Raw genomic sequence first — 288,358 nt, 5'->3', positions numbered from 1 at the left:
CGGGTCCATTCCTTAATAACTGGTAAAACCAGCCGTTAAGGTGGGAACCCGCAAAGGGACCTCATAATCAGGCGCTAAGGTATTACCGGTACGGGTACCCTTACCAGTACCGGTAATCCCTTAGCGCCAGGGTCGTAATGAGGCCCATTGTGTTATTTCAGGCTTTTTGGTCCACTTAATGTGTGGTGTATCTTTCCACAAACTTTCCCACACTCTGAGGTGGGCTCAATTGGTTCATACCTGTGGTTAGAACTTTCTAAACAGAGCTACAGTTTGAAATCAAATGTCTACTTATTTGTTCCGTATTAAGCAGGGCAATATTTACTCATATGTCAGTGTGTCTTGACCTGTGTTGTGTACAACAGTTTCGATACACCATGTTTCAGCGCAAGACCTTCGAAGCGGGAAGTGGTCAAAGTGGGCGGGAGCAGTCAGGAGTGGTGCTCCTCTACTTTTTTTTATTACGTTTTACTGTTCCTATACTTTTATTTTAAAAAGAAACCGTTCTGGAATGGTTCTGTTTTGAAATAAAAGTGTAGGAAGATGATGAAACCTGCAGTTCAGTTCACTGCACTGAAAATTCCCTTACATTTCAGGTGCATTTATTTGGGGGTTTGGTTTGCATGTGGGAGGGGGCCTGGTGAGGGGGTCTGGTGATGGGGTTTGTGGGAAGCGGGTCATTTTGCCACACCACTGTGGCTGCAGACCCCTTTTGGCATGGCCACACTGGTGCAGGAGCCAACTCAGTGCTGGTGATTTGGCGAAATGGGGTTTTAGGTGGGTCTGCTGTCAGCATTTAGCAGCTGACTTTGCAGCCGTGTTTTAAAGGGCCCTCGCACCTGATAAGCAACGGCAAGTTGGGCTGGATTATCTCTTGCAAATGTCACTTTCCATTAGTATATTTATAAGGCACGCCAGAGCTGCATTCACACGTTCAAAGGTAATGTGCTGCACACAGCCTGTAAACATGTGACTTTTGCAGGAGATCATTTGTCGCTCAGAGGGCGAATCGCAAATGTCCGGGATCTGTGCAATGTTGCCTTATACGTGACTTTCATGCCCAGGTGTGCAATACTACCTCCATGTCCACTCTTCCTTGTCCCAGTACTTACCTCATGAGGCCGCCTCTGACACAGGACCTTCTTTTATTTCTTTGAATCCCTATAACTCCTCCCACATAACCACGTCACTCAGTTTAAGATTTCCTGGCTCTGGCAGGTTGGACTTTTTTGCCTGCGCGGGGCGCCAGGGAATAATGATTGCTGGCCCCCTGGTGGGGCTGTGTGGTGGGGCCTTTGGCTCCTTCAGGTGTGGCAGGGCTCAGGGCCTATTTGAGAAGGACTGCGTTGACTGGTTTTATGCCGGGCTGTGGCCGACGCAGGGCATCACGCCCCATGTCCTTGGATTTCCAGGATGGCAGGCCCGAGGTGAGATTAGGAATTGGGGGCATAGTGAACTGGAGGCATGGTCTAGGTCCTGATTCTCCTGCCGGTGTGGCCGAGCGTTCCCAGGCAGCTGGGAGCGGCTTACCGGCTCCTTTTGATCGATTTCTCCCAACGTTGATCCGGAGGCGGATGGGCTCCGCCTATGGTGTACAGCGCAGTGTTATCATGTGGATTGATTGTTTGGGTTTCCCTATTGGTTAATGTTTTTCTGGCCTCGTTTTAAATGTAGGAGTGGCAAGTTAGCATTCTGTTGTCTGTGAAGCCTTGGATTGTAGTACAGAGGACTGTAGTGGTGAAACGGGCATCCTTTGGTCGCTGTTTTTGGAAAACTCGTCATGGGTAAAATTCTGCAAAGTGCAGGCATTTTGTCCTGTCTCCTTCTTCATCTTCCTCTGCACCTGAGTTGAGCAGGAGAAGAAAGAAGAAGGAAAAACGTTTTTCCCTAACCAGAAAGGAGTTAAAGAAGCTGCTTAAGCTTCATGGAGGGAGTCGCATCCATGCACATGGGCACAAGCACCGGCGCATGTCTTCCTCTTCATCCTCTTGTTCTGGCACTGAGTCCTCTGCCTCTTCCTGTTCCTCATCGGCCGATGCACAAGGGAAATATCTGGCCAGGGAGGGAGTGGAGGAGGTCCTTGATCAAGTTGGGGACTGCATCGAATTCTCAGAGCACCTGCTACCGGTGGAGGGGACTGACCCTTCTATTCGCCAGTATAGGCATTCCCCTAGGATGGGGTTACCCTTGGTATCTGATATCCGGGATAAAATCCTTTGGGAATGACATGACCCATGGGAAGATGGCAATGGCCTGCATTATGACCAAACTTTACCCATTAAAAGGGGGTGAAACTTTGCTGTCTGATCCAGTTCAGGTTGGCGATATCCTGCCAGCCTGGTGGGTCGCTCATCCTCGTCGACCCGAGGAGGCAGCTGTCCAGGAGCAGTGGACCGCAGGGTTAATTCCAGCCTTAAGAAGGTTCATGCAGGGGCACATCTGGCCCTTAAGGGGAATATCTACGGTTCCTACTCAGATGAAACTGTGCTAAATGGGTTCAGAAAATTCTACGGGGGTTCTGATTGTGCTCCTTTGTTGTCAGAAATGAAGGAACAGGTTGAACTTTTGTAGGATCTGGCTTTTGATAGGGTGCGTGGCTCGTCCATGGCCATAGGGGCTGGTGTGTCTGCTGGAGGCATGTGCATCTACGGGATTGGAAAATACAGATGGTTCTCAGAAGGCGGCTGCCCTGAAACTTACTTTAGATGGGTCCAAACCTTTTGGGGATTCACTTGAGGATAAAGTGCATAAAGTGCTTACGGCTGACAAACATGCTGAAAATTGCAACGCAAGCCCACTTCGACGGCTAAGAACTCTTCCACTGGTGCTGGTGCGTTGACCAGCAGGTCTTTCCCTGGCTCCTCATTTCATTCTTTTCAGAGAGAAAGGGGGGGGCGGTGTTAGGGAGAATTCTCATAAATGGCTAATTTCCCTTACCTACTGAGTCCCTCAGCAGCTTTGCTAGATTTCTAGGGTTTATTTTTTTCACCTGGTAAGAGTGTGAGCCTTTTTCCCACTCTTAGATGTGTTTTGCTGTGTGTGTTTTTACTAATTGTGTAATCTTGGGCTCTGGAGCCTCACCTACTCAATGGGCATCACTTTTTGTGTGTGTTACACAGCACTTTCAGTGCACTGACACAGGGTTGTCTTTTAGACTTCCCACTGACTCCATTTTTCTGGGACTGACTACTGTCTCCCAGAAACATGTAAAGGTGTCATTAACTTTATGTAGTCTCTTTAAATCACAGACCCAGTACACCCATTCTTACATGGAGTATTGGAAAGGGTTAATTCTTATCCCTTTTTGTCTGTTTCTCTTGGAGCAATGTTTCGCTCCCTTTTCATCAAGACTTGGCTGGTGGCAGTGGTAACTACTCTATTTTTCCTACCGCGGTTATCTTAAATAACCATGGTATTGTTTTAGGCTATTTTATTAGCCTTGAACATAAACTCGCTTGACCAAATATATTTTATTTCAGCCTTGGCTGGGTTTATGCACCATTTCTTTTTGTAAATGTCTTTCTCGTGTTTTGCTCTGCGTGCCAAACCAGGTTTCGTTCCTCTGTTCACCCTCTTTTCGCGGGCTTCTGCACAGATGCCCTCGTTAAGGTGCCTGAAAGTCTGGGTAGGTAGGATGTGAGGGAGGGGTCTTAGGACCCCTGCCATGGGTTCTCTTGGTAACCCAAGTCGCACTCCTGTTTGATTGGCTGGGTGACTGTCCTTGCCAGGACAGCGACCCTGCTGCGTGATTGACAGCCAGGCTGTGTGAATGGGGGAAAACTGCATAAAAAGCAGGTCTCTGGGGCTGGAACGGGAATGAAAGAACCGACGAGGAGCTGATGGAAGAGGACCCCTACCACAACTGAACCGCCCGGTGAAGCCCTGCTGCAGGTCCGAAACCTCGAACTCCAACGACAGAGAAGATCCACCAGGAATCTTCTTCCTCCGAGCTGGTGGGACCAACCAGTTCACCCAAACTTCAAGCCAGGACCCCTCCTCTGGTCGAAATCACTGTACAGAGCTACAGTGGGACAGATAGACAGGAAGGTTGGACCCTGTTTGGGTTTTTAAGGAACACACCTTTTATTTGTAGCTTTGCTCTGCTGCTGGTATCTTCCCTGGGTGGTGCAGGACCCTCCAGTCTTCCTACTTCGTGTCAGTCTGACAGTCACTTCAGGAACCGTGAGCCTGCAGGAACTACCAGGAATGCCCGCCTCAGCTACAGCTCCCTCTCTGTTTTAAGGTACTGTGCTAATCCGGTTGTTCGTTTCATTCAGCCATGGTGAAAGTGTGTGAAATCTTTCTCCAATCTGAGGGCTTATCGTTCTCTTCTCTTTGAACTAACTTTTCTGCTGACCAACTTCGCCTGGAACTCGTGGCATGAACTTTACCGCGAAATACCCTGAACCGTGTGATCTTGAGCAAAAGACTTTTGACCTATTGACTTTGGCCCTAAGCCTTTTTTTCCCTGATTCTATCACTGTAGTTCCTCTTGCTCAATTGCCATGAGTACTTACCTGTTGGTGTGGTTCAATTTCTGTCTAACTTTGTCTTTCCCTCCCTTTTAAAATTCTGGAATGCAATTTTGCTCCCACTTAATTTTGTGAGCTTAACTTGTCTGGAACTTATTGGGAGTGGTGTGGTGCATTAAGAGTGTGATTTTTAAAACTATTTTACTTTAGTGAGATGTTATAAAACTGATGTGTAAATAAATGTATATTCTTTTGCTCAGAAACCTTGAGTCACTGTTTGTTTGAATCATAGTCATTGCTGTCCTTTGTGTAACTATTTGATGATACTGCTCACTTGCTCTTGCTGCTCAGCCATCGCTACCACTTTACTGTGTAGTACAGGCTTGTACCAAAGGTGAATTTGTAGTCTTAATTGTGTGTGGTGTTCCCAAATGGGACTGCATATAATTCTGATTAACAGTCAGGGTCCTCCACGCTCCTCGCATCTTGGTCCGGTACCTAAATTCTGACGGTTTGGACATACCTGTAGGCAGGCGGCTCCGTCAGGTTTATCCAGTATGGTAACAGTGGTGCTTGGATTCCTGGGTTCTGAACACAGTTCGGAGGTGTTATCAAGTTATTTTTCCTGTCCAGGTTTGCATGGTTTGGACTGTGGCTCCTTGGTCACAGACCAAGAGGTTGGCAAAGGAAACCGCTCCGCTCTCTCCGAATTGTTGTGGAAGGCGGCCATCATGCCTGTTCCTCTGCCTGTTCGGGGTCAGGGTTTCGATTCATGGATGTTCCTCGTCCCCAAACCATCAGGGAAGTATCGCCTAATTCTGGACCTCAAGGCCCTGAACTGCTTCGTCCAGAAGGAACACTTGATACTTTTCAGAGCATTCTTCCAATGTTGTACAGGGGCATTGGATGGCATCTCTGAATCTCGAGGATGCATATTGCCATGTGGCTCTCTGCCCCTGGCACATGATCTCTTCCGTTTTGCAGTTGGATCCTGACATTTTCTGTTCAGAGTGCTCCCGTTTGTGTTGCGATCAGCTCCCAAAGTGTTCACCAAGCTGGTGGCTCCACTGGTGGCGCATTTGCACCTGCAAGGCATTCAGATTTTTCCCTACCTAGATAATTGGTTGATCAAGGTGGCCTGCCGGCAGACTGTCATGCCTCATCTCCAATTGGTCTGCCAGGCATTGCAGGACTGGGGAATCCTGTTGAACTGGGAGAAGTCTCAGCTGGAGCCTTCTCAGGCTCTAGTTTTCATCGGGGCACAGATTTGCACTAGGTTGAGGCGGGTGTTCTTGTCCCAGGAGAGGGTCTATCGCTTCCTGGCTGTTCTGGGCAGGGTTCTCAGAATGCAGTATGTCTAGGCTCGCCTATTGCTCAAGTTGCTGGGGCACATGGCATCTTGCATGTTTCTGGTTCCTTGGGCCTGTCTTCATTTACATCCTCTGGTGTCTTATCTTCTCTCCCACTGGCTACCGATGTCTCAAGCTTACGAGGCTTTGATTCCGGTGTCCCCAGCACTGCGGGACTCCCTGCTGTGGTGGTTGGGGGTTTCGAATCTCAGGGCAGGCGTGTCTCTGGCCCTTTCCCCTGTGACCACTCTGACTACCGACACCAGTGCAGAGGTTTGGGGGGCAACAATGGGGGTCCTCTCAGCTTAAGGTTTGTGGAATCCAGAGGAGAGCCGTCGATCACCCAATTGGCAAACTGTGTGTGCCATTCTCTGGGCTCTGGTGTACTTCAAGGTGTTACTGGAAGGCCAGGCGGTTTTGGTCCAGACAGACAATTTGACGGCCCTGGCATATGTCAACTGCCAAGGGGTTCTGGCCGCTCCTTGAATGCTCTGGTGAATAAGATAGGTTCTTGGTGGGAATCGCATCTGGTGTCCCTGGTGGCCTCACATGTCAGGGGGGTGGACAATGTTTGAGCAGATCTTCTCAGCCGCTGGTTTCCCTCCTCTGCGGAACTGGTCCTGTCGGCCCAGGTATTTGCGGAGATCTGTGTCAGATACGGGACCACTGTTCTAGATCTGTTGTGGCTCCAGCCTCAGCAAAGGTTCCCCTCTTTATGCTCTTGGTATCAGGCCGAAGGTGTTTGGGGTGGTCACCCTCTCGGTGCAGTGGCCTCGGGGTGTCATTTATGCTTTTCCACCTCTTCCCCTTCTGACCCGGGTGGTTCAGCGCATCAGAGTGTCCAGAGTGACTGTGTTGTTGGTATCTCCGTTCTGGCCCGCAAGAGTTGGTTCCCCTCTCTGTTGGAGCTTCAGTCCCGAGAAACTTGGCTGATTCCGAAGTGGCCCTGTCCCCTTCAGGGGGTTCTGAGGTTGGGAGTACGACAGATTCAATGGACAGTGTTGCTATTGCACGGTCTAGGTTGATGTCTCAGGGGTTTTCAGGACCTGTGGTCGAGTCTATCATGAATGCTCCTAGAGCCTCTACTCTGAAGGTGTATGACAGGCATTGGGGCCATTTCCGGGACTGGTGTGGGTGGTCTGGGATTCCTCCCCTGAGTTCCAGTCTCCCTGCTATCCTCCAATTCCTCCAGGGTTTTTGACAAAGGCTTGGCGGTCTCCACGCTTCATTCTCAATGGGCTTCCATTAAATTCCTCTTGGGGGACTCTGATGGCCACCTGGATGGGGAGGTGTTGGTGGGGAAGTTGTACCAGATTTTTTCTTCTTTCCGTCTCTGTGCTTATAAAGGGCTTCCCCCTTGGGACCTCCCTCTTGCTTTTCTCATTGTTATCACTTCTGCCCGTAGGCTGGGGGAGATTGGGGCTCTTTTGAGTCACGCCCCTTTCCTGAGGGTACTGCCAGACTCGGTGGTGTTGAGGTGTGATTCGAAGTTCCTTCCTAAAGTTGTGTCTAGGTTTCACACCTCTCAGTATTTAGTACTCCCTGCAGTGGTCGAAGTGTACAAAAAGAAGTAGTGGAACTATGTCCCCTGCTGGACTGCACCCACTCCCCACAAACCCCTTCACCAAGCCCCTCCCATGCACAATACAAACCCGCAGACACATGCGCCCACTGTTTAAGGGAACGTTTAGTGCAGTACACTGCAAGTGCAAGTTTCTATTTCTTCTTACACTTTTATTTTAAAACAAAACTATTCCGGAACAGATTTCTTTTTTTCTTTTTAAAATAAAATTATAGGAGCAGTAAAACGTAATTTAAAAAAGTAGAGGAGCATCGCTCCCAACCGCTCCCGCTCACTTCGATCACTGTCTCCCTTCCTTTTTTCAGGATCCACAAACGCCAGAGGAGGTGGCTTGGCATGTCATCGATGTGCGGCAGGCTGTGTTGGAGTATTGGCCGTATACTGCCCTCTTACGCAATTCTGGTAGTCTACTGGTTACTTTTGGCCCTACTGGTGCAGGTCACAAGGCCTTGGTGATCTCCATTAGCCGCTGAATCAGGGTTGGTGTCTCCATGGCCTATGTGGCGGCTGGGCTCCTTGTACCCACGCATATTCAGGGATGGTCCACCAGGGGTTTTGAGGCATCCTGAGCTGATGCAAGGGGGGTTTCTCTACAGGAGATTTGTAGGGCACTGGCACCTGGGCTAATCAGAGCACTTTCATCAACCTCTATCATTGAATGTCTCCCACTCAGGGGAGGGTTCCTTCGGGGTTCTGTCAGTGGGGATGAGATTTTGGAGTTATTAAAGGTGTGTTTTTTCTGCACTGTTCTTGGCTCTGTGTCTCATTGGGACCTTTTCCCTGCTGCTGCTATGGTATACCTCATGAGGTAAGTACTGGGACGAGGAAGAGTGGACGTGGAGCTAATACTCTGATTACTTACCGGTAATCTTCATTACTCCTAGTCCTAATCTTCCTCGTCACATTACTAACGACCTGCCTCACCCGTCCTGCGGGGAAAGGCCCCATACTCCGGCTTGATGATATGAAACTGAGTGATGCGCAGTGCTTAAAGTGGGCCGGGGCCTGCTGGGGCCGGGCCCCGGCAGTCTCCAAAAAGTGGACCTGAGCCGGGGCCCTGCCGGGGCCCCTTCCCACCGCCCGCAACATTGGCAGGATGCATTATCCCGTCGCGGCCGCAGCCGCGACGGGAGATGCATGCGCCTGCCATGAAGTCAGGCGATCTGACAAAAGTGGCAGCCAACCACAGCGACGCTGTGACTGGCTGCCACTTCTGTCAGTCATAGTAACTGCCTCTGGTGACCCCTCGTGCGAGAGGTCACCAGAGGCGGTTACTGTCCCTTTGTTTCCCCAAGTCGCCGAGGCGTCTTTAACCCTGGGCGAACCTGGGGATTCCTCGACATATTTCGAGGTTTATAAAAGATGGCTTTGAAAGTACACATTTCAAGCCATCTTTTATAAAGCTTTGCCAACGGACAATTTTGTCCGTAGTCAAAGCTTTATAAAAGACGGCTTGAATTGTGTACTTTCAAAGCCATCTTTTATAAACCCGAAATGTTTAAGAAAGATGGCCTGAAAACTAGGCAAACCGTAGGGTATGCACACAAATATATATAAATCTTATATATTTGTGTGCGTACCTTACTATGGCGTGTGTACTGTGCAAGCCATCTTTTCTAAACATAGAAATATGTTACATATTTCCATGTTTAGAAAAGATGGCTTGCACAGTACACACACCATAGTAAGGTACGCACACAAATATATAAAATTTATATATATTTGTGTGTATACCCTACGATTTGCGTACTTTTTAGGCCACGCCCCTCCCACAAGCCACGCCCCCAAGTGAGGGCCCTCCCTCGATTTCTTACCCCACTTAAAGCCCTGGTGACGCGGTTATGGGGGAGGAGTTATATGGATTCAAAGAAATAAAAGAAGGGCCTGTGTCGGAGGCAGGGGCCTCATGAGGTAAGTACTGTGACGAGGAAGAGCAGGATTATGAGTAACGAAGATCACCGGTAAGTAATCAGAGCATGTGTGAGTGCGTTGTTTGGACACAGGGGTCCTTAACATTGTATAGGCGTTAAAGCAGATGGGAAATTACACCATATTTGAACAGGTTGAAAGTCACTATAATCAGCGGATGCGTTTGTTGGCATTTGTTCTCTTCTTTCAAATAATATACTTTTCACTCATCTCGGTGCCACAGCAGGAGGGATTTGTCATCCTGCGTTTAAGTAATTACTGTGCAAATAAACACAAACAAGAAAGGAATGTGTAAGTACCTTCTTCTGTAACATTGCAATGCAGCCTTCAGACAAGGCAATTACAATGGGGGCAATCTCACTCCCTGATTGGTTCGGAACACTGAGGGTAGCCGGGTCTGTAACAGTGGCAAATTAATGGTAGCAATAGTCCTGTAGTAAGTACTCAGGGTACTCATTCGGCATCTGCTAATCTATGCAGTTGGTACTCAGGGCTTGTGTTATGTCTACTGCGTCTACCAGTCCTTGGAGTGATGCTCTAACTCACAGTATTACTCCTGTTACCCTCACACTCCCATGCCTTTACGAGTTATTGGCTGTTCAGTCATAGGACCCACGATTATCACACCACATACAGTGCAAATTCTTCTCTAGCTCTTCCAACAGCAAAAGCACGCACCAAGAATGCGTTGTCTGGAACACATTTCATATTTCCTTCCAGCCGTGATGAAGAGTGGGTCACGCCATTTAAACTAATAGAATTACCTTGAATAAACAATACTGCAAAAATCTGAAGGAAAAATCATTTCACCCACAAATATTAAGCGCATCCCCCAGCACTTGTATATTCAAATATAATTACACTAGGGCCTTCGAGACTCGTTTCCTAGATTCTCTCCGCGTTTATGGCCCACAATATGTAACCCCTAAACCCCCAAGACTTAAACTCACTGCCTGGGATAAGAACCCAAAGGGCCTGAGCTCTGTTCAGATGAACACGAGTTCTTCTTACACGGGAAAACAGTGTGCTTATCCATCATTCATAAGTTACATTGAAAAAAAAGTCTTTCTTCCTGAACAAAACATACTGGCACTAATCAGTCCCTGCGGCCGACAGGCGGCGACAAGGGCTCAAAGGCCACGGCGAAACATCTGGCATAAGAACTTCCCCGCCAAAATGTACTTTTTTGACTCTTTTCGGCGCTTCTTACTTGACTTGGGCAACACTGCCCTCTAGTGGATATATTCATGCTGACATGGCTGAAAAAGGATATTGGAAAAACCACAGCGACCGGAAGGAAAGGTGAGTGAGTTCCAAAATGCATTGTTCATTTTACCTTATTTCAGCCGGTGATCACGTGATTTATTATGATTTCTGGACTCGGTAGATTTTCACATTATGAGATTCAGCGATAAATATTTGTATTGATCAGGATTGCAAACATCAGAACTAATCTAAGAATGTTTCAACACAAACACAGTAATTCTGACACTAATAATCTGTTATTGGGATTCTGTAAAACAGGGATCGGTATTTTTGGGTCTATTTTGAATACAACGCCCATCAGCAGAATCCAGCACTGCTAATAGTGAGGTGTCATGGGAGTAATAGTACAAAACACCCGCAGAGCCGTGCGTTGCAGACCTCTGCTAAAGATAAACTGTGCTGAGGGCTGTGGCGTTGCCCCGTAAGGGTATGCGCACGCGGCGGCGTGACGTTGCACGTCGCCGCGTGCGGCTTAAATAAACGGGGCGTTCCCGGACACGGCAGAGCGACAGGGGAGCCCGAACTACACAGACGTGTCACGAGTGAGGTCTGTGGGTTGAGGGGCTCACGGGCACGCATGGGGGTGCTGACCGACCCCCAACAGTGGCGACGAGTGGTACTGGACGCCCGGGCCCGGCGGTGAAAGCCATCCCGGAATTTTTCTTCGTACGTCGGAACATCCGCGGATGTTTCGTCTCACGCCGTGGCCGCGGACCATACACGCGGCTGGCGGCCATTTTGCAAACGTGGTTGCGGAACTTCCAAGAGCTCCGGTTTGGAGTCGGAAGGTGATCCGAGCCAAATTTTTGGACATGCTGATTGCAGGCAGCCTAACCTGCAGGCCCATGCCTGGGTTTTGATGTTTTGACCAATTTTGAGTCTCTGACGTCGTGTAACAGCTGGAGAAGGACTGAGGTGGCTGGGCCTTCTCAGCCCACTCCAATTTTCAAGCTTAATTTTTGGGACATCCATTTCAAGGTGGTATGCGGCAGTGTCTCGGTCGCATTTTTCTTTAACCCCTTCATTATCACGAGGGTGGTGGCAGTGTGTGGAGAGGACTGAGTTGCGGCCCTCAGGACTGGAACGAGGGTGCCTGTGCGCTTGGTCCTATGAGTGATATCGGCGCCCTGGAGGGTGCAGCTGCCACGACCTCGGAGGATTCACAGGACGAAGGTTTGGCAGATCTATTTCGGCAGGATCCCCCACAGCCACCACCACCTGCAACATCTGGACTGCCGAGACCCGCGGTAGGTGCCACCGCTCCCCTGAATCAGCCAGGACCTGGGGTCTTGCAGGGCGCTCAACAACCTCCTCTGGCCATGGCCCAGGCCAAGGCGCAAGCAGCCCTGCAGCCCATTCCAGAATTTGATACCACGGGTCCCCCGTCCAGCCTGGGCCCCCGGTGGAGAAGATGGATCGGACGTCTGGACATGTACTTCAGGGCCGCCCAGGTGACGGACAATGATAGCATGGTAGCCACTATGTTATATTCAGCGGGAGCCTCTGTCCAGGAGATATTTGAATCGCTGACTCCGGTGGACAACTCCTATGACCAAGCCAAAGCAGCTCTCCTCGCACACTTTATTCCCCTTGCCAACGTGGACTACGAGAGATTCGTCATGCTGTCGGCCAGGCAAAAGGAGGATGAGACTCTGGATACCTTCTATGGTCGCCTGCGCCGCCTCTCTCAAGGGTGTGCGTGGGGGGATGCGGAGGACATGATGTGGACCATGTTAATCCAGGCCTGTTCATCTGGCAAATTGAGGCGGCAGGTTCTGAGAGAGCCCGGCCTCACTCTACCCCGCATTCTTGAGCTGGGGCGTTGTCATGAGGTAGCCGAGGCCCGTGCCAACAAAATGGAAGCCGGATCCCGCGCCGCGCAGCCTGAAGAGGTGTGCGCTGTCTGGCGGGGCGGCAGAGGGGTGCGAAGGCCCGGTGGAGCTGCCAGAGACAGAGCAGGAAAGCCTGTGGAGTCATGCCAAAAGTGCGGCTATGACCTTCCCCACTCATCGGAATGCATGGCAATAGGGAAGATCTGTGGCCGCTGTGGGATACCCGACCACTTCTCGAGGGTGTGTAGGGCGGCCCTACCGGTACTGACTCCGAGAGGACAACCCCGACCTTGGACTCCTCGCCAGAATCGCCCGCCCAATGTGGCTCAAGTAGAGCAAATGGAAGAGGATGCGGCGGCGGAGGTCGCGGAGGAGTAGGACGAGGAGAACATTTTCTTCGTCTCCAGCATGGAAGTCCTCAAGGGGAAGAGCAGGAGACAGCCGAGATGTGTCGTGGAAGTGAACTGCTCGCCTGTCCCGGTGCTGGTCGACACTGGGGCATCAGTCAACGTAATGGCGAGAGGACACTATGCCGCGCTGAAACCACCACCGAGTCTGGCGACGCCGAGGGCCCGCATCTTCGCATTTGGGGGGCGGGAGCCCTTACCACTGGACGGGGCATTCGTTGCAAAGGTGGAGCATGATGGGTCCATGATCAAGGCCCGCTTCTACGTGACTCCAGTGAGCCGCAATACTCTGCTGAGTTGTGCGGCGGTGGAGGCTCTTGGCATCGTGAGTTTCGCATACTCAGTCTACCTAGAGGACATAAACGACCTGTTGGACAAGTATGCTGCCATCTTTAAGGGTATTGGGAGGATGAATGGTGACCCGGTGAGGCTCCACATTGATGAGTCGGTGCAGCCGGTGGCGCTGAAGCACAGGAGGATCCCCTTCCACCTGAGGGACCAGGTTGACAAGGAACTAGACAACCTGGTGAATCTGGACATAGTCGAGAAGGTGGAGGGCCCAACACCCTGGGTGTCCCCCATCGTGGTTGCGAGGAAACCGAAACAGCCAGACTCTGTCCGTATCTGTGTGGACATGAGGTTGCCCAACAAGGCCATCAGGAGGGAACGGCACCTGACCCCGACCATCGATGACATAATCGCAGAAGTGCAGGGAGCAAGGTTTTTCTCCAAATTGGACCTACGAGCCGGATACAATCAAGTCGTCCTCCACCCGGAGTCCCGCTACATCACGACCTTCACCACTCACAGGGGGCTCTATCGGTACAAGCGGCTGAGTTTCGGAGTATCATCAGCAGCCGAAGTGTTTCAGAACATAATTCGAGGCGCCCTCGCAGATCTGGAGGGCGTCCTCAACATTAGTGACGATATTCTGGTCTTTGCCAAGACTGAGCTGGACCATCTGAAACGCCTTGCCAAGACCCTCGAGAGGCTGCAGTCGCTGGGGCTCACCCTCCACAAGGACAAATGCGAATTCCTCCGCCCAACAATTGAGTTCTTTGGGTTCATATTTAAGGAGGGCGGTGTGTCGCCGGACCCGAGGAAGGTCCGTGACATCAAGACGGCACGACCGCCTGAGTCGGCATCGGACGTGCGAAGCTTCCTGGGGATGGTGACATACTGTGGGCGCTTCATCCAGAACCTGGCCTCGAGATCGGAGCCACTCAGGGCCCTGACAAAGAAGGAAACAGCTTGGCAGTGGGGTCCGTTGGAGCAGTCGGCATTTGAGGACATTAAGAGCGCCCTGACGGCAGAGGATACCATGGCCTTCTTCGACCCGGCCCTTGAGTCGGAAATTGTTGTGGACGCAAGCCCATTCGGTCTGGGAGCTGTGCTCACTCAGGTGGGCCGAGATGGAAGGATCAGACCCGTGGCCTACGCCAGCAAAGCCCTCTCAGAAACCGAACAGAGGTATTCCCAGATAGAACGCGAAGCCCTGGCCGTCCTGTGGGGCTGCAGGCATTTTCGTCTGTATGTGCTGGGAAGACCTGTCACGGTGGTGACTGACCATAAGCCACTGCTCCCGATCATGGCTGGATCATCATCGAAGCCGCCGGCCAGAATCGAGAGATGGATGCTGGCCCTCTTGGAGTATGGCGTCACCCTGATCTACCGGCCGGGTGCCAACAATGCGGCTGACTACCTGTCCCGACACCCGGGAGGTGGTGGAGAGCCAGTGCAAGACTCCTGCGCCGAGGAGGCCGACGACCACGTCAGAATGGTGGTAGAGGGTGCCACCCCCAACGCAATGCCGCTACCAGAACTGGAGGCTGCCGCGGCCAACGACGAGTGCTTCCGGATATTGAGGAACTCGATGCGGTCGGGATCCTGGAAGTCTGTGCTGGAGTTGGTGGCGGGGCGCACTCAAGAGGCCAAAGTGACCCTAGAGCAACTCTGGAAAGTGAAGGACGAGCTGTCCTTCTCGGAGTCAGGCCTTCTGCTGCGGGGTGATCGCCTGGTCGTGCCGGGTTCCAAAGTCAACGAGGTCATCAATCTGGCACACCAGGGACACCAAGGAGCCGCCAAAACAAAGGCGAGACTGAGGCTGAAGGTGTGGTTCCCTGAGCTAGAGAGGAAGGTGGACGACTTTGTGGCAGCCTGCGTGTGGTGCCAGGCGGCCTCCCCAGTGCAGCGTGAACCGGAGATCGAGGTGATGCCATGAGGGACCCGGCCGTGGGAGGTCGTACATGCGGATTTTGGATCCACAGCAGTGGGCACCCACTTCCTGGCCATAGTGGACGAATACTCCCGGTACCGCGAAGTAGAGTTCGTTGAGTCAGTGGCATTTGAGCATGTGGTGGGAGCAGTGGAGAAGATCTTTGCCACACATGGTTTCCCAATGACTCTATGCTCGGACAATGGGTCCCCGTTCCAGAGTGCACGGTTCTCGGAGTTCCTGGAGAGCTGTGGAGTGATACACAGGAAGGTATCCCCGCTGTGGCCCCGTGCGAATGGGGACGCGGAGCGGCTGATGAGGACACTGAATAAAACATTCCGGATAGCCCAAGGGCAGGGCCAGCCCCTCCAGCGGGCACTATACCAGTTCCTGGGGGTATATCGCACCACCCCACACGCCTCAACTGGGGTTGCCCCAGCGGAAGTCTTGTTCCGACGATGCCCCCGAGGCCTCCTGCCGGAGGTACAAGAAAAGGAGCCAGGCGTGATAGACGATCAACGGGTGGATGCTGAGCGACAGACACGGACACACCAGGAAAATCTCCGGCGGGGTCTCCGTCCGCAGCGGCTAGAGCCGGGTGACGAGGTACTGATCCGGAATCGACATCCTCATGGCAAGCTCTCGCTCCCGTATGAACCGGATCCACTGGATGTGATTGCCGTAAAAGGGTCAATGGTGACGGCCTCGGATGGGAAATCGGCTGTCACTCGGAATGTGAGTTTCTTTAAGAAGCTAGGTGACTCTCGAGCTGAGCTCCCGCCAGACCCGGATGAGGTGGACCTCCCGGATGAAGGCACGCCCCGGGGGGAAATCCCGGTGTCGCCAGATCGAGGGACTAGAGCCATGGGAAGTCCTGCGGTGGAGGTAGGCGGGAGGTACCCCCAGAGGACTGGGCGAGGGAAACCTGCCTACCTCGGTGACTATATATTAGGACCGATTGAATGCGTTCCGGAGTGAGGGGACCCGGGTGGCTGATATTAAAGGGGCATGGGCTCTGAGTTTTCAATTGTTGTTTTGTGTGCAGTGCAATATTTAGAAGTGTGTTATTGTTGTTCCTCTCGAAAAAGGAGGAGTGTGGCGTTGCCCCGTAAGGGTATGCGCACACGGCGGCGTGACGTTGCACGTCGCCGCGTGCGGCTTAAATAAACGGGGCGTTCCCGGCCGCGGCAGAGCGACCGGGGGGCCCGAACTACACAGACGTGTCACGAGTGAGGTCTGTGGGTTGAGGGGCTCACGGGCACGCATGGGGGTGCTGACCGACCCCCAACAAGGGCCTGGTCGTCTTGGGATTCCTAGGACCTCCTTGCAGTTGAGCCATTTCAATGAGCTCTGGCCAATCGGACCATAGCAATGTTTCATCCATGCAAAAGAAGTATGTACCATAGAGCAGAGCACACATTATTTTCTTAGAAGGCTCCCTTTGAGCATGGACAAGCACCTCCTGGTCACGATAAGACAACATATTCCTGCAAAGCACCACACTTCTATCTGCTTTTATATGGGAGCTTTAACATAACACTTCATAAAACAGGCTTCTAGGGGCCAAAGCGAATGGTGTGCAGTTCCTGATGATGTACAGTTCTTCGCTCTCCTTTTTTTAGATAGCTCAGAACCTTCGGCGCTTATCTAGGATACCTGTGTGTGAACACTAACCATAGGTTCGAATCCTGCTTGGCCCTGACATGCGCCAAGAACCATGTGTTGGTATGATTAAATTGAGTTATAAAACATATTATGTCATCTCCCCATTGGACATTTTCGGGCTTTATGAGATAGTATTGAAATCTCATATATATTTGTATTTGCATTTATTAGGCATTTGTTTGGAGCTTATACAGCATAATAGTGTTTTAAAGCACCACGAGGCTAAATGAGAACGGAACAAGGGGAGTAAATAACATTGTCAAGAACAGTAAATGCAATTGTGGTCCTTCTAGGCGTTGTGGCAGTTGGACGTGCAAGTGCAGGGGATAGGAATGGCGTGGGGGAATGGACAAGTGCTGGTGGGCCTGGGGGAGGGAAGTGCCAAAAAGAGCCAGGGAGGAGGCCTCCGGCTAAGTGCTAGGGTGGATGAACCGCAGGAAGGATGTACAACCACCAGACAGAGAGCCCGCAGAGGCAGTGCTGTGGGGGTGGAGGGGCTGGTGTCAACTGGGTGGAAGGCCTGGAATCCTGGGTGAATCATGAGGATCAGGCCACCAGTCTCAGAGGCAGTGGGGTGATTAGCAAGGAAGGGATCAAGGTAAAGAGGTAGCGAAAAGCAGAGTTTTGAGAGGTTTCCTGAACTAGAGGAGGTTTGGCTCAAGACTGAGAAGGGCAGCAAGGCTGTTCCAAAGGGAGAGACCAGATGAAGAAAGAGACCTGCCCCCCATTCTCTGCTTGAAGAAGCGTTTGATCAGCAGAGAGTTGGAGTTAGAGGAGCAGAGGACGCTAGCAGAGGAGTATTTAGGGAGTGAAAGTTCGAGATAGCTTGCTCCCAGGCCCCAGAAAGCCTTGTGGATGAGGCAGAAGTTCTTGAACTGTTTTAATTTTTTTTATTGTATATGGTTTAAAAAACCTTTACAAATCGACACATAAATAAACAGAAACATTTTACAATTCATCATAGCATTTCACTCATCTTTCGTCATCATTTATAAATCAACATAAATCACATCTTTATAGCATACAATGTTTTAAAATAAAACACTTTTAGGACATTTGAATCCTGAAAAGAAGCTAAATAACAAACACAGATGAAAAAAGATTAAGACTGTCAAACAATAAGACACTTAAGCAAATTAAACTAAGATAATAACAATAAAGAGGATCCATTGATTTCCATTCAATGATATACCACTGATTTCAAGGTCAAGACCGATGTTAGTCTTTTGATTCCAGGTGCAGGTATTTAAAAAAAGCTGCTACCGCTATAGTATCAGAAGGATTTTCACCATATAAACATCTATGCCAGATATGTTCATCAGAGCACCACGGGCACGAGGAGAACATTTTACCTAGATATTTCACCCTTATGTCAGTGATTGCCGTACAATGCAAAATCAAGTGTCGTGTTGTTTATATAATATTTTTGTTTTTTCAAAATCTACATCCAGAATCTGCAACCAGTATCAAACCTCTGCGCAAGAGGATTTGGTTAGATGGAAAGATATTCCAGCTAAATGTAAGGAATATCGCTTCATACACTTTATCCGGTAATCAAACTAAATAAGATGGTAGTGATCCCCATTTTTTATGTTCATGGCTGATGGCACACTGATGAGTAACTGTGAAGTTTCTCAGTAGTAGCAATTCAATCGTTATCAAATAGGCATTTTTTTACGTTTATAGTATTCTCAATCAAATCTGCAGTATTCAGATCTAAACTTTGCAAGATAGTTTCAGTCGACATACGGAACTGGCTGATGTAGTTAATGGTTTTCCCTCAGGGATTGTAGTTCATGCACTCATTGATATTTCCATATTAAGAGCCATGAACCGGAGTAATTTCCTATATAAGGGAAGTAGCCTCCACTCTGTGTGCTCGGATAGAAGTGAGGCTAAACTCAAATCGTAATTGCGACCAGGGGAACAGCATTCGGTACATCCAGCACTCTCCTCCAAATCTTAGCCTCCATCAAGTCCAACCATTTGAGGACTATATGAAAATATAATTCTTGACCATTCTTAAATTTGATCCTCCTGGCAACCGGGAGCCACTGGAGAGAATTTAACGCTGAAGATATATGGTCCCTGGGCTTGAGGCCGCGGATAAATCTTGCAATCCTATTCTGTATTATTTGAAGGGGGCGTAGGGAGAAAAGAGTAGATTGAGGAAGAGACTGTTGCAGTAGTCCAGCCTGGATGGGACTGGAGCAATAGAGACATTAAGCTTCTGGAAAGGCTAGGAAAGGGAGAATGCCTCTAAGGAGATGAAGCTGAAAGTGGGCCTTCTTGACAAGGTCCAAGATGTGAGGGGAGAAGGAGAGAGCAGAGGCGAAGATGACCCAGAGGTTTTTGGCCACAGAGGATGGAAAAGGTCGAGGACCCATGGAGGGTGGCTAGAGGTTAGGAGGAAAGCAGGGTGCAGGAGTCCCGATTAGAAGGGTCTCTGTCTTGCTGGCATTGAGACAGACATTGTTAGCCACACACCATGCATTGATGGTGGTCATGCAATCAGGGATGAGTGAGTAGGAAGAGGAGGTAGTAGAGGGAAGTTTGAAGGAAAGCTGTTTGTCATCAGTATAACACTGAAAATGTGGCGAGAAGGAGGATATCAGGTGAGCAAGAGGGGCGAGATTGATATTGAAGAGCCAAAGTGATTGGATTGAACCCTGGGGACGCCAAAGGCAGAGAGTTTGGTGGTGGATAAGAACGGGCCCAGTTGCAGCTGGGAAGGGCGTCAGTGAGGAAGGAGGTCAGCCAATCCAGTGCCCGGTCGATGATGCTGCAGGTATCACTGAGTCATTTTATGACCGTGTCAAAGGCAGAGATGGAAATTAACCAATGGAGGATGCCGCGTGAGTCCCTTGATGTGCGCTTCTGGCAGGGCTCTCAACATGGTGCTCGCTCTCACTTCAGGAGTGCTGCTGTGAGCCCCATCACCAGGGCTGTTCCCCAACTTTCGCAGGTCACACCTGGCAGATGCAGCCCAGGTCCTCCCTACCTTTAACTCAGTTCACTCCTGGCATACGTGACCTCGGTCTATACTCCCATCCATTGCACTGAATCTTTGCTGGACAACAGGTGGCAGAGGCAGCCTGGCCTCGACTTAGCCCACACACCCAAGGCCCCCTTGCTTCTTTGGGTCCTTAAACAAAATAAAGAAATAAATAACGGTCTTGTAGTTTAGGTCAAGGAACAACACAAGAAGCATTCTGTGGACTATCATAAGGGTCCTAAGGGTCGAGAAAGAAGAATGCCACAAACTAAAGTAGACACAGATGTGTTATTTAAATAGGATGTTTGCAATACTTTTACAATCTTGGTAGCAGGACAATAGCATTATTAGTCCATAACGATGGGAGGAGAGGGAAAAAGAGGCCTGATAGGAGGCTTTGGATCAACATCTTGCCAGAAGATAGAAGCCTGTCCCATGCTGTAGAGGTTTAGTGAAGGGAGGACATTCTTATAACTTTAAGATGTTGTTACATTCTAATACCTGATTTACAAAATAAGAAGCTAGTAATTCACAAGGAAAGTATTGTTGAGGCCGGTCAGATGTACAAAGCTGTCTATGCATGGCAGCGCAATCAAAGAAAAGGTCTGAACTTCATAAAGAATATTCTTGATACAAAACAGTTCCAGAATGTAGTGTTAGAGCCCGAACCAGAGCTAAAGATGATGACCTCTAATGAGGGAGAAGGTCTCATACTACACAACATAGCCCAATTCTAAGGGCTATATACTTACGAGCCACCTGTTGCTGAACCTTCTGATTTACCTGCACCGAGCCACCCGCTGGCTGCTCTTTTTGACTACCTGCACTTCTCCCTCCTCCCCCTTCCCCTTGGCACTTCTCCCCTTCCCTTCCCTGCACCTGCCTGATCTGTCTAGTTAGAGCATTGTGTTTTGTCCTCACTCTGTCTCCCCTCCCCTCCCTTGTCTTGTCACACCTAGAAACACTTGTATACAGGTGTGTTATTAATGCCATATTATATCATATATAATGCTATTGGAGCATGTGAAGGAGATCAAAGTAAGGCCTCACCTAGTGCATCCTGAGACTGAACTAGGCCATTTCTCCGCAGCCAATTGTCAAAATAAGGAAGACCAAATCAAAAGCAAGGCAATGAAAGCTTCCATTGGTGGTTAGAGCCACTTATTCTGATTGTATAAAGGTAAGAGAAGTGTTTAAATTCAGTTTCAAAGATCCCATCTGAGACCTTTACAGGACGTTAAGGGCCCTGAAGACTGAGCTAATCGCTAGAGTGCTGCAAAGGTGATTAATGAGGTTTACCATCCCATAACGCCCAATAAAGCCTGGGCCTGATGTATAATACAATTATATTCCTCCTCCCTCTTTCATAAGACAGTAAAGAAGTTAAAAGTGAACAAATGGTGGGTACAATGAAACCCTTTATATGCCTATATAACAGGGGGTTTAATATTCGTGGCTACATGGGGGTAATACCCACTCAGCCTTTGGTGTTTACATTAACATGGGTATGAAGAGGCATGTTGATAGTATTTAAATCGACTGGGCAGTTGTCGGGAATTGACTACAGGTATTTATGCAAAGGTCTGATGATATTTTCATTTCCATAATAGGTATGTATTGCCTTCGGTTATCATGGTGAATTGGCTGTGGGTATTCTCTGCACTGCCTGTCGGCGTGGGATCTGGCATTCTGAACAATCTGTGGCTATAGTGGTGAATTTAGTCCACAGGTTGTTCATTAAGAACAATGTGCCCGCAGTTCAAGGGTTAAAACTACGCAATAATAATATTTGTATATAAAGCATGTTACATAAGACATATTTGCATACTATTATTACCCTATCGAAATCGGTGCTCATTTATCAACCTTGGAAGGATGAAAGGCTGAGTTGGCCTTGCCAGTATTCAAACCTGCAACCTCCTGATGAAACACAGATCACAGCAACGAGTGTTTAACCCGCTGAGCCATCTTTCCAACTGTAAAGAATGAGGCAGTGGTTTTTACTGTCTGTGTCAGTCAGCATGGGAACCATGTTAGAGGCTTCAGCATAGCAAGGGCCAAGCCAAGGGCATTAGTGATATCCTTGGGACAACAGCAGGCAGTAGACATCGGCTGCAGAGGGGTTTATAGCGATTGGGAACCCAGGTATATCTTGTCGGTGAACAGAATCTGTGATGCAGCAGGGGAGCGGTGCTGATGTCTGGGAGACTGCAGGAGCTGCATTATGGGAGGCAGAGCTGGGCATGGTGATGATCCAGGAATATGGAGGCATGAAGGGGGGGAGGAGATGGTTCTGGCAGCATCAGTGAGAATCTTCTCAGGAGTTAAGTGGGGATGAATGCCAGTGAGATGGCTTGGAGGAAGCTTATGGTGTGGGAGGTCTCACATTGTGCACATCAGGGAGTCTCAGAGATTTGTAGAATTAACAAAACAAATAGTCAAAGAACATCTTGGCTATTAAAATAGCCATCAAATGAAATTACAGATCCAGATTTCTGGCTTCAGAGGAAGATTTCACCGGTGATAATATAAGGCACAGATCTCAATGTTCTTTCAAGATGATAAGATCATTGTTGTGTATTTGGTGAATTGCATGGGTCTGAGTGTTCCACTGGTCTTATAAACATTGTGAAGGGAATTAACAGAGTCACTGTTTTCTAACATAGGATTAGAACAAGGGCATCATCTTCTTCTACCAATATTACCCACGGGCATTGCAGATGCCAAAAAAGGTTATTAATGAAGTAAGCTGAAGAAAGGTTTGTAATATCTTCTTGATATGTAAGTGACCAAAACAAAAGTCTGTTCATGGATGAGAACTCCCTCTTCCCTCACAGGTTTTGCATTCTATAGGGGCAATTTTGCAGATGAAGGCAGCCATAGAATGAGTATTCTTCCCTTTGTAGTGGGAATGTTTAAGAAGACAAACACCTCTAACCTGATGGTGTCCTAAAAGTGACTTTGTAATAAGGAAACACAGAGGGACAGATGCAGCTCCCAAATGAAAAGCTACAACAAGCACCCTCTGTACAAAGGATTAGTCCCCGTCCTCATACTTCACTTTAAGCACACACTGGCCTAGTAAGATCGTTGTCTGTCTTCCCTCTGTTCCCCCTCCCTTGCCTCGTTGCGCCTTGAAACACTTGTGTATAGGCGTGTTATAAATGCCATATCATATCATATCAAATCATACCCTTGATTTGTCTACTGATGAATCTGATCGGATGTTCCCTCCCATTGTCATCTAACTGGGACAAGACAGCTCCAATTCCGGTGTGGCAGGCATCAGCCTGAACGATAAAGGGTTTGCTGTGGTCAGGTGCACACAACACAGGTACCCTATACAGACATTTCTTCAAGCCATCAAAGATCTTTTGACAGTCTTTGGTCCAATTAGCCTTTCTCGGTTGTTTGGACGAAGACAGAGTTGTCAGAGGGGCAGCCATGGTTCCATAATCCGCCATTAAGTTGGGTAATACCGAGTGAGGCCCAAAATGGCTCTCACCTGGGTTTGAGTAGTGGAAGTCTCTAAGTCATGTACATCCTGTACCTTACTGGGGAGAGTTTGGATTCAACCCTCTGCTACCTCATGACCAAAATATGTGACTTTGGCCTGCGCCATCTGGCACTTTGTGGTCTTGATAGTGAGGTTAGCCCTTTTCAAGGCCTGCAACACCTTATCCAGATGAGTCAAATGTTCTTTCCAGCTGGAACTGTAGACAGCAATGTCATCTAGGTAGACCACACAAACGGCCTCCAGCCCACTGAGCGCATGATTGACTAATCTCTGGAAGGCGGCAGGTGCATTTTTCAACACAAAAGGCATGACTCTGAACTGGTAGAGTCCCTCAGGTGTTGAGAATGTAGAATTTTCCTTGGCATGGTCCGTCAGAGCTATTTGCCAATAGCCTGAGGTAAGGTCAAAGGTGCTCACGAATTTGGCAGCACCTATGGTGACCATGAGCTCACCAGCCCTGGGCAATGGGTGCGCGTCAGTTTTGGTGATGGCATTCACCCCTCACAGAACCACCAATCCTTGTTACCTGCCTGGGAACTTGCCTTCGGGACAAGGACCACTGGATTGGACCAGGGACTGCTTGAGGGTTCAATAACACCCAGATCCAACCTCTTGGCGACCTCAACCTGGATGTGGTTCTTCACAGTGTCTGACATCCTGTAGCATCTGCTTTTGACATGTATGCTGTCACCAGTGTCAATTTCGTGTCTGCACCACGGGGTGAGGCCTGGTGTCAGCGAGAACAGAGGGGCATACTGCCGGAGCAAAGTCCTGCAGGCCCTCTGCTGCTGCGGTGTCAGATCTGGAGAGAGATGCACTCCCTTCACTGAGCCATTCTGAGGATTGCTATGCAGCAAATCAGGAAGGGGCTCACTCTCATCCTCTTCTTGCTCTGAAGCCAGCAGGAGACATGAGACTTTTGCTCGCCTATGGAAAGGCTTGAGCCTGGCGACATGGAATAACTGAGGGGCTACCCCAGGGACTACCATAACAACCAGATAATTGACTTCACCCATCTTGGAGATGATCCTGAAGGGTCCAGTCCACTTATCTGCCAAATCTCGAGGCTTGGTAGGCTCCATCACAAGGATCTCCTGTCCTGGAGTGCTATCCACTTGTGTTGCTTTAAGGTCATTCCAGTATTTGTTCAATTACTGGCTGGCCTTAAGATTCACTGTCACCTGACCCATCATCTGCGTCATCCTCCCTCTGAGGCCTAACACATAATCCCCCACTTGCTTGGCAGGACGTGGAGGGGTGGCTTCCAAACCTTATTTTATCAAGGCAAGGGGCCCCCTCACTGGAGGTCCAAAGAGTAACTCAAAAGGGCTGAAACCAACATCCCGTTGAGATACCTCTATGTAAGCAAACAGCAGGCATGGTAGGAGGAGATCCCATTTCTTCCTTAGGTGCTCTTCCAAAGCACCCAGCATGCCCTTGAGAGTTTAATTAAATCTCTCAACCAGACCATTGGTCTGGGGGTGGTAAGAAGTGGAGAACTTGCAGGTTACACCACACTTTTTCCACATTGTTTTCATGTAACTCGACATGAAGTTGGATCCTCTGTTAGAGACAACCTCCTTAGGGTATCAAACCCTGATAGAAAATGCCCTGGAGCACCCTGGCAACCACCTTGGGAGTAACAGTCCAAAGGGTTATAGCCACAGGATACCTGGTGGCATGATCTACCAAGACAAGGATGAACCAATGTCCACCTGAAGTGGGAGTGTCAAGGGGACCGACAATGTCGATGCACACCCTCTCAAATGGTGTGCCAACCACTGGCAATGGCTGCAGTGGGGCAATGACACTGCATCCAGTCTTGCCAGACAACTGACAAGTTGGGCAGGTCCTGCAGTGGGACTCCACTTCTACTCCCATCTGGGGCCAGTACAAATGGGCAGAGAGCATTTGCTTTGTCTTCTTGGTCCCAAGATGACCAGCCAAGGGCACCTCATGCGCCAACTGTAGTAGGAAGGGCCTGTTAACCTGGGATAGCACCAACCTCTTGAGGGCACCAGGTTCAGGCTTAGTTGGCTCACTACAAAGGAGCTCACCCTACCAATAAATTCGGAAAGACTTAGGCACTTCTCCTTGTGACTGGGCCAGAGCTTGTTTTCTCAGACCCTCGAGAGAGTGGAACTCTCTTTGTCCACTACAGAAGTTGCCCCTAGAGGGCCCCCCTTCAGCCAGCAGGCATTGAAGGTCAGGGTGATCCTCTGGGTTGAGCACCTCTCCAACAGGAGGGTTTTTACCCTCTTCTCTCCCAGGAGTAGAGTTTGGGTTTACCACTGGACCCAGCCCGTCCGGAGCATGAATCTCAGTGGGTGCTAATAAAGCAGCAGGAAGAGAAGGGGCCGCCTTCCCAGAGGTGGCCTTCTTCTTACTCTTCCTTCTTCTTGCCTTGGGTCACCCCTTTGGCTTTGGTACCTGTCTGGCAGTCAGACCCGGTGGTACCTATGACCTAGTGACTGCAGAAGCAGTCAGGTGATGACCATCTCAGGCTACCCTCGGCCTCCTCCTCTCCTTCCCTCATCTCTGACTGTCTGTCTGCTATCCAGGGATGGTGTGCCGCCAATGACCTCTGCCTTAATGCCAGTAAGACTGAGATTCTACTCATCGGCACACCCACTCCCTCCTTCCCTGCAGCTCTCTGGCCAGCCTCTCTTGGCCCTCTTCCTGCTCCTACCTGCAAGGCAAAAAACCTCAGGGTCATCTTCCCCTCCACACTCTCCTTCTCTCCTCACATATCTGACGTCTCCAAGAAGTCACACTACCAGTTGCACCTCCTCAGAGGTATTCCTCCTTTCCTCTCCTTCCCCCAGAAGCTCACTGTCTCCCGAGCCCTGGTTCTTTCAAAGTTGGACTACTGTAACAGCCTCTATCTTAATCTGCCTGCCTCTACTCTCTGCCCTCTGCAACTTATCCAGAACAGGACTGCGATACTTGTCCTTGGCCTCAAGCCCAGGAACCGTATCTCTCCAGGACTGAAATCTCTACAATGGCTCCCAGTAGCTGCGAGGATTAAGTTCAAAACCCTCTGCATTGTCCACAAGGCCTTCTGGGGCCTGGGGCCTAAATACCTTCAACTCTCTCTTCCTAAATATCTTCCTTCTCGAGCTCTTCGCTTATCCGCCTCCAACTCCCTCAGGGTCAGCCGCTTCTCCAAGCAACGAGTTGGGGGTAGATCTCTCTCCGCGGCAGGGAGATCTTGAGGAGAACCATCTCTGGTTCCGGAAGCACCTCAAAACCTTCCTCTTTGCTTCTGCTTTCTCTCCCCCTCTCCCCAGCTAAATTCTTGACTGAAACTGCACTGAATCTGCAACTGGGCCACTCTCACCGATCTCGGTCCTTGGCCCAGCCACTCTCCACTTGCATTGCCTCCCTGGCAACCCCTGCACTGCGGGACTGTCTATGTATCCCTTCAGCCCCCCTTCCCAGCACTTGTCTGCACATACCTTGCACTTGCCACCAGCTGGCCCTAGTATTTATTTGTTGCTCTACTTACCCTGTATTGCACCCCCCCCTTTCCCCTTGCACTTTTCCCTTCACTCCACCCATGCACGATCTGAATGACACCTGGCCTAGTAGGATCGTTGTCTGTCTTCCCTTTGTTCCCCCCTCCCTGCCTCGTCGTGCCTTGAAACACTTGTGTATAGGCGCGTTACAAATGCCATATCATATCATATCATATCATATCATCAGAGATCAAATCCAACTCCACTAGATCATTGCCTAACAAAATGTTAGCAGGTAGGTTGTCCTGAACCAGGACAGGAAGCTTTGCTGTCTTGTCTCCAATCATAATGTTGACTAAGGCTACAGGCGATAATTTGGGAGGCCCACCAGCTTACCGGGCAGTTCTCAGAGGAGCACCTACATAGTCCTCTGGTGTGAGCAGGGTCCTGTCCACCACTGTCATGCTTGTCCCAGTGTCTCTCAAGCCAGTAGAAGGCTGGCCATTCAGGAGGACACTTCTCAAAAACCTACGGATGTTCTGTGGGATTGTCGCTCCAGGACCCAAGGGACACTAGGGAAAGCTCTACAGGTGCACCGAATGTGACTCCTGCAGAGGAGGGGAGGACAGTGGCCTCTGCCTCAAATATGGGGTAAGGGTAGGTCAGGCTGACAGCCTGGACTCCAAGTGCCTTACCTTTACACTTGGGGTCACCCTTCTTGTGGTCGAGAGCCCCACAGTCCAAACAAGTACCAGGAATGTGGGGTACAGTACTGGAACCACTGGGAGCCTGCTTTGCAGCAGACGGGCCACTACTTTTACTCCCACCCACATAGGACTTATCCCGACTAGATATTTGCGCCTTAGGAGAGGAAGGTTTTGGTTTACTCAACTGTGAATGCTTCTGGGACTCCTTAGCCTTCTGAGCGGTACCCTTTTCTTTGTCCTTGTCCTTCCCACTGGAGTCCTGAGGGGACATCCAGTGCGAGACCCACTTGTCAGCCAGCCTGGCCAGTTTAAAGGGGTCAATAATATTCTGGTCAGCAACATAATGACGCAGCTCTGTTGAACAGGCTTCAGAAAAATGCTCAAAAAACAAAAGGTGGGACAATTCAACAAATGTTTTCACTTTGTAACCATCATTCCACCCCATCATGTTCATATGCGCAGCACTCACCCAGTCAGCCCAAGAAACATTCTCTCTTTTCTTATATTCCCTGAAACTTTTAAAGTATTGGGTAGGTGTCTTGCCAAACTTGGCAATCAATGCAGATTTTATGCACTCATCCTGACCCCTTTCTTTCACACTCAGTTTCAGAATACAGTCATGACCACTCTGAGGCACTCTGCTTAACAAACACTTAGCCCAATCTCTGTTATTAACCTCATGGATTCCACAAGCCATTTCAAACGCTTTAATACATTGGAGGATATCAGAACCCTCCACATACACACCAACCAAATCTTTCATAAACTTGATGACAAGGGACCTGACTCTTTTAACTGGTTTCGCTGAAGTCTCCCCACCTCTAGCTCTCTGCAGCTGAATTTTCTGGTGCTCAGTGTCCCTATCTTTGAGTATCACTTGTTGCGCCAACTCCTCTTTCTTCAATTCAGCTTTGGGTTCCAACATTTTATATTGAAACACTAACTGTTCCAGTTGTAGCTCCAATTTTAGAAGTTCAATCTTCAGGGCTTCCCCCTGAAGAGCAGGGCTGGGTTCTGAAATAGAGGCTGCAGGAGTGGTGGCACTCCCAGAAAAGATTCAGTAACAACCCTGGGGCAGAGGCCTCAATGGTTTCATTCCCCCCCTTCACCAAGAGCTTCACAATAAGTCTGGTAGTCCACAAGGGCAGCTATCAGCTCAGCCCTAGACTTATCCTCAAGAGTCTAACCTCCTGGCTTCACAAACACTCTGAAGAGCCTCTAAGCTCATCCTAGTCAATTTACCATGGGCAATTGATTCCATTGCTTGTAATGTAGTTATCTAGTACACAACTAAACCTAAATTTACCAAAGTGTAGACATTTTGTAAGTGGCAAGGTTACACACTGATTCTTAAAACCATTAGTATCCCACAGCTGCCACCAGTGTAAAGACTGGAGGGGCTATCTGTACTCCTGCTCTCAATATAGCAGAGTAGAGGCACAGAGGACCCCACCCAAGATTCTCTATTTGGTAAACATGGACGAGCAATCAAGGATTAAGCTCTCAGGAGATGATGCGGGCTGGTTCTTAAGTACAGTGTTGTCCCCAACCACCCACAAAGTAATGTCCACACACTATGTTAGTGAAAACAAAGTTCTTTATATAAATAGTGATCAAGTTATGTACACAATCACAATAACACATTTTGTGCTCAGGTTAATCTAAAATGATAAATATCTACAGTTTCTATGTGGTACCACTATTACTTCTTAGATTCCACTAAAATGCATCCACTGTACTCAGTTCAAATGTACAAATCAGTTAATAAAGTGAGCCAACAATAGACATAGGAGGGAAGCAGGTTGGTTAAAGCAATAGGCAGAATACTGGGCCCCTACCAAAAGGCACAGTTCTGGATGAGGATCCCCACACCTGGGCAACCTGTAAATAAAGATATAATACAAGCCCAGTCCATATATTGTTTATATGAGTCTTGGTTCACTCTAAAAAGGTTCTACTGCCCCAATGTACCTGGAATAGTAGATTTCTTTGATGGGTCGTCGACAGATCCTTCTTGAGTGTCTCCCTTTAAGGCAGGAGCCACGGATCGTCAATAGTCCTCGAGGAAGGTGAACCTTGGCTTCGAGAGTCGTCAATGGAAAGGTTTGATGGTGTTGAGGCAGCAACTTCGATCTTGGTGGAGCTTGTCGACGATTGGTCATGGATGTCCTGCAAAGACGAGGCATGCGGTGCACCTTGGCGACGATAGTTAGTTGCCACAAAGAGTCACTGAAGAACTTTGGCCCAGCAAGGGCATCGGGCCGTCAGCGTCTTTATAGTCTTCGGGTGGTGGGAAACCCACCGGCGGATTCTCCTCAGCGCATCAGCAGCCTCGACTTTCTCCGGCGGGACAAAGTGGTCGGTGGTGCTGGCGATACAGTCCTTAGATTCGAATGTCTTAGGCAATGGAGCATTGCGGCTCCTGTCACGGGCCGCACGGCGTCAAGCGGTCCCCGTTTCTGGGCAACACGGCTTCGACAGGCCTCCAGCAGTTACAGTGGTCCTCCAAACTCTGGTCGACGATGGTGGACGGAAATGTCCACGTGCCTTACTTCAGATTCCTCGGTGGTCCCTGTCTCCAGTCAAAAGTCTTTCGAAGGCTGGCTTCCAGGGAGCTTCTGTGAAGGTTAGCAGTCTGCACGATGTTCCCTCGTAGCTCGGGGAGAGGCCTCGTAGCCAGGTCCTCTCTCAGATCAGTCCTCTACAAACTCAACAGCTTTCATATCGGTTCAAAGCAAATGCAGCAGCAAGTTTTCTTCTTCCAGCTGGGCTTCAAGGATAACCATCAAGTATCAACTTCAGCTTCTGAATGATTTACATCTGTGAGAGGTCCCCAGATATACTGTTTGGTCTCTCATTAGTCTGCTGGGTCACACTCAGGCAACCAATCACTCAGAAGTGCATTCATGCAGGCAGCCAGCCAGCCAATCAGGCTCACAGTGCATTCAGGCCATTCTCCTCCCTCCAGACACTCACAACAAGGAATGTGTATTGGGACAAGTACCCAGCCATTCAGCACTCCACACTGCATTCATACCAGTTTCGGGCAGGGTTGTCTCAGTCTTTGTGTCACATACCAGAAACCAGACACCCATAACAAGAAGTGTATATTGGTCATACACTTCATTCACCCAGGTCTCACCCCAAGGGTGTACCCACAACATACAGTCACTGGGAAGGCTCCAGGCAGTCTGGCCTGGACTTCGCCACAATATCATATATGGAACTGCCACCCAACAGCCAGTCAGGGGGAGGGGACAAAGTCAGGGCTTCCCAGGACTTTGCAAAAACAAGGTAACAGGCAATAGAAAGAAAGAGGCCACAGGGACCATCTTGTCTCCTATCAGGAATCAACTGATTCCAATGGCAGGGCTGGGGTATCCCAAAATGGAGGATACTCAGAGCACATGTCAAATTCAGCATCAAGCTGCCACCGGCCCATACCCTTCTCTGTGGGCCACACACAGGTGCCCAAAACATACACTAGGGGTACAGGGTTGTACCCCCATACATGGGTGCCATAAGGGTATCCCAAAGGTCTGCTCACCAAACCAAAAAGAGGAAGAGTTGCACTGCCAGGAGTCCCACATGGACACCTGCACAGAAAATAACACAGAACACATGATAAAATGACTACAGGACAAGGACATGGAGGCCCTGTCCCTCCAATGCATTTCCAGCATCACACGTCTGTTGCCACTAATTTCAATGCACAAAGATAACTTGCATATGTGTCTACTAATTCTGCTTCATATATTTTTGCAACACATTGCAAACTGAGTTTGTGTGCTTTTCTTCCAACCGAAACAGATACTACATTTGTTTTAAATGTAAAAAATACCATGTATAAAAAGGGTATTGAAAGTCATGGCAGAGTTTCATGACCATATAAAAGACACAGAACTCTCTGGTGACAATGCAATTATTATGTATGGTAAGGGCTACTGTGTCCTATATTTTACTGCATTGATGTCATGGCAATAACTATTGCCAACCACAAGTGTCTGACATATACTTAGTTTTGCAAAATATGGCACTTCTTGTCCAACAGGAAAATAAGTATTGATGATGGAAAGTTGAATAACATTGCATGCTATAAGGTGGATGGAATTAAAACATAGAGTGGTTTCTTCACGTGCATTATTGCACATTGTGTCTATAATAATATAAATTATTGCCTATTGTGTCTGTGTGCCCCCCTCTGCCCCCGATTGTGTCTGTGTGCCCCCATCTGCCCCCGAGTGTGTCTGTGTGCCCCCTCTGCCCCCGAGTGTGTCTGTGTGCCACCTCTGCCCCCGAATATGTCTGTGCTCCCCCTCTGCCCCTGTATGTGTCTGTGTGCCCCCTCTGCCCCTCGAGTGTTTCTGTGTGCCCCCTCTGCCCCCCTAATGTGTCTGTGTTCCCCCTCTGCCCGCCAAATGTATCTGTGCTTCCCCTGTGCCCCCCATAGTGTGCCTGGTGTCCCCTCTGCACCTCGAGTGTGTCTATGTGCCACCTCGGGCCCCCAAGTGTGTCTGTGTGCCCCCTCTGCCCCTGAGTGTGTCTCTGCTCCCCATCTGCCCCTCAAGTGTGTCTGTGTGCCCCCTCTGCCCCTCGAGTGTGTCTATGTGCCCCCTCTGTCCCTCGAGTGTATCTATGTGCCCCCTATGCCCCCATGTGTGTCTGTGCTACCCCTCTGCCCTCAAGTGTGTCTGTGCGCCCCCTCTGCCCCTTCCCCCCCTCATCTCTTTTCCCCTCCTTACTACTCCAAATGCCGTCAGGCATAGTAATTTGTAGTCGCCTGTCTTTTGCAGCCTCTCCCCCTCCCCCTTCTCGTCTCCCTCCCATGTCCTGTGTAAGCTAGGCACTACCCAAATTGCCATCTGGCATATTGATTGTAGCTGCCTGCCTCCTTCAGCCTCTCACCCTTCCCCTCTTTCACCCCTATGATCTTTGTTTTATCTTAGCACTTACTCTTATCACAGTCCCTTGACTTCTGATAAACGCTTGTCTGTCCTCCCCCCTCCCTCCTGGTTTTCTTCTCCCATTCCCTCCCCAGCACTATCTTGGTAAGTCGCTAGCCCTTTTAAGACAGTCTAATGTTTTGTCATCTCCTCTTCCCTTCTCCCCTCCCCCCTACATCCCCTCCTCCACCTCCTCTTGTCACTCTTGCACTGCAACAATTGCAACCTGTGGGATGTCTTACCCCACTAATCCAAGCCCTGCAACATCACTGTGCATTGCTGGCAGCAGAAACATCATAATGGCCGCCGGAAAGCATGCTGTTCTCCAGAAATCACCAGAAAGTGTGCAGTGAAAACCTGAAAAATAGGCCACCATCTACTTTTGCCTATGTCAGTAGTAACACAGGAGACCACTGCCAAAACCCATTATTTGGCTGTCCACAGAGCAAAATCCTTGCAAAAGAAATACAGCTGGTTTCAAAAATCTGTTTTTATTTGGTGTTGAATTTGCACAAATCATGGCTTACAAACCACCCAAAAAGATCCAACCTCCTTGTTGGGTGGTCAACATCATTCTCCCGCAAAATTCTACATAAATATAAGGTCCACAGAAGTGTATGTATATCTGAACAAAGTCCACTTTTGAGGATTGCTTGCTGGAAGAAACCTGTCAAAAATGGGTGTAATACTGTTACTCACCTCTACCAGAAGCCTGAGTTTTAAAACCATGTTGTGTAAAGTTGAACATTGAGCCCAAACTATGCCAACGAAAGATTTGCTATCAGAAGCCTAAGAGGTGGATACAACTTAAAACTATATTCTGAAAAGGCTTGAAGCAAGAAATTGTTTAATGTATGTGTTAAAAATGTGAGTTATATCATAAGATAAGACAGTTTTTGGACATTGGGTTTCAGAGTTAAAGGTTTCCCACACTGGGTTCAAACGAATTCCACACCTTCTCCCTGGATAAAGGAGACTTTCCCCTTCCCTTGGCTAAGAGATTGACAGGCTGGTGTCAAAAGGAACTGGGAGTGGCACCCTGGCCTGTTGCTCTCAGTGCAGACAAAGGAATCCTTGGGCTCAATAGAAAATGCTAATTTGGGTGTGACTGACCACAAACTGCTAGCAGGAAGAAAGACATGTGACCTCTGAGTCAGCCCAGACCTTGGAGGCGGAGACAAACCATTGTGTAGATTCAGAAAGCACAGCAAATGTATGTTTTAGAAAAATGCTTATAACAAATTGCACTGAACTGACCAAAATGTGAAACTTTGAGATTGTTAAAATGAAAAATTCGCTCACAGTTGAAGACTAAGCTGGACTCCGTGTGATGTTCTGAGACCAAACCCCGGAATTATTCATATTGTAGCTCCTGTGTTTATGCCAGGAACCTACAAAATTACAGAATTGTGCTCAGATAGGGTGTACATGCATGTCTAAAAGTTGGTGCAGAAATAATATTGAGAAACCCACCAAAATCGCAAAAAGTGGTCATTTCTGAACCAAAGCTCTTAGGAAGATGAGAGTTGAACAGAAATGTATCTTAGTTAATCTGTCATGTGATTTATGTAATATTAATAGTTGAGGATATTGTAAATATGTGTTTTATGAAAAATATGATATACTGTACAGAGACAAAGGGGAGTGTTTTCCCCCAAGCCATAAAGATGACACAGGATGACACGCTGATCCTTTCTCCAATCAGGGGACAGGGAATCCTCTAACCTATCAGATCCTTAGAGGGTTGGGCATTGTAGAATCAGCCTCCCCAACCACTTTGGAAATACATAAATAGAGACTGCTGAGGACAGATAGGACACACACTTTCCACTTCTCAACTGATTTCTTGGGGATGCACCCTGCAGGAAGATCCAGACTCCAGACATAGACCAGAACTTAGAATCCAGACTCCAGAACTTGAAGAAGAGAGGCCTAAACCACAAGCTGAACCTTTTTCAGAGGCCTGCAGAACCTTTTGCAACCTAATTCTAACCCCTAAACTTCCAAGGGGCTCTCACATTCAACAGCCGGGCTGTGCTGTTTTGCTATTCTAGCCAAGAACCCTGTGCTAGAATCAAGATCCAGACCCAGAAAGCAGAGCTGTATCCAGAACCCGTCAGATGCAGTCCAAGAGACCTTGCAGACCGCAGTGCAGTGCTGAGAGCAGAACTGAGACCTGTCCGCTGGCGAGAGAACCCCAGGGCAAACCCTTGACCAGATCTTTGATGGAGTCCACTCCATTCCAAAGCCATAGGTGTGAGTATCTAGTCTAGAACTGTACATAACTAATCTCTTAGTTTAAAGTAACCCAATCCAACCATTCCAACCTATCCATAACTGTATTATTGAATTTCTTTTTTTGTCTATTCTAAATTCTTCTCTCCTCCACATAATTCTTGATAGTTGTAGCAATAATCATCGTGGCGCTAATATATATTTTCTGGAGAAAGGCAATCGTCTCGTTCAGACAGAAACCATCCGGAGGCGCCTCTGGATAGGTGGCTATGCTGTCGTGTAGTTGGCGGCTCCATAGACTCTTTAGTGTTAAGAAATGTTTGTTTCCAATCATTAAAGCGCATCTGTCATTTTGAAACTAAGATCCTAAGCTTTCCAATGAACCTAAAACGACATTGCAATTCAGTATAGTTTTTCTGTAATCGCATTTGACGCACGTGGAAAAATTGCTGCGAATTGCATTTCACCACATGTCAGAATAGCTGTTTCTTGTTTTCAACTGCTGAATTTCGTTTTCAATCTTATAAGCATTCATGAATCATTGCTAGTGTTGACCTGAACCAATCCAAAGTAACTATCACTTATCCTGAATCTCCTTTAGTGAATTAAAATTATTTTAGCATATTTTCCCTTTCATTGCAATCATATTCAAAAGTATTTTTGCCTGTTTTAAAATCATACCTGTTTTCTCTAAGCTTGCTGGGGGAACTGGGATTGAACTGCATTATTGATGGTATTCCTGAAACCTGTGTGCCCTCATTTCCATCTCTTCATGTTACATAGTGGAGGGAGTGAGCAGTCACAGGGGAAAAAGTGATTATATTGTCTTTTGATTGAAACCATATCTAGTTTTATTTCCATGTTGCATTGTTCCTGTCTTGCATTTCCTTGAACCCATACAAAGTATTCTCTGCTACCTTATTCTTTCTATTCCTACTCCTAACTGATTAAAGAGGTTGTTGATATCGTAATATTACCCATTGATGATCACCGTTCATATTCAGAAGTGTGCTATTCAGATATTATTTTATTCATAAAAGTGTGATATATATATTGTTCCATTCCTCAAATAAAAATTTTAATTTGCAAAACAAACCTACTTCTTGGCTCAGTGAGGTCGGGGAGATTCAAAGAGAGGGGCATTATATAAGGGTTCATCATCCAGATTTAAAGAACTTTGACATAAAAATATATAAATAAGGGCTTCCATTGGGCAAACCATACTAGGCAGTGACTTAGTTGGAGTGCTGGATTGAAGTCACTTACAAATTGGGGGCTCGTCGCAGGACTTCTGGATTAGATCTACCACTTGTGCACCTTAATACAGTGTGCTAACTAATAGGACACATAAATCCTGTTGGGCTACCACGCTGTGTTACGCTGTAAAAGCACCCCTCAAAAAGGAACGCTCTCAGGAAATGGTCTGTTTTGCAAAATAAAATCAAAAACTTCTGTAAGTCAGGAAGGAAATCAATTTCCAGAATGGCGACATTGGTAGACATCAAGATAGCTAGAGAGCACCTTTTATATTAGCTATTTGTGAGAGGTGAGTGGACTGAGCAGGACCAGAATGTGTGGTTGCAGGCGATCACACAACAGGTCACTGCAACTGGGTTAGATATCTGGAGAGATCAGGGTCCCTTACATATGGCCCTGAGTGAACTATATATGGACCCTAAGTGCAAGGATGAGCGCAACAAGATTGCCAGGGTAGTGGCATATTTATATTTATCTATGGGAGCCATACAGGACAAATGTGCTGAAGGCCAAGATCTGGCAAGTAGGCAAGTGATGGCATTAGAGAAGGCCCAATCTGATCTGGACTCTTCTGAGCACAGACTGCAGAGGAGCCAGGAGTCAGTCTAATTGAAATAAGAGGACATGGGTATCCTGCAACAGGAAAAGGCAGGCCAGGATACCAGAATTCTGGCCTTGCAGAAAGAGTATCAAGAAGGTTTGGACTCCCTACTGCAGAGCCAGAAAAAGCTGGAGCAACAACTGGATTTCAATAGGGCATGCGCAGAGCAGGTAGTCATCCTGCAAAGCCACCTAGATAGAGAGGAGGCAGAGAGCAATACATTATTTCTGAAAGACCTTGACACCCAGGCAGAATTTGAGGAAGAGCGCCAGAAAGCTGGTGCCCTTCAAAGACAGAGGGACGACCTGGTGGCGCAGAGGCAGGCTCTTGCTCAGGGCTCAGGAAAGGGATACCTTAGGCCAGGAAGTCTGTAACTTAAAAGGGAAGCTGGAAGAAAATCACCTGGCCCGCCAGGGACTGGGTGACCTCCAAAAAGAGCATCAAAACCTGTTAGAGCACACCAGGAGGGTGGAAGATGCTCTGGCAAGAACAGAACAGGCCAGTAGGGACGGGACTCAGGACTCAGGAGGTAACCCTCCTGCAGCAAAGACTGGCCCAGTACTCCAAGACAAACCAGGAGGCACAGAGAGAAAATGAGGCTCTCTGTCAGCACAATGATAAGCTCCAGCGACAGGTAGCCATGCAAGAGAGACTGATAGAGTTTAGTAGGGCCTTGATTGAGGAACTGAAAGCTCAGGCTCTTGCATGGCAAAAGGGAGAAGGGGCTGATAGAGATGAGGTTCGCTGGGAAAGGGAAACACCTGAGCATGACCTCAGGAGCCCTATTACCAGAGGCCTTCATCTCTCCCAGTCCCTGGACTCTGCCACCCCCATGTACCCTGGCGCACATGAGCCCAGGGCCATAGGGATGGCAGGTTACTATCCAGTCAGAAGGATGGGGCTCATAGGCCAGTACCTCCCAGGAATGGATGGGTGGGCAACTGGGTATGAGCACCCAAGTACTGTGAAGTTTAGTGGGGAACCCCAGGAGAGTAGGCCCACTAAGGGCATCCTGAAAACCTCTGCCAAGTTAGGTCAGTGGGGGGTACCCATCAAATCCTGGGAGCAAGGAGGAATCAGAAGACTCCTCTGAGCGTCCCAGGACACAGGAGACTAGGTCCCCACATTCTGCAAGCCATTCCCAGGCTCGCAGAATCCGGGAAAACCTGGAAGATCAGATGGGCACCTCTGGGAGCAGTGCCTCTGAGTCAGAGGATGAATGGACCAGGGTTACCCGAACCAAGAAGGCCAAGAAGGCAAAAAAGGGCCTTGCTTAAGGACCCCTTAAAACAGATTAAGGCAATAAGGAGTGTCATCACGCCTTATCACAAGAACGCCAAGTATTTTGTGTGGGAACACTTAGAGCTCTTTGAGTAAATGATGGAGACTTTCCATTTGAAAGACAGCAGTAGCTGCATTCAGTATGTCAAATCGACATTCTCCCCAGAATACTCCAGTTTATGGAGGACCAGAATCATTCAAGATGGTCCACATATAGGGTGGCCATCTTAAAGCACTTTTCTGTTCATAGAAATCCCCAAGAGGCTCGCAAGGCAGCCTACAATTTACAATGTGGGGAGGATCAGGCTCCACAAGAATTTGTGCATGAGTTGAAGCGTGCCTTTGTGCAGACTACCAAAAGGGTGCGCACGGACAGTAAAGAATTTGTTAATACGTTTTTCCATGCTTTACCCAAATACATCATGACCCAGCTAGTGAGAGATTTTCATGAGAAAAGGTCACTAGACTGGGTCATTGAACAGGCCACCCGAATCTATGAGGTGCAGAAGCCCATAAAAAATAAAAATAATTCTCAGAAAAGCCCCAAACCGACCAGCACCCCTGCCGCTGCTAAGGTGGCAGAGGTAAATGTTGCCCCCATTTTAGATTTGGAGATGAGGGGGGCCTAGAAACCTGCCTGCACAGAATAATTCCAAGCCCAGAAGGCCCTCGGGCCAGTCACAGACAGGAAGTCAAGGAGGTAGTCCCACAAATGGGATCCCTCACTCCCCTGACTATGTAAATCCCCGCTACAAGGGAAACCGATCCATCCTGGGATATGTGTGGACTCCTCCAGCCCAAGGGGGGGGGATCCAACCAAGCACCTAACCCAGACACTTCCCTCCTAACTTCCCCCAGGAGGGCAGAAATTCCCCAAATCCTGGGCAGAACTTTTTCCACAGGCACCCACAGAACTTCCAACCCCAAAATCATGCATCCTTCTTTCCCCACTTTCCTGAGCCCAGACAACCTAATCCGGGAGAGGGGAGGCCAAGGGTGGAGGGGTACCCAAATCTTCCCAACTCGGGGTACTACCAGAGAAGAGATAGCTACCCTTCCCGGGATCAGCTCAGAGGAGAAAACAGAACCCTGTATCAGCCTGAGCGGGTTTCCCAGCTTGAGCCCCAGGTCCAAACCATGGCACAGGATCTGGGTCGCATGCTGAGGGCTCAGCAGAACCCTCAGATGAGCATTCCGGCACAGAATGCCCCAAACTCTGGAATTGGTGCTGCAGAACAATGACGGGGGAAGCACCCCGATAACTCACCGGTTCCCAGGGAGGAGGCACAAGGGGAAGGGGGGTGTAAAGCCTTGGAGGAAGCTTCCTTCCCCACTTGTAAACAGCCCCTGGAAACCCAGGAACTGGAAACAAAATCTCCTATCCCTAAAAGTCTGCCTCCCAAGAAGCAGAGAGGGGGTAGGAGAATGAAAGGACACAAACAGACCCATTTTGAGGAGGAGGTACAGATCCTCCCATTTGAAGGAGAGGGATCCTCAGAGGATCCTGGGAAAAGGATCTTCTCCTTTAGAGATGGGGGAACTCCTCCCAAGGAAATATGGGTCCCAAGGGATTCAAATTCAGACTGGGTAGATGTGGGGACTGAGCTAGCGCCGCCCATCATCCCATCCCAGAACCAACCGCATCAAAAGCCCCTGGTTCAAACCCATCCTGGTGACTGCCTCCAAAAAGGGGGGGGGGGGCGGCCCAGAACCGGAACCAGGGGAACTCAAATATTCTCCTATCTCCAGTTGCCAACTTTTTCTTTCAGATTCCCAAGACTCCCCACAGAATTCTGCCCAAATCACTTCTCTTTCCATGTCCAAGACTAAAAAAATAGCCCACCAGTTGTCCAAAAATGTGCATTATCTGTGTCCCCTTGCAGAGAAGGAGGGACGATACTATGCCCCGATTCAAGTACAGGGGCAGGGTACAATTTTGGCACTTTTGGACACTGGACCCCAAGCTACCCTTTTGTCCAAAAAGGCCTTTGATGAACCAAATTTAGTAAGGGGGGAGAAATACCAAATTCCTCTCACCTCTCTTCCTGGACAACTTCAGAACTTTGACGGGAAGGAAATTCCCATCAAGGGTCTGCGGATTTGGACATTAAAATTGGGCGTCACAAGGTGAAACACCTGGTCATAGTAGTAACTCCAGAGGGCTCCCCTTGTTTACTAGGGAATGACCTCCTGAGAAGGTTGTCACCCCTAATAGATTGTGTAAACAAGGTCCTCTGGACCCAGACTAGCCGACCAATAAGATTGAAGCAAAGCGTCAACCATGTTAGTTTAAATAGCACATGCCACATGGTTGAACAAAAATCTGACCAAGTGGAATCTCACTTCCAGAGCAACCAAATTCCAGACGTGACAGTAATAGCAGTAAGACAACAGACTGGTGATGGGGGTTCCTCTCTATTTCTGAAAATCAACCTTCCTTCCAGTTTAAGGTGGTATTCCACACTGGAAGGAAACACTCTGAAATTCTTTACGAATCCACAATCAGACATTCCCACTCCTATAGTACAGAAAGATGTGAAATCAGCTCAGAGCCTGGTGATATTCAACAAATTGGAGAGCAGTTGTTCATCCCCGTTCAGTTAAATGATGGGAAGGACTCTGTTCTCGCCCGAGTGTGTGTGAACAACGGTAAGAGCTTCATCAGCGAAGCAATGTCCGCCAACTCTCAAAAGATCCAGCCATTCCCATATTTAGACTTGGAAATGGATCTGGAAGCACCAAATTCGAAACATCTACTGCCAAGCAGGTGTATGCTCAAAATCTCCATAGGCAACAAGAGCATAGTTCATAATTGTTGGGTCGTGCGAGACGTCACTGCCGCCTTTTACTTAGGCAGTAACATTCTCAATCGCTTTGTCATTAGTTTGGACCTAATAAACTTCAAAGCTTGGTCCTGATTAGCGGATAATCCCATGGGCTTTGATGATCCAGAGAAAACATTTAGGTCAGCTCAACTGCTGCCTTATGCAGTTGAAATTCAGATTGGAGAGGAAGTCACCATCCCAGAAAGGACCCGACAATTCTCCCTGGAAGTGAAAGTTAAAAGAGGACAGAAATTGAAAAACCCTGATGCCTATGTTCATCTGAATGCTTCTCTCCAACAGCAAGGGTTGGGGGTAAACCCAACACCATTAGTCAACATAGAACATGACACCATTCCAATAGAGGTGGATAACAGCGACTTAAAGAGTATCACTCTATCCGCAGGCACCGTTATTGGAATGATGGTTGATAACCGACATTTTTCCTTGATCTAGGTAATTAACTGTTAGGACCAATCCCCAAGGACTGTTTTGACAGTGACAGTGATGACAACACAACACCAAACAGGATCTTTACCCGGCATGGGAGGAAATTCCTGGTGTACACTTCCTGCCCTCATGGTAAGGAAGATGTGACTTGTGACTTCAGGAGGGATGAGGTGATTTTCCAGGTCCATGAGGACTGCCTTCCCCACCTGAAGCCCCCAGTTCAAATCAGCACTCTGACCAGGGACATCTCCCCCCAGCTGGAAGAGGCCACTGAGATAGCAAAACCAGAAGTCTTTCCAGGCTTCAGACAGATGGTGGAAGAGAGAGTCAACCTAGCTGACGTCTGTGTAACTCTGGAGCAGAAGCAAAAGTTGAAACAAGTTTTCTTGGATTTTCAAGATCTCTTTGCGGTGGACTCGTATGACTGTGGTCGCACCGACATCCACACAACAACAATTCCCACGGACCCTGGTATGACTCCAGTGTTTGTGAAGCAATATCGCTTGTCTCCCGCATCAATGGAGTCCCTTACTGAAATCATTAAGAACCTTGAGTCCCGTGGGATAATATCCGTCCAGTCCACAGCACCTTCAATAATCCGGTGCTGGGGATATTGAAGCCAAACGGCCAGTGGAGACTCTGCGCTGACCTTAGGGAGCTCAACAAACGGGTCCATACTTCCCGATGGCCTCTTCCCTACATTGATACAGGCTGGCCCAGATCCAGGGGTCACAGGTATTCACTGCAATAGACCTGACCAATGGATACTGGACTGTACCTGCCAGTAGGGAGGACCAATACAAGCTGGCTTTTACCTTTGGGGGCCAGCAGTACATATGGATCCGGACTCCCTTCGGATACATTAACTCCGGCAATGAGTTCAACATTTTTCTACATAAGGCCATGGCCGACCTGGGTGAAAGGGGTAACCTGGCTTATGTAGATGATGTCCTCATCAAAAGCTCAACTGTGGAGGAACACATAGCGGAGATCCGTTATGTTCTGATACAGTTGAGGGCAGCCGGAGCAAAACTTTCCTTTCAGAAAGCACAGTGGTGTAGAACCCGTGTTAATTTCTTGGGGCATGAGATTACTCCTCAGGATCTCTGCCCCCAGGAAAAGAAAGTGGAAGAACTCCAGAAACTGAAGGACCCCACAACTCTGCGGGAACTAAGGAGCCTCCTTGGACTGACTAATTATAGTAGAAAGTTGATTGAGGGCCACGGAGAGATCACCAGACCCCTGATTCATCTTTTGAAGGGGGTCAAGTGGGAATGGGGTCCAGAACAATCTGAGGCAGTAAGACAACTCAATAGAAGCCTCTCACAAGTGTCTTGCCTAGCTTACCCTGTCAGAAACAAGGAGTTCTTCTTGGAGATAGGGTTCTGTAATACATGCTTGACTGCAGTATTACACCAAAAGCATGACAAGGTCAAGAAAGTAATCTCCTATGCGAGTAAAACTTTATCCTCTGTGGAGGAAAAATTCAACGATTGTGAGAAGGCACTCCTGGCAACGGTGTGGGCATTGATGAATTACCGCCCGTTTATCCAGGGGGAACACATCATAGTGGAGACTCCACACCAGCCTTTGCAATATCTCCAAAGTGACAGAATACGGGCCGGAAATGTGAGTAATTCCCAAATTACTTCCTGGATTCTGTCAATGCAAGGCTTTCCTGTGGAGGTCAGATATGGCCAAAACAAGAAGAGTCCCCTCGCGCAAGGTCTGGCTGACTTGCATGATTGTGCCAGAGAAAACTGTCTCGAGGACGAAAGTCTAAAAATCAAGGACAACATGGAGGCATACCTTAATGCCCCAGACAAAGTCTTTGAAGAAGACAAGTGTGAGGGAATGCCCAGTGTCTATGTGGATGGATGCTCTTACCATGTTGACAACAACGGGGAAAAAGAACTTGTGGCTAAAGTAGTCAAGTGGCAGAGTTGATGCCTGTGCATCAAGCCATCCTCACTGCTGTCCAAAATCAACTCCACAAACTGGTCATAATCACAGATTCAGATTATGTACGGAACAGGTTCATGGAGCACCTGGTTAATTGGAAAACCAGAGGCATGCTATGTGCCAATAACAAACCCTTGAAACATGGGAAGTTAATTCAAAATATTGATGATCTGGCCACCTCGAATGGGATGACCATCTACTGGAAAAAGATAAAGGGTCATTCCAAAGTAGAGGGACCAGACAAAACTGGAAATGACTTAGCTGATCAGCTGGCCAAAACCGGGCCACCCAAGGGGATCTAATAGAGATCGAGTCCCTGTTGGCGGAAATCCAGGTCACTGCTATCACTAGGTCCCAGACAAATTCTCACAATGATCTTTCAACTGCACAATGGATTAAGGAGACCACTGATGCTGATTTGATTACGGCTCAGAAAGGGATCCAATAATTGGTAAGTTTTATCAACTTATTGAGGACCCTGAGAACTTTCCCCTGACAGATACCGATTACATTGGGAAAGAGGACCTCAGGGTGTTGATGAAATGTCCAAAAATGTTCCGAATCCAAGACGGTTTGTTGGTAAGGAAATCCCTAGCTGGCAATGATCAGTGGGTGGTTCCTACCTCATTCCGAAGCCTGATGTTAAGTCATGCCCATGATGCGGCCACAGCCGCTCATAGGGAGTTTCATACAACACTTGAAATCTTAAGAGAGGTTGCATACTGGCCACAGATGGGGCAGGACCTCGACAAATACTTGAAGGGGTGTCTTGTGTGTGCACAATTTCAGCCAACATCCCTCACACACTGTTCGCCTCTCCAAAAGAGGGGGATGACACTGCCATGGTCAGATTTGCAAGTAGATTTCATTGGGCCCGTGATTCGCTCCTCTAGGGGAAATAAGTACATGTTGACCGTGACATGCTTATTTACTAAATAGGTGGAATGTCTCCTGGCCCCAAACTGCAAGGCAGAAACAGCAGCTTCCCTGATGATCAACCACATCTGTTCGCATTTTGACTACCCCAAAGGATTGAGTCAGATAGAGGTAGCCATTTCACCAGCGAAGTAATGACAAAGATGTGGGAGATACTTGGGGTTAAAAGGAAGCTACATATTGCATACCAGCCAGCCTCTAGTGGTGCAGTAGAACGATACAACAAAACCATTGTGAGCATATTAAAAAAGTTTGTGGCAGATTCTGGGCCAAGTGGGGATATTCGATTACCTCTTGTTCTAATGGCCATCAGATCTACCCCTTCATCTGCAACTAAAATGTCACCATTTGAGCTGATGACTGGACACAGGAAGGTGCTTCCCCAGCATCTGCTCTATAGAACCCAAGAGCAGACATTGATCAATGCCTCCACAACACAGGAGTATGTTGAAAGGTTAAGAAAACACCTTCAACATGCTTTTGCCTATGCTCAGCGAAATCTATAAAGATCAGCCGACAGCATGAAGACCCACTATGACTTAAAGACTACCAGGAAAGAATACAATGTGGGAGACCGGGTCTATCTGTACAATTTCCAAAGGTACCAGGCCAAACAGCAGAAATCTCTGCCTACCTGGAAGGGACTTTTTGAAATTGTAGACAAGGTCTCACCAGTCGCCTACAAGATCTGTATCCCCAAAGGCAGTTTGGCAGAAGTGGAAGACAAGTGGGTCCATATTAATCAGCTAAAGTGTTGCCATTCTAGGCACACTCTGCAAAACTGGAGGAGTCTTCTGGGACTTGAGAGGGAGCCACTCCAGATCCATAAAATTCCAACCCTAAAATATTCCACTTATAGTCTATAAAATACAATAATGCAAATGACTCCTGATTTATAAAATGTATATGTCTGCCCCACTACATTAATAGTGGTGGGGAAATGTCTACAAATATGTTTTTTGCTTTGTCATCCTAGGAGAGAGGGAGAGAGAGAAAGAGAGAGAAATACAAACCATGGAGACTAACCAAGGAGGATAACCCGGGGACCGGGAGCAAAGAGCCAAGGGACCCGGAGTATCGCTCAATACTCCCATCAGGACTGGCGAGGAGAACCGATCGATCCACCCCGGATGGAGGAAAAGATGCTGAACTTTGCCATTTTTGGAATCCGAAGAGATGAGGCTGACATCCCAGTCTTGCGAGTTTCCATTGATGGAAGATCAACGGCCATCGCAAGAGGGGGGCTTGTGGGATGTCTTAACCCACTAATCCAAGCCCTGCAACATCACTGTGCATTGCTGGCAGCAGCAACATCATCATGGCTGCCAGAAAGCATGCTGTTCTACAGAAATCACCAGAAAGTGTGCAGTGAAAACCTGAAAAATAGGCCCCCATCTACTTTTACCTATGTCAGTGGTAACACAGGAGACCACTGCCAAAACCCATTATTCTGCTGTCCACAGAGCAAAATAATTGCAAAAGAAATAGAGCTAGTTTCAAAAATCTGTTTTTATTTGGTGTCAAATTTGCACAAATCATGGCTTACAAACCACCCAAAAAGATCCAACCTCCTTGTTGGGTGGTCAACATCATTCTCCTGCAAGAATCTACATAAATATAAGGTCCACGAAGTGTATCTATATCTGAACAAAGTCCACTTTTGAGGATTGCTTGCTGGAAGAACCCTGTCAAAAATGGGTGCAATACCGTTACTCACCTCTACCAGAAGCCGGCGTTTTAAAACCATTTTGTGTAAAGTTGAACATTGAGCCCAAACTATGCCAAAGAAAGACTTGCTATCAGAAGCCTAAGAGGTGGATACAATTTAAAACTATATTCTGAAAAGGCTTGAAGCAAGAAATTGTTTAATGTATGTGTTAAAAATGTGAGTTCTATTATAAGATAAAACAGTGTTTGGACATTGGGTTTCAGAGTTAAATGTTTCCCACACTGGGTTCAAACGAATTCCACACCTTCTCCCTGGACAAAGGAGACTTCCCCATGCCCTTGGCTTAGAGATTGACAGGCTGGTGTCAAAAGGAACTGGGAGTGGCACCCTGGCCTGTTGCTCTCAGTGCAGACAAACGAATCCTTGGGCTGAATAGAAAGTGCTAATTTGGGTGTGACTGACCACAAACTGCTAGCAGGAAGAAAGACATGTGACCTCTAAGTCAGCCCAGACCTTGGAGGCAGTGACAAACCATTGTGTGGATTCAGAAAGCACAGCACATGTATGTTTTAGAAAAAATGCTTATAACAAATTGCACTGCACTGAACTGACCAAAATGTGAAACTTTGAGATTGTTAATATGAAAAATTTGCTCACAGTTGAAGACTAAGCTGGACTCTGTGTGATGTTCTGAGACCAAACCCCAGAATTATTCATATTGTAGCTCCTGTGTTTATGCCAGGAACCTAAAAAATTACAGAATTGTGCTCAGATGGGGTGTGCATGCATGTCTAAAAATTAGTGCAGAAATAATATTGAGAAACCCACCAAAACGCACAAAAAGTGGCCATTTCTGAACCAAAGCTCTTAGGAAGATGATAGTTGAACAGAAATATGTCATGTGATTTATGTAATATTAATAGTTGTGGATATTGTAAATATGTGTTTTATGAAAAATAAGATATACTGTACAGAGACAAAGGGGAGTGTTTTCCCCCAAGCCATAAAGATGACACAGGATCCTTTCTCTAATCAGGGGACAGGGAATCCTCTAACCTATCAGATCCCTAGAGTTTTGGGCATTGTAGAATCAGCCTCCTAACCCACTTTTGAAATACATATAAAGAGACTGCTGAGGACAGATAGGACACACACTTTCCACTTCTCAACTGATTTCTTGGCTATGCACCCTGCAGGAAGATCCAGACTCCAGACATAGACCAGAACTTAGAATCCAGACACCAGTACTTGAAGCAGAGAGGCCTAAACCACAAGCTGAACTTTTTTCAGAGGCCTTCAGAACCTTTTGCAACCTGATTCTAACCACTGAACGTCCAAAGGGCTCTCACATTCAACAGCCGGGCTGTGCTATTTCGCTATTCTAGCCAGGAACCCTGTGCTAGAATCAAGATCCAGACCCAGAAAGCAGAGCTGTATCCAGAACCCGTCAGATCCAGTCCAAGAGACCGCACAGACCGCAGTGCAGTGCTGAGAGCAGAACTAAGACCTGTCCGGTGGCTAGAGAACCCGAGCCAAACCCTTGACCAGATTTTTTATGGGGCCCACTCCATTCCAAAGCCATTGGAGTGAGTATCTAGTCTAGAACTGTGCATAACTAATCTCTTAGTTTAAAGTAACCCAATCCAACCATTCCAACCTATCCATAACTGCATTATTGAATCTCTTTTGTCTATTCTAAATTCTTCTCTCCTCCACATAATTCTTGATAATTGTAGCAATAATCATCTTGGCGCTAATATATATTTTCTGGAGAAAGGCAATCGTCTTGTTCAGACAGAAACCATCCGGAGGCGCCTCTGGATAGGTGGCTGGGCTGTCGTGTAGTTTGCGGCTCCATAGACTCTTTAGTGTTAAGAAATCTTTGTTGCTAATCTTTAAAGTGCATCTGTCATTTTGAATCTTGACTTTATTTTTGAAAATTCTATCTTCACAAAAACCTCTGTAAGTTCTAAACCGCACGTCCTAGAACCAAAATGTAACTGTCATTTTGAAGATAAGATCCAAAGCTTTCCAAAGAACCTGAAACGACATTGCAATTCATTACAGTTATTCTGTAATCGCATTTCACGCACACAGAAAAATTACCACAAATTGCAATTTAGCTCCATTTAACTACATGTCACAATTAGGGGTGTCACGGTATTAGTTTTATGACGGTACAATAACCTTCTTGCCAAATGACGGTATATCATGGTTATTGCGGTATAGCAGGTGGAGTTAACTAATCTTAACAAATATTTTCTAAAAGGTCATACATTGTCAGATTTTTCATCACAAACAAAACCAGGCACCCAGGGCCAGAATTGGGCTTTTCAATATACTTTCCACTGAAATGCCACCCCTTGCTTCCACCAAACTCAAACACATGTGCGGAGAGGAGGAGGGGCGGGGGGAGCCCTGCTGCGATTGGCAAAGCAAACTGAATGGCTTTTCTTAAGTGGTCATTTAGGCTTTTAGCCCCCCCACTGGCTACTGGTGAACATGTTGCCATTTTGATAACCTGCATGATCAATGGAGTCTGATGGTAGTATACGCTTGTGCGCATACACACGAACACGCACTCTCTCTTTACGATACAGCCTTTAGTTTACTTGCGGGCCAATTGGTGTTCAGTAATCATGGACATGTTACACCTTAGTATGGCAGCAGGGAATACCCACAGAGATGAGTAAATTTCGCAGTGTGACTTATTATATGTAAATTCAATGATGGAACCAGGGAAATCCCCCATTGTCATATGTTTAGAAAACTTTATCCATTATAAATATATAAACCTCAAAGCCGCCAACCCAAAATAAACCCTTTTCCTTCTTGGCACTGTATTTATTCTTCCTATTGCTAACCTACTGATTTTGTGTCAGGCACGTGTGGTTTATGGAATGGCATTTAAAAATTGCTCCAACTGAAACTACTTGGCAGACGGCACATCCAACACTGCAAGACCAAGACTGCAAGACCAAGACTGCACAGCACTTGCTTACTGCAGCCTTTCCAAATCAGATTGAAAAGCACACTTAACGGTATGAACGGTATACCGGTATAAACAATGTGACGGTTATTATTGTTCAATTAAGTGGTTCACGGTATCTTTAACAGTATACCGTAATACCGCTACATCCCTAGTCACAATAGCTGTTTCTTGTTTTCAACTGCTGAATTTTGTTTCAATCTGATAATCATTCATGAATCATTGCTAGTGTTGACCTGAACCAATCCAAGGTAACTATCACTTATCCTGGATCTCCTTTAGCAAATTAAAATAATTTTAGCATATTTTCCTTTTCATTGCAATCACATTCAAAATTATTTTTGCCTGTTTTAAGATCATACCCATTTTCTCTAAGCTTGCTGGGGGAACTGGGATTGAATTGCATAATTGATGCTATTCCTGAAACCTGTGTGCCCTTATTTCCATCTCTTCATATTGCATAGCGGGGGGAGTGAGTAGTCACAGGGGAAAAAGTGATTATATTGTCTTTTGATAGAAACCATATCTAGTTTTATTTCCGTGTTGCATTGTTCCTGTCTTGCATTTCCTTGAACCCATTAAAAGTATTCTGTGCTACCTTATCCTTTCTATTCCTACTCCTAACTGATTAAAGAGGTTGTTGATATCGTAATATTACCCATTGATGATCACCGTTCATATTCATAAGTGTGCTATTCAGATATTATTTTATTCATAAAAGTGTGATATCTATATATTGTTCCATTCTTCAAATAAACCTTTCAATTTGCAAAACAAACCTACTTCTTGGCTCAGTGAGGTCGAGGAGATTCAAAGAGAGGGGCGTTAAATAAGGGTTCATCATCCAAATTTAAAGAACTTTGACATAAAAATATATAAATAATGGCTTCAATTGGGCATCCCATACTAGGCAGTGACTTAGTTGGAGTGCTGGATTGAAGTCACTTACACACCAGGCATAGTAATGTTACTGCTTGTATTGTTTCTCCTTTTTTTTCCTTCCCTTTCCTCTCCTTTATTGTTCTATGCACTTGTACTATCTGTTATGATTTGATAGTCATTTTTCACATTCTGATTTGTTTCAAGGACCTGTAAGAATGTTACTGTATTTTCCCATGCTCCTTCCCTCATTGAAGCGCTTTGAAGCACATTGTGCATAGGTGCTATACAAATAAACAATCCATCAATCAATCAATCAATCAATTAGGTTGCGTGGAAATATTGTTTACATTTTCAAAGAGTACATTTTAAAATCACTTTGCAGAAGTACTAGGTTTTCCTAGTTTCTGCCTGCTGGGTACAGCTTGTAAAGGAAATCCCTGAATGTAGACAAAGTACCAAAGGAGACTGATTAACAGTGTTTGTCGCAGCTGCCTGCATTGCCCAGCTTGCATAGGGCAGCAGAGTGCAGCAATGGATATATTTGTTTGAGGTTCCAATTTGATTATTTCATTTAAATGCCACAACAATGTGCCACATGATACAGATCGTTAGTCTTCATTTCCCATTGCGTGAAAGCTATACTTCACAGGAGTTATGGCATTCTTGTGAATCATGGGTCATAATTAATGGGGATGATATCCTCCCTTTGACATATGTGTTTAACACAGCTAAGCCTGAGTACACAGATCCTGAGGGCTCCCAACAGGTGAGTGACGTAGTATTTTTGAATGTGTGTGTCTTGCCCTTATCCACCCCTGATCTACAAAATCCTGTTTGCAAAGACACAGCCGCTCCTCCAACCTAACAGAGAATCTTCTACCTCACCCGTGTTTTCTAGAGGGTTTTCATCCCTGAGCTTTCTTTAGAGTTGGTATTAGCTCCAGGACCGCGGAGATGAGAAAAATTGATCTGTACTCAATATAAACTGCCCTAAATATGGGCCCATTTCTCCGCCCCTGTGCTTAATTTCTGTTACCTTCATCCAAAGGGGACTCCTCCTATGGGCTCCATGCACAATCCTAGATACGTTGGACACTCCCAGAATCCTGATAGGGAATCATTACTATTAGGGTTGACAGAATGTAAGCCCTCTTTTGCCTCATCAAGGGGCAAATCGCGCTCAACCTGTAAAGACAAAAGGAAGGGGCCTTTTCACATGCTGAGAGCTTGGCTTGCAGATGTGCAAATAAATGGCACAGCTGGGCTGGACAAAAAGCATGTACATCTTCAAATCAACACCTCACTTGTACTTGTTTGGGGACAGATCATATCTAATAAATCCTTCATGGCTAATGTCAGTAATTAACAAAACATAGAAAATAAGAAAGGCAATTGTAGACTTTGCAGTCCGCTACTCTTGGCCCTTACAAAGTGTGTGAGAACCCCAGCACACACTGCTACATCTATCCACATGTTTCTCGCATTCCCCATGCAGTCTATGGGCCCTCAGTTTGATGGCAACATTCCTGCAGGTTACACACAATGACAATGTATGTCTCCAAATACTAGGCCCGTCCCGCATCTGGGGTGCCTCTACAGATGCTCTCTTTCCAGATGTAATCATAAACACAGCTGCACTCTCTACATAACAAATACTGCACCCCGCCCCTTCACGATATCTGTGTTTTTTCTCTGGTTGCATTAGCAGCATCAGCTGGTGTGGCTATAGCAAATGAGCACCTGACAGCACGACTCTCACGCAGAAAGAGAGAGGAAGAGACAGAGAAAGAACGACTGAGAGGAAAGAGAGGGGATGATAGTGAGCAAGAGAGATCAGCGTATGATACAACAGGTACGGTTAGTAAAGAAATGAAGCATCCAATCATTAACAAATAGTTGCTATTTCATGTAAACTGTGGGATGTGTTTACCCATGCATCCAAGCCCTACCATAAAACTGTGCAGTACTGCCATGGAAAACATCATGATGGCCAGAACTCCCCAGAGAGTGCGCAGGGAAAACATGAAGAATAGGCTGCCACCCATTTTTGCCTATGTTGTGAGCACAGGAGGACACTGCCTAAAACCACCATTGGGCTACACACACAGTAGCCTGAAACCATTGGGAATGGCAATGCTGATTGCCAAAAGCAACCCAGAACTGTGGGGAATTCATTTTCTTAATGTCAAAAATGGATGCAGTACCGGTGCTCACCACTATCAGAAAGCCGGCATTTAAAAACCACCAGACTTTTGTGTAAAACTGAACAAATGAACCGAAACCAGGCCAAGGAAAGACTTGCTAAGAGGTGGATACAATGTAAAACTATATCTTGAAATGACTTGAAGGAAGTAATTATTTAATGTATATATAAAAAATAGCTGCATGTAAGTTGGATTTGAATGTAGAAAACTGGGAACTATTTGAATGTAGAAAACTGGGAACTAAAGTGACATTTAGCTGAATTATGCCTGACAACTACCCCCGACAGGAGTTGAACTGGCTCAACAACTCTTCCCAGGCCTGGCTGCATCCTGCTGGCCCCACCAAAAGGAGATCACATGGCCCTGTTGATTGAAATGGGAGTGGCCCCTGGGGACTACAGGGAACTGAACAATGGGCCTTCTTTGGCTCAGGCAAATTTATATTGGGGGGGGTCGTAAAATGGCTTCCTCTTGGGAGAAACTGGGGGGGGGCAGTGCCTCTCCTAGCAAGCTAAGCTTGGGGGAAGTGGATAAACCAGTTATTCCACCATGTGATGTGGGAAGCAACACCCCTTTTTGACCAGGGCATCATTTTAAAAAGATAACTCATAGTGCGGACTGGTCAAAATTATATAAATAATACCATTATTCTTGTGATTTTTCGGTGCACATTTTAAGAGGTGTTAGGACCCTGTGGTATGTTCTTGGGTATAGTAGCGGAAAAAAGGGTTGTTACTCCAAATGTATGCATGTTAAAAATCTGACACTTTATCATCTGAAACCCATATCCCTGGTGCACATTTGTGTAAAATCTGGAAAGGTTTAGAGGTCGTTATCTGGATGAAAAGGGGAGAATTCTGTCATCAGTGGACACGACATCGTACAAAGACAGGGATCGGATGGTTTGGTGCTACAGAAAATATGTTAACTGGACCTATAATATGAGAAAAATGGTACATAGATAAATATGTATTTGGATCAGAAATAGATTTGTGTGCAATCTGACAAGGGGAGGTTCCTCTGACCATAAAACCTACAGCATCACTCTGACACTCCATTTCTTTCCCCCAATCAAGGGAGAGAGGAAAGCTTGGCCAATGATAAGTGAGAGGGGCAGGCTAAGCTAGGCCCAGGCACACACCCATTTTCAAAACACATCAAAAAGGGCCACTGAAACCCAGGTAGGGGATTCACTTTCCACTTTCTTGCGGGACGCTTTGCCGGGAGACTCCAGACTTCAAATCCATCCACCTCCAGAGACCAGAGATCCAGAGAGACCAGAGATCCAGAGAGACCAGAACTGTGCAGTGCTGAGAGCAGAACCAGAGACCAGACCGCTGTGAGCAGAACCGCAGGAAGTCCCGTCCAACCTGACCAGACCTTGACGGCTTATTTCAAAAATATAGTGTGAGTACTCACTGTGCCAAAACCAATCTCTTAGTTTTAAATAATCTAATCTAAACTCTTTTAGCCTATTAGAACTGCCTCCTAGAATCGTGTCGTTCTGTCATCTTTAAAACTGAGAACTGTCATCTGTCATTCTGAGCTTTAAAATTTCAAATCCGAAAAACTACTTTCACAAAATCGTCCGTATCTCCGGAACCGTTTGTGCTAGGAACGAGATTTAACTTTCATCTTAAAGCTAAGATTCTAGGCTTTCCAAATAACCTAGAACCGACTTATAGTGCCTCCGTATTTACGCTCGACGCGCGCCAGTAAATTTGCCGCGATTTGACATTTTGCACAATTTCAGCCACGTGTAAAAATCAGCAGCTTCTTGCTTTCCTTTGCTAAAATTCGTTTTAACCTGCTGGTTACACATAGTGCATTGCTAAAGTGAGCCTGAACTAATATAAACTAGATATCACCCACCCTGAACCTCTAGAGGGAATTAAAAGCATTTTTAGTACATTTCTCACTTCATTGTCATCACATTCAAAGCATTTTGGGCCTGTGTTTCAAACCTCTACCTGTTTTCCTCTAAGCTTGCTGGGGGGGAACTGCATTTCGTATTGCATTTTGTTGGGATTCTTGAAGACTGTGGGCTCTCCTTCCATTTCTTACATTGCATAGGGGGGGAGTGAATTGTCATGGAAAAGTGATTACATTGGCCCTCATTAGGTCCCTGGCGGAAAGGGGTTTACGCCAGCGTAAAGCATGGCGTACCTTTCCGCCTGACTACGAGTTCGCGTAGCGCCATGGTGATTTCTACGCCTGCTTTTTGCAGGCGAAAAAATCCATGGCGCTACGGGACTTGTTGTTAATTACGCCACCGTAATTTACGATGGCGTAATTAACGCCTTCCCCACTCCCATTATACCCTATGGGGCAAAAATGGGAATGGGGAAGGGTAAATGGGGATTGGGGACTAACCGCCCCGCCAAGGTCGGAATGGGGCGGTAAGTCCGCCAACCCCCATGGCGGAGTTGGCAGCTTTGCGCCATGGACCATGGTGCAAATTGCACCATGGTCCTCCGCCAGGGTCGTAATGAGGGCCATTGTCTTTTGTTGAAGCCATATCAAGTTATTTTCCGTACTGCATTTCATTCATCATTGCGTTTCCTTGAACCATATAAAGCATTCTTTCCCACCTTATTCTTCTGTTCCTAGTCATAAGTTACATCTTGCTGATTACTGCTCATATTCACAAGTGTAATATCCATTATCAATTTATTAATAGAAGTGTGATATATATATATATATATATTGTTTACATTTTCAAATAAACCTTTTAATTTGCAAAACAAACCTACTTCTTGGCTCAGTGGAGTCAGGGGGATTCTAAGAGGAGGGTGTTATACAAGGGTTGTCAACCAGAGTACTGAACTGGACATAAAAATACATCAATAAGGGTTTTCCTCAGCATCCCAGACTAGGCATTGGGCCTCATTAACCGGTAGGCGGTGAGCCATGGCGCTATTAGCGCCATGGCTCATGCCGGTAAAATACCGGCACCGCCTTGGCGGAAAGGGGATTTACCGCCCCATTCCAAGGTTGGAGGGGCGGTAAATCCCCCTTCCGCCATTGCCCTTCCCCATTCCCATTTCTGCCCCATAGTGCTCTATGGGAATGGGGAAGGCGCTAATTACGGCACCGCAATTTTGCGGTGCCGTAATTAGCTCCGAGGTCCCTTAGCGGGTTGGATTTTAACGCCTGCAAAAAGCAGGCGTTAAATCCCCCAACCCGCAAAGGGACCTCGTAGTAAGGCGGTAGGGATTTACCGGTACCAGTATTTTACCGGTACCAGTAAATCCCTACCGCCATCCGTGTAATGAGGCCCATTGACTTAGCTGTAGTGTTGATTGAATATCGCTTACAAAGTGGGGGCTCGGAGCCGGGATATTCTGGGTTAGATTTACCACTTGTGCAGATTAATACAGTGTGCCAACTGACCAGATACACATATCCGGTTAGATCACCATGCTGTTTTACACTGTGAAAGCACCCCTCAAAGGAACGCTCTAAGGAAACGGTCTGTTTTGCAAAATAAAATACTAACTGTTGTAAGTCAGGAGGGAGATCAATCTCCAGCATGACGACCGTGGTAGATATGAAAATAGCGAAGGAGCACCTCTTACATAAGCTATTTGTGAGAGGTGAATGGACTCATCAGGACCAGGCGGTCTGGTTGCAGGCAATCGCGCAACAGGTCACTGAAACAGGGTCAGATAAATGGAGAGATCAGGGTCCCCTATATGTGGCCCTGAGCGAACTATATATGGCTCCTAAGGCAAAAGATGAACACAATAAGATTGCCAGGATAGCGGCATATTTGTATCTATATATGGAAGTCATGCATGACAAATGTGCTGAAGGCCAATATCTGGCAAATAGGCAACAGATGGCGTTAGAAAAGGCCCAATCTGACCTGGTCTCTTCTGAGCAGAGGCTGCACGGAATCCAGGAGTCAGAAAATGACAGCAGACAGTACATCACTAAAATAAAGGAGGATATGGAAAAGGCTGACCAGGATACCAGATTTCTGGCCTTGCAGAAGGAGTACCAAGAAGGTTTGGACTCCCTTCTGCAGAGCCAGAAAAAGCTGGAGCAACAACTGGACTTCAACAGGGCATGCACAGAGCAGGTAGCCACCCTGCAAATTCGATTAGACAGAGAGAAAGAGGAAAGCAATAAATTGATTCTGAAAGACCTGGATACCCAGGCAGAGTTTGATCAGGAGCGCCAGAAAGCTGGTGCCTTCCAAAGGCAAAGGGACGACACAGCGGCACAGATGCAGGCTCTTAGTCAGGAAAGGGATACCTTAGGCCAGGAAGTCTGCCACTTAAAAAGGAAAATGGAAGAAAATCACCTGGCCCTCCAGGGACTGGGTGACCTCAAAAAAGAACACCAGAACTTGTTAGAGCACACCAGGAGGGTAGAGGATGCTCTGGCAAGAAAGGAGCAGGCCAATAGGGACACAGCTCAGGAGGTAACCCTCATGCAGCAAAGACTGACCCAGTACTCCAGGACCAATCAGGAGGCACAGAGAGAGAATGAGGCTCTCTGCCAGCACAATGATAGGCTCCAGCAACAGGTAGCGATACAGGAGAGACTGATAGAGTCTAGTAAGGCCTTAACTGAGGAACTGAAAGCGCAGGCTCTTGCATTGCAACAGGGAGCAGGGGCGGATAGAGATGAGGTTCGCTGGGAAAGAGAAACTCCTGAGCATAACCTCAGGAGCCCTAGTGCCAGAGGCCTTCACCTCTACCAGTCCCTGGACTCTGCCACCCCCATGTTCCCTGGCGCACATGAGCATGGGGCCACAGGGATGGCAGATTACTATCCAGCTAAAAGTATGGGGCTCATAGGCCAGTACCACCCAGGAATGGAGGGGCGGGCATCCGGGTATGGGCACCCAAGCACAGTGCAATTTAGTGGGGAACCCCAGGAGAGTAGGCCCACTAAGGGCATCCTGAAAACCTCTGCCCAGTTAGGTCAGTGGGGGGGGAAACCCATTAAATCCTGGTAGCAAGGAGGGATCTGAAGACTCCTCTGAGCGTCACAGGACACAGGAGACCAGGTCCTCACATTCTGCCAGCCATTCCCAGGCTCGCAGAATCCAGGAAAACCTGGAAGATCAGACGGGCACCTCTGGGAGCAGCGCTTATGAGTCGGAGGATGAATGGACCAGGGTTACCCGAACCAATAAGGCCAAAAAGGCAAAAAGGGCCTTGCTTAAGGACCCATTGAAACAAATAAAGGCAATAAGGAGTGTCATCACACCTTATCATAAGAACGCCAAGTATTCTGTTTGGGAACACTTGGAGCTCTATGAGCAAATGATGGAGAATTTCCATTTGAAGGACAGCCAAAGCTGTATTCAATATGTAAAGTGGACTTTCTCACCAGAATACTCCAGTTTCTTTGCGGGGCTGGAGGATCAAAACCATTCAAGGTGGTCCACATACAGGGCGGCCATCTTGAAACATTTTTCTGTGCACAGAAATCCTCAAGAGGCTCGCAAGGCATTCTACAATTTGCAATGTGGGGAGGATCAGGCCCCACAAGAATTTGTGCAGGAGTTAAAGCGTGCTTTTGCACAGACTACAAAAAGGGTGCGCACAGACAGCAAAGAGTTTGTTAATACTTTTTTCCATGCCTTGCCCAAATACATCATGACCCAGCTAGTGAGAGATTTTCACGAGAAGAGGTCACTAGACTGGGTCATTGAACAGGCTACCCGGATCTATGAGGTGCAGAAGCCCATAGAAAATAAAAATAATGCGCAGAAAAACCTAAAAACCAACAGCACCCCTACTGCTGCCAAGGTGGCAGAGGTAAAGGTTACCCCGTTTTAGATTTGGAGATGGGGGGGCCTAAAAACCTGCCTGCATCTAATAACTCTAACACCAGAAGGCCCTCGGGCCAGTCACAGACAGGGAGTCAAGGAGGTAGTCCCTCGAATGGGGTCCCCTGCTCTCCTGATTATGTAAATCCCCGCTACAAGGGAAACCGACCCATCCTGGGTTATGTGTGGACTCCTCCAGCCCAAGGGGGGGGGTCCGGCCAAGCACCTAACCCAGGGAATTTCCCTCCTAACTTCCCCCAGGAGGGCAGAAATTCACCAAACCCTGGGCAGAATTTTTTCCCCAGGTATCCACTCAATTTTCAGCCCCAAAATCATCCATCCTTCTTTCCCCAATTCCCTGAGCCCAGACCACCTAATCCGGGAGAGGGGAGGCCAGGGTGGAGGGGTACCCAAATCTTCCCAATCCGGGGTATTACCCAAGAAGGGATAGCTACCCTTCCCGGGATCAGCCCAGGGCAGAAAATAGTGCCCCGCATCAGCCTGAGCGGGTTTCACAACTTGAGTGCCAGGTCCAAAATATGGCACGGGATCTGGGTCACATACTGAGGGCTCAACAGAACCCTCAGATGAGCATGCCACCACAGAATGCCCCAAACTCTGGGCCTGGTGCTCCAGAACAATGACGGGGGCAGCACCCCGATAACCCACCGGTTCCCAGGGAGGAGGCACAAGGGGAAGGGGGGTGTAAAGCCTTGGAGGAAGCTTCCTTCCCAACTTGTAAACAGCCCCTGGAAAACCAGGAACCGGAAACAAAATCTCCTGCCCCTGAAAGCCTGCCTCCCAAGGAGCAGAGGGGGGATAGGAGAAACAAAGGACCCAAACAGACCCACTTTGTGGAGGAGGTACAGGTCTTCCAATTTGAGGGAGAGGGATCCTCAGAAGATCCTGGGAAAAGGATCTTCTCCTTCAAAGATGGGGGAACTCCTCCCAAGGAAAAATGGGTCCCAAGGGATGCCAATTCAGACTGGGGAGATGTGGAGACTGTGCTACCGCCGCCCATCATCTCATCCCAGAACCGAAAATATCAAAATCAAATTAGGTCAAACCCATCCTGATGACTGCCTCCAAAAAGAGGGGGGCGGCCCAGAACCCGAAACCATTTCCAGTTGCCAAATTTTTCTTTTAGATTCCCAAGGCTCTCCACAGAATTCTGCCCAAATCTCTTCTCTTGCAATGTCCAAAATCAGAAAATTGGCCCACCAGTTGCCCAAAAATGTGCATTATCTGTGCCCCCTTGAGGAGAAAGAGGGAAGATATTACGCCCCGGTACAAGTACAGGGGCAGGGTACAATTTTGGCACTGGTGGACACTGGATCCCAAGCTACCCTTCTGTCCAAAAGGGCCTTTGATAAACTAAATGCAGGAAGGGGGGAGAATTACCGTATTCCTCTCACCTCTCTTCCTGGACAACTGCAGAACTTTGACGGGAAGGAAATTCCTGTCGAGGGGACTGCAGATTTGGACATTTAAATTGGGCGTCACAGGTTGAAACACCCAGTCATAGTAGTGACTCCAGAGGACACCCCTTGTTTACTAGGGAACGTCCTCCTGAGAACGTTGTCACCCCTAATAGATTGTGTAAACAAGGTCCTCTGGACCCAGACTAGCTGACCAATAAAATTAAAACAGAGTGTCAACCATATTAGTTTAAACGGCACGTGCCACATGGTTGAACAAAAATCTGACCAAGTAGAATTTCACTTCCATAACAACCAAATTCCAGATGTGACAGTAATAGCAGTAGGACAACAGACTGGTGATGGGGGGTCCTCTCTATTTCTGAAAATCAACCTTCCTTCCAGTCTAAGGTGGTATTCCACACTGGAAGGAAACACTCTGAAATTCTTTACCAATCCACAATCAGACACTCCCACTCCTATAGTCCAGAAAGATGTGAAATCAGCTCAGATCCTGGCTGATATTCAGCAATTTGGAGATCAGTTGTTCATCCCTGTTCAGTTAAATGATGGGAAGGACTCTGTTCTCGCTCGAGTGTGTGTGAACAACGGTAAGAGCTTCATCAGCGAAGCCATGTTCCGCCAACTCCCAAAAGATCCAGCCATTCCCACATTCAAACTGATAGACAAATGGGAAATGGATCTGGAAACACCCAATTCCAAACATCTCCTGCCAAGCAGGTGTATGCTCAAAATCTCCATTGGCAACAAGAGCATAGTCCATAATTGTTGGGTCGTGCGAGATGTCACTGCTGCCTTTTATATAGGTAGTGACATTCTCAATCGCTTTGCCATTAGTTTGGACCTAATAAACTTCAAAGCTTGGTCCCGATTACCGGATAATCTCATGGGCTTTGATGATCAAGAAAAAGCATTTAGGTCAGCTCAATTGATACATTATGCAGTTGAAATTCAGCTTAAAGAGGAAGTCACCATCCCAGAAAGGACCCGACAATTCTCCCTGGAAGTGAAAGTTAAAAGAGGACAAAAATTGAAAAACCCTGATGCTTATTTTCATCTAAATGCTTCTCTCCAACAGCAAGAATTAGGGGTAAACCAAACACCATTAGTCAACATAGAACACAACACCATTCCAATAGAGGCGGATAACAGCGACTTACAGAGTATTACTCTAGCCGCAGGCACCATCATTGGAATGGCGGTTGATGACCGACATTTCTCCATTGATTTAGGAAATGAACTGTTAGGACCAATCCCAAGGACTGTTTTGACAGTGACAGTGAGGACAATACAACACCAGACAGGATTTTCACCCGGCATGGGGGGAACTTCCTGGTGTACACTTCTTGCTCTTATGGCAAGGAAGATGTGACTTGTGACTTCAGGAGGGATGAGGTGATTTTCCAGGTCCATGAGGGCTGCCTTTCCCACCTGAAGCCTCCAGTCCAAATCAGCACTCTGACCAGGGACTTCTCCACCGAGCTGGAAGAGGCCGCTGAGATAGCAAAACCAGAAGTCTTTCCAGGCTTCAGGCAGATGGTGGAAGAGAGAGTCAACCTGGCTGATGCCTGCATGACTCTGGAACAGAAGCAAAAGTTGAAACAAGTTTTCTTGGATTTCCAAGATCTCTTTGCGGTAGACTCATATGACTGTGGTCGCACCGACATCCACACAACAACAATTCCCACGGACCCTGGCATGACTCCAGTGTTTGTGAAGCAATATCACTTGCCTCTCGCATCCATGGAGTCCCTTCCGGAAATAATTAAGAACCTTGAGTCCCGGGGAATAATCCGTCCAGTACATGGCACCTTCAATAATCCGGTGTTGGGAATATTGAAGCCAAACGGCCAGTGGAGACTCTGCGCCGACCTTAGGGAGCTCAACAAACGGTCCATACTTCCCGATGGCCTCTGCCCTACATTGACCAAGGGCTGGCCCAGTTCAGGGGTCACAGGTATTCACAGCAATAGACCTGACCAATGGATACTGGACCGTGCCTGTCAGTAGGGAGGACCAATACAAACTGGCTTTTACCTTTGGGGGCCAGCAGTACACATGGACCCGGACTCCCTTCGGATACCTCAACTCCGGCAATGAGTTCAATATTTTCCTACATAAGGCCATGCCCGATCTGGGTGCGAGGGGTAACCTGGCTTATGTAGATGATGTCCTCATCAAAAGTTCATCTGTGGAGGAACACATAGCGGAGATCCGTTATGTTCTGACACAGTTGAGGGCCGCCGGAGCAAAACTTTCCTTTCAGAAAGCACAGTGGTGTAGAACCCGTGTTAATTTCTTGGGGCATGAGATTACTCCTCAGGGTCTCTGCCCCCAGGAAAAGAAAGTGGAAGCACTCCAGAAACTGAAAGACCCCACCACTCTGCGGGAACTAAGCAGCATCCTTGGACTGACTAATTACAGCAGAAAGTTCATTGAGGGCTACGCAGAGATCACCAGACCCCTGATTCATCTCGTGAAGGGGGGGTCAAGTGGAAATGGGGTCCAGAATAAGCCGAGGCAGTAAGACAACTCAAAAGAAGCCTCTCACAAGCGCCTTGCCTAGCTTACCCTGTCAGAAACAAGGAGTTCTTCCTGGAGCCAGGGTTCCAGGAAGAACTCCTTGTTCTACACGCTACACATTGCTTACAGGCCAGCTTCTTCTGGAGCAGTGGAGGGATACAACCGAACCATTGTGAGCATATTAAAAAAGTTTGTGGCAGATTCTGGGCCAAGTTGGGATATCTGATTACCTCTGGTCCTAATGGCCATCAGATCTACCCCTTCATCTGCAACTAAAATGTCACCATTTGAGTTGATGACTGGACGTAAGATGGTGCTTCCCCAGCATTTGCTCTACAGGACCCAAGAGCAGACATTGATAAATGCCTCCACAACTCATGAGTATGTGGAGAATTTAAGGAAACACCTTCAGCATGCTTTTGCCTATGCTCAGCGTAATCTAGAAAGATCAGCTGATAGCATGAAAACCCACTACGACCACCAGGAAGGAATATACTGTGGGAGACCGGTCTATCTATACAATTTCCAAAGGAACAAGGCCAAACAGGGAACATTTTTGCCTACGTGGAAGGGGCTCTTTGAAATTATAGACAAGATCTCCCCTGTTGCCTACAAAATCCGCATACCCAAAGGTAATTTGGCGGAAGGTGAAGATAAGTGGGTCCATATTAATCAGCTGAAGTGTTGCCATCCCAGGCACCCTCTGCAACAACTGGAGGAATCCACTGGAATCCCAGAGGGGGCCGCTCCAGAGTAATTCAGTTCCAACCTTAAAATATTCCACACATAGCATATACAATTCTGTGATTCTTGTATATATATATATATGTTCTTGTCTCCTAATTTAAAAAAGAAAATGTATACGTTCATATCTTCTGATTTATAAAATGTATATGTTCGCCACACCATTAATAGTGGTGGAAAAATGTCTAGGAATGTGTATTGCCGCTTTGCTTTATCATCCTAGGAGAGATGAAACCATGGAGACTGACCACGGAAGGCGACCCGGGGACCGGGAGCAAAGATCCGAGGGGCCCGGGGTACTGCCCAATCCTCCCATCAGGACCAGCAAGGAGAACTGATTGATCGACTGGAGGGAGGAAAAGATGCTGAACTGTGCCATCTTTGGAATTGGAAGAAGAGGAGGCGAACATCCCAGATCTTGCGAGTTCCATCAGTGAAAGATCAGAATGGCCATCGCAAGAGGGGGGGCTTGTGGGATGTTTTTACCCATGCATCCAAGCCCTACCATAAAACTTTGCAGTACTGGCATGGAAAGCATCATGATGGCCAGAACTCCCCAGAGAGTGCACAGGGAAAACATGAAGAATAGGCTGCTACCCATTTTTGCCTATGTTGTGAGCACAGGAGGACACTGCCTAAAACCACCATTGGGCTACACACACAGTAGCCTGAAACCATTGGGAATGGCAATGCTGATTGCCAAAAGCAACCCAGAACTCTGGGGAATTCATTTTCTTAATGTCAAAAATGGATGCAGTACCGGTGCTCACCACTATCAGAAAGCCGGCGTTTTAAAACCACCATACCTTTGTGTAAAACTGAACAAATAAACCGAAACCAGGCCAAGGAAAGACTTGCTAAGAGGTGGATACAATGTAAAACTATATTATGAAATGACTTGAAGGAAGTAATTATTTAATGTATATATAAAAAATAGCTGCATGTAAGTTGGATTTGAATGTAGAAAACTGGGAACTAAAGTGACATTTAGCTGAATTCTGCCTGACAACTACCCCCGACAGGAGTTGAACTGGCTCAACAACTCTTCCCAGGCCTGGCTGCATCCTGCTGGCCCCACCAAAAGGAGATCACATGGCCCTGTTGATTGAAAGGGGAGTGGCCCCTGGGGACTACAGGGAACTGAACAATGGACCTTCTTTGGCTCAGGCAAATGTTATATTGGGGGGGCGTAAGGTGGCTTCCTCTTGGGAGAAACTGGGAGGGGCAGTGCCTCTCCTAGCAAGCTGAGCTTGGGGGAAGTGGATAAACCAGTTATTCCACCATGTGATGTGGGAAGCCACACCCCTTTTTGACCAGGGCATAATTTTAAAAAGATAGATAACTCATTGTGCGGATTGGTCAAAATTATATAAATAATACCATTATTCTTGTGATTTTTCGGTGCACATTTTAAGAGGTGTTAGGACCCTGTGGTATGTTCTTGGGGATAGTAGCGGAAAAAAGGGTTGTTACTCCAAATGTATGCATGTTAAAAATCTGACACTTTATCATCTGAAACCCATATCCCTGGTGCACATTTGTGTAAAATCTGGAAAGGTTTAGAGGTCGTTATCTGGATGAAAAGGGGAGAATCAGTGGACACAACATCGTACAAAGACAGGGATTGGATGGTTTGGTGCTACAGAAAATATGTTAACTGGACCTATAATATGAGAAAAATGGTACATAGATAAATATGTATTTGGATCAGAAATAGATTTGTGTGCAATCTGACAAGGGGAGGTTCCTCTGACCATAAAACCTACAGCATCACTCTGACACTCCATTTCTTCCCCCCAATCAAGGGAGAGAGGAAAGCTTGGCCAATGATAAGTGAGAGGGGCAGGCTTAGCTAGGCCCAGGCACACACCCATTTTCAAAACACATAAAAAGGGCCACTGAAACCCAGGTAGGGGATTCACTTTCCACTTTCTTGCAGGACGCTTTGCCGGGAGACGCCAGACTTCAAATCCATCCACCTCCAGAGACCAGAGATCCAGAGAGACCAGAGATCCAGAGAGACCAGAACTGTGCAGTGCTGAGACCAGAACCAGAGACCAGACCGCTGTGAGCAGAACCGCCGGAAGTCCCGTCCAACCTGACCAGACCTTGACGGCTTATTTCAAAAATATAGTGTGAGTACTCACTGTGCCAAAACCAATCTCTTAGTTTAAAATAATCTAATCCAAACTCTTTTAGCCTATTAGAACTGCCTCCTAGAATCGTGTCGTTCTGTCATCTTTAAAACTGAGAACTGTCATCTGTCATTCTGAGCTTTAAAATTTCAAATCCGAAAAACTACTTTCACAAAATTGTCTGTATCTCCGGAACCGTTTGTGCTAGGAACGAGATTTAACTTTCATCTTAAAGCTAAGATCGTAGGCTTTCCAATGCCTCCGTAATTACGCTCGACACGCGCAAGTATATTTGCCGCGATTTGACATTTTGCACAATTTCAGCCATGTGTAAAAATCAGCAGCTTCTTGCTTTCCTTTGCTAAAATTGGTTTTAACCTGCTGGTTACACATAGAGCATTGCTAAAGTGAGCCTGAACTAATATAAACTAGATATCACCCACCCTGAACCTCTAGAGGGAATTAAAAGCATTTTTAGCACATTTCTCACTTCATTGTCATCACATTCAAAGCATTTTGGGCCTGTGTTTCAAACCTCTACCTGTATTCCTCTAAGCTTGCTGGGGGGGAACTACATTTCGTATTGCATTTTGTTGGGATTCTTGAAGACTGTGTGCTCTCCTTCCATTTCATACATTGCATAGGGGGGGGGTGAATTGTCAAGGAAAAGTGATTACATTGGGCCTCATTACGACCCAGGCGGTAAGGGGTTTACGGCAGCGTAAACAGCGCCGACCCTTACCGCCTGATTCCGAGGTCCCTTAGCGCCATGGAGGATTTAGCAGGTGTTAAAATCCATGGCGCTAAGGGACCTTGTTGTTAATTACGCCACCGTAATTTACGGTGGCGTAATTAATGCCTTCCCCACTCCCATTATGCCCTGTGGGGCAAAAATGGGAATGGGGAAATGTAAATGGGGATTGGGGACTTACCGCCCCGCCAACCTCGGAATGGGGCGGTAAGTCCGCCAAACACCATGGCGTAAACGTAGTTTACGCCATGGTGGTAAAGGTACGACCCAGGCGGTAACTTACCGCCTGGGTCGTAATGAGGCCCATTGTCTTTTGTTGAAGCCATATCAAGTTATTTTCCGTACTGCATTTCATTCATCATTGCGTTTCCTTGAACCATATAAAGCATTCTTTCCCACCTTATTCTTCTGTTCCTAGTAATAAGTTACCTCTTGCTGATTACTGCTCATATTCACAAGTGTAATATCCATTATCAATTTATTTATAGAAGTGTGATAGATATATATTGTTGTATTGTCCAAATAAACCTTTTAATTTGCAAAGATAAACCTACTTCTTGGCTCAGTGGAGTCAGGGGGATTATAAGAGGGGGGTGTTATACAAGGGTTGTCATCCAGAGTACTGAACTGGACATAAAAATACATCAATAAAGGTTTTCCTCAGCATCCCAGACTAGTCATTGACTTAGCTGTAGTGTTGATTGAATATCGCTTACAAAACAGTGTCATTCATTGTTTCTTTGCATCTTAACTAAAGAATTTTTCTCATGAGAGCCATCTTTGAATGGTAGGATATACAATGTTATCTTTATTTTTGGGTATTCGCTCTGTGTTCATATTTTGTTTCAGTGTGCGTTTTCCTTGTGAATGACAACGTTCAGCTGCAGCATGGGATGAAATACTGTAGTGATTGAGCCACTGTATCATGTTATACAATAGCTTTATTGATGTGTGCATTTTAAAATTGATCTGTGTGCCCTGTAAATGTAGTGATTCATTATAGTGAATCTCTGTGCATAACGATGCAATCCAGATAAAGTCATTCTGGCCATGATTTTGACCCTTCAATTCACTGATGTTTGACCTGCTTTGGTTGTTTGATCCTAAACACTAAAGAGTAAATAAAGCAAGAAAGGACATAAAACAGATTGACACATCTTAATTTCCTACATGTTTATTTTCATACAAGAATGAGAAACAAAATCATCAAACTGAAATATTTAATACATGCCCTTCAAAGTAGTTAGTACTTCAATCATATCCTATGATAGCACATCAATATGGCTGTCCCCGTGCCTACAAAAATCGTTAAAGTACTTCCAAATTACTTTTGATGTTTTAGTTATGAAACTGAATAACACAAGGATTACATAGAACATGGCACTAGTCAGACCCTCTAACTATTAGCGATTTTGCCATCATGCAAAATACCGCGAAAACTGATGTTTTGTAAAAAAAAAAGATGCAAACACTGACATGTTTGCAAACAAACCCTGCAAAAACGGCCGGCTTTTCACAAAAAAGACACAAGGGGCCAGGTTCTCAAAACTTTTTTGACACAAGTAATGAAATGCGTAAGCACATCCCAAATCTTGTACCAAAAAAAGAGCAGCCCAATCCACAAAAGATATCTGAATGGACGCATTTTATATGTGCCATTTAGATGGCTTTTCCACCTCTTGGCAAAAATCAGGGAGCGTTTCTGTGCATTTAAAAGAACATCCTGAATTTACAAACAGGATGCACTTCAAAATGTTCATAAAACTAAGGCAACCCCATGCACCTGCTTTGAATAGGTGCAGTGGGGTGCGCACTGCATGACAGGGTATCGCCTGACAGCATTGGTATGAAGTGCTGCAGTTTCCCCTACAAAACCGTTCCTCAAATGGAATAGAAATGCTTTTTTTTAATCAAATTTTAAAGGGTCTGTCACAGTTAAATGCGCTGGGAGCCCATATACATTATTGTCAGGAGAGAACATCTGGGAAAGCATTGGGAAAGAGAGCAGAATGGAAGCTGGGGTGGTGGCCAGAAATCACAAGGTGAGCTGCGGGCTAGAAATCAGAGAGGCAGCTGAGGTCCAGAAACCAGAGGGAGTGCAGGCTACATGGGTAGCAGTGTGTTAGAATAACAGAAAGGGAGTACTTGGCTGGAAAGAGTCAGTGAGCTGCAGATTGGGAGAAAGGATGAGGGAAGAGTGCAATAGAATGGGAGAAAGGATGCAAGATGCAGAAGTAGCAAGAAAGAATAAATGGCTGTAGACTGCGGAAGGAATTGGGGACTGCAAGTTGAGAGTATGATTTGGAATGTTGCAGGGGCCTGCAAATTTTGACTTCGCAGTGTAATAGAGTACTCGAGTATGTGCATGACAGAGTGAGAGGTTCAGGAGTATAAGTTGTGATGACGCAACACAAAGAATACATCGTACCCAAAATATGGCAAAGGTGGTTGGCCATAAAAAGCTATGTGGAGCACAAAGGAGGCCGAAACATTGAAGGTTTTCTACAAATATACAAATCTAGTGTGTGCCCGGCGATATTGTATGCACTTGAGAGATTGCCAGAAAGGACCTTGGGTGGTTACCGAAAATGGAAGGGAAATTCCTTCGATCTATAATGAATATGCCTAAGGGAGTACCAGTGGAAGCCCTGAGAATAGAGTATGGATTAGAATCCTTACTCGCAATCTGGTCCATTAAAAAACACTTCTCCATTTAAAAATCAGTAAAGGGATAGCAGGTACGAATCCTCTCCTTCAGTTAATGGGAAAAACAACAAAAGGCTATTTTTCCAACTATTTCAGCAAACAGCAGAGCCATTTTGCAGACTCCTATCTTTGTTCTTTGGGTTTAAAAGTCGAAACAATATGTGAACGACCAGACTACGAGGCAGTCACAAAAAGAAATCCAGGGAGATGGACAAGATAAAAGATATAGATAGTCTTTGTAAGTTGAGTAGACACAGAGAGTATTCTCACCAAGGTTTTGATAGGAGCAAACCTAGAACCTATTTAACAAAATGGTCTAACCCATCACTGAGGAGATTTACACTGCAATTAAGGCTTAATATATTGGGTACCAAAGAATATACAAACAAGTGGAGCAGGACTGATCACCAAGCCAAAGACAAAATGTGCAGGCACTACGACAAAGAAGTGGAAACAACTCGGCAGTTACTGACTCCTTGGACTGTTTTGAAACCCCTCTACATCAAGGGCTATGGAGAGCGAGTCGGGCACATGGAGTACATAAGCAGGTATCAGTTCTGGTCAGACTTGATTGGGGCCGAATCTATAGTTCATAACGCTGCAGCCTACAACATAGTGAAAGTGATTTTAATTGTTTTTATTTAGGAAATGTGATTTTTACTTTGTGAATTTAAATGCAAAAGTGTGTTCTTGATTGAATATAGACTAAAAGCTTAATTTTAAAAAAAGGTTGTGATGGAGAATTGGTGAGTGTGAGGGGTGTAAGTGAGAGAGGTCTGTGCGTATTTGGGGTATTGGAAAACATAGAAGGGGAATAATTTCACCATTACAACTGATAATGATCAATACAGGTAATTAAATAGGCATGCACATCAAAGCCACAAATTAGCGCAAAACAACTGTTCTGTCAAGCCAGGGATATCTGGGGCTCTTCCTATTCAATTAATACATAGGGTACAAATAATGACAACCTGGCTCTCTTGTAGCCTTGCATACTACCTCTTAATTCCAGTTATAAGAATAATTTGTATTGCATTGAAATTTGTTTAAAAAAGAATCAGTCATCAGATATTTAATGTACAATTATAAAAAATGTAAAAGGGAGAAAGAAAAAGGAAAAAGGTCAAGCAAAATAATGACTCTAAAAGCAGCTAATTGAGTGGGGGAGTATCTCATTGCGTGAGATGCGAAGAACATAGTTTGAATTGGGTTGCTGTATTGGTGCGTGACCAATTGACTTCTGCCCCGGTGGAATACCAGGGTGTGTAGAAGCTGGACCGCCTATTCACCCTTCACACTTCTACAAAACACAATCAATAAGCTGGTCCGATAGCACAGCGAGTAGAGCGCTCGCTTTGACATCTGTGCAGATTCTGCTGACACAGGTTCAAATCCCAGCAGGGCCAAACTCAGCCTTTTATCCTTCCGAGGTCGATGAATGAGCATCACACACCGTGAGTAATAAAAAGCAGGGCTCACATACCTGAGGGTTTGTAGTGCTATATAAATGTTAACTTATTATTATAAGGCAACACTGTTAAGAGATAAACCTTGATTGTCTTTTGAGTAATGTGGGCTGATGGAAAGCTATACTCTCAAGAGAGGTGTACATATGATCCAGTGGCAATCCAAAGAGCAAGGTACAATCATCCAAACTAAAGGGAATGTCCAATCAAGGTTCTATACAAATATATATACTTTAATGGGTGTGCCTTTTGATTCTGGCTTCGGGTGTGCCTTTGTTTCTGGTTTCCCAGTCCACCTCCTGCTGGGAGGCTTGCATGCTGGAGAGTGGTGTCACTCAACCTCACAAAAGATCAAAGGAGAGGCATAGGGCCATGTTATCTGTCCAGGATACACATAACCCATCCGTGGCTGAGCTGGGCGCACAGTGCTGACACATGCATGATATCAAATTGATGTGGCTGTAATAAATATGAGAGATGCTAGCCACAATACCCCAATTTGGGTATGAGTTATATTTAAAGTTTACAAATGCCACCAGCACAGTATTTCTCATAGGTATGTGGTTTGGGAACAGTGTTATATATCTTAAATGCAGCCGCTGTGCTTCAATTACTTGGCTGGAACGGCAGCTGTCAAGAGGGCATCTGTGACCCTTGAATCTGTTATTTGCCGCTGGTGAGCAAGCGCTTCTTATCAGGTTACTGATCTAGTAGGGCACAGGTGTATACTCTGCTTTTGGTATGGCGCTTATGAAAAGGGAGATCAATGTAGAGGAGCAGACGTATACATCTACAGGATACCCTACCACCCTGCCTCCCCTGTATTGGAGCCATGAGACTGTGCCCTGTTTAATATCAGCTACTGTACCAATACCACAGCGAGCATATCGAAGACAGTATCCATTGAGATGACCATATCGAATGTGCCCTTGAGTTGATGACAGACTGCAGGAGGAATTCCTTGAAGGAATATGAGAAAGGGCTAAGAAAACAAACTGATGATGTCATAAGAAAGTGTGCACGACGTCCTGAAATACTGAATGAAGACGATATATGGTTCCTAGAGGAGAAATTACAAAGTAAAGAATCAAGTGACCCGTACAAGTGTAAAAGAAGAAGATTACTCGTTAACAAGTGCTTCAGAAATCATAAGTTTAATGAATGTACAGACGCAGAAACACAAGGTGGATCAAGTCATTGTATAGGCTAGCTACAAGTAGTAAATAGAATGCAGGCAGCGCCCCCATTTGACAGAAACTGGATATTGGTATCATATATAAGGCAGCCAAGAAATCATGAAGCATTAATGAAAGATTGTGTTGCAGTAGAATAGCAGTGGAAGCTGCGTTGAGAGGCTGCCTGGCCTGAAGTCAAGAACTGAGAAGTCAAGGTCCGCTTCTACAATGAGGAGGAACATATGTGAGGAGGATGAATCTTCTCATGTTAAGGTGCAAGGAAGAATAAAAAGAATGCCAAGTCTTCATTCATTTAAAGCATTTAAAAGTTTGCAGAATGAACAGAATCATGGTCTCTCGTCACGTGAGTTGAGGATGGGAACAGGGCTTTAACTTGGAGTTCCAGAAATGATAGTGAGTGGCCTCAATCCTGTTGCATTCTGAGGACAAGCATACTCTGCAAGGACAACTACAAAGGGAATGTCATTGCAGAAGGCATGGGTGATGAGAGATGTTGGGCTAATTGAGTCGTGGAGGATCCTCATGTCCTATCTACTTGCTACTGGGTCTTGGCTACATGCTGCTAATTGAACCAAATGTTCCAGACATAGCACAGGCATGCCAACCAATTGTATTAGTCCATATAATTAATGTCCTTATAGCTTGGGAAACCAATGAAACACTGTGTAACTGATTTGTCTTAATATCACACTTTTGAGAGGTAGTCATGAGGTGTCCACCTAATATCGGGCAACCAATAAAAAAAAGTAGCTCCTATATGATTGTGAAAGAACAAAGAAATATCGAGGCTGACTACCACAAAGGAAATACACCAATCATGGGCTGCAAAGATTCACAGATATTTTATTACTGTACAGTTTACAAAGCAAAACAGATAGCTATCTGGCTCCTAACACCTTGCAGTGTGTACCAGCCGACAAAGAGAGGTGAGAGAGTGCTGGACATCTAAACGTTCGTGCCTTTTATACAATTTGTGTAATATTGCCCAGCCTCTCTTCATGTTAATAATTTGTGGTCTAGAGTTTGTGCCTAGTTCACATACAGTTTATACAATATTATGCAAAGGATTCCATAGGTTTGCATTTCCATGAAGACACAATAGCGATGTATGTTCTCGGATCCCGCGGTAAGCCTTATACCAAGTTGCTTTACAATACAGTTCGGCCAATGCATACGCTCGAGGTTTGTTCTTCATTGTCCCAATTTGTATACAAGGATGAGTCTTGTGAGTGCAGACAACACTTAAACAACAGTTCATATGAAGCATAAGGTCTCATTGCTCAGTCTAAACAGTTGGCTCTCGGACAGCCTAAACATGAACAGAACTCAAAGGTCGGAAGGCTTGGTTGCAAGTCGAAAACATAGTCCACCATTTTAGAATGAAGAACACACAGGTAGAAATCAAAATGGCGGATGAATCTTAAAATGGCGGCAAAGTTAACCCTAAATCGGAACTTTGCAAAGCGGTTTTCCATGTAGCGCGAGTAGGATAAGCCAATATAAATACTAAGCCAGCACTATATAATTACCGTTTAACAAACCCTCCTTTTGGCCTAAGCCAAGAGCCTTACTAAAAATATTTGCTTTACTTGTAACTCCACGTTTCAATGTCCGTACATCCTGAATAACATTCATCAGATATATCAATTGCCATCAAATCCTTAACAGTAATATCCTTAATTACAAAAACATGAGTCATATTCTCAGGTGTGTATATTTCCGGTCCTAATGTTCCTACAGTTTGCGCACAACATCCCCCTAACATCGAACATATGACAGGAAGACATTGTATGCAACAACAACAGAACAACAGAATACCAAGGATAACCATTAAGACTGAAAGAAGTTTCCATCCCCAAGACCGTAAAGAGTCCCAGAACCAAGTACTAAGATCCCAGTTTCCCTCTGGAACATGCACTTCTGTACTTAGGACGTGCAGATTTTGTATTGCCTTGAATATGGTCAGGGAGGAATCAGGTACAAAAACGCAATAAGCAGATCCCACCAATTTACATACACCACACTCAGCCAGGATGACGTCTAACACCATCCGGTTCTGTAGAGCCCCTAATCTAATTGCTTGCTGTTCTAGCGTCATGTTGTAGAGTATATCGGTGGTCCGGTTGATGGTTCTCTTCAATACTCTTGCTAGTTTCCTAATATTCTCGGAATTCATGATCTGACCCCAAAATGGCACAAAGGATTTCGCTACATCACCCATGACTTGTGAAGGAGTATCACTGTTCTCGTTCCGCCATGGACGAGCCCTAGAGACCTCAGAGGTGCTAGCTACATATACCCCTGGTAGCAAGATACCCAAATAACAAGTACCCTGCCAATACCTAGGTAGCCATGGATAAGCTTAATTGCTGCAAATGAAATAAACAGGATCACCTACATACAAAGGTCTGTCCTCACTAGTCAAATTTGCAACATTTGTACAACCCTCAAAAGTACCCATTGACTGAGAACCATTCCTTTGAATGCAGAAGGAAACAGAGTTGGGGCTATGATTGATGGTATAGGAAGGCGGCGTAGCATCCCGGTTGCCTACGGGAGCCATCTTGAAAGAAATTAATGATTGTAAAGATCTAGATAGTCTATCAGAACACCTAATAGAAGCAACATTAAGCTTGCTCCTATTTGCAAAAAGAGAGCATCCCAGAGGCGTCAGGACTCGCCTTTCAAACTCATTTAAATTAGTCCCATCAAAATTCCCTGAGATGCTATCATTCCATCGGCCAAAGAATAATGCCCTTAGAGAGGCATAGCATGCAGTAGTTAGAGGCAAAGGATGAATATACCAGCCCAACCGTTTTTCCCCGTGTTGTGGCAGATGCAAACAGATCCAACAATTAGTTCTATTCAGGATCACATGAGTTGCATTCAAAATTAACAGAAGTGTATTATTGTGATAACTCTGTCTGTGTTGGGAATCCCTAAGAGATAGAGTGTGCAGATGCACGAAAGGTGTACACATAGTGGGAACACTTTCAGTAGGTAAAAATGTTTCAAGGGGACGCACCCCTTCAATGTACCAAAACCGAAGAGCACTTACTACTGTAAGACTGGTTAACACAATCGATCGGTTGCTCCCCGTACGAGTAGAGATAGCGACAGGCATTGTTCCTCGAAGCTCTTTCCTGAAAAGTTCCTGCGCTAAACACCGTAGTTCGTTTGCTGGTGATCTCCTGACCACGTGATCCTGATTGAAGATAGCTTTTGCCGGTCCCAGCCACTTACTTATGTTTCAGCGCAAAAGTGGCAAGGGACAAGCTCAGCATTCGTTTCCTGTGGGCACAGCCGTGCTGTGCAGTAAGTCTAGTGCCGTGGACGCAGATTGTACCTTAAGACTTCAGGTACTGCGTGATCTGTGAACTGTGTGTCGTTGCTTCCTGATGGAAGAGGTGAAACTGAGGCAAAGGCATTCAAGGATGCCGAAAGATTTGAAGAAGAATCTGGAGACAAAGCAGCAGTCTCCCCAGGCCCCACAGGCTCAGGAAGAGTCTCCGAAATACCCTTGATTTTGTTCAAGATCGATTGATCATCAGAAACAGAGCAAGTAGTTTTCTTCTTTTCTTCTCCATCATGTGGCAAAGGGAAAGGTATCCTCTCGATGTGTGTCACGTGAATCCAGTGTCGTCTACCAGCTACTCGTACAGCAGTCTGTGTGGCCAACAGGACCTGGTATGATCCTCTCCAGCGCGGTGCGAGGCTGGATGCTCTCTCAAATGACTTTGTGAGCACCCAGTCACCGGGTCGAATTCTGTGACCTGGCCCCTCGTATTTAACTGTGAGGGCTTCTCGCACCTGTTGATAATCAAATACAAGTTTTGAGTTAACTGGTCACAGTATTCAGAAAGAAGCAAATGCTCTATATCCTTAAACTGTTTTGGCTTGGGCAGGCTCCAAATGTTCGCTGGCCTCCCCATGATGATCTCATAGGGGGAGAGTCCAGTTTTAGTCTGTGGGGTTGTGCTATGGGTAAAGCGTCTGGCCATTTCAAATTACTGCTAGCACAGACCTTGGCAATTTTATTCTTCAAGATACCATTGTGGCGTTCTACAAGTCCGGCACTTTGAGCGTGTCTAGCCAAATGGAACCGTTTATCGAACTGTAATCCTGTGCACACTTGCAGAATAACAGTAGTGATAAAATGTGGACCATTATCTGACCAGATGACCCTCGGCAAACCAATCCTAGGAAAATATTCCTTAAGCATGGTTTTCGCCGTTGTCATTGCTGTAGCATCTTTCACAGGGAAGGCTTCAACCCACTTGCTAAAAGCACAAATGACTACCAAGACATATTTGTAGTTGTTACAGCGCTCCATCTGGATGAAGTCGAAATGAATTACTTCAAAAGGCACAGCCTTGAAACACTTGTGTATAGGCGCGTTATAAATGCCATATCATATCATATCATATCATAGAGGTGGGACCAAAACTACCCCTCGGTGTCGTCGTACCCTTCCCCCCATTATGCTGTAACCAAACCATACAATTCTGGACAAAAGGCTCAGCAGTTTATGAGATGTTAACATTCACCCAGACAGATTCTAACATTATGCAGATTTTCCTAGCACATATGTGAGTGGGTCCATGGGCCATTGTGATCATGGCGGTGACATATGCATCGGGTAACATCCATTTTCCTTTTAAATTATCCACCCAACACCCTTCCTCATCAAACTTCACCAAACCCTCAGCCCAATGTTTGAGTTCTTCTAGAGTGGCATCAGCTTGAATATTCTTTATCGAGTCAATCCCTTCATCTACAGTACAAGTGTTTGTGGCTTCCTTGGTAACATGCATTTCTGAGTATAAATCAGTAGCAGTCTGTTTAGCTATCCTGTTAGAAAAAGCGTTCCCTTTCCCTACATCATCTACTACTTTCTGATGTGCTGCGCACTTCATGATTGCTAGTTGAGTAGGAAGCGCTAGTGCTGAGAGTAGCTGAACTATCAAAGTGCCATGTTGGATTTTCGTTCCGTGTGAGGTCAAGAAACCTTGTTCTGCCCATACTGGCTGTCAGTAAATATATTCACTCTGAGCCTTTTGGAAAGTTCACAAGCTCGAGTCAGTGCAATAATCTCTGCGGCCTGCGCAGAGTTATGCAAAATTCTCTTGGTTTCCACGATCGTGCTTAGTGTAGTGATGGCATAAGCAGCAGTGGATGTACCATCCGGAAAGTTTGAAGCAGGAGCCATCGCAAAACAGCTCCCCTTGTGGATCATTCAGAGGTGTATCTTTCAAATCAATACTGACTTTAGTTTCTTGCTCTGTGGTATAAAGGCAGTCCTGTGACATTTCGTCACTGCAAGCAATATCTTGCGGAAGAGGTAACAATTCAGCCGGATTCAATACACAACACCTTTTAATTTGAATATGCGGTGCAAATAGGATCAGTTCATATCTTGTTAATCGTATGGAAGTAAGGTGTTGCGTTTGCATTTTATTTAATAGAACGTCTACAGAGTGAAGTACCAACACGGTTAAAGTATGTCCTAGGACCATGCCCTTGCTCTGTTTTACAGACGCAGCAGCAGCAGCGACAGCTCTCAAATATCTCAGCAAACCGCATGCAACAGGATCAAGTGTGGAGGAAAAATAACCGCATGGTCTATTCTTCCCCCCATATTCCTGCGTTAACATAGCCAAAGCACATCATTCATGTTCATGCACATACAACTCAAAGGCCTTTTCATAATTTCGTGTGCCCAAAACTGGTGCTAAACACAGTGCAGTCTTGAGCAGATCAAAAGCTTTCTGGTGTTCCAAGTTCCACGGTAGTGGCAAAGAAATGCCCTTATTTGTCAATGCCAACATTGGTTTGATCACTAGTGAGAAATTATGGATCCACTGTCTACAGTAAAAAGCCATTCCTATCAAGGCTCTGACTTGCTTCTGTGTATTTGGGACAGACATGCTAGAAATGCTCTTAATTCGTTCAGGTGTCAATCTTTTTCCCTCCTTTGACAGGAGATAGCCTAAATAGGCGACCTACTGTTGACAATACTGAAACTTTTTTAATGAAGCTTTATGCCCATGCTTTGCCAAATGAATAAGCAATAACACAGTGCCTTCCTTGCCAGCACTTTCTGAGTCTGCAGCTAAGAGAAGGTCGTTGACATACTGTAGCAATGTACAAGTAGACAGCAACTCAATTGTATCGAGCTGCTCTTTCAAGGCCCTACTATAAATGCTCGGACTCTCCGTGTATTCTTGTGGCGCACGGGTAAATGTAAACGAGCGTCCCCCTAGGGTGAATGCAAACAAATATATGCTATCCATGTGTATGGGAATGCTAAAGAAGGCATTTGTGAGATCCACCACACTGAAATGAGTAGCAGAAGCTGTAATCATTGGTAGTATTGTCCTTACATCAGGCACAATTGGAAATTGTGGAGCAACAATCTTATTGATAGAGCACAAATCGATAAAAAAACGGAAAGGAATCGCATTATTCCCTTTCTTTTTCAAAATTCTTTTTATTGAAATTTTCATACAAGCTGGTGTGTGAGGCGTAGTGAACACATTGTTATAGCTTGCATATGATTAAGAAAACAGGATAACAAAATAGGAACAACAATAAACCGTTAACAGAAAAGGGGAGGGCACTTTAGGAGGGGGAGAGCAGTAGGGAGAGCGGGGGGGACAAAGGGTTGAGTCTTTCATAGCTGATGTAGTCAGCGGGAGAACATCTTGATATCACTGGGGGGTCCCTCTATTAGGCCTTGCAGGGCTTTAGTGGCTGGGACGGGCGGCGGCCTGCAGGTTGGCTTTCTGGCTTGGACCGTGTTTTCCTCATGTCTGTAGCCCTTTGGTTTGATCTTTCAGGCCTGGTTCCCTATCCAGTGAAGGTTGGGTGGACGCCTCGCCATCCGTGGAAACCTCTCAGCGTAGTCTAGGAAAGGTGCCCAGACTTGTTCAAACTTTGGTCCATTCCCGAACCTGATGGCTGTGATTTTTTCTGCTGCAATTATTTCCCAGCATTTGGACCACCACATTTGGGTAGCCGGACCTTCAGGGTTTTTCCAGAGTCTGGCGATAGATATCTTTGTGGCTGTGAGAAGATGAGAGCACAGGTCCGACATGCGGCTGGACAGTGGGAACTGGCCGTCCCCGGTGGATCCAGAAGGACTATTCCCAGGTCCCATGGGATCGTGAGACCTGTTATCAGTTTAATTTGTTGAAGGACATTCTTCCAAAATTGGGTGGCCTTTGGGCAGGACCAGAAGAGGTGGAACAGTGACCCCAGGTCGGGGCATCCTCTCCAGCAGGCCGATGGGATGGCCGTGTTTCATTTGTTTAAAATCTCAGGGGTGTAGTACCATCTGTAACACACTTTGAATGCTCCTTCCTTGTTTGTCATGCATTTGGAGCTCCTGTGTGCCCTGGTCCAAATGTGGCTCCATTCCCCGGGTTCGATGGGTCTGCCTAAGTCTTTCTCCCAACTCAGCATGTAGGGCTCTTTTTTAGTTGGGTCAGTTCGGGCCAGTAGCTTGTATAGCGTCGATACTTTCCCTGTGGGGGGAATCGAGGTGAGCGTGTGCTCTAAGGCCATTAGTTCTCTGCTGCCATGTTCCTTGTTGTGGGCACTTGATAGCCAGTGTCTGAGCTGGATGTATCGGAATATTTCCGTTTCTGGGACTTGGAATTTAGTTTTGCAGTCCTCGAAATTCAGTGGGCTGCCATTTACGAAGAAGTTGGCCATGATCCTCAGGCCGCCCTCCTTCCATCTGGAAAAGTTGTTTGGGGTCCAGCCTGGCGAAAAGTCTGGGTTATCCCAGATCGGGGTGAGGGGCCCTGTCACAGCCTTGCATTTCCAAAGGCGTGCTGCCTTTAGCCAGCTCAAGGTTGTATTCTTAGTCGCCGGCAGCAGGTTTTCGTCTCCTGGAAGGTTGAGGTCTTTCATGTGCGGGAGTGCGATTAGCTGGGTTCTGCACCAATCCTCTTCCAGTTTCAGCCAGCGGGGTCGGTTGGTGGTTGACCTCCAGGTAAAGGCAGGAGAGAGTTGGGCTGCGAGGCTGTATCTAGCTACATCTGGGACTCCCAGAACCCCCATCGCAGGTCCCCTGAGTAAGCTGCACTTCGGGAATCTCTGTTTCTTTCCATCCCAGACATACTTTAGAACGTCGCCATGCAGTTTAAGGATCGCTTTTTCCTTGATGGTGACTGGCAGTGAGAGGCTGAAGTAGAGTAACCTCGGAGTCAGGTTCATTTTCAGTGCCGTAATTCACCCGAACCGTGAGATTTCTTGTTTTTGCCAGCGTCTCAAGTCGTTCCTTAATTCTTTGAGGAGCGGAGGGAAGTTTGCCTTGTATATTTTAGCAGTTTTGTTCGGGATTTGGACCCCCAGATAGCTAATTTGCATTTTCCCCACGGGATCGGCTACTTAGCTTGTAGCTTCTCCTTGAGTTTTCCCGGCACACCCGGCTGTGGATTTCGAGACATTTACCGTGAACCCGCAGGCCTATCCAAATTCCTCTAACTCCCACCAGAGGGCCTCCATAGATTCTTCCACATGGGTTATCGTTAGCAGCACTTCGTCGGCGTACAGCGCCGCTTTGTAAGCTTTGTCCTTGAACTCCAGGCCATGGATTGACGGGTTGCGGCGGACCTTGCTAGCAAATGGCTCATTGGAGAGTCTGAATATAAGAGGGGAGAGGGGGCACCCCTGGCGAGTACCTCTGGTGATCTTGATTTTGTTGGATCTGGCTCCATTCAGCCTCAGTGACATTGCAGGGGTTCTGATAATTAGCTAGCGCCCATTTTATGAAATTCGGGCCGAATCCGTGGTGGAGTAAGGTTTCTTTTATGTAGCTCAGTTAAGCATGTCGAAGGCTTTGTTCGCATCTAGCGAGAGGACCATCAGCTCGGCCTTTATCCTATTTGCTGACTCGATTATATTAATGGTTCTTTGTATGTTGTCCTGTGTGCCCCGGCCTGGGATGAAGCCTGGTTGGTCTGGGTAGATTATGTCTGGGAGGATTGGGGCCAGTCTGTTCACGAGGATCTTTGCAAATAATTTGGCGTTGTTATTTAGTAACGTGATAGGTCTGTATGATGCACATTGTGTGCAGTCTTTCCCTGTTTTCGGTATGAAGACCGTTAGTGACTCTTTCATAGAGGCGGTGGTAGAACCGAACATCAGGAATGAATTGTATAAGGTTGCCAGTTGTGGCGCCAGGGTGTAGGCAAACTTATTGTAGAATTGCGAGGATAGCCCCGGGGTCGTATTCTTCAGGGCACAGATCATGTCTCTCACCTCTTCTGTGGAGATCGGGCGTTCCAAGGCTCCCATCGAAGGGTGGGGTGGCGCTTTTGGGATGGAGGCCAAGAATTGACGGATGATTGGTTCTGCTGTTGGAGGCCCATTCATGATTTCCTCTTGGTGCTGTTTCATGATCTCAAGTTTCTCGGCTTCTGTGTGGCTTCTGTGTGGTGCAGGATGCCGGCCCCGTCGGCCAGACACTGGATGTGGTTTCTCGATTGCAAATTCTTCAATTTGAGCGCTAGGAGATGGTTTGCTTTGCTGCTATTAAGGTAGTGGTATTGTTTGGTGTATTGTAAGTCTCTGGCTGCCCGGTCCGCCAGGTGCATCTCCAAAGCTGTTTTTGCTCTCTTAAACTCTCGACCTAGGGTCTTATTTTCACGCTTTTTGAGGTCGCTTTCCAGGTCCGCACCCTCTTTTTCAACCGGCTCTTCTGAAGCAAGTTGAGCCGGCGAAGCCTTGCTGTAGCGTCTATTGCGACGCCCCGGATGACCGGTTTCATTGCGTCGAACACCGTAGCCATTGGGGTATCCCGAGTGGTGTTCTTGTTAAAGTAGTTTGTGAGGGCTTCCGCCAGCTCTGCGCTAATGGCTATGTCAGACAGGATCTGATCTTGAATTTTCCACTGCCTCTGGGGTGGTTCAGGAGCCCTTGTGTCCGGAGGCCCAGGGTGACCAGGGAGTGGTCCGAGATAGCGATATGTCCAATTTGATATCCTCCACAAAGGGGGCCAGAGTGCTTGCAGCCAGCAGCAGGTAGATCCTCGAGTATCCTTTATGGACATGAGAGAAGAATGAGTAGTCCCTCGCTCCCTGGTTGCATAGTCTCCATATGTCGATGGTGTTCGTATCTCTGAGGAACTCAGCCATAACTAGGGCTTTGGCGAAGTCCTCCCTTGTTGGTGGAAGAGTTTTGTCTAGATTGGGATCCGGGGAGAGGTTAAAGTCGCCCCCTATCAGAAGGTGGCCTTTGGCGAAAGATGCGATCATAGGTAGCAGCTTGCGGAGGAAACCGCCTGGTTCTTTGTTTGGGCCATAGAGCGCCGGATCTCTCTTGACTGAGATCTGGGATAATGGCAAGTTGCGGCTGAGGAGGATGGCCACCCCTCTTTTCTTTTGGTTCGCAGATGCGAAGTAGCATTTCGGGTATCGCCAGAACTTGATTCGCTTTTCGTCTGTCTCCAGAAGATGAGTTTACTGGAGGCACACAATGTCCAACCCGAGCTGTGCGAGCCTGTGTTCAACTGATTTCCGCTTCCTTGGGGTGTTCAGACCTTGCACGTTTCAGGATGTTAGAGTAAGTAGTTTATCTTGAGAACCCATCGTAGGACCCTATGGGTGAGAGTTCTGTAGCCTCCCTTGGACTTGTTTCAGACTCATCTGGCTTTTCCCCCCTCTGTGGTGCCACCCTCCCTGGATCTCCCCTTCTCACCCCCTTCATCCTCCCGAACCAACACGCCGATTCGAAGAGAGGCAGCCGCGTCTCTGATTCGGCCAGTGAAGAAGTCAGTAGTTGCAGATTGGGCTTCCATGGGGCACGGAGTCCTGAGGTCCCGGCCGGCGCCCGCTCTGCCAGGATCCCCCAGCGTCAATTGAAGTGGAGGTTGTTCTATGGTGGGCCTGTTAAGAGCCCTGGAGGAAGTAGCTAGTTTTTCGTTAATGCGGGCCCAGCTCGATGTCTACAATGTACCTTGGCATTTGAGGCCACCGGGAGCCTAGGCCCCAGGCGGGCTCAAGTGTCGAGTCGGGCTGCCCACTGCTTTATCCGTTGGAGTGTTTCTTGTTTTTGGTGGGTGGACCCCGCAGTGTGTCTTTCTACCCGAGTCCATGCGTATGGGGGTCCCTGCTTCCCCTCCTCCGTGGTGTGAGTGGCTTTGTCAGGTTCAGTAGCTTCACCCCCTGGGTTCATGAAGCGTTCCACCTCTCTGGGGAAGGAGATGAGTCGGGGCTTGCCTTCCCACATAAAGGCCAGGGCAGTGGAGAAGCCCCATCGGTATGAGATTTGCCTTTCACAAAGCCATTCGGCCAGTGGGTTCAGGATTTTCCTCTTTGCCAGGGTGGTTGATGCTAGGTCCTGGTACAAAGATATTGCGGCATCCGGAAAGTGTATGTGGGCCGAGCCTCTAGCCTCGCGCATTATTTCCTCTTTGATTTTGTAGAAGTGTACCCTCACCAGGACATCCGGCAGCGAGTTAGGGTTATGCTTCGCTCTGGTGCTGTGCACCCTGTCGAGTTCCAGTGGAGTGCCGTCTGAGAGAGTTATGATGAAACGCAGTAGGTTGTTAACATAGGCCCCTAAGTCCTGATCAGGAATAGCCATCGGGATTCCCCTCAAGCGGATGTTATTACGCCTAGATCTATTTTCTGCATCTTCTTGTTTTAGCTCGAGGGCGTCACATCTAGCCTCCAGCGCTGCAAGTCTGTCCGCCCCTACCCCAATTTCAAGGTTCTGTTCATAGAGGGTGGTTTCTATCTCCTCCGTCTTGGCTTCCACTTCCCCCACCCGCTTGTCGAGGGTTGTGATTTTGCTTTTAAGTTCCTCCGTACCTATTTTAGTATTCCTTAGTGATGGCTGCCAGGAGGTCCTGCAGATCCCCTTTGGTGACCGCTTGTGCCGGAGAGGCTGGGCCAGGCTCGGTGGGAGGGCCTGGGCACACTTCATCACCGCTGCCCCCTCTTAGATTTCTCCGCCATGGTTACTGTCAGCAGGGTGGCTATGTCTGCTTGTTTTTGCGATTTGGCGTTTCTGGACATAGTGGCGTGCTTGTTTTTCCTACTCCAGGTGGGACTCCCCGGGGGGTTGATGCCTAGGCTTTTGTTACTCTGAAGCCGGGTTCCGAGGAGACGGGCTAATGGGCCAAGCCCAGAGAGGGTACTTTCTTATTGGGGATACCGCGGCTCCCACCAGCTAGAACAGTTCGGATGCCTGGAAGATCATTGGGCCACCCGGATCCTGGGACCTTCTCAGGTGGGGGAAGCTCCCACACCCGATGGGAGCCCCGGGCCCCACTTTGGAGACCCTCGCTGGGGGGGACTGGAGGAGCGCAGGTTCCGGAGAGAGGGAGTGAGGCGGGGGATTGTTGTGGTGGAAGCTTGTCCCGATTGAGGCCTCTGGAGGAGGCTTATGCAGAGTTCAGGTGGAGCGCCCTTGGGTGTATGAGTCCGCTCCCCACCGCAGGGAGATGGAATAGTGCTGCCCAGGGGGGTTAGAGAGTTGCTTAGAGCCCGTAGAGGGGACCCTCCCCGCTCTGGATGGAGTCCACAAGGGGATGTGGCAGGTGTCACCGTACCTTATCCTCAAGAGTGAGAATGCAGTGTTCTTGGGGGCTGGGGTGTGCAACGTGGAGGGGGGCTAAGGCTATGCCACCTCTCTCCCCCGGCTCTTCATCATGAAGCCAGCCCACGAGTGATGAAGCGTTCGGGCTCTGGCGATGGAGTGTGTCCAGTGGAATCTGTAACGTCGCTGCCGCTGGTGTTGGGGGGATCTGGTTCACTCCCAGACCATGCGAGGCCCGAGTCCCCCCGCCTGGGTCCGAGCTCCCCTGCCAGGGTGGCCGTGGTGCGGTGGGGGCTATTCTGGGGCAGCGCTGGTTCTTGGGGCCCCACCGGGAGGACTGTTGGCATGTGGTCCGATCCCCTCCAGGCCCGCATTGCCTCGTCTGGGCTCTGGGTTGAAATGCTTTGCGGCCCCTCCGGCGCAGTCCCCGAGGGACCCAGGCTCTTTCTGTAGGGGGTTGTTGCCTTGTGGGGATCAGGAGCCCTCCGGGGTCTGCCGCGGTGGGCACAAGCTCCTCTGGTATGGTAGGTCCCCTGCCGGGATGACAGCTGCTATGTCGTTCGGACCTCTCCCGGTCCGCTTTGCAGTGGAGGCAAAGTGTGCTGGGACTGAGTGCCTCGCGACACGGCAGTCCCTCCAGCGTAGAGTCTCTCCCAGGGGTTATTCACCCAAGAACAAGTCATTGGGCTGTGTTCGTGCTGGTAGAGAGATTCCCAGACCCCCCTTTGTTTTGAATAAATTAACTTTGGGTTTCACCCTAAGTTAACAGGGCGATCCAGACGTGGACCCCTTGCTCACTGTTCTTAGAGAGGCAACAGTTTCACCTCACTGATGATGCCCAACAAGGCTGAAACACGTGTATGGGGTTACTGATGGTACTCTTGTTCAGAGGAGAATTGCCTAGCGTTTCGGCGCTGGACTGCCCCTGGGGAGGACAAAGGCTGATATGCAGGGAAATTTCTTCTCTGTGAAAGGGACAGTGAGCTAAAGACTTGGTAGAGTCTCTCCCAGGGGTTATTCACCCAAGAACAAGTCATTGGGCTGTGTTCGTGCTGGTAGAGAGATTCCCAGACCCCCCTTTGTTTTGAATAAATTAACTTTGGGTTTCACCCTAAGTTAACAGGGCGATCCAGACGTGGACCCCTTGCTCACTGTTCTTAGAGAGGCAACAGTTTCACCTCACTGATGATGCCCAACAAGGCTGAAACACGTGTATGGGGTTACTGATGGTACTCTTGTTCAGAGGAGAATTGCCTAGCGTTTCGGCGCTGGACTGCCCCTGGGCAGGACAAAGGCTGATATGCAGGGAAATTTCTTCTCTGTGAAAGGGACAGTGAGCTAAAGACTTGGTAGAGTCTCTCCCAGGGGTTATTCACCCAAGAACAAGTCATTGTGCTGGTAGAGAGATTCCCAGACCCCCCTTTGTTTTGAATAAATTAACTTTGGGTTTCACCCTAAGTTAACAGGGCGATCCAGACGTGGACCCCTTGCTCACTGTTCTTAGAGAGGCAACAGTTTCACCTCACTGATGATGCCCAACAAGGCTGAAACACGTGTATGGGGTTACTGATGGTACTCTTGTTCAGAGGAGAATTGCCTAGCGTTTCGGCGCTGGACTGCCCCTGGGCAGGACAAAGGCTGATATGCAGGGTAATTTCTTCTCTGTGAAAGGGACAGTGAGCTAAAGACTTGGTAGAGTCTCTCCCAGGGGTTATTCACCCAAGAACAAGTCATTGGGCTGTGTTCGTGCTGGTAGAGAGATTCCCAGACCCCCCTTTGTTTTGAATAAATTAACTTTGGGTTTCACCCTAAGTTAACAGGGCGATCCAGACGTGGACCCCTTGCTCACTGTTCTTAGAGAGGCAACAGTTTCACCTCACTGATGATGCCCAACAAGGCTGAAACACGTGTATGGGGTTACTGATGGTACTCGTGTTCAGAGGAGAATTGCCTAGCGTTTCGGCGCTGGACTGCCCCTGGGCAGGACAAAGGCTGATATGCAGGGAAATTTCTTCTCTGTGAAAGGGACAGTGAGCTAAAGACTTGGTAGAGTCTCTCCCAGGGGTTATTCACCCAAGAACAAGTCATTGGGCTGTGTTCGTGCTGGTAGAGAGATTCCCAGACCCCCCTTTGTTTTGAATAAATTAACTTTGGGTTTCACCCTAAGTTAACAGGGCGATCCAGACGTGGACCCCTTGCTCACTGTTCTTAGAGAGGCAACAGTTTCACCTCACTGATTTTGCCCAACAAGGCTGAAACACGTGTATGGGGTTACTGATGGTACTCTTGTTCAGAGGAGAATTGCCTAGCGTTTCGGCGCTGGACTGCCCCTGGGCAGGACAAAGGCTGATATGCAGGGAAATTTCTTCTCTGTTGAAGGGACAGTGAGCTAAAGACTTGGTAGAGTCTCTCCCAGGGGTTATTCACCCAAGAACAAGTCATTGGGCTGTGTTCGTGCTGGTAGAGAGATTCCCAGACCCCCCTTTGTTTTGAATAAATTAACTTTGGGTTTCACCCTAAGTTAACAGGGCGATCCAGACGTGGACCCCTTGCTCACTGGGCCTCATTACGGCCCAGGCAGTAAGTTACCGCCTGGGCCGTGACTTTACCACCATGGCGTAAACTACGTTTACGCCATGGTGGTTGGCGGACTTACCGCCCCATTCCGAGGTTGGCGGGGCGGTAAGTCCCCAATCCCCATTTACCCTTCCCCATTCCCATTTTTGCCCCATAGGGCATAATGGGAGTGGGGAAGGCGTTAATTACGCCACCGTAAATTACGGTGGCGTAATTAACTCCATGGTCCCTTAGCGCCATGGATTTTAACACCTGCTAAAAGCAGGTGTTAAATCCGCCATGGCGCTAAGGGACCTCGTACTCAGGCGGTAAGGGTCGGCGCTGTTTACGGTGCCGTAAACCCCTTACCGCCTGGGTCGTAATGAGGCCCACTGTTCTTAGAGAGGCAACAGTTTCACCTCACTGATGATGCCCAACAAGGCTGAAACACGTGTATGGGGTTACTGATGGTACTTTTGTTCAGAGGAGAATTGCCTAGCGTTTCGGCGCTGGACTGCCCCTGGGCAGGACAAAGGCTGATATGCAGGGAAATTTCTTCTCTGTGAAAGGGACAGTGAGCTAAAGACTTGGTAGAGTCTCTCCCAGGGGTTATTCACCCAAGAACAAGTCATTGGGCTGTGTTCGTGCTGGTAGAGAGATTCCCAGACCCCCCTTTGCTCAGGCCAGGAGGAGTCACGTTGTTAGGGCCAGAGGCTCTCTCTCTCTCGAGGGAGCCGAAGCGACATTGCCGGGGCTCTCAATCCCGATCGGGAGCCCGCTGCTGTGGGGCCTGGGGATCTCTCAGACCGCCCGCGGTCCTCTGCCCGGGAGCAAGCTCCACCTTCCGCCCTGCAGCAGAGCAGTGGGGCTGCGCTGGAGCGGCGCTGATTCTTGGTGGCTCCCGAGGACTCTGGTTATGTAAAGCTGGCAGCGGGGCTTGGCAGGAGGAACCGGTCCCAGTCCTCGGTAGGTCTCGTGTGGTCCGCTGTGTTCACCCGTCAGCAACGCACCATTTTGCACGCTCAGCCAGTACTGCCCGCCGCCCCTGGAACAGTCGGTCAGACCCTGGCTTTCACACGGTCTTCATGGGCACAAAAAATCCTGAATGTGTGCAGCCGCCGTTCCGCCATTGCAGGTGCAGGAGATTGGTACCGGGAAGCTCACTTCACTGGTGCATCTTACGTTAGGCGTGTGGTCACGGCAGGGAGCTCTCACAGAGCCAAACCGACCATCTTGGCACCTAGCCATGCCCCTTTTATCCCCTTTCTTATACACCGGTAAAATTGGGCTATTGCACAAACTTCCTGCAATTTCTTGAATTACTCCACGATGTACAAAGTCGGAAACTATTTATTTCAAAGCTTGCTCACCATCAACTGAAATTTTATATTGTGGAATTCATGGCAACTTAACTCCTGGTTTCAAAACAATTTTAACAGGCTCAATTTGCAAAATACCAACATCATTGTCGTCAATCGCCCATAAACACGCCGGAAATTCGCTAAATTCTGGTGGCAAAGGTCTAGTCAAAAACTGTGAGGCAGAAGATTTCTGAGGTGAAATCGTCAAACGCACTCCATCCGAAGAACAATGAATTACCACATTTAATTCCTTCAACAGATTCAACTCTAACAAATTCTCTCCACAGTTCGTTGGCAGAAGAAACGGCCAGTAATCCGTAAATGGACCCAGTGAAATCGGTACCAGCAGAGAAACCGGACTAACCACTGGCGTACCAGAAAACCCTACAGAAACATTATTCTGCCCTGACAGTGGAATGTCTGGAACCCATGAATGAACAATGGAGCACTTCTGTGCTCCTGTGTCTATCAAAAATAGATGCTTCCTATTCCCCACCATCATCTCAACGTAGGGACCTTTCTGATTAACGGGAATAGGCATTGGTTCCAGACCCTGCTTTGGGCTGTCCTAACAATATATCATCGAAGACAAGATCTTCAGAAAGATAGGCAGTTGAAGGATTATCAAAAATATTTCTGCTTTCTACACTAGGTTGCTGATTAACTTGCGGGAAAGACTGAGAATTTTGAGCGAACTGGCTTCTACCAGGACCTCCTACCCCAGGGCGGCCTCTGAATCGCAAAGTGACCTTGGTGCTAAGTACGGTGCCGCAATTTGCAGCACCGTACTTAGCGCCTTTCCCCATTCCCATTATGCCCTATGGGGCAAAAATGGGAATGGGGAAGGGCAAATGGTGAATGGGGAATTACTGCCCCACTCACCTTGGAATGGGGCGGTAATTCTGCCATCCACCATGCCGGAGTCCGGCATGGACCATGGTGCTAATAGCACCATGGTCCAGCGCCGGACTTGTAATGAGGGCCAATGTCTGGAATCGACTGTCTAATAGTATTCACCTCCTGTCTTGAGAATGGGACGTGAACAAACTGTGATACGTAGTGAGCTGCAATATCATAATCTGCTGCACCCTTTGCAACATTAGCCGGAATCTCAACTTTGGGAACAAATGTCGGAGCATCCTCTCCCATAGGCAACTGAGAAGTAGGCAACTCTGAACGTTTACTAAGCAACCATATGTGTTACCCATATGTGTTATTCGACCTTTGGTGGAGGATCGCGCATTGTGCTCGCCAATGACCCTCTTGTCTGCAATAAGCACATTGGTCCGCGTATACAGGACCCAACGGCACATAACTTTGTGGAACGAACGAACTGACCTCAAAACTGTTTACTTCCACCTCTAGGCCCTCTGACCATCTGTTAATAATACCTTGGTTTTCTGATCTCCCCTTTTCTTTTCAATCCTTTCTTTCTCATTATTGACTCTATTCTCGTAATACTGAGCCATATGCAATACTTCGGACTGTGATTTAGCTTGCCAAGCACTCTCGGAAGTCATAATTTGTGACTGGATATCAGGCAACAATCCCCGCACAAACCTATCCACAAACAATCTTTTCCCTGACTCAGTGCTTAAATCCTGTTTGCTAAAATCTGAGGATACTTGTTTGAACCGATTAAAGAATTTGGTAGCACCTTCAGATTTTCCTTGGGTACAAGCAGTGAGTTTGTCCCAAACAATCCTTCTCTCTGGAATTAAAGTCTTCAATTGTGTTACTATTCTATCTGGCAAAGTCAGTATCACCTGTGGTGGTCTTTCACCAGCTGTCCTTTCTCCATCTAACCTAACCAAGTTAACCCATGTGTCACCTAACCCTGCTGGATCATCTACAGTCCTAACCTGTTTCCATAAATCAGCAGGTAGGAGCACAGGAAACAAGTCTATATCACCCAGAGTGAAAACTGATGAATGCAAGACAGATTCTATTTCTTTGTAAAACCCTGTTGGATGCTTCCTAATGGCCCTCATCACAAGTCAGGCGTTAAGGGTTTAACAGCGCCGTCGGCGCTGTTAACCCTTAACGCCTGATTAAGAGGTCCCGGGTTTTAACGCCTGCTTTTTGCAGGCGTTAAAACCCATGCCGCAAAGTGACCTTGGTGCTAAGTACGGTGCCGCAATTTGCGGCACCGTACTTAGCGCCTTTCCCCATTCCCATTATGCCCTATGGGGCAAAAATGGGAATGGGGAAGGGCAAATGGTGAATGGGGAATTACTGCCCCACTCACCTTGGAATGGGGCGGTAATTCCGCCATCCACCATGCCGGAGTCCGGCATGGACCATGGTGCTAATAGCACCATGGTCCAGCGCCGGACTTGTAATGAGGGCCAATGTCTGGAATCGACTGTCTAATAGTATTCACCTCCTGTCTTGAGAATGGGACGTGAACAAACTGTGATACGTAGTGAGCTGCAATATCATAATCTGCTGCACCCTTTGCAACATTAGCCGGAATCTCAACTTTGGGAACAAATGTCGGAGCATCCTCTCCCATAGGCAACTGAGAAGTAGGCAACTCTGAACGTTTACTAAGCAACAGAGCCAAATCGAGCGCTAAAGTGGTGGAAGTAGTATCAAATGCAAAAGCTCTCTTATAAATATTGAATAATTCTGTGGGACAACAAACCTTTTTCTTTATACATTCATCCTGAAGGTATTCTACCATTACTTTTAACACTTTCCTCTGCATTTCTGGAGTATACTGACTATACGTATCATATACTTCTACGGGAGATATCGACATATCCGAAATCCATCTAAGCGCATCCCTTGTGCAAATTTTCGCGTTTCTTCACTCATTGACTTACAAAGAGGAAGAAACCGTTTCTGCACATAAAAAGCATCCAAACTATCGCCATCTCTTTCATCATTCTGCAACCATTCTAACTCCCTTCTAAACTCAAAAACCCTCTCGACATGCTCATGTACTTTCTCCGTAGTATCCCTTGAATAAGCTAAAACATTCAAATCCATCAACCCTTGTGGGACATCTGTGTCCGTCAATCTATTCCACATTACAGCCAAATGTATCCCCATCCCCTCAATAAAGACATTCTGATCGGGAATACTTTCTAGATCAGAGAGTGTAGCTAAGACAGTAGATTGTTCACCTTTCTCTATACATTGTTTAGCCCATGCATTCAAATGTCTCCTCGTCTCTTTGGAAACTTTGTTCCTCGTTACAATTTTAGATTCAGCACTAGCCTCTTTATCAGCTATGAGTGGAGCAGAACCGCTTGGGAAAGAAAGAGTAGACGAATCCTGTACAGCAGTTAGTGGAGACACTACCACTGGCAATAAAGACAAATATACTGGACCAGTAATAGTCGGTAAAGGTGAAGGTACAGACGGAGAAACAACAACAGGAAGCGGAGCAATAACTGGCAGCGGAGGAGCAACAGGAAGAACAGAAATTGCTACGGGAGGGGGAACGGTAGCAGGAAGAGGTAAGACAGCAGGAATAGGTACATAAGGAGGTGGTACAGTGGCACCAGACCTACGTTAATTTAAAAGTTTATCAATTAGCTCGTCTGAGCGAAGAAAACATTTAGACAGATATATTTTCTGTGTACCAAGTTGAAAAGCCCTATCCATGTTTCTAACAGACTCTGACTGTTTCTGTTGATCGTACAATAATGCCTTTTCTGAGTTTGACATGTGTCGACGTGCATGCTTCTCTTTACTCTTAAGTTGCTGCATAGCTTCCTTTTTCCAATTTTGTATTACATCAAATGCTGCAGGTCTAGCTTTTTTCTTTAACAATATGGATTCTAAATACTCTATTCAGGCAATCTCAAAACTACCGTTGATTGGCCACTGAAGTTCGGAAGCATGTCTAGTTTGTCTGTGCCAAATATCATTGAATACTATACTACCATACTACCAATGCTGTACTTACAGTACATAGTACATGCCGGCGACCCCTCCTGTGGTGTAGACAATTTCCCAGGCAAGTCAGATTACTGGTGTTACCTGGCACCGATTGTGCTCGCGAGTACAATACTACAACCAAATATCAGGATACTTAGGAATCGGGGCACGACTCACCTGATTCAAAGGACAAAGGGATGTCCGATCGGAATTACAAAGGACAACAAAGGACCCTCGTGATTGGTGATTTCGGCAAAACTGCCCGCCTATGGACTCTCGTCAAGATGCCGTCTCGGACCACGTGCTCACCGTTCCGGGATCGGATCATGCAGTACTGTTGAGGTGTCGCGTCTCATCCAAGAAGGGGCTCCCTTTTCTCACCATCTGATCCCGGTCGGATATCGCGTCAACTCTTCAACGAGGTGGCATCAATCTTGAGGGTCCCTATTCGGGCGCCATCCGAAAGAACAAAGAAATATCGAGGCTGAGTACCACAAAAGAAATACACTAATTGTGGGCGGAAAGAATTTACAGATCTTTTATTACTGTACAGTTTACAAAACAAAACAGATAGCTATCTGGCTCCCAACACCTTGCAGTGTGTACCGGCCGACAAAGAGGTGTGAGAGAGTGCTGGACATCTAAACGTTTGTGCCTTTTATACAATTTGTGTAATATTGTCCAGCCTCTCTTGATGTTAATAATTCGTGGTCTAGAGTTTGTGCCTAGTTCACATACAGTTTATACAATATTATGCAAAGGATTACATAGGTTTGCATTTCCATGAAGACACAATAGCGATGTACGTTCTCGGATCCCGCTGTAAGCCTTATACCAAGTTCCTTTACAATACAATTCGGCCAATGCATACGCTCGAGGTTTGTTCTTCATTGTCCCAATGTTTATACAAGGATTAGTCTTGTCAGTCTAGACAACACTTAAACAACAGTTCATATGAAGCACAAGGTCTCATTGCTCAGTCTAAACAGTTGGCTCTCGGACAGCCTAAACATTAACAGAACTCAAAGGTCGGAAAGCTGGGTTGCAAGTCGGAAACATATTCTACCATTTTAGAACGAAGAAAACACAAGTAGAAATCAAAATGGGGGATGAATCTTAAAATGGCCGCAAAGTTATCCCTACATATAAACTTTGCAACGCGTTTTCCGTGTTGCGCGAGTAGGCTTAGGCCAATATAAATACTAAGGAGGCACTATACAATTACCGTTTAACAATTGTATATATAGATGTGTCCCTTAACCAATCCGAACCCTTGAGAGGTTTTTCACTATTGCCACGTAGCATGACGTCATTCTGGTGCACATAATAAGGTATATAATAGTATTTCATGCGGAAATTGCTGAGAGAATGAGCTTCCATCCGTTGATGTTCGTTGTAACCTCTCGGTTTTAGATAATTGCTAATAAAACATCAACTTGCCATATTCTTGAGTTTGCCTGGTTATTTGGACTCAGAGATATGCTGGTGTAATCCCATCCAGTAACGGATACAGGTTCCAAGTGCCATAAGCACATATGGTTAGCAGATCACCCTTTCTGAGATGGAATTACCCGCTTCATTTTATTAATTAATAAAAATTAAAAAAGCCAGGGAATCATCACTCTTACTAGATGGGAATCTGTAACATGGTGAATCAATTCTACCAATGTATTTGGGATGCCTAATAAAAGTTTGTGTTGGCTTTGTAGCAGATACTTCAGTCTACACCTTCCTTTCATTTTAAGTCAATAAGATGTTCCATGATTACAGAATTTGTAAGTGCATCCTGTTTCTGAATACAGGAAGTACACACCCAGCCATGCCCCAACTAAAATCCCTCTCCCCTCTTGCACAAACCCCTCCACGGTTGCACAAAGTGCTTTGGATACAGGTGTTAAAGAATTCAAATAAAATAAACATACAAACAATAACTTGAAATAGCAGCGGCACATTTACCCAACTGTTAAATGAAGACATGCAGTCTTTTGATTTTTTAAACTCATCCTGATGGTCACTTTGATGACTGCAGTGATGTTGAGTTATGCCTGTTGCATTGGAGTACCACTGTATGGTAACAGGAACAGGCTCCAGTCATCCACCCATGTGAGTGTTGGCAGCCAATGAAAACCTAAGTATTGTATAAACACTTGAATAGTCATGCAGTCTAGACTGCACAGTATTTGTCTGTCTGGCACTCCTAAAATGTGTAGAGGAATGTGATAATGTACCTTGCCTAACCCTCGGTGCCTCTGTGTGTGCGACAGAGGGGGCCGGGACTCACAACCTGCAATGTAATATATGGGGGTCGGGGCATTGGGTAGATCCCGTGGTATCTTCCACAGCATGGGATTGGGCTGGCAGTAGATCACCACATTAACACACTGGCTCCTTCAAGAGATGACTTTAAACTTTGCACACAATTCTGTGAACCCTCCTAATGTGGACTTGCATTATTACTGTTATCAGGCAGATTATGAAAACCTCTGAGCCGGAATAGTGGCCCCAAAGATACTGACCTTGCTCATGCAAGGCAGTCATGTGTACACACAAAGAAGCAGAACCCTGCCGTCATTGATCACAGTCCCTACCATGCAAACAGTAGCACGCTTACAAGAAGGTGTTAAAACCAAGATAGAAGACCATCCTGATATAAGCTGAGTACATAGTGCCCAACAAACCAAGAGAATCAGTTTTGCACACCTGATCTAGTAACCCACTTCCCAACCCTACAATCCATGAAGATAACTAATATGCACACAATTGTGTGAGCCCTTCTATGTGGGGTTGCAGTATTAATTCAGATATGCCGATTCTCTGAACCCCACCACAGGATTAGTGCTATTCTGGACATGAGGCCGATGATGGTCGGTGTTTTATGAGCAAAGTAGGGGAATGGTAGGATTCTTTTTATCGTGTTACATTCATGGAGTTCTTTTACACAGTCTTCCAGCTTTGTGTTCTCTTCTTGTGCATCTTTGATCTTTATAGATTTGTGTCATCTGCGTAGTTGCAGCAGGTAAGGCTGTGTCTTTCTTATTTAAGTTGAGGTAATGTCAGTCTCAGGCCACAGATTTACATCAGTTCGAACACATCAATATACATCTTTTTACGTAATCGTGTTTTTTTTTGCATTACATTTTCACGTCACTGTTCTTCCATGTAAGCTTTGAATGGGCCCCAAATGTCTTTTGGGCATCATATCACATTTATCGAGCGGACATATCCCTCCTCAAGCTCATTTACAAATGTCATTTCCCTAAACCATTCCTGGGCTGTTGGTGCTCTCCTTGACTTCCACTTCAGCGTTCTACAGAATTCAGCCCATGTTAAACCGTCTACGTATTGTGATGGATACTTTGCCTATGTCTCCCAACAAGTATTTCAACAGTGGAAGCATCTTGGCTGGGGTATAATGCAATTGGTTCAATATTTTGAACTGTATTAGACTGAGACGGACTTTGAGGGATGTCCCCCTGGTCTTTGTTGCATCAATGTTTATGTCTAGGTCTGTTTCCCATTTTAAGTTTTGCTTTATTGTATAACTGTTGGCCCATCTGAATTGACGCATACAGCCTAGAAACCAGTTCTCCAGGAATTTCTTCTTTCCTTATCATTTCTAATTGTGTACAAGCTCTTGTGGAAAGGATGGCCATTTGCAACGTACTGCTACCCTAATGCGGAAAACAGGAGTATTTCCCAGTTTCTCCCTGAATTCCTCCTGAGTTACAAAAGACCCTCCCTGAAACAGGTCGCCTACTCTCATTATCCCTTCTGGATCCCAGGCTTTCTGTATGTTTAAATTGTACATCTGTGGTAGTCCCGGGCAGTTCCAAAGAGCTATTTTGCTGTTGTATGGTATGTCTATGTGCAGTCTCTTGTGTATCTGCCTCAACCGTAGAGCATACCGGCAAACGGACATGAATCCACATGCTTCCCTTCGAGTATCATGGCTTTCAAATCTGTAGGAGCTGCCCCAGAACGTTAAGTGCTATATGTGCTGGAGTGGCTGGAGCTTGTGAAGTGCCTGTTATACCAGAAAATACAGCTCAAAATCTGGTGCGGCCAGACCTCCCCTTTCGTAGGGTTCTGACATTCCCTTCCAGCTGATGCTAGACGTCCCATTCCCCCAGACAAACTGTATTGCCATGTATCTAAGTCTAGTAAAAAAATCTACAGCTTGGCCATATCAGGATCGAGCTGAAGTAAGTTATTTGGGTACCACTATCATTTTTAATAAAGAAGGTTTACCACATAGGGATCTCAGGAATTTAGACCACACCGCCAAATTGGTTGTCAATGCATTTGATAGGCTTCATGATTATCTTCATATAGTGTTTGTTGATTGCCAGAGACCAGAACTCTGCGATATTTAATTCTAATCGGGGACCATCTAAATCCTAACAAATAAGTGGGTGCGGTAGTGTTCAACGGACGGTATGATGCCATCTCACTGGGCGGGCGCCCAGGCTTAGGTAGCACTGTGATGACCAACTCCGAAATTGAAGGTGGAGACTCCCATTAGCCAGTGACTCTTCCCACACTCTTAGGACCTGTGGGGCCAGGGTGCTTTTGTATTCTTTATCTATTTAAATGCTCGGCCGTCGGGGCCTGGGGACTGACCAAAGGCCAATAAATCTATAGAATCTTCCATTTCCTTCAAGTCAAACGGCCTCCCTATATCTTCCCTCATTTCTGCCTAGAGGCCCGCTGGGCGGTTGGGGGTTCTCAGATAAGTCTTCTGTTTCTTCCCGTGTGTTTGTCTGCATTGCTGTATAGTGGCTTGTAGTAATTCCTAAATTCTTCAATCTCCTTGGGAGACTTTACGCTTTGGCCCACCTTTTCCATAATGCCAGTGATGGTCTGTATCCCACGTTCCCACCTGGCCTGTCCCACTAGCCATCTCACGGGGCAGTCTCCCTCCCTGTACCTACGGGCCTGAGAAGGTTTAGCCATGTATCTTACTTCCAAATCCGCCAGAACTTTGTCAGGCTTCCCTTGATTGCCCCCAGAAGTTTACTATCATTGGTGTTGCCATATTGGTTTTCTAAGTTTCTGATTTCCCTTTCTGTATCGCTCAGTTCCATCTAGTTTTTTTAAGAATACCGGTACTCGTCAAAATCATTACCCCCCGCCCCCAATCTGCACCCTGAACGTTTCCCATACTGTGGAATATTGTGACACCAAACCCTCAATCTTTTCTCTCACTGGTGTGACCTGTATGGCATCCTTGCATTCTCCACATGAAGCAAGGTCGCCGTATTTCCCTTAATTTAATCTCTACTGGAGAATGATCTGATGGTGTGCGTGGGTGAATCTTGCTGTATTGTACTCTAGACGCAGAATCCGCTGGTATTGGTATTCAATTTGTGACATGGCATTGTGTACTGTGGAGTAATACGTATATTCAGTAATATTCGGGTGTTCATTACCCCATACATCAATAATCCCTAGCTGACCCATTATTTGTTGTACCATCTGTGCGGCACTAGACGTTTTCATCGGGTAGTGCTAGTTCTATCCCTCACCACATCATAGAGTCACTGGGCCTCATTCCGAGTACGGCGCTAACCAATGGCGCTATTAACGCCTTGGTTGATGCCGTACCCGGACCGGCAGCGCCTTGGTGGATGGCGGAATTACCGCCCCATTCCAAGGTTGGTGGGGCGGTAATTCCCCATTCACCAAGGCTCTTCCCCATTCCCAAATGAGCCCCCATAGGGCTCAATGGGAATGGGGAAGATGCAAATAACGGTGACCGTTCATTACGGTCACCGTTATTGGCTTGGAGGCCCCTTTGCGCCCTTGACTTTAACACCTGCTCAAAGCAGGCGTTAAGGGCGAGGGCGCAAAGGGAACTCGGAGTATGGCGGTAAGGGATCACCGCCACCGGTCTCGTTACCGGTGGCCGCTATCCCTTACCGCCATACTCGGAATGAGGCCCACTGTGTTAATGTTGAACTTAGAAATTGTGCCCTAATAGCGTCACTATGTTAAGGTTGAATCTAGAAGGTATTCCCAACATCATTGAGTGTCCCCTAATAGTGTCAATGTGTTAAAGTTGAACTAAGTGTGCCCTAATAGCATCACTGTGTTAAAGCTGAACTTAGAAAGCGTGCCCTAATAGTGTCAATGTGTTAATGTTAAATCTAGAAGGTATTCCCAACATCATAGAGTGTGCCCTAATATCGTCACTGTGTTAAAGCTGATCTTAGAAAGTGTGCCATAATAGCGTCACTGTGTTAATGTTAAATCTAGAAGGTATTCCTAACATCATAGAGTGTTCACTAATAGCGTCACTGTGTTAGAGTTGAATTAAGATGGTATTCCCACCATCATTGAGTGTGCCCTAATAGCGTCACTGTGTTAGAGTTGAATTAAGATGGTATTCCCACCATCATTTAGTGTGCCCTAATAGTGTCATTGTGTTAATGTTGAATTAAGATGGTATTCCCACCATCATTGAGTGTGCCTAGACACAATTGTGATAAATAGCTTGTGCCCTAATAGCATCACTGTGTTAAAGTTGAACTTAGAAAGTGTGCCCTAATAACGTCACTGTGTTAAAGTTGAACTTAGAAAGTGTGACCTAATAGCGTCGCTGTGTTAAAATGTAACCTAGAAAGTGTGCCCTAATAGCATCACTGTGTTAAAGTTGAACTTAGAAAGTGTGCCCTAGTAGCGTCACTGTGTTAAAGTTGAATCTAGAAAGTATGCCCTAATACCGTCATTGTGTTAAAGTTGAACTTAGAAAGTGTGCCCTAATAGCGTCACTGTGTTAAATCTGAACTTAGAAAGCGTGCCCTAATAGCGTCACTGTGCTAATATTGAATCTAGACGGTATTCCTAACATCATTGAGTGTGCCCTAATAGCGTCACTGTGTTAATGTTGTACTTTAGAAAGCGTGCCTAATAGCATCACTGTATTAATGTTGAATCTAGAAAGTACGCCCTAATAGCGTCACTGTGTTAATGTTGAATCTACAAAATGTGCCCCACTAGCATCACTGGGTTAAAGTTGAACTTAGAAATTGCACCCTAGCAGCAACACTGTTAAAAATTGAACCTAGAAGTATGCCCTAATAGCGTCACTGTGTAAAAAGTTGAATTTAGAAGGTATTCCCAACATCATTGAGTGTGCCTGGTCGAATACACTTTACTGATTACCACAATATCACACTACTATGCTTACTCTCTCCTAAACACCACCATTCAACTAGAACACAGCAGTACTATGACACATTCGGTAAAGCTGTTCTCGTACTAACATGACTCATCAAACTACCCATCATCCTAATAAAACACAGCTAACTAGCACATACGGGCTAGCTTAGGCGTCTCCTCGGGCCTAGCGCAGCCAGAACTCAGTCTGGATGTCCACCCTCCAGACTGAACACATTTAACTGATCTCCTCAGCACCACACCTACAGCTAAGAAGCAGCTATCATGCAACAACCACAACAGCTGCACACACACATGGTGTGCCCACGGACTTTACGACTCTCTCTCTCTCAACTGACTTGAACTGCGGTTCCCGAGGGCGTTCAACCTACCAGCGCTTTGAGATCATACCAATGATACATAAGGCGCTATACAAATGCAAAATAACATAACATAACATAACATATGATATGGAATTTATAACGAGCCTATACACAAGTGTTTCAAGGTGCGACAAGGAATGGGATGGGAAGACAGAGACAACGATCTTACTAGGCCAGGTGAAATTGAGATTGTGCAAGTGCAGGGGAGGGGGGAAGAGGAAAAGTGTGAGGAGGAAGGCGAAGTGCAGTACATAGGTTAAACAGTAAATGAATAAAAACAATACATATGAACAATAAATCAGAAGTGCGGTCATCTGGTGGCAGGTGCAAAGGTAAGTGCAGACATCAGGTGTCGAGTGCTGGTAGGGGGCTGTAGGGATACAGAAACAGCCCCAGGGTGCAAGGGCTGCCAGGGGGGCAGTGCAGGTGTGCAACTGGTGGGGAGGGGACTTGGGCCCGAGACCAGAGCGTCGCCAGGTGACCAGTAGTGGCCCTAAAGATGCTCTCAGCATACATCCAAGGCAGAGAGGAGTGAAACCCTGCAAGCTCAACTTGCAGTTACTAACATGCACATGGTAGCGTGCAAACATTTGGGTCTGAAATCCAAGATGGAAGACAAGCCTGGTATAAGCTCATTCCAAAGTGCAGAAAAGGGTTTGTAGAATCATGTTCACACACCTGATCTAATCGTGTTTCCCAGGTGTCTTGTACTGAGTTATGCCCAGCCCATGGGGAGAAGCTAGGTAGGTATACAAACCAGAAGAGAGAAAACATGAGTAGGGGCATTTGGAGTAGTGGAGCAGGAATCAGTTGAGAGGAAGAGTTGGAGATGCAGAAGGACTTTCAATGTGCAGGAGAAGGCGGATGCACAGGAGTTAAATGTGCAAGAGGAGATGAAGAAGCAGAAAGAGGGGAGAAAGCAGGATAGGTTGGAGGAAGTGAAGAAGTGGGTAAAAAGAAATAGAGAGAAGTAAACAATGTGGAGAGGGAAAGGTGGGAAGTCCCTTGGTGGAACAGAGAGATTGATAACACAAGCCTATGGTATCACTGGGAGAAGGTTAGGAAGAACATGCACGTGGTGAAACTTTCAGGAGGCCATTTGCATTCCAATAAGAATTAGTGTACGTGGTTCAGCGAGGAGAGAAGTAGGAGATGGTTTGGTGTTGTTCTGAGTGGGGCCAGACCACGAGCAGGCACCTAGAGACCCTACTGGCCTACCACATCTCTGGGAGACACTGTGCAACTTGATGCAGAAAATCCTTATGCTTCAACAAGCATACCTAAAAATGTCTGGGCAATTGCTATCCAACCAGTGTTCTAGTGAGAGTGACCACCCAGCCATCAAGATATCGCTCATTGGAGAAACTCGGTCCCAGAAACCGGGAGTGATCTAGCAGACAGACACACTGAGAGTTTTGAAAGAGCATTTTGAAAGAATAACACTTTCTTTTCCCATTCTGCCAGCTTCATGTCGAAATTAATGTCTGAATTCAAGAATCTCCTCCTCATAGACACCTGAAGCACTTCAATATATTGTCTCCAAGTGGATAGCTTAGTGGAGAGATCAAACCAAACCCTCAGAAATCTTGCGTGGACACTTGTCAATGAAGATACCTGGAATTGGGACAGGCAGGGACCACAGGCCCTCTTCGTTATATAGGACACCACAGGCTTCAATTGGGTTCACAGTATTCCAGCTGGTGTGTGACGGAGAATCCTGTGACATCTTGGATATGCTATAAGTAGAGACCCTGAGACAAGAAGTCGAGCCGGAACCCAACCAGGAACCTTTGTATCAGAGAGTGTGAGTCAGAGCGGTAAGTGACCTGGAGAGATACTTAAAAGAAACATGTGTAGTAAGAAGACTGTGATTAGCCATATTGATGCAAGTTCATAAGTTACATCCTGAGGGAGCACACTTGGCTTCTTGACAGCACGTTTGTGAATAAGGTTGAACAATGTGCATTGTTTGAACCTGAGCATCTCTGTGAAGTTCTGGATTTGCACCACACCAAGATCATGACATTTGTTGTGAACTGGACTTTAATAGACGGGTATTTTTTGGACATGTGTTATATGTTTATATATGTTTAAAAGAAATCACACATTTTTGTTATGGATATTATAACAAGAGAACTACCAGCAAAGAGAAAGTGCAGACTACAATATGCCTGTATGTCCACAAGGAAAGGTGTCACTGATAATGGCAAAGCTGGGGCCTTTAATATTTTGAGTTAAACTTAGACGGCTTCTTCCTTAGCAGGACACTGACCTGGGCTCTTTAGCTCTGTGTGAGGTATCCCGCCACATGCACTCCTGCAAAGGTCGCCCAGGAGACCATGTCTGAAGTGCCATTTGATATTCCTCCCCCGGGCCTCCTTTTGGGACGCTCCCAGTCGCACGACGCTCATTGAGCACCTCAGTGTCATAGGTATGACTTCTGACAAAGCCTCTAAATTACTACTTGAAACATAGGATTACCTCCGTAAGCCATCATGGCTGGCTCTGTTTACCAAAATCGTAATCTTCATTCAAACCTCTCTTACCTCTGCAACACTGAGGTCCATGCTGGTTTTGCCAGATGTTGTTGTGAATGATGTTCTCTTCCTGAATATTCTGATCCTTCGTGCATCATGATCAGTCTCTGGGCTTGCTCACTCAGTGACTTCAGGACCAGATCACAGAAACGTTGCACTGGTGTAAGTGCAAAGTTGCACCGTATTAGCACAAGGGACAACTTTGCCCTAATGCAAAAAACAGTCGGGCCATGTTCGGCAACATTTGCACCCCGATGAGTGCCACTTTTCAAGGTATAAGCACGATAGCAAACATGTCCGTAGTGTAAAAAACATACGCTTGCAATTCATTTTTGCACAAGAGCAAAGTGTGCCCTGGTGGTGATCCCGAATAGGATTAGCACAACGGCAAATTTTGCCCTGGTGCAAAAATGCATTGAAAGTGCGTGATTTGTTCTAGATGTTTTTTTAAAAAACATTTCAATATTTACCTTAATGCTTATACCGTGAAAAATTGCACTTGTCAAATTGAAAACGTTTTATGAATATGGCCCGGATGTTCTTTGCACTAGGGCAAACGTGTCCCTGGTGCTAATACGGTGCAACTCGAAGGCCACAACCAGAAGCCCCTTTGTGAATTTACTGTTGTATATCTATGAGCATTTTCACCATTCGCGTCCACGCAATTTGATAACTGAAATGTTCTGCAGTGGCACTGTGTTTTAAAAAATATATATATTCATACCTCTTATATCCCCATAAACACATGTATATAAGTGGTCATTAACAGTGCTATCCATGTAGACCTACATTCTCACTACAGTCATGTAGCATGTGCGCATGCTCAGATGGCCTGAATAGCTCTCACATGTTATGTATAGCTGGGTTTCCGAATACAGAGATTTCCTTCGAAATAAATGCTAATCAGTGATGTTAATTAGCAATGAGTCTAAAAAAGTGCAATCAGCATCGTTAAATCACGGCTTCCGTGTTACTGGACAGAGCGCTTTTCTGCCGCATCCCCTTTGAACGGAAGACCCCAGCGCGCGCTCCCGGCAAATCCCCTTAACCTGGAAACCGCGCGAGTGTTTGACTTCCTCCTTAGATCTGTGACCCCCGCGCCTGTCTCCATTACAGGGATTACCCCGCGCTTCCTTCCTCGAGACGCTAATGCTCGATGGGAAGGCCCCAGGTGAGGGATTATGGCACTCACCCAATTAAATCGGAAGAAACCTTCGCTTAGAGTCATATTCACAAATGACATGTAAACAGTCAGTGCCGCCGAGCGCCCCTCGTTGGATTTCACACTCTCTGCTCGCGGCAATGTACGTTTTATTGAGCGGGGGCCTCGCTAAATCCCAGAGCAAGCGCTGCTTTATGAATAACATTAAGGATCACTGTACATTAGACGCATCTTCATGTCACATGGCCCTTGGAGCAGAGGCATTTGTTTCAGCTAGTCACAATTGCCTGTTCTCAGCATACTATGTAAAACTGCAACAAAGATTCTTCTTTTTTTTTTTTTTCATCAAATTTGAATTAATGATTACTTTTATGGGCGGCAAATGTCGGCAATGCTTTTTAGCCTAATCAGGTGATATTTTAAATTTTATTTATTTATCTATGTACTTATAAAGGTTCCATGTAATAATGTCGCCACAAAAATCTCGCCATGCAAAAATATTGCCGAAAAATGGCCGTTTTTTGTGGCGACATTATTGCATGGAACATGCGGGGAACACCCCCGCAACCCCCAATATTTATTTTTTTTGTTTTTTTTGCTGCCCCTGTCCCCATATATATGGTCACCCATATAATATCGCTGCGACCTTTTCCCAGGGATATTATTTACGGCGACCATATATATGGGGATAATATTACCTGATACCCTTATAACGCGCCAAATGGCCGCAGACATCGAGGTGCTCACATATAACTTGATATACATTGTGTGCTAAATTGAAAATAAAATACACCTTGAGATATAGGCCAACAATATGCGTTATCTTCATTGGAAACCTTTCTTTTGTTTTATTTTTTATTGTATTTTAATCCTTAAGATTTTTACAAACAGACAATATCACTAGAAGAAGGAGAAGAAAACAAATGGTTATAGAAAAGTTGTGGAAGTATATTCAAGTTTTCCAAGTCTTCAAAGAAAAGAAAGTCGAGAAAGTGCTGACTATCCAAGCCATCAGCTACCCCAGGCACTTTATTGCGTGGTAACCGTTGGTGTCACGCGTTTATCCATTAAGACTGTTGGAGCCGGAAAGGATTTTTGGATGGAATGTAAAATGTTATAAGTGGCCAACAGCCACGAAGTCTTACCACCAACCATCAGCCTTGCCCAACAAAGTTCTTCATCTTGTAGCACAAAGTCCGAGAAAATGTGCCTCAAGTAGAATGATCTTAGCCTCGAGGTCCCTGGGCAAGAAAGCAGTAAGTGGCGGATGGACTCCACTACTTCGGGTAGACCACAGAATCTGCAGCCATTTGTGATGGCGAGGCCCCGTATAGAAAGAATTTCGTTGGTGTGTAGAAACCTTTCTCATATGTCTTTTTTGATACTGAGATATAGTTAACTAGTTAAGCACGGGCTTGTGCCATCTGTGTGCAACTCAATTCACAGGTTCGATTTCTAATTCATCCCATCATCTTTCTGGGAGTGGTAAGTAGGGTACCACTAAACTCGGGGATAATAACCTACCTAAGCAGCTTGAAACAAGTATGGCTGGTTGAGATGCTAAACCTAGCATCATTGATGCCACTGATGCACGTTGGGGCTGGGGGGAGCTGGCGTAGCGGGGCTTATCTACTCAACGCTTGTGTATTTCTCAGAGTGTCTGTAATTTGAAGGACCTCTCCAAACATTTTTCTGAAGGGCGTCTCTGTTTTGCATCTGCGTTAGAGTGCATTATGTTAGAACCGCAGAATGGTGGAGAAGTGATAAATGGTTTCCTTGGGACCAGGTGCCCACATTCCAGTGCCTCCCCGTGAAGACTTGTGCTCATTACACAAGCATTTATTGCTAGTCACACCACACATAATTGAAAAACCTGTCATAGTCCTCCAAGAGGTGCGAGTGAGGTCCAATTCAAAAGGGCCAAAGCCACAAGTTGCTTAATAGGAAAAACATCTGTTGTGAACACAGAGCTTTTTTATTTAACAATGGTGTACGACAGATGTACACGGCCAGAATAAGAGAGTTTAAGTAAGGACATGATGTTCCCACTCCTCCATGAACCAGTGGAGGGTAGTACAAAATGGGCTCTATGCCGCATAATGTAAGATGGTATGGGGAGCACAAAAATTAAGGGCACAAGCTTGATCATCTTGATATCTTTATATTTAAATCCAAACCTGACCCCCAGAACTGTTAACCCTTCCTTGGCCAGTGCTTGGTGCCAGTAGACACTATGGCCATCCATGCCCATCAACCCCACCAGAGCCATTTTTTTAAATTTCATTTATTTTGTTGTTTAAAGTGCAGACCTAGCTCGTGAGCAGCGGAGTGTTGTATAGAGTGTGGGTAGCCAGCGTTTGGTCTGGCATCTTTTAACAGCAGCACAGTTGAGGTCTGTGTGTCAGTACGTGCCTCCATTGCAAATAGACATTGGAGCGAGGATGGTGTACCCCAATACTGGGAGAAAAGTCCTGTGGCACTCTGCCGCGGTGCCTCTGAGACAAGGCATCTAACTCCTAACACATTCCTTATTGATAGAGCCATCTACCTAAGAGTGGAATGGTGGGAGCAGCAAACCTCAGGGTGGGACCTTTGGGGAAGCGACAGGCAGGAGGCAGGAATAGAAAATGTCCTGGTTGTGGAGGCTATTTAAAGCCCCCTAATCTTGTGCTGCCACAGACGTAGAGGCCCCGCCACGACCAGCTGCATCTTCCTCCTTTCGGCAACAACAACAGTCACGTGGTGGGGATGATGTCAGACCCTTTCAAAGGCATGTGATCTTCATTTTCCCCTGGACCCGCATCCCTTCATGCCAAAACAGTGCGGCCGGCTCTACAGGGATTTCTTCCTCCTTAGACCTCGCCATTTTCAAATGTATTTGGAAGTGAGTAAGCTAGTGAGTGAGTGAGAACCCCTCCAGGCCAAGAGTGCTGCCTTTCTGGGCGTTCTTTCTCCATTGGCCTCACCGTTGTAAAAGGTATTTGGAAGTGAGTAAGCTAATGATCAAGTGAGTGAGTGAGTAAGCAAGTCAGTTAGTTGCTGTTCTTCAATGCACAGAAGCTAAATGCTCTACTGTTCCAATATATGTCTAAGTCCCTTAGATAAAGTCAACCCTTGATCATTCAGAAGCATACTGATTATCCTCCAGCACTGGCTCTCTAAGAGTCTTGCCACTAGACAAACGACCAATGCCAAATCACCGTCATATAACCCTGTGATATCCTCTGCAGCGGCCACTGAAAGCTGAGCACACATGGGCAAACGCTGCTCGCTCAACTCGACAGCCATAAACACCAGCCTGACACCACAGAATGAAGATGGGTGGAGGCAACAGAGGTCTTTACAACACCATGAAACCCACAACACACCAAATGATCATTTCTGGATGGTGTGCCCGCCCTCCAAACCCTCCGTTTCTGGTTCCATAGCACTCTGGGCCCAAGGCCACTACACAATCTTTATACATGAAGAGGAAACACTCATCATCTGACTGTCTAGTTGCACGTAGCCAAACTCAGCTCAAGCCCAAAGCTGTGCCAACAACGACGCCACTCACAGACATCTTGCATGAACCTCCAATCTCCCACTTGAGCGCAATCGAGACCAGTGCTGCCCTGTGCCAGTCCCACCCATCTTTGGTGCATTATTTTATTATTTTTCTGATTTCAAAAACAAAAACGTCTTGTGAACTCCGAGAATCAAATTCTCTCAAACACAGCAAAGGGCTGCTAGAACCTCAAACAACAAATGGACATCAAAATATAGTCCAGATAAAGCTTGCAATAAAAATCTGTTATCAAGCTCAAGATTGGCCAACTCATGCCCCAATATGGCCCATCCAGACTTTGTCCACAGGAGGCAGCCAGAATTCGGTGCACAGGCAGTGCCAGGACTCTGCCACCTGACAGCAATAGGACCCAAACTACAGATAGCCCTGAACTTGACTTGTTTTAACGACTGAGCCAGCAAAACCTAACCCACAAATGTGCCAAAGGACATGGTTTATTGGCAGCCTAAAAATCAACAAGCTCTTACCAGAGCCGCATTTAGGAAATTCCCTGCATTTGGTTTCAAATAAGTCTGCAGCACCCCAACATCATTCCTTAGAGTCAAAGTGACCATTTCAACCCTACAAGCTGTTTCTCACACCATCAGACACCCTCCAATTCGGATGTTGCAGTAATAAGTGCTCTGAAACTACTATTATGTCTCAATTTTTCTTAACGCTGTTCACCACTTCCATCTCTTGTCCATCCTCATTCTACTCAAACTCTCCTCTGGCTTCGACACTGTGGACCGCCCCTTACTTCTCTAAACACTGTCCGACCAAGGCTTCAAATGTACTTGAATATGTGACTTTCTGACCATCCTTCATCATCTAATGGAACTCAGAATTCTCTTCTACCACCACCCTTCTCAGGGCATCCTTCAGGGATAAATCATGGGCCCATTCCTCTTAACCCTTTACAACCACTTCTTCAAGTAAACTGATGTGTTCCCTTTGGTTTTCATTACCGCATCTTTGCTTATGACACGCAGATCTTCTTGTTCTTTCATTCCTTTGCCTCCTTCAACCCTTTGCTGTCTACCTCTCCACCATCCCCCGCGCAACGTCTCTACACGCCTTATACAAGAATTCTCCAAAAGAGATATTACATTTCTGCAGGCCTCCAATGGAAATACCATTCTCCCAACCAATATCTCCTTTCATGACAGCCTTGAACCATTACATAAGGCATGCCATATCTGTGTCCTCATTCATAGCACACATAAACCCATTCACTTCATCCCTGCCACTGCCATTGTGTTCAGTATTAACTATCTAAAACTCTAACCACCACTCCATCTTTTGGCAAATGTTATAGGTGCTCTAGCCTGCATCATGGCCGTCCATTCTGCTCTTTCACTTAGCTCAATTAATTTACCTAGCCAAACACACCCACTGCAACCCACCCAGAAGCTCTCCCACATCACATCACTACTACCTTGCTACTTGGCTTTCAATGCAAGATTGGTCTCTCTTCAAGTTTGTAATCCTTTTGTTCCAATATATCCATGGGCTGGCCACCCACTATCTTGTGGACTGCATCTCTCTCAGCTCCCTCTCACAGGGCTCCTCAACTCTCAACAACCTTTCTGTTCCCCACACCTGTCCAACCTCCTGTTTTTACCTCGTCTCTCTACTGCCGCCCCATCACTAGAATTTGCTTTGCATTGCCATCAAAGAAACCCAATGAGTTAATTTATTGAATGCCTGTCTTAAGCTCCACTTGCTTGCCAAAGAAGGGGCAAGCTTGATCGCTTAATATATGCCAGAATCACCACTTTAAATCATGTTCATGACAGTTTGTCCCCAACATGTCAGCATTGCCACTTTAAATTTGGTTTATGACACTGGTGCCCCCCAAAGTATGTCATCATTATCACTTTAACTCATGTTTATGATGCTGGTGCCTTCAACTTATGTCACCTTTGCAACTATCGAATGCATTCCTAATGGCTGATGCCAGCATCACTACTTTTAATACATGTTCATACACACCAGTGCTCCCAATATATATCATCACTACTTTAAAACATGTTCATTATACTGTTCCTCAAAATAATTCACCATTATCACTTTAACTTGCATTTATAGTGTTGGTGTCCCCAAGGTATGTCACCATTTCCACTATATCAAATGCGCTCATGGCAGCTGATACCCCTATATATGTCAGCAGCTCCACTTTAATCCATATTCATGAAGCATGTGCCTCTATTCTATGTCCGCATCCCCACTTAAAAGCATTATTATTAAGCTGATGCCCCAATATATGTCAGCATTATCACTTTAAATTATGATCGATCCAGTGTTGTCACCAGTATATGTCATTTTCACCACTTTAAATAATGTTCCAGACTCTAAATATATGCCAGTAGTGCCACTTTAAATTGCTTCATGATGCGTGTGCCCACAATATACCTGTATCGGTGCATTTTATGTAATTTAGGCACTCGATTGCTCAACTTAAATGCTTAATCTTAGAACAAGTGAAGGTTGGTCCCAGAGGGGGTGATATTCATAGGAAACTGCTTCAGAGAGAAATTATATGGATTGATCTGTTAGACTGTTTTACCCCTCGTGGTATGAATTGTGAATTCAATCTTATGTGCTTTCTATGATGTTGTACACTTGTAGCCAGAATTTGGCAAATATTTGTTAAACTGTACAGTGCATACAAATATGTTTGACATGATCAACAAGGCCGAGTATTCGAAATATGGACGGCTGATGTATACACTGTAATATGCATCTAAATAAGTTTGACATACATGATTAGGCATGATTTTTTAGAATGTGAACGGCTTAGGGACCGACAGTAAGGTAGTTGTCTACATCTAGATATGATCTATGCAGCGATATGATGTAGTGCCTCTAAGTGCCCCTAGGATGACTCATGTTGATTTGTCCTTAACCACTCATTCACACACCCCTTATTTTACCTTATTTTATTTTAGTGACCCATTTAGTGATGGGAGCTGGACATGTTTCTAGCTCCTCACTCCGGGTCCGAGTTACCATGCAGGAGGGGGGGCACCCCACAGTTTATTTTGAACTGTGGTGCCCTCCCCTCCTGTCCTTTAATATCAAGATTGACAATGACATTTTGTTTTAATTTGATTTGTCCTCTATAGTCTCTTAAGCCTCATGGTTACCTCTTGACAAGCATATTTACACTGGAATGAGAACAGCGTGTAATGACATTAGAATCCTCGCTGTTGCGGCGTCCTTCGCAACACTACGTATTGAACCGTTGTATGCCCACACCAATATGGCGCCCGCGGCGCTAACGCGCATGCGTGGCGTCCCTAACGACCACCATATTAGCGATCAGTCGAGAGCGACCCGTCTTGGTGACGGGCCGCTGGATTCTACATTCTCCTTGCGGATATCCAGTAAGGGCTTTTATTTAACATGATATCTTGCCACAGACACGTAGCCTATTACGGCAGCATATACGGACACGGAATCGTGCCCAGACTCTCATTCAACAGCCGCGAGCACTAGCATATCTCCTTCCCAATATTTCTCAAAGTTGTCACATGTGTTCGAATTAAGATTTTACCATTAGACTTTAGGGGCTTTGGTCTAACTACTTCATTTTAACATTAGCCCATGTATATACCACATTGATGCTTTTAAACTGGTTCACAAAGGGTTCCTCTATCTGCTCTGACTGGGGCTTTCCCTCCTTCTCTTGCAGATGCTTGCAAGGGGGTTGCATCCCGCCACCACTCCTCTGCGGTCTGGCCATTAGGAGACTCACTCCAGACCCGACCATACTTATGAGTCCTGTCCTCCGGACTAATTAGGTCAGTGGATTTGCTAGCTAATCGCTTGATTGAACTATTTTGCAATACACTCATTGATGAGTTTATTTTAATTACTTTTAGGACTCAACGAGAGAATTTATCACAAATACATTATGAAATATGAGCACATCCAGCCCTGAAGATGGATTAATTTAATCCGAAACGCGTTGGCACCAAACAACTCCTAGGAGTGCTTTTTTATGTTTAAACTTCAAAAGTTATTACCAATGATATAATTGTGATATAACTTTGTATATTTCTTTGATTGACCTGGGTTGGTTTACCGAGCATCTCTACAGCTCAAATTTTATCATTGTTGTTTTGAATCACTGTCTTGCGACAACCTTTACTGTTTATACACCGCACTGTGGAGTCACCAGTGCGATACTGAGAGACTTGTATATATAGACACTTGTTTTACCTGTTTAACCTGTCTTGAGTCAGTTTGGTTGATTTCCTCTCTTTACTCCAGCAGGCAGACAGAAATATTGAAATACGGTTACACTTTAATGGCTATGAGACTATAAACAATTTATGAGCACATGTACACAGTGTTCGCCACAAAATTACAACTTTACTGCCTCAACTAATAAGGATTGTAAGAGGATTCAATTCAACACTACAGCTAAGTCAATGCCTAGTCTGGGATACTGAATGGAAACCCTTATTAATATATCTTTATGTTCAGTTCATGCGTTCTGGATGACTACCCCTATATAACACCCCTCTCTTGGAATCCTCCTGACCCCACTGAGCCAAGAAGTAGTTCGGTTTTGCACGTTAAAGGTTTATTTGATAATTTATACAATATATATATATATCACGCTTTATAATAAATTAATAATTGAATATCACACTGAATCTGAGCAGTAATCAATAATGGATAGTCTGGCACTACCACACTTCTTTATAATCAATGATGACCACAATTGACCTGTGCCTTATTCTGTGCTGTGCCCTATGCTTGCCATCAGACTTTACCTGATTTGTGCCCTAATTTGTGCTGTGCCTTATGGTCGCCAATAGACCACAATTGACCTGTGCCTTATTCTGTGCTGTGCCGTATGCTTGCCATCAGACTTTACCTGATTTGTGCCCTAATTTGTGCTGTGCCTTATGGTCGCCAATAGACCACAATTGACCTGTGCCTTATTCTGTGCTGTTGCAGATAGTACTTCACCAGATTTGTGCCCCGACCTGTGCCCCTGCCCCATGGTTGTCATTAGGTATAACACTGCCCTAGCCACTTTATATACCTCAATGTGCTTCGAGTTGCCCTGACATACTTAGGTGACACACTACCTAGCTAGTCTTCTACACTTGCCTAGTTTGCCACTGCTTTGCCCACATAGAACCTAGCCTGGTTCTCGCCTAGATCACCTAACAGCCAATATACAGGTCTCTTTACAGACTGCTCAGACTTCTCTGGCACCGAACCACTAACTACACGCCTTTGCATGTAACCTAGTCCACGCCCATAGCTTGAACCTGAACTTGCCCACCCTCGCATCCCTGCCCACCTCCAGAATGAAAATCACCTATTACCAATCTCTACACATTGCTTTGAGCCTCCTTACCACCATGGCATTTGCAACTGCGGACTCACACCCTGCTAAGGACAGAAACATGAGACTGAGGGCAAGACTGTCCTGTCTTCATGAACCACCTTCCTACCACAATCACAGAGGCTATATCGATCTAGCAAACAAACGTTCGCAATACCCCAAACCCACCACCCCTCGCCCTGCTCCTACAACTACTAATCAGCCACTGATACAAAGAGATGCCCCTACCAAAAATAAACAACCCTCCTCGACTCAACCAAATAGTACCCTATCAATAATTGGATCTCTCATTAATGCAAGATCCATGGTCGCCCATGCTACCGAGATCTCGGACACCTTAACCAATGAAAACTTAGACCTATTAGTCATAACCGAAACATGGCTCCATGATGCAGCTGGCCCTGCCATCATGCTAGCTATACCTGACGGCTACCAACTACTAAGAGTCGATAGACCTAACACTAAAGGTGGCGGCCTAGCCATCATTCACAAAGCTACCTTACCTATCAAACTAGCTACTACCCTGATATTCTCATTTTGTGAACTCCTTACTGCCAAATTGCACCTCTCTTGTAACCGGACTCTCACCTTGCATGTTATCTACAGACCACCTGGACCACTGGGAACCTTTGAAGACGACATAACCAGCATTATAACCAACAATACTAAAGACCACGCTCAAATACTATTACTGGGAGACTTTAACCTGGGCTTTAAGGACAGCAACGACAAACATGCCCTATCTGTCGCCTCACTCCTGAATGACTACGCCCTATCTCAAAAAGTCTCCTCTCCTACTCATGCCAAAGGCAGAACCTTAGACTGGGTTGCTGATCGGAACTGTAACATCAGTATAACCAACATAATACCACAATCCTGGACTGACCACCACTTAATTGTATTCAATGCCTCACTAGACCTTATCCAGCCCAAACCTATACTCATGGCCCCGCCACTTCCCACCAGAAGTAAAAAAGACATCACATCAGAACAACTCCTACCCTACCTTCTCCCTACTCTTAATAACTTAGACAACATTACAGACCCTACGTCGCTGGTAGAAGCTTACAACAGCTCTATGCTCAAGGCACTTGACTCGATTGCCCCCACCAAGCTGCGCAAAAGCAAACAACTCTGTCACCTTAACAACTGGTTCACGCCACACCTGAAAGACCTTAGAATCCAAAAAAGAAAGTTGCAGTCTATCTGGCAACACTCACCCACCGAGGAGAACAAAACCAAATTAGCCACCCTTGCCAAACAGTATAAAAAGGAAATCATAAACACTAAAAGAAATACCTTCAATGACAGAATCTCTAAAGCCAAATCAGACACCAAGGAGCTATTTTCCATCCTCCGTGAAATGGAATCACCCATAACCCCACCTGACAACATTCCCAAAAACAAGTCCTGGTGCACTAATATACAAAATGCCCTGGCGGATAAAATTAGCTCGCTCCAATCTAAAATTGCTAACAAAAAAGCCTCCTTGCTCCTGCCAACAGAACCCATATTGCAACCTCAGCTCCTCCCAAACCAATCTAACACCCCCCACCTATTTAGCTTCAGAAAGATATCCATATTGGAGACAGAAAAAATCATACTATCTCTAAAACCCTCCAACTGTAAAGGTGACAGCTGTCCGGCCCAAATTATAAAAGATGCAGCTCGAGACCTTGCACCCTTCATTTCAAAAATCATTAATACATCCTTTAAGTCTAATCTAGTACCGAACAACCTCAAACAATCCTGGGTGCTTCCCTTGCTAAAAAAACAAACACTTGACCCTGCTATACCAACTAACTACAGACCCATCACTACTGTCCCTTTCTTACTTAAAATCATAGACAGAGTAGCATACCTGCAAATCCAGGACTACTTAGAAACTAACAATTTACTAGGATCAAGGCAATCTGGCTTCCGTCCCCTTCATGGCACTGAAACAGCCTTGATTGACCTCAAGACCCAAATTGACGAGTTGAAGGACAATGGTAAAACAGCGATGCTACTCCTCCTTGACCTATCCGCGGCCTTCGACTTGGTAGATCATGCAGTCTTATGCAATCACCTAAGCTCGGCCGCTCATTTCTCAAGTGATGCCATAACTTGGGTACAATCCTTCCTTGCAAACCGGACAATGAGAGTCTTCTCACCCTCAGCAGCCGCTGATCCCATACAAGTTTCATGCGGTGTTCCCCAAGGATCATGTGTTTCTCCGACGATGTATAACATCTTTACTAAGCCCCTGTTTGATAAGTTGGACAGACTGGGTGTTGTCTACACTAATTACGCAGATGACACTCAGATTCTAATCCCCCTTTCGGGTAACTTCTTGGAAGACACGGACTTAGTAAATAAGATATATCTCCTCATTCAGGCTTGGATGGCATCCCATGGCCTCTGCCTGAACGACGACAAGACGGAGCTACTAATCACTGGCTCAGCGTTGGCTATCAAAAAACTTGACCCCAACTATGCCTCATTCAACATTGACAATAACGTCATTAAAGTGATGCCTGCAGTCAAAACCCTCGGGGTCTATCTTGATTCAGCGCTCACCTTCAAAAAGCAAACGAACTCGCTAGCATCCTCCACGGCATATACTTGCAAATTGATCCGAGCATGCAGACCTTTTCTAACTGAGACCAGCTGCATCACATTAGCCAATGCTCTCATCATATCCAAGCTGGATTACTGCAATGCCCTTTATGCAGGCTCTAACAAGTATATCCTTGACAAACTACAAACTCTCCAAAATAACGCTATCAGAGTAGCTTTAAATATTCCTAACAGAGCCCACATCTCCACCTTTAGGAAAAATATCCATTGGCTAAAAATCAAAGACAGGATCACCCTCAAAATACTCTCCCTCACATCCAAATGTCTCAACAACATTGCCCCCCCTTATCTGGCCAACAGAATCCACAAGAGAACCTCTAACCGTCCCACTAGACTGACCAACGCCTTCACCTTAGTGGTGCCTAGATTCAAAAAGAGTACAGCCGCCGGCTCTAGTTTCCCAATCATAGCTGCGCAAACTTGGAACAAACTCCCCTTGGATCTCAGAATGGACCAACCTTACTCTAGTTTCAGGCGAAAAGTCCTCACTTGGATCCGTGCCAATGACACTTAGCTCGACCTCCCCCTCCCACATAGACACTAGATGCCTGCAACCAGCTGAATGACATCCGATCAACTAGACTGAACCGTAGTTCCGCATTTCTTTATTTCGTTGATCTAACGTGAACTGTATAAACTGCACTTTTCTTGATTTAATTGCGAACTGCATAACGTGTATTTCTCCTGTAACTAAGTTCTTAAGCAATCTTGTACTGTTTGCGCCCAGCTACCCCTTCGGGTTTGGTTCTGCGCTATACCAAATAAACAAACAAACAAACAACAAACATGAGTGGTTATAGGATGGATAAGATAGCAACAATACTTTATGGTTTCAAATGGATGCAAGGTGGAATGAAAAGCAGTACAGAAAATACTCAATATGCGTTCAACAAAACAATGTAATCACTTTTCTCTGGCAATCCCCTCCCCCCTTTATGCAATGCAAGGAAATGGAAGGAAAGCACACAGTTCTCAGAAATGCAATCAACTGTAATTCAGTTCACCCTAGCAAGCTTAGACTACAGAAGTTGGAAACACCGGCCCAAAATGCTTTTATATGTGCTGGCAATGAAGTGAAAAATATGCTAAAATGCTTTTAATTCCCTCTAGAGGTTCAGGGTGAGTGGTATCAAGTTAATATTAGTCCAGGCTCACCTTAGCAAGGATCTAGGAGTAACTAGCAGGTTAAACGAATTTTTGGCAACTGAAAGCAAGAAAACTGCTGTTTTCACACGTTGAGAAATTTGCAAATCGCGGCAAATTCGCGAGTGCGTTTTTCGCGATTGCGGCAAAAGTATCGGGGGTAGGAATGCGGTTCTAAGTGCGTAGGAAAGCCACGATTCCCAGCTTTCGGAGGAAAGTTACTGCAAGTCTCTAGCACAAACGGTCACGGAGTTATGAACGATTAAATAAAGGTAGTTTTTCGGATTTGAAATTTTAAAGTTCAAAATGACCAATGACAGCTAGCAACTAGAAATGACAGGTGACAGCTTTGCAAATGACAGGTGACAGTTAGGAGGCAGTTCTACTTAGATTAAAATAGCTTGGATTAGATTATTTTAACTAAGAGATTGGTTCTGCACAGTTCTGCTAGGTACTCACACTATATTCTTGAATTAAATGGGCCTCGCCACGGATCTGGTCAGGTTTTAGACTGGACTCTGGTCTGGTCTCTGCACTTCACAGTGATCTGGGTCAGCTCTCTCTCTCTCTCTGGATTCTGGAGATTGATGGATTTGAAGTCTGGATCTTTCTGCACAGCTTTCTCTAGAGATTGATGGAGGTAAAGTATGGATTTTCCCGGCAGAGCGCGTTGCAGCAAATGGAATTGAAGGTCCCTATCTGTCCTGTCTGTCTGCTTTTATGTGTTTTGAAAATGGGTGTGTGTGCAGTATCACTAGGCTCTACCCCTCTCCACTTGTCATTGGCCACTTCATCCGCTTCCCCTTGATTGGGGGAATGAAATGAAGTGTCTGCATGATGAGGTCTGTTTATGGTACAGAGAATCCACCCCTGTCAAATTACACACAATCTATATTTTGACCCAAAAGACATATTTGCACAGGTACACATTTGTTTAAAATTACATGCACCCTTCACATATCACAGGAGGTATACCCTGTCCAAATCTGCTCTTCCTGGGAGCTTGCATTCAGAAATGGCAACATTTGCACTTTTTAACTGATTTCGTAATATCGGACATTACCCCAAATTTATACACATGTGCGCAAGGAGTATGGACATTACTTGATGAAGTATCAGACTTTTAACATGCATACATTTTAAGTAATACCCTCTTAACTGCTAGTTTGCCCCCAGATCATGCCACCGGTTCTAAAAACCTCTTAAAATGTGGGCAGAAAAATCACAAGAATTATGGTATCATTTAAATAATTTTCACAAGTCCGTACTATGAGTTATTCATCTTTTTCTAAAACTATATTCTGGCTACAGGGGTGTGGTTTCCCCCAGCACAAGGTTGAATTTCTGGTTTTTCCAGTTCTGCCAAGCCAGCTTGCTCTCACAGGCAGTGCTCCTCCCCTTTACTTCCAGGAGGAAGCCACTTTTTACGGCCCCATAATAAAACATTTGCCTGAGTCAGGACAGGGCTTTGTTCAATTTCCTGCAGAGCCCAGGTAATTCAATCAGGGAAGTGTCATATCCCTTTTGGTGGGAGCAGCAAAAGGGCAGCTAGGCCTGGGAACACAGCTGTTGTGCAAGTCTCAACTCCTGTCGGGGGTAGCTGGTGGGCAGAATTCAGTTCCTTAAGCCAGGCCCCAGCTAATGTCACTTTTGTTCCCCAGTTTAAGTCAAGACAATTTTTTACATTTGCAGCTAGGATGCTGATTCTAAGTTTAAAACTATGACATTTAAACAATTGCAACCTATGTGACACTCAAAAGTAGGTCACTCATTTCTTTTAAACATTTAGGTTTTTAGTGTCTTTCAGTCCAAATTTACTTAAACTGCTGAAATCCACAGCTCAGCCAGTCCTGTTATAAACCTTCAAGTCACTTCAGAATATAACTTTAGATTGTATCCACCTCTCAGTAAGTCTTTCTTTGGCCTGCCTTCATTTATTTCATTCATTTATTCAGTTTTACACATATAAAATAAATCTGGTGCTGTTTTAAAACGCCGGCTTTCTGATAGTGGTGAGTACTGGTACTGCACCCATTTTTGGGATTTAAGAAAATGACTTCCCCACAATTCTAGGTTGCTTTTGGCAATCAGCATTGCCATTCCCAATGGTTTCAGACTACTGTGTGGGTAGTCCAATGGTGGTTTTAGGCAGTGCCCTTCTGTGCCCATAACATCGGCAAAAATGAGTGGCAGCCTATTCTTCATGCATTTCCCTGTGCATTTTCTGGGAAGCTCTGGCCATCATGATGTTTTCCATGTCAGTACTGCACAGTTTTGAGGTAGGGCTTGGATGCCTGGGTAAAAACATCCCACAGGATGACTGACTCAATGGAGTAACAGATCAACCCTTTTCAGTTGAGATACTTATACTTGACCTGGGATATTATCCTGTGAGGAGTACAGCATTGGGTTCCTGGTCGGCAACGCACAGGGTGTGTTCTGTGCCCACAATATACATCAGCAGTGCCAATCGCAAACATTTCATCACGCTTTTTGCCTGAGTATATGTCAGGAGTGCCAATTTAAATCATTTTAAGACACTGGTGGCCCAATAAATGACAGCAATGCCACCGTAAATCTCATTAATGCTGGTGATGTCCCCTTACATGTATCTATACTGCTGCCTTTAATCACTTCTTGATGATAGTGCCCCCAAAAATTGTCATCAGTGCCGCCTACAATTAATTACATTACACTACTCTTCCAAGGCAGCCTTGCCTCTTGCTCCTTTACCCCCGAGAACATATAAACCCTGATGCAACAGTGCAAAGTGCAAAGTGTATATTTGCATGGCAAAGTCAGTGCAAAGTCATTTTGTACTGCAAAAAGGACCACTTGCACTGACTTTGCATTGCAAAAATACATTTTGCATAGTTCCATGAATCAGGGTTTTTGTAGGCAGTGCAAAGTCACTTTTCATCAGTGCAAAGTTACGTTGAACCATTCAAAAATTCCATGAATTGGGCCCATATACTTTAAATTAACATTCATGACTCGGGTGTCCCAATGTATGTTAGCATTGCCACTTGAAATAGTTCTATGCATTTTATCAAAGTAAATAACTTTTAATGGCTTGTGCAACAGGGATTCGATTCCCGGTACAGGGCTTAGGAACCAAGCCACTTATAAAATAGGGCCCTGCAGCCGTCTCCTCATCCTTCTGGCAGCCGGCTCCTCATCCTTCTGGCAGCCGGCTCCTCATCCTTCTGGCAGCAGTTGGATCTTCACACTTCACCAGTAAGTGGCTATACTTCCTTCCCTCAGCAAAAAACAGGAAGCCACCTCAGCTATTTCAGTCCACACAAACGGGCCTAATGCCGCACAAATTGCTCTTTGTGGTGCCAAAAGAGTTAGCTGCCTCAGCGACTCCAGTCAAATCATGTATGCCACCCACTGCATCCAGACCATAGGAGCGAAAAGGGGCCACTGAAGAATGGCCACCTCCACCACTCACTAATTCCCCCAAAAATGAATGAAACATTATAAACACTCATTTCCCCTATCAAATTCTTGCAAATGTGAAAAAGTTACTTTTCACTTCTAAAGAGCCCCAGATCCTGCAAAGCATTATGGAAGATATTCAAATGTTTTGGTGCCATGTGGCACCATGCACTCTGCTTGATTAAAAAATAAAATACTGTATAGATTTCTGCCAAACCAAAAAGAAGCACTTATTCCACGCTTCATCATCCTCGAAAGATATTTGGTGAATATCTGTTCATTAGTTTGGGTTTGGGTGTGTGCAAATATTGCACAATTTATCCCTATAAAGGATCTTGCTGACCCTGAAAAATTCTTCAAATCATTTTATTTTTAGAAAGACATTGAAAACGTATCTGTTCTAAGACCGTGATTGCAGTCGAGGCTATTCTCTCCCCTTTAACGCCATGATGCCCTTGGGCCATCGAGCGCTTAATAAATGTTCATAACATAACATAACATAATATAACTTATGGAACACCAATGGAAAAAATGAAACACGCACCTTTTCTTGGTGGTTTATAACATTTGAACCGCTGAAAAGATTTGTAACAAACCTTGCATGTTTGGTGCAGCTGGACAAACACATTATTTTTGGAATATCCATGCAGATTCATGAAATCGTTTAAAAGTTATCAGCGACAGAATTTTGGGAAAGTCAATGCATCAAGGAATCGCCTGCAAGTGCAATATTGTATCCCTTGACTGTCTGGACATTTTTATGGCTAATAACCTTTGATCTGTTTCGGTAAAGGGCATGAAGTTTTCAATGCATATTCTTTGACCCAGGGGAAACCTAAGTAAAATATTTGTTAAAAATCAGTGAGTTTGTTTTCCCATATGGAAATGCATAATTTGTGTTCATGCCCACAATCCAGACTGGTAGGTGATTTTCACCAATTTTATTTTATTATCTTGGAATCTTGGTGAAAATACAGGCAGTCGTTTTTGAAAATTAAGTGACAAGCAGGTTTTCCCAGAACCAAACGTTTTTATAAAGCTCCTATGGTGTGTTGCTGTAGCTACGACTTTCCTATGCTGCATTGCAGTAGCTAAGGGAAACACACAACTGTCATCTGGGGGAGATATTTATTTATATATATTTGTTATTTTTCAGAAAGAAAACAGTAATGGGGCTTAGAGATGGTTGAAAGGCAGCTATCTCTTTCCTTGATTTTATGAAGGTGATGACAAGAGGCAGAAAAACATGGTGGCTGTTGTGGGGGAGATTGAGACAGGTGAAGTAGAGCTTCACATCATAGGCTACTTGAAAGTGTCATCAGGATGGACGCGCCATCCCTAAGCTACATATGCATTGGCTGATGGAGATATGGAATATGGACTGGAGTTGTAAAACCAAAATTCGGGTAAGTGTACTGCAAACAAGATAAGAACAACAGACACGAATATGAGTATAAACAACAGATTTTATTTGCTTCAAGCAGACCCAGATTGCACACAACAATAGCTGTGGAGAAGTGAGCAATTTACAGAAAGGAAATCACATCTTTTATGCACCCCTGTTTACATGAGTTCTGCTGCGAGTGCTATATCATAGATGTCATAGATAGTTTACAGCTCCCTGCTATGAAATATATATTCATCAGTGATTTCATGTTTGTACATTCTAACTTTCTGACCTTACAAGACAACAGACTGTTTTCACTGAAAGGAGATATTCCTACCAATATTATCTTTTGTTTTCATAACCAAGGGTTACTGTGGGTTACTGTGCAGCGGTATGTTTTACAGTTATTTAGGCTAACCCTTTCCTGATGCATACAGAATTATGTGTTTGTTAATTTGTGAGACCCACACATTTAACAGCTGCAGAAAACTATGGGCCTCATTACACGGTAGGCGGTAAGGGTTTATCGGTACCGGTATTTTACCGGTACCGGTAAATCCTTACTGCCTTACTACGAGGTCCCTTTGCGGGTTGGGGTATTTAACGCCTGCTTTTTGCAGGCATTAAAAACCAACCCGCAAAGGGACCCAGGGAGCTAATTACGGTACCGCAATTTGCGGTGCCGTAATTAACGCCTTCCCCATTCCCATTATGCCCTATGGGGCAAAAATGGGAATGGGGAAGGGCAATGGGGGAAGGGGGAATTACCGCCCCGCCAACCTTGGAATAGGGCAGTAATTCCCCTTTCCTCCAAGGCGGTACTGGTAAATTACCGGCATGAACCATGGCGCTAATGGCGCCATGGTTTACCGCCTACCGTGTAATGAGGCCCTATATCTTATCATGCTTGTTCTGGGCTGTGCAAGATGGCAGGCTGTATAAACAATGAGCTCTTTCTACTTTGCTGTAACATTTGTGTGTGGCTCAGCACTCTTGTGCAGCGACAAATTTATTCCTTCCAGGTCCAAATAGGAGATCACAAAAATTGAGTGCAAGTATGAAACAAAATGGAGGAGTTTAAGACTAACCTGAATAAATACATTTTCACAAACCCTCCTTTTAACCTAAGCGAATACATTTTGTTATACATCATCAGATGTATGGACATCGATATTCATGCTTTTCTGAATTCCCATACCCTGCATAATTAGGCATTTGTCCCATTCCCAGGGGACACACGTTCAGGTTTTAAGTGTTCCAGAACTCTAGAACAGCACCGGCATAGCATAGATCCTAAAATAGGTAAGCATTGTATGCAGCAACAACAGCATAAAATGGCAACAGTGACCATAGCAAGGACAGAAAGTATTTTCCAACCCAATGTGGTAAACAAATACCAAGCCCAAGTATTGATGTCCCAGCTACCTTGGTTAACATGAATTTCGGACCCAATGTGTGTAACCTGTTAATAGCTTGAAAAACAGTGCATGCAGCATGATGACGCAACCATTTTGCAAACCCCTCCTCTTTCAGCTAACATTGTATCCAATACCTTCCTAGTCTGAAGTGCAACAGGCCTAATGATATAATATGATATGGCATTTATAACACGCCTATACACAAGTATTTCAAGGCGCGACGAGGCAAGGGAGGGGGAACAGAGGGAAGACAGAGACAATGATCTTGCTAAGCTAGGTGACATTGAGATGGTGCAAGTGCAGGGGAGGGGTGGAAGTGAAAGGTGTGGGTGTAAAGGGGAGGGGGCAGTGCGGTACATAGGATAACAGTAAAATAAATAAAAACAATAAATAAAAACCAATAAATAAAAAGTGCAGCCAGCTAGTGGCAAGTGCAAGGGTAAGTGACGACGTAAGGTGTCAAGTGCTGGTAGGGGGCTGGAGGGATACAGAAACAGCCCCAGAGTGCAAGGGTTGCCAGGGGGGAAACTGGTGGTTCGGTGACCTGGGCCCAAGATCAGAGGGTAGCCATGTGACCAGTGCAGTTTTAGTTTCAGCCAGGAGATCAGAAAGGGAGAGGAGGAGAGAAAGCAGAAGTAAAGAGGAGGGTCTTGAGGTGCTTCCTGAACCAGAGAGGGTTCTCCTCAAGTTTCAGAGAGGCAGGGGGCTATTCCAGAGGGAGGCCCCAGTCGAAGAAAGAGATCGACCACCAACTCGTTGTTTGGAGAAGCGTCTGACCCTGAGGGAGTTGGAGGCGGATGAGCAAAGAGCTCGAGCGGGAAGATATTTAGGAAGAGCGAGGTGAAGGTATTGAAGTCCCAGGCCCCATAAGGCCTTGTGGACAATGCAGAGGGTTTTGAAATTAATCCTTGCTGCCACTGGGAGCCAGTGCATAGATTTCAGTCCTGGAAAGATACCATCCCTGGGTTTGAGGACAAGGACAAGTCTATGAGTCCTGTTTTGGATGAGTTGCAGAGGGCAGAGAGTAGAGGCAGGCAGATTTAGAATGAGGCTGTTGCAGTAGTCCAGCCTAGATAGAACCAGAGCTCTGGAGACAGTGAGCTTCTAGGGGATGGAGAGGAAAGGAAGAATACCTCTGAGGAGGTGCAGCTGGTTGGGTGACTTTTTTGAGAAGTCAGAGATGTGAGGAGAGACAGAGAGTGTGGAGTCAAAAATGACCTTGAGGTTTTTAGCCTCACAGGTGGGAGCCGGAAGAGGGCCAAGAGAGGCCAACCAGAGATTGACAGAAAAGAGGGAGCAGGTGTGCTGATGAAGAGAATCCCAGTCTTACTGGCATTAAGGCAGAGATCATTGGTGGCACACCATTCCTGTTTTTCAGACAGAGAGTCAGAAAGGAGAGAAGAAGAAGAGATGGCAGAAGGGAGCCTGAAAATTAGCTGAGTGTCATATGCATACCACTGAAAGTTGGTGAAGAGAGCAGCAATGCGGTGGGCAAGAAGTGACATGTATTGGTTGAACAGCCAGGGAGAGAGGTTAGACCCCTTGGGAACACCACTGGTAGAGATAGAGCTAGAGGAGAGGAAGGACCCAAGTTGGACCTGGGAGTGTTGATCGGAGAGGAAAGAAGTCAGCCAAGCCAGGGCCTGATCAGTGATACCGAGGTATCACGGAGACGGTTGAGCAGGATGGCATGGTTGACAGTGTCAAAGGCAGAAGAGAGATCAAGTAAGATGAGGACACAGGGGGTGTTGGAATTGAGGTTGTAGAGCAGGTCTTCACGGATGTTCAGGAGAGCATTTTCCATGCTTCGGGCAGCTCTGAAGCCAGACTGATGGTCATGGAGACAACCAACAGATTCAATGTGAAGATTAAGCTGAGAGATGGCCAGCTTTTCCAGGAGTTTTCCCAGGAAAGGAGTGATGGAGATTGTGCGATAGTTAGCCGGGCAGGACAGGTCGGCAGAGGGTTTCTTAAGAACAGGGTTCACAAGGGAGTGCTTCAGGGGGGAAGGGAAGACTGCAGTGGTGACAGAGTGGTTGCAGAAGTCAGCCAGAGCAGGAGCCAGGGTGACAAGGTGGTCCTTGATGGTTTTGGAGGAACAGGGGTAACCTGTTTTGACAAACTTTCATAGATTGGACTTGTCTTGAAACCTCATCAGGGGAGAACAGGGGAAAAGCAGAGAAGGAGGGAGGAGAGGTGGCCAAAGAAGGGCAAGAGGAAGAGCAGGGAGTAGAGGTAGGAGAGGTAGAGGAAGAGAGAGAGGACAGGATGTCCTGAGTTTTAGAGATAAAATGATAAGCCAGGGCCATTCAGAGGGCCTGAGAGGGGTGAGGAGAGGTAGAGACTGCAGCAGGATTGTCCAGCTCCCTGCAGATTTTAAAGAGTTTGACCGAGTTTTTAGATACTGCAGAGATGCGGGCTTGGATGCAGACTCTCTTCTTGGTGCGGACAGAGAGCAGGTATTGCCTTTGCAGCAGGCCGCTGGTAAGTTTGTCAGAGGATGTAAAGGAAGCACACCATTTCCTCTCTGCCACCCTGCACTTGAGTTTAAGGGTGACAAGGTCTGAGTCGTACCAGGAGTTGCACTTGGATTTGGACTTCAAGCGGATCCTCATGATAGGGGCAAGAACATGGAGAGTATCAGATATAGCAGAGTGGAGCATGGAAAGGGCTTAGTCAGGGTGTGAGTCAGCCAAAGGAGGGGGTGTGAGAAAGGGGCAGTGAAAGCCTTAACTGACACACGCTGCATGGGTCTGATAACCAAGAAAGTAGGTGGCAGTGCTGGAGTTGGCTAGGCCTGAGGGGTAGAGAGGGTGAGCTGGGAGGAAAGGAGAAAGTGATCACTCCAGGAGAGAGGAGTGGTGAGAGGGATAGAAAGGGGAAGGTCTGAAGAGATCAGAACATCCAGAATGTGCCCTGCTGAGTAAGTTGGGCCAGAGGGGAGGATAGAGAGTGAGAGAGAGTCGCAGAGGTCACAAAAAAGAGTCCAGAGAAAGGACAGGAAGCTTCCAGGAGGATGTTAAAGTCTCCAAGAAGGAGGTGTGGTCCAGATCAAAAAGGGGAGAGGAGAGGTCTGCCCACTTAGAGAGGAAGGAGGAGATCTGACCAGGTGGCCGATAGATGGTAGCCACATTAACAGAATGGTAGGAGAGAGAGAAAGCCTGCAGACGGGGCATTCGAAAGAGGAGTAGGACTGTGTCAGAATGTCAGAGACAGGAATCGACTTTGGGAATATCATGGCTACACCCCCTCCGGAACGGTTGGATCTGGGCACGGAGAGGATCTTGTAGCCATCGGGGAGGAGAGTGTCAAAGCTCATGACAGAGCTGGCCGTGAACCATGTCTCGTTGAGACTGAGGACATCAAGGTCAAGTTCCTCCAGGAGGCGGCAGATGTCAGAGGAGTGTTTGACAGCTGAGCGAGAGTTGATAGTGGCAATATGGAGAAGGTTGCCGTCCTTGAAAGACCTCCTGGGAGGGGTACATATCAGAGGTACACCCTGCAGAGGTGTAGAAGAAGCCCGAGTGGGGGCAGAAGAAGAAGGAGGACAGGGCAAGGTAGCCAAGGAGGAGACAGCGGGTGGGAGGCAAGGAAGCCATGGGGGAAAGAGAGGGGAAAGCAGGAGATGAAAGGAAATTGATGAGGCGCGGGAAGCGTCTATCAAAGAGGAGAAGGTTGGCCTGAGGGCCTTGGCTCAAGATGGTACCATTCAGGTAAACATTAATGATGACCTTAGAGGAGTGGAAGGGGGCAAGAAGGCCTCCCATCGGGTACCATCGTTAATGGGAGAAGAAGAGAAAGGAGAAAGCACAAAGACCATATGAAGAGTCCATAGGTCTGGCCAGGGAACAACAATAAGGATGTCCGTGAGGGTTTGTCTGGAGGAGGCATTGGTATATGTATCTGCGATAGGGATGCCTGGGTTGGAGACCAGATCTTCCTACCAGATTTAGTGAGGAGAGCAGGATAGTCGATAGAGAAGCATTTAGAAAAGATAGCAGAAACAAAGAGCACCATAGAGTAGGTAGAGAGAGGAGAGAAGAAGAAGAAATGAGGTGTGGGGGTGTGGGAGGCTGGGAGACACTAGGGAAGGACACAGGGAGGGGTGTAACATGTGGGATGTTTTTACCCATGCATCCAAGCCCTACCATAAAAATGTGCAGTACTGGCATGGAAAACATCATGATGGCCAGAACTCCCTAGAGAGTGCACAGGGAAAACATGAAGAATAGGCTGCCACCCATTTTTGCCTATGTTGTGAGCACAGGAGGGCACTGCCTAAAACCACCATTGGGCTACACACACAGTAGCTTGAAACCATTGGGAATGGCAATTCTGATTGCCAAAAAGCAACTCAGAACTGTGGGGAATTCATTTTCTTAATCCCAAAAATGGTTGCAATACCGGTACTCACCACTATCAGAAAGCCGGCGTTTTAAAACCACCAGATGTTTGTGTAAAACTGAACAAATGAAACAAAACCAGGCCAAGGAAAGACTTGCTAAGAGGTGGATACAATGTAAAACTATATTCTGAAATGACTTGAAGGAAGTAATTATTTAATGTATATGTAAAAAGTGTAAGTGATTTAAACTGGGAACAAAAAGTGACATTTAGCTGAAACCTGGCTTAATGAAACTGGATTCTGCCTGACAACTACCCCCGACAGGAGTTGAAACCTGCTCAGCCACTCTTCCCCTTGCCAAAAGGAGTTGACACCTCTCTGATTAGATTAGGGGTGGAGCACCTGGGAACTGGAAGGGACAGAACAATGCAACTCCCTTGACTCAGGCAAATGTTATATTGGGGGCGTCGTAAAATAGCTTCCTCTTGGGAGGAACTGGGGGGCAGCTGTGCCTCTGTGAACAAGCTGGCTTGGGGGAAGTGGATAAACCAGTTATACCACCCTGTGATGTGGGAAGCCACACCCCTTTTTGACCAGGGCATAATTTTAAAAAGATAGATAACTCATAGTGCGGATTTGTCAGAATTATATAAGTAATATCATTATTTTTGTGATTTTTCTGTGAACATTTTAAGAGGCGTTAGGACCCTGTGGTGTATTCTGGGGGGTTGCTAGCGGAAAATAGCGTCTCACTCCAAATGTATGCATGTTAAAAATCTGACACTTTATCATCTGTAACCCATATCCCTGGTGCACATTTGTGTAAAATCTGGAAAGGTTTAGAGGTCGTTATCTGGATGAAAAGGGGAGAATTCTGTCATCAGTGGACACGACATCGTACAAAGACAGGGATCGGATGGTTTGGTACTACAGAAAATATGTTAACTGGACCTATAATATTAGAAAAATGGTACATAGATAAATATGTATTTGGGTCAGAAATAGATTTGTTTGCAAATTGAGCAGGGGAGGATCCTCTGACCCATAACAGACCTCATCATGATGACTCACATTTCCTTCCCCCAATCATGGGAGAGGGGAGAATTGGGCCAATGACAAGTAGAGAGGGGCAGGCTTAGCTAGGCCCAGGCACACACCCATTTTCAAAACACATAAAAAGAGACTGCTGGGACAGGTAGAGATTCAATTCCATTTGCTGCGGAGCATGCTGACCGACGACTTCACATCCAGAGATCCAGACTTCAAATCCATCAATCTCCAGAACCTGTAGCAGAAATTAACTCCAGAATTTGTAGCAGAGAGGCCTGAATCCACCAGCTGAATCCTCTTCAGCAGGCCTCAAAACTAACCAAACTATTCAACAGCCGGGCGAGCTGTTTGAAGTTTTGCCGATGGTTTTTGCAAGAACCTGTAGCAGTACCCAGAAAGCAGTGTTACATCCAGAATCCAGAGAGGCTAGACCAGCAGAGCAGAGCTGACCCAGATCGCTGTGAGCAGAACCGGTGCCTGATTGACCCGCCGAGCAGACAGAACTGCAGCCAGACGTGTTGACCAGATCCGTGACGAGGCCTAGTTCAAATTTATATTGTGAGTACCTAGCAGAACTGTGCAGAACCAATCTCTTAGTTAAAATAATCTAATCCAAACTATTTTAACCTAAGTAGAACTGCCTCCTAGAAATCGTGTCATCTGTCATTTTTAAAGCTGCACAACTGTCACCTGTCAATTCTGCAGCTGCAAGTTGTCACCTGTCATTTTGAGTTTACTTTAAATCCGAAAAACTACCTTTATTTAATCGTCTGTATCTCTGGAACCGTTTGGGCTAGGAACGAGATTTAACTTTCCTCTGAAAGCTTAGAATATACTTTTACCGCAATCGCGATTCACGCACTCATGAAATTTACCGCGATTTGCGATTTTGGCTCAATTTCTTCACTTGTCAAAATAGCTGCTCCATTCTTTCTTTTGTTAAAATCCGTTTGCAACTTGGTAATAACTCATAGAGCATTGCTAAAGTGAGCCTGAACTAATTCCAACACGCATCTCCCACTCACCCTGAATCTCTAGAGGGAATTTAAAATCAGTTGGCACATTTTCCCATCCATTGCCATCACATTTAAAAGCATTTTGGGCCTGTGTTTCAAACTCCTACCTGTTTCCTCTAAGCTTGCTGGGGGGGAACTGAATTTCGTATTGTATTTATTGCATTCCTGAGAACTGTGAGCTCCTCTTTCCATCTCCTTCCATTTCTTACATTGCATAGGGGAGGGGGGTGAATTGCCAGAGAAAAAGTGATTATCTTATCTTTTGCTAAAATCATATCAAGTATTTCTGTACTGCATTTTATTCCTCATTGCTTTTCCCTTGAAACCATAAAAGTATTTTTGCTACTTTATCCATCCTATACTAACTCCTCATTGATTGTAAAGAAGTGTGCTAGTGCCAGATTACCCATTGTTGATCAACATCATATGTCTAAGTGTACTATCAGATATTAATTTATTATAAAAGTGTAATATATATATATTGTTTAATTTTTCAAATAAACCTTTTAATTTGCAAAACAAACCTACTTCTTGGCTCAGTGGGGTCAGGGGGATTCTAAGAGGGGGGTGTTATACAAGGGTTGTCACCCAGAGTACTGAACTGGATATAAAAATACATCAATAAGGGTTTTCCTCAGCATCCCAGACTAGGCATTGACTTAGCTGTAATGTTGATTGCATTTCGCTTACAAAAGTGGGGGCTCGAGCCGGCATATTCTGGGTTAGATTTACCACTTGTGCAGATTAATACAGTGTGCCAACTGACCAGATACACATATCCGGTTTGATCACCACACTGTGTTACACTGTGAAAGCATCCCTCAAAGGAACGCTCTAAGGAAACGGTCTGTTTTGCAAAATAAAATACAAACTTCTGTAAGTCAGGAAGGAACTCAAATTCCAGAATGACGACCTTGGTAGATATGAAAATAGCCAGAGAGCACTTCTTACATAAGCTATTTGTGAGAGGTGAGTGGACTCATCAGGACCAAACGGTCTGGTTGCAGGCAATCGCGCAACAGGTCACTGAAACAGGGTCAGATACATGGGGAGATCAGGGTCCCCTACATGTGGCCCTAAGTGAACTATATATGGCCCCTAAAGCCAAAGATGAACATAATAAGATTGCCAGGATAGCGGCATATTTGTATCTATATATGGGAGCCATGCAGGACAAATGTGCTGAAGGCCAAGATCTGGCAAATAGGCAACAGATGGTGTTAGAGAAGGCCCAATCTGATCTGGACTCTTCTGAGCAGAGGCTGTTCAGGAGCCAGGAGTCAGAAAAGGACAGCAGACAGTACATCACTAAAATAAAGGAGGATATGGATGTGCTGCAACAGGAAAAGGCAGACCAGGATACCAGATTTCTGGCCTTGCAGAAGGAGTACCAAGAAGGTTTGGACTCCCTACTGCAGAGCCAGAAAAAGCTGGAGCAACAATTAGATTTCAATAGGGCATGTGCCGAGCAGGTAGTCACCCTGCAAAGCCACCTAGATAGGGAGAAGGCAGAGAGCAATAAACTGATTTTGAAAGACCTGGATACCCAGGCAGAGTTTGACCAGGAGCGCGAGAAAGCTGGTCCCTTCCAAAGGCAAAGGGACGACTAGGCGGCACAGATGCAGGCTCTTAGTCAGGAAAGGGATACCTTAGGCCAGGAAGTCTGCCACTTAAAAAGGAAAATGGAAAAAAATCACCTGGCTCTCCAGAGACTGGGTGACCTCCAAAAAGAACACCAGAACTTGTTAGAGCACACCAGGAGGGTGGAGGATGCTCTGGCAAGAAAGGAGCAGGCCAATAGGGACACAGCTCAGGAGGTAACCCTCCTGCAGCAGAGACTTGCCCAGTACTCCAGGACCAATCAGGAGGCACAGAGAGAAAATGAGGCTCTCTGTCAGCACAATGATAGGCTCCAGCAACAGGTAGCGATGCAGGAGAGAGTGATAGAGTCTAGTAAGTCCTTAACTGAGGAACTGAAAGCGCAGGCTCTTGCATTGCAACAGGGAGCTGGGGCTGATAGAGACGAGGTGCGCTGGGAAAGGGAAACGCCTGAGCATAACCCGAGGAGCCCTGGTACCAGAGGCCTTAATCTCTCCCAGTCCCTGGACTCTGCCACCCCCATGTCCCCTCGCGCACATGAGCCCAGGGCCACGGAGATGGCAGATTACTATCCAGCTAGAAGTATGGGGCTCATAGGCCAGTACCTCCCAGGAATGGATGGGCGGGCATCTGGGTATGGGCACCCAAGCACAGTGCAATTTAGTGGGGAACCCCAGGAGAGTAGGCCCATTAAGGGCATCCTGAAAACCTCTGCGCAGTTAGGTTAGTGGGGGGGTACCCATCAAATCCTGGCAGCAAGGAGGGGTATGAAGACTCCTCTGAGAATTACAGGACACAGGAGACCAGGTCCCCACATTCTGCCAGCCATTCCCAGGCTCGCAGAATCCGGGAAAACCTGGAAGATCAGACGGGCAACTCTGGGAGCAGCGCTTCTGAGTCGGAGGATGAATGGACCAGGGTTACCCGAAACAAAAAGGCCAATAAGGCAAAAAAGGGCCTTGCTTAAGGACCCATTGAAACAAATAAAGGCAATAAGGAGTGTCATCACGCCTTATCATAAGAACGCCAAGTATTCTGTTTGGGAACACTTTGAGCTCTATGAGCAAATGATGGAGACTTTCCATTTGAAGGACAGCCAAAGCTGTATTCAATATGTAAAGTGGACCTTCTCACCAGAATACTCCAGTTTCTTTGCGGGCTGGAGGATCAAAACCATTCAAGGTGCTCCACATACAGGGCGGCCATCTTGAAACATTTTTCTGTGCACAGAAATCCTCAAGAGGCTCGCAAGGCAGCCTACAATTTGCAATGTGGGGAGGATCAGGCCCCACAAGAGTTTGTGCAAGAATTAAAGCGTGCTTTTGCGCAGACCACCAGAAGGGTGCGCACGGATAGCAGAGAATTTATCAATACGTTTTTCCATGCCTTTCCCAAATACATAATGACCCAGCTCGTGAAAGATTTTCATGAGAAAAGATCTTCAGACTGGGTCATTGAACAGGCTACCCGGATCTATGAGGTGCAGAAGCCCATCGAAAATAAAAATAATGCGCAGAAAAACCCCAAAACCAACAGCACCCCTGCTGCTGCCAAGGTGGCAGAGGTCAAGGTAGCCCCCGTTTTAGATTTGGAGATGGGGGGGCCTAAAAACCTGCCTGCACCAAATAATTCACAGCCCAGAAGGACCTCGGGCTAGTCACAGACAGGGAGACGAGGAGGTAGTCCCACAAATGGGGTCCCCCGCTCCCCTGACTATGTAAGTCCCCGCTACAAGGGAAACCGACCCATCCTGGGTTATGTGTGGACTCCTCCAGCCCAAGGGGGGGGATCCAGCCAAGCACCTAACCCGGGGAACTTCCCTCCTAACGTCCCGCAGAAGGGCAGAAATTCACCAAATCCTGGGCAGAACTTTTTCCCCAGGTATCCACCCAATTTCCAGCCCCAAAATCATCCATCCTTCTTTCCCCAATTCCCTGAGCCCAGACAACCTAATCCGGGAGAGGGGATGCCAAGGGTGGAGGGGTACCAAAATCTTCCCAACCAGGGGTACTACCAGAGAAGGGATAGCTACCCTTCCCGGGATCAGCCCAGGGGAGAAAATAGAGCCCCGTATCAGCCTGAGCGGGTTTCATAACTTGAGCGCCAGGTCCAAAATATGGCACGGGATCTGGGTCACATACTGAGGGCTCAACAGAACCCTCAGATGAGCATGCCACCGCAGAATGCCCCAAACTCTGGACATGGTGCTCCAGGACAATGACGGGGGCAGCACCCCGATAACCCACCAGTTCCCAGGGAGGAGGCACAAGGGGAAGGGGGGTGTAAAGCCTTGGAGGAAGCTTCCTTCCCAACTTGTAAACAGCCCCTGGGAAACCAGGAACCGGAAACAAAATCTCCTGCCCCTGAAAGCCTGCCTCCCATGGAGCAGAGGGGGGGTAGGAGAATCAAAGGACCCACAGACCCACTTTGTGGAGGAGGTACATGTCTTCCAATTTGAGGGAAAGGGATCCTCAGAAGATCCTGGGAAAAGGATCTTCTCCTTCAGAGATGGGGGAACTCCTCCCAAGGTAAAATGGGTCCCAAGGAATTCCAATCCAGACTGGGGAGATGTGGAGACTGAGCTACCGCCGCCCATCATCTCATCCCAGAACCAACAATACCAAAATCCCAAGGGTCAAACCCATTATGATGACTGCCTCTAAAAAGGGCGGGGCGGCCCAGAACCGGAACCAGGGGAACCCACAATGGCTCTGATCTCCAGTTGCCAACATTTTCTTTCAGATTCCCAAGGCTCTCCACAGAATTCTGCCCAAATCTCTTCGCTAGCAATGTCCAAAACCAGAAAGTTAGCCCACCAGTTGTCCAAAAATGTGCATTATCTGTGCCCCCTTGAGGAGAAGGAGGGAAGATACTATGCCCCAGTACAAGTACAGGGGCAGGGTACAATTTTGGCACTGGTGGACACTGGATCCCAAGCTACCCTTCTGTCCAAAAGGACCTTTGAGGAACTAAATGCAGGAAGGGGGGAGAATTACCGAATTCCTCTCAACTCTCTTCCTGGACAACTGCAGAACTTTGACGGGAAGGAAATTCCCGTTGAGGGGACTGCAGACTTGGACATTAAAATTGGGCGACACAAGGTGAAACACCCGGTCATAGTAGTGACTCCAGAGGGCACCCCTTGTTTACCAGGGAATGACCTCCTGAGAAGGTTGTCACCCCTAATAGATTGTGTAAACAAGGTCCTCTGGACCCAGACTAGCCGACCAATAAAATTAAAACAGAGTGTCAACCATGTTAGTTTAAATGGCACCTGCCACATGGTTAAACAAAAATCTGACCAAGTAGAATTTCACTTCCAGAACAACCAAATTCCAGACGTGACAGTAATAGCAGTAGGACAACAGACTGGTGATGGGGGGTCCTCTCTATTTCTGAAAATCAACCTTCCTTCCAGTTTAAGGTGGTATTCCACACTGGAAGGAAACACCCTGAAATTCTTTACTAATCCACAATCAGAAACTCCCACTCCTATAGTCCAGAAAGATGTGAAATCAGCTCAGAGCCTGGCTGATATTCAGCAAATTGGAGAGCAGTTATTCATCTCTGTTCAGTTAAATAATGGGAAGGACTCTGTTCTAGCTCGAGTGTGTGTGAACAACGGTAAGAGCTTCATCAGCGAAGCCATGTTCCGCCAACTCCCAAAAGATCCAGCCATTCCCACATTCAAACTGCTAGACAAATGGGAAATGGACCTGGAAGCACCTAATTCCTAATCTCCTGCCAAGCAGGTGTATGCTCAAAATCTCCATTGGCAACAAGAGCATAGTCCATAATTGTTGGGTCGTGCGAGACGTCACTGCCGCCTTTTACTTAGGCAGTGACATTCTCAATCGTTTTGCCTTTAGTTTGGACCTAATAAACTTCAAAGCTTGGTCCCGATTAGCGGATAATCCCATGGGCTTTTATGATCCAGAAAAAGCATTTAGGTCAGCTCAATTGCTACCTTATGCAGTTGAAATTCAGATCAAAGAGGAAGTCACCATCCCAGAAAGGACCCGACAATTCTCCCTGGAAGTGAAAGTTAAAAGAGGACAAAAATTGAAAAACCCTGATGCTTATATCCATCTAAATGCTTCTCTCCAACAGCAAGGGTTAGGGGTAAACCCAACACCATTAGTCAACATAGAACATGACACCATTCCAATAGAGGTGGATAACAGCGACTTAAAGAGTATTACTCTAGCCGCAGGCACCGTTATTGGAATGGCGATTGATGACCGACATTTCTCCATTGATTTAGGAAATTAACTGTTAGGACCAATCCCCAAGGACTGTTTTGACAGTGACTGTGAGGACAATACAACACCAGACAGGATTTTCACCCGGCATGGGGGGAACTTCCTGGTGTACACTTCTTGCCCTTATGGTAAGGAAGATGCGACTTGTGACTTCAGGAGGGATGAAGTGATTTTCCAGGTCCATGAGGGCTGCCTTTCCCACCTAAAGCCTCCAGTTCAAATCAGCACTCTGACCAGGGACTTCTCCACCCAGCTGGAGGAGGCCGCTGAGATAGCCAAACCAGAAGTCTTTCCAGGCTTCAGGCAGATGGTGGAAGAGAGAGTCAACCTAGCTGATGCCTGTGTGACTCTGGAACAGAAGCAAAAGTTGAAACAAGTTTTCTTGGATTTCCAAGATCTCTTTGCGGTAGACTCATATAACTGTGGTCGCACCGACATCCACACCACAACAATTCCCACGGATCCTGGAATGACTCCAGTGTTTGTGAAGCAATATCGCTTGCCTCTCGCATCCATGGAGTCCCTTACTGAAATAAGTAAGAACCTTGAGTCCCGGGGAATAATCCGTCCAGTCCACAGCACTTTCAATAATCCTGTGCTGGGAATATTGAAGCCAAACGGCCAGTGGAGACTCTGCGCCGACCTTAGGGAGCTCAACAAACGGGTCAATACTTCCCGATGGCCTCTGGCCTACATTGACCAAGGGCTGGCCCAGATTCAGGGGTCACAGGTATTCACAGCAATAGACCTGAGCAATGGATACTGGACCGTGCCTCTCAGTAGGGAGGACCAATACAAACTGGCTTTTACCTTTGGGGGCCAGCAGTACACATGGACCCGGACTCCCTTCGGATACCTCAACTCCGGCAATGAATTCAACATTTTCCTACATAAGGCCATGCCCGACCTGGGTGCGAGGGGTAACCTGGCTTATGTAGATGATGTCCTCATCAAAAGTTCATCTGTGGAGGAACACATAGCAGAGATCCGTTATGTTCTGACACAGTTGAGGGCCGCCGGAGCAAAACTTTCCTTTCAGAAAGCACAGTGGTGTAGAACCCGTGTTAATTTCTTGGGGCATGAGATTACTCCTCAGGGTCTCTGTCCCCAAGAAAAGAAAGTGGAAGCACTCCAGAAACTGAAAGACCCTACAACTCTGCGGGAACTAAGGAGCCTCCTTGGACTGACTAATTACAGCAGAAAGTTCATTGAAGGCTACGCAGAGATCACTAGACCCCTGATTCATCTCTTGAAGGGGGGGGTCAAGTGGGAATGGGGTCCAGAACAATCCGAGGCGGTAAAACAACTCAAAAGAAGCCTCTCACAAGCTCTTTGCCTAGCTTACCCTGTCAGAAACAAGGAGTTCTTCCTGGAGACGGGGTTCTCTAATACGTGCTTGACGGCAGTATTATACCAAAAGCATGACAAGGTCAATAAAGTAATCTCCTATGCGAGCAAAACTTTATCCTCTGTGGAGGAAAAATTCAACGACTGTGAGAAGGCACTCCTGGCAACGGTGTGGGCATTGAAGAATTACCGCCCGTTTATCCAGGGGGAACACATCATTGTGGAGACTCCACACCAGCCTCTGCAATATCTCCAAAGTGACAGAATCCAGGCCGGAATTGTGAGTAATTCCCAAATTACTTCCTGGATTCTGTCAATGCAAGGCTTTCCTGTGGAGCTCAGATATGGCCAAAACAAGAAGAGTCCCCTCGTGCAAGGTCTTGGTGACTTGCATGATTGTGCCAGAGAAAACTGTCTCAAGGACGAAAGTCTAAAAATCAAGGACAACATGGAGGCATACCTTAATTCCCCACACAAAGTCTTTGAAGAAGACAAGTGTGAGGGAATGCCCACTGTCTATGTGGATGGATGCTCTTACCATGTTGACAACGACGGGGAGAAAGAACTGGTGGCTGGCGTAGGGAATGCATGGGTGAAGGAGTTCCCAGAACCCTCCGCTGGATACAAAATTGGTCCCCGAAGTAGTCAGGTGGCAGAATTGATGGCTGTGCATCAGGCCATCCTCACTGCTGTCCAGCATCAACTCCACGAACTGGTCATAATCACAGATTCGGATTATGTACGGAACGGGTTCGTGGAGCACCTGGTCAACTGGAAAACCAGAGGCATGTTATGCGCTAATAACAAACCCCTGAAACATGGGAAGTTAATCCAAAATATTGATGATCTGGTCACATCGAATGGGATGACCATCTACTGGAAAAAGATCAAGGGTCATTCCAAAGTAGAGGGACCAGACAAAACTGGAAATGACTTAGCTGATCAGCTGGCCAAAACCGGGGCCATCCAAGGGGATCTAATAGAAATAGAGTTCCTGTTGGGGGAAATCCAGGTCACTGTGATCACTAGGTCCCAGACAAATGCTCACAATGATCTTTCAACTGCCCAATGGAGCAAGGAGACCCCAGATGCTGATTTGATTACAGCTCAGAAGGGGGATCCAATCATTGGTAAGTTTTACCAACACCTTGAGGACCCTGAGAACTTTCCCCTGACAGACACAGATTACATTGGGAAAGAGGACCTAAGAGTGTTGATGAAATGTCCAAAAATGTTCCGAATCCAAGACGGTTTGTTGGTAAGGAAATCCCAAGCTGGCCATGATCAGTGGGTGGTTCCTACCTCATTCCGAAGCCTGATGTTAAGTCATGCCTATGATGCGGCCACCGCCGGTCATAGGGGGTTTCACACAACACTGGAAATCTTAAGAGAGGTAACATACTGGCCACACATGGGGCAGGACCTCGACCAATACTTGAAGGGGTGTCTTGTGTGTGCACAATTTCAGCCATCATCCCTCACACACCGTGCGCCTCTCCAAAAGAGGGGGATGACACTGCCATGGTCAGATTTGCAAATCGACTTTGTAGGCCCTGTAATCTGCTCGTCTAGAAGAAACAAGTACATGTTGACCGTTACATGCTAGTTTACCAAGTGGGTGGAATTTCTCCCAGCCCCAAACTGCAAGGCAGAAACAGCAGCTGCCCTGATGATTAACCACATCTTTTCCCGTTTTGGTCTACCTCAAAGGATTGAGTCAGACAGAGGTAGCCTCTTCACCACTGAAGTAATGACAAAGATGTGGGAGATATTGGGGGTTAAAAGGAAGCTACACATTGCTTACAGGCCAGCTTCTTCTGGAGCAGTAGAGATGTACAACCGAACCATTGTGAGCATCTTAAAAAAGTTTGTGGCAGATTCTGGGCCAAGTTGGGATATCCGACTACCTCTGGTCCTAATGGCCATCAGATCTACCCCTTCATCTGCAACTAAAATGTCACCATTTGAGTTGATGACTGGACGCAAGATGGTGCTTCCCCAGCATTTGCTCTACAGAACCCAAGAGCAAACGTTGATAAATGCCTCCACAACTCATGAGTATGTGGAGAATTTAAGGCATGGGTGCACAACATACGGCCCGCGGGCCAGTTGCGGCCCGCCATGCCCTTTTGACCGGCCCGCGAGGCACAAAGACTTTCCTAATGGAGGGCGGCCCACGGCCGCCCTCCATTAGGAAAGTGTTTGTTGTCTTCCGGGCCGGTGAAAACACTGGCCCTCATTGGCTCAGCACACACACGCATCACGTCGCTCCTACGAGCCACGTAATGCGTGTGTGCTGCACCAATGGAGTGCCAGCACTACGGCTGGCGTGGCCCATAAGGCTTGATGCCGGAAGGCATTTCAGCCTTGGACCATGCCAGCCATAGTGCGATTCCAGCGACTTCCAGCTTACCTGCCTGCCTGCCTTCCAGCACGTCTCAGGTAAGTGGTCTGTTTGTGTTTGTGTGTCGGGTTTGTTTTGCTTTATGTTTGTGTGTATGAATGTTTGTGTTTGAATGTATTTTGTGTATATGTTGAGATGCGGGGGTGGGAGGGTGTGTCGGATGTGTATGCATGTTTGTGTTTGAATGTATTTGAGTGTATGTTGAGATGCGGGGGTGAGGGGGTGTGTCGGATGTGTATGAATGTTTGTGTTTGAATGTATTTTGAGTGTATGTTGAGATGCGGGGGTGGGGGGGTGTCGGATGTGTATGAATGTTTGTGTTTGAATGTATTTTGTGTATATGTTGAGGTGAGGGGGTGTGTCGGATGTGTATGAATGTTTTTTGTTTGAATGTATTTTGTGTATATGTTGAGATGCGGGGGTGAGGGGGTGTGTCGGATGTGTATGAATGTTTGTGTTTGAATGTATTTTGTGTATATGTTGAGATGCGGGGGTCGGGGGGTGTGTCGGATGTGTATGAATGTTTGTGTTTGAATGTATTTTGAGTGTATGTTGAGATGCAGGGGTGGGGGGGTGTCGGATGTGTATGAATGTTTGTGTTTCAATGTATTTTGAGTGTATGTTGAGATGCGGGGGTGGGGGGGTGTGTCGGATGTGTATGAATGTTTGTGTTTGAATGTATTTTGAGTATGTTGAGATGCAGGGGTGGGGGGGTGTGTCGGATGTGTATGAATGTTTGTATTTGAATGTATTTTGTGTGTATGTTGAGATGCGGGGGTGGGGAGGTGTGTCGGATGTGTATGAATGTTTGTATTTGAATGTATTTTGTGTGTATGTTGAGATGTGGGGGGGTGTGAATGTTTGTATTTGAATGTATTTTGTGTGTATGTTGAGATGCGGGGGTCGGGGGGTGTCGGATGTGTATGAATGTTTTGATTTGAATGTTTTTTGTGTGCTGAGTTGGGGGGTGGGGGTTCGGGTCTGTATGGGTGCTTGTTTGAGAATTTGCTGATTTGGGGGGGTGGGGGGTTTGGGTCTGTATGGGTGCATGTTTGTGTGTGTGTGCTGAGTTGGGGGGGTGGAGGGGTTCGGGTCTGTATGGGTGCATGCTTGAGTGTGTGTGTGCTGAGTTGGGGGTGGGGGTTTGGAGTTGGGGGGGGTGGGGGGTTCGGGTCTGTATGGGTGCATGTTTGTGTGTGTGCTGAGTTGGGGGGTGGGGGTTCGGGTCTGTATGGGTGCATGTTTGTGTGTGTGCTGAGTTGGGTGGTGGGCGGGGTTCTGTTCTGTATGGGTGCATGCTTGAGTGTGTGTGTGTGCTGAGTTGGGGGTGGGGGGTTCGGGACTGAATGGGTGCATGTTTGTGTGTGTGCTGAGTTGGGGGGTGGGGGTTCGGGTCTGTATGGGTGCTTGTTTGAGAGTTTGCTGATTTGGGGGGGTGGGGGGTTTGGGTCTGTATGGGTGCATGTTTGTGTGTGTGCTGAGTTGGGGGGGTGGGGGGTTCGGGTCTGTATGGGTGCATGCTTGAGTGTGTGTGTGTGCTGAGTTGGGGGTGGGGGGTTCGGGTCTGTATGGGTGCATGTTTGTGTGTGGGTTGATTTGGGGTGTGGGGGGTTCGGGTCTGTATGGGTGCATGTTTGTGTGTGTGCTGATTTGGGGGGTGGGGGGTCAGGTCTGTATGGGTGCATGCTTGAGTGTGTTTGGGGCATAGTGTTTGGTTGGGGGTGAGGGGGCCATGGGGCATAGTGTTTGGTTGGGGGTTAGGGGGGTGAGGGGGCCATGGGGCATAGTGTTTGGTTGGGGGTGAGGGGGCCACGGGGCATAGTGTTTGTTTGGGGTTGGGAGCCATGGGGCATAGTGTTTGGGTGGGGTGGGAGCCATGGGGCATAGTGTTTGGTTGGGGGTGAGGGGGCCATGGGGCATAGTGTTTGTTTGGGGTTGGGAGCCATGGGGCATAGTGTTTGGTTGGCGGTGAGGGACAGGGGGCATAGTGTTTGGTTGGGGGTGGGGGCCATGGGGCATAGTGTTTGGTTGGCGGTGAGAGACAGGGGGCATAGTGTTTGCTTGGGGGGTGAGGGACAGGGGGCATAGTGTTTGGTTGGAGGTGGGAGCCATGGGGCATAGTGTTTGGTTGGGGGTTAGGGGGGTGAGGGGGCCATGGGGCATAGTGTTTGGTTGGGGGTGAGGGGGCCATGGGGCATAGTGTTTGGTTGGCGGTGAGGGACGGGGGCATATTGTTTGGTTGGGGGTGAGGGGGCTATGGGGCATAGTGTTTGGTTGGGGGTGAGGGGGCCATGGGGCATAGTGTTTGGTTGGGGGTGAGGGGGCCATGGGGCATAGTGTTTGGTTGGGGGTGAGGGATAGGGGGCATAGTGTTTGCTTGGGGGGTGAGGGACAGGGGGCATAGTGTTTGGTTGGGGGTGGGGGCCATGGGGCATAGTGTTTGGTTGGGGTGGGAGCCATGGGGCATAGTGTTTGGTTGGGGGTGAGGGGCCCATGGGGCATAGTGTTTGGTTGGGGGTGAGGGGGCCATGGGGCATAGTGTTTGGTTGGGGGTGAGGGGGCCATGGGGCATAGTGTTTGGTTGGGGATGGGAGCCATGGGGCATAGTGTTTGGTTGGGGGTGAGGGGACCATGGGGCATAGTGTTTGGTTGGGGATGGGAGCCATGGGGCATAGTGTTGCACGCCAAGAGTGAACTCAATAATAAAGCTAAAACAGGCACAGTTAGGAGATGTACATCCTTTGCTTTTTTGAGGAAACCTGACTCAACGAAGGCCATACTCCTCTTGGGTAACCCAAACAGCAAACTATAGCAGTCCAAAATAACGGAATGTCCAATCAAGGGTCAATAAAATATATATAATTTAATTAAACAGACGATATACAATAACTAAATCGAAATAAATGATAGCAATGGAAAATGTGTAGTACAAAATGTAAGTTTGAAATGCAATAAAAATCGTTACCCCTCAAAAACATATCTTTTTCCATGTGTTTAATACAAATTGGGGGTTGAAAAAGCCTCCTGACATGTCCCGCCTACTGCCCCGCCCACTTTTACTTTTCGGCCCACTATAGCCCTCATGTAAGGTACTTTCGGCCCTCTGTCAAAATCAGTTGTGCACCCCTGATTTAAGGAAACACCTTCAGCATGCTTTTGCCTATGCTCAGCGGAATCTAGAAAGATCAGCTGATAGCATGAAAACCCACTACGACCTGAAGACCACCAGGAAGGAATATACTGTGGGGGACCGGTTCTATCTATACAATTTCCAAAGGAACCAGGCCAAACAGCGAAAATGTTTGCCTACATGGAAGGGACCGTTTGAAATTATAGACAAAATCTCCCCTGTGGCCTACAAGATCTGCATCCCCAAAGGCGGTTTGGCAGAGGGGGAAGACAAGTGGGTACATATAAATCAGCTAAAGTGTTGCCATCCCAGGCACACTCTGCAACAACTGGAGGAATCCACTGGAATCCCAGAGGGGGCAGCTCCAGAGTAATTCAGTTCCAAAAATACAAAAAAGTTAGCAGGCGCCCCTCTCTCAAAAGAACAAGGCATGATAACCTGTTTGGTGGTTATTAACCACATTGGCCCTCATTACGACCCTGGCGGAAAGTGACTGACAGGACCGCCACAGCGCAAATAGCGTTTCCGCCATTGTACGAAGGAGCAAAGTGCGGCCCATTCCTACCCATCGGGCACGAGCACCACGGCATGGCGGAAGTGCAAAGTCCGCGATGGCGGAAAAGACCCCAAAACGGCCCACACCGCCGCCGTACGGCGCCCTAGGTGCAATACCGCCACCCATCACAGCGGACACCGCAGTGTGCGCCTACCGGAAAGTACGGTGACCGGAAATATACGGAAACGGAAGTTAAAACATGGGCCCGGAACGGGAAACATCCCGCGTACACCTATAAAACCACTAAAACCACACAACCACTAAAAACACTACCCTGAGACACACCCCAACCCGTCATCCACCCTAGCGAAACCAAGAAAAATGGGAAAAGTAGCGAAGAAAGCGTGCGACCGCAAGCGGCAGGTCCACTTCTCCCGTGAGGAACTCACTGTGCTAACAGAGACCCTCCAGGAGAATGCTGCCGTCGTCTTCTGCACACAAATGACCAGGACGGCACTTGCAAACAAGAAGGCCATATGGGCTCTGGTGGCACAGCGGGTAAGTGCGGTGGGGACCGCACCCCGCACCCCACAGCAATGCCGAAAGCGATGGGACGACCTGCGGATACGCGTCCGCAGCATACTCTCTGCCAACCGCAACATTGCCACAGCCACCGGGGGAGGTCCTGAATCACCCATCAAGTTGACCCCCTGGGAAGAAATCTGTGCCTCCACCATCGGAATGGAGAGCATAGAGGGAGTCGGAGGGATGGAGAAAGGAGTGCAGACATCCGAAGATTCAGGTAGGTGGGCCAGATAAAACAATGCCAAATCCACAAAGTCCAACCATGTGAAGTACCATGTGTCCACATAGTGCAACAGAAACACATGTCCAGGAGAACGTCCACACACATCGGCCTGATAGCGCACGTTAAAACCCACAATAAATACATAAATAATTAAAAACCCCTAAAACACGCACTACACGTGCAGCAGGCACACCCTAACTGCAGGCTGCCAAACAACTGCACCCTCACTCCACACACAAATGAAAGCACCTCCAAGGCCCTGACCCAAATCACCCTCAGGTACCACCCCAATGCATGTGATACAATGCCATTCCAATTCCCACAGACCCATCAATAACCCTCGCCCTCCTTTACTCCACCACAGGGTCCGATCCAAACGACGAGCTACAGGACACCCCTACCAGCACACCTGCAAAGAGGGCCAAGATCAACGGCCAAAGACCCTCCACCTCAGCTGCACGCATCAAGACACGGCAGCAGCACAAATCAGGTGGCAGCACAGAGGAGGGAACATCAACAGGCACCCCAGCAGCCAGCATGCCCACACCACCACCACCACAGGTCCCCCCAACGGATGCCACAGAAGGCACTGCCTCTGGTGGCAGCAGCACCATAGGTGACACCCCATTGATGGCAGCATGCTCCGACACAGAAGACGGGGATGTCGAAGACAGATCCATCCATGACCTGTCCCAATCCCCCTGTCTGTCCCATCCCGTACAACATGAGGATACCACGCAGGGGCACCCACAAGACGACGACTGGCCATCCCCACAAGCCCTGTGGCAAGGCAACATGAGGTCAACAGCCCCTCTGTGACACCCCCGCAAATGGCCATGGCCCAGCAGAGGCAACAGTCCCTCGACCAGTTAATCGTGCAACAGCAGCAACTGGCCACGCTCCTCAAGGACCATGCCGATGAATGTGGGGGCACTAAGGCAGACATAGAAACATCAACTGAGACACTTAGGGCAGAAATGGAGAGAGGTACAGAGACACTAAGGGCACAAATGGAGAGTAGCACCGAGAGCCTGGGAGTCCAAATGGAGAGAAGCACCGAGAGCCTGAGGGGGGAACTGCATGCGACGTCCAAGGACGTATGTGCCGAACTTGCCGCAGTGCGCCGTGTGCTCACTGAGCTCTCGCAAACCCTTAGGGACATGCATGGACGTGAGCAGGCAGAGACATCATCCGTTGCAAGTTCCGTCCAGGGCAGCCCCCAACGTAGATCTGGGAGGAACCTGCGCTCCACAGGCAGGGGTGCCCCTGATACCCGCAGAGGGGGCTTGCAATAGCGACAGCCCACTGACAATGAGCATCTTTGGACACTGGTGTTCGGGGGGGAGGTAGGAGGGTGGAGGGGGTGTGTTGGGCTCACTTGGGTGGCGGGTCGATAGGGTGTTCAACATGATATCACATATGCCATAAACAGTGCACGATCAACCAATGAGATGTGTGGACATTGATCTTTGTGTACTAGGCCATCATAGGCGTACAGTCCATATTGTGCATGTCCCAGACACACACAGTGCCACGAGTCCCGTGTCCATGTATCAGCCACCAGGCGTGAGTGCTAGAAGCATACATCAATGAGATGCTGACGAATGTCACGGCCCTCCGGTGCCTCGCAGACTCCTTGAGGTGCTGCCACATCCCCGCCCTCATCATGACCATCATCAGGTGCTTGCAGTTCTGCGTCAGGGGGCATGGGCACATTTCTACGTACGCACATGTTGTGGAGCATGACACATGCCATCACCATCTTTGCAACCTTCTCATGGCGGTACAGGAGTGCCCCGCCAGACCTGCTGAGGCAGCGGAAACGACCCTTCAGTAGGCCGAATGCCTGTTCTATGACTACACGGGTACGTGAGTGGGCATGGTTGTAGTCCTCCTCATGCTGGTCCCGTGGGTTCCGGACTGGTGTGAGGAGCCATCTCTTCAGTGGATATCCAGCATCACCTGTATGTGGACGAGAAACGTATGATGTGGAATGCCATTGCTACGTACGCACACACCCCCCCCCCCTTCCTGCCAGGTCATTGCCGAATCACATACCCCACATTATCATGCATGTAATGAGACCCACCGAGTAGCCAGGATCTGTTCCCTGCGTGTCGCTCCATGTAGCGTGGTATTGTAGAGTTCCTCAAGACCATAGAATCATGGGTTGATCCAGGGAATCGGGCACAACAATGTGTAATGATCCTGTTGGAGTCACACACCATTTGTACATTCAGAGAATGAAATTGTTTTCGGTTGCGGTACTGGGCCTCCATGGCATGTGGGATGACCAATTCCACATGGGTGCAGTCGATGGCACCAATGCAACCCGGTATGCCGGCAAGTGCATGGAATCCCACTTTTGTGTTGGTAATTTCCTGCTCCGAGCGTGGTAGGGAGATGTAGTCGTCTGCGTGCTGCAGGAGGGCATCGAGCACTTGCAATAGTGTCCGTGAGAACAGTGGCTGAGAAATGCCATGCAACTGTCCGACTGTGTGCTGGTAGGTGCCTGTGGCCAGGAAGTGGAGTACAGACACCACCTTCAGTAGGGGTGGGATGGCGGTTGGGCTGTCTATCATGCTGACAAGGTCAGCCTGTGTCATGTCCACAATGGCGGCTATGGTGTCCCGGTCCAGACGGTAGAGGGTGTGGATCTGCTCATCAGTGAGGTTGAACGGATGTGCTCGGAGGCGTGGGATTGCGGGCTGCCTGCGTGGTAGTAGTGGCTGTGCTGGCGGCCCTTGCTGGCCCTGCCTTGCCCTCCTCCTCCTCCTGCGTCTCCGCCGTGCGGCCGGTTGTAGTTGGTGTTCGTCTTCTTCCTGGAGTTGGAGTACTTGCAGTGCTATCAGGTCCCCCAGGGCCAACATCGCGAGTCCTGCCGGTAGCATTTCGGTGTGGTTGTGGGAGGAGACTGGCTGTGCAATTTATGTGTTTTCAGGCTGTATGGCCTCCACATGTGGTGATTCATTCCACCTGTGCAAACTGCTCTCCCCTTTGGCCGAGCACGTCCCGCACACAACGCTGCAATTCGGGGAATGGCATCTTGCTATTGCAATCATGTATTTGTACCCGATGGCCGTGTAACATTGGTTGATATGTTCATTCTGCTATGGTCCCATTGTTTCACATACTATCTGTGCAGTCGCGAACAGACTTGTGAAGGGTCAGTGGTACGTAGTACTCGAGTAACGGTGGGCCCTCATGCATCACTGTACCGAGTTGCAACGACGGGCGGGGCGTCCCATTTGTGGGTGAAGGCAGTTGCCATTTTCACACACAGCCGCACTAGATGGATTAATTAGTGATTTCAAACGGCCACAGATGCTTCTTCGACGTGATGTTGCAAATGAGGAATTCGAAGGGCGGCGCTTTCGGTTTTCAGCTAGCGGCGGGGAAATGCCCACAGGTCTGACTGCAAATATAACGTACTATTGTCCAATGTCCTTGGGACAGGGGCCATGGCGAGGATGCAATGATTGATATGAATGGTTTGGGATGCGCAATAGCGACGTGGGCGATGAGGCCGGACGTTCCCAAATACATGTTACTTCACAACACTGGCATTACGGGCTGGGGCACTGTGGATTTTGCAGGCTGCATAACGCACAGACTCAATGGATATTTCTAATGTTATGTGAGTAAATATTCATGCGTTTTAATCCCGGGATGAGGGAATGATGAATGGATGCATGGGCAGGTGATTTGATACAGAGTTTGCCATGTACAGGGCTTCTTGGAATCTATCCGCCTCCCCTGCGCTATGTGATGCAGGGCTGCCATAGTGGGACCATCGTCTATCTGGCCTTGTTGAGCCCTCCCTGTCTCGACGCGCCCTCAGACACTTGTGTCCATGCACGTTACCAATCCCATCTGATGGATTCTGTTTTGACAGACGCATGCACAGGTACACTCGTTTGTGATGGTGTTTACACCTCGATATAGATAGTTATGAGTCGCAAGTGGTTTTTGGGTGGTGATGAACCTTTGGAGTGGGCTAGCATGCATATGGCTGTGGATTTAGTGTGATCATTGAAGTGAGTTGTTCGAATGTAGTTCTGATGGCCATTCTGTTCTTTTTCTTTTCTTTTGGTTGACAGGTATCTCCTCCCCTTTTGCCACTGCCATCTGTATGCCACTCCTGCAGATGGGTTTTACTCCCGACACCTGCTGCTTCGTGTTAATCAGTGGAGCAGCATTACGATCTTATGGGACGATCGCCAATGGGCCACATGCCCTTACGCAGTACTGGTGGCTCGGAGCAACATTTCGGCCTTTCAGCTGGACTAGTGCCTCCCCATTGGGACGGCCCTGCGGTTCTGTGCGCTTCCATGTTGCCTTTTCGTACGTGAATGTGGCTCTGTGTACCATGATGGAACAGGGCGTCACACAAGTAGTGGCTGGTCATTTCTTGCGGATGCAGCCCACAATGGTGAAATGTGTTTTGGAGTTCATGGCCTGATGGCTGTATGGGCTTGGTGATTTTGTTGTGCATCAAATTTCTATTCTGATTTGGCCCGTGTAGCGTTCTTCTTTGCAAGTGATGTGGCATATTCCTATTTGGGGAGCGATGTATTGTGAGGAGATCTGCATTGGGTTCCAGCTTCGGAGTTTAGTTGCGTGGTACTGTACTGGACGCGTTTGCCTACGTAGCCCGTGAGGTCAGGGATGGGGGCTGCCAATATGACTGTTTGAATGCTGTCATGCTCAGGGGCGGGGGATTGGGTTTTGTGTAACAGATGCCGGTCAGCCAGGTGGACTGGTGGAATGATGTGATTTTCGGAATATTGCTGGTCACAGGTGCCTGTGTTTGCGTGCGTTTCTTGGTGGGGGACTGTGGTCATGTCCATTGGGATGGCTTCTGTATTCGTGCCATCTGTGCCCTGCAGCTCCCATTGGCCCCTCTTGTGTTTCATTTGTTCGTTGGCATGCATGGGTGACTTGTACATTTCAATGGTTGCATTGTGACTTCATTGCACCTACGGGGAGTTGTACTTTGTGGGCAGGGAGCGGTGTACAGGCACTCAGTGGGGCCGTTTACGGTTGATTCGCGATGCCGTACTTCTCACCATGGCGGAATGGTTCATTCCGCCATGCTTGATGGCGTTAGGTACATGTCCGCTAGGGTCGGAATTGGCGTACCCTTGCGCCATGGTGGTGTTTACGGTTTGGCATAGCGCGCGCGCGCGTGCTTGGTGCAGTTAGCGTTGGCGTTCACTACGGTGTCGCTAATGGCTTCGTACTTTGCGGTGACGGGTCATAGTCGCACCGAGCGCTATTCGATGGCGGTATTGCATTTCCGCCATCGTTTTCCGAATTCCGCCAGGGTCGTAATGAGGGCCATTGAGAGTTCGCAGCCATTGCTTTTTGCTCACTGTACCTTTCACAGATAGGAAATATCCATTTGCATATCAGTCTTTGTCCCACCCACAAGGGCAGTCCAGCACCGAAATGCTATGGCAATTCCTCTCTGAACAAGAGTACCATCAGCAACCCCATACACGTGTTTCAGCCTTGTTGGGCATCATCAGTGAGGTGAAGCTGAGCCTCTCTAAGCACAGTGAGCAGGGAGTCCACGTCTGGTTGCCCCCAGGTAACCTAGGGTGACCAACCCCAAGTTCCTTTCAAAAATACAAAAAAGTTAGCAGGTGCCCCTCTCTCGAAAGAACAAGGCATGATAACCTGTTCAGTGGTTATTAACCACATTGAGAGTTCGCAGCCATTGCTTTTTGCTCACTGTACCTTTCACAGATAGGAAATATCCATTTGCATATCAGTCTTTGTCCCACCCACAAGGGCAGTCCAGCACCGAAATGCTATGGCAATTCCTCTCTGAACAAGAGTACCATCAGCAACCCCATACACGTGTTTCAGCCTTGTTGGGCATCATCAGTGAGGTGAAGCTGAGCCTCTCTAAGCACAGTGAGCAGGGAGTCCACGTCCGGTTACCCCCAGGTAACCTAGGGTGACCAACCCCAGGTTCCTTTCAAAAATACAAATAAGTTAGCAGGCGCCCTCTCTCGAAGGAACAAGGCATGATAACCTGTTCAGTGGTTATTAACCACATTGAGAGTTCGCAGGCATTGCTTTTTGCTCACTGTACCTTTCACAGATAGGAAATATCCATTTGCATATCAGTCTTTGTCCCACCCACAAGGGCAGTCCAGCACCGAAATGCTATGGCAATTCCTCTCTGAACAAGAGTACCATCAGCAACCCCATACACGTGTTTCAGCCTTGTTGGGCATCATCAGTGAGGTGAAGCTGAGCCTCTCTAAGCACAGTGAGCAGGGAGTCCACGTCTGGTTGCCCCCAGGTAACCTAGGGTGACCAACCCCAAGTTCCTTTCAAAAATACAAAAAAGTTAGCAGGCGCCCCTCTCTCGAAAGAACAAGGCATGATAACCTGTTCAGTGGTTATTAACCACATTGAGAGTTCGCAGCCATTGCTTTTTGCTCACTGTACCTTTCACAGATAGGAAATATCCATTTGCATATCAGTCTTTGTCCCACCCACAAGGGCAGTCCAGCACCGAAATGCTATGGCAATTCCTCTCTGAACAAGAGTACCATCAGCAACCCCATACACGTGTTTCAGCCTTGTTGGGCATCATCAGTGAGGTGAAGCTGAGCCTCTCTAAGCACAGTGAGCAGGGAGTCCACGTCTGGTTGCCCCCAGGTAACCTAGGGTGACCAACCCCAAGTTCCTTTCAAAAATACAAAAAAGTTAGCAGGCGCCCCTCTCTCGAAAGAACAAGGCATGATAACCTGTTCAGTGGTTATTAACCACATTGAGAGTTCGCAGCCATTGCTTTTTGCTCACTGTACCTTTCACAGATAGGAAATATCCATTTGCATATCAGTCTTTGTCCCACCCACAAGGGCAGTCCAGCACCGAAATGCTATGGCAATTCCTCTCTGAACAAGAGTACCATCAGCAACCCCATACACGTGTTTCAGCCTTGTTGGGCATCATCAGTGAGGTGAAGCTGAGCCTCTCTAAGCACAGTGAACAGGGAGTCCACGTCTGGTTGTCCCCAGGTAACCTAGGGTGACCAACCCCAAGTTCCTTTCAAAAATACAAAAAAGTTAGCAGGCGCCCCTCTCTCGAAAGAACAAGGCATGATAACCTGTTCAGTGGTTATTAACCACATTGAGAGTTCGCAGCCATTGCTTTTTGCTCACTGTACCTTTCACAGATAGGAAATATCCATTTGCATATCAGTCTTTGTCCCACCCACAAGGGCAGTCCAGCACCGAAATGCTATGGTAATTCAGTTCCAACCCTAAAATATTCCACATATAGCATATAAAATTCTGTGATCCTTGTATATATATATGTTCTTGTCTCCTAATTTAAAAAAGAAAATGTATATGTTCATATCTTCTGATTCATAAAATGCATATGTTCGCCACACCATTAATAGTGGTGAAGAAATGTCTACGAATAGGTATTGCCGCTTTGCTTTATCATCCTAGGAGAGATGAAACCATGGAGACTGACCAAGGAGGACGACCGGGGACCGGGAGCAGATACCCGCGGGGCCCGGGGTACCGCCCAATCCTCCCATCAGGACCAGCAAGGAGAACTGATTGATCGACTGGAGGGAGGAAAAGATGCTGAACTGTGCCATCCATGGAATTGGAAGAAGAGGAGGCGAACATCCCAGATCTTGCGAGTTCCATCAGTGAAAGGACAGAATGGCCATCGCAAGAGGGGGGGCTTGTGGGATGTTTTTACCCATGCATACAAGCCCTACCATAAAACTGTGCAGTACTGGCATGGAAAACATCATGATGGCCAGAACTCCCCAGAGAGTGCACAGGGAAAATATGACGATTAGGCTGCCACCCATTTTTGCCTATGTTGTGAGCACAGGAGGGCACTGCCTAAAACCACCATTGGGCTACACACACAGTAGCCTGAAACCATTGGGAATGGCAATGCTGATTGTCAAAAAGCAACTCAGAACTGTGGGGAATTAATTTTCTTAGTCACAAAAATGGTTGCAATACCGGTACTCACCACTATCAGAAAGCCAGCGTTTTAAAACCACCAGACTTTTGTGTAAAACTGAACAAATGAAACAAAACCAGGCCAAGGAAAGATTTGCTAAGAGGTGGATACAATGTAAAACTATATTCTGAAATGACTTGAAGGAAGTAATTATTTAATGTATATGTAAAAATTGTAAGAGATTTAAACTGGGAACTAAAAGTGACATTTAGCTGAAACCTGGCTTAATGAAACTGGATTCTGCCTGACAACTACCCCCGACAGGAGTTGAAACCTGCTCAGCCACTCTTCCCCTTGCCAAAAGGAGTTGACACCTCTCTGATTAGATTAGGGGTGGAGAACCTGGGAACTGGAAGGGACAGAACAATGCAACTCCCTTGACTCAGGCAAATGTTATATTTGGGGCGTCGTAAAATAGCTTCCTCTTGGGAGGAACTGGGGGGCAACTGTGCCTCTGTGAACAAGCTGGCGTGTGGGAAGTGGATAAACCAGTTATTCCACCCTGTGATGTGGGAAGCCACACCCCTTTTTGACCAGAGCATAATTTTAAAAAGATAGATATCTCATAGTGCGGACTTGTCAGAATTATATAAGTAATATCATTATTTTTGTGATTTTTCTGTGAACATTTTAAGAGGCGTTAGGACCCTGTGGTGTATTGTGGGGGGTTGCTAGCGGAAAATAGGGTCTCACTCCAAATGTATGCATGTTAAAAATCTGACAATTTATCATCTGTAACCCATATCCCTGGTGCACATTTGCAGGCGAGGCAGGGAATCGTGTTGAATTTAAGAGGACACACGATAAGGGGAGTTGCGAGGGACCACGTAATTGAGGATTGTGACGGGACCGCATGGGCAAGGGCAAAAGGCAAATCTGTAAAATCTGGAAAGGTTTAGAGGTCGTTATCTGGATGAAAAGGGGAGAATTCTGTCATCAGTGGACACGACATTGTACAAAGACAGGGATCGGATGGTTTGGTACTACAGAAAATATGTTAACTGGACCTATAATATTAGAAAAATGGTACATAGATAAATATGTATTTGGGTAGAAATAGATTTGTTTGCAAATTGACCAGGGGAGGAAACTCTGACCCATAAACAGACCTCATCATGATGACTCACATTTCCTTCCCCCAATCATGGGAGAGGGGAGAATTGGGTCAATGACAAGTAGAGAGGGGCAGGCTTAGCTAGGCCCAGGCACACACCCATTTTCAAAACACATAAAAAGAGACTGCTGGGACAGGTAGAGATTCAATTCCATTTGCTGCGGAGCACGATGACCGACGACTTCACATCCAGAGATCCAGACTTCAAATCCATCAATCTCCAGAACCTGTAGCAGAAATTAACTCCAGAATTTGTAGCAGAGCGGCCTGAATCCACCAGCTGAATCCTCTTCAGCAGGCCTCAAAACTAACCAAACTATTCAACAGCCGGGCAAGCTGTTTGAAGTTTTGCCGAGAATTATTGCAAGAACCTGTAGCAGTACCCAGAAAGCAGTGTTACATCCAGAATCCAGAGAGGCTAGACCAGCAGAGCAGAGCTGACCCAGATCGCTGTGAGCAGAACCGGTGCCTGATTGACCCGCCGAGCAGACAGAACCGCATCCTGACGTGTTGACCAGATCCGTGACGAGGCCTAGTTCAAATTTATATTGTGAGTACCTAGCAGAACTGTGCAGAACCAATCTCTTAGTTAAAATAATCTAATCCAAACTATTTTAACCTAAGTCGAACTGCCTCCTAGAAATCGTGTCATCTGTCATTTTTAAAGCTGCACAACTGTCACCTGTCAATTCTGCAGCTGCAAGCTGTCACCTGTCATTTTGAGTTTACTTTAAATCCGAAAAACTACCTTTATTTAATCGTCCATATCTCTGGAACCGTTTGGGCTAGGAACGAGATTTAACTTTCCTCTGAAAGCTTAGAATCTAAGCTTTCCAACGAGCCTAGACTGATACTTATAGAACTTATACTTTTACCGCAATCGCGATTCACGCACTAGTGAAATTTACCGCGATTTGCGATTTTGGCTCAATTTCTCCACTTGTCAAAACAGCAGCTCCATTCTTTCTTTTGTTAAAATCCGTTTGCAACTTGCTAATAACTCATAGAGCATTGCTAAACTGAGCCTGAACTAATACCAACACGCATCTCCCACTCACCCTGAATCTCTAGAGGGAATTAAAATCAGTTGGCATATTTTCCCATCCATTGCCATCACATTTAAAAGCATTTTGGGCCTGTGTTTCAAACTCCTACCTGTTTCCTCTAAGCTTGCTGGGGGGGAACTGAATTTCATATTGTATTTGATTGCATTCCTGAGAACTGTGTGCTCCTCTTTCCATCTCCTTCCATTTCTTACATTGCATAGGGGAGGGGGGTGAATTGCCAGAGAAAAAGGGATTATCTTATCTTTTGCTAAAATCATATCAAGTATTTCTGTACTGCATTTTATTCCTCATTGCTTTTCCCTTGAAACCATAAAAGTATTTTTGCTACTTTATCCATCCTATACTAACTCCTCATTGATTGTAAAGAAGTGTGCTAGTGCCAGATTACCCATTGTTGATCAACATCATATGTCTAAGTGTACTATCAGATATTAATTTATTATAAAAGTGTAATATATATATATTGTTTAATTTTTCAAATAAACCTTTTAATTTGCAAAACAAACCTACTTCTTGGCTCAGTGGGGTCAGGGGGATTCTAGAAGGGGGGTGTTATACAAGTCATCCAGAGTACTGAACTGGATATAAAAATACATCAATAAGGGTTTTCCTCAGCATCCCAGACTAGGCATTGACTTAGCTGTAGTGTTGATTGCATATCGCTTACAAACAAGACGAGACAAAGAGGGACGAGACAATGGTCGACAATTGAACAATATGACAGTTAGCTAAATGAATGATTTGCTAAGAAGACAAAACCAAAAACAACAAGGAGAAAGTAGTTGGCGAATGAGAACCTAGGGGAAGGAAGAGTGAACACAGCAGTACAGAAAAGTACAGGGCAGTCAGTGAGGCGAATACAGAAAACAACAGAAAACCAACACAGGAGAAATCGACCAAGGCAGACCTAGATGAGGTAGGAATGTGAAGAAAATACAGGCAGTGTGGGCAAACAACAGCAAAAGCAGGCCAAGATGAGGGAAGAATAAAGGAGAAATCCAGGCAATGTAAGAAAAACAGGGCTGTCAGTGAGGAAAAACAACAGCAGTGAAGAGAGATGGCCTAAGTAGGCAAAGATACGGCAGAAAACAGGACAGTAGGACAAGCAGTGATCAGGGCAGTCCAGGCAGAGCCAAGGGCAGTGGATGCAAGGCAGTGAGAGGTGGGTGCCCGGAAGTGTGTGGAACATGTGGTCAGGGAATGCAAGGAAGTGGCGAGACACTCAGACAGGGAGCTGCGAGGAACAGCGCACGGTGAGGGGAACACGAAGAGTGAGTTGGACATACAATCAATGAATTGCGAGGGACCAGGCAGGCTATGGTGTGCATGCTGTTGCAACAGGCGGCACACAGGGGGAGTGCGAGAGGTCACGTGTGACAGGGGAGAGAATGCATGTAAAGCGAGGGTGGAGGCTATGGGAGGAGGACGAGGGAGTGCAGAGCAGCAAGCAATCTCCCAACTTCTTGCCTGGTGGCCGCAGACAGGAGGGTGAAACGTCCGCACTCACAGTCTACGCCGCAGACTCCCTTCATCCCCAAACACCTGCATCACTCAACACTGCTGCCTTGTCCTGCAAGGGCTATGCCACAGAGGTTCCCGAACCTTGGGTTATATAGGTTTAGTAGTGTGGACGTAACAAAGCTGTTACTTGGAAAGTCGGCAGTGTCCCCTGCGAACCTGCGTCCCTCAACACTGCAGCCTTGTCCTGTGAGGGCTATGCTGCAGAGGGTCCCGAACCTCAGATTATATAGGCTCAATAGCATGGACCTAACAAACGTGTTACATGGAAAGTCGGGCACTGTCTCCTGCGAACCTGAATCGCTCAACACTGTGGCCTTGTCCTGTTCTCTGTCCTAATGTCATATTATCATTGTCAAAGCTCTTACTCTATCAGAAATGATGCCCGCCCTGTATGATAGCAGCTTGTTTGTCTCCTCCCCCCTCCCCCACTTGTTTTCTACTCCCTCTCCCCTCCAGCACTATCTGAAATGTCGTCATGCCGAGTACGATAGTTGCTTGTTTTGTTCTTCTCCTTCTCCATGTTCCCCCACAACCCCCACCTCATGTTTAATTCCGGCACTACCAAAATTGTCATCAGGTCTCTAGATGTAATCTAGCCGCTTGTCTGTCTCATTCTCCTTCCAACCCCCTGCCCCTCTTATCACTGTCAAAAGCTTTTGCACTATCTGAAATGTCACCAGCTGAGTATAATAGTTAATTAGGTGGAGTTCGAAGGAGAGTTCAGTCTGCTTCCTGTTTCCTGGTGAGAGGCTGTTTTGAGAGGAGCTGCAGCAACGTTAGTTTTGTGTGTTTATCCCTTTAACTCAAGCCCAACCTACTTATGCGAACTCCACGTGTGGAGCTGGACGCGGAGTTCGAAGCAGAGTTCAGTCTGCTTCCTGTTTCCTGGTGAGAGGCTGTTTTGAGAGCAGCTACAGCAACGTTGGTTTTGTGTGTTTATCCCTTTAACTCAAGCCCAACCTACTTATACGAACTCCCCGCGCGGAGCCCGGCGCGGTGTTCCAAGCAGAGTTCAGTCTGCTTCCTGTTTCCTGGTGAGAGGCTGTTTTGAGAGGCGCTGCATCAACGTTGGTTTTGTGTGTTTATCCCCTTAACTGAAGCCCAACCTACTTATACGAACTCCCCGCGCGGAGCGCAGCGCGGAGTACGAAGCAGAGTTCAGTCTGCTTTAGTCCGTTACAGGAATCGGAGTGAAGCTTGGCGAACATCTGTTGCCAGCAATAATGAAACGTACAACGTCGAGCTGTGAGCAAGGTCCCCAAACGCAGCACAAACTCTTGCAGCAGCTGAGAAAACTTGAAAGACAACTCGACCTGACCCTGGAGGTAAGCAATGTAAAAACCAATATTGACACTGATCTTGTAAAAGAGTCGGCAAGTCCAGCTCTCATGGCTTGCCAGATTCCCTCACTCAGGTCCTTAGCGTCGCAGTTCCTATCCCAGCAACATAAAATGCAAATGTCTTCTCTTAATGTAACCGCAAACGAAAACTTTGCATCAAATGCCTCCAAAACGCCATTACACAATTCTGACAATGGAAAAAATCATGTCCTTTCTTACCCAAACATGAATGTTGTCCAGGGGCCTCCTCATTCCCCAACATACGTTGACGCACTGGAAACGCCGTTCGACTTTGACATTACCGATCTTGATCTGCTCGAACTGCACTTGCCCTCGGAGGACGAGCAAACTCCCAATGAGCTTAGCACACGGGACAAATTAGAAACACAAAACGGAGGTGAAATTCATCTGGTAGCTAATGTAGATGGTAATGTCACCACTAAAATAGCTGCAATAAATCAACTGTTACCAGCAGCCAACTATTTAACAGCAGTTACAAGCTAGTATGTTCGTTTACCAGACGAAATTGAACCAAAAAACACAGATATCAACATGTTAATCAGAGAATTTCAGACATCAGTGAGCCGTACAGACCCAGATGAGTCCAAATCCCCTTACCTGCTTCTTCAACCACGCAAATTCAATCAAAACGATCTGACTATCAGTTTCGAAAATGGCATCCGAAATGGCTCCATGTCAAAAATAAGAGATAAACTTGGCGACGACATCCCTGCCTCAAAAAAAACTTCAGCTAAAATTCCTGCCACAACACCAAGCATTGTTATGTTTGTTGCCGCCGCTCGCGAGGCATGATTGACAGCACGATTAAAAGTGGACTACTTACAGATTCAAGAACGCTTGGAATGAAGCTACATGCAAAAATATGCGAACGCTCTGATAACAATAGAGAAATTATCTCATACAAGCAAATTAGGCGGCAAAGATAACACTGCTCAAAACCTGACTCAGGAATTTTCAGCAAAGCAACTGCCTCCATTTGCAAAACCTAGACTGCAAATCGGCAATCAACAAACGAACACAGATACAGGAAATAATTCAAAATTCAAGAAAGCGCAAAACGAGGCGACTAAAGAGTTGTGTCAATTGCGACCAGCGTTCAGATAAATAACAATATCCTTGCGGCTACTTCAATTGCCTTGTTACCATTTATGAAGCTTTACTAGACAATCAATGACACTATACAAGATCAAAGTTCACTTCTAGCAACAATTAACAGCAAAATGCAGATTTTGGAAAAATTCACAGAAAATCTCGCATAAATGAAAGAACAAAACGTGAGGCATGTGAAAAGACAGAGCTAATTGATGCTGTTATTGAATGCACCAAGTGGATGCGACACAACGTCTTTTCCCGGCAAACCTGCAACCCTTACATGTGTCATGGCCAAGGCGATCTACTGAAACCGAGACTGCCATTGTGTGTAACACCTTTAGCGACTGAAAATACGCCGATTCCGGATCCGCTCCGGTTGCTAAATCCAACAACAAAAACCGCAGCTCCACAGGCGACAGGAAACGTTGGTACCTCGAGCTCACAGTTAATGCAAGTATGTCCAAGCCAAAAAAGTAGCACGTTACAAGAACCAGAGGGAACTGGAATACCAGTACCGCAAAGGATCCAAGAACATGTCGCTCCTAAAGTTACTACTCCAATAGAAAAAGAGAACGGAAAATTGAGCATACCAACTAAAGAAAAGACAACCACAACAAACAAAGCTTCTTTTGGTATTTTCACGGGAGCTGCGGTATCAATATCTCAGCCAATAGACTCATCCGCCATTGCAAAACTGAAATCAAAAGGTGCCACCTATAACAAAAAAAACAGGAAACCACCAGCCAAAAGAGTTCGCCCCTATAATGCCAAAAAGTTTATTTGAAATCTGACACGCCTCCAAGACTCGGGATGTTCGATCGCAATGAGAAGACCGCAGACAAACTCAGACAACTGACGAACGAGCCAATGGCGCCGAAAAATGGACTCCCACTTATTTCCAAATAAAATAAAAGACCACGTTTAGAAATTGAAGACTCTGAGGTCTCAGAAAATGATGATTCAATTGACTTATGTGATCTTTCCACCTACTTCATCGATGATGAGGTGAAACTTGTGGTAGAAACTGAAAAATTGGCAAACTCAAAACAACTGAATCAAGAAACACGTCCACAAATCGGCGATAGCCAAAAAAGACCCTCCACTGGAACTCTTAAAGAAGATGACAAATCTTATGCAGAGAGAGAAAAGAGGACAACAACATGACACAAGACACATGACACAAGAATCACAATCAGAAGGTTTGCAGAAACCAAAAAAAAGTTCACACACAAACAGAGTCAAGAACATCACTAAAACTGAATCCCAGGCAAACAAAAGGGCAATTGCTATAAGAAGAACGAGTAACATTTAACTCTGCAAAAAGTCAAAGTGGCTACTTCAAGAATGAAGTGTGGAAAATTCAGCTAGAAAATATTCTGGAAGAAAAAAATGAAGTCAACTTAAATAGAAACAACATAATGAAGCTTCTGCACAGTATTCCTGCACTCCGAACAATAAGATCTGATGACATTGCGATTGTTGAATACAAATCAGAAAATCGTTCGGACTGAGTGATTCTGCACATGAGGTCAAAATTCGGGGCAAAATCCATAATAGAAGTAAAGGATGACTTGCTATTTTTTGGATTTGATGTTAAATCACACTCTGATAAAGAAGAAAAGTTCGATGAAATTGAAGAAATGCAAACAGCGCACCGCTCACATGAACAACGCCGGCGTGACCTATGGAAACAATTAAAAGCTTCACCAGAACCAACTATGGAACAATCGCACAAGCCATCCAACTCACATTCTGGCAGACGAAATGGAAACTCAAAGAATAAAAACTAGCTAAAAAAGATAGCGGAACGCAGTGTACACTTGCTGACGTCCTGGAATACTCGAGGCTTCGCCCACCTCTTTCAAGATGCCACGTTGATAAATAACAATCACTTTATTATCTGCCTCCAAGAGACATGGCTGTGTACAAGGCCAAGCCGCAATGGTTATTCAATACACCAAAATGCCTCTAGAAAGAATATATTTGGGCGACCATACTCTGGTCTAAATACAATGGTGAAACATAACAATAAATGGAAAGTGTTAAGTTCAAACAACCCAAATCTATTCACACAAGTTACAACTCTTGAACTAAATAAACTGATAACACCAAAGAACAAAAAAGTTGATTGTAATAAATGTATATTGGAACCCAGCCATGATCTCACAGAATGAATTCATTTCTGCAGTAACCAAAGAAATTGACGACGGTCTATTAAACCTTTGATGATCCATATTTCCTAATTTGTGGAGACCTAAACTACTCACGGTTTAACGAAGCAAATCAAGTGATCTCTGCCAACGATCATAATCAATCTGAAACTTGGACAAATCGTGGCCAACACTGGGCAGGAGTGATGGCGCTGAGACAATGTGTTATGCTAAACGGCTGCACAGAAGGAGACATCCCAGCTGCCAAAACATGGCACCGAGGTGCATCCAAAAAAACTATCGATTACATCTGGGCTTCAAGAAACGTACTAAACCGAATCGATAAACTAACAATCGAACACACAGAAACAAGTGACAATGACCCGCTAATGCTTTCTTGGCGACTGCCCACAGAAGCTAGTCCTAAAAGATACACCTCAGTGCTTGAAACAAATACTGGAAACAACAGACTGTGCTTAAACGGGTCGCAAATAACAGACCTGACTTTGAATCTGGCACGGTGTAATAAAAACAGAAGCAAAGACAATTATGAACCGCTGTTGCAAAAATTAAAAAGCAAGTTCATTGGGAAGAAAATTGGTCTAGTTGCCATGAAACATCCGTACAGCCTTACAGTTGGAGACACAAAAAAAAATCTGGAAAAAGATCTCAGAAACATAAGGAAAACAAACACAGAAGATCAAGCAAGTCAGATAAATAAACGATGACAACGCTACCGAAACTGGCTTAAATCTTTCAATGCAGTGCGAGATCAGGATCATGCCGAACAAATGCTAAAGTTAATAATGACTAAGGACAGCCGGCATATTTGGGAAATAATAAACACAGGGCAGCTCCAACAGTCATTTGCCATGTCAAATGGAGTAAATGCTGAAAAGTGGGTAACACACTTTTCAACTGTCTTCAAGTCACAGAGCTCCACGGAAACACCATCTGAAGTGATGATAGATGCAAGTTGGTCTGTTATAGAAACGCAGGAAGAAATCGAAAAAGTCATTCAAAAATTAAAAAAACTCTCGAGCTCCGGGGCCCAACAGCATTTCAAATGTGGCTCTTAAACAAAATAAAACGAAATGGGCCTTTTTCATTAAGACCCTGTTTGAGAAGATAGCAAAGGCTAAAACTCTCCCTGTTACGTGGACGAAGGCCGTGATTGTTACAGTGTTCAAGAAGGGTAATCGTAGTGACCCTGTAAATTATCGCCCCATCGCCCTTTTGGACACAACCGGCAAAGTGTTTGCCACATTTCTACAAACTAAACTAGCAAAGTAAACTGAAACTGCAAAAGTATATGACGAGCGACAAACAGGCTTCACAAAAGGAGTAGGTGTCGAGCTAAATCTGACACTACTCAATATAACAAAATTAGAAGCCCTGAAGAATAACAAACAACTGTTTGCAGGTTTCATAGACCTTAAACAGGCATTCGATTGCATCAACAGAAAGATTTATGGAGCAAATTAAAAGCCTGGAGATGACCAGAAGATCTATTGCAACCAATAAAGGCGCTGTATTCAAACACCACAATCAGAGTGAGATTAAACAAGCAGGGAGATCTAACGGAAGAAATTCAAACCAAAAGTGGAGTCAAACAGGGTTGTCCACTGGCAGCACTCCTATTCAAATTATACATTGCTGACCTACCAAAGGATCTAAAACAACCAAGAACCTTCCCGCCAAAGATCAATGGAAAACCGGTCAGTTGGATAATCTATGCTGACGACATTGTGCTCTTAGATCAGATACAAATAGGTCTTCAAAGACTTCTCTCAGCCTTACAGCTATTTCTGATGAAAAATTATCTTGAAATAAATGTTTAAGAAATCAAGAATTCTATTATTAGGCCGGAAATTTCGACTATGCTCAAGAAAAGTTTGATGGAAGGTAAATGACAAACCAATTCAACAAACCGATAGAATTTCGTATCTAGGAATTATCTTTAATACATCAATCCACGAGTGGTGCTGGAAGCAAAATTTGCGATCAAGGATGTTGATGTTTGCCGTACAAGGTGCGAAATTGCATGCAAAGTTTGGCAAATTCACATTGTCCCCGGTACTAACTTTTTATCTAACCAAAGTAGTTCCAGCAATTACCTTTGGTAGCGAGGCAGGGTGGAATATAAACGCTCAATTTTGGGATCAAATAGAAGCAATTATTTGGCGCAAAGTATTGAAACTACTGCAAAATGTATCAGTTATTGCAATACGACAGGAACTAAGCATAGAGGCCCTACATGGTACAGTGGTGTGGAAATCGATAACAATGCTGCACAAGATGCGTCTACAACCGTCAGTCAAACCATATGAGATCCTAAACAAAAGAGCAACACACAATGATTTGCTTAGAATTTGGGAAGAAAAACTCTTAAAGAAACTAAAAGAAGCCGACATAACCTTGGAGCAAGTACTACAGGTGCCACAAATCTCAAAAAAGTGGATATGTTGATGGAACTGGATTATCAACGAGGAAAAATGTTCAAGCATGAAGACAACCTGTAACTTTGGTCTATCGACACATGGAATTGGTGTGCTACCAAAATACCTACTCAAATTTCCATCTCGATATCACAGAGACCAATTCATCAGATTGCGACTGATCCTATATAAATCCAAAGAGATATTGATAATGAAACGAGATCCAAAAACACCAGACAATCAATGTCGATTCTGCAAGAAAGATGTTGAATCGATAAAACACTTGATAACCATCTGTCCTGAAATTTCTGCAGAACGGACATTACATTTAGGGAAATATGCGCCAAAGAACGACAACACGGAAGAATGGTGGAGCTACTTGATCTCTTGAACAAATTAGCAACTGACGCGTGGAGTAATAAACATGGATAAAATCCTGCCTAATCAACCATGAAACTATAACTCCTATTCAGCCACTTAATCTTGCTCAAACTAACGTCTGCAACATGTTGTTGATACCAAGAAAGTACACGCAGTTGCCTCAAGTGTAATAACTATGAACAAAGTTACATGGACAAAGAATTGACATAGCATTGATGATTGATGATTGATGATTGATAAAAAAGTTATTTTTTTTTACTTCAAACTAAGTCAAATGCAAAATAATTGTTAATTTCACATTCTTAATGTATCAAGGACTTGTAAGAATGTCACTGATGTTCTCCCTTGTTCCCTCCCTCCTTTGAAGCACTTTGAAACACATTGTGTATAGGCGCTATATAAATAAACAATCAATTCAATTCAATATTGAATAGTATATCAGTCGTCTTATTAATTGATCTTTCTAACACTCGGGCCAACCTTCTGATGTCTCTGGAGTTTATTGCCGGGCCACAAAAGGGAATTATCGCTTTTGACACATTCCCTAATATTTGACCAGCTGTATCTTCATCGATATCCCTCCTAGGACTTTTGTTCAATATTTCTACATTTGATGTCATGTAACCCCTGGTAACGGTATATCACTAAGTAACATATTCCCTTCCAATCTTTGGGTAACCATGGATATGCTTGCTTCCCACAGAAAAAGTAAATTGATTCCCCAATGTGCAAGGGCCTTGTTTCGTTCACCAAAACTGCAGTATTCATACATTTCTCATATGTGCCCATGTACCCAGAACCAGGGTCGTATTTGCCCCTCGGCCTTTCGGCCCGTGTACGTGCCGAAATTGTCCCTGGGGCATGGAGGGCTGGTTTCTATCTATGCCTGGGCTGGTTTGGAAGAAAGAAAATTGAAAAACAAATGTATTGTCTTTTCAAATTCATTTTTTTTAAAAAAGCCTTTCATCCTTCTTAGTCTTAGCCTTTCATCCGTTTTAGTACTCTTAAATGAGTACCAACACAGGTTGGGTGATATTGTATGCATATTTGTTCTATAAAAAAGAGCTTAAGCGTAAGTGCTATACAGTAACATATTATCATTTAGCCTTGGCGTTTGCTTGGATTCACAGTAATTTAGTGCACTTAGGAACAATGCTATTTGATGCCACTTCCTGTTTTGTCAAGGGGTGAAAGGTTTTGTTTCATCACTTACCGGGATGGCACATTGGGGTGGGGTCAAATGACATCACTTCCGTTGATATCATCAGAGGTCAAGGGTTGTGAGGCGAGGGGTGGGCCACTTTTTTTTGGGTGTCCCAGTCCGACCCTGCCTAGAACCTTCCTTTCTCAGACAAAAGGCTACCAGAATTATTGTTAATTGTGTATGCGAGAGGAGTCGCATAACTATTCCCTACTGGTGCCATTCGAAACAATATCATTGATACATTGATAGATATGGGCTAGAATTCCTGTATGAGCTTTTGGTAGAGGCAGTGTTGGTAGTGCTCCTGTTAGCAAACACAGAACATCCCAAAGGTAGTACCACCTGCCGATCCAAAGTATTTATATTTGTATCATCAAAGGTACCCGTGGTACTGTCATTCCATTTACCAAAAGACATGTTCCTAAAGGATGCATAGCAAGCAGTGGACAATGAGAGAGGATATGTGTACCATCCTAACTCTTTCTCACTCTGTTGTGGAAGCTGGGAAACACACCCAACAATAGGATTTGTTCAGTATTGCATGGGTATCATTCATTATTCTTATAAAGGTGTTATTGAGATAATCCTCTTTGTGTTCAAGATCAAGGGGACGGAGTGTATATGTGTGTACATAGAAAGGAGACATAGTAGTGGAGCTGATCGTGGGCAATAATGAGCTAAGGGAGTGTGAGCTCTCCAGAATCCATAAAACAGGCAGTAATATAAGTACGATACATGCCACAATAGCTATAACTACATATTTATCTCTATTCGACCACAATCCTTTGGACCTGGTCATTCCAGTGATTAAACCTACAATTTCATCACTTCTAAGGCTGAGGCATAGTCTCTCAGTGTCCGTTAAGTAGCCTCACTGATATAGGCTCTATAAGTTCATCCGTGCGTGCCACCTGGCCACGTGGCCTATCTTGCTTGGCGTTTTCTTTTCCTTGCCCCCTCTACCTCCAGGCATCTTTGGGGGGTATGAAGGGAATATCGTTGGTTTCTTGTGGATGTAGTACTAAAACATTCCACACTTTCCTACCATCAAGAAGTCCTTCCCTTAGCTATTTCCATGGTCGAAGATTGTATCTAGACACCCTGGGCACGGAGTGATCTTCGAAAAGCTTGTCAGTGGATGGCAAAGGTGAAACGTCTGGCTGCTTAAAATGTGGATTAGTGTATTCTCTGTCACTGAAAGGTATGTGCTGGGGAACATATTCATGTTCAGAATCAGCTACCACCTCCTTTGCCCATTTGTCATAGGGCAAAGGCAAAGGTACTTGTTTCAGATGTGCTGCATGTATCCAATTGTTCTTGCCGTCTATACGCAAAGCCGTCTGGGTGGTCAATATGACTAGTAGTGGCCCCTTCCAACGCAGTTCAAGGCTGGATTTCCACTGGAAGCATTTCACCAGAACGTATTCACCATGCCGAATGGTGTAGCCAGGACACACGTATTGATCAGGCAATGCTTCTCGCACCTGTTGATGAATCAAACGCAAGTTTTGAGTCAACTGGTTACGATAGTCAACCAATAATGGATGCTCAACCTCAGACAGTTTTGTGGGCCGGGGTACATTGCACACATTAACAGGTCTCCCCATCATAATCTCATATGGAGACAGACCTGTTTTAGCTTGGACTTTCATTCTCAATGACATTAAGGCTAATGGTAGGGCTTCGGCCATTTTAGCTGGCTGTGTGCACTTATTTTAGCTAACATGTTCTTCGGGTACAGTTGTGTTTCTCAAATAACACAGCCATATGGCGATGGTTTGCAGAATGAAAATTCTTTCTTATCTGTAATCCCTCACACACATGTGCTTGGTGACAGATGCTATTAGGTTCAAACGATTGTACGACCAGTTCACCCATGGTAAACCAAAACAGGGAAAGTACTCTTTTGGCATTACTTTTGTGGTTGACATTGAAGTGTTATCTTTAGTAGGGAAAGCTTTGACCCATTTGCAAAATGCACAAATTACCAGTTGAACGTATTTAACATTCTGACATCTTTCCGTCTCAATGAAATCAAAGTTTATTACCTCAAATGGCATGAAAATTCTTTCTTATCTGTAATCCCTCACACACATGTGCTTGTTGACAGATGCTATTAAGTTCAAACGATTGTACGACCAGTTCACCCATGGTAAACCAAAACAGGGAAAGTACTCTTTTGGCATTACTTTTGTGGTTGACATTGAAGTGTTATCTTTAGTAGGGAAAGCTTTGACCCATTTGCAAAATGCACAAATTACCAGTTGAACGTATTTAACATTCTGACATCTTTCCGTCTCAATGAAATCAAAGTTTATTACCTCAAATGGCATGAAAATTCTTTCTTATCTGTAATCCCTCACACACATGTGCTTGGTGACAGATGCTATTAAGTTCAAACGATTGTACGACCAGTTCACCCATGGTAAACCAAAACAGGGAAATTACTCTTTTGGCATTACTTTTGTGGTTGACATTGAAGTGTTATCTTTAGTAGGGAAAGCTTTGACCCATTTGCAAAATGCACAAATTACCAGTTGAACGTATTTAACATTCTGACATCTTTCCGTCTCAATGAAATCAAAGTTTATTACCTCAAATGGCATGCATGGAGGACCAAAGCTGCCCTTGGGTACTGGTGTTCCTTTCTCAATGTTATGCTGTAAACAGATTATGCAATTCTTGACCAGGCGGTATGCTATCTTGGGTATGTTGGAGTTCCTCCATGCCGGGTCTAGGTATTTACAGATGCCTTTTGTACTTATGTGGGCTTGCCATGGGCCATGATCACTATAGCTTGTAAATATGCATTAGGTAACATCCATCTATGTTTGTCATGGTCAACCCAAAAATCTTCCTCGTCCACGTGGGCTGGTCCCGATCCCCACTCTTTGATCTCTTCGGCTGTGGCCTCGGCCTGAATCTCTTTAACACTGCTAATGTTGTCTTCCATCATCCCATTCTCAGCGACCCATCTAGCAGTACACAATATGTACATTCCAGACTGTAAGTCTGTGGCTGTTTACTTGGCAATTCGGTCTGTGAAAGCACTGTCTTTCCCAATACTGTCAATGATTTCTGGGTGGGCTGCACATTTCATTATTGCTATCTGTTTAGGTAATGCTAGTGCTGATAAAAGCTGCACTATCAAGGAACCATGATGAATCTTGTTACCATGGGATGTCATAAATCCCCTTTCAGCCCAAATTGTCTGCTACACGAAAGGCCTACTGGCTGTCCATATAAATATTTACTTATAACCCTTGAAATACAGCACAAGCTTGAGTTAGGGCTATTATTTCTGCTGCTTGGGTGGAGTTGTAAGGAATCCTCCTAGTTTCTTCCACTGTATCTAGTGTGGTGATTGCACAGGCAGCAGTAGAAGTGCTGTCCGGAAGTTTAAAATAAGAACCATCACAATATATTTCACCATCTGAGGATGGCAGAGGTGTGTCAGTCAAATCGATTATCCCTTTGGTTTCATTTCCGGTGATATAAATGCTATCATGATTGACATCAGGAATGCTACAATTCAGCTGGGTTCAATGTGTTACATCATTTAATTTTGATGTGAGGTGCAAATAAAATAAGCTTTTATCTAGTGAGGCCAGCAGATATGAGAGGCTGTGTTTGCATTCTGTTCAATAGTACATCTACTGAATGAGGCACCATGACGGTTAAGGAGTGAGCCAAAACCATGCTCAGGAGGAAAGGTCATTGGCAACCTGCTCATCTTGGAAGCAAGACCACACGGAGCACCATAGGTTCGATCCCGGGGTCCGCGCTTGGAAAACTCTGGGTATTAAGCACCTTATAAATTATCATATCATATCATGCCTTCGCTCTGTTTTACTGATTCAGCGGCAGTAGCCACAGCTTTAACACATTTGGCATATCACATGGAACAGTGTCCAATGTGGAGGAAAAATAGCTGCACGGCCTGTTCTTTCCCACACGTTCCTGCGTTAAAACAGCCAAAGCACAACCATCTTTTTCATGGACAAATAACACAAAATCCTTAGTGTAATTTGGTGTGCCCAATAATGGTGCAGAACACAGAGCAGTTTTGATCATATTAAAGGAATCCTGACATTCAAAGATAGAGGTAGAGCTGCATCTTTTTTTCTTTAGAACTAACAATGGCTTAATGAAAAGGGAAACATTGGGAATCCATTGCCTGCAATCGGAAGTCGTCCCAATAAATGTTCTTGCCTCACTTGTGTGTTTGAAAATGCCAGGTCAGAGATACCCTATATTATTTCTGGTGCAAGACTTCTACCCTACTTCAACATGAGGTATCCTAAGTAGGCAACCTCCTGTTGACAATATTCAAATTTCTTTAAAGAAGCCTTGTGATCGGTGTTAGCCAAATGTGTTGCAATTTTCCTCAGAATTCACCGCAATAAGTGGGGCATCAATATATGGTATCAATGTGCAAGACAAAGGTAATTCTAAAGTATCCAGTTGCTACTTGAGGGTGCTACTATAAATGCTTGGGCTTTCAGTGTATCCTTGGGGTATTCTAGTGAATGTAAACGACAACCCCGAGAGAATAAGCAAATAGAAACAAGTGACAATGACCCGCTAATGCTTTCTTGGCGACTGCCCACAGAAGATAGTCCTAAAAGATACACCTCAGTGCTTGAAACAAATACTGGAAACAACAGACTGTGCTTAAACGGGTCGCAAATAACAGACCTGACTTTGAATCTGGCACGGTGTAATAAAAACAGAAGCAAAGACAATTATGAACCGCTGTTGCAAAAATTAAAAAGCAAGTTCATTGGGAAGAAAATTGGTCTAGTTGCCACGAAACATCCGTACAGCCTTACAGTTGGAGACACAAAAAAAAATCTGGAAAAAGATCTCAGAAACATAAGGAAAACAAACACAGAAGATCAAGCAAGTCAGATAAATAAACGATGACAACGCTACCGAAACTGGCTTAAATCTTTCAATGCAGTGCGAGATCAGGATCATGCCGAACAAATGCTAAAGTTAATAATGACTAAGGACAGCCGGCATATTTGGGAAATAATAAACACAGGGCAGCTCCAACAGTCATTTGCCATGTCAAATGGAGTAAATGCTGAAAAGTGGGTAACACACTTTTCAACTGTCTTCAAGTCACAGAGCTCCACGGAAACACCATCTGAAGTGATGATAGATGCAAGTTCGTCTGTTATAGAAACACAGGAAGAAATCGAAAAAGTCATTCAAAAATTAAAAAAACTCTCGAGCTCCGGGGCCCAACAGCATTTCAAATGTGGCTCTTAAACAAAATAAAACGGAATGGGCCTTTTTCATTAAGACCCTGTTTGAGAAGATAGCAAAGGCTAAAACTCTCCCTGTTACGTGGACGAAGGCCGTGATTGTTACAGTGTTCAAGAAGGGTAATCGTAGTGACCCTGCAAATTATCGCCCCATCGCCCTTTTGGACACAACTGGCAAAGTGTTTGCCACATTTCTACAAACTAAACTAGCAAAGTAAGCTGAAACTGCAAAAGTATATGACGAGCGACAAACAGGCTTCACAAAAGGAGTAGGTGTCGAGCTAAATCTGACACTACTCAATATAACAAAATTAGAAGCCCTGAAGAATAACAAACAACTGTTTGCAGGTTTCATAGACCTTAAACAGGCATTCGATTGCATCAACAGAAAGATTTATGGAGCAAATTAAAAGCCTGGAGATGCCCAGAAGATCTATTGCAACCAATAAAGGCGCTGTATTCAAACACCACAATCAGAGTGAGATTAAACAAGCAGGGAGATCTAACGGAAGAAATTCAAACCAAAAGTGGAGTCAAACAGGGTTGTCCACTGACAGCACTCCTATTCAAATTATACATTGCTGACCTACCAAAGGATCTAAAACAACCAAGAACCTTCCCGCCAAAGATCAATGGAAAACCGGTCAGTTGGATAATCTATGCTGACGACATTGTGCTCTTAGATCAGATACAAATAGGTCTTCAAAGACTTCTCTCAGCCTTACAGCTATTTCTGATGAAAAATTATCTTGAAATAAATGTTTAAAAAATCAAGAATTCTATTATTAGGCCGGAAATTTCGACTATGCTCAAGAAAAGTTTGCTGGAAGGTAAATGACAAACCAATTCAACAAACCGATAGAATTCGGTATCTAGGAATTATCTTTAATACATCAATCCACGAGTGGTGCTGGAAGCAAAATTTGCGATCAAGGATGTTGATGTTTGCCGTACAAGGTGCGAAATTGCATGCAAAGTTTGGCAAATTCACATTGTCCCCGGTACTAACTTTTTATCTAACCAAAGTAGTTCCAGCAATTACCTTTGGTAGCGAGGCAGGGTGGAATATAAACGCTCAATTTTGGGATCAAATAGAAGCAATTATTTGGCGCAAAGTATTGAAACTACTGCAAAATGTATCAGTTATTGCAATACGACAGGAACTAAGCATAGAGGCCCTACATGGTACAGTGGTGTGGAAATCGATAACAATGCTGCACAAGATGCGTCTACAACCGTCAGTCAAACCATATGAGATCCTAAACAAAAGAGCAACACACAATGATTTGCTTAGAATTTGGGAAGAAAAACTCTTAAAGATACTAAAAGAAGCCGACATAACCTTGGAGCAAGTACTACAGGTGCCACAAATCTCAAAAAAGTGGATATGTTGATGGAACTGGATTATCAACGAGGAAAAATGTTCAAGCATGAAGACAACCTGTAACTTTGGTCTATCGACACATGGAATTGGTGTGCTACCAAAATACCTACTCAAATTTCCATCTCGATATCACAGAGACCAATTCATCAGATTGCGACTGAACCTATATAAATCCAAAGAGATATTGATAATGAAACGAGAACCAAAAACACCAGACAATCAATGCCGATTCTGCAAGAAAGATGTTGAATCGATAAAACACTTGATAACCATCTGTCCTGAAATTTCTGCAGAACGGACATTACATTTAGGGAAATATGCGCCAAAGAACGACAACACGGAAGAATGGTGGAGCTACTTGATCTCTTGAACAAATTAGCAACTGACGCGTGGAGTAATAAACATCATGGATAAAATCCTGCCTAATCAACCATGAAACTATAACTCTTATTCAGCCACTTAATCTTGCTCAAACTAACGTCTGCAACATGTTGTTGATACCAAGAAAGTACACGCAGTTGCCTCAAGTGTAATAACTATGAACAAAGTTACATGGACAAAGAATTGACATAGCATTGATGATTGATGATTGATGATTGATAAAAAAGTTATTTTTTTTTACTTCAAACTAAGTCAAATGCAAAAAAATGGTTAATTTCACATTCTTAATGTATCAAGGACTTGTAAGAATGTCACTGATGTTTTCCCTTGTTCCCTCCCTCCTTTGAAGCACTTTGAAACACATTGTGTATAGGCGCTATATAAATAAACAATCAATTCAATTCAATATTGAATAGTATATAAGTCGTCTTATTAATTGATCTTTCTAACACTCGGGCCAACCTTCTGATGTCTCTGGAGTTTATTGCCGGGCCACAAAAGGGAATTATCGCTTTTGACACATTCCCTAATATTTGACCAGCTGTATCTTCATCGATATCCCTCCTAGGACTTTTGTTCAATATTTCTACATTTGATGTCATGTAACCCCTGGTAACGGTATATCACTAAGTAACATATTCCCTTCCAATCTTTGGGTAACCATGGATATGCTTGCTTCCCACAGAAAAAGTAAATTGATTCCCCAATGTGCAAGGGCCTTGTTTCGTTCACCAAAACTGCAGTATTCATACATTTCTCATATGTGCCCATGTACCCAGAACCAGGGTCGTATTTGCCCCTCGGCCTTTCGGCCCGTGTACGTGCCAAAATTGTCCCTGGGGCATGGAGGGCTGGTTTCTATCTATGCCTGGGCTGGTTTGGACGAAAGAAAATTGAAAAACAAATGTATTGTTTTTTCAAATTCTTTTTTTTTTTAAAAAGCCTTTCATCCTTCTTAGTCTTAGCCTTTCATCCGTTTTAGTACTCTTAAATGAGTACCAACACAGGTTGGGTGATATTGTATGCATATTTGTTCTATAAAAAAGAGCTTAAGCGTAAGTGCTATACAGTAACATATTATCATTTAGCCTTGGGCGTTTGCTTGGATTCACAGTAATTTAGTGTACTTAGGAACAATGCTATTTGATGCCACTTCCTGTTTTGTCAAGGGGTGAAAGGTTTTGTTTCATCACTTACCGGGATGGCACATTGGGGTGGGGTCAAATGACATCACTTCCGTTGATATCATCAGAGGTCAAGGGTTGTGAGGCGAGGGGTGGGCCACTTTTTTTTGGGTGTCCCAGTCCGACCCTGCCTAGAACCTTCCTTTCTCAGACAAAAGGCTACCAGAATTATTGTTAATTGTGTATGCGAGAGGAGTCGCATAACTATTCCCTACTGGTGCCATTCGAAACAATATCATTGATACATTGATAGATATGGGCTAGAATTCCTGTATGAGCTTTTGGTAGAGGCAGTGTTGGTAGTGCTCCTGTTAGCAAACACAGAACATCCCAAAGGTAGTAGCACCTGCCGATCCAAAGTATTTATATTTGTATCATCAAAGGTACCCGTGGTACTGTCATTCCATTTACCAAAAGACATGTTCCTAAAGGATGCATAGCAAGCAGTGGACAATGAGAGAGGATATGTGTACCATCCTAACTCTTTCTCACTCTGTTGTGGAAGCTGGGAAACACACCCAACAATAGGATTTGTTCAGTATTGCATGGGTATCATTCATTATTCTTATAAAGGTGTTATTGAGATAATCCTCTTTGTGTTCAAGATCAAGGGGACGGAGTGTATATGTGTGTACATAGAAAGGAGACATAGTAGTGGAGCTGATCGTGGGCAATAATGAGCTAAGGGAGTGTGAGCTCTCCAGAATCCATAAAACAGGCAGTAATATAAGTACGATACATGCCACAATAGCTATAACTACATATTTATCTCTATTCGACCACAATCCTTTGGACCTGGTCATTCCAGTGATTAAACCTACAATTTCATCACTTCTAAGGCTGAGGCATAGTCTCTCAGTGTCCGTTAAGTAGCCTCACTGATATAGGCTCTATAAGTTCATCCGTGCGTGCCACCTGGCCACGTGGCCTATCTTGCTTGGCGTTTTCTTTTCCTTGCCCCCTCTACCTCCAGGCATCTTTGGGGGGTATGAAGGGAATATCGTTGGTTTCTTGTGGATGTAGTACTAAAACATTCCACACTTTCCTACCATCAAGAAGTCCTTCCCTTAGCTATTTCCATGGTCGAAGATTGTATCTAGACACCCTGGGCACGGAGTGATCTTCGAAAAGCTTGTCAGTGGATGGCAAAGGTGAAACGTCTGGCTGCTTAAAATGTGGATTAGTGTATTCTCTGTCACTGAAAGGTATGTGCTGGGGAACATATTCATGTTCAGAATCAGCTACCATCTCCTTTGCCCATTTGTCATAGGGCAAAGGCAAAGGTACTTGTTTCAGATGTGCTGCATGTATCCAATTGTTCTTGCCGTCTATACGCAAAGCCGTCTGGGTGGTCAATATGACTAGTAGTGGCCCCTTCCAACGCAGTTCAAGGCTGGATTTCCACTGGAAGCATTTCACCAGAACGTATTCACCATGCCGAATGGTGTAGCCAGGACACACGTATTGATCAGGCAATGCTTCTCTCACCTGTTGATGAATCAAACGCAAGTTTTGAGTCAACTGGTTACGATAGTCAACCAATAATGGATGCTCAACCTCAGACAGTTTTGTGGGCCGGGGTACATTGCACACATTAACAGGTCTCCCCATCATAATCTCATATGGAGACAGACCTGTTTTAGCTTGGACTTTCATTCTCAATGACATTAAGGCTAATGGTAGGGCTTCAGGCCATTTTAGCTGGCTGTGTGCACTTATTTTAGCTAACTTGTTCTTCGGGTGCAGTTGTGTTTCTCAAATAACACAGCCGTATGGCGATGGTTTGCAGAATGAAAATTCTTTCTTATCTGTAATCCCTCAAACGCATGTGCTTGGTGACAGATGCTATTAAGTTCAAACGATTGTACGACCAGTTCACCCATGGTAAACCAAAACAGGGAAAGTACTCTTTTGGCATTACTTTTGTGGTTGACATTGAAGTGTTATCTTTAGTAGGGAAAGCTTTGACCCATTTGCAAAATGCACAAATTACCAGTTGAACGTATTTAACATTCTGACATCTTTCCGTCTCAATGAAATCAAAGTTTATTTATTTATTTATTTATTTATTCGCATTTGTTAAGCGCACAGGCAGCCCATGGGCATCGTGGCGCTCGTTACAGATATGAACATGACTTGTTATACATACAGAAAAGTCATAACTTAGTTGCAAGAGAAAAGTAGTAGCTATAGGAGAGGAGGAGAGAAGAGAGGAGAGGGTCAGAAGACAAAAGTTGGAGGAGTTAGTTGAACAAGGTGGTTTTCAGTTTTTTTCGGAAGGCAGTGAGAGAGGTTTCTGCTCTGAGCGTGCTAGGTAATGCGTTCCATAGTTTAGGTGCGATGTAGGGAAAGCTTATTCCACCTGCTTTAGCTCGCTTGATGCGTGGGACCCTAAGTTGGTTGGTGTGGCATTGTCTCATTGGTCTATTGGAGTGAGATCTGACTAGCGTGTCGGACAGTTATGAAGGTGCAGTCAGGTTAATACATTTGTGTGCGGTGGTAAGTATTTTGAATGTAATGCGCTCTTTGACAGGTAGCCAGTGTGCTTCCCTTCTGGTTTGCGCGATGTGGTCCCTTTTAGGTATATTGAGGGCTGCTCTTAGTGCATTATTTTGTGTTATTTGGAGTTTATTGAGATTGGAGTTGAAGGTGCCAGCCAGTAGCGCATTACAATAATCTAGTTTGGCTCCAATGGTGGCTCTGGCAATGGATAGGTAGTTATCTTTAGTTAGGAATGGTTTGATTGCATTAATGAGCTTAGTGCTCAGAGCGGAGGCAGAGACAATGGAGTTGACCTGCTTGTCCATGGAGAGTGATGCGTCAATGTGGACTCCTAGTGTTTTAACAGAAGGTAGAACTGGGATGACACAATTGTCAATGCAGAAGTTGGTGAAGAGGGGGTCGAGGTTTGTGAGAGTGGATTTTTGGCCAAGGATGAGGATTTCGGTCTTGTCTCCGTTAAGACATAGACCGTTTGTGGCCATCCATGCTTGGATGGTGGCGTATATATTCTGGAGGGTGGCTGCGTCCTGGTGGTAGAGTCCTGTGAGCGGGAGGAGTACTTGGGTATCGTCAGCGTAGATGGTGTATGTGATCCCAAGTGCGTCCAGTTTATCAAAGAGAGGTTTGGTAAAAAGATTATAGAGGGTGGGAGCCGTACATGAGCCCTGAGGGACTCCATACCTGATGGTGGTAGGTTCTGCGTTGGCTGTATTGGAAAACACTTTCATCACTCTACCTTCGAGGAAGGAGGTGATCCAATTTGTGGCTTGTTTGGAGAAATGTGCGGCCTGAGTGAGATGGTTGGTGAGGATGGCGTGGTCGACTAAATCAAATGCCGCCGAGAGGTCTAGGAGGAGCAGAAGGGCCGGCTTGCCTTTATCTAGGATCAGGGTAATTTGATTCTTAAGATCTAGTAAGGCGGTTTCAGTGCCATGACCTTTGCGGAATCCGGACTGCCTTTTACCTAGGACAGAGTTGTTTTCCAGGTAAGCCTGTATCTGCATATGTGCAGCTTTATCTAGGAATTTTAGGAGAAATGGAACCGTAGTAATGGGCCGATAATTATTTGGTTGGGCCGGGTCCAGGGTTGGTTTCTTTAGGAGTGGGCGCACCCACACCTCTTTAAGGCTGTCAGGGACTTTGCCTGTCTTGAATGAGGCGTTAATGAATGCTGTGATGATTGGTGCGAGGGCTGTCGCACATTCTTTAATGATGTTGGGGGGGCATAAATCTCCTTTGCATTGAGATGGTTTGTGCTGTTTGAGGATGTGGAGAGTGTCTGACTCGGTGATTGGGGAGAAATCGAATTTGGAGGTGTGCTCATCTTTGGTGTTATTGACGGAGAGGGTCTGTTGGGGGTGCAGAGCCTTAACGTGTTCTGCTATTTTCTTTTGAAGAAGGTCTATTTTATTTAACATTGCTGTTTGAATGCTGTTGCACCAGGCCTCATCCTTAACAATCTCGTCTGTGCAAATTGGGGGGATAGTGAGCTCTTTAAAGATGGTGAAAAGCTCTTTTGAGTGGGAGTTGGCTTCCAGGATACGTTTATTGTAGGTTTCTGATTTCGCCTTGAATATGGCATGTTTGTATTTTTTAGAGATACTGAGAAAGTCTACTTTGGTGGCGTCACAGGGATTGGCCTGCCATGTTTTGAGGGCTTGGCGCTTGCATTGGCGAAGATTTAATAAGTCCTCCGTGAACCATGAGTTGGAGTGAAACGATTTTTTTCTTTTTTTGTTTTCAAGAGGGGCTGCGGTGTTGATGGCATGGGTGAGTGTGTCTTTGAAGATCTCTGCTAGTATGCTGGGGTCAGAGGAGAACGGTGGCGCTAGGCAAGGGATGTTGAGAAGGGGACGTATATTGTCTGCTGTACGTTTTTTGGCACTTCTGGCTAGCATGGCCGGTGCTGGTATAAGAGGTATGGAGTAGGAGGTTGTGGGGATGCAGAATTGAAGGCAGTTGTGATCAGACCATGGAAGGGCTGTGTTGGAGTTGAGGGTGGAGCCACAGTTGTGATCAGCCACCCAGTCTAGGATACGGCCTTTATTATGGGTCGGGGCAGTGACTATCTGTGTGAATCCTAGATCTGTGAGGTTTCTGGTGAGGGTGATAGCTTCTTTGTCAAGTTTATCATTATAGCCAAGGTTAAGGTCTCCTAGAAAGAATGTTTTGGAAGTTTGTTTAATGTTTTTTCCAAGAAGATGGTTGACTATGCCTTTGAAATTATTGGTGGGGCCTGGGGGTCTATATATGACATGAATGTTTACTGTGTCTTAGGGGGAGAGGGTGAGTTTGGCTGAGAGGATGTCAATGAAGTCTTCCCCTGTGGTGGGAGTCTGTCTTAAGGCTAGGGTGTCTTTAAAGATTAGTGCGACTCCACCTCCCATTTTAGCTGATCTGTCCTGTCTTAAGATCGAGTAACCTGATGGTACAGCTAAACTGATAGTCGGGCCAGAGGCAGGGTGCAACCATGTTTCTGTTATGGCTAATATGTCTAGGTCTTGGTTGGTAACGATGTCATTGACTTCTAAAGCGTGGGCGTTGAGTGAGCGAACATTTAATAGAGCACATTTAAGGTGTTGGAGCTTTTTTGGTAGTGGTGGCTTGAGGTTGGTACTAGGGGTAAGCTTTTTGGTCGCGTGAATAGGCTTGTTAGTCAAGTGATGTCTGACTTCACATTGGTCGTGTGGGGTTGGCATGAGCTTCGGGACCTGATAAGGTGCTTGCGGGTAATAGTGTATGGTGGGCAGCAGGTCTTGGCGTGAGTGCGAGAGCCTAGGCGTGAGTTCCTAGGTGTAACCTGCATGGGTGTGGAGAGGAAAGCTAGAGGGAGTGTGCGTGTTCTAAGTCTGTACTGTCTGAGTATGATCTCGGGAGGAGTAGCGTGTGTGGTGGTGTGTCTGAGTTCCATGAAATGGCTGTTGGGTTGCCCTGAGGGCACGGAGTAGTCAATAGTACTAGTCAGTAAGGTGTAGACTAGACCTGTGAGGAGGTACAGTGTGTGGCAGGTGTACATGTTGAGATAGGTTAGCGAGAGCTGGTGGGTTAAGGTCTCAAGTGACCCTAAGGCGCAACACAATATCACAGTGGTCAGTAGCGACCATAAGGCACTACACAAAAACACAGTGGTCTCTGAGCGACCATAAGGCACTACACAATATCACAGTGGTCAATAAGCGACCATAAGGCACTACACAATATCACAGTGGTCTCTGGGCGACCATAAGGCACTACACAATATCACAGTGGTCAATAAGCGACCATAAGGCACTACACAATATCACAGTGGTCAATAAGCGACCATAAGGCACTACACAATATCACAGTGGTCTCTGGGCGACCATAAGGCACTACACAATATCACAGTGGTCTCTGGGCGACCAAAAGGCACTACACAATATCACAGTGGTCTCTGGGCGACCATAAGGCACTACACAATATCACAGTGGTCAATAAGCGACCATAAGGCACTACACAATATCACAGTGGTCTCTGGGCGACCATAAGGCACTACACAATATCACAGTGGTCTCTGGGCAACCATAAGGCACTACACAATATCACAGTGGTCTCTGGGCGACCATAAGGCACTACACAATATCACAGTGGTCTCTGGGCGACCGTGGTGCAGATGCAATTATCAAGTGGCAGCATACAGCAATGCAGGGCCAGGGCATGGTTAATTAGCTACAGATTAAGCATTGAAACATTATGTTGCAGTTCGAGAGCACAACGGTGCAGGTGGGACCTTGGACGTAGCAATGTTGGGAGGTGCATGTACGCCGGGTCCGTGATGGATGGGAACAGTTCAGGACTCTGGCTCGAGGGTTAGGAGTAGATTGTGGAGGGGGGCAGTATGCTTACCCTGTAGCTGGAGGGCAAGGGGTCCTGGCTCTGGGCTCGACGGTGTAGACAGGCTGGAGACAGGCACAGTGCCTTTGTGGGTGCCTTCGTGGTGGGCCGGCTCCAAGCCTGCCGGCTTGTGGTTGGCTCCCAAGTAGGGGAGAGGAGCCAATCACAATGCTTGCAGGGCTGTGGGGCCGAGTGGAGGGTTGTGGCAGTGACGGTCGGCCATCTTGGAGTGGAGCAGACCTCGTGTCTCCCAATGGTGGCTGGATGCACTCCGAGTGCAATAAGGGGGCAAATCCTGAGTGGAAGTGGGCCACTGGGCAAAGCAAGTGCGGCGCGGATATATTAATAAATAATCCGCCGCGAATTGACTAAAAATGGCACACTCGCGCTCCGTATTCCAAAATGCATCTGAGGGAGGCTTGTGGCATACCTGGAGTTAGGCAGGGCTCGAGGGCGTCAGTGCAGGGCTGACTACTGCTCCAGCAGTAGAAGGAGGGAGCCTTCTACCACAAATTACCACAAATGGCATGCATGGAGGACCAAAGCTGCCCTTAGGTACTGGTGTTCCTTTCTCAATGTTATGCTGTAAACAGATTATGCAATTCTTGACCAGGCGGTATGCTATCTTGGGTATGTTGGAGTTCCTCCATGCCGGGTCTAGGTATTTACAGATGCCTTTTGTACTTATGTGGGCTTGCCATGGGCCATGATCACTATAGCTTGTAAATATGCATTAGGTAACATCCATCTATGTTTGTCATGGTCAACCCAATAATCTTCCTCGTCCACGTGGGCTGGTCCTGATCCCCACTCTTTGATCTCTTCGGCTGTGGCCTCGGCCTGAATCTCTTTAACACTGCTAATTTTGTCTTCCATCATCCAATTCTCAGCGACCCATCTAGCAGTACCCAATATGTACATTCCAGACTGTAAGTCTGTGGCTGTTTACTTGGCAATTCGGTCTGTGAAAGCACTGTCTTTCCCAATACTGTCAATGATTTCTGGGTGGGCTGCACATTTCATTATTGCTAGCTGTTTAGGTAATGCTAGTGCTGATAAAAGCTGCACTATCAAGGAACCATGATGAATCTTGTTACCATGGGATGTAACAAATCCCCTTTCAGCCCATAGTTTGCCGAAATTGTCTGCAACACGAAAGGCGTACTGGCTATCCATATAAATATTTACTTATAACCCTTGAAATACAGCACAAGCTTGAGTTAGGGCTATTATTTCTGCTGCTTGGGTGGAGTTGTAAGGAATCCTCCTAGTTTCTTCCACTGTATCTAGTGTGGTGATTGCACAGGCAGCAGTAGAAGTGCTGTCCGGAAGTTTAAAACAAGAACCATCACAATATATTTCACCATCTGAGGATGGCAAAGGTGTGTCAGTCAAATCGATTATCCCTTTGGTTTCATTTCCGGTGATATAAATGCAATCATGATTAACATCAGGAATGCTACAATTCAGCTGGGTTCAATGTGTTACATCATTTAATTTTGATGTGAGGTGCAAATAAAATAAGCTTTTATCTAGTGAGGCCAGCAGATATGAGAGGCTGTGTTTGCATTCTGTTCAATAGTACATCTACTGAATGAGGCACCATGACGGTTAAGGAGTGAGCCAAAACCATGCTCAGGAGGAAAGGTCATTGGCAACCTGCTCATCTTGGAAGCAAGACCACACGGAGCACCATAGGTTCGATCCCGGGGTCCGCGCTTGGAAAACTCTGGGTATTAAGCACCTTATAAATTATCATATCATATCATGCCTTCGCTCTGTTTTACTGATTCAGCGGCAGTAGCCACAGCTTTAACACATTTGGCAAATCACATGGAACAGTGTCCAATGTGGAGGAAAAATAGCTGCACGGCCTGTTCTTTCCCACACGTTCCTGCGTTAAAACAGCCAAAGCACAACCATCTTTTTCATGGACAAATAACACAAAATCCTTAGTGTAATTTGGTGTGCCCAATAATGGTGCAGAACACAGAGCAGTTTTGATCATATTAAAGGAATCCTGACATTCAAAGATAGAGGTAGAGCTGCATCTTTTTTTCTTTCGAACTAACAATGGCTTAATGAAAAGGGAAACATTGGGAATCCATTGCCTGCAATCGGAAGTCGTCCCAATAAATGTTCTAGCCTCACTTATGTGTTTGAAAATGCCAGGTCAGGTATATTATTTCTGGTGCAAGACTTCTACCCTACTTCAACATGAGGTATCCTAAGTAGGCAACCTCCTGTTGACAATATTCAAATTTCTTTAAAGAAGCCTTGTGATAGGTGTTAGCCAAATGTGTTGCAATCTTCCTCAGAATTCACCGCAATAAGTGGGGCATCAATATATGGTATCAATGTGCAAGACAAAGGTAATTCTAAAGTATCCAGTTGCTACTTGAGGGTGCTACTATAAATGCTTGGGCTTTCAGTGTATCCTTGGGGTATTCTAGTGAATGTAAACGACAACCCCGAGAGAATAAGCAAATAGGTACCTACTGTCAGCATGTATCGGTACGCTGAAAAATGCGTTCTTTAAATCTACAACAGAAAAAGGAGTGGCCTGGGCAGGAATCATAGTCAAAATAGCCGTGATGTCAGGTACAGTGGGAAATTGGGGACAAACAAATTTAATGATGGCTCGTTGATAAATTACAAAATGGTAGGCAGTGTGTTGTCACCCTTATTGTCACCCTTATTGTTTACAGGAAGTATGGGACTGTTACAAGTGCCACCCATAATCCTTTCAATGACATCTAGATGTACAAGAGCTGAAATTATCATTTTCAGTGCAGCTTCTCCATCCACTGAAACCTTGTATTGTGGTATGCGTCTTAATGTGACATTTTGCTTTAACTGGATGCGTGCTGGTTCAACATTGAGCATTCCCGCGTCATTATCGTGTAGGGCCAATAAATGAGTGTTTACACTTTGCAATTCACTGGGTAGTGGGTGTGCTAACAACGGAGATGTAGAAGTGTGCTCCGGTGAAATAGTCAAATATACACCATCGGGTGACCAGTAAATAACATCATATAATTTCTTCAGTAAATCCAAAGGGAATCAACAATTGTGGTGACATTACTAACACTGTGCCTAAGCACGGTACAAAATTCCAGACCCCATTACTGCGCCAAAGTGGAGCAGGGGTTGCAGGGGTGCCCTCCGCTCTCCTTGGACGCAGTAATGTGAGTCAGGGGTTGCAGGGGTGTCCCCTGCTTACCATTACGGTAAGCGGCGGATAAGACAAAAATAAAAAGGACCCTGCGGCATCAGCACTGCCTGATGCAATTGGGAGGAACTGACACTGCAGGGGTACAAGGCTGTCAGCAGTGCACACAGAAGTGCACCACAGTAAACGGAAGTGGGGAGTTGAGGGGGTGTGGGTTTGAGGATTGCGGGCCGGGGCTGGTGGGCAAAAGAGATCTATCGGATCACTGCGCCGTGCCATAATTGTAGTCGACATTTTCATCGGTGGAATTACGAGTGGTGCAGTGATCACATAGATTCATTCAAACCTATCAAGTTTTCAACACAGTTAGTTGTCAATAGAAAAGGACATGCATCAGTGAATGGACTTGGTAGATCATTCCCTGCTTTTGCTGAAAAAAACTGGAGTAAACTCTCCATATCAATGTGAACAGAAGCAAACTATGATGTATTCAGGAAAAGCCTGAAAACAACCGTTTCATTAAACCAGCGATTAAGTTTAATAGCAAGGATAGTCCACAAAACTCTTACACTAACACACAAATGTATCTCAGGTAACGCACCCAGTTATCTCAACCAAAGCCTAAACCGAAAAAATCACAATCAAAACTCTTAGATCTAACGCACATATGCATCTGCTGATCCCCCGTTTCAAGAATGTAAGAGCAGGCAGCTCCAGTTTCCCAGTAGCAGCCCCCATAAATTGGGACTCACTTCCAGCCAATATAAGCAATGAGCCCTCGATCAATTCGCGAAACTCCTCAAAACTTGGCTCTTTAACAAATACTAAATACCACCTCATGATAGATACCTAGCAAGACTACGGGTGATCCCGACCCAGCTCTGATCATCTGCTCCCTATTACTCCCAGAGTATCATCCATGCCCGCGTTGCCAAGTTGAGATCACCCTTGCTAAGGTCCCCTCCAGCACACAAGTACTGCACACATTACCACTGAGTGTAAGTTTGTACCACGCAGCTCTCATGATGGTATGTTTGTATGAAAATAGACTCAGCACCAGTTTGTTACCAGTCTACCATACTTAAAAGTATTATCTATGTAAGACGAATACACCACAATTAAGCTTTCATGTATGTTAACAACTTGACCTCACCACTGTCATGTATGTCTTGCCTTTGTAAACAGACCTCATCATTGCATATCCTCTTGTGCACAACAACTAAGACTAAAGAAGAAGTATACTTGTAAAACTACGCTTGATGCCTATGGGTTTTGGCGTATAATAAATGCTTTTATGTAAATGCTTTACATAAATAATTAATGTAAGTTTTGCACCCTGATGCCTGTGGGCTATAGTGCAGAATAAATAAATAAATAAATAAATGAATAAATTATCCCAGAGAAATAGGTACCAGTTTGGAGACCGTACTTATTACAGGTGTGCCAGCTAACCCTACAGAAATATTCTGTTGCCCTGACAGAGGAATATCTGGAACCGATAGATGATCAATGAAGCACTTATGTGCACCAGTATCAACTAGAAATGCCTTTGGCCTATCCCCAACTTTCATCTCACCTAGGGCCATATTTGATCGACAGGGATAGGGGTGGGTTCCAGCCCCTGTTTTGGGCTGTCCTAACCAAAGAATATGTTATCAGATGTGTAGTCCTCGCAAAAATAATTCTTGAGGGAATGTCATTGAAAAATGCTGGGGTGCTTACTCGGGTGTTGTGTGTCTGTATTTGCTGTATTATTGATGAACTGTGGAGGCTCCGGAAAACTGGCTTTATTTGGTCGATGCCCTTACTACGTCCTCTTCCTCGTCTCACATACATATTGTTTCCATTCTGCAGGAGTATTGGGCAATGCGCCCTACATGGCCTTCCTGCTTGCAGTAGGCACACTGGTTTTCATCACTCTCTGTGTGTTGTATAACCTGTCCCCTATTGTGGGCATATCCTTGCGGTCCGCATCTACCTGCTGTAACAACACCCTAGTCTTCAGATCGACTTTCTTCGTGTCTATTCTTTCCTTCTCATTGTTAACTCGGTACTCATAATGCTGAGCCATCAGCAGTATTTCAGAAGGTGTTTTTGTTTGCCTCGCACTCTCCGAAGCCGTGATTTGAGACTCAATTTTGGGCAAGAGAGCACGTACAAACTTGTCAACAATCTATTTCCTGATTCAGTGCTTAAATCTTGCCTGCTGCAGTCAACAAGTTCCTGCTCAAATTTATTCAAATACTCTGTTGTCCCTTCAGATTTCCCTTGCATGTAGGCTATTCATTTGTCCCATATAACCCTTTTCTCTGGTTCTAAAGTCTTAAGTTTAGCAAGGATGGGATTAGGGAATGTTAATATTTTCTCTGCTAGTTTCTCACCTGCTTTTCTCTGTATGTCGGCGGCCCTGAGTTCTGGCCATTCCCGTCAATGCCCCATTATCATCTATGGTCTTCATTTGCTTCCATAAATCTGAAGGTAAAATGATGGGAAATAACAAATCTATATCTTTTAAGGTAAAAACTGAAAAGACCGACTGTACTTCCTTATAAAACCCATTGGAGTCCTTTTTTATGTCTGGGATGGATTGCTTAATTGTCTTAATTTCTTGCCTGGAAAAGGGGACATATACAAATTGTCCAATATAGTGTACGAAAACTGTTCTAACAGGCACGTCACCATTGGCAGGCTCCTCTCTGTGTGGGACTTGTGTCAGAGGAACCTCTCTCATGGGCATCTGAGCGGTGGCCTTACCAATCCTATTGTTGAGCAGTAAAGCTAAGTCGAGAGACAGGGAAGTAAATAGAGTGTCATCTGTGAAGGTACCCTTATATATTTTCATAACATCTACTGTACAACACAATTTCCTTTTAATGTATTTGTTTTGTAGGTATTCAGCTATTATTTGTACTTACTGTTTCTGAATGGATGGGTAGTATTGCATAAATGTGCCATGGATCTCTATAGGGCAAAGGGATGTATTAGAAATTCATCTAAGAGCGTCTCTAATGATGATACACATTTCTGCAGTAATTTCAGAGTGCCCTTCTGAATAAACGCTGTGTTTATTAAAGTACTAGATATTCCTAAAGCATCTAGATTTTCTATCCGTAGTTCATGTAGCTCCTCCTTATGTGAGAACATCTCAGATAAGCGCTGATGTGAGTCTTCTAGCATGTTGATGGTGCATGCAGAATGATTTAAATGTTGCAATTCTTTGGGTACTGCGGTATCAGTGAGTTTGCACCATTCTTGGGCAAATGTTTTTCCCATGTGTTCTGACAAATATTTTTGTTCAGGGGTATGGTAGCCAGTCAAAGAATGTGCAACAGCTAATTCAGTCGCTTTTAGTGTATAGTCTTCTGCTGTTACTTAAAACCTTGCTTTTTATTCTCCGTCAGTGCACTATGAAGCCCCACTCTCTGATCACTAAGCGGGCATGAATATTGCAGTAGAGAGGTATCAGATTTCGAAGCAGCAGGGGAGCTAGGCAGCATAGACCTAAAAACCTCCAGTGTTGGATGTGCAGGAGGCCAAGAGTCTGCGTTGGATACATGCAGCACTGGTTGAGGCAGTGCTAGCGGCGAAGGTTCATAGGGAGGTGGTGCAGTCAGACGTTATCGTCTTTCACTCAATAGCGCATCCATTAATTTATCAGCTGTGTGCAGCTCTTTAGATGGGCATATGTTGCATATGTCTAACTGTATTGTTCTATCTGTCGCCCTACCACAATCTTCCTGTTGCTTTTGGTCATCCACAAGAGCCTTTCCTGTTTGGGTCATATGTTTGTGAGCTTGCTTCTCTCTCCATTTGAAGCGCTGAGTTGTCTCTTTGCGCCAATCCCTAACTGCATCAAAAGCTGCTGGTCTAGCCTTTTTTGCAATAAAACTGACTAAAAATGCTGTATCCCTGCCAGTTGAAAAGAACCATGATCAGGCCATTGTATATCAGGTACATGTCTGGTCCGGCGATGCCAAAGACTATTAAAAACAATTTCTCCTAACCCATATTTAATGTACATGTCATAATATGGAGAACCTTCAGGTGGGGCAGGCTGTCCATATTCTAACCCAGTGGGTTGTTTTCTACAACAGCAAAACATTGCTCAACAAGTGTGCATTTTACTGAACCTAGGCATATTTACACAAAATGGTATCTCACCTTGGATAATATTTAGCTAAATATATTTTTTACCACCAACTCGAAACAAACTCATCTGATTTCAATCACACTTCCTCTAGGAAACAAAATATGTAGCTGGTGGTATTCAAAGGGGCGAAATGTAGTCTCACAGCTTTGTTCCATATCGGTCATCATGATAATCGCTGGGCGGAGAGGCCGATGTGGATCACTAGTAGCAGCTGTGAGAAACTTCCTCTCAGATTTGGCAGGGATCCTCAGTATTCAGTGGTCCCAACTCTCAGTCACTCCGTCCTCAAAATACGATGGATCATCTTTGAAAGGGCCCACGTCCCAGGTGCCAATTGTAAAACCAATATCTGGTAACTGTAGATAAGACCAACATACACAGAGATGAGTATAAACAAGAGTTTATTCGCTTCAAGCAGACCAGGTTCCACTCAACAATAGCTGTGGAGTAGTGAGCAATTTACATTAAGGAAATCACGTCTTTTATGCACCCCAGTTTACACGAGTTCTACTGCGAGTGCTATGTCATAGATGTCATTGTTTATAGCTCCCTGCTACGTATAGGGTTTTCTGTGAAATATATATTTGTGAGTGATTTCATGTTTGTACATTCTAACTTTCTGACCTTACAAGACAACAGACTGTTCTCAATGAAAGGATATATTCCTACCAATATTATCTTTTGTTTTCATGATGGAGGGTTATTGTGGGTTACTGTGCAGCGGTATGTTTTACAATTATTTAGGATAACCCTTTTCTGGTACATACAGAATTATTTTTTCATGCACTTGTGAGACCCGCGCAATTAACAGCTGCAGACAAGACTATCTTATCGCGCTTGGTTCGGGCTGTTAAGATGCAAGGCTGTATAAACAATTAGCTCATTCTACTTTGTTGTAACATTTCTGTGTGGCTCAGCACTCTTGTGCCACAACAAACATAATCCTTCCAGCTCCAAATAGAGGATCAAAAAAATTGAATGCATATATGAAACAAAATTGAGTTTAAGGCTAACCAGAATAAATGCATTGTCAAAGGATGAGGAAGAGAATGAGGTACTGGAATGAGGCAGAGGTAGAGGAATAGGCAAGTGGAAGAGGGACTTCAGAGAGAAAGAGTGACTGGAGTGGCAAGTGGAATTGGGACAAGGAAGAGTGATTATGACAAGGAAGAGGGACTGCAAAGAAGAAGGGGGGCTGGCATGAGAGTCTGGGAAGAGGTATGGGGACTGGGACAAGGATGAGGTACTGTGACAAGGTAGAGGTATTTGGCCAAGGTAGAAGAACATGGATGTTGAATAGGTAGATGAAAGAGGTAGAGGAACTTTGTCGAGGAACACAAACACTCTTCCTTATCCCAGTCCCTCTTACTGATCCCAGTCCAATTCCTCATCTTATTCCATTTGCCTCATCCTGTCCCACATACCATTGTCACTTCCTTGGCACATTCCCTCTTCCTAGTTATTTTTCCTAGGCTCATGCATACCCTCTTCTAAGTGCCTCTTCCCAGTTTCCTCCTACCCATCCTACTCCCTCATCCTCATTGCATTTGGCACATCCCGTCCTTTATTGCTGCAGCCAGCATGGAATAGGGACTGCAGTGAGGAAGATAATGAAGGCCTGGAATGAGGGAGCGATAAAAGAACTGGACAGTGGAAGTGGGACTGGGGAGTGGAAGAGTGACTGGGGCTGGGAAGAGGAACTGGGACAAGGAAGAGTAATTCTGACAAGGAAGAGGGACTGGGCAAATGAAAAAGTATTATGATATGGATGACTATTCACTGTCCGTCTTCCTCATCCCAATCCATGTTCCTGAGCCCATTCCCTCTTCCTCATTCCAGTCATTCTTCCTTGCCTTGGTTCCTATTCCTCACCCATGGGCAAGGAAGAGGGGCTATGATGAGGAAGAAGATAAGGGAATGGGGCAAGGATGGGGAGAAGAGCAAGATTGAGAAAGATTGAGAAAGAGGAAATCGGGCAAGGACGATTGACTGGGGCGAGATGTTTAGGTTCAAAAAAGAGGAACTGGGTTGACAAAGAGAGACTTAGACAAAGAAGAGCAATTAGGATGAGGAAGACACATACCTATCCCTCTTTTTTGTGCCAGCCCATCTTCCTTGTCCCAGTCCCTCATCCTCTTCTTCATTCCATTCCCTCTTCCCTGCCCAGCCCTTCTTCCACTTCCCAGTCCTGCATCACAGTCCCTATTCCTCATACCACTTACTTGTTCAAATCCCTCTTTCTGGTCCAGTGCCTCTTCTTCCAACTTCCAGTCTGCCTTCTTCTTCCTGACGCAAAATACATCTTCCTTATGAGAGTCCCTGTTCTTTGCTTCAGTCTCTCTTCATTTTCTGAACCCAAATTTAAAATCGCCTTCCTTCTCCCAGCGCCTCTTCTTCAACATAGTTTACCTTCCTTAACTAACTCCCTCCTCCTCTTTCCAGTCCATCTTCATCTTCCTCCTCCCAACTCCTGTTCTTACTGATCATCTGAGTCACTCTTCCTCATCCTGGTCAGGTGTTATCTTCTTTGTCCCAGTCTATCTTCCTCTTCCTTGTCCCAGTTTGTCTTCCTCATCCAAGTCCCTCCTCCTAGACTCAGTCCCTCTTCCCCTTTGTTAAGGAGGTGCTGAGGAACACACAATCAGTCAGGAAAAATACCCAACTATGCAGGACTCAGGTTCACAACAAAACCCAGCATTATTCAGATATTCATCTAAGCAGGGACAGCATATAAGGACTTCCTCTTGTAGCTCTCATATCCAGATGATTACAAGCTGTTTTTTCTTCCACAATTATATCAGAAATTACATCACATTACATTATCAATGTATGAACACCTATGGGGGATTGGGGTTGGTTAATTAGTTGAGCTACATATAGAACATTCAAAGACTAGTCACTGTATTGGTGGATACCTATCGGATGGCTCCACTTGGGCCCATCCTACTTACAGATACTATTTGTAATACATCCCTATAGGGTTTATTAATTGATTTTCTCTATCCATCATGGACGATGTGGTAAGGTAACCTTATATTGGTTTGCATCTAGCTCACCAAGCTTGGAAACTTTCACAGGACGTCAAGATACAAGTGAGACACAAGTGGGGAAGAGAATTCTATGGTTGGCAGTGTTTTCCATATCTGGGTCACGTGTTGGTATACCGTGTTTGAGAGTGAATTTCCTTCTATTTAATAAGGTTTTAGCTAATTCTAGCATGTATCTTGTGTTTGTTGTGGCTACTCATGGCGCTGGTCAATTACGTTCTATAAAGGCTTTGTGTTGCTGATCTCATTCACATGGACTTCAGAAATTATTTGTGCTCCCATTAAAAGTGATTAACTGGGAACTCTAGCATGTCTCGTCCTGGGAACTGTTCTCTGGTGTCTGCTTTCTTCTCATCCACGACTCCTTTCCTAGTTCTCGATCTTGGCTCTTGCTGCAAGCTACTGCTTGGGCTCTGCACAAATATGTGTTTCTGTGGATTCAGCCTTTTGAGTTTTCTGAGGCCTTGAGGTCTGTGCTCATTCTGAAAGGATAATAATAATAATAATGATGTTATTTATATAGCGCCTTAATCCAAAGCGCTTTACAGAGCACATATTTACATACAATATCACCCAACTGAAATTGGTACTCATTTATCGACCTCGGAAGGATGAAAGGCTGAGTTGGCCTTGCCGGGATTCGAACCTGCGACCTGCAGATCATGCTCAGATCGCAGCAGCGAGCGCTTAACCCGCTGAGCTATCTTACCGTCATTAACAAAGGCAAATGTGGTGTACATCTTTGGGACGATGGGTGCACAATTACACTGTGCTATCATGTTAGCAAGATATATCCACATGTCGTTCTTGTTACATTCACTTTATACATGTGTCTTTGTTAATGTTCTTCATGTTGCTATATTAGTATTCTTCATGTCTAAGTGTATTTATTACCTAGTGTACATGTACCTCATGTGGAGTGTATGATTTCTTTGTGTCTAAGGCATGCACTTCCGCTTTGTGTACGTTGTGTGTACATGCATAGTCATCTAGTTATTCTCTATCAGAACAGGGCTGCAAGACTTGTCCTTGGACTCAAGCCCTCAGATCATATCTCTCCAGCTCTGAAGTCTCTCCATTAGCTCCCAGTGGATGCAAGAATTAAATTTAAAACCCTCTGCATTGTCGGCAAGGCTTTCTGGGGTCTGGGTCCAAAATACCTTCAGCTATCCCTCCGCAAATACCTCCCCTCTCGAGCCCTTCACTCCTCTACCTCTAACTCCTTCAGGGTCAGTCGTTTTTCAAAGAAACGAGCTGGGGGGAGATCCCTGTCTTCGGCTGGGGCCTCCCTCTGGAACAGCCTCCCTGCCACTCTAAAACTTGAGGAGAACCATCTCCGGTTCCAGAAGCACCTCAAGAACTTCCTCTTTGCATCTGTCTTTGCTCCCCCTCTGCCCTGCTGATCTGCTCTCTCTTGGCACTGTGCACCTGGCCACCCTCTGTCTCCCGGGCATAGGTAGCTGCTCACCCTGCCACCCTTCTGCACTGCCTCATGGGCACCCCTCGCACTGGGGACTGTATCTGTACATATACAGTCCCCCACCCTCCATTTTCTTCTCTTTATGCACTTATCAGACGTATTCAGTTCTGCTGTTGTAAACAAAGAACTAGCCACTTGCTGACTGCACTACCCATGCTTATTGTTCCATTATTTATGTACTTATTAATATTTATCTGTTCTCCGCACTTTCCACTCTCCCCCTTCCATTAACTTTTCCCCTTTCCCTTTCCCATGCACTTGCACGTTCTCATTGTCACTGGGCCTAGTAAGATCGTTGTTTTGTTCTCCCCTGTTCCCCTCCCTTGCCTTGTCGTGCCCTGACCACTTGTGTACGAGCGCATTACAAATAAAACATCATATCATATATCTATATATAGAGTAACATCTACCTGTCACTCTAGTAGTCAACTATCTATCTTGTTCATAACAGTAACCTTGTTGTTTTAGTTGGTCTTATCTTCCACCCCAGGCTCTTGGGGTGCTAGGTCTGTCTCCATTGGTACCATTTCTCACCTGGATGAGACTCGAGAGGGGCAGGGATTGAAATCAGTGCTTGCATATTCACCTGAGCAGGTGTATTCATCTGCACATTACACGCCCCCCTCTGGTCCACTCATGGACGATCCCTATATTGTTGCCTATTCTAAGATAGTCATCTTTGGGTATCCGTATTTTTCTCATGACCCTCAAGCTACCTCCTTGTGCCTCATATTCTTCATGACCACTAGTCATGATGCAGCAATCCCCATCAGCTTTACAATCCACCCAATGTCCGGAGTTATTGTGGGGTCAACGGGACATTCAGACACTGTGGGGTACATTCTGGGTAGTTCATCTGTTAGTGTATAGCCATGTACTTCAGTAACCATGTTTATTATTATGGCCATTTCCACTGCCATTTTGGCAGTCCATTTGCATTGGTTTACTGCTATTTGTAGGACAGAGAAAGGCAACGGTACTAGTGCCAGTATGGCGACTAGTATTTTTAAAGCATTAACCAAAGAAGATGGGTATCCATGAGAACAGGTACGAGAACCAGTCATCATCTTCAATGTCTTCCAGCTCTTCCACCATTATTGTGTGCAGTTATTTCAAGGTGGCCATTGCCTCTGTGAGGGTTCCATTTTCCTCATCATGAGTGGGTATGTACATGCAGCAAGACGAATAATTTTCCTCATCATGGGTGGGTGTTTACATGCAACAAGATGGACCAATTCATGCACACATGCCACCCTACATTGCCGTTATGAGGTCGAGGACATATCTGTTTTGAAGTGTCCTAAGAGCAACTGCTCTCAGATCTTCCTTTATTGCACTGAATCATTTCATAGTTGCATTGATTGTTTGCAACAGCTCCCATCTGATCATTTGTAACCATTTTGCATCCCTAAATGCCTGCAACCCAGGAGCAAAGAAGGATGTAAAGAATATTATCATTCTACTGAACAATTTAAGCTCGTCAGGAATGTAATCATAGACCTCTATTGATGCGGTTGAAAAATGGTTTTCCCTCTTACTGCGTTTAAGGGTAAGGAACCTTTTGTTTCTTATGCGTGTGTTTCTTCTGGGAAAATCACAAATCTGCACTGCTTTTTCGGGCACTACCAGGGCCTGTGCACCTATTACTGCTAGGGAGCAAAGGCTTCCCCAATAAGGAGGAAGCTGCATGTAGGCTTTTGAACAATAGGCCTAATAGTGGTCTGTTAATACAGCTGTGCCAAAATGTGTTTGCACCCTTCATTGCCCCCTACATTTACTGTGCCCTTATTTCTCAAGCATAAAGTGCCATTCTTCATGGGTACTATGGGTAGGGAGTTTGCTTGATCCTTTACGAACGTGAGCAATTTTGAATATTTAGTCCATTCCATGAGGCATACATCATTTGCATTCTGCACAACTTCTAGTGGTACTGAGAGGAGTGATTGTGCCTTACAATCCATCAGTCCTTCAATCTAGCCTTCTGAGACAAATAACTCTCTGCATGTTAGTAGCTGGGCTCTTTCCCAGCAGCTAGGTATTTATTTCCCTGCTGCATTGATGGAGTGCACCAACTTATTGTTTGTCATTTTAACCGCTCTTCTATTCGGGCCAGTATATATTGCATGAGCTTATTTCTTGTTTTATAATCATCCATCATGCAAATGTGTTTTACCTAGCTATCCCCGTAACAGAATGTTGTTTTTGTAATCCATCACAAGGTCCTGCCCTCTCATAGTTCATAGTGCTAAATGTGTTAGACAGTGTGATCTGTTTGCAGGTATTTCTGTTGCTATGAACATTCTGGAGGCACTCATGGCATACGGGATGAGGGAACACACAAAACATTTCTAATCAGAAGTCTTCCTCCCCACTCTGGTCATATGTTGGTACCATATGTTGTTAGAGACATGAAGGGTTTTTATCAAGATTCGTGCTCATGTGACTGTTGTCATGTGCCACACTTCTCTGAACTCTTTTAATTAGTGTGCTTGCTTCACTGAATGATTCAGGGAATGCTTCTGGAATCATTGGGCTTGTTATTCTTGCAGTCAAAATGCTCATGTTAGTTTCACTAACTACTGACTTTGCTATAATATTAGTAACAAGTTCTTTTACTGCAATATACATGATAAAATACAAACTAAATTAGGAATAAAGTGGCTATAATCATGGTATCTAGTGTGTCTGCCTTTTGCAGATCTATGGGGAATATCTGATATCATTAAGGAACTGCATTTTCCCCCAAAGGGAATATCTCTGTTCTTTGTTTGAAGAATACATTTTCACAAGAAAAACCTTGTCAAAAGTGAGAGGAAATGTCTTTCTAGAACAATGTAAGTTTTCAAATTAAATAGCAGAACTGTAAGGCAAATGATCCAGGCTCCTAAAAAGGGATAAGTGCTCACGGAGCATGAAAGGACCAGAAAAAACAGGATGGCTATGGGAAAATTTGATGTTTCTCCTGCAATGAGAAAGGAAGTGCTCGGTTTGTTTTCAAACAACACCTTTGCAGAATGTTGAAAACATGTTCTTGGAGTAAGCAGCCAATACATCCACTTTATGCTCATTGCTGCTGCATCTGCTGCTAATTGGCTCGGATCATCAATCGCGTCTGGGACTTCTGATGTATTTTTTACCTTTAACCTCTGGATCATTGGACAGGGGGGCTACACAGCAGTAACTCTTCACGGTGCTTAATTGAATCCAGGCCCATCTCCCTCTATTTTGATAGCAGAGCAGAAGCTGTTACTTTTTCTACTATATCGGGTCAATTATACCAGGGTTTATGCCATCCATGGATGACATTTAACACATTCATCCCTGGGGTACAACTGAGGAGGCTGCAATCGTTTTTCTATATCATTGTATCCACTTGCTTCTTCTGTCCCTCTCAAGCCCCCTGACTTGTCTGCACCTATTTAGAGATACATTTCAGAGGTTTTGTCATAGCAATCTCTACAGTCATGAATTTCTTATCCAAGTGCATTAGCAGAATTCTCACCATCAGTTTGAGCCCAACTTGGAGGAGGAAGCAATTGGGGCAATCATTCTATGTCATGTCACCAGCTCATGATGTGTCTGGCTGATTGCGTAAGGTGAACTAAGTCAGAGGGAGGCAGTGCACCCAACTCTTATGTAGAGTGTCTTTTATTTTTGCAATGCATTTCTTCAAGAGGCCATTGAGACACTCACAAAGTCCATTAGCTTGTGGGTGGTAGGAAGATGAGAATTTGTGTCTTATTCCCAATAGGGACGTTATGTGCTCAAAGACTTTCAGGGTAATTCATGGAATCAATGTGCGCAGAAAAGGGGAGTGCAAGCGTGAAAACCGCAGTGCAAGCGTGAAAATCGCAGCGCACGCGTGCCAAAGCCGCGAACATCGATTCATGGAATGCGCTGCGCTTGTAAAAGCTGGGATGTGCGCTAAATTTGTGGCCGGCGCCCTCATCACTAAACGGCGTGCACAACGCGCACAGGGAAAGCACACATCGTGTAGCGCACCCAAGAAAAGTGGGTGGAACACGGGGCGTAACACGCAGAATGGCGAACAATGCATGAAATGGGCGTTACGGGGGACGTACAGGAGGAAAATGCTCGCAATGCCCACACTTGCGGTAACAACACGTATTCATGGAATCAAACAGGGGAAACCCATGCACCAAAAAAGACGTGCTAATCCGGAAACACGTACGCCAGCAGGAAGCAGGCGTAGGCGGCCCCGCGCAGCATAAAAGTGGCGCAGACAACAAACAAACACATACGCTACGATGAATATACCGTTGCTCACAGCAGTGGTCGTGGGACACGGCAGGAGGAGGAGGAGGATAGCCAGGCCCTGCATTTTTTTACCCAGGACCAGCCTTTTTGGGATGCCTGATGACCAGGTGTATGGGAGGTACAGGTTTCCACCACTAATAATCCTAGAACTGGTCAGGGAGTGGGAGGATGACCTCACATCACCCACCCTGTGCTCCAATGCACTGAGCCCCTGGGAGAAGGTGCTCAATATACTGTACTTCTTGGCTACTGGGTCATTTCAGCGCACAAGTGCCATAGTTGGGGGTGTCTCACAGGCCACACAGTCACGCTGCCTACACCAGGTGTTGGCCATCATGACTGCACGAGTCCGCAGGCACATATACATGCCCAGAACACATATACATGCAGAAAGGCAGGCTGTCGTCCAGGACTTTTACAGGGTGGCACACTTCCCCAAAGTGCTAGGTGCCATTGATTGCACCCATGTGGCTCTACGTCCTCCCAGGGCCACTGAGCACATCTATCGAAACCGCAAGCACTGGCATTCCATCAACGTGCAGGTTCTATGTGATGCCAAGGAAATCATCACCTCAGTATATGCCAACTACCCAGGGTCCAGCCATGATAGTTTCATATTCAGAATGTCACCCCTAAACCGGGACCTGGAAGCTGGGCGCCATGGCAACACATGGCTAATTGGTGAGTATAAATGCCTCTGCACATGCATGCATGTCAGACACTGAGAAATGTGAAAACTCCACTAATGACAACCATTATCAACCTCCCAGGGGACAGTGCCTACCCTCTTAGCACCTACATGGTGACGCCAATTCGGAACTCCACCACACCACCCGAGGTAAGATACGGCACAGTCCATATTGCAACCCGGGGCATAGTGGAGCGCACATTCGGATTGCTCAAGTCACACTTTCGCTCCCTTGACCGCTCTGGTGGGCAGCTGCTATATGCGCCCCAGTAGTGTGCAGGATCATAGTGACAGCATGTGTTCTGCACAACGTTGCAACCCGGCGGGGTGTGGCGGTGGACATGGTGGTACCCCCACATCCCCAACCACATGCACGGCTGCTGTGCATGGGAGGTGAAAGGACACGTGGTGAGGCAGCCTGTAACCAGCTAGTGGCAAATTACTTCACCTAAAATCCCACCCCTGCGAGTGGACACAGCCCTGGCACATACCAGCTGACAATCAATGCTGATGATAAAAGGGACAGTCAACTGTCACAACCATACCCCCTGAGATTGTTCACCTGGAAGTGTTACATTGTGTGTATCCCTAGCTACCTAAAGACACCCAATGCTGTGTCACAAAAAACCACACATTCATGCAGCATGAACGACTACCCCCTTGCAAAATACCACATCAAAGTAGTGGCATGTCACCCAACCTTTCCCCATCTCAGCTACCCAATACACCATGGCATGGCATGCAATGTGAAAGCAACCAAATGAAACAAGTGTCACAAAGTGCACTGTCCCAAATGGAAACAGGCCACAGACAATATGCTCCCAGTAATCAATCAAAAAAAGCACACATGAACAAATACTTACCAGCAACACAAAACAGCAGCACAGGATGAAACAGTGGCAAATTATGACAGTATAAAATTAAAGTAGTGCAAGTATCACAACCTGACTAAGGCAGCACATCGACCCCTTCCAACTGCAGAGTGTTGCTGTCAGGCAAATGTGTCAGTTTGCTGCATACAACATGAACTGCATCTGCAAAGGAGAAGGGCTTGTGAAGACATGAAGAAGCTTCGTGTATATAAGGAGAAAGACATGGATGCACAAGCATATATCAGTACACCATGCAGTGTAGAATCCAACAAGAATCCCCACTAGGGATGTACATGCAGTTTTGACTACAGGCTGCCCACACAACTCATGGGAGCCCAGTGTCACTGTGTAAGTTACTGTCACTTGGCAACAACCTTTGCAAGCCCATGGAAAGGGGAAGCAGGAGGGGTGTGTGTGTCAGGAACCCAAGCATCTAACACAAAGACAGGACAAGCCTGCATGTGCCTGGCTAGAATACACAGTGGATGCCCACGGGAGCCACACAAAGCAACACACTGTAAAAAAAATATTTAAAAAAAAATCCGAAATGGCCATGTGTGGACCAGGGGGGAGGCCACCCAGGAGGGGCGGGGTACAGGGTGCACCCCAACACCCACATGCATGGATGTTGAGAAAAATAAATACCTCCATGGGCTCATGGCCTACATGGCTATGGCTATGCTACAGTGGCAGAACTGCCGTTGCTGTCATCACCCTCTGCTGCTATATCAGGAGGTGGCCGTGATATGGGAGGCAGCCCATGCAAAGCCCTGGTATGGTCCTCCATGGCAGCAAGCATGCGGGTCTGGAAGGTTTGGTTCTGCAGGATGATGGTACAGAAATCCCCATGCAGCACCTCACGGTTAGCTGCATAGCCTCGCGTGATGCCCGGATCTCCGCACAGGTTGCCTGGAGCTCAGCTGAGAGTGAATGTGTGAGCTGCTCCAGATGCTGTTCTGACCTAAAATTCCGGGAAACCTCAAGTTCACCCAAAGAATCTCTGAGGGACCTGTGTTCTAACCTCAGGTCTTCCCTGTGGGCCTGGGACTCTGCAGATATATTTCTGTGTGCAGAGTCTCCAGTCCAGCCCGTCGGTCCCTGTCAGATGACAACATGTCCTCCCTGTGTGAGTGGCAAATCGACTCTGTTGCCTGCTGCTGGAGCTCGACCTGCCTACCAGGGGGGAGAATGGAAGTGGCCATCCGATCCATTGCCTGAGCCATCATTTCACAAGATGCCCTCTGTTGTTCTGCTATAGTGTAGATGGAGTTCTCCCACACAGCATTGTCTGGTGGCACACGGCCACCGCGTTGTCAGACACCACACCTGTTTGGGGAAAGGTGATGTGGACCTTGCTGTGCTGGCACTGCCTGAGGCTGCATTACTCCTTTGATCTGCTGGCCCAGGAACAAGAGCAAATATTGTGGAGTGTGACACTGCATCCGTAACCGCCACAGGCAGACTTTCCAACACTGAAATCCCCATGGTGGGGTCTACCCCCGGTGCAGGTGGGTTGGACAGAACAGCATCCCTGCCAGAAACACTCACCTGCGATGGTACATATGTCTCAATGTCCGATTCAGCACCTGATTCATAGAGGTCTCCGGCGTTGTACCCACAAACACCCATGGACAGTATGGTCTGTAGGAGTAATGTGTTTTCACCCACCACCACCCCACGCCCTCCACTGGTGCCCAGTTGTGCCAGTGAGTACTCCTGGCTCTGCGCCATCTCCTCCACCTCAACAGCATCAAGTGCCTCATCACCTGCAAAAACATAAAAGATAAGTAATGGAAACAGGCATGAGCACCATAGCCCACACACATAGGCATTATGAGGCATACATCCAGTACATACATGACACATGTCACACATGGCAATAACCCTTGCATGCATGCAGTGGAAATGAGTTGGAAGGGGAGGCAAAAAGCAGACACTGATGACTCCAAGATGGAGAAGCAACACATGTGCTGCATGCTGAATAGCAATGGCATCACACATTAGCCTGTGAGTGGCATGGACAATCGACAGACATGACACCTGCCAGCACACAGATGGCACGTAGCATAGCCATGGCAGATTTGACAAGGACAAGCAGATGGAAGCAAATCAGTACTGTCACCATTCCATGTGAGATGGACATCATGAAACTGAACATGCCAAATAGTGTGACAAAACACCCATGTGCCACACGCTGCAACAAAGCCAGTGTTCACTGATGCAGTGATGGCAGGCACTGTTACGCTCACCTGGCTCCCACAGGGGCATCAGTCGGACCCGGACAGCTGCGGTCTCCACCCATGTGATGTGTAGTGCAGCGATGACTGACTGGATCTGCCCTCCTAATCTTGTCTGCTTAACCCGTAGAAATATTCTCCTGCAAGTGGAGAGATGGATTTAGCCACTTGTGGATTCAAGTGATGGCACCCCCACAGTCCTCCCCAACTAATCACCTCCGAAATGCCCTCACAGAAATCTCACCTTATATTCTTGAAAGATGAGCTCTCCATCCTGCGTGGATTTGCAGGGGTGCGTCGATTCCAGTTACTTCACTGGTTTGAAGGCTCGGGAGAGTTCCGGAGAGTATTGACTCTCAGGTTCCTGGTAAGAACCAGTAAGTATTAAGTTCATAGAGTTCAATATGTCCGATGTTCACTCTTGTTCCCCCCTTCCTTTCTTGTCTTACAGCTGGCTCGTGAAAAGATGCTCTTGTGGCAGCTGGTGGCGCTCAGGTAAGAGTCTGTATTACCCGGCGCTGTCCGGTAAATGTTGCACGAGGAAAATGTGTTGTTTTGTCTCTCTTTACAGATGCGGCACGTGAAAATATGGAGAGTCACAAAAGGATGCCTCCGGTGGTAAATCAGGTAAGTCTATGGTGGTAAGAATTATATTTGTTGGTTCCCTCGGCTCACCTTGTGGTTTTCTTTTGTCTCCTAGGTGCCGAAGTTCGGTGAAGAAATGATGGAGGCAGCGCCGACCCGAAGGATGCTGTGAAGACTGGTGAGTATGGCGCGGCGCTGCATCTGGAGGTGCGGCGCATGCAGAAATGATGTTCTTCACAGGTCCGGAGACAAGATGGATCCAGAATCAGGTGTGGAATAGAAATAAGTTTGTTTTCTAAACTTGTCCCTTTCTTTCCTCTTTGTTTTAGGAGCTACGGATTCGAGGCGGACTTGGCAGAAGACTGGATGCAGGCTGCAGGCACGGTGAGTGTTATGCTGCTGAATGCAGAATAACGTGAAACATGTGTTGCTGGTCGGGCGTGGTTTAAATAGCCTCAAAAGTAGTCCCAGGTAAGAAGTTCCTAGAACCACACCCGAGTAAAAAATAGTCCCTGTAGAAAAATAGTCCCTTTCAGGCTTCATGTTGGATTGGAGTCATTTGCAGCATGGTCTGCCTGAGGTAACTAATGACTACGAGCCTGGCGCCTTAGGTGCCAGGACTGATTCCTACTATGAGCCTGGCGCCTAAGGCGCCAGGACTGAACCCAGATAGCCCCTAGCCGGGGCTGCTGAGGTTTTACTAAATGTCTAGATGCCTGCTCCCGGGGCTGATGTGCTTGATCCGGATGCCTGCCTGGGGGTAGGCATCATGACAGGCACATGGATACATCAATGGTTGGTCACTTTGACATGACAGAACACAATAGTCTTGTATAACATTCAAACAGGGCCCGGAAGTGATTGTGTGCAGGCCATGTGTAGGTTGCACATTACTCAATCAACCTGATTGGTGAAATCATTCCCATAAAAAGTTAACAAATGTGTCCATTGTGGGGTGTAATCTATGTCTGAAGTATGTTACATTTGGGGCCGAACGGCACTAAAATGTCTGCCAAACATGCAAAGTATTTCATCAATCAGGCAGAATGAACAAGAAAACATTATGAACAATGTTGTGGCAAGATGGCAGTTGAAGGGCAAGTGCAGTAATCAGGTGCAAATTGTCAACTGCGGTCAGAAGGGATACCGTGAAACCCAAACCCAAGGCCGGGGAATGGATTGGAGGTACCACATGGGTGACCCATAGCATTTATGAGCCAACAGCCTCACCTGGCACTCAATCAGGACACATCACACAATCAACATACACATGGATTGCACAAACATGCATGGCCACTCACCAAACATTGCCTCAAGATCTGGTAGGTCTCCCACGCCTTGGTTCTGATCCTCAGTGATGAAGGCTCCAGCGATAGACTCATGTTCAGTGAGTTCTTCCTCCTAGGTGGAGACCCACTGCCAGTCACCAGAGTAGAGGCATGATTGGAAGCCAGCTTGTTCTTTGCTCTAAGTGTCAGGTCATTCCACCGCTTAGAGCAATCATCAGCTGTGCGCCTCACAAATCCAAGGTCACTAATGTGGTCCGCGATGGTCTGCCAGTGGGCCCTACATTGAGCAGGCGTAGTCTTGCACCCTGCAGTCACCACCATTTCGCGGACATGGGCCGACACGTAGCCCACAAGTGCGTCAAGTTCAGCATCAATGAAACTAGGCTTCCTTGACGTGCCGGAGTGGGTAGCTGTGCCTGGGGTCCCAGCCTGTACCGTAAGAGCACCCTTCTTCCTCTTGGGAGGTGGTGCGGACCCTGAGTGGCTCACACCGCTCTGGTTGGTAGGGGCAGAAGCGCAGGTGGACTGGGCACTGGAAGTTGCCAAAGGCACGATGACCAAAGGTCTTACTGCAGGTATTGGCTGCTGGGTGATGTTGTCAGGACCAACCTCTGTCTGATGGACTTGGACTAGCACTGTCTGGGCTGGGAGACTCGGATCTGGGGTGGATTGAGCTGCAGCTGCCCCTGCAGCCTCCTCCCCCTGGCTACTTGGGGGAGCAGATGACATTGCTGCCCCAGATCCAAGTGGCCTGGTGACAGCAACTTTCACTGCCAGACGTGGCTTTGACTTGTTGACATGGAAGTCAGCCTGGGAGTCATCATGTGCCGGTTCGGTTGACAATATGGACCGGGTTAACAAGGCCTGAGCTTGGATGGTGTCAGCTACATCTCCCTGACCCATTGGGGGAGAGCATAGGTGTCCCTGATTGGTCCTCCACACACTGGCCTCCTTGACCACCCTGCACATCCTGGCCACGTCCCCTACCGTGCCCACCTCTTGAAGGTCGGCCACCTTTGCCTCCCTTACCGCTTGGTCACCTCCCAACCATGGCACTGATGTTGTTGTGCAAATGCAGTAAACAATTGTCCTGGGCAATTGGGGTGAAAGGGGTAGGGTACTAGATGGAATATGTACCCTAGTGCTCTAGCAAGGCTGTCTGTGACCCCTGGGGGAAGATGACAGGTCACGCAACGCTCAGGCACCCCGAAAACAAAATTTTACGTGCATGCAAACCCTGGTAGACCACGTGCGTGGAAAAATGAACCTGCACTACGCTGTGGCACCCAGAAACACAAAAATAAGCATATGCATGATACACGCAGCCTACAATGACCTCTGAAAGGGTACGCGACACACAGGGGCTACCACAGTTGAAAAATACATGCACGACTCACCGTCTGCCTGGAAAAAGAACGTGAAAAAGACGCATGTGTGCGCATTGGCAAAACCCCCACCAAAAGAAGAATTGAACGCTGTCTGAGTAAACAGGGAGTACAAACTGGAACCGTTGTGAAGTAATCGCGTGTGTACCGACAAGAAGTACAAGAATCACCCGCTCGCTCTCCACAAAAAGCACGTACAAGAAAATGGCATCCTACGCGTATCTTTTAAGCCAGCCCACAAGTGTGACATCACTTACGCGCGCACGCGCTAAGGGCCTTTCCTACAATTGCACGCAGTGACACGTGCAGTTTTTTCACGTGTACAATGAACATGCACCCGTGTTGTGGGAAACGCCCATGTGCGTAACGTCACAGACGCGCTTATGCGCTAAGAGTCTTTCCTCGAATTACACGCTGATGTGCAGTTTTTTCACGTGCCAAATCACTCTGTATCAAGCTGGCCACGCGACAACACACAGAAGACCATGCTCCTGCCCAGATGGCCATTTTCCAGCCCCCCATAGCCCCGAGCATGTTCCCACCTGCCATCTGCTGCTGCCTGCCTGTCTGCTGCCCACGTGCCCTGCTGTTTGGTGCCTGCATGTCAGCCATCTGCAAGGGTCCAGTTGCTGTGACCACCCCTTCTGGAACAAAAGACTCCCGACTGGGATACCATCGCTCCACAGCCCAGCCCCAGGACCCAGTTGCCCACGCAAACACCTGCCTCTGGGGTTGCCATGTCGGACACAATCCCCATCTGGCACCACTGTCAACCCCCAGCCAGAGAGGCAGAGGGCTACCAGCTTCAGTGCCAATGAAGTTGATATCCTGGTGGAGCAAGTCCTCGGGCAGTATGATGCCCTCTTTGGAAGTTTGCGCGCCGACAATGAAGGACGGAAGAGGATCTGGATTGACATTGTGGCTGCCATCAACGTGGAGGGGGTGGCAGCCCGTGACATTCAACGCGTCCGGAAGTGCTGGGAGGACTTCAGGTCCAGGACACTCAACAAGGCCCGGCACCTCTTGAAGGCAGTGGATGCTGAGGGGTGTCAGGTCCTCCTAACAAACAACCAGATGAGGGTCCTGGAACATATACACCCAGCGCTCCACATCCAGGTCCTGGAGAGGCAAACCCATCTGGAGTCGAGCGGTAAGTGTACATGTGTACTGATTGGACGCTGTGCATGTTGAGGTGTGCCAGGAGTGTGCAGGTTCGACATATGTCTTTGTAGGCCCATGTATGGTTGTGTATGTACAGGGACATGAGGCTGCCGCATGTGAGTCCTGTCATTTGTGAGACACATCAATGGTGTATGTGTTGAAATGCATGCTGGCCAAATGCATGTGTGGGTGCACACATGTTAAAATTTGTATCCACTTGTCCGCCAACCTAGCCAGCTTAAAGGGGTACAAAATGTTCTGGTCAGCAACATACGGATGCAGCTCTGGTGAACAGGCTTCCGAAAAATGCTCAAAAAACAAAAGGTTGGACAATTCAACAAACGTTTTCACTTTGTAACCATCAATCCACCCCACCATGTGCATGTGCACAGCACTCACCCAGTCAATCCAAGACACATCCTCTCATTTCTTAAAATCCCTGAATCGTTTAAGGTATTGGGTCGGTGTCTTACCAAACTTGGCAATTAAAGCAGACTTCATGCTCTCATACTGACCCCTTTCTTCCACACTCAGTTTCAGAATACAGTCATATCCAGTTTGAGACACTCTGCTTAACAAACACTTAGCCCAATATCTCTTATCAACATTGTGAATTGCACCAGCCATTTCAAATGCTTCAATTCATTGGAGGATAACGGAACCCTTTGCATACACACCGACTAAGTCTTTCATAAACTTGGTTGCTTGGGACCTGACACTCTCAACTGGTTTAGATGAAGTCTCCACTCAAGCTTTCTCTAACTGGATTCGCTGACATTCAGTGTCCCGGTTCTTGAGTTCAAGGTCCTTATCTTTGAGTTCAAGATCCATATCTTTAAGTTCAAGATCTCTATCTCTGAGCTTAAGATCCCGATTCTTGGCCTCCACTTGCTGTGCCAACCGCTCTTTATTAAGCTCAGTATCTATTTCCAACTTGTGATATTCAAAGGCCAATTTCATCCTTAATAACTCAAGTTCCAAGGAATTGCTGGGGTTTGGAACAGAGGCAGCAGGAATGGTGGCATTCCCAGAATCAGATTTGGCGACAACCCTCGGAGTAGAGTCCTCATTATGCATCCCTCCCTTCAAGAGTTTCACAATCGATCTGGTAGTCCACCAGGGCAGCTATCAGCTCAGCCCTAGACTTATCCACAGCTTCACAAGCACTCTGGAGAGCCTCTAAGCTCATCCGAGTCAATTTACCATTCGCAATAGATTCCATTGCTTGTAATGAGGTTATCTTGTACACAACTAAACCTTAATTTAACTAAGTGCAGATATGCTGCATAAGTGGCATGGTAATACACTGATTCTTAAAACCATAAGCATTCCACTGCTGCCATCAGTGTGAGGGCCCGAGGTGGGGTCTGTACTTCCGCTCTGTATTCGGTAGAGGAGAAGTACAGAGGACCAATGCCAAGATTCTCAATATTGGTACGTGGTCGAGCAATCAAGGCCTAGCTTCTCAGGAAGGTGATGCGGGCTGATTCTTAAGTACAGGGTAGTTCCAGGCACCCACAAAGGAATGTCCACACACTGTATCAGTTAAAACACAGTCTTTATATAATTAATATTCAAGGTTATATATAATATCACGATAACACACTTTGTACTCGGTTATCTATAATGGCAAATATCTACTGTTCTACGTGGTACCACAATTACTATTAGATCTCTTTAAAGTGCATCGACTGTACAGTTAAATGGCACACAATTCAAGTCGTAAAGTAAACCAACAGTAGAGAAAAGAAGAAAGCAGTTGATACAAACAATTGGAGGAAATACTGGTCACTACCGTTAACACAGCTCTGTGTGGAGATCTCCCCACCTGGGCAACCTGTAGAATAAAGATACAAGCCCAGTCCATATATTTTTCACACGAGAATTCCCAATAGTTCTGCAACCCCAAATTACCTGGCGTTATAGCGTTCCTCGTCGGGGAATCAACGTGCCTTCTTGAGTGCCTCCCCTTTAAGGCAGGAGTCACAGGTCGTCGAACGTCCGACGGAGAACAGGGTGAGCTACGACGGGGAAGTGGCAGCTTCGTTCCTATCGGTGCTTGTTGACAGGGAAGCATAAAAGTCCTGCCAGGAAGAGGTGTGCAGCGCACCTCGGTGTCGATAGTTCTGGACCACAAAGAGTTTGAAGAACTGTGGCCCAGCAACGGCGTCGAGTCGTCGCCGTCTCTGTGGTCCTTGGGTGGCGGGAAACCCACCAGCGGATGCTCCTCAGCACGTCGACAGTCAGGCCTTCTCCAGCAGGATACAGCGACGACGATGCGGACGAGAGAATCCTTGGATTTGAAAGTTCTTAGGCAAACAGGAGCACGGCGACTCCGGTCGGCGACCGCGGTCATCGACAGTGGCGGTCAACAGTCCAGGAGCTTCTCCTTGGGATTCCGCAGCAGTCCCCGTCTTGGGTCGGCAGCCTGTCGAAGTTCTGTCTACCAGGGAGCTTTGGCAAAGATCTTCTGGTGCACGATGGTACCTCGTAGCTCGAGAAGAGGGCACCTTAGCAGGTCCTTTCTGGGTCAGTCCTTGGAGACACAGCAGCTTTCAGATTGCGAAGGAGAGCAACAGCAATTCTTCTCGTCCAGCAGGGCTTCAAGGTCAAGCTTCACTCCAGTTACTCGTCATAGTGGACTTCAGCTTCTGAACACGATTCCTAGCAGTGAGAGGTCCCCAGATATACTATTGATCTCCTATTCATTCCGCTGGGTCATACTCAAGCATCCAATCATGGCTTAGTGCATTCATGCACGCAGCCAATCAGGCACACAGTGCATTCAGTACATTCACTTCTCTCCAGACACTCACAAGTTATGTGTATTGGAACAAGTACCCGGCCATTCAACACTCCACACTGCATTGATACCGGTTTCGGGCAGGACTGTCTCAGTCATTGTGTCAAACACCAGATACTAGACACCCACAACATAGAATGCGTCACACACTCCATTCACTCAGGTCCCACCCACAGGCGTACCCACAACATACGGTTGTTGTGAAGGCTCCAGCCAGTCTGGTCAGCACTTCCCACACTACCATATATGGAACTTCCACCCAACAGCCAGTCAGGGGGAAGGGACAGAGGCAGGGCTTCCCGGGACTTCTGGAAGATCGATGTAACAGGCGATGGAAGGCTAGAGGCCATGGGGGCCATCTTGTCTCCATCAGGAATCTACTGATTCCAATGACAGGGCCTGGGCATCCTAAACTGGAGGACGCCCGGGGGCCAGTCAATTCAGCACAGAGCTGCCACCAGCCCATACCCTGCTCTGTGGGTTACACACAGGTGCCCAAAAACATACACTAGGGGCACAGGGTTGCACCTCTACCCATGGGTGCCATAAGGGTATCCCATGGGTCTGTTCACCAAAACCAAAGGAGAGAGCTGCACCGCGAGGAGTCCCACCTGAACTCCTATGCGGAAAACACGTCAGAACACACAATAAAAAGCAGTAAAGGACAAGGATACGGAGGCCCTGTCCCTCCAATGCATTTCCAGCATCACAGGGACAAACTAGTCGTCTGCAATGGTTGCTGCAAGACATTCTTTGGTGATGTGTGCTGGGTATGGAGCAGTTCCAGTGCTACTGTGAGCAGTTCAAAGGGCATTACAGGCTTTCCTGTGCTATCTTGGTGCCACACTAGGTCACAGGGAGATAATGATCACCCCCTAGTTTGCATAAGTTCTGCTCTCCTTGTCAGGCACGTCCCTGCAACTCCACAATCTGTGTTATAGGCAGTGTGTTGAAACTTTCTGACATCAACATGTTAGGTGTGCGTGTATATTTATTTGGGGAAGTTGTGATGTCTAATATCTCTGGAAAATTTGCTGCCCTTTAGACATCTGCATTTATAGCTTAGTTGGCACAAATAATCATGTATGTGCATCTTGTATGTGCTGCACACTTGACCACTGCTATCGCTGATGGATGTTTAAGAGCTTTCAATAGCCGTTCAAACAGTGGCAAATGTTGTACTTGGGTGCCATCTGCATGCTGGAAGCCCAGCCTTTTCTAACATGACAACCCTGAATGTATTGTTCTCGTCATGTAGGCGGAGTCAGAGTACACTGTCACTGCCTCATGTTCATGTTCCTCAAGCATGGCTATCAATTCTGCTGCCTGAAATAAAATATGTGCTGGGCTGGCAATCTTGTGCTTTTTTCAGAACATTGAACCCTGCATGGTCTATTACCTTCACAACTGCTTTCCCACTATGGCACAATCCACTGCTCTGGTCAATCGTTATTGACCCATCAATGAAAACAATCACTCCTCCTCCTAGGGTAATTTCTTTGAAATGGGTTATGTCATCATTAAAAGCAGTATAGGTACCACAAACATGTACATATTCCCTCTCTTCCACTGGTTCTGCTATGAACCTTGTTGGGTTCACTGTGCAGCACCTAACCATTTTGAGTGATGTATTTGAGATTATGGACTCATAACCCGGTGCTCTCTGGGTTGCTCTGTGTGTGACAGAGCTGCCATCAAAACTCCTTTTGAATTTGAGAACAAGAACATCCCTTCATTATATTGCTCTTTTCAATTAGTCAAATGCAGTTATCATCTCACTTGTCTATGCCGGGACTCTCCTCTCTTTCTGAGCTTCTTTTAGTTTGTCTAAAAGTTGCCTAACATATGTACTGTAGTCTAAGACCCACACCCTGCAATAATTGCAGAGACCCGAAAACTGCTACATTTCCATTACTGTATTTGATCTAGTTGTCCTGCTGATTGCCTTTGCTCTTTCAGTTGTCACCTTCCTCCCTTATTTTGATATTATCTGGCCTATGTACAACAACTCTTCCTGACACTGTTGCAATTTTTCCTTGTCCACTTTGTATCCTTTCTCATCCAAAGCTGTCAATAATTTCACTGCATATTTCCTGCACTCTACCGGTGTTACGCTGCAAACAAATGCGTCATCCACATACTGTATGACAGTGCTATCAGTTTGGACATTTACCAGGTCCATTTGTAGCACTCGATTGTAGACACTGGGGGTCTAGCAGTACCGCTGTGGTAAATGGGAATGTTGTAATTGCATGCCATGATAAATAAACATAGTCAAATATTGCAAATCTTCATGCAAGAAGGGAGAAAAAAAACATTTCAATCACTGTCAAATATTGGGCTGTGGACGATATGTTGCATAATATTGATGCCAGATTTGGCCCCCTCTTGTGCCTTCTTTACATGGTAAACTTCCATGTTGCATTGAAGGCACATGCCCTGCCGCATCAAGGTAGCAATGGTTTGATAAATGCCCTCATCAGCTTCCTTGGACAATTGATACTATTATACTTGTGGTAAAATGGCATTTTTCTTCATTGGTACTGCTCCTACTCTTTGTAATAGGCCAAAGTCATATGGATCGTTGGTCCATAATGAACTCGACAGCTTTGCCAAATCTTCTAGTATAAATGATGGTACTTTCCTTACCAAAAATATTAATTGGGCAATCTCACTATATTCAATTTGCAAATGATACATGAGGCAAAAATCAAAAATCACTTTGTCATCTGAGTCGTCATCTTCAAATACATTTTCACTACCACAGTGTGCCAGGTCACTACAGCACCATCAACTCTGTGCAATATCACTCTATCTTCTCTCACTATTGCTGCTTCTAATTCAATTGTGATTATCTGCCCTTCCCCCAAATCCATGGGAATCGCTGGTCTAAACATACAATGTTCGGGTAATTTCAACAGTTTATCTAGTATTCATGGAAGACATGCCAATAATATCTGTACTCCATAAGGAAACACCTCTGGGTTTAGTGGCACCCCTCTCAGCTCTTTCTGACCATAGAAAACTGTAATTAACTCATGCACACATGCACACTCACATAATGGATGCCTGGTGAAGAACAAATTATTCCAACTTCAGTGAAAGAAATTGTCATGTTTAATGTATTCATCAAGTCCCCCCTAATATGTTTACTAGTGTCTTTCAATAGTACAACAATGGCATAGTAGTCTTGTGCTCCCCTGTGGTTATGGGTAGTTTGTCTGTAAAACAAACTGTTGTCATAGCCCAAGACAATCCTTATGCATTCATTGATATTCCTGACATTGGAAACACCCCCCCCTCTAACACAGGATCGCATTGCCCCTGTATCTACCAAGAAGGAAAAAGTCTTGTCACCTATAGCCACCCTGACCATCGATTCCTCTTGGGGATCTGTGGTAATCGATAGAATTGGACACATAAAATCTCTTTGTAGCTGTCCTATAGTAGATACAGGCCTGTACCCGTAGAAGGATTTCCTCCCACTACTGTCACCCCTCCTGCTCTGAGTGTTGCCAGCGCCTGTGGCAACATGTTTGCGTCCCATTTTACAACTGCTTTCTGGGGTATTTGTAATTGCACCTGTGTTTTTTGTATCTGAGATTGTACTGCTGTTTGTGGTTGCTGTGTTTGCTGTTGTATTATCTGTTGTACATGCAGCATCATTGGCACTAATTCTTATTGATACTGTGTGTGGTCTTTGGTGTTATAAGCCAGTGGTGCAGGCTTATACTTTGGTGGATAGGTTGGCACCCCACTTCGACCAAATTGTTGCCAGATTTGTTGTATGCCTCCCCTACTTCTACAAACTCATGTAATGTGTCCCAGTTTCCCACATATCCAACACAGTGTTGGAGGTCCTCCGAATCGTGGTTGCTTCCCATTGAACACTACTGCCTGCAGTGCTTGAAATCTAAACCCTCAACCTATGGGTGCAAACCCTCATCCCCGGGAGTAATAATTATATTCTCCCCTTCCTGCAAAGTTTTCATAGCAGAACTCTGGCTGCATCTGCTGTGTCTCCTGCCCATTTTGAGTCTCCCCATTATTTGTTAATACAGCTCCTTCTATTTTCAATTTCGACAGCTTCTTTTGGACCAATGTCGCTTCTTCTATCTTTCGTGTTCCTCAACCTTCTTTAGGTCCTTCTCTTGTTTTAGTCTAGAATAATGGACAATAGTCAATTTTATCTCAGGCCATGGTTCTGCTTCAGTCCCACCAAATTTCTTTAATTGTCTCTGTACCTCTTTGGGTAGACCTTAGCATCAAATGTGATAAAGAAGGGTTATGTTTTTGTCCCACGCTTCCCTGGTCAAACACCATTTCTCTTAAATGTCTTGTATATAGGCAGCTGATTCTTTGTCCGATCCCATTTACCTCATCATTCTTGCACTCATATCTGATGTGTCAGGGAATTTTATCCTAAATCCCCGCCAACTATCTGCTTGGCAGTTGTTAAAAGGGACACCAACATGTTGAGTTTTTTGTGCTGTCACCACAGGATACCCAGTTCATTTCCAAATGTCATCTGATTGTTGGCCCAATGTAAAAGCAAACAAGCTTTTCATGTCCCCCACAGCTAATTTCGTTGCAGCTGTCTCTTTTTCTAGTTAAAAAATACCATTCCCTGACCCTGCTCTAAGCGATGGTCTGTCTGCCGGCAAGTTATGTACTGTGCTAGTCCCCTGCCTTTCTCTAATAAAGGAAATTGTGGCTGCCCAGTTTTACCTAAGAGTGCAGCTGCATCTTTGTCTTCCTTCTCATCTGTCATGCTACCTTTCTTTATACCTGGTAAATCTTGTAGTCTGTTTATATACAGAGCTTTCTTTTCCAGTCCCCTGAAGCTCATGTCTAGGAGCTACGGATATTTAATTAGTTCCACCCCTGTCGCTGTTTCCTCCAAATATGACCAAGCTACCTTGCTTCCTACACCCATGCTTGTAGACAGGACACACGCAGCCTCCTCTTCCCTGCTCTCCTCGTCATCTTTGTCTTCTGTCTTCTTTCTCTTCATCATATGTATCCTCAAAATATAGTCTAGTCTAGTCTTTGTATGCTGATATCATCTCTTCTGTTCCTGGTTACGCTTTCCCTTTTTCTTCTTATGGCATTTTTTTCCCCCTTGTCTACCAAAGTGTGTCTACTCACGATGTAATCAACTTCCTTATAATGTCTCTTTAAACTTCGCTCTTGTTTCCCTTTCTTCATTCCGTGTTCTATCTCCTTCCTTTTCTTCCTCTCTCTTCTGTCTCTTTATTTCCCTTTCCTTGCCATCCTCTCATCTACTCTCTTTTTTCTTCTCCTCTCTTTGTTTTTCTCATTCTCTCTCTTCCTCCACGCTCTTCTCGTTCTCTGACTCCTGATTATCTCTGCTTTCTCTCACCTTCTTATTACCTTCATCACTACCCTTTCCATCTAGTTTCTATAATATCTGCCCTACTATCCATTTGTCTGACACTATCATTGTCCCATCTCCTTCTTCCTGCATTCTTTTTGCTCTAAGATGCTCCTTATCTGCTTCTGTTAACTTTGCTTGAATCCTGCACTGAGACAGATTCCCCCTGTAATAACGCTGGCCTCTGCCTGCTCACTTTCTAGCCTCTCATAGTGTCCTTGTCACTATATGCTAGGGGCGCATATATGCTGTTGAAATACCCTACAGCTGCCTTTAATGGGTATAATCCCTGTACATTCCCCGGAGGACGGGCGCTGCGGGCGAGCCCACAGCGCGCCGCTGGCGCATTTAATGCAAGCCTGTCTTTGCCTGTTCGGGAACTTTCAGGGCCTTGGCCCCTACCGGATAAATTGAAAAATCAAAGTCATTATCTTCGCTATGCTTACTCGCATAATACCCTGGCTGCCTTAGCCACAATAGATCTATGTTGGCCTAGAGGTTTCATTGTTACTGTACCCTGAGAGGTACCAATAAAAAGCAAATTTGATAATACCTTTTGAAAGGATTTTTAATTAATGTTGGGTCAGCAGTTGCTCACCGTGGTGACATCCATTCTTATTTTGGAATATTTTCAGCCCAATGTTTTATGTCTGACTGAAACCTGGTTCACTCCTACCTCTGGGCCAGGCATAATTCAAATGCTTCCTCCTCAATATAGTATTTTGCAACTTGACCAGCCTGCCCCTAAAACCCAGGGAGGAGTTGCCTATACCCTAACAACCCTAATGATCAGCAAGACAACGGACTCATTTCCTCTTTGGCCGACTGTACTTTTACTCCGAGAAGAACAAAAAAGAAGATTCAAAACTCAAACCCTCCCGTCGCCTGCACACTGATTTTCACTGAGCAAAGGCAATTGAATTGCCTTTAGATATATACTTTTGTAGAAATTCATGTGCTTAAATGAAAACAAAAGTGCTTTCTTGTAAGAACAACAAGTAACAATATCATATACAGTTTTAGTGATAAGGAGCAAAGCAAAGAATTTAGTAAATAAAACAATATGAATGTGATTATTCAAGTCCCGTATATTTTGGCCGACGCGTTTCAAGGATAATGTTCCTCTTCCTCAAAAGCTTTGATGAACTGTAGAGAAATGTTGTAAAAAAGGAAAACATAAATATCCATCTAAATATTCAAACAGATCATAGTACAGCCAGACATTAATGAACTCATTCAGTAAAAGCAAGCGAAATAGATGTTATATATTGTACACATTCTTCTACCTTCCCCATTTGACAAATTAAGGAATCAAATGGTCGCCAAATGTCCTACTGAGTTGCTCGATCATTTTCATAACCTGATAATAGATTTGTGAAGTGTTCAATGAAGAGTCCCAACTAATGTATCCTGGATCTTGGTTGACTTTGGTGGCAGACCCATCCCCGGGGTTCTAGCTATGTACCAGTTGATATTTCAAGATATCTAAAGCATTTTAAGTATAGAGAGTAGCGTTCTCTCCCAATCATGATTCATAGTGAGACACTACAGAAAAGCCATGCAAAAAGGTTAGGAAAGCAATACCTTGATAGTTGAATATATTCAAAGTGAGTGGATGTGTCGTGATTTTCTAGGTCCTGGACATTAGCTTCTGCATCGGATACCAGTCTTCTAGACGCCCAATGGCTGATATCGTGCCTACCGTTCTAGGGAGTAAAATTGACTAAATTGCTGAGGGCATCTTAACAGCTTCTTGCTTCACCAGATAATTGTTTCAAGTTGCTAATGAGCTGACCACTCCAGTAGGACCTTCTTTAAAGACCTTGTATACACAAGCACACTGCAACCATATTGCCTCCTTTTTTAGGAACAAAATCTGTAATATTTGGTATCTGATAACTATAGGAAGGTCCGTCCATGTAGATCCCCCTGCTGTCATTTGTAATGCTGAAGAGACACAATCCAGTGCCTTTCAATTCAGCACAGTGACAGACAGTATGGTCTCCTCTGAATTATTGAAACTTAGATCTTGTTTTACTGATCCAATTCCTCTCTGCATTCTCCGAGCAGCTTCTAACAAGTCTATCTCTCTGTTTATTGCTGTGCTTCAAAATTCTTTCTCGACAGGGCACATCCCTGAGCCCATCTAATATACAGTGATCTCTCCTCAACTAAAAAAGGCACATCTTGACCCAGCAACAGTGGAGAATTACCGCCCTATTTCACTACTTTCAGTTCTCATGAAACTGATGAGAGTCCATTGTGACCCCTCAGCTCTCTGCCTTCTTGGACTCTAACCACCTTCTGCACCCTTTCTTTTCAGTCCGGCTTTTGTCCCAGTATGGGAACCGAACCTGTGATGGTTTCTTTCATGGACGGCATTGCCCTGCTTCTGGACCGTGGAGAGGAAGGAGCTTTGATTCTCCTTCACCTCTCTGCGGCCTTTGATACTGTTGATCAACAGAGCCTGCTTCAATGCCTAAAGAAGGCAGGAATTTCAGGCATCCCGTTGAGGTGGTTTTCCTCCTTTCTGTCCAACTAGGTTCAAACGGTCTCCCTTCCCCCTTTCACTGCTTTTCCCATAGCCTTGTACTGTAGCGTCCCCCGTGAGTCCACCTTATCTTCCCTTTTGTTTAACCTATACATGATGGCTCTGGCCAATTTGATTGCTAGACGCAGGGTACATTTTTACTCATGCTGATGATGCAGATTCTTTTTCGTCTCAATGTGGCATCATTTAACCCCCCTCCCCCTCAGAAAATGAAAGACTGTCTATCTGTGGTCGGGGTTTGGATGGTCAATAATTGGCTTAAACTTAATGGAGAAAAAACAGAGGTCCTGTTGGTCAGTTCAAACTACATAGGACAGCCTTGGACCTGTGATTATTGGTCAACATCCCTGGGCCCATATCCTGAACCCACTCCAATAGTGAAGAGCCTAGGGATCAAAATAATGGCCACAGGCTCTAGAAAAGCCCAGATCTCTGCAGTTTGCCACCTAGGTTATACCAAACTGAAAGTACTGAAAAAAGTCTTACCATTCCTGCCACCTGAGTCTAGAACCAAAATTGTGACTACGTTCATAATGGGTTTCCTAGACTACTGTAACAGCATTTATCTTGGCCAATCTGAGGCTCTTTCACAATGCCTACAGACTCTCCAGAATGCAGCCGCTCACCTCGCTCTGGGAGCTCCTAGTCTAACGCCCTCTCAGGACGTACTTCACCAAGTACACTGGCTTCCCATTAAGAGCTGAGTCAAGTTTAAAATCATCTGTCTCGTTCATCGTGCCACTCACGATGTTAGGTCAGAATTTTTATGATCTAGACTTGTGCCCTATAATCCTAGCCGGCTACTTTGCTCGGCTAACCAATTCCTGTTATGTAGTCCTAGATTTCATTGTGGCAGAGCAGGAGGAAGATCCTTTACGGTGCTTGCCCCCATGCTCTGGAACGCTCTGCCACCCGAGCTTGATAATATTCCTGAATATATTCTTTTTCTAAAGACTTTGAAAACTCATCAGTTCTAGCCCTGCTTGTCTGAAGTGGCCTTCTTTCTCTCATTCCATTTAGCGCCTTGATGCCTTTCGGTCTTAGTTTGCGTGCTATAAATATTCATACAAGACAATACAATCAGGGATGTGTCACTTGTTTGAGAACGAGCAGGTGGATGAGTCATGGGCTCTGCGCTCATTTGGCCGTGCTGATTAAGCATTCATTGTTTCTTACTTTGCTCCTGACCTGCTTCTTCCGTGAACATTTTTCATAGTTTGAGAATACTCAATCTATTCTGTAATTGTGTTCACTTAAAGGTGGCATGTAAATATGTGCACATATGTTGTAGCTCCGATTTTGAATGAGTGCCGACTTGTGGCCATGGCATAAACATTTTGGCAGCCGTATTTTTCACCCACTCAACTTGGTACTTGAGAATGTTGTTTTGTATCTGTGAATAAACAATAGGGTGCCCACCACGCTAACAATATAAACCACAACTTATCAATGATCGATGAATACTGCTTCAACCCTCGCTCACCTTGTTATGTTATGTTGTGATATGTTATGTTACCAGAGCTTAACATAGCACACCTATTACCCGGAGGCATCTTGGCGCTGTGACTGAGCACCACATGAGTAATCAGGAAGAGTGACAGAGAGTTACGAGAGGGTAAGCAACACTAATATGAGGGTATAGAAAAGCTCTTAGAGCATTGCAAAATGTGAAGTCATTGGTAAGCATCAAAACCAGGGGCGGGGTGTTCCAGAGCTGAGGCCTTGACACACAGAACGCCTCACCCCCAGCCGTGCTTTTCAAAATCCAGGGTACTCTCAGCTCATATGCATAAAAGTCTAGAAGAGTGTAGAGAGTCAGGGAACTAAGGTGTTGATTTTTTCTTCCTGGAGTTACCTAGTTTGAAGGGGGGCAAATCATTGGCTGCAGCAACAAAAGCTTTTTCTAAGATGTTGAATAATCAGAATCTTGGCAAATCACATCCCCATCAAAGTAAGACTGAATTAAAGGGCTGTAGGATCCACTTCCCAACAGGAGCGTCTCGGGATGTTTGGCAAACTGTCCAGTAGAAAGGATGAGGATACAGTGATAGTAAAAGGCACAAAAGGGCGGTCAGAGCACACCAACGGTAGGCAGGCATGCACCATAGCTGCATTCTCTGTGGCAAAGATAAGATCACTTGAGTGGCACGTAATGTGTATTGGGCCAGTCACAAGTGGGAGCGGCAGCTGGTCTGCCAGCGAGTTGACTAGTCTACAGCCATGAAGATCAGAAGGATCGTCAGGCCAAAAGGTAAATTCCCCCATAGCAGAAAGGGAAGGGTACTTCAACTGTAGATCCGCAATCCAGTCAGCAAAAGCCTCTGCAAACTGGGGATCAGAACGTGGGGGACAATATTCGATTAAAATGTACAATGTCTGGGTGGGTGAAAAAGAAAGTCTAACTAGCAAATATTCTACCCCCACACAAGGAGAGATGTTTATACAAGCACATTGTAGATGTCATTTGTGTAAAAAAGCGACTCCACCACCAGGGTGGGTTGCCATTCGGTCAACATGGATGATCGCATAGTCTGGAGGTAGGGCTTCAAAGCTGTCAGAGAACCATGTTTCCATGATACAAACTGTATCAGGGCCTCATGTAAGTAGTAGATGAAACTCATCCAAGCAGTGACTAGCTAGAGAATGGGCATTGATTAAAAACCTATATAAGCATAAGAGAGGGTGCCGAGAAAGTCAAAACTGCAGAATCAACAGTCCAATATCTCGGCTACACAGTGTTAAGGGGAGCATGGGTACCGGGCATGGCACGCATGTAACGATAGGAATCAGACTTGCCAGCAAACTTCAAGCCATACATAGTTAGTATTGGTATTTTGAGCCTAGGACCCGGATGGCGCCTGGATAGGCACAGACAGGCTTGCTATTTGCGCTCGTTTGACGTGCATTAGGGGCGCCTGCTGTGCCTGCCCACTGCGTGAATGCATTTTTCGACACAAAAAGGCAGATGGACCGAGTCAGCTGCCTCGGTGAGCGGTGCCGCAGTGTAAACGAAAGATATACTCTGAACAACCGGTGCAGGCAATTTATTAAATCCACAAAGTATAACAAGGCAGAAAAAGCAGCACAAAAATTTAACTAGGGCAATTTTAGGAAGGGTAAACAAAAATATTTAGAATAAAATATCCTCAAAGCGATATGGATAGCGTATTTGCAAAAGAAAAATACAGCTGTGTCTTACATTCTCATGGCCGGCCAACGCGTTTACCGCCATATGAATGCAGAGGAAATGAGTCAGCTGACTCGGTGAGTATTGCCAGAGTGGAAATGAAAGAAATACTCAGAGCACCTGGCACATTTAATTAATCAAAATCACAAAAGTAAAACTAGGCAGTAAATTCAGAACAGCAATTGAAATGGGGCAATTTGGGGAAGGGTAAACAAAAATATTTAGAATAAAATGTCCACACGATGATATGCATAGCGTATTTGCAATTTAAAAAATACAATTACCTGTTACATTCTGCATATTTTCCTGTACCTTCTTCCCGCTCCTTTTAAGACCCCCTCCCCACAATAGCTTCCCCATTGTTACCACACCCACGTCTTCACTGAGACCAAGTCCTCAATAACCCACAATCCTTCGTTCGAGCAGTACCACAAATACCACTCGTGCTTTGGAACCCTTTACCTGGTCCACAACACCAATTCCCTTCTCCTAACAACACAAAGAAAAACACCTCAACAATTCTAAATGACCCCTCAACACACGGCTGGTGCCAGCAAACAATATAGAAATCAGAATATGGCCATCTCTCCATATAAGCGGGAATTGCTCTCTTCATCTCTGCACCATAACGAGGCTTATCACGTGATCTTCCTCGACCCTTGTCGAAGGTATAGAATCCATTCATATTTGTTCTTTTTATAAATCACCTACACACAAAAACCCAGACCCCCCAGCTTTAATGTGCACCATTCATACTGACATCCACGGATCCTCTGAGAGTCTCTGGTGTTGAATCTCCTATGGCTGCCTTCTCCCCTCGATGCCCAGCAGGGTGGCTTGCGGGGAGCAGGCTTTTCTGCCAACGGGTCTACCTGCAGACCATTCTTTTCAGAAACGTGTTTATCTCTGCTGTCGACAGACCTTCCTCACTGTCTGAGAGGACGCTGCAAGGAGCCCTCGATTGTCCAGAAGGTTCTAGAGAACCATCCTCTGCTACCATGAGTTAAAGAGGTGCCCAGATCACACAATCAGTCAGAAAAAATACTCAATGATGGAGTACTCAGGTGCACATCAAAACCCAGCATTATTCAACAAATCTAAGCAGGGACAACATACAAGCATTTTCTTTTTTAGCTCTGGTATTCCAGATGATTACACAATCGCATCAGAAATGACATCACATTACTTTATCAATTTACAAAACATACGGGGCATTGGGGTTTGTTAATAAGTCAAGCTACACATACAACATTTAAAGGTTAGTAACTTTATTGGTGGATACCTAACGGATGGCTCCACCTGGGACCTTCCTAACACTAAATACTATTTCTAATACATCACTGTAGGGTATGTTGATTGGTTGGCGCTATCCATAATGTATGGTGTGGTAAGGGAACCTTTTATTGGTCGGCATCTAGATTACCAACATTAGACACTTTGACAGGATGTCAAGATACGAGTGAGACGCTAGTGAGTGAAGAGGCCCATATGGTCTGCTATATTTCCAATTAAAGAATACCCCTATTCATTCCAAGGCGCTGAGGACTCCTTTTGTTCTTTGAATGTGGCCTTGTGTGCCGTTTGTGTGCATATTTAGGGAGTTCTGAACATAATGAATAGGCCGTCTTTTTGATATCTGGAACACGTGTTGGGATACCGTGTCTGAGAGTGGATTTCCATCAATTTATTAAGGTTTTAGCTAATTCTAACATGCATGTTGTGTTCCTTGTGGCCACTCCTGGAGCTACACGGTTACTTTCTATAAAGGCTTTTGACCTGCTGATCTCATGCACCTGCACTTCAGAGATTATGTGTGCTCCCATTAAAAGTGAATAACTGGGAAGTCTACCGTGGCTCGTCCTGGGAACTATTATCTGGTGTCTGCAGTCCGCTGATCCACGTCTCCCTTCCTAGTTCCTGACCTTGGCTCTTGCTGCAAAGCTACTGCTTGGGTTCTGCATGAATTTGCTTTTCTGTGGATTAAGCCTTTTGAGATTTCTGAGGCCTGTGCTTGTTCTGAGACAGGCTGTGGCATCCATCTTTGGGAAGATGGCTGCCCAATTACGCTTTTGCTTCATGTTTAAGCAAGCTATATTCGTGTGTTGTTCATGTTGCATTCACTTTACACATTGGTCATGTTAATGTTCTTCATGTCCTATGGATGCTATATTGGATTTCTTCATGTCTAAATGCATAAATTACCTGTTGTACATGTTCTTCATGTGGAGTGCCTTTTTTCTTCGCTAATGCACATACTTCTGCTATGTGTACTTTGTGTGTATATGTATAGTCATCTAGTTACTCTCTATCTCTCTATATGTAGTAACAACTACCGGTCCCTCTACTAGTCAACTCATCTATCTTGTTCATAACAGTAACGTTGTGGTTTTACTTGATCCCATCTTCCACCCCTTGGCTCTTGGGGCGGTAGGGCTGTCTCAGTTTGTACCATTTCTCACCTGGACAATACTGGCTAGGGGCGGGAAATGGAATCGACACTTCCATATTCACCTGAGTATGGGCAGTTGGTATTACCTGTGTATTCATATCCCCATTACAGCTCCATTACCCCAGTCCATTATACTGTTCCTCCTCATAGTCCCTCTTCCTCACCCTAGTTCCTCTGACTTGGCCTAGTCCCTCTTCCTAACTCCAGTCCCTTTTCCTTGCCGCAGTCCATCATCCATCTTCCCAGTCCCTCTTTCTCATCACCTCCTCTCTTGCTTGTCCCATTCCATTACCTCATCCTATTTTCATTTTCTGCACTCCAATTAATCTTCCTATCTCTATTCCTCCTCCTCGCCTACCTTCCACATCCTGTTTCCCATTCGTCATCAAGCTCCCTCTTCCAAGCCCATTTTGGCTGCATCAATATATGGCAGTATCCCCACGTAGCAATACCCTCATGTTCGCTTTGCCACAAATGCCTATAATTTTTTTTATTTATTTTTATTTTATTATTTCTTTTTTTAAATTAAAATGTTATAGTTTAAATTAAAATGTTCATGCTTTCATAACTAAACATTCCTGTGCTGTCTGCACCCATATGTGCCAGTTTCTTAATGTTAAAACATACTGAGTTATCAGCAAATATTTCTGAATTGCTAGGGATGGACAAGGCAGGAAAGTTCGTGGCCAATCTGGAACAAATGGCTGGCACAAGCTGAACTCATGTGTCATGCCAGTGCCTGGCTAAAACACACGCCCAGCCCTGCCTGCTTTCAATCAAAAAACATCTGTAGGAAAGGTCACTGATGATGTCCTGAGCAACCTTTCCTATAATTCCTGAGGTCTCAAGCACTTCACGGGTATATGTGAAGGGCATATTACATCTGTGGCAATGTCGTGGCAAGGCACACTGATACTTTGTGCACACCAGTAGACCCATGAAGCGTTGCCTTATTCCAAGAGATCCTAACATGCCAGTGGTTACGCTCTCTATTTATTATGATATTTTTTTAAACATAGCATCAATGCGTAATTTGTCCTAGCACACAACTACCATCTTTTAGAAAGAGGTATAATAGCATGTGGGTGTCGTCAGTGAGAAGATGTGCTAGATGTCTTTAGCCTTCAGAGGTTTGCCACAGACAACATTGAAATTCCAATGGGAACCTTGTATAAGTGCCACCAAAATCAATCCAATTACACAAAGTAATGGATCACACTAGGTGCAAGAAAAAAAAACAGCTTTATTTTGCAAAAGTAACAGCCTTGAGAAAACCCAAAAAAACTCTCTCAGAACACTTACATCGGACCAAGGAATATAAAGCAAAAAAGCCACAGAATGTACATAATTATAAAAAAAACATTTAATACAATTCTAACATAGTCATTGGCTACTTAATCAAAACCACATAAAAAACTGGAATCTATTATTAGCTAATCCACTATCTACAAAACCACCAAAGTGCAACCCATCAACTACAACGTCATTACCATGAACATCATTAACTCGCTGTTTGATTGGTTGGGAGGTTTCATGCCGACAGTGACAAAAAGTCTTTATGCCATTAGTTGGCACTTCTTAGGGTGGCTTTGGATGTTGCATCCCCCCGAGACATCTCAATTTGCAATTAATGTGAACAGAGAGATTGAAGCTTGGCTTGAAGAAAAAACAGATAGTCCCACCTCACCTCCCAAACGTAGCCCCCAATTAGCCCAGACTGATATCTAACCTTGAATAGCTCACTCTGCAACACTTGTTTCGATTTATGTTGCCAACGCAGTTGCACAGTCTTCGGATTAGGTCTCGGGATGAATAGCTGCTTTAAGGAAAGACCTGGTGATGGCCCTGTGTGCAGGTAATGTTTTCTCTATTCATTTGTCTCACCAATACATTCTACCGATACATTCTATCATGGGTACAATGACACTAACTTATCATTGGGGGCACTCTGTACATAACTTGGCTTCATGTCTTTGGCAATGTTACTACATGAATCCTCGTGGACCTGGCGATCAAGGTTCAGTGTATTCATTTAGTTATCGTCTGACTGGGATACATTTTTTTTTACATATCTCGTTTTTGAGTCCTGAGTCCAGCCGATTACTGGTTCCATGTAATTTCGCTAACCTCTTTTTTTCCGACAGGTGTTTTGCCGATGGGGTTTTGCCGAAAAGTACATTGAAATTTTCTTTTAATAATTTTTTGGTGTGTTCCCCCTTAATTTAATTATTTTGTTAGGTTCCCCCCCACCCCCAACCCTTTCCCCGCCAAACCATTTAGATGGACATTTTCTGCAAAACTCCCATGGCAAAACATCAGTCGGAAAAAGGGGTGTCGGCATAAGGACGCAATACCCGATTCCTTGGCTGCCCGGTGTTCTTCAACCAGAAATTAAACGGAAAGCTTTTTAATAAAACAATTAACTCTTCAGCAGCAGTTTGAAATAACAAATTGGGAAACTTCGAATGGTGCCTTGTCTCAAAATGGCAATACCCTTGCTCACTGTTACAAACAAAATGTATGTTCTCATATTTACCCTATTCAACTATATATGCCACCCTCCAACACAAACGACATAAAAACACTTGTGTATAGGCGCGTTATAAATGTCATATCATATCATAACAACCTCAGGCTCCTTGGAGTGCAGCAGAACTAGTTCCCTGAAGTGTGGCAAAACAAACTCTACTCTACTTGTGTGCGCAATCTACAATTCAACATGGCAGCTATGCAGGCCTAAAAACCTCTACTAAAAGAATGTCCTTAGTTTATATGTAGGCTCTTGCTTGGGAAATCTGGGAGGCGTGTGGGATGATGCATCTGCCCTGCTTGCACTATCACGACCTCGAGAAAAAGACTTGCTTAACTGTTTTCCTAATGAGGAAACTCAATTAGCATCTCTTGCTCTCCTTGCTAAAGCTGAAAGGTGGACTGTGACAAGAAGAAACATACAACAAAAGGGGGACCTCCTCTGCAACATCCAAACCGCTTCCCACAGTCCTTTCGATGGGAGTTCCTGTGCCTAGTATGACTGTCATTCACACTACTGTGTGATATCCTAAAGGCACAACATGTTCTGCATATTATTCTGCATAATTATTATTATTATTATTATTATTATTATTATTATTATTATTATTATTATATTTCCTTTAATAAAAAGACCACAGCATTTGAAATCATTGAAATGTGGTCATTTTGCCCTTACCTGAAATGACTGGCATATGCTGCTTGTGAGGATGTGCCTTGCATAAAATCACGATACCCTGAATAACAAGCATTAACTGGCATTGCCATTACAGGGGCTTTTGAGGTTGGGATGGTTGGCATGTGGTGCAAATCTGACATGCTCATTATTTTGCTGGGTTGGGTCATGTTTGGATTTGAGAGCCAATCCTGACTGCCTGTCTCAGCCATTACTTTGTCCTAGTACTGAACTCCCTGCCCCACTCCACTATGAATGACTTAGGCATGTGAGCATCTCAAAGATGTTTTAATACCCAGATTTGCACACATTTTTGGTTTTGTGAATCATATATAAGATAGCGAGTGCCGATCGTTGGTTCTCATTGACATCCACTCATCTCCCTTCATGCATAGCTTTGTAAACCAGGCCCTTATTGTACACCCCACATACATAGTGTGGGGGGTAAAGAGGTGGCATATAGCAGGCATACGTCATCAATGCACGTGAATAATATACACTATCACATCGAACCTGCGACCTATTCAGGTTATGTACTCATCGCCCCAATGGTAGAATTATGCCATATGGCATAGCTGAAAATAACACATGCCATAACTATGCCTGTAGAGGCTTGCTTTTGTGAATCAGCCCTCATGTGCCTCTTATCTGTATCTTGAACCGTTCTTAAGGGAACATATCTGTGACCGCACAATGGCCATGCATAGTACCAGTGTAAGGGTATGTTGTTTGTCTCTTGGGAATAGTTTCATACTATGGGTATGAAGGCTGCTAAGCCACTTTCGACTAATCTCCTCTATAACCATAAAACCCTCCAGTTTGGCTAAATCTATATTTAAACCTCCCAGAAAGTTCCCCTTTAGCACATAATGTATCAGTACTCTTGGTACTCACAAAACATCAACTGTAGTGTGTCACATTTCCGTAAACTGCACAGTGCCCACAGCACAATGTAACATTTCAATACATCATACATTGGATATATGTGATTTCACCGAATCCATTGCTCTTTATGGTGAAATCTTCTATTTTTGGTGTTTGCATCTTTTTTATTATGCGGGGGAGACACTCCGCCCACCCATTACCCCCTACCTTATCCTATACCCTTACCCCGGAAAATGCTATTCGGTGAAATGTCGGTATTTGCACAAATTAGGTAGGCTGCACATTTTCCCTGTTAACTGTACATATGTCAAGCTATTATTGCCTGCAATCATAAACTAATTATACACACAAGCCAATAGCCATTGCAAACAATCTCAATTTAACTACACTCTACGTCTTGACTGTATGTTACACATATGCCAATAGATCATTGCCAGCAATCAAAAGTCAGCAAACTACTTTATATGTGCAAAATTCAGTTATGTCAACCAATGCTTATACTTTAGGCATACAGCACTCTTTGCCAGACACACCTGTCAATAGAATACTGAGGCAATCATACAGCCCACGTTGCATTAAACCTGGTCAGGTGCTAATATACCACGGCTAGCAGTGATAAAAGACGACGCCCCTCTGTCCCCACCTTGCATCGTGGATGCTTGGACCAGCCTCCTCCCAGAAGCCTCTGTGAGGCACGGGTCACTGCTGCCGCGCGAGCCCGGATCGATGAAAGAGCAGGGTGATCAGTAAATCACACCCCTATTCTCTCTCGGACTGCCTCAGATAGAAGCCTGTAATCTCGGGCGAGCATCTCCAGTCTTCTTATCAGGAAAGGGGAATAAAGTGTGAAGCGGACCTGCCGAGGGAATTACGTGCTGACAGGTCACGCAGTCAGTGCAAGGTCATCCAGCGATTAAGGGTCACGTTTCAGCAGCCTCCATGCAACTAGATGCGTATTCGGTAGCACGCCCTCATTTATTTTTGGTCTCATTCGTCGAATGTTGAAATATGCTAATATTGTTACTTTTTTTGCTATACTGTTTTCCATCTGAGCCATTGCCAATTCACATGTCACCTGCGGCCTCACACAGCAAGCCAGGAAGGCATATAAGTGGATTCGTGCAGAGGCGTTGCTAGGGGGGAGGGGGGGCTAAGGAGGCTATAGCCCCTGGTATTTTGGTTGTAGCCCCAGATAGAATCTCAGGAGCTACAACCAAAAGCCTAGCTAGCCCCCAGTCCCGACAGTTCCAACATTAGCATAGCCCGGGTCTTTTCCAAACCTAGCAACACCCCTGATTCGGTGAACACTCAGAGTGCTGCCTGATACACATTTGAAATCCAGCCGAAGAAACTCAAAGTGGGCCCTCATTACACAAATCCTGCACTAGCTACACCAATGTAGGCCGGTAATGCCACATAGTAAAACTTATCATGTTTGCTTTACTCTTGATGCCTAGTAAAAAAATGTCATGCCGCAGCTAGCAAACACGGCCAGACTGGCTGCATTAGTGTGGCTCAGTCTAGCCATGTAATAACACTTATCATGTTTGCTTTACCCTTCATACCAGTAAAAAAAAAAATACCATGCCACCTGTAGCACCCTAATATTACAGGCCCAGTGCCCATTCATAGGCACAAACACATGCACTCGCTCATACAGCACACAGGACTCATTCACTCACACACCATACAGCATATACACTCTCATTCACCTATGCATTCATATAGCATTTAGCAAACTCCTTGCAAACACACATACATTAAAACACATAAACATACATACGTAAAGTGGTTTATGGGAACCAGAAACAACTGGGCGCTGGGTGGTTGTGTTTCTGTTCAGACGAGATTGTTTTTTACGCAGAGGCGTTTATTAAATAGTTCAAGTCTGGTGTGCCCGGTAGATGCTTCTAGATTTGAACTCAGCTGAGTAGCGAGCATGGGGGCCAGGGTGGCATCTGCAGTTAGGATGTGCGGTCACAGTGATCTTTCAAAAGATCACTTTGATGGCACATCCTAACTGCATCCACCCGGCACACCAGACTTGATCTATTTAACAAACGGCTTGATAAAGACCCCCATTGGGTCAAAACAAGTGCCGGCTCCTCAGATGTTAATAAAATAAGCACTCAAAATCCTTTAAGTCAACAAAGACTTATCATTTCTCTGGGTCAAAACCAATCTGGTCTAATCAGAAACACAACCATCTAGCGCCCAGGTGTTTGTGGTTCCCACAAACCACTTTACCATCCGAATTCTTGGGACAAATTATCACTGTCCCCTGGGAACCGACAAACCAACAGCAGGACTAATGTTCTAAAAGCCACATTAATCAGCGCAGTACCCCATTGTACCTGGTGCTCTGCCCCATACCTTTATAAACAAACATTCACACATTTAAACACGCATGCAGTCCTCAGACAAACCCCCTTGCATGCTGACATATATAAAAAAAAATTATAAATTAACACTTTACTTATCTGCTCACACCCTCAGCACACCACCACCAGTACCGCCACACAGAAGACACGACCAGATGGCCTGCCCTCTCTGCAGAATATGCTGACTGAGAGGAGAGGAATTCACTCCTCTTAGTCAGCATGTACGCCATTAGAGAAATATTGAGAGGTGGCAAGGCCAGACCTCCTACGTCCCCTGGCCTCTCATTGTTGAGTGTTATGTATTTTGTGGAGCACAAAAGGGCTCCACATTGAAAATGAAAAGAAAATGAGTGGGGACCGGGCCCTTGAGTAGAGGCAGACAGCACAGTTCCCTGAGAAATAAAGCACCCTGTTGACTCTGCTCACTGGCACTTTGCTACTGCTTTAGACTGTTAGTCACAGTCCAAAGCAGTAGCACAGTGCCAGGGAGATATACATAACATCTACATATATCACCCCAAAGTGAAGGGGCACTACCTACTATCTTAAGAATAGAGCTGCCACTTTGTACTAATAGCCTGATTCACCTTGGTGGATCATTATTGCTTGGGATATTAACCTTTCCCGAATCTATGGCCCTCGCCTTCACTTTGGGACATAACTAGTGGGTGGGTTATTATCCCACGATAACAACCCTTCCTTGGTTTATCAGGCCATATTATGGTTCTCTTCTTGTTGTTATTTGCTTCTCCACGATTGTTTGCTTACAGTGTACTGCCTGTATCCCTGCTGTGTCACTCTTACTTCTAGGTCTCTTTGGTGATTGTTCTGTCCTTTTCGTTTTTGGTTTCTCCATGGTTGTCTGCTTAGATTGTACTACCTACAACCCTGATGTGTTCATTCTTACTTCTAGGATCTGTGGTGATCGTTTTGTGCCTGTAGATTTTGGCTTCTCCCAGGTTGCTTGCCTACATTGTACTGCCTGCATACCTGCTGTGTTCATTCTTTACTTCTAGGTTTCTTTGATGATTGACTTTGTCTATGTATTGCATCTGATTTTCTGTCTGATGTACTGTTCCCTGTGTTCCCCTCCGCCTTCCGTGTCTCCCACCCTAGTGTATCCCCCCTGCTTCCTAGCACTACCCCCATATCCTTTCTTCCTCCCCACTCTTCTTCTCTGCACCCTCTATGGTGCTCTCTGTCTCACCTATCTTCTCTAGCTGCTTTTCTATTAACTATCCTATCCTTCTTACTAAGTCTGGCAGGACGAAGTTCAAAAGGGACATCCTGGTCTCAAACCTAGGCCTCCCTATCATTAATAGCTACACCAGTGCTTCCTCCTGCCAGGCCCATACCGACATTCTCTTTGTTGTTCCCTCTCCAGGCCTATGTACACCCCACATGGTCATTGTTCTCTCTCCTTTATCCTCTTTGCTCATTAATGGTGGCACCCAGTGACATGCCTTCCTGGCCCCCTTCCACTCCTCCAAGACCATCATTAATGTCTACCTAAACAGCACTGTCTTGGTCCAAGGCCCTCAGGCCTACCTCCTCCTTTTCGATAGATGCTTCCTGCGCCTTATCAACTTCCATTCTTCTCCTGCTGCCCCTTCTCTCCCCTCTCCGGCTCCTCTGCCGTCTCCATCCTCTGCCACCTCTACAGCTGCCTCTGCTGCTTCTCTGGCTTTGCCTCCGTCCTCCTCCACCCCTCTGGCACCCACCTCCTCTTCCCTAGCTGCCTTGCCTTCTCCTCCTTCCTCCTCTGTCCAACCTCGGGCACCTGCAGCATTTCCGCAGGGCATGCCGCTGACCTGTACCCCTCCATGGAAGTCCTTCAAAGGGGGCAACCTGCTCCACATTGCTTTTCTCAACTCTCGCTCCGCTGTTACTCCTCTGACATCTGCTGTCTCCTAGAAGAACTCAATCTGGATGTACTCGGCCTGACTGAGACTTGGTTCATGACCAGCTCTGTCACATGCTTTCACACTTCCTTCCTGATGGCTTCAAGATCCTCTCCGAACACAGAACCAACCGTCCCGGTGGAGGTGTAGCCTTGATCTTCCCGGAGTGGATCCCTGCTTCTATCATTCCTATGGAGGACTACTCCTCCTTTAAATGCATGGTCTGCAGGCTTTCTATCTCTCCTGGGCTTTCTCTCACTGTGGCCACTATCTACAGGCAGCCCGGCCAGGCTGCCTCCTTCCTCTCTGAGTAGGCGATCTCTCCTCCTCCCTCCTCACCTCTACCTCTCAACTTCTCCTCCTTGGAGACCTTAACATCCTCCCTCCTCACCTCTACCTCTCAACTTCTCCTCCTTGGAGACCTTAATATCCACCTGGATGCTACCTGCCCCTTTTCAGAGCTCTTTCGCAACCTCTGCACCACTCTCACTCTCTCTCTCTCTCCATTCTTCCCTCTGGCCCAACTCACTCTGCAGGGCACACCCTGGATGTTTTCACCTCCTCAGACCTCCCTCTCTTCAACCCTCTCACTACTTGTCTCAGGAGGATAGCTCAGGGGCAGCGCGCTCCCCTTGGAAGCAAGACGACGCAAGTTCGATCCCCGGGTCCACCCTTAGAAACCTCTGGGTATTAAGTGTGTTATAAATAACAAATTACAATTACAATTTACAATTACTCCTCTCTCCTGGAGTGATCACTTTCTCCTTTGCTCCCCCATCTCTGTCTACCCCTCAGGCCAAGCCGACTCCAGCACTGCCACCTACCTTCTCGAAGCGTGTGGCAGTTGAGACTTTCGCCACTACTTTCTCTCCTTCTGCACCTTTGGCTGACTCACATACTGACACATCCCTATACATCCTTCATCTTTCTATCTCTAACACTCTTGATGTACTTGCCCCTGCTATCCGCGTGAAGCCCAAATCCAAGTGCAATTCTTGGTATGATTCTGAACTTGTCATCCTCAAACGCAAGTGCAGGTTGGCTGAGAGGAAGTGGAGGGCATCAGGTGCACTCTGACAAAGCTGCTCCAAAGGCAATACATACTCTCTGTCCTCGCCAAGAAGAGAGGCCACATTCAAGCCCCCGTCTCTACGGCATCCAACAACTCAGCCAAACTCTTCAAAATCTGCAAGAAGCTGGCCAATCCTGCTGCAGTCTCTACATCTTCTGTTCCCTCCCAGGCCCGCTGTATGGCCTTGGTCTCTCATTTCACCTCCAAAACTCAGGACAACCTTTCCACACTTTCTTCCTCTTCCTCCTCCTTCTCCTCCTCCACTCCTTGCATGCCTGAAGCCGTCACTCCTCCTCCATTCTCTTCCTTTATCTTTTTCACCCCAGACTGTGTTTCTAGACAAGTCCAATCTATGAAAGTCTTGTCAAATCAGGTTCTCTCCTGTTCATCCAGAACCATCAAGGACCATATTGACCCCCTTGCTCCAGCTTTGGCCGATTTTTGCAATCACTCCTTTGCCACTGGAACCTTCCATTCCACCTTAAGCACTCCCTTGTGCACACCCTCCTAAAGAATCCCTCTGCCAATCCTTCCTCCTCGGATAACTATTGCTCGATCTCCATCACATTTCCTGGGCAAATTCTTGGAAAAGCTGGCCATCTCCCAGGTTAACCTACACACTCGATCTGTTGGTTGTCTCTACGACTACCAGTCTGGCTTCAGAGCTGCCAGAAGCACGGAAGCTGCTCTCCTGAACAGCCATGAAGACCTGATATCTGCCGTAATGCCAATAAGACTGAGATCCTCCTCATTAGCACCAGCTCACTCCTTTCCTCTCCATCTCTACCCGCTCTGGGCCCTCTTCCTGCTCCTACCTTTGAGGCTAAGAACCTTAGGGTCATCTTCGACTCCACCCTCTCCTTCGCTCTTCACATCTCTGACGACTCTAAGGAGTCAAAAAATCAGCTGCACGTCCTCATTCTTCCTTTCCTCACTTTCCCCCAGAAGCCCACTGTCTCCAGAGCTCTGGTCCTCTCTAGGCTGCACTATTGCAACAGCCTCTTTCTAAATATTCCTGTCTCTACTCTCCGTCCTCTACAACCTATCCAGAACAGGACTGCAAGACTTGTCCTTGGCCTCAAGACCAGGGATAGTATCTCTCCAGCTCTGTAATCTCTTCATTGACTCCCTGTGGCTGCAAGGATCAAGTTCAAGACTTCATGCATTGTCCACAAGGTTTTCTGGGGCGTGAGACTGCACTACCTCCAACTCTCTTGTCCTGAACATCTCCCTTCTCGAGCTCTCTGCTCATCCACCTCCAACTCTCTGAGGGTCAGTCGCTTTTCCAAGCAGAGAGTTGGGGGCAGATCTCTATCTTCCGCTGGGGCCTCCCTCTGGAACAGCCTCCCTGCCTCTCTCAAACTTGTGCAGAACCACCTATGGTTCTGAAAGCAACTCCAGACCTTCCTCTTTGCTTTTCTTTCTCTCTTCCGCTCCCCTGATGATACCCCGACTGCTCCACGCACTGGTTGCTGGTCACCCTCTGAACTTGGGCCCAGGCTCCTGCATGTCCAGTTGCACCTCGCACTCCCTCCGGGCTCCCCCAGCACTTGTGGTCTGTATCTACAACCCTACAGTCCCTTCTCTCTGCACTTATGAGCTACCCGTTCTCTGCACATATGATTACCTGCACTGAGCCACCTGCTGGCTGCACTTTTGAGTTACCTGCACTTCTTCCTCCGCCCTCCCCTTGCACTTGCCTGCACTTGCGTGATCTGAATGACACAAGGCTAAGTAAGATAGTTGTTTTGTCCGCCCTCTGTTTCCCCCTTCTTGTCTTGTCACGCCTAGAAACCCTTGTGTACACTCACGTTATAAATGCCATATCATATCATATTATGCTAAATGCCAACCTCTGAAGATGCATGCCCTTTATTTTTTTACCGTTCTGCGTATGCTAGGACCGATTGCACAGGACTTCTAGAGGTAGCTGCCTATTGGGCACGAGGATCAAGCAGGCAGTACTGAACATGTACTATGTGAGGCTTTCCATCAAGCAGCTTGTACCATGTGTTAAGTGTGTAATTGTCAAACAACTGTAAACTCACACATCGCTAGAAAAAGCCCACTGAGCTAGTTCTTGTTTATTTGCTAAGAAAGCAATCACTGTTTTGAAATATTCGTGACATTGTAGGTCATGAAAAGGTAGTGTATAGAACTGTTGTTTGATTACATTGCTTAAAATGTATTTTACATATGTATTTACTTAAGAGATTTATGAAGTGCCCACAGCATCATAAGGCCATTAGCTTTTTCATTAAATGTAATAATTACATCAATTTAAAAAGCGTGTAAGCAGATAAAAAAGATAGCATTGCTAATAATAATAATAATAATAATAATAATAATAATAATAATAATAATAATAATTAGAATTAGAATTAGAATTAATCATATGTTTACATTTCCTTAGTGATCACAAAATGAACGCTTTTGCAGTCTCTTTAGATGTGTAAATGAAACGAGAGCATCGCAAATGATTCACAAAAGGAAAGCAGCACTTAAACCAACTTCTGATGTGCAAACTGAAAATGTGCAAAATGCAATCGAATTACAATAGAACAGAGCAACACAAATTCATCAGATGTCTCTGAACCGTTGTGAATGCACACTACGGGACCACATTTGGTCGATTGCCACATGGTCCTGGGGAAATTGGGTAATTTCTACTTCTGCTTCATGTTTAATTAATTGTATTTTACTCGTGTGCACACTAAACATCTAAATTGGGTGTTGGGTGTTGTGCTTCTGATTATAAACTTCTTCTATTACCACTGTGATAGTAGTTTTAACAGTCTTGAAAGGATAAAAGCAAGAGCTGACTTTGACTGCAGGGATTCAACACTTAGGTATAGGCGCGTTACAAATGCCATATCATATCATATCATCCCTGCAGCCGGCACTTACTTCACTGAGCTATCAATTAGGATCCCTGTGATAGTCGTGTATGTATGTGGGTCGTTGATTTTTATTTGTTCAACCATTGCTACAATTTTCCACTGGTAACCTCTCTTGACTAATTGCATATATCGATCCCATAACTATTCCCCGGGAGGATAGCCCAGCGGTAGCGTGTTCGGAAGCAACACAGGTTCGATCCCCGGGTCCGCGCTTCGAAATACGCAACTAAGACAAAAAATAAAACAATTACACAACAAACAAAAAATTCCTGTAACAGTGCCTCGATGCCCACGGGATGTGTGAGCGATTTACAAATGCAAATAAAATCAAAATAAAAAATGTGCGCACTGAAGCACTTGTTTAGGGCCAGGCGAAGAACACTTGTCGAAAGTGAATGTATTTAGCACATGATCAGGCCATCATAAGATATGGGTTTCTCATGTGGTGTGTGAAGCTTGAGAGGGGTCTGTTTAACGTGCTTGCAAATGGTGGAGTTTTTAATAAGAAATGTTGAGAGAAGTCTGTAACCACGCTTGCTAGGGGTGTGAGCCTTAAACTTGGAGAGAGGGTGCAGAGCGAGGCCAGATGTGACAGTCAGGCGCAGATGCAGGCACCTGGAGTAGGTCCGAGGCAAGCATCAGGCAGGGTTGGATGATTAGTTTAATACAATTCCACCAAGCTAACAAGTAGCACCGAAGCCCCGGTTTTAAGACAACATAGTATTTTTGCCTGGGAATGCATTTTCTTTTTTTTATAACCCCTTGAATTTTTTTTAACTAGATACATGATGATTCAAATTCTGCAGGCCTGTGTCCTGGTGGATGGCTCTCGAGTAGGGTGTCTGCTTGCCTTTCACAAAGGGTAAGGGCTGCCCTTCGCAAGTCAAATCCCAGGAGTTAATTGAGTAACGTACACATGGGGTAATAATAACACCTGCTATTACAGCGTTTAGAAGTAGAAAGGATTTGTTACGAAGCGCTTTTACGATTACTAGATTGCTTTTTTTATATAACTGCTGCATTCGTACATGTGTATTTTACTTGCACTTGTTTGTAGCCGCACGCAGAAGCCGATATGCGCATGTCAGTATAAAGGCAGCATATCATGAATAACAGGCCTAATTTATCAAATGTTAAAAAACAAATATGGAATCACCCGGGGTAGGGCCTTGAGTGGTTGGAAAGAGCAGTCGGTATACAGTGTATTCGCGCCCGCTCTTCTAGCCACCTGATTGGCTGAGCACCCTTTCTGGGTGCAAATATCCCATTCCCACTGTATTCTGTGAACAGGCTTCAAGTCCAATATGCCCTGGGGATGGGTTCTGCTGACAGGGCTTCCAAGCGCATTGGATCCCATTAGCAAGCATTGTTCTTGAAACCTAGATCTGAATGCCCCCTTGGTCCTGAATGCAGTGCGACGAGATGGGATTCCACAGTCATGAAAAAGATCACCAGTCAAGCAAGGGCACTGTCACATAAGCCCATTTGTTCTGGGAAGGGACACAGAATTGCCCAGCATCTTTTTTAGAAGCTCCTTTAAGGCAGGGCAGGTGCTACAATAAGGAAACTCTAGGTGCCTGCCTAGGATCACAACAGCAAGCAGGAACCAGGGGTTCAATGAAGCCTCGGACACAACCAATAGGTAAAAATTTGAAACAAACCTTACACAAAAACAATTTTATGATAAGAGAAAGAAGACCATCACATTACATATCAGCAAACTACACAGATTCTTGTAAAAATCATGTATTCCATATCAATTGATCCACAACACGTTTAAAAATGATTTAAAGCTAAAATCAATGACACATTGGCCCCCACATGAATCTACACGAGAATAAATTAGTTGAGAAATCATTACCACTGCAACCCTTATCTTTAAAAAAGCAAAACCTACTTGTATCAAAAAACGTACAATCGATGACCCAATCTTTCAGCGTTTATTGAGAATCAGCAATGTTACAGAATCTACATTTTGTTTAGATACTCAATACCTGGGAGCCCTTCCAATGTTTTGTCCTTTCCCTAGAATGTAGCTGATTCAGCCTAAAATGTAACTATGTGGCATATACTCCACTGTATGGGAAACATCGGAGATAAGGGGGCATACTGTCTCTCTTATGGGAGAATTGTACGTATTCTGTATATGTGGAGTATGTTCACATGGTATCAATGGTCACCGGGCAGTCTTAGATAAAAATGTTTTTTCTTTATAATAATTTGGCATTTATACAGCGCTATGAACCCTCAGGTATCTGAGCGCTGCTTATTATTACCCACCGACCTCGGAAGGATGAAAGGCTGAGTTTGGCCCCGCTGGGATTCAAACCTGCGTTAGCAGGCACAGCACAGCGTGCGCTCTACTCGCTGTGCCACTTGACTGGCCCACAGTCTATACACAGACTCCTCTTCTGCCCTCCCAATTAGTATTAAGACCTCCTGAATCTGCTTTTTGAAAGTATTGATAGAGCAAATAGGAGCTTCTGCCATAATGCGATACAAATCAACATACAGTGAGTTGTCTGGTGGGTAAAGAAATTTCGAATAAATGGACAACTGTCTGCATGTGAAGCGGGACTTAATGGAAATCAAACAGAACGTAGGCCTTATAATTGAGTTGGGTATTGCCAAAGATAGACCCAGAACCTCTGTCCAAAGTTTTTCCTGAATTACATTAAGCAGATTCCCCATATCCAGAAGACAATTGTCTCCACCATACAGCAGAACCAGCTTGATCCTGGCCAAGAAGAAACGTACAAATATAGAAAATGCACATATTTCTGCAAATAAACATTTCATTTGGGGGGTAAGTAGACGCATTTTTCTTGCAAACAGTCCTTCCACATTCCCATTGATACAATGTTGGTCAATTATACCCTAAGTATCTCAGGGATGATACATGCCCCAGTCTCTCATGACCCATGGTTCAGTGCATAGTCTTTGGTTTAGAACCCCTTGATAAGACAACGACTTTAGACTTGGTTCCATTTGGTGACATATTATTGGCAGGAGAGTAATTGAAGAAACAAACCAATCTTGCATTGTAGACCCTTCGCCGTTCTGTCAAATAGAATAAAGTAATTGGCAAATGCAGGACAGTCTAGTCTCAGTCCTGTGGCAGTATACTTCCTAGCTCAACCCATGCCTCAAGGTGGTTCAAGCAACACTATTTAGCCTACTCATCAAAGCTACTGGACCAGTGTGAATTCTTACCTAATCTACTAGCCAGCCTTGTTCAGTATATCCGTTTTCCTAGTGACTGGCCACCTTTCCAGCAGAGTGGGAACAAGGAACTAGGCCCAGAATCCTTTATAAGGATTACTTTGTGCCACCGCATGTCAATACACCCATTGTGGCAGTGTAAAGTAACGACTGAGGTTTTGTTTTGCCCTGCTGTGCTCCTCATGTGAGTGCATGGAATGCTGATATGGAATGCATAAACCATGGAACGTGTTTGTAGGTTATTTTTGTAGCAGGTGGACGGTGACAGCGGGACGCCATAGGGGATACATGTTCTGGGCCTGGAAATATGTAATGTCTTACTTTTTAATTCTATAACCTACGAAAGTCTCCTTTTGTACTTAATAGTCCAAAGTGGTCACTGAAAAGAGTTTCCGTTGATTATTAGAGTGAAAGACGAGTCAATGAATGCCAGCAGATGCTGGGATTCTCCCAACGGTGTTGACTTTCTACTTCTGCAGTAGCTGTCATGTGTCATCTTCTCCAACTGTACTTCTCAGTTATGATATATCCTGATATGTGCTTCCTTTAGGAAACTGCACCCTGATTACTACATTTGTCCTATGAACATCATCTGTTTCACAGTAGTTTCATATTTCTATCTCTCTCAATCCCATATATCACCTGATCATGTTGCAGCATGTTCTCCTTTGACCACTTCAATACTCTCCAAAAATAGTCATTAACTGCAAACAACACCTGAAGAGAGGCAACATCCTAAACTCATGACAGTGCATTGTGTGTCCTATGAATGACACAACATTCTATTATAATTATGGTAAAAAGTTCAATTAGGGGTTTTAAATTTCAATCAAACCCTGATTCGATCCTCTCAAACAGATGAGGGTATTTGTAGATTCTACCGAACACAAAGTTGGCACGAATCAATTTCATAATCTCTATGGCATCACTGTGTTCTAGGATACTTGGGCATAAAGGAAATTCTGTAATTGGGCCTTCATCCCCCGGAGTGAGAGGGAGCGAGGGAGGGAGAGCGAGGGAGTGATCGATCTTTCACTGTCTATCAGCTAGAATCGTATTGAATTGATTCGACAGAAATATTAATCCGCTACAGGACATACTTTTCTGAGGTGGGACTGATTTGACACAGTTCAAGCCAAATGATGTACATTGGCTCAAATTGTGAGGAATACACTTGTAGTGTCTTAGTGCTTGTTTCTAATGTTTAGGTTTAAGAGCTAGTTCTGGAAAGGTGGGGAGAGCAGTAAGGAGAGATGGATGGAGCTGGAGGGAGTGTCCATGCCGATAGTCTGAAGGAGACTTATATTAAATTAACATACCTGTTCCTCCCATATATTGCCTCAGTGCATACTTCAATTGTGACAACGAGTGCCCACTGGCCTGAACCCTGCATCGGCACCGCAATGGTAACACCTTCCCCACCGAAGTCCACTGGTAAGCTAGCCTTCGTCGCACGGCTTCCGCTCTTGCGGTGTGTGGACCGTGTTCCCGCTGTGGCGCACATTCAACAAAAAGGAATAAGGAAGGATATATTTATATTAATTAAAAAGGGGATTGAATGAAGTAGTTTTTGTTGTACCACTCAATGGTGATTTAGAGAAAAGGACACCTTAAAATTGGATGCTCCCTACCCATGTCCTCAGGGTTGTCCAACCATAAATACACAGGGAGGCCATTGTTACTGCCTGCTTCTACAATATTTGCAGTCTCCGTATAAACACTTGAGAGCATTACTGGATGTTTAGAAAAAAAGAACCGATATATGGACATTAGGATATAACTGAAGTGGATATTGACCCTGCAAGTGGCAAGCTTCATTTTTTTTCCTTGCTAAACACAGAGAGAGAAAACTGAACATAAGTTACTGAAAATTGCAAGTGTTCTGGACATTTTCCCCTGCTAAACAGAATAATGGCAACCACTATTGCACACTATTGCGACCAGTTATCTTGGAGTTGAGACTAACATGATGCAAAATAGAGCTCCAAATTATATAAACATTGTGAGACCATCATATTAGAAAGATACACTTTTGGGAAAATACAGAAGGAAGAAGAGTCATTGGAGATATTTATTGCAGCATTGAGAGGTTTAGCAAGAACTTGTAAAAAGTTTTTTCACAATTCTGTTATGATGACTGATGGCAGGACCTGGAATTTGATTAGGATTGCTAAAGTGAGAAATTATGATGGTGATCACGAGGTTATCCCAGATTTTGGAGATGTAGAGGTTGGTGGTGCTGAGCTGTCTGGTAGGAGGCCTTTCAGGCATGTGGGGCGACCAGAGAGGTTGAAGTACTTTGCTGGGAGTCTTTGTGAGGAGGATGTGTGAAATTGTCACTGTGCGAAACTGTATTTATTGAATGTTCTTTATTTTATGTTGTTTTTGTGCTTGAAGGAGGGAATGTGTCTAGTGTTCTCGTGCTTGTTGCTATGGGGGAATGTTTAGGTTTGTGTGCTGGTTTTGGAATGGAGAAGTAGAGGACAGAGCTGGATGGGGTGTCCTTGCCTGTGGTCTGAAGGAAGCTTAAGTTACAATAAGCGTACCTGGTCCTCCCATACATCGCCTCCGTACATAATTCAAAACTGAAGCCCCTAATAATGTTACTAGAGTACATATTATATATAATTACCCAGTGGGGCGTGGCTTAGGCCTCCCAGCCAATGAGGAGGCTTCTAGCGGGGGCATTACCATACAGTAATCCTGCCACTCTGAGCCTCCTCAGTGTGGGAGCCTGCATCTTCCCCGCCAAGTTACCAGGTAAGTGCTCTTGATTAGCCCATACCCATTCCCCCTCCTCCCTACCTGCTTCTCCCCTTTTCCACAGCTTGCACTTCCTCCCACCTCATCCCATTTACCTTCTTTTTCATTTTCTTGTGCCGGGAACACTGCTGTTCCCAGCGCCTCCCGTTGCACGACTCAGCGCATGGAAAGTGAGAAGAGATGTCTTAGTTAACTATGGGCCCCGGGGCTCAGTGCTTAAATCATGAGCAGGTTTAACATGATTTGTCACAGTTGATGCCCATTCTTTTGAAACATGTTGAATTGGCTTCAGCTGGTAATGTCACTGGATGACATACTGTTAAATCAGAGCCAAGGCTGAAAAGGGTTTATATCTTTTATTTAAGATTAAGCTAACGCCACAGCAGGCACAACTTCTGACAGCCAGGCTTCAACTGACCATCAACCATTCCAGAACCCCCTTCATACCATAACATTCCACACTAGAAGCTGCTGACATCACAGCCGCCTAGCTGCAGATAACCAAATAGAACAAGTGCATTAAAACATTAATTTAACCTAAATAGAGATAATTAATACATGCATATGTATACACTTATCACATTGTGAACTACAGGTTGCAGTATTGAAACATAAACATTGTGAACTGAATATAAAGAAAACCTAATCCTAACACATCTCCTCCCTTTTGCCTTTATTGAAGCTGAGGTTCATTCTACACAAAAGTCTCTGAGCCATGTCAGTCTTTTCCTTGCTCTCCCTTTGCACATACCTGCATTTGCCATACCACGTGTACCTTCACCATTCTCACCTCTTGCACTCTTGAGCTCTAGCTTATGTTCCACATCCAGCTTGGTGTCAACTATCATCCCCTCATCCACTTAATTTTTGTTTCTTATCATACTGTCCTCATCCATGTTGGATAAACACTTAACCAATCTTGAGCTAGACCAACACTCCCCACTTTCTAAAATCACCACATTCCCTCTGACAGCTGCAACATTTTTTGGACATATGAACCTACTCTCGACACACTTTGAACCCAAACGCGGATTCTTTATCAGCACCATATCACCCTTCTCCAACTTAGTTTCTCTGGCCTTATTGACTTCATCAAATCTTTGCTTGTATGTATTTTGTGCTTCTTTGATCAATCTCATTATTTCATTATTTCCTGACGATCTATTTCTACACTCCCTGCCATCTCCAACCAACTTGGACACAATTTGGTTCCAGGTTGTCTGCCTTTCAAAGACACAAATGGGGATACCTTACTTGTTGAATGAGGTGTAGTGCAGAAGTTCCACACCAATTCCTTTAGTACTTCAGACCACTCTAGACCTGATGCCAATGCCAATTGTATGCCATCCTTAACAAACCTGTTTGCTCTTTCAGCAAGCCCATTTGCCCTTGGATGGTACAACACTGTACATATATGTTTGATACTAAACGTTTTGAGAAAATTCAACATACTCTCTGAACAGAATTGCACCCTACTGTCTGTTACTATAACCGTGGGGAATCCCTCTCTGTAGAACACATCTTCCAGAAATGATATCAACTCAGATGTGGCAGCTTCACGGAGTGCCTTCCATTCTAATCATTTAGAATGGTAGTCCACCATCACAACTAAATACGTGTAGCCCCCAAGTTCTTGTATGGGACCAATCAAGTAAATTGCTAATTTCCAGGCATACTCACAGGAGCAAGTGGTACCTCCCTGACCACCATACTTTTATCACTCCTCTCGCATTCCTTACAATATATGACCTTCTTCTCTACTTCACTATCTACACCTGCCCACCAAATTGATTGCCTCAAATACCTCTTGGTTCCTCCCTTACCTAAATGCCCTTGATGAGCCACATTCACTAATTGTGCTCTAATGCTACTGGGGGGGACTACTTTATTCCCTCCTTTGAGTATACACCCATCCTCAGACAAATTTAGTTCCTCCCTCACTACAAAACATCGATTATAACATCTATCCACATTGTTCTTGTGTGGCCAACCTTCCCATGTCCAAACTTTCACTTGGTTCAACTCTTTATCCTCTTTATCCGCTTGCAACCAATCTCCCTTGTCTATGGCATTGCACTTTATCTCAGCAATACTAAAGTCTAGTTCCCTGACTGTCTCTGTGTTCCCACCATTTTTCACTAAAGCTTCTACGGGTAGACTGGATAAAAAGTCCGCAACCACATTTTTCCTACCTGGTTTGTTTGTTTGTTTGTTTGTTTATTTGTTACTGCGCGCCAAACCCATGGGTAGCCAGGCGCAACAGTTTACATGAATACTTAAGCTTGTTACAATGTTTGGCATTAGTATATACAACACAGTGGCAAAAGAGAGCAAATATATGTGAGACTATATACAATCATAAGCATATAAAACACAGCTGCATAAAGCAGATATATACACGAATATATACAAGCATGTACCCGGAGGCGGGGCATGTCTTGGGGTGTCCAGGCAATGGGTAGGATGGCTCGGTAGGAGGCTAGGTGAATGTTTATGTGTCATTGGCACACAGCCAGTTGATTATCTTGTGCCTGAATTTCGGGTACGGTTGTTCCGTATTGAGTTCAAGAGGTAATTTGTTCCAGCAGTGAGCAGCTTTGACAGGAAAGCTGGATCCCCCTGCGGTGGAGCGTTTAAACCTTGGAATCTCAAGTTTGGAGGTGTTAGCAGATCTCGTGGGTCGCGTGGAACTTTTCCTGTTGATTCTTTCCATACGATACGGGGGGGCTAGGTTGTTTAGACATTTAGAAGTGAGGGATGCTGTTTTAAGTAGGATTCTGTCTGTTATTTTTAACCAGTTAGCCTCTTTCCTGGAATTAGTGATGTGCTCTCTGTAGGGGATATTTTGTGCTGCTCTTGGGGCATTGTTCTGTAATCTTTGGAGTTTATCAGTGATATGTTTGTTGGTTCCAGAATACAAGGCATTACAGTAGTCTAACCAAGACATGATAAGGGCGTTAGCTAAGGTAATGCAGCTGGCGTTAGAGAGGTATGGTCTAGCTGCACGGATGAGTTGGCAGGTGTAGGTAGTGGAGGAGGCGAGGGAGTTGACCTGCTTCTTGAGAGTAAGGGAGGAGTCCAGATAGAATCCAAGGGTTTTAACCACAGACATCACCTTGATAGGGTTATTATCAATGCTGAAGGATGTGTAGTTTGGGCATAGTTTTTGGATGTTGACTTCAGAGCCTAGGATTAATAGTTCTGCTTTATCGTCATTCAGGCAGAGGCCGTGTGCGGCCATCCATGCCTGAATGATAGCGTATATCTTGTTCACCAAGACTGAGTCTGTCTCGTAGTCGCCCGAAAGGGGTATGAGGATCTGTGTGTCATCTGCGTAGTTCTTGTAGATGACACCCAAACCGTCCAACTTGTCAAACAAAGGCTTGGTGAAGATATTGTACATGGTGGGGGAGACACAGGATCCTTGTGGGACACCGCAGGTTATTTTGATAGGGTCAGCTGAGATGGTGGTGGAGAAGACTCGCATGGTGCGATTTGCTGAGAAGGATTGGACCCAGGCTATAGCATCTCCAGGGAAGTTGGCGGCAGATTCAAGGTGGTTGCATACGACTGCATGGTCCACCAGGTCAAACGCAGCTGACAAGTCCAGTAGGAGGAGCAGGGCTGTTTTCCCGTTATCCTTAAGTTCCTTAATTTATGTCTTGAGGTCTAACAGGGCTGTTTCCGTGCCGTGGAGAGGGCGGAAGCCAGATTGCCGTGAGCCAAGCAGGCGGTTAGCCTCCAGGTAGTCCTGGATTTGTATGTAGGCGGCTCTGTCTAAGATTTTTAGTAGCAAAGGCACTGTGGTGATGGGTCTGTAGTTGGTGGGAATGGTGTGGTCCAGAGTTTGTTTTTTCAATAGTTGGAGGACCCATGATTTTTTGAGGTTGGTGGGTACCGTGTTGGATTTAAAGGAAGAGTTTATAAGTTTGGAAATGAAGGGAGCTAGATCCCCAGCTGCGTCCATTATTAATTGTGCAGGGCAGAGGTCGCCCTTACAGTTTGAAGGTTTGAGGGAGAGTATTATTTTTTCTGTGTTGATTATGAAGATAGATTTGAATCTAAATGGAGCAATGGTCTTATTCTCCTGAGATTGGGGTATGTGTTGGGGCATAGGTGGAAGTGTGGCCTTTTTTTAATCAATTTTACATTGAAGCAGGGAGATTTTGTTAGCAAGGGCATTTTGTATATTTGTGCACCCCGCTTTGTTTTTGGGGGCATTGTCTATTGGTTGAATGGAGGATTCCAGCTCACGGAGGGTGGTAAAGAGCTCTTTAGTATTAGAGTTAGCTTTTGAGATCCTGTCATTAAAGGTATTCTTCTTGGTTTTGATAATTTCTTTTTTGTAAAATTTGGCAAATTCGGTTAGGTTGTTTTTGTTGTGTTCTGTGGGTGAGTGGCGCCAGATAGATTGGAGCTTTCTTTTTTGTAGTCTTAACGATTTGAGGTGGGGCATGAACCAGGCATTTAAGTGGGCTTACTGTTTAGCTTTACGTAGTTTGGCTGGAGCAGCTGCGTCTAATGCTTTGGTCATAGCATCATTGCAAGTATTTACCAAGGTGTCCGGATTGTTACTTTCTAGGCCAGATATGGCTGGAAGGAGGAGAGGGATAATGTTTTCAACAGTCATGTCCTTCTTACTTCTGGTCAAGAGAGGGGGAACCATGTTGTTGATTTTGGGGCTAAGGAGATCCAGAGTGGCGGAGAAGGTTATTAGGTAGTGATCCGTCCATGTTTGTGGAGCAATATCGGTGATACTAATGTTACAGTTCAGTTCCGATACCCAATCGAGGGTCCTTCCTTTAATGTGGGTAGGGGAAAGGACTTTTTGATCAAGGCCGTGTTCCTTGAGCAAGGCTGCAACTGACTCTGCGTGTTTATTGTCAGTTTCCTTAAAGCCAAGGTTAAAGTCTCCCAGTAGTAGGGTTTGGGAATGGTCTTTAGTGTTGTTGGCTATAAGGTTAGTTAAGTCATCTTCAAAGGTGCCTAGGGGCCCTAGGGGTCTGTATATTAAATGGATTGAGAGCGTGCGGTTGTTAGAGAGAGTGCCTCGCAAGATGAGTAGGAGACTGATGTGGCTGGTCTGATGGGAAGGGTAGATTTGCAGATGATGGCTAGTCCGCCGCCTCTAGCATTGGGCCTGTCTACTCTGAGAATTTGGTAGTTATCGGGGACTGCTAGCATCAGTGTTGGGCCTGCCGCCTCGTGGAGCCAAGTCTCAGTTATGTCCAGTAGGTCTAGGTTGTCCTTATTTAGGATGTCCGCAATTTCTGTGGCATGGGCCACCATTGATCTCGCATTAATGAGAGATCCTAGTAGTGTTAGAGAGCTATCGGGTTTGCTGGTTTGACAGGTTTTAAGTGATCGGGTATCCAAAGTTGTCCCAATTATGGTAGGAGTTTGATCATTGGTGTAATTAGGTTGTTTGGATGAGTGGTGCAGGTTTTTGGGTTGGGTGGTAGTACGTCTGTTGGCGTTATTCTGGTGACTTCCTACAGGTTCATAGATACTAGGTAGTCTGGCCCTGAGTCTCAAGTTTCTATCCTTGGGAGGGCTGGTTTTGGGAGTGACGTTCATTATGCTGGATATAGCGGTGAATAGTATTAGGGTCAGTGTGACTTTCGTGAGGAACATTTCTTAACTATGTCAGAGACGTACTGAGAGCTGGCGTCTAGATATTAAGTTTGGCCGTAGATACTTCAGTGATATGCCTGAATCATTTGTGTCTGGGGGTTCAGTGGTTCAGTATGTAACAGACTTTGAAATTGTAGCCTAACAATTCCACCATCCATCTGGAAATCCACACTACTCATGAGTTGTACCAACGGTTTGTGATCAGTTCTAACTTGAAAAGGCTGACCCCATAAGAAGAACTTGAAGTGAGAAATGGCCATGACATCACCAACGCTTCTCTCTCTATTACAGAGTAATTCCTCTCTGCTCCCCTCAACGTCCTTGAGGCGAAAGCTATCAGGTGTTCTGTTTTACCTGAATCATATTGGGATAACATGGCACCTCACCTAAAATGCAAGCATCAACTGAAAACGTGGTTTTTCTACCAGAAACAAATCCACTAAGAGATGGCGCTTGAGCAATTGCTTCCTTTATGGATGTGAACGCCACTTGGCATTCCTCAGACCACTTGAAATGTGCTCCTTTTTTTAACAAATCCCTTAATGGGGAAGATATAGATGCAAAACCATTCACGAATGTATGATAATATTCAGCCAAACCCATGAATGACCTCAATTGGTTCTTGTCCTTGGGCGAAGGAGCTTTGCTGATACTGTCTACCAATGATCTTTTAGACGATAAACCTGCGTCTGATATTCTGTGACCTAAATACTCCACTTCTTTAACTGCAATTTTACATTTACTTCTCTGAACTGTTAAACCAGCCTCTTTCAGTCTTGTCAGAACACACCTTAACACCCTCTCATGTTCACTCTCATTCTCAGCATATACTAGTACAGCATCTTGAAATACAGTCACATGATCTACACCCTTCACTACATCCTGCATCACATTCTGGAAGACAGAGGCAGCTGATGCCAGACCAAAAGGCAGTCGGAGAAATGTATATGTTCCCTCAGGAGTAATGAATGCTGTGAGATGTTGGCACTGTTTAGAGAGTGCCACCTGATGGTACACCACCGGCAAATCAATTACAGAGAACCATTTGGGTTCCCCCAATGTGGCTAAAGTCTCAGCTATTATGGGTAAAGGATGTCTCTCTACTAAAATGTTCTGGTTCAAGCTCCTCAAGCCCACACACATCTAATCTCCCATTGCTTTTAGTAACTAACACAACTGGCGATAACCATTCAGTGCCACCCACAGGTTCAATCACCCCCTTGTTCATAAGATCTGCCAACTCTTCACGTAACTGTTCTCTCATGTTTAAGGGCACATGTCTAACTTTATGAACAGCCAGTTGAGGATTTCTTTTGAGTCTGATGTTGTGTTCAAAATGTCTGAGCTTGCCCAAACTCTCAGTGAAAACATCAGGAAATTCTTTAGACCATTTGTCCTCCATTTCAGCTATAGTCACTGGTTCCGATGCACTGGCTTGTACTCTTACACCAAGCTTCCTTTGTTCCTCCCAGCCAAGCAACGAAGCACTGTTCTTTGCTACCAGAATGTTGGCTGCACAATTTCTGCCCTTGTACAGTACTTGTGCTTGGAATTGTCCTAAAATGTCAATCGCTGATTCGCCATAGCCACAGGGCTGCACATTTGCCAATTCAAGTGATCTTGGGTCTTTCCTCAACACTTTCTTTAAGGTCTCCTCAGATATGATAGTCCACAGTGAAGCCGTGTCCACTTTCATCACCATGTTACAGTTATCAACTTCAAATTCATCTAAGGGTCCACTTTGCTCACCAGAGATTGCAGAAATTTGGATGATGTGCCTGGCAGCTACTTCTTCAGTAGGAGTCACCGTTGACGCATTCAATGTCATTCTGTTCGCTTCACCGCTGGATTCTCTTGACTCCATCATGTTAATTGATGATTCTCTGCAAACGTTCGCAAAATGTCCTATGCACTTGCACTTCAGCGCATCTAGCTGGGCAAGTGGGGAAATTCTGACCTTGTTTAGGACTACCACATTTAGCGCACCTTGTGTTCCATCCATCTCTTTTATTACCACCATAACTAGGCTTCCTTCTCTGCCCAACCGCACATACAGTCTGTGGTGCCTGTTTGTCTGTCTTCATTTCTTTAATATACTTGGTGGTCTGTTCAATGCTTCTGGCTAGTTCAACAGCTTGATCCAGAGTAACATTCTTCGCTAGCAGTTTTTCTTGTATTTTCAAATTGTTGGTGCATCTCACCAGTTGGTCCCTGATTAGCAAATCTGTTAGTGTTTCGAAGTCACATGTGTGGCTCAGCGTTCTTAGAGAGGCTATATAAGACTCAACAGACTCTGAAGATTCTTTCATATGCTGAAAAAACGTGTGTCGTTCAAATGTTATGTTTTTCCTGGGTTCAAAGTGCTTTCAATTTGTTTTAATGCTATGGCATATTCATCAGCATCACCAGCTTCTTCACCCTGGCTTCTCGACAGACCATCAAAAATACTGCGCCCTTCAAGCCCCAAATTATGCAACAACAACGCCTTCTTCCTAGCCGAGCTGAATCTGTCCTCCAGTAGCCACCAGGTAATTTTCAAAAAAGCCCTTCCATCTGTCCCACCAAAGGTGTTGGGGGAGGTATTGTTGCAGCCATGGCCAAACTTACAAATGACACACACTGCTTTAGACCCTCACCAGATATGGTGAGCTCCCCCAGTAGTAGTCAGGCTGTGGTTCAGTAGAAGTGTTATAGTTCACCAAGCAAAGACTGTGAAATCTGAGCTGTTTGAAGTGTTGAAAGATTTGAGACAAATGTGCCACTTTTGGTACACATATTACCAGTGTGTGAATGTTCACAATGTTGAGGAAGATGAGGGTAAGTGTCCTTTGTGACTCATTTACAAACAGCTGAGGTTGTAGTCTCTATTACGATTATTGCCTCCAGGCAACCAGCGTCATAAAGGCTTTGAGTTGCAGAGAGTAGAATGCTGTCAGTCATCTCTAGGCAGCCAGTGTCATAAAAACTTGATATTGAGCTGGTGGAATTCTGCCGGGCCGAAGCCACACCCCTTCTATGACGTGCTACAGCTCCCAATGCACTTGAACCGGAGGTGTGTTGCCGGACCGACACCGCGCCCCTTCTATGACGAGGTACAGCTGTAGATGCCTCACAGCAGCGCTTCAATTAGGCCACGCCCCCATTCATGTGCGAGCGAAGACAATGACAAACTTGAAGAAAGGATGCTGTTCACATGCAGCAGCGCGTGTGCAGGGGTGCACACAGGGGTCCAGCGCAAGGCCAAGGGTGAGCGGGGCAGGGTTGATCAATCCTCAAGCATAATGCGTGTCGGCATTTCCTCCGATGGCTAAACGCTTGCCATTGGGATCCCGCACCCCCTTTCACACCTCCTGACCTGACCTCTTCCTGTGCCTGCTGTCGCTGAATCGGGTCGCAGTGGGGAGACCGGTCCACTTCCATCAGAAAGCCTAACGTTGCAGAAGAGCAACTCGCAGGACCGTAGTATCCTCGTTGCCACTGTTAAATCAGAGCCAAGGCTGAAAAGGGATTATATCTTTTATTTAAGATTAAGCTAAAACCACAGCAGGCACAACCTCTGACAGCCAGGCTTCAAATGACCATCAACCATTCCAGAACCCCCTTCATACCATAACATTCCACACTAGAAGCTGCTGACATCACAGCCGCCTAGCTGCAGATAACCAAACAGAACAAGTACATTAAAACATTAATTTAACCTAAATAGAGATAATTAATACATGCATAAGTATACACTTATCACATTGTGAACTACAGGTTGCATTACTGAAACATAAACATTGTGAACTGAATATAAAGAAAACCTAATTCTAACACATCCTTAAGAAATAAACTACAAGGTAATGCCTCAGGGCTCCAGTTAACAGTGGCAAGCAAATTGGGGACATTAATAAAGGCCCCTGGCATTTCCAGATGTGCTAATGCCCCCCCCAGTGAGGATTTTATTGCTATTAGCACCTGGCGAGGGGGGTGAGGTGTCGGCGTCCCAGGAAATGAGGAGGCCCAAAACACGGCCATTACCACATGGTAATCCTGCCTCATAGTGGGAGGCTGCCATCTTTCCCGGCTGGGATCTCAGGTAAGTGCTGCCGAGCAGCCCACATTTCTGCATCCTATTCCCCCCACCAACTTTTCCACATATTCTTTCCACCTCCCATCCCTTCCCCACTTCCCTTTAATGGCCTGGTCCCTCACCGACGACGGGAACCATAGTGTTCTCTGTGCATCCCTGCATCCTTATCAATGACCGTCATGGACAGGGAAACTGGACTTCTCTGGATCCAAGGTAGCCATCTTTCTTTTTTTTTTTTAAACAAATATTTTAATATCCGGTACATCAGGTGGTGGGCGGGGTATTAGCGGTCCTTGTAATGCTAATAATAAAGCCCTCGCTTCACTCATCCTTCTACCTCGCTCGGGACATTGCCTATCCTCTACTTTAGACATCAGGGAGGAAGAGGGGATTTGTGGGACCGTGTTGGAGTAAAGCAAGATGGACACTGGAGATGCAGAATATGGTGGCTGGAAATGACGGCGGCAGTGGAGGGGTCTGAAAAGAAAAACAAAAAAGTGAAAGAATGCTGCAAAAGGAGACATGTGTCGCATGAGGTGAAGCTGGAAGAAGGTATTCCTGGGCAGATAAAGCCTAGAAGACGACCAATCAGCACACTAACATGAGCACAGAAAATGGCACCACAGTACTTATACTATGAATAATAACATCTAGTGAACTGGTCACTACCTGATTTAGGCATCTATCATGCCTTAGTTGTACCTACTGGGGGCACTAAAGGGGCCTTGCATCACCAATGCAATAAATTCATACAGAATGTAATTATTTTTATAGTAATTAATTCCGGTTTTAATTGAATGGTTTGTCTGCCAGCTTTTTTCAAAGGATACGATATGATATGACAAGGCATTCATAACGCTCCTATACGCAAGTGTTTCAAGGTGCGACGAGGCAAGGTAAGGGGAACAGGGAGAAGACAGAGACAACGATCTTACTAGGCCAGGTGACATTACGATCGTGCAAGTGCAGGGGAGGGGGAAAGGGAATGTGTGGGGGAAAAGAAAGAGGGCAGTGCAGTACATGGGATCAACAGTAATAAATAAATGGAATAAATAAAACAATAGGTAAAATGCGGCCAGCTTGTGGCAAGTGCAGGGGAAAGTGCACACATCAGGTGTCAAGAGCTGGTGGGGACTGTATGGATACAGAAACAGCCCCCAAGTGCACAGGTTTCCCGGTAGGCAGTGCAGGTGTGCAGCTGGGGGGGAGAGGCCTGGACCCGAGACGAGAGGGTAGTCAGGTGACCAGTGCAGTTTCAGTCAGGAGTTAAGCAGGGGAGAGGAGGAGAGAAAGCAGAAGCAAAGAGGAAGGTCTTGAGGTGCTTCCGTAACCGGAGATGGTTCTCCTCAAGTTTCAGGGATGCAAGGATGCTGTTTGGAGAAGCAATTTAGGGGAGTTGGAGGCAGATGAGCAAAGAGCTTGAGAAGGAAGATATTTAGGAAGAGAGAGTTGAAGGTATTGAGGCCCCAGGCCCCAGAAGGCCTTCTGAACAATGCAGAGGGTTTTGAACTTAATCCTCGCAGCCAGTGGGAGCCAGCGCAGAGATTTCAGTCCTAGAGAGATACGATCCCTGGGCTTGAGGCCAAGGACAAGTTTTGCAGTCCTGTTCAGGATGAGTTGAAGAGGGCAGAGAGTAGAAGCAGGCAGATTTAGAAAGATGCTCTTGCAGTAGTCCAGCCTAGAGAGAACCAGAGCTCTGGAGACAGCTTCTGGGGGAAGGAGAGGAAAGGAAGAATACCTCTGAGGAGGTGCAGCTGGTAGTGTGACTTCTTAGTGACGAGAGAGATGTGAGGAGAGAAGGAGAGTGTGGAGTCGAAGATGACCCTGAGGCTTTTAGCCTCACAGGTGGGAGAAGGAAGAGGGCCAAGAGAGGCCAGCCAGAGAGCTATGGGAAAGGAGGGAGCAGGTGTGCCAATGAGGAGAATCTCAGACTTACTGGCATTAAGACAGAGATCATTGGTGGTGCACCACTCCTGGATAGCAGACTGACAGTCAGAGATGAGAGAAGGAGAAGAGGTGGCAGAAGGGAGCCTGAAAATGAGCTGAGTGTCATTCGCATAGCACTGAAAGTTGGGGCAGAGAGCGGCAATACAGTGGGTAAGAAGTGCCAGATATTGGTTGAACAGCCAGGGAGAGAGGGTGGGGAACAACACAGATAGAGATAGATGAGAGGAAGGACCCAAGTTGGACCTGAGAGGGTCGATCGGAGAGAAAAGAGGTCAGCCAAGCCAGGGCCTGAATGGTGATCCCCAGGTTATCACGGAGACGGATGAGCAGGATGGCATGGTTGACCGTGTCAAAGGCAGAAGACAGATCCATTAAGATGAGGACACAGGGGGTATTGGAGTCATGGTTTGGGAGCAGGTCTTCACGGATGTTCAGGGGAGCAGCTTTCGTGCTTCTGGCAGCTCTGAAGCCATACTGATGGTCATGGAGACAACCAACAGATTTAGTGTGAAGATTAAGGCAGTCAATCAGGCCTTCTGGCTTGCCACTTTAGTCTTAACACTCTTCCCAACTTCCATTACTGAAAACTGCACCCTTCTTCCTTCCAGTTAACACAATTTTGTTTTTATCTAACTTGGGACATACAGACATTTAAAATAGAACAAGAAAAAGTAAAACAGATGACCTTCCGTGTGACAACAGTTCCAGAGTGTGGTTATTGTTCTCCTGCTACTGTACTTCAATGAAATCAGGATGAGCATACCTATTGAGGACCTCATATTTACCCAAGCAAAATCTCTAGGTGCAAGCTGCACAGACAAAGCATGTTTTGGCTAATTTACAAGTAATATCCATTCCATTCCTTTTCAAGACCTGCTATGGAGAGAACGATTTTATGGGGATACATTTGTATCACCCTAGACTACTCTCAAAGGGAGTTTTGGTTACTTGCAGATGTGCATAAGGACAAGCTGGTGTCATCAGTTACTTTTTAATAATATTTACTGTACTTTTATTTAGCTTTACAGCGTTTACCCCATTTGGCTACCAACTGTGTCTAGTGTCCTAACATGGCCGTGCCACAAGGTTTTTCGTTTGACCATCTTGCTTTTTGCCTTCTTGCCTTGCCAGGTCAGGAAAATCCTTTATGGTCATGTATTTGCTGAAGAAAGCAGTGCTTTTTGTGGGCTAGTTCAGACCATCTGAGTTGCAAGCCAGGAAGTGAGCTGGGACTGGCTGGTCCCAATCCCCAAACTGGTTTCTGTATGCCTGGTGTGTATTCAAGAGTATCACCTTCAGTGGTCCCTGATTCGACCACTGCATGGGATGTGTGTGAGGGGCAGATCTTCCATTGGTTTGGGTGAATTTCTGTGCTCACCTGAATTTTTGACTAAGAACAGGAGTCCTTCAGTCATTCCCCAGAGATATGAAAAGGAGCCAAGTATCCTGCATAGCCGTGAAGACTTCCGAAGACCGATCCTGAAAACCGACCTCCTGTGATCCTCCAATGACCTGCAAAGTCTGAGGAAAAATCAAAGTACGGGGGTAAGTTACAATGGTACTTACCTTCACCCCTATCGCCACCCTTTAAAAGTTTGACGAACATTTAAATTGTTTTGTAATCTTTTGTTATCTAAGGTCCTCCAAACCATAGAAAATGTTTTGAATCACGAGTGAACTTCATCTGTCTTCTGGAACTTTCTTCACATCCACAGGACACTACTGACTTTTGCCCATTCCCAAAAACTCAGTGAAAATTTTGTGAACTTCTTTGCACAAGGCCTCATACAATTTAGCGTTGGAATTTATAAGCTAGGGTTGTTATTCTTGTAGACTGTTGGTGCATTGACTAATGACTTCCCTTTCAGGCATTGGGGGTGAATTGATTATTTTAAACTAACTCACTGTGATTGTGTATATATGTATTTTACTCATAGTGTCTCCTTTGCCATAAATATGTATAGTATTTTAATAACTAACTGTCTAAGTGTAATCCTTGATTGCTCATTGTGTACACTCATTGTGGACCCCTGACCCCAATCATGTTCTCCTTAGACGTAGCCTTCACCACTCTCCAAGCGACCTTGATTCGTTTGGCTAAGTTTCCCTGTTCACTACAACTAGGGTGGTCACCTAAAAATCTGTCCCCTGGGCCAGAGTTTCGAAATCCAGTCTAACACAAGATAACTCCAGATTGCTCCACCATGCAATCCTGCTGCTCCACAATGGGGGTCACAGTGGAAAACCACTACAGGAGTTACCCTTTCTGTCAGCAATTTGACAACCAGGATTTAGAACCCATTGACACCACTAACAATAGTGGGTGCATCATACTACTAAACAAACTCACACTTCTGCATACACCTCTCAAAATATGAACTAAGCGCAACAATACCTCTACAGCACAACAAACTGCGCGTACTTCACTACAACACAACGAAACAAACCACACATAGCCTCTCACAACAGCACATGTCGGCTACCAACCGAAAAACACACTTATGCTCAGCGGTGTAACTCGAACTGAAGCTTCCAACAGCACATCACAGCTCTATTGCTCTTTTCTCCTGCTCAGTCCTACTTACATACACTCCTCCCCCCTTGCTTTACAGATCTGTCGGAGCACTAAGAAGCAACACAGGTGGCAACATGGCATGGTATAGGAACATTAAACATAACCTCCTTCTTCTGCACTACGTCCATTGTGACAAACAGTATGTCCCACAGAAACACCGCCACAGCCATCTTCCTATGTTAAATACACTTGAGCCACCATTTTCCAGCATATTTTTCCCTCTCAATGTGCAGGTAAAGTGTGGCATTGCTGCACTTCTCACAACAGGTTCACCGGCCAAACTGCCATTATTTTATTAATTGTTATCACCCATCTCGTCTCACATATTTGGTTGGAAAGACAGATGTTTGGGGGTTTGTCAATTCGATTGAAATGGAATGGTGTGAAAAGTCCTTTCTTCTTTTGATAATGGTCCAACATCATTTAATCAAGCGCTGGCTTTAAAGCAATTTTGAATGAGTGAACGAATGAGTGAGTGATTGAGCAAGTGTGTTTGTCTGTGTGTGTGTGTGTGAGAGAGAGAGAGAGAGAGCAGTGTCTTTGTGTGCTATAGGAAGTGAATCATATTTGTAGAACCAGCATCATAGTGTTCAGATACTTTAGAATTCTGTGACTATAGGACATGCAAAGCAGTACATTATTGTTTCTATGAAAAATTGTAATTTACTACAGAGTCGTTGTAGAACTGGTTTTCAAGCTGAGAGATATTAATCCATGACACTACCTACATTTTCTTACAATCCAATCATCAACTGCTTTGCTGCTGGAGATCTTCTTTCTCTGACAATGGACAACATTTCGTATTTCTTAAAGATGAAAAGAACTCTAGATGAGAAAATGGATGCCTCATTTTGACGAGCAAGCATGGATGTAGTCCTTCCTCTATCTCTAGACACGCAGTGTGATTTTGGAAAGCTTATCATTGCTAAACGTCCCTGTGTTCTAAATGCATTTAAAACAATCTGCCTGATCTGTCATTTGCTGTGGAAAACCTTCTCAAGTTGAAGGAGCCTCTCTATTCTCATCCTTGCTGAACTTTCTGCAGCACTACCCGCAATATATCACTTGGCCCTTCAGAAACCCCTGGGTGCTGCAGCTGCTTCCACTGAATCCTTTAAGCAATGTTCACTTCTTAATGGTGGTCAAACCTGGACAATTCCAGTTCACTCTGCCACTCAGTGTATCATGTGGTTTTCTCTTGTACCCCTTTTCAATAATGCCACCACCTTATATTCCTAATGCAAAAGCATGTAGTCTTCATACACTCCTAAACAACGTATATTTGCAAAAAATCTCAAATCCCTTTCAAAACGTAATGCAGGATCCCTAGACTGGATCATGGGCAGACCTCAACAGCAAGCATGTAATTCAGGGATGGAGGGGTGAAGAGGGGGTGTACTGTGGCACAGATTGTGTACTTTGCCACTTTCAGTTTGCTGCAGTGCGAGGTGACAGAAAGGAAGAGGAGCGGAAGCAACCCCCGCACCAGCTTCCTTCCTCAAAAGCTTGTCCTTCTGAAGGCTGAGTCTATGAACCATCGTCTTTGATATCTGTGACCCGTTTCCTTGCCAGCCTGTCCTGACCTGTGACTGATCCTTTGCCTGCGACTGTAATTTGCCAAACAGGTGTGCCACCAATGGTCCAATTTACAATCTGAGATTGTACATTGTCCTGCTTGGATCTTTTGTGCACTGACCAAGTGTGATGTTTTTTCTGCAGAGGCCATGTGCCCGCTCCCCCTTCGAGTCTACAACATGCTATGTCACCCCAGAGTCACTCCCTATGTTAGCCTGTGAGCTTCCAACAACTAATCCTGCAGTGCATATTTCATCAACCTGTCCCCCACCCTGTCCCCCGCCAACCAGGCTGACCTTCCATACAAGCAGTATATATGCCTGCGCCTTTAGGGTCTTGCAGACTCATTCTGTCCATGGACAATTGGATTAAAAAGCTGTCACTTATGCCAGAAATGCCTCTCCCAGCTCAAACCCACACATGCATATGGTTAGAAAGATCCCAATAATCCTTGCGCATGGAGCAAACATGGCTCCTTATTGTGTGTGTCATCACTGTATTGTCCAGTCCCAACGATGCTGTAAAGGACCATCCATGCTGTAGTTCATTCTCTACTCAATTATGCCTATGTATGGCAGAAGTGTGGTTGTATACAATCTTGATTTGGTAATGATTTGCACATAGCTGTCCATTGCTAAATGGATGAAAAATGTAACTCATGGTTTAGGGTTCAAGGAGTACTTCACACACTCCCTTTCTTAGAGCTAGGTTAGCCCAGGTTTCTATAATTCTCTATACCTAAATCAACCTCCAACATCAATCTATTGTGTACAAGGACTCTGGGTCTACAGCACATTTCTCCCTGACATTCCTCCCTGCGCACTGGGATCATGGATTGACCAAACCGCCCCTGCTATCCAGGAGGCCTGCCTGGATCTTCTCCCATTCACGAGCATTGCTTGGTGCAGCGTGCACAGGATTCTCTACAAGTGGCCAGCAAACCTATGTTCTGTAGGGCACGAGCACACGGAGGAGTGATGCATCATGTTGCTTGAAGGGACTCCAATGTATACTTGTACTGCCATTGCGGTGGCCAATAGTGGGGGGGGATGCGCCATTTTGGTTGGGTGCAGGAGAACTGAGTTTTTGGTCGGATTGGGCAAGGTAGAAAAGAACAGATATGTTTGAAGTATAAAGGGGTTAGACAAATGGCAAGTTTGTGGGGTTTTCATAGAGAGGTGGAATGCAAGACATTGCTTGGAGAGAAGATTGCCACATTTGGCAAAATACTTCATTCTGAATGGTGTTGCAGGAGAGACCTATTACAAGTGTTATCTTTTTTAATTAAAGCAAGTCCCATTGGCACAGTTGAAAGCCATATTAACATAACACATTATTATGGCACTGCAGGAAAGAGCATTCTGAGTGAAATAGTGGTAAGACAGATATTTGTAGTGAAATGACAAGAAAGAACAAGCTGGAAGGCCAGATGTAGTTGGTTGAGTGATGATGTTGTTGGAGAAAGTACTAGGAACTTTGATGCAGCCCCAAAATAAAGAGGGGTATCACTAAATAGCTAACACACATTATTTGAGGCAGCCTCTGCTTTAAATCTGGGTGTAATTCCCTCTACATTGATTGGTAGAGCCAAGAACATACAACCTCACCACATAACACACCAGCAAACCCCACACATACATATACTGCAGATGCGAGTCTGGCCAGAATCCCCTCATGCACAGCTTCTACATCACTACATATCTACTCACAAAGGCAACAAATTATACACAATATCTAACCTACTTTCACAAAGACTGACACACACAACAATGAAACTGCTACTAGCCAAGAAAGAAGACATGCAGAAAAAAATATCACTCTAAGGAACAAAACCTAAATGTGGGGGAGGCTAACCCTTCAAATGTTGGGAGAGGTGCAAACTTCAGAGACAGTGGAGGAGGGGCAAACCTATTTGTCTGGGGGATATCTAACTTCTTTACGTATTCCAATGAGACTATTCTAGTGCTGGTTCAATGTTGCACGCAGTTAACTCTCTCTTTTAGGTCTGAAAGTATTCTCTCTTTTAAGTCTGAAAGTACTCAAGGCTCTGTAGGTCAGCCAGGTCGAGTTAACATAGCCCACAATGTCAGGGGTACAGGAGGGGGGCAGAAGCCGGTCAGCTCAATGGTGTTGCACTACTGCTCCAAGGCATAATCCTGCAACCAAGCCGGGAACGGCACCCTACGTTTTCTCTGAGCGCTCACCACATCACATCCCTAACTCCATCCAAAAAACTGCAATGACCATCCCTGGGCAGCACAACAACACGCTCTGTATCCATTGCTGCCAACACTGGAACCGCCACCTAATACCACGCTTCTGCCCTGCTGGCTCTCTGCTTTTGCACCAGTCCAGCTCCCTGACCGTAATTATATTTTGAGACAAAAGGAGTCATTGCTGCTCCCCTTGGCATGCAAGTAAGTTGAGTTCTCTGAGGTTGGGCAGTGAAGGAGTGTGAGACTAGCTTTCATAAATGCCATGCTATTGTGTGTTACTAATTCAATGCTATTTTCAATGTAGGGTGGTATGAAAATATGGTGCTGACGTATTTCTAATGAAAGCCACCCCGTTTTACACCCATTGCCCTTTCCAGTACCTAGAAATGTCACTTCATGTGAATATATATACTGAAAAATGTCGTCTGGGGGGAGAATTTATTTTCCTGACCCCTAAAATACTTTCCCTAAATATTCTAAGAGGGGTGTCATTTAGGATTATAAACTTCAATCCTAGAATATTTGGAGAAAGTATTTGATTTTACTACGGGTGCATATTTGGGTAAATGTTGCCCCCCGTGGCAGCAGTGGACTGGGAACCAAAAGAGGCCCTGGAAATAATTTTCAAAGTGGCCCCATAGACACATTTTTAGCAAACACAGCCCTTTCCTATGACAAAATATGGAAATACCACACAAAAGAGGCCCAGGGTGCAGAGGCCTGACAGGAAATCTCCAGAGTTCCCTATAGGCCAGTCCACCCCTGCCTGGCTGCATTTTCTGTGACGAAATGTTCACTGGATATCAAGATGTCACTTCCTGCTGCCGGGGTTGGAGGTGGCCTATTGCAGCTACTAGTAAAGTGAAGACCAGCTGCTCGCTGCTTTCGGCTCGTTTTCAAAGGAAAATCAAGAGTCCAGGGAACAGGAGACTAGCAACATTACTTTGTTCTAATGTGTCTGCTTCTAGCTCCCCAAACCATGGATGTTCTGCGGCTTCACCAGTCTCACTTAATTTCACAAGAGGAAGGAGGCTTTACCTGGGATGATTTGTGATTTAAAGCCTCTGAAAATCAACAAAAGAACAATGAAACTTTTGAGTTAAGATGCAGAAACACAAGGGTCAAAATACAGGTGGCCCTCCATTCATCCTCTTGGGAGGATAGCTCAATGGCAACGTGCTCGCCTTGGAAGCAAGACAACACTGAGCAGCACAAGTTCGATCCCCAGGTCTGCCCTTAGAAACCTCTGGGTATTAAGCGCGTTATAAATAACCTATCATATCATATCATGATACTGTGGTAGGGTTCTGAAACCAGACAACTCTCACCAAGCCATCATAGTCAATGGTGAGAGATCATGGGAGTCAAAGTACGAAACATCTGGAGATGCACATCTTGCAGAACCCTGTATTAGAACATCTGTGGGAATGTCTCATTTTATTGTGCATACTATCATTGATCTGAGGGCCTTTGGAGCCCTCTTCTAAGAAACACTCCTATATAACTTCTATAGAATGTGTGGACCCTCGGGGTTATCACCGTGTCCTGTGGTAATACTTGTGTGGGGTTGCTTGTGGTCTCCTGCAGAAGCGATTTGTTGGAGAATTTGGTTTTGACCTAACTGCCCCTTTTGGGATGTGCCCAAACCTGATTTGCATATAGTCTTTAACCTTGTGTAATTCCATGACAGGCAAAAAAAACATCATCTGGAGAGTTGCTCAGAACATTGGAAGTGGTTATGATTTATTCAAAAACTTCCCTCTACCAACCTTCAGTTTTGCTATAATTATAAAGCATCACTCTGTTTTCACCCTGGGTCTCCTTCCGTTGTGGCTTTACCTCTGGTACAGTCAAAATCATGGCAGGTGGTCTGTCACACCAAGGGACACATGTGAAGGCCCTTTCCCTCACTGCATAGAGAAGGCTCCATTCTGGAACCAACAAGTGGACCCCAAGCCAGGGGACGCACAGTGTTATATTCTTGCCTTCAGATGGCCTTCAGATGGCCTGATCCAAGCCCAACTCCCTGCACGGTCCCGCCTCCTCTCCTTCTGTCTAATCCTCCTTTCAGTTAGCATCGTGTGTTGAACAGGTTATTTGAACCATGTTCATCCTGGGTACAGGGTGTCCCACAATTCTATAAATGTTCTACTGTGAAGTGTAAATTGAGTTTAACGTGGTTTAAGACCTTCCTGAGTGGGGGAGGAGGGTATAGCTCCATAAAACAGGTTAGTTGAACCATGTTCATTCTGGGTACAGGGTCTCCCACAATTCTGTAAATGTTCTACTGTGAAGTTTGAATTGAGCTTAACGTGGTTTAAGACCTTCCTGAGTGGGGGAGGAGGGTATAGCCCCATAAAACAGGTTAGTTGAACCATGTTCATTCTGGGTACAGGGTCTCCCACAATTCTGGAAATGTTCTACTGTGAAGTGTGAATTGAGCTTAACGTGGTTTAAGACCTTCCTGAGTGGGGGAGGGTGGCATAGCCCCATAAAACAGGTTATTTGAACCAGGTTCATCCTGGGTAGAGGGTCTCCCACAATTCTGTAAATGTTCTACTGTGAAGTGTGAATTGAGCTTAACGTGGTTTAAGACCTTCCTGAGTGGGGGAGGGTGGCATAACCCCATAAAACAGGTTATTTGAACCAGGTTCATCCTGGGTAGAGGGTCTCACACAATTCTGTAAATGTTCCACTGTGAAGTGTGAATTGAGCTTAACGTGGTTTAAGACCTTCCTGAGTGGGGGAGGGTGGCATAACCCCATAAAACAGGTTATTTGAACTGGGTTCATCCTGGGTAGAGGGTCTCCCACAATTCTGTAAATGTTCTACTGTGAAGTGTGAATTGAGCTTAACGTGGTTTTAGACCTTACAACACCCCATAGAACCGGCTATTTGAACCAGGATCGTCATCAGTCCGATGTCTGGCCCTTTCGTATCACTATCTACATGACAACGGGCAGTCTTTCCTTTGGTTTGAAGTGGGAGCTATCCAGCATGGAGCAATATATAAAAGATATAATAATAATAATAATAATAATAATAATGATAATAATAGTCGCAGTACAGAATCGTATTAACCTCTTATCTCTATTGTTGTTAATATTATTTGTAATCATATTTACTGACTGTCCTAATATTCTCTGTTTTACATTTTCCTAGCACAAACATTCATTGTTATAGTGCAACATACCTTTCTGAATGACATACAAATAAAGAAACAACTCAGAGGGTTCTCGGGAAAAGGTACCATTAAACCTGCCCTTTTAATATTTTAGATTTTGTGACTGCAGGGCTGGTTACCCGTTCTGATTGGAAATTATATATTCGGTGTGTTTAAAGAGACCTAAGCATATGTCTTTTAGTCTGGCAGAAATGTGAGGTGTATTTAACTCAAGACTTTCCCACTGCCCCAAGGCAGAACACGCTGCTAAAAGGCTTTCAGCTGAGCAAAGTTCTCGATAAACATACCTTTGACGCCATTAAGGCAACTCAAGTATAGCTCGTGTCAAGTATCCAAACGCTTTATTAAAAGATTGAACGTTTTCAAACTGTAGCATTATTCTTTCAGAGAAAGGGTCATAGCCAGACCTTTGGCAGCCATTGTCACGTAGCCTGCCTGCGGCAGAAGCAAGGAGACGTGGCCTCATGTATCAGAGTATGATACGTCTAGGTAACTCCATTGTGCTTAGACAAATTGGTTAACTATGTGCTTCATGTCCTTTCCCTCCCACACTACAACAAAATGAAAGCTTTGTTTGTTTCAGCCCTGGTACTAATTAGTCCATATCTTATTGCTGGAACCTTCAGTTGCGCACTTAGTATAAGAAGCCATTTTGAAAAACTAAATGTCTGTTGGCGGCACTTTGGATGACGTTCAGACGCTGCATCAGAATTTGACTTTCCAAGCTTATTTTTCTCTTTATATAGTTAATTCAATTTAATGTGTTAATTCATTTTCAACTGTGCTGGTGCCCTTTATATTTAATTAAAAGGTAACCAACTACTGTGCTAAAAATACTTGCCTTTGTGTTGAGAGTTCTCCCACAATGCTGCTCCCATTTTTCAACATCATTTGTTTTTGTGTTTTGCCCCTATTTGTATTTGTATTTCTTTATTTATATAGCGTGCCTGGCCCATAGGCATCTGGGCGCATATCCCCCCTGGGAGGGCTCCTATGGCTTGATAAACGCTGCAGCCACCCCGATGTTAAAGGATAGTTCCGGGACTTTTTTTTTATTGTCCCTACGGGTCGGCCATGTGTTTGTAAGCATAAATCGGTAGATCGTAGGAAACTTTCCTATGGACCTTACCCGACTTTTCGCCCATTATCGCACTCGAAATCAGCCTCCATTTTGTGATAATCCTATCATTCCGCCGCATCGACCTGGCTCACCTGCCTTTGCGGCACTAAATCAAATCCCCCGCCCCTGAAACAGACTTTATCAAAACATTCATATTCCCCGCCTCTATCCGTGACGTGACTGAGCTGCGTAGGCAAACGCGCCCAGGCGTCTTCTACGCGACTCCACACAGACCCCGGAAATCAACACAGATCAGCTCACAATACAGCGCACCACAATTCGGAATATGAAACTGTACTTTGAAATCAAACCGCAAGATTGTAAATGTGGTAAAGTACATTTATTTGACATCAAATGTTTAGAGAATATTCAGCGATTTGCATTTTTATTTGCTCATGTTCCAAAAAGTTCGTATTGAGGAACGCGATGGTCCTTTGCTGTACACAGGGTCTTAGAGCATCTCACAATACAGCACCACAATTCGGAATGTGAAACCGTGGTTTAAAAGCAAACGGCAAGATTGTACATTTGGCAAAGTACGTTTATTGGACATCAAATGTTTAGAGAATATTCAGCGATTTGCATTTTTCTTTGCTCTCGATCCAAATTAGTTCGTCTTGAGGGAAGCGATGTTCGTGTGCAGTACACAGGGTGTTGGTTTACGATAAAAATAAGCTCTTCTGTCGCACTGATAATCGCATGGCTGTTCCAACAACGAGGCACTAGGCCACCACAACGGTAGGTATGTTGCATCTAACCGTTAGTACCGCGTAAGGGCATACTTGTACTTGGCGATCGTCCCATAAAATGGTCAGGGTGGTAACGTTGTTCACGCGGAGAAGCAACTGGCGGCTGTAGAAGCCGTCCGCCGGTGTCTGGTACTCGTGACACAGACAGTAGTGAATGATGTACCTAAAAACATAAAAAATGAAATTAGTCTCACCATCAGATCCTTATTAAAATTATTCATTTCATAGCGAGGACAGCGCTACTGGGTGTACACAAGTGTTTAAAGGCGTGGCGAGGCATGGAGGGGGGGGGAGTGGAGTACAAGGTAAGTAGCATAAAATAATAAATAAATAGGGCCAGCTGGTGGCAAGTGCAAGGTAAGTGCAGAACAAGTGCTGGGAAGGGGGGGCTGTAGGATACTGAGACAGTCCCCCAGTGCAGGGGTTGACAGGGAGGCAGTGCAGGTGGAGAGTGGAAGGGCCCAGGACCGAGGTCGCAGACAGTGGACCAGTTGTAGCAGGGGAGAGGGAGAGAGAAAGCAGAAGCAAAGAGGAAGGTTTTGAGGTGCTTCAGTAAAAGCAGATGTTTCTCCTCCAGATAGTGCGCGGTAGAAAACACTATGCCACATAGAACGAACAAGTACAACTGAACCCGTCTTTAAAGCCACTGTATAGTAATGAAATTGCGGTATAAACTCATCAAAAGTTACTTACATTATATTTGCATTTTCCATTGTGTCTCTGTGTAGGGCAGACCCGAAACACCACTCCTTCTTTGCCGACGTTACTTCTTCTAATGAACGTGGCTCATCGTTTCGTTTCTGAAATTTTATTCATTATATCTTTTCTTAGTCTTTCAGGATGGTCCCGGCCTGTCAAGGTCAAATCACAATAGAACCTTATATTGGGTCGTGGGCCGTTCCGCCACCCGAGCAAAACATCAAAGCAGCTGACCTTCACTTTGAGCGAGCACACATTTCTAGTTAGCTCCAGTTAGTGTAAGGGCATCTTGTCTGCGTGCCTTTTTTTTTATTGTCCCTATGGGTCGGCCATGTGTTTGTAATACGGAAACATTCTATAATTTTTGTAAAAATGATTTATATTACTGTTTGGTTTAATTGCAATGGGCCTGCAACATGAGGAGACTCGAGAGAACAGACAATCGAATTACAATCATTTAAACCGTGATGTGTATTTCTCAATGAGCTCTGCTTTAGGTGGACATGGAACAGAGGCAATGTTGGGTGGCAATGCAGTTGTCCCCTGCATAGGTTCGTTCACCACTCCATGTATGTGCCTATCGAGGACATCTACGATAAGTCTCTCAATAAACTCATATTGCATATCCTCAAACACTGGTTTGATCACCCATTGTTTACTTCTTTTAGTGAAGGCCTTATTGTAGCGAAGCGTCCCTAAAGTTCCGGTCGTCCTACTTTGTTGACGGCCAACATTATGGTTATGTGCCAAGACCGCTAGAAGAGTCCGATTTATCATGCCTTCCATGCCAAAATGCAATCTTTTGGGCCTGTACTTTAGGCACATATTGTGGAACACCTCCAAATCTCCTGTGTGGCAGAATTCCGTGAGTCCCCTCAAATCTCTTGTTATAGTTTTATCAAATACAATCTTTTCAATGGCCTTGTGAGTGGGTGATGAAGGAATCAACCACTTCTTCTTCCGTGCCTCCTCTGTGGACAAATGGCCATGTTCACATTTGTGGAAATGCTCATTTGTCGACCATCGATGTACGTTGCTACAGTGCAACATTACTGACCGCCATTTTTCCAGTAGAATTTCCAACGACCCTTCACATGTTTTTGAGCTCCACCAAAGATGGTTGCTGATTGACTTGGACCACTGTGAAATACCTTGCATATCTTTTTTTTTTCCTGCAGCCGACAATTTTTTATTGATTGATTTTGCAAGATGCCAAACGTCAAATTGGTGATTTATATTTTTGTACTGTTCTCTCATTGTCTTGGCAATTGAAACGTGTCTGTCCGTGGCTATCAGGTCGATCACCATTCCCCGCGATTGTAGTTCTTGCAATGATGCTACAAAGGCAACTTTCTCCATGGCCACTGAGGATGTACTTTGTGACACCTGCACGACCACCGAACTCACAATTTTCTTACTTTCCATGTCCTGAAAGTGGTAGGTGCAGTACTTGGCTGAAAATCCTGGACTGTCGCATTGTCCATCACCGGCTAGCCTGAAGCGTTTGCCCGCGAATGTACTTTCCATTGACATTTTTTCCATTCTCCAAGCTTCGCTGATGGCTGGAAATAGATAATCGGTTTGGTATTTGTAGAACTGACTTTTCGCAATGAAATGGATTCCCACAAACTGAAAGAAATACTGTAACTTTTTAAAACTTGAACCACTAAAAAGTGCGGCCGCTGCACAAAGTAGATTGCCTGCTGGCAGTTGCCCCAGCATGGGTTGTGCAGACCATGCGAACGGATGATATTGTGTACAGGTGGCATGTATTTTAAGGTTAGTGCCTCGAATTGCACGAGTCACATTAATCAATGGCTCCCCACATACTTCCCCACCAACCCAATGCCCACATTTCATCATCATAATAATATCCATCAAACAGCTATCGAATACAATGAATTTGGCCTCTTTCCTTATACTGTCACTCTGCATCCCAGCTGGTTCGGCCTGTAACGTTGAGGACATGTCACTCGCATGAAAGGTACAATCTCTGATATCGTCTTCCGCTATGCTGAGTGATATTGATGGTGTTTCATTGTCGTCCACTTCATTCTCTTCCATTGCAACATCTGTTCCTTGTCCGGAGATGGGAGAAAAAAACAATGTCTTCAACTTTCGCGTGCTCTTATTTTTTGCGGGTGTGGATTCTGTGAATTGATCTACGACTGCATCCAAACTACCAGGAGGACATTCACTATCAATGGCTGGTGGTGGTATAGCTCCGTTGTCAATCACTTCATATTCTTCCCATTGGCACGATGCATCTCCAGTCTCAAGTCCCTGCCAAAAGGTTTGACAAGCAACATCTCTCGTTCGCTTCACTGTCTGTGTAGATCTAGTTCTTACACCCACTCGCAACTAGAGGACAGATTAGAAAAGGGATGTTCAGTTTAAACACAACTTACAGTATTGAACTATTGACAGTGAAAGACAACATAATATAGTGAACAGGACACTAACCTTCTTTTGCTTTCTTTTCTTTGAAACTTTCTTTCCTCGAACTTCAACATCTGGACGCTGTTGCTCCGACTCGTGTGTGCATGTCTCCACTTCCTCTCGCGCTGCAACGACTATACTTTCATGATAAGCACATCCATCACTCACTGAGGCTCCATCGACTCGCTGAAACATAGAACTTTCATTAGTATGTATAATAATATTGAAAACACAAAATGTACTTGGGGACCAATACCCATACGTACATCTCAATAGCAAAACACGAATGAACGCATTGTGTAGAACATTCAAACGACAATAGTTCACGCATTGTTGATCTAGTTAGATTGAACTGTCAAGATCCATACCTCGGGCTCCGCATAGACTTCCATTGATGATATTATTGAAGATGAGGCTTCAGCAACTCCCTGAAACACAGTAATTGCATTAGTATGGTTTTCTATTTTGTTTAAAAGAACATAAACTTTCTGCAGGCGTCAACGGCTCATCTAAATAGACCTGCACAAATGATCAGTTGTCTAAAATAAATAATGGATATCCAAATATGATTCGATTTGCTCCATCGTTGGAAGTGTCACCACCCAGAGATCTGCATCAACTACTAGGGGTGATGTTCTTGTTGAAGAAGCTCCGTCAGCTCCCTGAAACATAGTACTTGCGTTAATAAAGAAGGAAGTATAGCGGATGTAATCACGTCATTTGATCTCGCATGATTGATCTGTCAGTATCCATACCTCGAAATGCATAAGAACATCAAGGGACGCTGTAACTGCGGTGCACACTTCTGCAAGCTGTTGCGCCGACCCGTAACTGCATGCTCCCCCTTCCTCTTGGACTAATGCTCCATCGACTCCCTGAAACATAGGACTTTCATTAGTAATGAACACAATATTGAAAAAAGAAGACACATAGGAGGGCGACGACAGAAGGACATACCAATGGCTAAAAACGAAAGAAACATTGTGTGTAACAATCACGCTACAAGAATGCAAGATCTGATGATCTCCATCGATGGAACTGTCCGGAAACGTACCTCGAGCATCTGAGTGACATCTACGGTTGTCGTCAATGCGTTGGACTCCTCAGCATCTCCCTGAAAGACAGTACTTGCATTATTTTGGATAACAATAATTATAACTGAAAACAAAGACTAGAGGACGAGTACTGTGGTGTACCATTAGGTAAAATAATTACACGATCAATTAAAACTATTGATTTACATGCCTAAAACAAGTCAGTGTCAGAATAGCTAAGTAAGATTACCCGATAGGCGCTTGAAGTGGCTGATGACTGCAATAACGACACGGATGGAGAATCTTCAGCCTTCATATTGAGTGGATACATAAATGGGGAAATTATTGTTAGCTAATGCTACACACTACCGCAATGCCGAGAGATAAATACGTAAACTTGACTCACCAGTGGAGGGATGTGGACGAATAGAGTGGGAATAGCGGTTGAGAGCAATTTTCGCCTCGCTCGCGGTGTTTTCGTCCTTATTAGCAATGATGTGGAGTACATGTCTGGGCTAAAGTGCCTGCTGCAGATGCGGTATCGATCACCCCTCTTGTCCGCAAAGACTTCTAGGACTCTACTTTCTATCTCAGAGGCTGGATATCCGCAATATCGGACCCATTCTCTTATCTGATCTATTGTCTTAGGGAAAACATGCATTATAGTACCTTCAGATTTGTTATGGGTCTTCGAAGGGCAACCGCCAATGGAACAGGCAGGCATTATGGAAAGTTCTGAAAAGTAAAGATCAACAATTCTCTATGAATACCAATGTGTTAAAACATTAAATGACACATAAAAGGTTCAATGCAAGGTCCGTTTTGGTTCTTGGAACTATACATGTTATTCACATGCGGATAAGTATTTCAATAACTTTCAAAAAATAGAAAAAGTAATTTGACTAAACTCAGAACATGTGACTAGTTCCTTGCATGTACTGTCGTGAACGAAAAGAAAACATGGATGCAATTTGATGACTACTAGCAAATAGATATAAATTAAAAAATTGGACGCAAAATGATTATGGTACATGGACTTACCTTGACGAACAAACAGTTAGATGCAGGGATCAGAGTAGTTTCTTGTCGTAGAACAGGGAGCAGTTCACAGGTTGCAAACTGACGAGTTTGCTCAAAGTGGTCACGGAAGTTCACAGAGACGAAGAGCAGATAACCAGCACCTTCACGGGTTGACTAGCAAAGCGCAAAGAAGTTCTCATTAGAAATATGAAGTGGGTTATAAAGAATTCGAAACAGGGGTGTGTTTGTGAATGAATGACGTGTATATGTCGTGGCATTATGCGGTCTGCAGGGGGCCGTCCAGCGTGAGCGGGGATGCTTGGCAGGAGACACGGGGTCTGGAGGTAGACATGGGAACAACAACCCATGCTCTATAGACCACTTTGAAGTGTACATGGTCTTTGGCACCTCTTGGCCTTTATCGCTCCCTGACAGCTCCACTTGCCAGCACAAGTACCCCGGTGCGAACTGCCTTTGATAGGGCGGGGGGTGGATCGGGGCGGTGGTCGTGCAGACAAGACACAGGAAGACTCGTGAATGGAGACACACTTATGTGGATTGCAGGGGGCCGTCCAGCGTGAGGGGGGATGCTTGGCAGGAGACACGGGGTCTGTAGGTAGACATGGGAACAACAACCCATGCTCTATAGACCACTTTGAAGTGTACATGGTCTTTGGCACCTCTTGGCCTTTATCGCTCCCTGACAGCTCCACTTGCCAGCACAAGTACCCCGGTGCGAACTGCCTTTGATAGGGCGGGGGGTGGATCGGGGCGGTGGTCGTGCAGACAAGACACAGGAAGACTCGTGAATGGAGACACACTTATGTGGATTGCAGGGGGCCGTCCAGCGTGAGGGGGGGATGCTTGGCAGGAGACACGGGGTCTGGAGGTAGACATGGGAACAACAACCCATGCTCTATAGACCACTTTGAAGTGTACATGGTCTTTGGCACCTCTTGGCCTTTATCGCTCCCTGACAGCTCCACTTGCCAGCACAAGTACCCCGGTGCGAACTGCCTTTGATAGGGCGGGGGGTGGATCGGGGCGGTGGTCGTGCAGACAAGACCCGTTTGCCGCAGGGCCTCACCAAGGAGAGGCCATCTAACTGAATGTAAGAGGATGGCTGCAGGATCTACTACATGGAATGCAGGGGGGTGAGTTTATAAATACCTCACCCTCCCAGGAGAATATACACTAGATTCATTTAAAAAATCAAAACAACCATTGTTAAAATATATGTTGGGCTTTATTTTAGATTTTAATTAAACATAAATAATAAACATTACACATTGTAAAGTTGAGGTTGCAGCACATCGAGGGAAAATCCGCGGTATTGTCCACTGTCACTGGGGAAATGTTGTCTAATGGCAAGTACCGCACAGGCAGGTATTACTCTCCGAACGCGGTGTCCGAGCCTCCCGTGAAGCCACCAAGTGAAGCAACGATAGGCCACCAGCCTGTACCACCTGTGGAAAAAAAAGATGCAAACTGTATTAAACTGACCAAACTTTCTTATCAATGTCGATTCAGGTAACACATGTCATTTTTCTTAGAAAAAAATTATATCTAGAAAATGCACTATATGGAACAAATTTACATGCGTTCGAATGATATGTAAATGTAATTTTATATGTGGGAGACGACCATGAAATAGTGGTGGCATTACTGACATCACAAACAGAGTATACTTACTCGTTACTCGGATTACGCGGACGAACAGTGCCGCGAAGTTCGTGCATAAGCACCATCATCATCCTCAACACGGTCCGTGAGAGGCAGGCTTCCCTGAACTCTGGCAGCTCGGTGATGCATTGCGGACTTTGCTCGCCTTCCTGCAGACTTTGCTCGCTTTCCGAAATGTAGGCCAAGCACCCGGAATTTTCACGGCAGCAGCAGTTCTCCTCCTCAGTTGGCATTAGCTCGCACCGATTGCACGTGCACCAGGTGGAGACGCCGTCCATGCGACATGGTCCAGGCTCTTCATCCGTTGACTGGTCCTCCCAACTGCCGTCCGAATCCCCATCGTTTTCGCGTGCTTGACTTTCCAGTAGTTCTTCCTCGGTGTACTCGGGCTCGTACATATACGGCATTATTGTGGCCATTGTGCGGTAAAGATAGTAAAATAATTTACAGAGATGGTACAGGTGTTCACACGGGCTACAAGCGGCGAAGGTAGCTGACCAGAGCACTGAAACGAGTCACAGAATACTCAAAGTAACACAGAGAGAGGAATGGAATCGAAAATCTGCTGCTGTGTCTGTTTATACTTATTGGGGAAAGAGGCGTCCTGCCATTTCCATGGCAACACGTCAATAGCTGAGGCGCAGCGATTGTTGACACGAGACGTGCTTGAAATGGGCAGTACGCGTCTGCTGATGTCAGGCTCAGGGGCGGGGGATTTGATTTAGTGCCGCAAAGGCAGGTGAGCCAGGTCGATGCGGCGGAATGATAGGATTATCACAAAATGGAGGCTGATTTCGAGTGCGATAATGGGCGAAAAGTCGGGTAAGGTCCATAGGAAAGTTTCCTACGATCTACCGATTTATGCTTACAAACACATGGCCGACCCGTAGGGACAATAAAAAAAAAGTCCCGGAACTATCCTTTAAGTTACAGTGACATTACAATGTACGCATGTTTTGACAAAAATGCTTTCATTTTTATGAGCTAAAATAGTTTTTTATTAATAACGATACTTGAGTTAGATTTCTTTGTTAAAAACATTTGGGTGACTCACATACTTCTCCATAGATGATGTGCTGAAATTGTGCAAGTCGTAATTTGGCCATGTTCATGATTCATCAATTTGAACGACCATTTGTAACACTGATCCTGCTTCAATTACTGTGAATCAAGAATAAAGTAATAATAATGAGTAGTTTTAATGAGGGGCCTATTCTGGCTTACATTCAATGTAGGTCAGTCTAGACACGAAATAACACTTATATTTGCTTTATCCTTGATGCACTTTTATTGGCCATCAAGGGTAAAGAAAAAATGATAAATATTATTACGTAGCTAGGTGTGCCTACATTCAATGTAGGTTAGTCTAGCCTCATAAGAACACTTCACTTATCATGTGGATAGTCTAGCCTAGTCACTTAATAACATGTATCATGGTTAATTTAACATTGATGCACAGCAACTGTGCACCAAGCGTGAAGCAAACATGATAAGTGAAGTATCAGTACGTGGCTAGACTGGCCTAAATTGGATGTAGGTCAGTCTAGTCGTGTTGCGCCGCAATTGAGGACCGGTCAGCCATCTTCTCTGCAATGTGATCACGCTGACTGACAGGAGAAGGCTTCACTCTTGTCAATCAGCGTGTCTATGCTGTTAGCGCAATAATGAAAGGTGACTTCCAATGTCCTGATGGCCCTTCATTATTGTGAACTACATTTGTTGTGGAGCCCAAAGGCTACACATACAAACAGAAAAAAATGCATAGCGGGGAACACGCTCAAAATCAGAGGCAGGCAGCACAGTCCGCCTTGCAAATAAAGCACTCTTGTGGACTGAGCTGCCTGCCACACAGGTGAGGGCGTGGCACTGGCCACGGACCACCACTTGGGAATAGTCTTTAAACCCTTCTGTATGTTCATAATTCAGTGTATTTTCAGCGTATGCTAGCACTGTGGGCTGAGTGTGCATGCGTTTTTATTAATCACTGTTTAACAATGGTCACCAGACTCAGTTCTCATTAAACGTTTCTTGAACAACACATAATCAATTAAGTTATGTCACTTTCTGTGATTCCAGTGAAGCATCCAGGGTAATGTTATGTCACTTCTGTTACACCTATTATTTAGGATAAATGGTCCCACTTCTGGTGACGTTAAAAACACCCGTCGCACACAGCTCAGAGTGAATCCATCAACTATTATTCCAACCATATTCTTACAATGATTTGCTATATGTTATTTTGATTTCCTGTAGATCACTCACAAAGTAATGCTTTTCAGTGCTTGGCAGATTCCAGTGGTGGATTTCTCCCATGTGTCTTGGCCAAAATATGTGTCTTAAGTTTGGCGCAGAAAAACTACAGTTTATGGGTGAGTCTTATGTCTTCTGAGAAGTTGTTCCAGAAGTGGGTGCGAGGAATTGCCATTTGCCAAGGGCTTGGAAGCCCTGGCTTTTTCGTGTTTTATTATGTAATAAAATGATGTGGCTAATTCCATCTCAGAAAGGGTGATCTGGTAACCATATCTCCCTTTTTCATAAGCTCCATGCCAAATGTATAGTTTGGGACTGTGTTCATTGGTAACAGTGACTGCCAAGTCACTTCAGCGCAAGGGCTGCAATTAAGACCTGCATCCCTATTTTAACACCACATACCTATGAGACTTACTATCCTGGTGGCAGCTGTAAACCTTAAATATATGCCATAACTGAGGTTCAGGTATGGTGGCTAGTAGCGCTCATAATTATTTAAGCCACATCAGTTTGATATCATACATATGTGAGCACTGTGACCCCAACTCACCTATGGAAGTGTGTTATGTGTTCTGTTCAGACAGCCAGCCCCTGTCACGTGACAGAGCAGGAGACTGGATGGCTATGTCTCTCCTTTGCTCCTTTCTGAGGTCGTGTAACACCTCTTTACAGCAAGCTATCCTCCCAGCAGGAGCTGGCCTGGAAAACAGGAATCAAAGGGCACACCCTTCCCAAAAGGACTGGCCTCAATCCAGGGTGATGCATACCAAAATGGCCATTGATGCTATTGACAAGGGAAGGGGCGAAGTTGGAGTAGACAGCGAACACAGCATAGCTGAAGGAGGATTCCACCATCTGTTTCCTTCTGTATCTCTCTTTTCTTCCTGTTGCCTACACTTCCTTTAGGAGAAAGCATTTTGGCTATGATGTCAGAGGGCAAAGACCACTTGTATCAAGAACAGGCATTGGGTCCCTAAATCAGGCTTGTTTAAGTTCGACCACCTGTGGACATTTGCCTTTAAAATAAGGGGTCTTCTACTACTCCTTGGATTCACTTTGGAACAACCACACAAGGAGGAACTCGTTGGACCTCTGATTGGACAGTTGACTTTCCAAATCCCACCAGCAGTGAGGTGAAGACTGAGGGCCTGATTCTCAGGTGCAGGCAAAGTAGGAAAGTGTTCTTCCATGAAAGGTGAACACTTTCCTTAAATGACCCATATACTGTTAAAGTGCATCAAAGCCACGACATTTGCATGTGCCTGATTTCTTGCTTGGAAAAAGCCTTAGCAACCATGAGGAATGCAGGGCAGGCACTGTGAGGGGATTCTCCTTTCAAAAGCACTGCTTTAGCACATTAAAAAAGGGAGTTAACATATGGAACCAGTGTAGTGCTATTAAACTCTACTGCACAATGTTTCCCTTCATAAATTTAGCATTTCCAAGCCTGCAGCATCACTTTCCTAGATCAATGAAATCTTAAGAAAATGTTCTCGAATTAGAAAAGTGGCAGTCTTTTAAGAAATGCTCGCAGTGCCACTGGTGCACATCTTTCAATGAAAAGGGTAGATGTAAGCAGGTTTTGCTGCTGGAAAGTAAGACATCTCCTCTCCAATCTTCCCCCCACCTTAGAATGGTGATGATGGAAACTGGAAGGGAGTATGTCTGTGTTGTTCACTACTTTTAACACAAGCTCAGAATCAGGTCCTCAGTGTCCAAGGCAGAGGCGAGCTCTGTTCCCTTCCCAACCCCAGGACACATTTGGAGTTACCTGCGTGTGCAGCAAGACCTACGTCTCTGCCAACCACACTGCTGTGCTGGACCTCATCATGCTGAAGGACTCCTGATTGCGTGGGCCAGCCTCCTTTGCTTGGGAGCCCGAGAACAAGGGCCACACTTTCCCTAAGGCCCCTGAGAGGGACTCACAGCACCTGAGAGCCAAGACAGGCAGGATTCCTGCATTTACCACAGCTGCACCACTGCTATGTGGTATTCGAGCCCGCTCAGCAGCATGGAACCATTGGGATTCGCCGGAGTTGCCTTCGATAGTCTTTTGGTTTTTATAGGGACATGTTCTCCAAAGAAGGTGGGAGAGACACATTGTTAGCTTGTATTTTGCTGCACTATTTTTGTATGTTGCGTACCTTGCTGCACTTGCCTGCCCCTCCTGGTGGCATGATCTGCTGAGCTCTAGACTCCGCCCTGGTCGGCTTCCTTCACACATTTGTTGAAGGCGGTGTCCACTGGGTTGAGTTCTTGGTGGGCAGGTTATAGGCCTGATTAGGGAAGGCGATTTTTGACCTCTTTTTCTGCACCTTTTATGTAACTTTAGTATACATGTCAAAATGCCCATGTCATTTTGGAGATGCTCCTCCAATACTGTTATTCTCTTTGCATTCTGGGGTGTAACCAGTGATTGTATTGCAGAATGTTCACTGCACATGTTATTCAATGCATCATAGTAATTGACGTGATGTACTGACTATACATGACATTAAAACAGATGGTAAGTTTGATGATGGAGATATTGCTGTTCTAGGGATGGGTGATGGGGTTCGGAGTTGACATGGCCTATGGGGAGTGCCCTCGCTCACATTTTACAGTTGCAACGAGTGGTAAGAACCCATGGAGCCCGTGTGGCGGGTAGTTTCGATGTTCACATTATATGATCTTATGATAGGTTATTTATAACGCGCTGAATACCCAGAGGTTTCTAAGCGCGGAACCAGGGATCGAACCTGTGATGCTCCGTATCGTCTTGCTTCCCAGGCGAGCACGTTGCCTACTGAGCTATCCTCCCGAGAACATAGCTTATAACCCAAGAGTACAACTCTCAGAATCTAAGAAAAATGAACCAGGGTTGGATAAGCATCTCCCGAAGGATCTGGGGAGTGGATGTTTGCATCACTTGGCACCAGATCCACGATTTAAGAAACCGTCGTTGTTAAAGTGAGTGCGATTTCTTCAGTGCTTTACATTCCGGGTACTTACAAATGAGGTGGATCACAGGTTTTCCCGCTTTTCCCATGTTGCATTTCTGCATGATTTATTCGACGTTGAAAAGTCGTCCCCTATCTGTGTGTTAAATTATTTGGAATGCCAGCTGCACTGTGTGTGCATAAACCGCGTTGCAGCGATTTTATAGAAATGTGGCAACCTTCTAAACTGTAAACTTCTAAATAGTTAATGTCACATTTTAGACTGCGTAGCAGCATGTCAGACTGAGCTCCCCCAGGTCTTGCCTCAAGGCTTTCCCTCCTGAAACGCTAGAATAGCCGTAGTGCTGATATAAAGGTCCTGTTCACCTTTTATTTTGGCCACAGCGGGGCAGTATTGTTGTGCAATGGAAAACAAGTTCAACAATGAAGCTGAAAAGAAGACACAGGCAGGCTGCACGTTTCTTCCGTGTTTTCACTAATGGGCCACTTTATTCTATGTTATTTCCGTTTAATTTAATTAACTTCACGTAGGGTATATTCATAACATAACGAAATCCTAGTACCGGGAAGCAGTAGAACATTATATCATCACTCAGGGGGAACAACTGTCTAATGTGAAGGATACTGACATGCACACATATGAGACAAAACGTTTAGTATAATACGCCTATACAGTCAATACATGAGCTGTCATACATGCTCTATACGAAGGAAATCCATAGTCACTAAAGTAAAAACCCACAGGAAAGCAAGATACATGTTGATTGTCTAAAGCACCTGCTACTGCAGTTTTTAACATTTCATGCATCTTTTACTAACAGGCGTTTCTATTACCAAATGTAATTCATTTAATTCAGGAAGGTGGAAAACTAATTTGGCCTTTTCCGAAGTTTAAACCAGTACACTGAATGCTTTTAGACTGATCAAAAAGGTGCAGAGTTCTTGAAGCATCATGAAAGGGCCATGGGCTGCAAAGTGAGGGGTAGCACTTTACCTGTGGTATATTAGTGGATTTTAGCCAATCGGTGGGCTTGGTTTGTGGGCCTTAGCTCATGATGGGGGCCCACAATCCAAGCCCTTGGATAGGCTAGGGTCACCCCACGCACCCTCTCTGCCATCTTCCCCCCTGCCGCTCCTATCCCTGTGGCTGTTCCCCTCTCCTTACGCCCCAGGTAATGTGGGGCTGTTCCGCTGTTTGCCCCTGATTCCTGTGCACCTCGCCACTGACATATCTCGATCCCCTCCGGCGCACCTCATCGTTGCTCAGTGGCAAGGCTGCCAATGTATGGAGAGAAGAGAGTACCAGTAGCTGGCTTCCCTATTTCCGAGTTTTTTTTAAATCAAAAGTTGAGTAATGGCTGATGTTGTTCTAATTGCTGGTTGTCCCGGTCGGTAACAGCAAGGGAGCTTGTCAAATGCCTTTGCTTCACCCTGTCCTGATCATTAGCTGCAAGTAAAGCTTTCTTTTGTGGATATTGCTGCTTAAATATTTATTTAATATTGTGTTAAGCTTCATGACATCGGTGGCCTCGGCCTTTCCATGCAAGTTCAGTATCTCCAATCTTTCAATTACACCTCTTTCTCTGCATAAGTGATCCCACAGTAAGCGAGGAGAGGTCTGCATAGTGCAACAGAACACGCTGTACTGCCCCTGAACAATTCCAAGCAGAAAAGAATGGGACCGTTTGGATGGTGAATTTGTAGCGCGTAATTCTTACAGTGATCACTTTTTTCATGTAGTAAGACATTCTTGCCAGATAAGTGGACTGGCAGACAAGCGGCCCCTTGAAAGCTACCAGCACAATGAACGCACATCTCAGCAGCTAGCTTTTAATGCACAGAGATATTTAAGCAGGTCAGTTTGGAAACTGTCTATAGTTCATAAGCATTCCAGTACTCAATAAATAGTGACATGTTTATCCATAATTAGCTCCCCCTCGACCTCTCCCAGTAGGGTTTGGATTCAGGGGGCCTCCCAGCCAATTCGAAAGCTCGGAATTGGTTCTTCACATCAGCAAATCCCCCGTTCTGAAACCTCCTTGGAGGCAGGAAGCCAGCATCTTCCCCACCAGGATTGCAGGTAAGTGTGCCCCGCACTTCCCCACCATCCCTCACCCCCAGTTTCCACATCCCTCACCCACTCTCCCGCCCCCCGCTACTCCTAACTGCAGCTTCCCCGCCACTCGTCAGTGCTGGGAACAAACTATGTTCCTGGTGCATCCCCGCCGTGGCAATGGCTGCCATGGACAGGGCAAGGGTAAAGGCACTATGTGTATTTCCCTTCTCCTTTATCCACCACTCTCATGCCTAAGCTCCTGATCACCACCTGTCACATGTACAAAAAGCGTACCACCACCACACCTGCACACAAAAGGACCGCTAAGTCTGACCGTGCCCGAGACGCATCCACTCCTACTATGCCGCGCTCAAAACCAGAACTCATTAGTCACTGTAAAAAGCAGACACCAACAACTCTTAACACCCCTACAAGCCACTACCACCCCAATGTAAGCACACACAATACATTCCTGCATCTCCACATCCTAGCCCGGAATCCTCAGGCTAGGACTGAAGTATTCCCTGAAGAATGGAGGATAGCACAAGGGCAATGTGCTGGTCTTGGAAGCAGACCACGCAGAGCAACAGAGGGTCAAATCCTGGATCCGCTCTTAGAAACCGAACTCAGGTATTAAGCGCACCTTAAAAAAAACAATAAAATAAATAAATAAAGAACACAAGACTGTTCTGAATAACAGCCAGCCACCACCTTTGATGTGCGCCCTGATCAATGCTAGATCTTTCACTGCTCATGCACTTGGCATCCATGACCTGATAATCTCTAATGATATCAACATCTTAGCCATCACTGAAACCTGGCTCAACCAGCACTGTCCATTGTTTATTTATTTCTATACCGCGCCAAACTCTGAGGTATGTGGGCGCATTTTACAGGTAAGTTACATTTTATAGGTTACACACAGAAAATAGTTATAGTCAGTATATACATGAATACAACAGAGTATGTACCACTTTACAGGTTACGCACATATATACAATCATACAGCAGGGAGTAACTAAATAGAGCAAAAATAAGAACATCAGGATAGTTTGCCATGCAGTCCGCAGAGTGTTGTGGGGTGAGGTCACTGTCCTGGCGGGGGCACAAGAGTCCCTGTTGAATATCCAGCTTTTGGTGTTTTTTCTAAAGCTGTTGAATGGCTGGTCAAATCTCAATGTGGTAGGGAGGGAGTTCCATGACTGGGCTGCCATAACGGGGAAGCTACTACCTCCTGCTTTTTCTAGTTTGAATCTGGGTATTATTGGGCAGAAGGAATTTGCAGTCCTCATAGGGAGTGTTGAGGATTTTTGTAGGCACTTTGTTTCCATTAGGTGTTGGGGGCAGCGTTGTTTAGACATTTGTGGGTGAGGAAGACAGTTTTGGGCAGAATTCTGTCCTTGATAGAGAGCCAGTTGCACTTGCGCCTAGCCTCTGAGATGTGTTGTACATTGGGAATGCTAAGGGCCGTTCTCAATGCATTATTTTGAATTATTTGAAGTTTATTGACAATATATTTGGTAGCACCTAGATAGAGGGCATTGCAATAATCGAAATTTGAGAGGATTAGGGCTCTCGCTAAGGTGGTGCAGCTCTCTGTGGATAAAAATAGGTTTGCAGGCCTGTATCAACTTGCATGTGTACGCTGTGGCTGAGGCGGGGGCGTTAACTTGTTGGCCTAAGTTAAGAGTGGAGTCCAAGTAGAAACCCAGAGTTTTTACCTTCTTTGCCACTTTAATGTTAATGCTGTCTATGTTGAAGGATGGGTAGTTGCTGCTCAGTTTGTTAAGGTTGGCTGTAGTTCCTAGGATCAGGAGCTCCGTTTTACCATCATTCAGGCGCAGACTGTGATAGGCCACCCAAGCCTGAATGATTAGATATATTTTGTTCACGAGGGGCAGGTCTGTGTCATAGTCTCCTGTAAGAGGTATGAGAATCTGGGTGTCATCTGCATAGTTGGTAAAGGTGACACCCAGATTGTCAAGGTCATCAAACAGTGGCTTAGTGAATATAGTGTACATTGTGGGAGATACACTGGAGTCTTGTGGTACTCTGCAAGTTCTAAGTGAGGGGTCTGCTGAAGCTGACAGTGACAAAACTTGACCTTTTGTTCAAGAAAGACAGAAGCCATGCCGAAATACTTGGGAAACGTGGGCTGCAGTGGAAAGGTGATTGCACATCACTTTATGATCCACTAAGTCAAAGGTGGCAGATAGATCTAGAAGGAGCAAAAGGGAGAGTTTCCTGTTTTGTTTGAGTTCATCTATTTGATTCTTCAGATCTATCAGAGCAGTTTCAGTGCCGTGTTGTGATCTGAAACAGATTGCCGAAGCCCCAGAGGTTTGTTGGTTTCCAGATATGATTGTATCTGGATGTAGGCTGCTTTGTCTATTATCTTTAATAGAAACGGGACTGTAGTAATCGGTCTATAGTTAGTTGGGACGGACAGCTTTAAGGAGGGTTTTTTAAGAGTGGAAGGACCCAGGCATCCTTGAGGTTGGTGGGGACACTGCATGTTCGGAATGAGACATTGATTAGTGTGGTAATGAACTGGGCCAGAATTTTGGTTGATTCTTTGATTACCTGGTCTGGGCAGGAGTCACCCTGGCATTTTCAGGGCATGATCAAGGCAATGATGTTTTCCACCTCTTTGGTAATGACTTGGGCACATTTTAAGCGCTGGGGAGGTTTACAGGTGTGCGTATGGGCTCTGTGGTGGGTGTCATTTTTAGGAAGGTTCAACTTTTTTTCTGATATTTTATTTTGTAGAAGGTAGATTTGTTTAGCCAATGCATTTTGGATGTTGATGCACTATGTTTTATCCTTGGTGCAGGTATCCGCAGGGGGGATAGGGGATTGCATTTCTCTAAGGATAGTAAAGAGTTCTTTGGTGCTGGAGCTAGCTTTATTAATCCTGTTTTTGTAAGTTTTGCGTCTGGTTAGAAGTATTTCCCCCTTGTATTTGGCAAAACATTTCAGGAGGTTCCTTTTGTTCTCCTCAGTAGGAAGGTTTTTCCATAGAGCTTCCACTTTCCTTTTTTCTGTCTGCAAGGATTTTAGTTGGGGTGTAAACCATGAATGTAGGTGGGCTCTTGGTTTACCTTTGCACATTTTTGAGGGGCGATGATGTTTAAGGCTTGTGTAATAGTAGAGTTATATAACTCGACTAGCATAGCAGGGTCTGAAGTGGCAGGTGGGGGGTTTAATATAGGGTGGAGATGAGGCATTAACTTGTCCACTGTGATGTTCTTTTTGTTTCTGGTGAGGAGAGGACGGGCTATTGGGTTGGATCTTATAGTCGCTGTGGTTGCTTGTATAATGAAAGTGAGCAAGTAGTGGTCAGTCCATGACTGAGGTTCAGTGGAGGTGATTGTTGTCTCGCAGTTAAGGTCGACAACCCAGTCGAGGTTTCTTCCTTTAGCATGCGTTGGCTGATTTACTCTTTGTGTAAGGCCTATTTTAGAGAGGGTGATTGATAATGCCAAGTCATGTTGATCATTTGGGTCGTTAAACCCAAGGTTGAAGCCCCCATCACTAGTATTTGCCAAGTAGGTTTGGTATTTGCAGATAGAATGGATGTGATATCTTCCTCAAAGGACCCGGTAGGTCCAGGAGGTCTATAGATAAGGTGAGCCATTATTGTATGTGAGTTTGTGATAGGTAGTTTCACAGTTAGTTGTTCAGATGATGGAACGTGAGGTTTTGAGGCCGCCCTAAAACCTAGGCTGGTCTTGCCAATGAAGGCAAGGCCACCACCTCTGGCAGCTTCTCTTTCAATTCTCACAAGAGAGTAGTTATCGGGTATTCCCAGTAGGAATGATGGTCCCGTAGCTGTCCCATTGCTATCCCCACAGGCTACACTATACTTAGAGAAGACAGGATAAACAGCAAAGACCTTCATTTACAAGGACCCCATCCCACATCACCTGACCACCATTGCTCCTATCCCCAATTGTGAAACTCAAGCCACAAAGCTCAGTTGTTCATCAAACTATCCCATCTCACTCCTCCTACTCTACTGACCTCCTGGCCTCCCAACAGCTTCAAGGACGGTCTTCCCCAAGCCATAAGTGCCAACCTCAAGTCCAACACCCAGATGTTAGTCCTGGAACACTTCAATTGCGGATTCAATGACCTGCTGGGCACCCACGCGTCAGTCTTAGCCAAAGCCAGCTCCGCCCTCGGCTGCTCTCAACAGATACTATACCCTAAACACTCTCAAGGCTTCACACTAGATTGTTTACTCGACCGCAAGTGCAACACACCAGTCATCTCCAGGTTTGCATGCCCTTGGACTGACCACCACTGTGTAACCTTTTCCTTACCTATGTCACAGAGACACAGCATCCCGACCTCCTGCCTACCCGCTAAACTAGCACGCAGCGCCGGAACCTCACAAGCGATCGGCTGCTACCACTGCTCACCATAGTTACCGATGCACCAAAACATCAACTCCTTAGTAGAACTACCTACTATCCAACACAGTGGGGTACCTGGCTCCACTCAATCCATGCAGAGAAAAGAATACCAACCACTTAAACACATGGCTCACCGCACAACTCCACTCACTATGAGCAGAAAATCGAGTCACAAAAATGGCTTGGCAGAAAAACCCAAGTGCATCAAACAAGGCAGTATTCTCAGAACAGTCTAGAAAATATAAACAAAGCATCCTCACAACCAGGGCAGCCTCCTACTACAGCAGAATATCAGAAGCAGTCTCAAGTTTGCGCAAAGTGTTTATCATTCTCTGTGGACTCGAAACCCCCACTTCACCACCATTGACCATCACCAGAGATAACACCTGGTGTAGCAACATTCAAGATTCCCATACAGGCAGAATTGCTCAACTACAGAAGAAAATTAAAGCCCAATCACATAATGCGGCCACCAGCCCTTCACAAACCCTACCCAATGCACCTGCTGCTCCCAGACCACTCATCCAGTTCAATTACAGAACCTTACCTTGCAAATGTGGTAAAAGAGCTCCAAACCATCACGGTGCGAAGGAGACACCTGCCCAGCCACCTTGGTCAAACAGTGCCTGGAACCACTCACCCTCTTCTTACCGCCATTATCAATGCCTCCTTCACCTCTAACACCTTCCACTCCAGCCTCAAAGAATCCTGGATCACCCTCACACTAAAAAAAACATCACTTGATCCAGGCATACACACCAACTATCGGGCCATCACCACTTTCCCGTTCCTACTGAAAAAGTTTGATAGGATCGCCTACTTCCAAATTCAAGCCTTCCTGGAAGAAAACTCCATCATCAGTCCCCGCCAATCGGGCTTCAGCCCAGGTCATGGAACAGAAATCGTACCCCTTGACCTAAAGAATCATCTGGATGACGCCAATGATGCAGGAAACCTCTCCCTCCTGATGTTACTTGATCTCTCTGCTGCATTCAATCTGGTGGACCATAAAACCCTCTGCCACCACCTTACATTGGTAGCACAGTTCTCACCAGAAGCAGCCAATTGGGTTGCCTCCTTTCTTGAAAAAAGAACCTTGCGAGTCTTCACTGGTGAAGCCGCAGCCCACACCAATGTCCTGTGGTGTCCCACAGGGACCCTGTGTCCATCCAACCCTATACAACATTTACTTAAAGCCTCTGTTTGACCACCTTGACTCCATGAGAATTTCCTTCACTAACTATGTGGATGATACATAACTACTCATCCCCCTGGCAGGTTCTTATATCAAGACTGCTCCACTGTAAACACTATCTATGAGACAATCCAAACTTGGATGGCCCAACATAGCCACTGCCTCAACGGCGAGAAGAGAGAGCGCCTTCTAGTCAGCTCCCCTACTCATCTCGCAAATCTCAACATTGCCTACCATCTCTTTACCATAGACGGTCACAAGATCCACATCTCCACCTCAGTCAAAACACTGGGCGTTTGCATGGACGCCTCACTCAACATGACTCACCAAGTCAATAATATCGCCTCTGCGACAGCCTACACTACAAAACGTATAAGAGCAAGCAGACCTTTTCTATCCAATACCAACTGCCTCAAGGCCACCTGTGATCTCTTGTTGTCCTCATTGGATTATTATAACACTTTATTTTGCGGGATCTCAGACAAGAATCTGAGCAGAAACAATTCCCTCCGAGTAGCTCTGGATCTGAATAAAATGGACCACATATGAGAGTTAAGGCCATCAGTCCACTGGCTCCCCAGGTGGAAAAGAATTACATTTAAAATCCTCTCTATCACAAACCGCTGTCTGGATGAAAAAGCCCCCACCTACCTCACCCAGAGGGTCAAAAGATACCCACCAGCCAGAACTTTCAGATCCTCCAACAGCCAACAACTATGTACCGTCAGATTTAGACAAAAATGAGCAGGTGGATCCAGCATCGCAATGGTTGTGGCGAACCTCTGGAACAAGCTGCCACTTCCCCTACGGGCTTAGGCATCCTACCAACTCTTCAGAAAAAATGTAGACTCACCTGTTCACCTAAGTTTTTGACCCTGAACTCACTACTTTTTCCTGACTATGTAACTAGCACCCAGGTGCCTGAGGGCTTGGCGTGCTGCTATAAATGTAAAAATAAAATAAATTTAAAATGAAACACGCTTCAATAAGACACACATTTACACAAGGATATCAGGTTAAACAACAAAAAATATAAGTGTGACACAGATGGCAAAGCTAATTTAAGCCTGCTTTATGAAGTGGCCTTGCTTGCGGCGTAACACAAAATTCCTGTAAATGTTATGTTATGTTATTTTTCATTTATATAGCGCTTTATGTACCATTGGTATGATCTGAAGGCACTGGTAGGTTGAACGCCCTTGGGAACCGATGAATAAATTAAATATCCTTGACTACCTATAACACTGATCCCACACATCTAATGTTATTGTGAATAAAATTAGTGATTAGTGCTACATTTGTAGAAAAAGTATGTGTAAAGGGCCAAATAATTTCCAGTACACTTGTACCATCCCCACCCACTTGCTCCCCACTGTGAGAAACCAGGGGGTATCTCACCCACTAGTCCCCTGGGGAACTTGTCATACAGGTGGCCAGGACATGGCCATTGGTTTATGGATCAAGTTCCTGAGGGGGACAAGTGCGGGAGGATCACCTGGGACAGGAGTCTTCAGGGAGTCGGGGTGAAATTGGCAATGGTGAGACGTGATATTCCCCCTTTTTCTGTTCATCTACCCTATACTATTTTTGGGGATTTTCCAAAGTCATGACTCCCTCCCATTTTTACATAAACACTGGGCCAAGGAAGAGGGTGACTGAGATTAACTAAACTAACTCTCTCACATCGTACAGGACATGTACCGTTAATCGGGTCAGACAAAGTCAGGCACTTTACTCTAAGTGCATACACCTGATACCAGTTAGCTCTCCTCCCACCAATAAAAGGCAACATCAAAAGACACACTCTGAGCAAGGCGGAACACAAGAATGAGAAGAACTTCTGGGACAAAGGCACGCCTACTGAAGCAGAGCAATAGACCGGAGGACGAGAGCAGCGGGCCGAAAACCACAAGGCTTCCCTGCTGGAGGTTGTTGACTTCTGACAGACTGCGAAAGACATGTGGACAGACTGCGAAAGACATGTGGAAAAGGCCAGATCCCACAAGTGGAGATTGCATTGTGTTTCAACGACACAAGCAAACCTCCTGGGTGAACGTCAGAGTTGGGGAGGTGAGGTCAAGCCTGTGGTACGAACCTTGACTCAAAAATCGTAAAATGCAAAACAAGAAAGAAGCACACACTTCTGTTGAGTGGAAAGCGACTTGGGAGACCGTGTGTGTTAAAGTGAGTGAAGTAGCAACATCATATCACAAATGAAGGATGCACGCGAGTGGATGAGACGTGAAGAAAGGCAGACCTGTGAATGAACTGTAAAGTAGCATTAACAATTCTCCCTCTTCTCTCGAATACTATTATCCACTGGGGTGAAAGTCTGTTTTTTTCTCCAATATCCTGGAGAAAGATCATTTTATGTCAGATCTCCAAGCTGTATGTTTCCACACTCTTTGCTATGAGATAAATAAATATTTCACAAGACCACCTCTGCATGAAAAGCAAACTCTCACACATTGTCATTAGGATCTGTCATACTTGTCTATTTTCAAATACTTGTGAGTTGTTTCTGCTTTAGGAAAATAAAATCCAAAACCAAAAGTGCCTAAATTCAACGTGCTACAAGCAGGTTGCAGTGTGAGGAATTTGACTATCCACACATTGGGTGCGCACTCACATGGACATTTTTGAAAATGTTAATTAAATGGAATGATGGTGAGGCTAATCAATCACATTTTCCTATTCTCACAGCATGATAAACGCATAGACCCGTGCACTCTGGGTGGACACAGCCGGCAGGCACAGTCCATCCTGTCACATTTAGTTGGCATATGACAGCCAGGAGTACACCATGTCATCTCCAGAAAGGGGGAGGACCAAGCTTCCCCTAGCTATGGCCAGCCTGATTAACTAACAAAGGCTCCATGGATCTGCCCAGCTCGTTTTTAGTGCCCTACAGCTGACTGATAGAGTGTACTTCAAACAGGCCCACATAGGGCCTGGCTGCAGAGGTTAACAAAGGAGACAGGAAACTCCAGCAACATTTCATATGTAACTGTGTTAAACGGAAACCGGCTCCCGCCCTCAGTTTCAATGACAGTGAACTGTCATGTCTGGGAATGCATGCTCACAGTAGTCCACCCCGCAGAGGGACCACTTTCATAAGGTATGAGATTGTGGTTTGCAGGAGCCAGAGAGTCTGGTCTCACCGCAGCTTCCAGGAAGACCTGCCACTTTAATCAGGAACCACAGAGAGATTCATTAACCTCAGAGACTCTTTGATCAACAACAGACAGGAATATGAGTGGGACATAGAATCACAGGTTTTCACCCCTTTATCTTTCCTGTTGAAAAGCACTCCACTTATGACCCCAGGTATACAGGAGATTGTTGGTGGGGACCCCAGAATTGGTTAATTGAGGTAGGCTTAGCCTACACCAATCACTGTGGCCCGTTTGGCTTTAAAAGAAGGCTGAGCCCCTCTTTTGGCAGATCATCCGAAGACTTTGCAAGGTGTAGCAAGAAGGACTCATCATTGGACCCTGGCTGAAGGTACAGTCTGCCTTCCATCTTCCATCAGTGAAGGAAGGCCAGGACCTCCATAGAGGGAAGCAAGATCCCTCCCATTAACATCTCCCAAGGAACAGAGGGAGATACGGAATCCAGAGGACCCTCTAGTCGCTCTAGAACCGGTACCCGGCCAGAACACAACAGACATGAAGATGGGTAGTACATGTTTTCACCCCTTTACCTTTCCTGGTGCAAAGCACTCTGGTTATGACCTCACGCATAACAGAAGATTGTTGGTGGGGATACAGGATTGGTTCATTAAGGTAGGCTTAGCGTGCACCAATCACTGGGGCCCATTTAGATTTAAAAAAGGGCTGAGCCCTTCTCTTATCAGATCATCTGAAGATTTCTCAAGGGATTACAACAAGGACTTTTTTGGAGCCTGGCTGAAGGTACAATCTGCCTTACAGTTTCCACCAGTGAATGAAGGACAGGAAATCCAAGAGGAAAGCAAGATTCCTCCCCTAAACAACTCCCAGGGAACAGAGGGAGATACTGAATCCAGGGGACCCACCAACCAGCTCCAGAACCGGTACCCAACCAGCAAACAGTCTGCCTTGCTAGGGTCTGCAAGCAAGCATCCTAGGTGGGAAGTGCCAAGAGAGCCTTTGAACCAAACAAAGGACAAGGCCATTGCCTGCAACACTCTCCTCAGCTTTGGGCCATCCACCTTGAAGGACGACACAAGCCCATTGAAGAAGCTAGGAGGAGTGCACCAACAAGCATCAACCAGCGTCAACTTTTAAGGACATTTTTGAGGCAGTCGAGCCCCTCAAGCTGCAACCGACTGCACCACTTCCTGGTGTCACGCCACAGTCACTCATGGTGACCGAGACGTCTCGACCAGTGCTTCAGACCCGCCAACCGCACTCAATGATTCCTGACCCCGAGCTGCCATGTAGGCCAGCCTGCAGCCGTCCATCCAGCCTCGCTCGCCGAACCTGGATCTGTCTCCCATCTTGAACACTGTCGCAGAAGCTGCAAAGCACCTTGAAACTGAATCGACACTGTTGTGGAGCACAAGGTATATTGTGGTTCTGCCCCCTGGTCCTTCCCCGAAGGCCACTAGTGACATTTTATGACCCATTGCTCCCTCTTGCTGAAACCAAGTATCCTTGAAGTATTGCGATGAATTACTTTACCGACTACCCTCCTGTCAGTATCCAGAGAGCATGTCCTTTCCTTCTTAAAACTGTCCTCTGTATTCCTTTACAGGGTGGGTTGTATTTTGTAGTGTGCTAGAACTGTCTGTTTTGATTATGATAACGTAGATATTTTTAAACAACCTTGACTGGACAGTCCCTTGTATTTTCATTGCGTTGCAACTGACCAATGATCCACAACCTTACGGACTGCCGTTCCGTCCACATTACCAAAATTACACAAGGAGGTTTATAATTGTCTTGTGTTTCCATTCTGTTCGGATCCCTTCTGGTGTACTAGAGGTGTTGGGCTGATTGGTGGTTTAGAAACCGATATTCATCCCTGGACCACTGGTGCCCCGGAAGTTGATTCGTCACAAGGGTGGCGATATACCTCCAGGTTAGAGTTGGAGGTAAATCCAACACCCTACCGGCAAACCTGGTTTGTGCCGGTGTTGTAACGTACCAGTATGTGGTAATACCAGCACATTATTACCACACCAGCTCACTTAAGTAGGGATGGTGGCTTTTTTTTACTTCTCACAAGGAAACATGCAGGTCTCTGTTCTCTAAGTGGCCTTGCCTGCTTCTACCTACCAGTTCACTGCTGCAAACCTTGGGATTGAGTGGAGGAATTAAGCACCTTGCTTGTCTGCATAAGGCTCAGCCAGCCTTGTTGTAGTACCACTCGCGAGACCCGGTATCTCCAAGTTCTTGCGAGATTTGAAGCGGGAAGCATGGGAGCCGTCGCAAGCGGCAGCCGTGAAGCAGAGGCCCCCTGCGCGACGGAGCAGCAGCAGCTCCCTGCGCTCCAGCTGCATATGGAGCCAGAGACTACTTTATCACTACTTTATCACTCAAAGACTGCTATAAAATCTCATAGCAGTCCTCTCTGACATCTTTTTCTCCACCTGTGGTGTTCCCCAGGGATCTAATCTCTCTCCCTGGCTTTTCAACCAGTATCTGGCACTTCTTGCCCACCGCATCGCCGCCCTCTGCCCCAACTTTCAGTGCTATGCGGACGATACCCAGCTCATTTTCAGGCTACCCTCGGCCTCCTCTTCTCCTGCCCTCATCTCTGACTGTCTGTCTGCTATCCAGGAATGGTGTGCTGCCAACGACCTCCGCCTTAATGCTAGTAAGACTGAGATTCTACTCATCGGCACACCCACTCCCTCCTTCCCTGCAGCTCTCTGGCCAGCCTCTCTTGGGCCTCTTCCTGCTCCTACCTGCAAGGCAAAAAACCTCGGGGTCATCTTTGACTCCACACTCTCCTTCTCTCCTCATATATCTGACGTCTCTAAGAAGTCACACTACCAGCTGCACCTCCTTAGAGGTATTCTTCCCTTCTTCTCCTTCCCCCAGAAGCTCACTGTCTCCCGAGCTCTGGTTCTCTCGAAGCTGGACTACTGTAACAGTCTCTATCTTAATCTGCCTACCTCCACTCTCCGCCCTCTGCAACTCATCCAGAACAGAACTGCGAGACTTGTCCTTGGCCTCAAGCCCAGGGACCGTATCTCTCCAGGACTGAAATCTCTACACTGGCTCCCAGTGGCTGCGAGGATTAAGTTCAAAACCCTCTGCATTGTCCACAAGGCCTTCTGGAGCCTGGGGCCTAAATACCTACAACTCTCTCTTCCTAAATATCTTCCTTCCCGAGCCCTTCGCTCATCCGTCTCCAACTCCCTCAGGGTCAGCCGCTTCTCGAAGAAACGAGCTGGGGGTAGATCTCTCTCTGCGGCAGGAGCCTCCCTCTGGAACAGCCTTCCTGCCTCCCTGAAACTTGAGGAGAACCATCTCCGGTTCCGGAAGCACCTGAAAACCTTCCTCTTTGCTTCTGCTTTCTCTCTCCTCTCCCCTGCTAAATTCATCACTAAATTCTGCACTGAATCTGATACTTGGCCACTCTCACCGACCTCGGTCCTGGGCCCAGCCACTCTCCACTTGCACTGCCTCCCTGGCAACCCCTGCACTGCGGGACTGTCTCTGTATCCCTACAGCCCCCCCTTCCCAGCACTTGTCTGCACTTACCTTGCACTTGCCACCAGCTGGCCCTATTTATTTATTTATCTATTTATTTCTATTCTACTTACCTTGTACTGCACTTTTCCCTTCCCCCTACCCCTGCACTTGCGCGGTCTGAATGACACCTGGCCTAGTAGGATCGTTGTCTGTCCTCCCCCTGTTCCCCCTCACTGCCTCGTCGCGCCTTGAAACACTTGTGTATAGGCGCGTTACAAATGCCATATCATATCATATCATTATCATATCAGGGGCCTGAGCTTTATACAACACTTGTATTCCTTTTGACGAGCTAGCGGAATCCTCACTGATTCACTTGCTCTGCAGATACACCTCTCTAAGTGGCCCTCAGTACCGGTCTCTCATTTTAGGGGCCTTTCTGCTTGTCACAGTTGCGGGTGCTGTAGCATAGCTGTACTCGGATGTCTCTTCTTTCACTCTATGGTGCACCGGTCGGATTGTACCTGACTAATCATCTGGCTTCTAGGGACCTCTGCTATGTTCTGTGGCCATCGTACTTGCCCCCCCCCCCTGCTCGGACGGCTGCTGCGCCCATTTCCATGCACTCCTAGGAGTCAATTCTCTCCATGAGCAAACCTCAGAATTAATCCCGCAGCTGCATTTCCATGTCCCATAGGTGTACACACATTTGGGGTGATAGGGTTTAATCACGCTGTGTGATCAGTCTCTACCTCTTGGAAACTTGTCTTCCTTTTCCTTCCGCTTAAATGACTGATATGAATTGTCTTTGTTTCTATTGCATACAAAAATGCACCTGTTCACATCATTTTTATTTTTGCGCAAAGTAAAAATCGTGCGTAATCTGTGTGCGTAAACATTTGATGCACGATTTTTTCAATTCGATGGCGGGGAGAGGGCGTGGAATAAAATATCCATTTCCACCACCTCCATCCTTCTAGACAAATGCATCAGCATTTACTCCAGCGTGAGCTTGTAATACTGGGGTAAATACTGTGGGTTCCTCTGGAATCCGCCTGCTTTTTGCACCATTGTGAACTGTGCCAGCCCAGCATAAATAGCAGATGGCATTTAATCAATTTGAAGTGCTGAGTGCAAAGGGATGCGTAAATGCGATTTTGTCAGCATTTTACATCTCCCCTTTACACTTGGCAGTGCAAATAATGAAAGACTGGGAGCTTGATTTACAAAAGCATTTTACAATGGTGCAATCCTATTGAAAAATGCATTTATAAATCAGGCCCAGGCGATTGGGGGGATCTGTTGGCACCTGAGTGAAAACTTAAGAGGACCTCTCTTGGAAGGTCACACACAGAAGGGAAATGTACTCCTGTGTGCTTTCCTATAACATCTATCCGTTTCGAGACTTCGATGAACTCTGGGAAGTTGTGAAGAACACACATAATTTTTCTGTTTGCGTACAAGCAGGGTCGGACTGGGCATACAATTGCCTCGGGCACCAATGAAAAAGTGGCCCATGGTTGCAAATGGCAATTCATTCCTTTTGTGACAGACTGAATAGAACCGAAGGGGGAGATTTTTGACGAAACCCGATGGACATTGTGCATTTTAAAGAGTATGTATTCAGTAACACTGGTCAAAACTACTAGCTGCGTAGTTCAGTAACTTATCAAACTGGCCCGCGTGGGCCCAAAGAGTGGACCACTTTGACCCAAAAGACTGGACCACACTAGCATTTTGCCATCTCTTCTCTTTGAGATAACCCCTTGAATGTCCGCATTTTCGACCCCAATTTATCACAGGCATGGGCCCTAGTCACGGAACTTTTAGTGCGGTACAATGTGACTTTGCACTACCAACGCACACCCTGATTCACAGAGCAGTGTAAAGTCCGCTTTTTCAGTGAAAAGTGACTTTGCACTGGTGGAAAAGTGGTGCAAAGTCACTTTACACTGCAAAAATACACGTTGCACCGCTCTGTGAATCAGGGTGTTTGTTGGCAGCGCAAAGTTACTTTGCACCAGTGCAATGCCACTTTGCATCGCGCTAAGAGTTCCATGAATAGGACCCATTGATTGTCCCATAAAAGGCGTTTATCTCGGTGCTACATAGTGATCTTACTGCCTGTGTAAAATGCGATGTAGCTAACACGGGTTTCCCACATCCATGTCACCTAAGCATTTGTTTAAGGGAGGCAAACAAACCATGTTTCAGCCACTGTGACTGGGAAAAGAGCAAAGTGAAATGTCTCCAAACTTTGAGCCCAAGGCAAGAAAAATGAGCACACAAAATGACTTTGCATTAATTCCCGTGTATATTGGGTATTCACATTGCCAGTGTGGCAGAAGAAAGGTTGGTGCACACTCTGTGTGTTTTGATGTCATGCGCGAGCGCAGTATAAGCACCGGAATGCTTCGCTTTTGCACAGTGCCAAAATCTTTATTAAATATAGATTGGGACCAAACCTGTGCCCCATTCCACATTAGTAAAACATAAAATCTAGTGCCAACTGCTTTTCCTCCATTTTTACCGTAGTGTAAGCGCTAGATAATCTGTCCAGAAGCTGCCATTAAAGAGTAGCAATTTAATAACGAATGTTGCCACCGTGTCTATTCTGTAACTTGTGATATTCTGAAATTATTACTTTCTGTTCCATAATGGCCTGTTTCTCATTTGTGTAAATGGACTGCAGCCATGCGAGGGGAATATTGGGGTCTTCTTGGGGAGCATGATTTGCTATTTGCTAGCCCTTCTGTGAGGAAATGTTACTCCTGGTCCCAAAGATGTCCCTTTTTCAGGCCTTGCATACCTGGGATAGAGGCCACGGATGTCACGGACCCCCCTGCTTTGCCCGCTAGCCTGACCTGGGCCCTGGGGCCCTGGAGGCACATCATCCCTGTCACTGATCCCTTTAAACTTCCTCATCCAGCCAACAGGCAGTTCAGTGAGATTAATGAGCTCTGGATTCCAACAATATGTTGATGACACACAGATGGTTATTGGGCGACCTTTATTGTGGAATTCGTTTAATAAAGCTTTAGTCCCGTGTGTTTTCAGCACCTGGCTTTCTGCCCCCTGGCAGAGCCACTCAATCTTCCTAACCTGCCACTTTTAAATTCAAAATATGGTCACCATGTTGCACTAGACAGACCTTTCATTTCATATGCCTTCACATTTGCAATCGCTTGATGTCTGATGCATGTATAGATGTGCAACACTTATGAACATACAACCTCATAAGAACATGACCACAGTCAAGGGACCAGGTAGTAATCAGTGGGTCACAAACATGTGAGTTTCAATGTCAAGCAGACATTGCAGTTCTATGTAAGAAACAAGCATCATATAATAGTAACATGACTTAGGCCCCACTCACCAAAAAAGAGGGCCACACCACCCCCCTTATATTATACAACAAGAAACAAGCATCATCCAGGCCCCTTGAAGACCGCTGAAGGTGCTTAAAGATTTAAAAAAAAGAAGCTAGCCAAGGTGTGAACTTGTGTGTACTTAGTCCCATCCAGGCAGTGTTCTAGCTCTGCGCTATTACATGCAATAAACGTGTGTGAAACGTGCAGGATTCAGGTAACTGA

The sequence above is a fragment of the Ambystoma mexicanum genome, chromosome 6q, assembly GCF_040938575.1.
Source record: "Ambystoma mexicanum isolate Mex_15411 chromosome 6q, UKY_AmexF1_1, whole genome shotgun sequence".
Taxonomy (NCBI): domain Eukaryota; kingdom Metazoa; phylum Chordata; class Amphibia; order Caudata; family Ambystomatidae; genus Ambystoma; species Ambystoma mexicanum.
The sequence above is the reverse complement of the archived record's forward strand: the minus strand, read 5'-3'. Positions refer to the sequence as shown.